General features: G+C 36.4%; 2 protein-coding genes and 1 pseudogene across 2 annotated transcripts; 1 reads left to right on the top strand and 2 right to left on the bottom strand.

The window, feature by feature from the left end:
• Positions 1-8,440: 8,440 nt before the first annotated feature.
• On the bottom strand, positions 8,441-8,716 carry LOC110580108 (annotated as a pseudogene).
• A 22,864-nt stretch (positions 8,717-31,580) lies between these two features.
• On the top strand, positions 31,581-188,296 carry AKAP9 (A-kinase anchoring protein 9). Its single transcript, XM_044920183.1, is given in 52 exon segments — positions 31,581-31,848; positions 55,722-55,952; positions 59,700-59,744; positions 71,114-71,167; positions 71,533-71,703; positions 72,432-72,587; positions 73,429-73,560; positions 73,562-73,627; positions 78,608-80,992; positions 86,425-86,638; positions 88,628-88,707; positions 90,815-90,953; positions 91,640-91,725; positions 96,280-96,388; positions 97,089-97,284; positions 101,547-101,643; positions 102,824-102,916; positions 111,291-111,629; positions 112,908-113,132; positions 114,192-114,332; positions 114,809-114,912; positions 117,474-117,679; positions 124,637-124,869; positions 140,085-140,247; positions 141,495-141,707; positions 144,065-144,297; positions 145,254-145,373; positions 148,251-148,427; positions 149,091-149,195; positions 154,187-154,339; positions 154,697-154,876; positions 156,059-157,132; positions 158,474-158,614; positions 159,094-159,582; positions 159,997-160,060; positions 160,153-160,274; positions 160,852-161,043; positions 161,308-161,496; positions 166,294-166,438; positions 169,100-169,319; positions 170,062-170,212; positions 171,386-172,054; positions 172,916-173,124; positions 173,430-173,535; positions 175,775-175,957; positions 176,912-177,112; positions 177,981-178,112; positions 178,114-178,214; positions 180,343-180,428; positions 181,624-181,753; positions 183,079-183,218; positions 187,753-188,296. Coding segments are annotated over 52 exon segments (11,673 nt in total). The 5' UTR covers positions 31,581-31,800; the 3' UTR covers positions 187,788-188,296.
• Positions 188,297-192,066: 3,770 nt separating this feature from the next.
• On the bottom strand, positions 192,067-212,447 carry LOC110579982 (lanosterol 14-alpha demethylase). The gene is made up of 10 exons (XM_021689625.1): positions 212,112-212,447; positions 210,664-210,762; positions 206,965-207,141; positions 205,216-205,342; positions 203,011-203,185; positions 200,968-201,087; positions 200,363-200,558; positions 199,036-199,131; positions 198,290-198,458; positions 192,067-192,329 (listed from the first exon to the last, which is right to left on the bottom strand). Exons 1-10 carry the CDS (start codon positions 212,283-212,285, stop codon positions 192,151-192,153), a joined length of 1,512 nt encoding a protein of 503 aa, XP_021545300.1. The 5' UTR covers positions 212,286-212,447; the 3' UTR covers positions 192,067-192,150.
• Positions 212,448-219,904: the final 7,457 nt, after the last annotated feature.

Here is a 219,904-nt window from a genome sequence, read left to right on the forward strand (position 1 = left end):
TTTATTTATTTATTTGAGACAGAGAGAATGAGAGAGAGAGAGCACATGAGAGGGGGGAGGGTCAGAGGCAGAAGCAGGCTCCCCGCCGAGCAGGGAGCCCGATGCGGGACTCGATCCAGGGACTCCAGGATCATGACCTGAGCCGAAGGCAGTCGCTTAACCAACTGAGCCACCCAGGCGCCCTCTACTACTATTTCTTATAACACTTCATTTTGTGGATTACAGTAGTCCCCCCTTATCCTCAGGGGACATGTTCCAACACCTCCAGTGGATGCCTGCAACCATGGATAGCCCTGAACCCTATATGTACTATTGTTTTTTCCTATACATACTTACCTATGATAAAGTTTAATTTATAAATTAGTCACAGTAAGAGAGTAACAACAATTGGGCGCCTGGGTGGCTCAGTCGTTAAGCGTCCGCCTTTGGCTCAGGTCATGATCCCAGGGTCCTGGGATCGAGGCCCACATTGGGCTCCTTGCTCAGTGGGGAGTCCAGTTCTCCCTCTCCATCTGTCCCTGCTTGTGTCCCCTCTCTCGCTGTGTCTCTCTCTGTCGAATAAATAAATACAATCTTTAAAAAAAAATAACTAATAATAAAAGCAGTTATGACATATACTATAACAAAAGTTATGTAAATGTGGTCTCTCTCTCAAAATATCTTACTGTACTGTACTCACCCTTCTTCTTCTTGTGATGATGTGAGATGATAAAATGTGTACATGATGAGAAGTGAGAGGAATGACGTGTAGGCATCGTGACATAATGTTTGGCTACTGTTGACTTCCTGCTGATTCGTCAGAAGGAGGATCATCTGCCTCCGGACTGTGGTTGACCGCAGGAAATTGAAACTACAGAAAGTGAAACCACAGGTAAGGGGGGCCTACTGTATTCTTAGAAGATTAGCACCACCTATAACGTTGTCTTAGTTGAAAATTCCACTTGAGTACCAAAGTTTTGGAACCCAACTCATCTGTAAATTGAGGACTGCATGAATATACCTAGGCACTCCCTTAACTAAGACGTCTGCTTTTCCAACGTCACGGAGGCTGTTCTTAAGATTTCCCAAAGGAGAGGAATGAATATGAAGGCAGATTTAATGACATCCGTTTCTTTTGATAACATTGATGACTTCCCAGCCATCAGTGAGACGGCAGGAGTTACTCTCTTCTTTGGCCCTGGAGAATCTGCTATACATATGATTTTCCCAATGTCGAGGACAGTATCATGACACAGTACCCCTTACCCACTTAATTACTCTGACAATCTGAAGAAGCAATTCTTTTTTTTTTTTTTTAAAGATTTTATTTATTTATTTGACAGAGAGAGAGTACAAGCAGGCAGAGAGGCAGGCAGAGGGAAAGGGAAAAGCAGGCTCTCCGCTGAGCGGGGAGCCCGATGCGGGGCTCGATCCCAGGACCCTGGGATCATGACCTGAGCCGAAGGCAGACGCTTAACGACTGAGCCACCCAGGCGCCCCTGAAGAAGCAATTCTTATCATAATGTCTACACCTATTCTCAGAAAAGTGCTTTTTCAAATCAAACATTTGTCTAATTAAACATATGTTCTAAAATATATTCATTTTTCTTGACATTAAATATAAATCTTAGTTTGATTGTTCTCTGTTTTGACCAGGAACTGTGATTCTCTGTGAACATTAGCAAAAGACAAAAAAGAAAAAAGAATTTTTAAATGTTTTAAAGCACATAAAACATTTTTTCTATTATATAATGAAGTATGTGTTCTATATTGCTCAAGAGTATCACAATCATGATTTATGATCTTGATGTATTTTTAATACATATTTAAATTAGTCATTATGAATCAGATATCCTAAGTTCATTTAATTAATTACCTGTATTATCTAACCCCTACTTAAATTTCTTTTCTAGACATATTACTCCTACAGACTAAATTATTCATCTCACCAAACTTTCTACGCTGACAAAGCTGGCTGAAGTGCTATTGTGAAAGCAAGTCTCAGCTCAACAAATACTTTTTCTTTTATTAAAAGATAAGGGTAAAGAACTATTATGTCTAAAAATAGATACTTGGAGCTTAAAATCTGTCAGACCATATGTTGTACAACTCCAAGATCCAGGAAACAAAGACATCTTTCTCCTGGGGGTATGTATTATTATTCATTCTAGGGGATCAAGTACCAGTCCATATGTATGACTATACAGTCATTTAAACATTGTTAGAAGAGAAACCGATTATGAATTCCTGGGGATAGTAAAGGGAAAATATGAGTCAGTTCGCACTGATCTGATCTGCATGTATTTGTCCTTGTGTTATGAGAATGCATGTGACAGTGTGATTTTTTCCCCCCAATGTCCTTGAGATTTCTTTTAAGGAAATTACTTTTCTTGTTTCTCTCTGGCAGTCGATGGAATGACCACAAAATATAAGATCTGAGACAATCTTTACCTATAAGCAAGATAGCATTTTATAAACTGTTAGACAATCTTTATAATTCTTTTTCTGTATTTAAATTTTAACCTTTTTTTCCTTGTGGATATGTTATTTTATTGTTTTAAGGTTTAAAAACTCCTTTTAAAATTGAAGTAAGTCTTCAAACCTACTGCCACTAATGCCTAAATATGTTCTACATATGTGGTACACATTCTGTAACATTGAATATATTTTATATGGTGCAAACTCAACCATCTTCAGAGATTCAGTTATAGTCTGATGCTAGAATATCATTCTGAGACTGTGTACATTAGTACACTGAAGCAATTTGGCAGTTACTAAGTTCGGACCACAAACAATTCCAACCTCCAGCAGGGATTCTTCTCTGCCTTTATAACTATCAGGTCTCCACTTCTCTTTAGATTGCAGAGACCCAGCTACATTGGCATATTTATAAAGCCATACACTTTTAAAATGTTAAGGGTAAGAGGTTCAACCGCTCTCTAATTACTTGGCATAGATTGCACAGGCTAGTTTTAAAGGTAGAAATGTCTGTTCTTTGTCAACTAACAAAAGACCTTCAGTCCTCTTCAAGTGATGGAAGGGGAAAGAGGAAATGAAAAGTAGTATCAGACAGTATTTCTTCTGGGACATGAGGCTATATTTCTTTTAGATTTTAGAAATATTTGTGTGTACATGTATGTATATGTAAAGAAAAGTGTACACACGTGATATAAAGATACAAAAGAATACCCAATATAAACCTAAATCTCTCCTTTTCCTTAGTTACCCAGTTCCCCTCTCTGGAAGCAAACATTGTACCCAATCTCTTGGAGATTCTTCCAACAATAATTCATGCATTTGCCAACATACATGTATAAGTTCCCTCTCTCTCTTTCTCTTCCTTCACTCTAAAGGTAGTATACCATATACTTTTCTCTGTTCCTTGAGTTTTCATTCTTAAAGATTGTTCCAGGGACACCTGGTTAGCTCAGTCAGTTAAGCATCCAAGTCTTGGTTTCGGCTCAGGTCATGATCTCGGGGTCGTGAGATCGTGCCCTGCCTCAGGCTCCATGCTCAGGGCAGAGTCTGCTTGAGATTCTCTCCCTTTTTCTTTCTCTCCCCCTCTGCCCCTCTCCCCACTCAGGTGCATTCTGTCTCTCTCTCTCAAATAAATAAAATCTTTAAAAAAATAGATTGTTCAAAATCAGTATATATAAAAGTCATTATTTTTATACTGTCTGTATAGTAATCCACTGTACAAACACACCATAATTCAACTAAACAGTCCTTAATAACATTTACTGTTTCCCATCATTTACTATTACAAATAGGCTGCAAAAAAAAATTTCATTTGCATATATTTTGTGTTGTACATATGCAAGATTATAGAATAAAAACCTAGGAGTTTAAATTATTGTATCAAAGAGTATGAGCGTTTTTAATTTTGACAAATAGAACCAAGTTGCCCTCCATGAACATTGTACCAATTTTCACTCCTAACAGCAATATATGAGAAGGAAGCAATGTTTTTGACTAGGACCCACTTCATATTTATCCTCCAAAAGAAATAAAAGGATCAATATATTTTTTCACATGTTATAAATGTCAGGAAACTCTAGCATTTGGGAAATAATAAAATACAAAGTAAGAGATAGCAAGCTGACAGAATATAGTAACCATTTCATACTTTGTTGATAAGCAGGAAGACTACCATCATGTTACAAGAGAGAATTTTGAATTATATTTTCCAAAACCATGAAAACTGTTAAATCTTCGTATTTCTAATGATAATGCTATTATTAAAAGTAATAGAGTTATTGCCCATAATAATGATAACAAAAGAGGAAATATTGTATGGAATATACAAAACTGTCATGATATATAACACAAATAGACAATTGGACTGTGACTTTTAAAAAATCTGTATTGTAATAATAGGTATCACAATGTTCTAAGACACAAATTAGCCCTCAAATTTACTAACAGTTATTCTGGAAGTACATCTTAAAATAATTTGGGGGGAAAAAAAAGCCCTTGTTAGATATATTTAGTTGTGCTATAAAACTTCTTGACCAAAAGACCAGATACTGTATTATTCATAAAGTGAAAAAAGTTTTATAAACTTATAAAAATAGTAGAAATGGTACAGAAAAATCTAAGTGCATAGTTTTGGAGGTAAGAGCCTTATGGAATATGAATATAAAAACTCTTCTCCCTTGGTAAGGTTCCTATGAGTACCAGGTAATTGTTCCATAAGAAAGAGACTAAGTATGCATTGGCACCAGCTCAGATTGTCACTTCTAAATTTTTGTGATGTAAATAGGTAAAAATGTATTTTTATGAAGAATTGATGAATTATGATTAGAGCAATCTGTCCTATAAAATTTCATAGCAATAATATGAATTATAATTTAAAAAATTAAAAAAAATTCAAGTCACCTTTATTAAGAAAAGAGTCTCAAGAATTCTCAACCATCTTTTTGTCATCCAAAGTTTATTTTGTCATTCAAAATTCATGCTTAACTGAAAGTTAATACCACTGCGTGTATTTTTCTGATAATATTACAGGGATTGGGCCAGATAGTTCAGTGGGCAACCTCATTGTTGAAAATACCACTGCATGTATTTTTCTGATAATATTACAGGGATTGGGCCAGATAGTTCAGTGGGCAACCTCATGTTGAAACCTCATTATAGAAGTAGCTGAACAAGCAGTTTTAAAGACAAAATTCGACACAGCTGGTTATCCCATTTAAATTGTGTCTAAAAAATACCAAAGAAAGCAATTTGGTCAAACAACTAGCCAAGTCAATGAAACATAAAATCAGTCAAACCTGTCTTTTGGCATCAAGTAAGGAACAAACTGTCACTTCACTGGATATTTCATATTTCACCCAAATGCTGTAATTGTAGCTCTATCCTCAGATGACAGTGAAAACAAGGTGGCAAAAACACTTCTTCACAAGAGTCCTTTAAAATTAACCTAATTATGTAACTCTGTCATGTATTTCAACACAACATATTAGTCACCACTTAGGACTACAACTAGGATGCACATCACATGACAATGAAGTAGCACTGCTCTTTAAGAAGAATGGGCAGAAATGTACTGGGGAGCCTGGGTGGCTCAGTCAGTTAAGAGTCTGCCTTCGGCTCAGGTCATGATCCCAGGGTCCTGGGATCGAGCCCCGCATCGGGCTCCCTGCTCGGTGTGGAGCCTGCTTCTCCCTCTCCCACTCCCCCTGCTTGTGTTCCCTCTCTCACAGTCTCCTCTGTCAAATAAATAAATAAATAAAAATCTTTTAAAAAGAAAGAATGGGCAAAAGTGTACTAAAATGATTGTATTTAACACTAATATTAAATCTTCTGTCCTGATTCTCTCACAATTGCCTTTTCATCATCAGCACTGTTACTGTCACCATTTCTAGCATCAGCATCATTGTGATACTAAAACATTAAGTAGTTTTAAGTATAAAGGGTCAATTCTTTATACTATTGTCTTTTTGGCACTGATTTCACTTCTGCAACTATTTGATGTTGGCCATCTTAGGCCTGGAATTTCACACACTAGTAGTATCTTCTCTTGAGAAGATACCATTTCATGCAATTCAGAAGTATAAAGAGAATGGATTTGTTATCTCTTCAGATAAACAAGTCTGCTCATGCAAATGTAGGAGTCAACCTCAGGATTTCTAGAATAATGTATTTTACATGTTCCCCAGATGCTGCTACCATGGTGACAGGCTAACTGGTAACATTCCGGACTGCTTTATTTTAACAGCTGGTTACATTATTTCTTAAAGCAGAAAAATGATTTTAAAAAATGAATGATGAAAATATAATGTTTCTCAAGTCATTGCCCCTTTTTCTGTGTATCTATGATGCTGTCCCAGCTAACCACAAGATCTAGACTTAATTAATATCCAATGAATTTCTCATGTGCACTTTCTGCTGTTTTCTTCATCTTTATGTTAGTCTTTTGAAAGTCATTGAATTCATTAAGAAACAGGACATTAGGCACCTTGACAACCAGTATCTGCAGAGCCAACCAAAAATCATCCATTGATTGGATTGGAATGGATTGGATTCAGTTATTAAAATATCCAGAAAAAAAAACAGGATGAATTATTTCTTTTTAAATTATGTTTGTTTTTGAAACAAAGATTACCAAATGAAGAAATTAGCCAGACATGTAATTACTTTTTTTCACACTTTGCAAAAAGATTCTAAGATAGGATCATAATGATTTATTTTCTATAAAATAGATATACGTAATGAATGCTTTACAAATGAGGAAATTGTGGCTCAGAAGAGTTAGATAACTTGTCTGCAGTTACACAGTTAGTAAGGTTATGTCAGAGCTGAACTTGAAACCAAATCTATCAGCTCTAAATCCCATGCTCACTTATTTTGTAAGTGAAAGCAAAGATGTTTCATAGATATTCATCTCCAGAGAACAGAGCCAGAGGAAATTAATTTAAATCATAACAGGAAGTATTGAAGTTAGTTATAGAGAAAGGTATTTTTTTTTTAAAGATTTTATTTATTTATTTGACAGAGAGACAGCGAGAGCAGGAACACAAGCAGGGGGAGTAGGAGAGGGAGAAGCAGGCTTCCCGCTGAGCAGGGAGCCCAATGCGGGGCTCGATCCCAGGACCCTGGGATCATGACCTGAGCCGAAGGCAGACGCTTAACGACTGAGCCACCCAGGCGCCCTAGAGAAAGGTATTTTAACAATGAGGATGGGATGGGGAAAGGAGCATCTAGGGGGTTACTACTATAGCATTGCTAGTGTTCCAGTTCTTATATTGAGTGGTGGGTTGACTGTTGCTCATTATATCACCACATTATATCTCTTATGCATGTGTTACTATTTCAGTATGTATTAAAATATGTAATAAAAACATTTTAAAAGAAAATTTTAAAACATATGAGTTATTGAGGGATGTTGTGAAATTTTTGTCTAAGTATCTTAAAAAATAAAAACAGTTTCCCCTGGGTAAACTCAATGTAATTAATGAGTGGGTTCCATGCAGCCCCCCATGGTGCACAAAGTTCTGATCGAATACTTATCATTACTGTTTCGTTGCTTTTTCTGTGTCAGAACTCAAATAACTCCACTTGGTATTAGAGAAAATCTGCTCCGAAAATAAGATTAGAACAAAATCCCAAGAGGATTAATTCTTCTAGGAAGGTCATTCTGATTCAAGTGGACAATTTTGAATTTGAAATTTAGTACTTGGGTAACTCCTATTAAAACCAACATGCACCTTTCCTTTATATTAAGATACTAGATTGGGTTTTTAAAATAACAAATCACTGTAACATCATCACATTAAAGAGGAAACATGTCCATTTTCTCAAAATAGCAGTAGTTTCTTTTTGTTTGCATAAGTGACCTTAATAAAAACAGGCTAATTCACAATTGCTATTGAGTATTACCCTGTTCTCACAGATACCTGATGGACCAACCCATACTGTGGTTTGGTTTTTGGTGGGTTTTTTTTTAATTTTCTTATGTTTTATGTTAGTCACCAGTCACCACATCAAAAACTAATGATGTATGGTTTTATTTATTTTTGTTGTAAAAGCAATCAAGCTTATGGTCATAACAAGTCAGCCCCCAATCCAACTTTTCAGTGGTAACCATTGTCTTTTACCATTTTTTTAAATCTCTGCACCCAACATGGGCCTTAAATTTACAACCCCAAGTTCGAGAGTCACGTGCTCTACTGACTGAGCCAGTCAGGTGCCCCTGTCTTTTACCTATTTGTAGTCAGTTCTTTTTATTACCTCCATAACTCTAAATGACATTTCTATAATACTATTTTTTCATTTTATTTGAACTTCTTAAATTTTAGTTCTTTTTTTTTTTTTTAATAAAAACAATCTCACAGCATTTATTGTCCTCTGGTAATAACGTAAAGGTAATCAAAACAATGTTTTAGAACTACACTCCCAACAAAGGACATCTAAAAAAACAAACTACCTTTTCAAGAATTTCTCACTTCATTGATCATTTCTAGTTGGAGATACTTTGGAGCAGGATAATATTACCTCCTTTTAGCATGATCTGACCCAGTTTTCTTGACTTTGTTTTAGAATGAATCTCTTTGGCATCATCTAATACGAGGTTCATGTACTCATCAAGACCATTGATAAAGCCCTCTATTCGCATGTTCACGTGCTCCTAAAGCCACACCTGAATTCAAGATCTATTTTGCAAGTATCTGAAGATGAGGTTGATGGGCTGAACCATCACCTTCTGCACTTTTTGGCCCTGGCCATGGTACACCATGGTGGAAGCCGACCTTAATTCTTTACTTGTATTGAAATTGCATTTATATAACCTAAAAAGTCAAATAATACTACAAGGCTTAAATGAAGACTAATAGACTTTGAGGGTCCTGTTTTGTTCTGTCTCTCTTAAGCCAGGCTCACAGGCAACTTCTTTCAACTCTTCTATCTCTTTCTTTAATTATTTCTATTCATAATTCTAAATAATATGCTTATACTGTTTTATTCCATTTTAGGTGTTTATATATAACCTTTTTATTATGAAAAATCTGGATTCAGTTCCTGTATGTTACTTACCCACATTCCTTTTTTAAAAAAGAACAAAAACAAGATTTTATTTTTAAGTAATTTTTCCACCCAGCATGGGGCTCGAACTCACAACCTTGAGATCAACTGATTGAGCCATTCCTTTTTACGCATCTTCAATTTTTGGTCAAATCATTTGACCATTATTTTACGTATTACTATACAAATATTGTTCATAACTAAGCCACATAGTGTTTAGTTTTATATTTCCTGTTATAATTGTTTCATGAACTCTTTAAAAGTGCAGAAGTCCTTTCCTTCTAAGCCAACATACCAGGTGAGCTTTATGAGCAACAAACCAGGTCCTGGTTTGATCTCCTTGAGTCAAGCTCATTCTGCCTCTGTCTGGTAGATCACTCTCCAGACATTCTGCATGGTGAGAGCCTAGAATTTTACTAAGTATTATCCTATTTTTTTCCTTTGTCTCTCCCCTTGTGTTGAATCTATTATTTCCTGTAGCCTATATCTTCTATTTCTTGGGGTTTTTTTTTCTCATTTTAGTGTAGTTATCATTGATAGCACCTTTTTAAACAATTTTTTTAATTTAAATTCAATTAACATACAATGTATTATTAGTTTGAGAGGTAGAGGTCAGTGATTCATCAGTCTTATATAATACCCAGTGCTCATTACATTACATGCCCTCCTTAATCACCCAGTTACCCCATCTCCCCCACTCCCCTCCCCTCCAGAAACCCTCAGTTTGTTTCCTATGAGTAAGAGTCTCTCTTTTTTTTTTTAAGATTTTATTTATTTATTTGTGAGAGAGAGAATGAGAGAGAGCACATGAGAGGGGGGAGGGTCAGAGGGTGAAGCAGACCCCCCACCGAGCAGGGAGCCCAATGCAGGACTCGATCCAGGGACTCCGGGATCATGACCTGAGCCGAAGGCAGTCGCTTAACCAACTGAGCCACCCAGGCGCCCTGAGTAAGAGTCTCTTATGATTTGTCTCCCTCTCTGATTTTGTCGTTTAATTTTTCCTCTCTTCCCTTTTAATCCTGTTTTGTTTCTTAAATTCCACATATGACTGAGATAATGTAATTGTCTTTCTCTGATTGACTTATTTCGCTTAGCATAATACCCTCTAGTTCTATCCACATCGATGCAAATGGCAAGATTTCATTTTTTGTTGGCTGAGTAGTATTACATTGTGTATATATATATATATATATATACTATGTCTTCTTTATCCATTTATCTGTCCATGGACATCTGGGCTCTTTCCATAGTTTGGGTATTGTGGACATTGCTGCTATAAACATTGGGGTGCAGGTGCCCCTTCGGATCACTACATTTGTATCTTTGGGATAGATAACTAGTAGTGCAATTACTGGGTCACTGGGGAGCTGTATTTTCAACTTTTCTGAGGAACCTCCATACTGTTTTCCAGAGTGGCTGCACCAGCTTGCATTCCCACCAGCAATGTAAGAAGGTTCCTCTTTCTTGGCATCCTCACCAACATTTGTTGTTTCCTGACTTGTTAATTTTAGCCATTCTGACCAATGTGAGGTGGTATCTCACTGTGGCTTTGATTTTTATTTCCCTGATGCCAAGTGATGTTGAACATTTTTTTCATGTGTCTGTTGGCCATTTATATGTCTTCTTTGGAGAAATGTCTGTTCATGTCTTCTGTTCATTTCTTGATTGGATTATTTGTTCTTTGGATGTTGAGTTTGGTAAGTTCTTTATAGATTTTGGATACTAGCCCTTTATCTGATAAGACATTTGCAATTATCTTCTCCCATTCTGTCGGTTGTCTTTTGGTTTTGTCGACTGTTTCCTAAGCTGTGCAAAAGCTTTTTATCTTGATGAAGTCCCAATAGTTCATTTTTGCCTTTGTTTCCCTGGCCTCCAGAGATGTGTCTAGTAAGATGTTGCTGTGGCCAAGGTCACAGAGGTTGCTGCCTGTGTTCTCCTCTAGGATTTTGATGGACTCCTATCTCACATTTAGGTCTTTCATCCATTTTGAATTTATTTTTGTGTATGGTCTAAGAAAGTGGTCCAATTTCTTTTTTTTTATGTTGTTGTCCCGTTATCTTAAAACCATTTGTTGAAGAGACATTCTCTTTCCCATTGGATATTCTTCCTGCTTTGTCAAAGATTAATTGACTATATAACTGTGGGTTCATTTCTGGGTTTTCTATTCTCTTCTATTGATCTATGTGTCTATTTTTGTGCCAGAACCATACTGTTTGATTACTACAGCTTTGTAATATAACTTGAAGTTGAAATTGTGATGCCTTCAGCTTTGTTTTTCTTTTTCAAGGTTGCTTTGGCTATTCAGGGTCTTTTGTGGTTCCATACAAATTTTAGGGTTGTTTGTTCTAGCTCTGTGAAAAATGTTGTTGGTATTTTAAAAGGAATTGCATTAAATGTGTAGATTGCTTAAGGTAGTATAGACATTTTAACAATATTTGTTTTTCCAATCCATGAGCACAGATTGTCTTTCCATTTCTTTGTGTCATCTTCAATTTCTTTCATCAGTATTTTATAGTTTTTAGAGTACAGGTCTTTGACCCATTTGGTTAGGTTTATTCCTAGGTATCTTATTGTTTTTGGTAGAATTGTGAATGGGATTGATTCCTTAATTTCTCTTTCTGCTGCTTCATTATTGGTATATAGAAATGCAACATATTTCTATATTTTTATTTTGTATCCTGTGACTTTACTGAATTTGTGTTTCAATTCTAGCATTTTTTCAGTGGAGTCTTTCAGGTTTTCTGTGTATAGTATCATGTCATCTGCAAATAGTGAAAGTTTTACTTCTTCCTTGCCAATTTGGATGCCTTTTATTTCTTTTGTTGTCTGATTGCTGTGGCTAGGACTTCCAGTACTATGTTGAATAAAAGTAGTGAGAGTGGACATCCTTGTCTTATTCCTAACCATAGAGAAAAAGTTCTCGGTTTTTTCCCCAGTGAGGATGATATTAGCTGTGGGTTTCATGTATGGCCTTTATTATGTTGAGGTATGTTCCCACTAAGTCTACTTTGTTGAGGGTTTTTATCATGAATGGATGTTGAACTTCATCATTTGCTTTTTCTCTGTCTGTTGAAATGATTATATGGTTCTTATCCTTTCTTTTATTAATGTGGTGTATCACATTGATTGATTTGTGAATATTAAACCACTTTCACAATCTAGGAATAAATCCCACTTGAACTTGAATAAATCCCACTTTTTTTTTAATGTATTGTTGGATTCAGTTTGCTAGTATTTTATTGAGAATTTTTGCATCTATGTTCCTCAGGGACATTGGCCTGTAGTTTTCTTTTTTATTGGTGTCTTTATGTGGTTTTGGTATCAGGGTAATGCTGGCCTCATAGAATGAATTTGGAAGTTTTCATTCCTTTTCTATTTTTTTGGAATAATTTGAAAAGAATAGGTATTAACTCAAGAACTTAGCTTTTTATTCCAAAAAAATTATATGCTGTTGGAGAGTTCTGAGCAGAAATGTGACTGCTCTGACTTTCCATAGCTGGGTAAATAATGGCCTAAGGGCAGAGTAGGACAAGCACTTAGAATGCTATTGCAGTAATTCAGATGAGAAGTAGTAGTGGCTTGGACTAGAATAGAGCAGTGGTAGTAGAGATATAAAAATGGTCAAATCCTGGGTATATTTTAAATGTAGAGCTAACAGTATTTGCTGACTTATGAGATGTGGAATGTGAAAGAGAGGAGTCAAGCATGACTCTAACGTTTTTAACTGCAAAACTAGAAAAAAGGAGTTGACCTTAAGTGAGGTAGGAAAGCCTGTGGGAGGAACAGATTGGAGGGTATATATCAATAGCTCAGTTTTGGTCATACTGAATTTGAGATACCAAGTGAAGATAGCAAATAGAGAGTCTGGGGAGAAGTCCAAGCTGAGATGTAAACATAAGAATCTTCAGTGTACTGATGGTATTTAAAGTCATGTGCCTGGATGAGATCACTTAGGGATCACTTTGCACTTAGTTGATACAAAAGTCAAGGACTGAGCTCTGAGGCACTCCAACAGGTGGGGGTTGAGGAGATGAAAAGGAATTGGTAGAAAAGACAGAGAAGGAGCAGTCAGAAAGTTAAGAGGAAAACTAGGTGAATGTCATACATCCCTGCAAGTCAAGTGAAGAAGTGTCCCAAGGAGGAGAGAGTGATCATGTGTGTGTCAAATCCTGTTGGTAGATCAAAGAAGATGAGGCCCAGGAGTTGATCTTAGACTTGTCATCATGGAGATCATCAGAAACTTCTGGAAGAGAGTTTCAATGGCATAATAGAAATGAAAAAGAGGTTAGAGTGGGCCCAAGAGAAGTAGGCAGAGAGAAACGGGAGATAGTGGGAGTGTTGAGAAGGAAATAATAGAGAATAGAGAAGGAAAAAAATAGAGCAATGGCTGGAGAAGTAAAGTTAAGAGAAGGTCGGTTTTGTGTATACACATAGAAAGAGACAGACTGTATTCTAATGAAAAATGATGCTGTAGAAGGAGAAAATTTGATGATTCAGGAGAGAAAGGGAAGAATGGCTAGAGCAATCTCCTTGAGTAGGTAAGGAAGGACAAAAATCTAATGCAAAGAGAAGTTTGCTTAGAGAGGTCATCAAAACTAATGAGAGTAAGTAGAACACTGATCTCATGATGCAGGTAGGAGGATGTTGTAGTGGTATGTGTATGTGGAAGACCTTTCTTTTAATTGTTTCCAAATTTTTCTCAGCAAAAGAAAGGGGAGGTTGTTAGCTGAAAGTGAGGATGCTGGAAGAGGGTTGGAGTTCAATAAGAGAGGAGATGGCATGAAGTTGTCAGTAAGAGAATGAATCATGGAAATATATCATGAGTAATGTAGCATTGAGAGCCCACTAGGGGTTAGTGTCATTAATTTAAAGCAAAACCATTCAGCACGGTTTTTCTGTAGTCTTATTTAGGAGGGTTGGGTACAAAGAGTGAGCTTAGAGTTGGATTTAACCAGAGTTGTGGCTTTCTCAAGCAAGGGCAAAGAAGGAAGAAGGGCAAGGGAGATGAGGATACAAGATCTCTTTATCCCCAGAGTTCTAGAATTTCTCAGTGACTGCCCTGGTCGAGTACTTGCATACATTATGCTAGGCAATCTGTGGGCTCTTTCAAAGTAGAATGTCATGCTCTTTCTTTCTGAGAATCAGTTCTCTTGTATCTTTTTTTTTCATATCTATCTCCTCCATTTTCTCTGTTATCACTTTCTAAAATTCCTACTAGTTGGATGTTAGACCTCTTATTTTCTTATTTTTTCTCATGTATCTCCTTCTCTGACTTGTTTTCTGAGAAATTTTCTAAAGATCAGTTTCCAACTCTTCTATTGAAAATTTCATTTTCACCATTCTTTTTATTTTCCAAGAGCTTATTCTTAGTCACTAAATATTACTTTTTTATAGCCTTCTATTTTTGCCTCATGTACACAAACAATACCGTCTCTTTATCTCTGGGGATATTCATTACATGTGCTTAAAAAATTTTTCCCCTCTGTATACTGTCTCTTAAAATTTTTTTTCACTCTCTATACTCTTGCTGTTTTCTCTAAGTTCCTTGTTTATTTTGGCTTCCATTCTAAATGTTAACAGTTTACTTCAAGTATCTGGTAATTCTTGATTGTTTGTATGTGTATATATATTGGCCAGGGCTTACTGATGAGTGGGCTCCTCTAAGGGAGATTTGACAGGGCTATTGACTTAGAGAGCCTCCAATTACTTTCCCTTGGATTTATCCATTTCCTCAGGATTTTTGCAATATCCCATATGGGAGTATATGTCTAGCCTCCAAAATTCTGGAAACCAAGAAGGGAAATGGGGGCAGAGAGCTTTGCTAAATCTTGTATCAATTGGGCTCTTCACTCCTAACCTCAGCTATTCCTGGTGTCTATAGGACCTCTCTAATTCAGAATTTCTAGATAGGACTTCTGGTATCCAGCTCTCCACATCATGGGAGCTTGGAAGTCTGTTCTAACAAGTGAAAAGCTGAACAGCCTGAAAAATCAACAATTCTTCTTTCATCCGTGAGAGGGGAGGACATAGGGCAGGTAACTTCTCCCAAGACTGGAGAGATGAGTAAATACAGGGAAGTCATGACTAGAGCAAATACTCAGGGATGGAACTGGCTGGAGAAACCAGTGCTGAGATCAGAAAAGCTGAACTGTAATTGACAAATTGCTGGAGGTTCAGTGTGGACAAGCATGAGAGTTAAAAAACTTGGATGTTTATATGAAGTAGATAATTGAGGCTTGACCACTAATTATGCACCTATATTTATGATATAAGAAATTAAAAATAATTTCACAGAACAGCAGTTCTTTATTTCATCTCTTCACATTCTCCAACCCTGCAGAAAAGCAGATTGTAAATGCTGTTTCTGTTTTCTGAGATTGAAGGAGCTTAGCATGATAGTAAATCTTCATGACTCGACCAAGAAGTATAATCAGTTAAACTATTTTTGTGAGGATTTTCCAGATGCTTTCAACAACTGTGTGGGTGAGGGGGAGATGCTAGTCCCTATTTATATGATTTTATTAAATGTTTTCTCAAAAGTCATTGATTTTTTTCCTTATTTGGAAGAAGGTTATTTAATATTTTGAAACCATTTTATCACTGACCAGTTTTAATGAATGGTTTTGCAATTATTGCCACTACTGCCTTTTAAAGGTTACAAAGATGAAATTGCAAAACTGAAAATATTCTAGTCACCTTTAGAAAGTTTCACTGTAGTCATTACATATCATTATCTTTTCAATTCTTTGAGACGTTGTAATTATTCTTCTTAACAGATTATAACTGATCATTATTTTAATATCTTATGCAAAGTTTTACCATCATATAAATGTTAAAATGAGGACAGATTATGGAATGTGTCAGAATTGCATGTGGTCTACAACAACCATGATTAATAGCCACAATATCTTTCTTTAGTTCAAAGTAAGATTGCCTTTTAATTTTTAGAAGGAAATCAGTTTTTGAATTTATAGTTATAAGAACACCCTAATGAGGATCAGAAATTGTCATGGTCCTTTTCATATATGAGTTAGACAAAAAAATAAAAATAAAAATATTCTGCTTGAAACCTAATAAAATTGTGATGCATTGTCCTTGGTGGCAGGAAGAAAGTAAACATAGTCATGGTTAAGGATACTAAATTTTACCATCTGAAAGACCCAAGATCAAGTCCCGAGTCTGCTTTTTATCAGCCCCACAACCTTGGGAAAATTGCTTAACCTCTCTGCAGCTCAATCTCCTCATACCAAAATAGAGATGATATGTTCCTCATAGAGTTGTTAGAATTATGTTGAGATGATGCGCATAAAGCATTTAGAACATGACTGATAGGTATTTGGGAGACAAACAACAATATTATCTGTCACAATTATTTTTATGGTGGGCAGTTTGAACCTTTTCAGCCTGCATAATATCTTCCTATTTTATCAACTGTAGTTTTGTTCCCTTTTAGAAACTGAAATTCTAAAACAGAAGAATGTTGTGTAACATCTTGTTCTTTATTCTTACTTGTTCTCTTATTTATTTTAAAAACCAGTGCTTAAGTTTTGTAAATGTACATTCTAGTTTATCATTACTAATATTTAATCAGTAATGAGGTAGACTTCCTTGAATGAGGCAAATTTCCTTGGTATGCCTATTTTCTCATGTCAATGCTTCTATGATGATAAACCATTTAGGGTCATTGTAGAACCTCATTGAGTGAGATGTGGAATGTAAACAAGTCACATAATATGAAATTATTACATCACTAGGTTCATTCAAAAGTCCAAGTAAAATGTATTTTTCATTTCATTGATTAACCCAACTATGGTAGGTAGAACAAATAGGACTTTATTTTTCTGACATCAGGAGTCTGGAGGTGAACAATTATTGTAGTGGTTCAGTGGCTTTGCAAAGTTAGGGCAAATATCTCCGCAATTCTCTCTCTTGAGCACAGGCAAGATGAAATGACTGTGGCAGCTCCAGGAATCATGTCCAGGAAGAAAGAGTGATGACCAAAGAACACATGAGCCACCTCTGGTGCTTTCTTTTTCCTTTTTTTTTTTTTTAATTGTACTATAATTTATGTGTAGGAAAATGAACTATCTTAAACATACCAATCAATGAGTGTTGACAAATGTATACCCAATACATAAATGTGATCATCACATAAATCAACACAGAGAATATTTCTGTCACCCTTGAAAGATCCCTCGTGCTTCTTTCCAGCCAGTTACCTCACCAACCCGGAGGCAACCATACTTCTATCAGTAAAGCTTAGTTTTGCCTTCTTGAATTTCATAAAAATGAAACTACACAATATATACACTTATCTGCATTTTTTCACTCAACATAATATTTTTGAGATTATCCTATGTTATATATATTAAGAGATTGGACCTTTTATTGCTGAGTGGTATTGCATTGCCTGTTCCTTTTTAGTCAGAATACCAAAAACTTTCTAAGATACTTTCCTAGTAAATGTCTACTTGCATCTCATGGGTCATATCTGGTCACATGGCCAGTCCTTGTTGCAAGGGGGGCTAGGAAAGTACTTGTCTTTCTAGCTTTTATCATGGGAGGCTACAAAGGAGGATCAGGTTGGGAATGGCTTTTGAGTAGCCAAACAACAACATCTGCTAAAATGAATTTCATAATTTTAAATTTTATGATGAAACTTAGGTTTCATTATTTTTATTAAAAAGTGCTGGTTATCATATTTATCTTATTTATGTTATTGTTTGAAATGCACAAAAAATTCCAGGGTAAATCTAAGTTTAAATTTTAAAGAAACCAGTGAAAAAAATTTTAATGAGAATTGTGAAGCAAACAAAAGTAATCTTGAATTAAAATAAGGAAATTGTTTTAAAAAGAAAAATGAAAACATAAAATTATGAAATGTGAATTGGAATACTAAAAAATGGTATTGTCCAAAACTGCACTACCCAATAAAATAGCCACTAGCTACACATGGCTATTTAAATTAAAATAAAAAAAATTCAGTCCATCAGTTGCACTAGCCACATTTGAAGTATGCAGTAACTACATGCAATAACTATATGGCTACCATATTAGTGCAGATATAGAATATTTTTTCAGTCACTGTGGTAAGTTCTGTAGGACAGCACTGCTTAAGGTAGAAATACCAAAAATGATTATTTACCATCATTAGAGTAGAATCTTAATTGAGTTGGAGAACTATCAAAGAGTGGTGAGTAGTTTTACTACAGAAAGATTTAGTTAATATTTAAGTGAATATTAAAGCAAAAGAGAGAAGTAAAATATTCATTTTTTTCAATAAATACTTATTGAGCACCCATCATGTGCCAGACTTTGGAAGTATAGCGATGAACAAAGTAAACAAAATCACTGTTTTGGGGACATTTCTGGCATAAGATGGGAGAGAGACATAAAGTAAATGATACCAGGTGATGGCAGTCCTATGAAAATAAATGAAGCCAGGCAAGGAATGGAGGAGGACATTCTTACAGGGGGTTCAGGAAAGGCCTTCTCTGGTAAGATGATAATTGTGCAGAGACCTGAAGGTTATTAGAAAGTGAGCTGTCTGGCTACCTGCAGAAAGAACATTTCAGGCATTGGCAATATCAAGTTTGAAGACCCTGAGTTAGATAATGCTTGATTTTTTTAAGAAAGACCAAGAAGACCAGTGACAGGATCAGATTAAGTAAGGCGGAGAGGGTAGATGAAATCAGAGACCATATCTGATAGGCTTTTTGAAGACTTGGGGTTTTACTCTGAATGATATGGAATGCAATTGAAGGGTTTTGAGCAGAGGAATGACATGATGTGACTTATATTTTATAAGGATCAGTCTGGCTACTGTGTAGAGAATATCCTGTGAGGAGGCAAGGGGAGAAACAGAGATGCTAGTTTTATGACCTGAGCAAAAGTCAAGGTGAGAGATCATGGTGGCTTGGACCAGGGTGATACTTGCGGAAGTGGGGGCAAGTGGCAGGATTATGGGTATATTTGAACACAGTTTACATTGGACTGAATAAGAGTCATAAGAGAAAAAGATGGGACAAGAGTGACTCCAACATTATTGGTCTGAGGAACTCCTAAAGTAGTGTGACCATTCACTGGGAGATGGAAAACTATTGGAACAGCAGGTTTTGGACATATCTAAATGTGTATTGCATATTCAAGTGGAATTATCAAATAAGTAATTAGATATTTGAAGTTGGAGTTCAAGAGACAGTCCAAGCTGGCACTATAAGTAGGCAGCGTATAGGTGGTATTTTAAGCAGCGGCACCAAGTGAGATCGCCAAAGTAGTGAGTGGAAATAGAGGAAAGATCTGAGGACTGACCTTGGGCACTGCAACATTTAGAGGTCAGAAAAATAAGAAGGAACCAGACCTGAACAGTGGATTTGCCAACATGTTGGCCATTGGTGACCTCAACAAGAGCAGTTTGGGTAGAGCTGTGGGGATGAAAGCCTGCTCCCCCCCTCTAGCCCCAGTAGTACAAAGGGTCTTAGGGAAGAACAGCTCCCACTTAAGAGGATTGCAGGGAAAGCAGTGCAGTAAGGGAGAGTGAGTTTCAGGAGATCAAGAAGTGAAAGGAAAAGATAAGAGGTTTCAGATATTTGGGATTTTGCTGACTATACTTGGTGAGTTCCAAAGGGCACATTAGAAAGGTTTGATTTGAGAGATGAAAGAGAAATAGGGAAAGGAAGCAAAAGATGGGGATTGTACTACAGAACATGTGAAAAGTTCTCTTGAAGCCATTAGCTGGATGATTCATTCATTTGCTCTGTTCAAGTCTTCTAGATTATTACATTAATTCTTCTTTAGGTTGTATTATGCAGATACAACTTTCATAAATTATCGAAGATGAAACATGATTAAGCAGGGGGAATCAAAACTATATATAGGCTCTATAGATTTGTTGTTTCCACTACTTTCTCTAGTTCCTAGGAGCTCCTATATGATTGCTATAATAATTTAGATTAAAATATATGGGACAGAAATTATCACAACAAATTTATTGAAAACCAATACATGTTTTTATTAACAGGTAATTGGAAGAAAAGCAATCGTGAAAAGTACAGCAATGCTGATAATAGAGTGTGTGATCCATTTCCAATTTTATGTCTTCACGCCTAAGTGGTTTTTTTATTATTATTATTGACTCCATTGGTCAATCTAGGCAGGTTTGAATTTCATTGATATGTGAATCAATATTCCGCATTGCAAAACTAATCAGACATGCATACGAGAAATGAGGACAAATTTTGGGAAATCATTACTTGTACCAATATATAGAGCATAACATGCTTAAAAATACATTTATACAAGTGAGTTGTATATCTTATATTATTAGGCTTCTTTAGAGCTATTCAGGTCACAAGTATCCTTATAAGTAAAATGAAAATCAGATATTGATTGGCAACATGCTTAATCAAAGACTTTATAACCAATGCTAAATCATCATGCTAAATATACTGTTTTTATATATAACGGTTGGGAACTGGAAATGTTTGCTGGTGATCTCCTCTAACAGCCAAAATAAATGCCTTTTGAATTATAAAATACATTCTTTGAACATCGCCTTTATTAGATTTTCACTGATGAGGATGTGCTTTACCCACTTGGTATGTTTGAAATGGTATCTGAGTACAGTTTTAATTTGCATGTGTCTGATTATGAGCTAGGTCCAGCATTTTTCCATACATTAAAGTACTGTTTACATTTCTTTTTCTGTGAATTGTTAATATATTTGTTTTTCAAACCTAGATTATTTAAAGATGATATTCCCATATTAAAATTATATCATATGCACATTTCCCCAAATTTAAATTCTATAGCAAAAGCTATAATTCAGATGGTAAAAAAAGAAATGGTAATTTCATATCTGTGTTGGTACATATTTGGCATTATTTATATAATAGAAGCTGTCTCTGTTTGGGTTGTACTAACAAAATACCATAAACTGGGTGGTTTATAAACAAGAGAAATTTATTTCTCACAGTTCTGAAGGCTTGAAGTCTGAGATCAGGGTGCCAGCGTGGCTGGGTTCTGGTGAGAACTTTCTTCTGGGTTGCAGACTGCCAACTTCTCATTGTATCCTCACATGGGAAGAAACAAGGAGGGAACTTTCCAGGGTGTCTTTTATAACGGCACTACTCCCATTCATGAGGGCTCCACTATTGAGATCTAATCACCTACAAAAGGCTCTACCTTCTAGTACCATAACAACAAGGGTAAAATTTCTACATACGGATTTGGGGTGGGGGGGTAAACATTCAGTATACAGCATTAGTCTTGTCCTCAGACTACCTGCGTCACTGTCACAGTGGGCTGCCTGTTAAATATGCAGATTACTGGGTCCCTTAGGTCTGGCTCAGATCTTCTGACCTAGAAATTTACATTTCTAATAAACATTCGATATAATTCATATGCACAGTAACAATATAATTCATATGCACATTAAAGTTTGAGAACCACTGTAGTAGAGGGTATAAAATCAAGAAATCAGCAAATGTGGACATCAAAAGAAAGCTGGAATAACAATACTTATATCAGACAATTTTAAACCAAAGACTGTGAGAAGAGATGACGAAAGGCACTATATCATAATAAAGGGGACTGTGCAACAAGAATATCTAACAGTGATAAATATTTATGCCCCAGCATGGGAGCACCCAAATATATAAAACAATAAGAAACATAAAGGAATTCACTGATAATAATACAATAATGGTAGTTTAACACCCCACTTACATCAATGGACAGATCATCTAAGCAGAAAATCAACAAGGAAACAATGGCTTTAAGTGACACACTGGGCAAAAAAATCAGCAAATGTAATCTGGACATTAACAAAATATTAAAAAAATTTGAAACTACTACAGAAATGTTTAAAGATAAAAGTTAAAATTACTCTTGGGGTGCCTGGGTGGCTCAGTCATTAAGCATCTGCCTTCGGCTCAGGTCATGATCCCAGGGTCCTGGGATCCAGCCCCACATCAGGCTCCCTGCTCTGCGAGAAGCCTGCTTCTCCCTCTCCCACTTCCCCAGCTTGTGTTCCTGCTCTCGCTACCTCTCTCTCTGTCAAATAAATAAATAAAATCTTTTTTAAAAAAAAGTTAAAATTACTCTTATAAAGGAAAATCAGCAAAGTTTATAACTCTAAGTCAATTTTATCTGTAGACTTTGAGGCTTTGTATTTTAAATTAGAAACAGGATATTTTCTTTCAAAAAGTGGTATTGTCATACCTCAGTTTATCAATATTGATGTCAGATTCAACTCTTTCTAATACATTAATTATTTTTAAACCTTTAGGTAGTTTTTAGTAAATCATTGCTAGAGAGTTCCAAGTGGTATTCTAGTCATTAGATTAGAAAAAGAAGTTTGTGAGGCACCCTGCTGGCTCAAGTTGGTGGAGCTTGTGACTCTTGATCTCGGGGTTCTGAGTTTGAGCCCATGTTGGGTATAGAGATTACTCAAAAATAAATTCTTTAAAAAAAAAAAGAAAAAGAAGTTTTTGATGATTGTTGGCTGGTAACTTATTCCAAGAGACTCTCTAGTAAAGTGTTATAGACTGCAACACACATATACAGAGACACACACACACAGACATATACACAGGGGTATATGAACACATCCAGAATTACCTTACATACCTTCACAATGGTAAGTTCTGTTCCTGGTTTCTTGGATGAATGATGAGGGGATAGAAATTAATGTGAAGGGGTGCCTGGGTGGCTCAGTCAGTTAGGGGTCTAACTCTTGATTTCGGCTCAGGTCATAATCTCAGGGTCATGAGATTGAGTCCTGCATCGGGCTCCATGCTGGACGTGGAGCATGCTTAAGATTCTCTCTCTTCCTCTCCCTCTGCCCCTCCCCCCCCCAAATAAATAAATCTTTTTTTAAAAAGAAAAAATTAATCTGAAAATATGTATTAATTCTGGAGATATAGAAAGAGTTCAAATATTTTAAATTATTTTGCCCATTTTTTAATGGCATATAGTTGAATAGGTTGATTAGGTTCTTTAAAATGAGAAGAGAAGTTATACTCAGATCATCTTTGGCAATGGGAGTTTTTGTACATGGATATCCTGGGATATAAGGTAGTCCAGGACATTATTTCTGAGTCATAGAGTTACTCCGGGAACTTCCAAGACTGGGAAGTATGACATGACAGGTCTCATGGAAAACTGGAATCATGCCTAAATTCTCTTAGTTCACAAGGCATTTTACTTTACAGAGGGAAAGAATGTGATTGGGTCCATATACCACCATTCAAAATGGAGTGCTAAAATTGGTTAGAATTTTATGCCACACTAACTCACAGGAGCTCAGCCTCCTTTGTGCCCAGTCTTCCCAGAAGTTCAAACATTAGTAACATAGGATAAACAGGCTGGTTTCACTCAAATCCAACACAAGCCATAGCAACTCAGAGCAGTTTGCCTAAAGAAGGACATCATAAGCATAGTGGGTATGCAGCATTTCACAGACTCTTGGCTGAAACAGAAGAGAAACTGAAAGATTAATTATTTAAAATTTTCTTTCATGTTTAAATGTATCCTGACTCTAAAAACCACATGGGCCCTTGATACAACTCTTTTGGAAACTCATATATAGTTTATATTCTTTGTCTGCTTGGCAATATGAAAATCCTTGAAGATCTGAAATTATGTATTCTATTCAGAGGTATGTATTCTATTCAGTAATCAATTATTCAGTAATCAGTAATCTGTTGCAATCTTTTGGATTACTGGCTTATAATTCCATCTTGATAATAGTTACACCTTGGATTTTTCTAACACATTATTAGTTCATTAGGCCGCTTTAAACAAGTACTAGTTTTGGGGCGTCTGGGTGGCTCAGTCATTAAGCGTCTGCCTTTGGCTCAGGTCATGATCCCAGGGTCCTGGGATCGAGCCCCGCATCGGGCTCCCTGTTCCGCGGGAAGCCTGCTTCTCCCTCCTCCACTCCCCCTGCTTGTGTTCCCTCTCTCGCTGTCTCTATATCAAATAAATAAAATCTTTAAAAAAATAAAAAAATAAAAAAAAATAAACAAGTACTAGTTTCATAAGCCATGAATAATCTTTTGAAACCTAAAATATTAACTAAAAATGTCCTAAGTTTTATTTAGTACATTCTGTAAGCAGGTACTGATTTTGTTTAGAGAAGCAGGTTAGCAAAATGGAGTAACACTTAGATCAGGGAACCGGGGCCAGGACATGGTAGGACTTTTCCTACCCAACCATGAAAAGTTGGGCAAATTATTTAGCCTCTCAGGCCTTTGTTTCTTATTTTATAAAATGTGGAAGATACATCACTATGCTTCCTCCTATTTTCTTTATTATGTACCCTTCATCTCTATTAATAAGTAAAAATAGCCATTTTTGGTTTTAGCATTTAATGTCTTTTTCTTCAATTTAATTTAATTACAAGGGCCTAGTCACCTTATTTGCAAAATAAGCAAAATTGTATTCCTATAAATATTTGTCTTATGAAGTCTGTAACATTGTGTATGGATTTCTGGCATTGCAGGAAATGTGATAAGGAGCCCCTTGAGCACCTTTCTGACTAGAATGGGGAGTTGGTGAGGGAGAGGAATTGGAGTTAGGATTCATAGTAGAACTGGGGCAAGTTATGGAAGGCTTTGAATAATGGATTTAGGCAGTAAGGAGTCATTTTATAATGAATGACTTTGTGAAAGTTGCATCTTAGAACGCTAATCTGACAGTTATGGGGAACAGTATGTAATAGGGAGAAATGAAGCCAAAGTACCAGCTTAGAGTCTTCTGAAGTTTTCAAAATATGGATAATGAGGGTCTAGTCTATCATGTTGACAGTGGAAAAGGAAAAGCTTAGAAGGAATTAAAAGACTGCACAATGGGACCTGTTCCTAATAGATATGATAGATGAGGTAGAGAAGAATACAAGATGTCTCCAAAATTTTAGGTTGAGGAGACTGGAAGAAGGTCAGTAACTGATATAGAGAAGTTTGGAAATGTTGCTATTGGAGGGAGGATTTTGAGCATTGTTTTAGGCAATTTGAATGGCAAGTGAGGGTGAGAAATGTTCAGTGGAAATGGTAGCTGGTAATGTCTTCTAATAAGGGAAGAAACAAAGACATGAAGATGGACAAAATGGTGAAACAATGAGGTAGATAATTACTATCTGGTTTAGCAAAAAAATTATAGATGAAAGTTTTGTCTGAATAATTTTGGTCCAGGTTAGAATAAGATAACAGTTTATTATCATATGATCTTGTATCTGCATTCTCAGTGTATTATTCTAGCCTTGGAAGAATTGAAAGAAGCAATCAGTAAAATCCTTGGTATTTAGTTTCACAATGAATAGTTTTGAAAAATGAGAAAGATAGATACCTGTTTGGAAAGAGTCATTGATGAGATATTTGAGGGAATCTGACTCATTTTAAATCTGACTCATTTTTAAATGGTTTCATAACAAAATACAGCAGTAGGTGAGGTGCCTTAAAGAATGGATTAAAATTCTAAAAGTCTATGTACATTTTAAAGATTTGTGGACAAGGACATAATTGAATTGCATATTGATACTTGACTCAGGCAAAAACTCCAGAAAGCCACATGTTAAAACAAAACCAGAATTATAAGGGAAAAATATGTCTGCGTTTAAATGAAAATGAGGTTAATAAATCAATCATGTAGTATTGTCATTAAAATATGTGTGACATAGAAATAGGAGTTAAGCACATAGGAAAACACAAGATAACCTGCTATGGTGAAACACATAGTTTAAATATTTAATGAAAATCACTTGATTAACTTAAGTGAGTTATTAGAATTTGGCAAAGATCCAGTGAATGGCAACTAAAGTGATCAAATATATTTTAAATAGACCGTATAAGAAAGAGCTAAAGAAAAATTATTTAATCCATAAGAGAAAAGGTTAAAGACAAACCGTAATGTCCCTCCTCCTGAATTTAGGAGTTATATTTACTCCCAAACAATTTCACAGAGAAGAACCATCTTTTTTTTTTTAACACATAATCTAAAGAATTGCTTCAGTTGTTGCTGCAGCTTTTGTGAGGTTGAGGTCTAGTGACATATATTGGCTACTAAAATGAAATGACTGCTAGGTCTTATCTGACCAATTTGTGAAGGATCAATTAACATGGAAATGGCAATCACAAAATACAACCTTGGAGATATTGCCAGTTCAGTTCCAGACCACCACAATAAAGCGAATATCAGAATAAAGTGAGTCAAATATATATTTTAGTTTCTCAGTGTATATAAAAGTTGTGTTTACACTGTACTGTATTCTGCTAAGTGTGCAGTAGAATTATGTCTAAAAATACCATAATTAGGAAATACTTTTTTGCTAAAAAATGCTACCCATCATCTGAGCTTTTGGCAAGTCGTAATCACTGATCATAGATCACCATAACAAATATAATATTAATGAAAAAGTTTGAAATATTGCAAGAATTACCAAAATGTGACACAAAGACACAAGCGAGCAAATGCTGTTGGGAAAATGGCGCTGACAGACTTCCTTAGCATAGGGCTACCACAAACCTTCAATTAATTTGCAAAACACGTAATATCTGTGAAAAGCAATAAAACAAGGCATGGCTGTACTGTGGGGAGGGATGGAGAAAGCCTCTCAAAATATGATTTAGCTGTAATTAGAGCAGTCTCTTGTTTGCTGATCCCAATAGGTACTCCTCATATACTAGTTTGCTATCTTGCCAATATGAACTAGCACTCCGGACAATCCCCAATTTAAGATGGTTCAACTTAAAATTTTTTGACTTTACAGTGACGTGGAAGTGATATGCATTCAGTAGAAACTGTACTTTGAATTTTGAATTTGGATCTTTTCCTGCATTAGTGATCTGCGGTGGACTTCCTCGCGATGCTAGGCCCCAGCAGCAAGCCCCCACTCCCAGTCAGCCACTCTGTTCTGAGGGTAAAAAACTGATACACTTAGAGCTATTTTGTACCCTTACAAGCATTCTTTCATTACAGTATTTCAATACATTATTCAATAAATTTTCACTTCAGTGTTGTATTCAATAAACTACATGAGATAGTCAACATTTTATTATAAAATGGGCTTTGAGTTAGATGATTTCACCCAGCTGTAGGCTAGTAGAAGTGTTCTAAGCAAGTTTAAGGTAGGCTAGGCTAAGCTATTATGTTTGGTAGGTTAGGTGTATCAAATGCATTTTCAATTTATGATGGGCTTATCAGAATGTAACCCATCATAGGTGGAGGAAGATATGTATTTAAATGGAAAGTAGAAAAAGTACCTTTAGAAATCTTTATCTTGGGATGTAGTGTCATACAGGTGTAGTGCAGTATTCTTAACATTAAGTCAACACTAAAAGAAGTGTGGCTTCATTATGAGTTGTACAGATGTTATACAAGAGAATCACTAGAATGTAACTCCAATCAGGAATGACAAGTAGATAAGATTTCCCTTTTCAATTCTGGTCCATTGGAAGTGACTTCCAGGGGCTCTTTGTTGAGAAGGATACTGAAGCGGAGTTTGCACTCAGTAGGAAAGAGTTAATGATTGATTTACAACTTCCATGGAAACTTCCAGTGACCTTCACCTTTCTAAATTCAGGGGCCATTTCTCAGGCCTTATTTTAATTAATCTATTAGCAGCAGTTACCACAGTTCATCACCGTGAAGGCAATCAAAACCCTGCTGGCTTAAGAGAGATTTTGCCCCTCCCTTAACTACCTGGAAAAGTCTAAATTGGGGGGTCTTTCCCAGAATTTGAGTTATTACGAGATATAAATTTCACCTGAATGACTTATCTCTATGGCAGGGCAAACATCTGATTACTTAACAACTTTTGTACTGCCTTGTAAATTGCCCTCCTCCCCTTTGATGCCCTAGACCCCATCCAATTCCTTAGCTCAGGATGGCATATGTACCTCATTTTACCTTTCTGTCTTTGAACCTCTCATGTATGTGGGGCTCCCATAGATGCAAAATTAAATGCAGTTCTCTCCTGTTAATCTGTTTATGTCAATTTAATTCTTAGGCCATCCAGAAGAACGTTTGAAGAGTAGGGGAAAATTTTCCTTCCTTGCACTAGCCTCTGTACTCTCATTTGCTGGTTCCTCTCCCCTTCGCTCCCTTTTAGAGTTGGAGTGCTCTGAGACGGAGTCATTGTATCACTTCTTTATCTAATCTTGCTCCCCAGAGCAGCAAGGTTCAATAGGAAAATAATGTGAGCCACAAATGCAAACCACATATGTAATTTGAAATTTTCTAGTAGGTACATTAACAAAAAAAGTAAAAAGAAACTGGTGAAATTCATATATATATTATTTAACCCAGTATACCTCGAATATTAGCATTTCAACATATAATCAATATAAAAATATATTAATATGAGGTATTAAATTATTATTTTATTTTTCTGTCAGGAAACATTGTTGCTCTGAGTTTAAGAATTTTCACTGACAGAAAATCAGCACTTTCAGAAAATCTCTCATATAGCCCTGCGTGGCTTCTGAATCTTAATTTTTGTAGAAATATCAACATATTTCTCTTCAGTACAGTCATTCCATCCATGATTGATGGATCAGTCTTAACCTCCTATTTCTGTATATGGCTTTGACTTATGAAGCTCTTCAGGACTGTTTTTAATTCAGAAAGAGTAACTTTGTCTAAAGGAGATGCAGTGGTAACTATGCAAGGTAGTTTTTTACAGTGGACACTCATCATTAATATTAATGAGATATTTTAAGTTCTTTTGTTTTAATTCTAAGTCTTTGAAATGCACTGTTACACTTATAGCATACCTCAACTCAGACCGGATGTATTTCACATGCTCAATAACCACATGTGGCTAAATGGCTGCTGTATTGGACAAACATGGCCCTAGATGATCTTATCCAAGCCCTTAACTTAAAATACCACCTATATGCTATTCTCAAATTTATATTTCTTGCTTGGACCTGTCTCCTGAACTCCAGACTCAGAGGGTTTATGTGACATCAATTCTTGGATACCTAATATGTGTCTCTAACTTATGTCCAAAATTGAACTCTTGGTCTCCTCCGAATTTGCTCTTCCCCATCTCAGTTACTGGCAACTCCACCAATTGCTCAGGCCAAAAACATTAGACTCAACCTTGACTCCTCTCTGTCTCAAACTTCACATATAACATACAACTACTGTGGCATTATTAGTTGCATGTGCAAGATATATACAGACTCTGATTCACTACCACTACCATGGTCCAAACTCCCATTATCTCTGTCTGGGTTATTGCAATAGCATCCAGAGTGATCCCCCACAGGCTGTCATCATAGCAGCAGATATACTTTCACAACATAAGCCAGATCATGTTACTTATCTGCTTAACATTCTCCAATGGCTCCCTGTCTCACTAAGAGTGAAAGCCAAAGTCCTTCTAATGACCTTCAAAACTCTATAGGATCTGGCCTCCTATTACTTCTCTGACTTCATCTCCTACTATTCTCCGTCCTCAGTGTACTGTAGCCACCTTTACGTCCTGCTTTTTCTTTAACATGACAGTCATATTCTAGCTTCAGGGCCCTTAGACTTGCTATACCCTCGCTTATCCCCATGGCTCATTCTCTCATATCTTTCAAGTCTTTGCTCAAGTATCTTGTCAGGGAATGAATGAATGACATGACATGAATTTGTGCCATAAGGAGGCATCAGAGCACAAGTGCCACATGCCCTTCTAACAGAAGTCAACACACAATTAACTTTCAACATTTATTGAGCATCTATTATATATAAAACAGGTGTCTATGATTGGTCTGTCTTAGTGAAGGGAAAGGTTGAAATAATCTTGTTGCTTTAGAAGGTTTTTGAACATTTTTAGTACAAAATGGAACAAACAGCTGACTTCCTTAGTCATTGAGAAAGCAGTATCTATTAACAAACAAATACCTTGTTAGATAACTTAGGGCTTCCTCCTTTTGGCAACCAGAATCTAGAAACACAATCCCTTAATCCATGCAGTATTTAAATCACTGCAATATTAGAACGCCTGGTTGTAGTCCTACTTTGACTCTTAGCTTAGTGGGTGACTAAATAAATCACTTCTCCTTTTACTGGCTCAATTCTTTTATTCCTATGATAAAATGTCTAATCTCATCTATTGCCGAATTCAGGTTAAGGTAACAGGTCAGTATATACTTGGGTATTACAACTGGCACAAATATGTATGCATTGTGGAATTTGAGAATAAAAAGTCTTTTTAAAATCTAAGAATTTATAAATCAGAGCTATTTAAACCTAGTCTTCAGGTAGTGGTAGACTTTAGATCTTTAGTCTTTTCATTTTTCAACCTTATTTTCACTAGCGTGACCACTTCTATGATTGAACTCATAGCTTATTTTAGTTCACATCTGCTAGAGTCCAACCTACCTCAAAACAGAGAAACATGATCGGCCTGAGTAATCAACCTGAGACATTAACATGTGTAGCTCACCTCAGAAATGGATTTGAGAGTAAGAGAGTGGGGAGAAAAAAGGAAGTATTGAAGGAAGAGACGAAAATTATTAAAATGGCTTAATTCAATCTAACACGTTTATTGGGTGCAAAGCACTATGGTAGTCATTTTAGTAATGCCAAAATAAGCAAGACAGTCACTGCCATCAAGGACTCTAGAGTATAAGGTGAACTAAGAAGTGGTGCATAAATTACTAAAATATACAGAGTACATAAAGGAAATACGAGAAGAGAAAAAAAACACCATTAATTAAGGACATTTTAGTACGTCAGAGGCAGTCACATATATTGACTCACATATATTAACAGCCCTTTCAAAACTTCCAGGTAAGCTGAGGGAGGACAGGTAACTTGTTCAAGGTCATTCAAGCTAGAAAGTGTATACTGGCTTTTGTCCCCAACCCAGGTTCCAAAGCCTACCCTCCTTTCAGGACATCATTGCTAAGAGGGAGATCCAAGGAGGAGTGGAAGGGGATTAAGTTATGACTGGATACTCCTAACCGGTGGAGGCAACAAAGAGATCAGAAAAGCTGTTTGGGGCGGCTTGTGAGGTGGGCCTTGAAGGATGAATCGGAGATTGGGCGGGCCGATGTGGGGAAAAGGGAGCGACTTTGAGCGAAAGAAGTACTGAGAGCTGCTGGCTGATCTCCCAGTTCTTCGACTGGAGGAGTCGATCTGGGTTGAAAAACTAACGTCCGGTGGGTCTTTTCCTTTGGGCTTTTCATCAGTCACCAACTTCGCCGTTAGGAATATATTATTTTTGTAACTTGAAAAATCTCAATGTTTTAAAAGCGACCACTGAGTCCCTTGCACGGTGGGCGGAATCTTGCCGGCACCCCTGGCACACCCCCTCTCTCCGAGCTCCTCAGCCACGCCACCACCACCTCGTCCCCGAGGAAAGGCGCTCAACCTCGTGGGTTTCTCGCCTGTGGGAGCCCGGGTCCGAGGCGGGGTCCAGGCCGGGGTAGCCCGGGCAAAGCCGCCCGGGCCCAGCGGGGGCGGGGCGGCGCGCGGGGCGGGGCCGCGAGCGCACCTGCCCGGGGCGGCGGGGCTCGCGGCGTCTGCGCGGACCGACGTGCCCCCCCCCCCCCCCCCGCTCCCGCCTTGCCGTGTGTTTACGTGGAGACGAAGATGGCGGCGGCGGTGACGGCGTTGCCCGTGCGGCTGAGGACGGTCAGCCAGTGAGCGCGGAGACTGGTTCCACGCCGGGCGGGGGGGAGCGCCAGGCCCGGCCCTGCTCCTTAGGCGGCGGATCTTGCGGTCCCACCTCTATCGGAATCGACCTTTCCTTTTTACCCCCGACCCTCTCCCTGTCTTCCCCCAGCTTTCCCTTCAGAGGCCATGGAGGACGAGGAGAGACAGAAGAAACTGGAGGCCGGCAAAGCGAAGGTAAGAGAGCCGGAGGCTGTTGGGCCCGCGGTGGGAGGTGGTGGCTGGAAAGGGGTGGGAGAGGGCCTGGCAAACGGAGATCGCAGCAGCCCGGTTCCCTGCCCGGGAGGGAGGGGCTGCAGGACCTGAATTTTCCCCTTGCCCTCTACTCCTTTTTCCAATTGAAAAAGCCTGGTGTTACTACCTAGCAGATTCACTTCTTTCTTGTGAATGCTCAAATAAAACCCTTCCTTTACCGTATAGCTATAAGCTGGTATTTATTGGTTCTAAATCTCCAGCCTTTCGCTGTTTTAGGGAGTTTCCTGGGTAGTGCAGGCATTGTGCTTTTCAGGGTGGGGATTTAGGGCTTTTCTTTATTTGGTGGGGGATTTGTACGCCGATCATCAGCTTAGCTTTCCTTGGTGGCACGCTGGCACTGTTGTGTATGTGATTGGCCTGTGACAGCTGCCTTAGCGGTGGCTTGAGTGTGCCACAAGTGCCAGCTGTGAAGTTCGCCTTAGGGGCGTTTTAGAAACATAGCTTTATATGTTTCTGTTTGGAGGTCTTTGTCATGGCATGCGCTTTTGTATTGTGTGGAATGTTAGTGCAGTCTGTGAATGGAACGGCGGGGGACGAAAGGTACCATATTCTAAGCCATCTATAGAATTCCTGCTTCAAATAATTGAATTGTTATATATGTCTCAGAGAGTCCCTATTTTATGCCTGCGTGAAAGAAAAACTATAAAGCAAACAGTACAAGACTATAAGCAGGTATTACTCACTGGGCTTCGTGAAAAATTTGATATAGACAAGGTATAAATTAAATAGCGTACTTCTTTTAAAAATTACATATTCGAGCATATCTTCTAGCTGGTCTCAAAGGCCCCCTTCCTCCGTTATGACGACGTTACCTTTTATAGATTATATCCTGCCTTATTAGAGATAATTGTTAGCAATCATACTTGGACCACGATTAAATTATAGTTAACTGTTTTTCTTTCTTCCTCTCCTTTGCTCCCTCCAAATAAAACAAAGGAGGCGGGCTCCATGATTTCAGTAATCATTGAAGGGCCATACTGCAGAGATGCCATAGTAGATGCTCAACACAAGTTTCTTAGATGAGTATGCATATAAACTAGCTTCATATTTCTGAAGTACAGTTGGCTTTCCCATAAGTCCCTTCTATCTAAGATCAAAGCTTGAGTGCTTTTATATTACCTGGTAGATTATTACTTTAAAATCTGTAAATGGTGGAAAAGGGGAATCAAGACATCTTCAGAAGCCCAAAGTTGATTATATTTCTGTAACCTGAGGGTCTGAGCAAGCTCTGAATCCAAGAAGGTGGAGGTAGTGTGTGCCTCCTTTGGAAACCATTGATGTTCTAGTTAGACATTTTGTTTCTTAATTCAGAGTTTGTATTGCCTGTCCCCAGAAGTATGTTTCCTAAAGATAATGCATGAAGCAGTCCTACAAAATATTCTTTACTTTGGGTGATACATATCATATCAGAGGATTTATTTAGATTGATTTGGCCAAAAAAAAATTCTATTTTCTTTGTGTGTATGTGTGTTTTTGTCTGTCCTTCAAAACTCTGCCTTTGGGGTGAAAATTTTTTTCTTTTGATATTCACTTTTATTGTAGAAGATTATCGTCTTCTAGAGTTGAGCCCAATTTTTCTAGTCAGAAATAAATCTGTCAGATTTATAAGGCAAGATATGTTTGCTGGAACATTAGCTGTACAATCTAAAAACACTGGAAACAACATTCAAAGAGAATATTAGAATAATTATTTTCTAAACCGTATCATGTAAGTGCAATGGAATATTATGCAGTCACTAACATTATGAAGACCAATACGAATATGAGAAATAGAATGAAAATTGCATCATTAAAATTAGTGTATACATTATTCCATTTGTTTAAACTTGTGTGCTTTTAGATTAAGACTTAAAAAATTTGTAAAGTCATTCAGCAAACCTTTGTTGAACTGTTTTATACCAAAAGTTGGAAATTCAGAGGTGGTGTCAGTCTCTTTTCTCAAGTTGCTCACAGTTTAGTGGGAGAGACTAGACACTGGGTAGTAAGTACAATGAGAGAGGAGGTACAGTGGGATTTGGGGTGAATTTTTTCCTTTGTAAAAGTGCATTAAATACTGCTACCTTGTTTTTGAGACTACAAAGAAGGCTCTTGATGTTAAGGCAGCCAATGATGGTGCCTACCATATAAAATACTTGCTTAATGAATGAATGAGCAGAATGACTATAGTTGTTTGTAGGTACTACTTTACTAGAATATTGTGATTTAATAGCAGTAATCCAGAATTCTCTTAATTGAAAGTCTGTTATTGCTGGCATCAGAAATCACTTAAACTGATCATTTCTTTTTTTTTTTTTTTAGATTTATTAATTTATTTCACAGAGAGAGAGACAGCAAGAGCAGGAATGCAAGCAGGGGGAGTGGGAGAGGGAGAAGCAGGCTTCCCGCAGAGCAGGGAGTCCGATGTGGGGCTCGATCCCAGGACCCTGGGATCATGACCTGAGCCAAAGGCAAATGCTTAACGACTGAGCCACCCAGGCGCCCCTAAACTGATAATTTCTAAAACTTACTTAGAAACTTGGCTTTCTGAATGTCTTATTTGTTCATTGAACTTAAATATTGCATTTGATAATCTGATTTTATGAACCATACTTTTTAATTTTTTTCGTGGTGTTTGGTAAGCTGATCATTGAAAAATTTCCTTTCTGTATCTAGATTTTATAAATGATTATTTTTTATGGCTTGTTTGCAGTACAGTATGCTTTATAAAATAGCAACCAAAATGTGCAATGATAGAATAAATTCTGGTATATGTAGCCATTAAGATAGTGCTATAAAGACTTTTTGAGTTGGGAAAATGTCCACAAATAATGTCAGGTTAATAAAAATGTTATCATATAAAGTATATGTACATACTTATATATGAAGACACCTGGAAAAAATGCACTAAGATGTAAATGATGGCTATCTCTGGGTGCTGGGTTATTGGCAATTTTAATTTTCTTTACACTTTAGTATTCTCCAAATTCTCTACAATATTTCTTTTAGGATCAGTAAAAAAATGCTTAAAAATCATTTTTAAATACAGTAAAAGCTTATCAAATACAGCAGGATGAAGAACTCATCCTACTGTATGGTTATTATAGAGAATAAAAAAATGCGGCACAGAAAAGGTAGGTTTCCTAAAGGCCCTCACTTTGGTGTAGTTCTGCAACTAATTCTTAATTCCAGTGTTGCTTATATTACATAGTTGGGGGAGCCTGTATTATTAGCCTTGCATAGACTTCTTTTCTGTTTTGTAATTCTTTTTTCCTTTTTGTCTGTTCTCATTGCCATGGTCATACTCGTCTTGCCTTGCTCCATCTCATCTGCCTCTTTCCCTAATTTGCTGTTTGAGATTTGCTGTGACTACAAAACTCAGTGAGTTTGATAGAATGGTTTATAAAAATCAGAGCCAGTGGAGGCCAGTGAGTGGGCTTTATGATAGTTCAGTTTTTCTACTTGTTGGTTTTTTGGTTGCTGTTGAGTCCTCAGCTACTTCCTCAGTGTTAATATAGCAAGAAGCCTGACCCATGGAGATGTGAGACATTACTGCATTATTAAGTAAATATTTTCAGAGCTGGGCTAATCCCATTTACAAGGTGCTGATGGAGATGGCACTACATAGGCTGTCTTTGTGTTAAACTACTTTTAAATGACTTCATTTTTCTCCAAGTGAAATTATTTACACTGTTATATAAAGGAAGTATTGTAATATTAGTGAACAAAATTAGAGGACAGTTGGGTATTTAGTATTAATTAATGTTACTACTATAAATTCACATTGGGTATACTTAACATTCTATTCATGTAGCAGAATTCAGTAAAACCAAAGTTTGTACCAGCTATTCAGCATTGTATATATTTGGCATTATTTGTTGAATAATCATTAAAAATTTTGCCTATTGCATTCAGTTAATTAGTAATTATATGATTTTTATTTGTTTAATGAGCATTTTCAGTTTGAAAAGTAGTGCCAGTTGTATGCAAAAAAGGACAGGACTCTATGCAAGCTGTGTATTAGGTTATTGATAGCTGGACTTTTCAATTACTGTTTACACTCTGATAGACAAAGTTACTTATGGTGCATGATTGTTCTTTGCGTATTTCAGATACACTACACCACCACTAAGAAAGTTGCTCTTCATTCTTGTTTCTTTAAAACTTTCTAGTTGTGTGTGTGTGTTTTTGTTTTGAGTAAGGTCTACGTGGGGCTTGAACTCACAACCTCAGGATCAGGAGTTGCATGCTCTGCCACTGAGCCAGCCCGGCACCCCAAAGACCTTGTAGTTTTTTATTCTTTATGTGTCATAGCTTACTTAGCTTCAGAGTGGATACAGCAGTTTGATACCTTTATTGTCATTTTTTTCCATCATCATTTATTCTAACCGTTGTGCATTGTGACTTAAAAATTAATTCATGACCTTCAGGCTTTGTTGAAAAACAAAACAAGACATGTTTTTTAGATTATGAGCCTTAAGAGGGATAATATGGAGGAAAGTATGGGCAGAATAGTCTTTTTAAAGTGAATAGTGAAGAAAGGTTTCTAAAGCAAATCCAAGAAGTGGCAAGAAGTGGGTGAAAGAGTGGTAAGATCTAATGAAGAGAGACTTACCAAAGAGGTCTGTGGTGTCCCGTCAGTGAAAGTGAAAGTTGAATGAGCACATGGAAGAGAGGAAGTGAAAAAGACAGGATATATCCAAGTGGCTAGAATATGACAAGATTGGACAGGAATTATTTTTAAACAAAAATACCTCTTACCTTTATATATAAGGTTTGTAGGAAGAGATAAACTATGACTGTAAAATACCTATTATAGGCTACTAATTATTGAAATATAAGTAAATTTCTAATATGGAACTAGAAAAATTTCTCATGGTAAATTGTTAAACATTAAATGATAAGGAACATTATTTAAATTTTTTTATGATTCCACTAAAGTTGAAATTAGTCATCGTATTTCATTGGTTAGCATCTCTTTAAAACTTTAATTTGGAAAAACTTCAAAAAAAATTTAAGATTTTATTTATTTATTTGACAGAGACACAGCGAGAGAGGGAACACAAGCAGGGGGAGTGGGAGAGGGAGAAGCAGGCTTCCCGCTGAGCAGGAACCCTGATGCGGGGCTCGATCCCAGGACCCTGGGACTATGACCTGAGCCGAAGGCAGACGCTTAACGACGGAGCCACCCAGGCGCCCCAAAACTTCAAAATTTTAAAAAGTTTATTTATAGAGGTTGTTTTGCATCTGGGGTATATATGTGTGAGAATTTGTAATACAGCTATTTGGCATACTAGAAAAGACACTAGGACTTTGGAAACATTTATTTGCTTATTCAGCTGACATTTTTGACCGCCTACAGCTGCAACTATGGACTTTTACTTAGCAAGCATTTATATAAATTATCACAAATTCTGTGCTTTATTGTCTATGGGCATAATCCTGTTGCAGGACATGAATCTCAAGAGGTGTTTTGGAGAACAAATGAGATAGTGATTGAGAACTTAAGTTCTGGTGCGAGATACAAAGAAGCTATGATTTTTAAAATTGAGATGAAATTCACCTAACAAAAATTAATCATCTAAAAATGAACAATTCAGGGGGCGCCTGGGTGGCTCAGTCGTTAAGCGTCTGCCTTCCGCTCAGGTCATGATCCCAGGGTCCTGGGATCGAGCCCCGCATCGCGCTCCCTGCTCGGCGGGAAGCCTGCTTCTCCCTCTGCCACTCCCCCTGCTTGTGTTCCCTCTCTTGCTGTGTCTCTCTCTGTCAAATAAATCAATAAAATCTTTAAAAAATATATATATAATAATAATAAAAATGAACAATTCAGTAACATTTAGTAAATACACATTTCGCAACCACTGATTCCATTTAGTTCCAAAACATTTTTATCATCCCAGTATAAAACCTATATATTAAGCAGATACTCTTCATTCCCTCCTTCCCCCAGTCCCCAGCTACCACCAGTCTGCTTTCTGTTTCTATGAGTGTACCTATTCCAGATATTTATTACAAATGGAATCCTATAATATTTGATCCTTACTGTCTGGCTCTTTTCATCCATGCATCCATACTTCATTCCCCTTTATGGCCGAATAATATTCCATCATATGTAACATTTACTACACTTGATGGGCATTTGAGTTGTTTCCTCTATTTGGCTATTATGAATAGCGCTGCTGTGAACGTTCACATGTAAGTATCTGAGTACCTGTTTTCATTTCTCTTGGAATTGCTGGATCATGTGTTTTTTGAGGAACTGCCAAACTGGATTTCCATAGCATCTGTAACATTTTACATGTCCACCAGCAGTGTATGAAGGTTTCAGTTCCAGTTTCTCCATATACTCACCAACACTTGTTGTTTTCTGTATTTTTATTATAGCTGTTCTAGTGGGTGGAAAGTGGTATCTCCTTGTGTTTTGATTTGTGGTTCCCTAAAGACTGAGGATGTTGAGCATCTTTTCATATACTTTCTGGCCATTTGTCTATTTTCAGAGAAATGTCTATTTAAGTCCTTTGCTCATTTTTTAATTGGGTTGTTGCCAATTGCTATATAATATTAGTTATTGTATGCATTTTTTCTATATGCAAGGAGAGAGTGAGAATACATATGCTCAGGCAGATAGGAGAGAGGGGTAGACAGAGAGAACCATACATCTCAGTAGGATTATCTTCCATCTTGCTTTTTTTTTAAAAGACTTCTAGGCTCTTCCAAAATTTAAACTCTTGCTTTGAATAAGAGGTTCTAGGTGAATTGATTAGAGCATGATACAGAAGTTTGAGTTCTCTGTGGGCCATTGAGTCATTTCATTCCATGACCAGCTGTTTTACAAGAGCATGCAGTTGGTCAAAGGGACACCTGTTGGGTTTTTGGCTTGGACATTACCAAACCATTTTCACTGTGGTAACAAAATAACCTAGTCTTGTTCAGTAACAAAAAGGCCTGTCATTTTCATATGTGAACACAGTATTTCACTAGTATAACATATTTTTGTTTTGGCTTTTAAGGGATCATTTCTTAAAGCCCCCAAAGATATTATTTTGACTTGTAAAAACTACACTAAACTTTACTATTCAAAATCCTAATCTATAAAGATTCGAATTTGTAAATTGTATTGATTGAATAGGTTCTCTGGTTTACAATTCTCTGAAAAACAGGGTGTAAAATCACTTTCTTGCTCTCCCCTTTTTTTTCTTCTCTTGATACTGAACACACTACAAAATTCCTTGTTCACTAAGAATCATTTATTGTGGTCTCTGTGATTAAGCTGTATTTATTCCTCAGGAGTTTCACTTTTACTCAAGTTGATGTTGTCTTATTGTTTCCCCAGGGAAGATAGATAGGGTTAGGGACCAATTATAACTAAAAATACTTGTTCTCTATCAAAAATCAAATTTAACGTATTAAAGTATATGAGGGTGATACAGGGAATTGCGATGTACTTAGGGCAATGATCCCAGTTAATTACCACACCATTTATGGTCTGTTGACTGTTATGTATATGTTGATTTCTTAAGTCAAATAGGTACATACTCTAAAGGGAAAGGTAATAGAAACTGTTTAAAAACTGCATTAGCAAGTATCTGCTGGAAGTTTATATATGAAATAATGGGTTTTGGCTAAAAGTTATAGAAACTATTTTCTATTCATAGACAACTTAAAAATATTGGAAATATTTTTATGTAAAATCTTTTACATTTATCAAGTTAGTATTTAAATTTTGGTTTGCATAAATTCCTTTTGTAATGAAAATACATGTCTGAGCATTTTTACTCAGTGACTTCCCTGTAATAAGGGAACTCTCACTTTTCCACTTCACCAATAGCAATTTTTATAATAGAGTTTGAGAAGAAAAGATAATTTGGGATGGAGATATATATATATTAGTTGAGAAGAGTATATATTTTAAAATTCAAAGGGTAAAATCCAATGTAGGTAATTTTAATAGGCCTCAGGTTTTTATTTATTTATTTATTTATTTGAGAGAAAGAGCAGAGCAAGCTGGAGAGAACATGAGTGGCAGGGGAGGGGCAGAGGGAGAGGGAGAAGCAGGCTCCCAGCTGAGCAGGGAGCCCCCTGTAGGGCTCCATCCAGTCGGAGGACTCTGGGATCATGATCTGGGCCAAAGGCAGACAGGCAGACACTTAACCAATTGAGCCACCCAGGTGCCCCAGTAGGCCTCAGGGTTTTAATCTTAAGACAGAAGAGTCTATATGTAGTCTTTTTTCCTTTAGGATTTGGATTTAAACTTTTTTAATGTTCTAGAGTTCTTTTCTATCTCATGTGCAATCATATTTCAGAGGCGTAGTAGTTTATACCTATTCAGAAGGCATCTCAGTTGAAAACTAAAATCCTTTGAAGTATTGTGCGACTATTTTCCTAGGTCCTGCAAGCTTGTAACCCAATCCCATTCGTTTGTTTGTTTGTTTTTTTAATTCAAAATCTGTCTCATATTTAGCCTTTTTCTTCTCATTCTAACACCATTCACTACCCAGTGAAACCAGGCCCACTTTACCTCACCTTCTATTTGGTTTCCCTGACACTCTCCTTAACCTTTCAGATCCAGCCAGTCACCACATTCTGCTAATTTTACCTTCTAAATATTTCTTGATTTATCCACACTTCTGTTCCTACCTTATTATCGCTCACTTGGGCAGTGGGAAGTTTGACGGTGGAAGAAAGAATATGAATTCGATAGTAATAGTAGCTACCAGTTCTGGAGCACTTTCTAATGCTAGGCATTATGCTAAGGGTTTTATTTATTACCTCATTTAATCCTTATAGCTGTTCTAAGAGCTGTGGATACTGTTGCTATCCCTGTTTTATAGGTGGGAAAACTGGAGAGGTTAAGTAATTTGCACGTCATAGTGGCAGAGCAATGATTTAAACCTAGTTGTCTGACCAAAGAGATTGTGTTCTTAACTTCAATCCTACATAGGCTCTTAGATCTTTGATCAGTGTTTAGGAGGTAGGATTGAGAGGCCTTGGTAATTGGTTGTAAAGGGTAAGGAAGATGCTATGGTCTGAATGTTTGTGTTTCCCCAAAATTCATATGTTGAGATCCTAACCTCCAACATGATAGTATTAGGAGGTGGGGCCTTTGGGAGGTAATTAGGTCGTGAGGGCGGAGCCCTCATGAATGTGATTAGTTCCCTTCCAAAAAAGATTTCTTGCCTCTTCCATCATGTGAGGTTATAGCAAAGAGATGACCACCTATGAACTAGAAAGTGGGCTCTCACCGGATCCTAAATCTTCTGGCCCCTAATCTTAGACTTTAGCTTCCAGAACTGTGAGAAATAAATTTCTTTATATACTACTAAGTCTATAATATTTTGTTATAGCAGCCCAAACAGGCTAAGGCAAGAGTTGACTCTAGTTTTCTGACTTGAGCAACTGTAAGGAGGTAGGTGCTAGTCTCTGAGATAAGGAAGATGAACGTATTTGGGGGAAGAGAAGAGTTTGAATGAAATGGGTATCTGAGATAGGAAATGTGGGCATATTTGGAGGGAAACAGATATTTGAGTAAGATGAAAATGAGTTTTGTTTTGGATATGTTGAGTTGGAGGTGCTTATAGGACATCCTAGAGGAATGGTCCAGTGTAAAATTGAATGTGTCTGGAGCTGAAGACAGAAGCCCATGCTAGAGATAAATATTTGGTTTAAAGATACTAGCAACACTCTGGAAGTGAGGAGTTTAGTCAGGAAGAAGACTAATGCAGACTGAGAGTTGAATCCTGTAGAAGCACCTGTGTTTGTTTGTTTGCTTTTGTAGAAGCACCCATGTTTAAAAGGCAGGTGAAGAGGGCGCCTGGGTGGCTCAGTTGGTTAAGCGACTGCCTTCGGCTCAGGTCATGATCCTGGAGTCCCAGGATCGAGTCCCACATCGGGATCCCTGCTGAGCAGGGAGTCTGCTTCTCCCTCTGACCCTCCCCCCTCTCATGCTATCTCTATGTCATTCTCTCTCTCAAATAAATAAATAAAATCTTTAAAAAAAAAAAAAAGGCAGGTGAAGAAGTATCTGCAAAGAACACTGATACATAAACTGTTCACAAAGCTAGAAGACAATGATGTCTGTGAAACTGAGGGAAGACAGAGTTTCAAGTAAGGAGGAGTACCACTAGTCAAAAATGAGAAATCAAGTATGATGGAGACTTGAAAAGTGACCATTAGCTTTAGCAGCCATTGGTCAGAAAGGGAAATGTAGATTCCAGATTAGGGAATGAATGGGAATCAGGAAAAGGTGGTGTATGCTACCTAATTTTTCAAAGTTGTTGTTGTGAAAAGCAGTATAATTGTAGTGGTAATGAGCTTAGACTAGACGAGACCATCTGGAATCAAATCATGGCTCTGCCATTTTTAGCTTTGTGACTTGAGGCAAGTTACTTAACCTCTCTGTGCCCCTACTCCCCATCTGGAAGATGAGAATAATAATAGTACCTGCCTTGGGGTTATTATGAGAATTCAGCTAATACTTATAAAGCACTTAGAATATTGTCAGACTATGAAAAGTGTTCAGAAGTATTAACCATCATCATTATCCTTTTCATGCTGGAGCATAGGGGATCAAGCTACATAGCAGAAAACTAGATTGGAGAAATAGTCTGGGATCAGATAATGAGAAGCCATATGTACTCTTTAAAATAGTATGGATTTTATCCTAAAAGTAGCAGAAAACTGTTAAAAGAATATATGTTTGATATGTTTAACCTTTGAAGAGGTTATTCCTTTCCAAAGAATATATCCCATGGTCAAGTAGGTATGCTGCCACCCGGTGGCAGTTCTGTTATTGCTATATAGATGAAGCAGTTAAACCATTTTTTAAAAGATTATAAAATATTGATTTGATTAATACAGCTAAATGTAAATCAAATAGCCTAATTCTAGTAAGGCTTTTTTCTTTTATTTTTTTAAGATTTATTTATTTGAGAGAGTGTGTGAGCAGGGGGAGAGGCAGAGGGAGACAGAAAGGGAGAGAGAATCTCTAGCAGACTCCCTCCTGAGTGTGTGTGTGGGGGGGGGGGATGGGCAACATGGGGCTTGATCCCACGACCCTGGGATGGTGACCTGAGCCCAGGCACCCTGGGCTTTTTTATTTTCAAAAACCTAGTATTATTTAAGTGAAGGAGAGAAGATAGAGGGTTATTATAAAGATAGATTTCAAAGGAAGGTAAATGAAATATAGTTGGGCCTCATGGGAAACTGAAAAAGCATTTGGAATCAGTGCTGTTCTCTACATCATCTGTTATCTTTCACAATATCTGATACTCCTCTTGTTGTAGATCAGCTTCCTTTGCCTGTACATCAGTTTACACATGACCAAAAATTATGAGTCCCCACATCTGTTCTATTTAATGAGGTTGTTTCTCACTATATACACTTTAAGAAAAGAAGGAGGAGAGAAAATTTATTTAAGTAGTGGAAGCCTGTCTATTCATAGAATAAGCATCTAGCCTAGCGGTTCCCAAACTGCAGCACAATAGAAGCACCTGGGAAGCTTCAATTTTGAATCCTAGGTCACACTTCATCCCGAAATCAGAATATCTGGGGTGGAGCCAGGACTTACTTTTTGTTTTGTTTTGTTTTGTTTTTTAGAGAGAGTGAGTGAGTGCAGGGGTGGGGGTGGGGGAGAGGGAGCCGACAACCCTGAAATCACGACCTGAGCTGAAATCAAGAGTCAGACGCCCAACCAACTGAGCCACCCAGGCGCCCCTGGACTCACTATTTTTTTTAAAGATTTATTCATTTGGGGGGGGGGTAGGGGCATAGGGAGAGAATCTTCAAGCAGACTGCATGCTGAGCACAGAGCCCAACGTGGGGCTCAGACTCACGAACCATGAGATCACAGCCTGAGTCAAAACCAAGAGTTGGACACTTAACCAACTGAGCTACCCAGGCACCCCAAGACTCATTATTTTTTGAAAGATCCTCAATATGTAGTAGAGTTACTGATCCAGTAACATCATCACTATGTGTGATTCTGCAACACTGAGTGATTGTATATCATGAACTGTCATATGCCAGCTACTTTCCTTGGTGTGCAGCTGAAGAAGTAGGGATGATATATGTCAGCAGGAAAACAGCAGAGAAAAGTATTTGAGTCTGCAACATGACTAGTAGGTTTATCATGTAAATTGTACTTTATGGTTGATTTTAGGGATATTTATAGATTTATATGATTATTGTATCATTCATATAAGATGCATCTCCCCTCTGTTATCTTTCTGGACATCTTTCTTGCCTCCTTGTTCCCTAATTCTAGAAGAATTGAATTGACTCACTTCTTTTCTCAAACTAGAGCAGCAGGAGAGACCCAGGTGTCATGGATGGTAGGAGCACTGGCTAATTTCCTCAGAAGAAAGTTCTGCATACTTTAGAAATACCTAAATTAATTATGTTTCACTTACAAGAGGATAAATATAAAATGTATAGGTAAGGGATGCCTGGGTGGCTCAGTTAAGTGTCCAATTCTTGGTCTCAGCTCAGGTCTTGATCTCAGGGTCATGAGTTCAAGCCCCACACCCAGTGTGGAACCTACTTAAAAAATGTATGGGTAAGGTAAAAAAAAAAAAAAAAAAACTACCTTTATACTTACTACCCAGCTTAAGAAATAAGCAATTCAAATACATTTGAAAATCTAATCCCAGCCACTTACCACCTCAGGTAGCTACAATTCTGAATTTTATCATTGCTTTGCTTTTCTGTATCACATATATATACATAAGCAGTTTGTTGGTTTTCCTGTTTTTGAACTTAATGGTATCATGTTGCAAGCGGTCTTTAGTGATTTGCTTTATGTTCAATGTTATGTAGAGAGTGTTCACTCCTGCATAGTATTCCATTATTGGAATTTGCCCCAGTACCAGTGAGCATTTGGGTTGTTTCCAGTTTTTTTGTTGTTACAAACATTGCTGCTGTGTTAGCTTTTGTCCATCTTCTGATGCACAGCACGTGCCAAGGGCTTAGATTTGTGCAGAGATTGTGATCCTAAGGTCTGTCAGTTCTTGGGGAATAGTGACTGTGTGAGGGAATGAGGTAGGAAGAGGAAATGAAGCGAAAAAACAAACTGGTATTTGTGTGTTTATTATATACCTCATTACATCACATAAATGATCTCTGACAGATGTCCTTTAGAGCTGTTGATGGACACTGGATACCTGACAGGATGGGCCTTTGAACTGACCAGATGTAGCAGTTCTTCCATTATTAACTTGAGAATTCCTGCAAAAGGAAGATACATATATCAGAAGGAATAATAGTTTATAACCTGTGGCTTGTGAATGAAACCTCAAGTGATAAACTGGCATATATTTATGTTGCTGAGAGAGATAGTATCTGTTACAGATATATCTTGGTTTAAGGATTCTTCTTTATAAGAGATGTACACTGCTTTTATTTATTTTTAAGGAGATTAAGCTTCATAATATGGAGAGACTAGATAAGATTGGGGCAGAGTGCCATTATTCTCACTGTTCATTGTTAATAACTGAGATGACAGTGAAATGAAACAGGTGGATGGCATGTGAACAGTGAAGATGTAATGACCTGTCAGCGTTGGCAGTTATGCTTATGAGGTTTGGTAACCGTGTCTGGAGAGGCTGATGAAAGCGGCAAGGTCCCAGGACAGCATATTCCTGGGGCTCTGCCTTCTCTCTGCTTTTTGGAATGAGATTTGTGGTAGATGTGTATTATGTCCTTTAAAAAAATGGTGATATTAACTTATAAGTCCATGATAATTTTTATTAGCGAATATTCTTTACAGAATATTCTTTACAGATCTGAGGGGAAAGAGGCAGTGAAGATTTTTCAGAGAAGAAAACAATCACTCATAGTCTCAACCCACAAATAATCACTATTAGTTTGTTGATTCTTTGTTTCTGTGTATATTTTTAAACTTAACTTGAATCATACTCTGTGCAATTTTGTCTTCTTTTCCCCAGACTTTATGTTGAAAGCATTTTCTCACATTAAATTTTGTTTGAAAACATTATTTTTGACAGTTACATTGTATGGTTATGCAATAATGTAACCATAGAACTGATATGTCATCTTTTAAGAAAAATTATTTATTTTAAATAATCTCTACACCCAGTGTGGGGCTCAAACTCACAACCCCATGATCAAGAGTCACATGCTCTTCTGACTGAGCCAGACAGGCACCCCATTTTTTTTAAAAGAAACTATGCAGATGTTCTGAAATTCTGAGGAGTAATACCTAGAATTATTGTTTAGTGGTGCCTCTTTTTATAAAAAATAAATTATCGGGGCGCCTGGGTGGCTCAGTTGGTTAAGCGGCTGCCTTCGGCTCAGGTCATGATCCTGGAGTCCCGGGATCTAGTCCCGCATCGGGCTCCCTGCTCGGCAGGGAGTCTGCTTCTCCCTCTGACCCTCCTCCCTGTCATGCTCTCTGTCTCTCATTCTCTCTCTCTCAGATAAATAAATAAAATCTTAAAAAAAAAAATTATCTTTTTTTATTCAACAAATACTCATTGAGAACCTATGTGCAGGCACTCTTCTAGACTTAGAGTATTATGTAGGCTTTGATTCTGATTAAAAACCCCTTTCCTCCTGAAGCTTGCTATCTAGTTATTTGTTCTGAAATAAGTTAACTTCATATAATCAGTAACATGAGCCTAAAACAGTATTTTAATTATTTTAAGTACTTAGAAGAGATTTGTTCTAAGCACTATAAAGTAATCATTCTAATTTTTATTGCGCATCTGTCTTTTTTCATTTGGGGTCATTTAGTAATAGATACTGTTTATTGATTTTCAAGTAATGGTTTTTGTTTGTGTGTTGTTGTTTTTTTTTAAGAGGGGGGGGGGAGGGGCAGAGGGCGAGGGAAAGAGGAAATCCCAGGCAGGTTGCACACCGTGTGCAGAGCCCAACACCGGGCTCAATCCCACAACCCTGAGATTGTGACCTGAGCTAAAACCAAGAGCCAGACGCTTAACCAACTGAGCCACCCAGCCACCCCTCAAGCAACAGTTAGAAAAAAAAAAAAACAAACTCTTGTAATGTAAAATTCTAACTTTTCCTCCTTTATAATGGAGAGTAGGAAGAGGAGAAAGGACAAAGAAAAATTGAAAACAGTTCTTCAAGAGAGCCCTTAAAACTGGAAGAAGTCTTTTATTTTTTAACGTTCATTTGTTTGAGAGAGAGAGAGAGTGTGTGTGTGCGTGCACCGTGCTAGCAGTGTCGATGCAGAGAGAGAATCTTGAGCGATTCCCCGTTGAGCATGGAGCCTAAGGCAGGGCTTGATCTCACGACCCTGAGATCATGACCTGAACTGAAATCAACAGTTGGACACTTAATTGACTGAGCCACCCAGGTGCCCCAAAACTGAAAGAAATCTTAAGAAGTCCTTCTAATCTATCTCTGCATTGTGCAGTTGAAGAAATTGGATTCTACTGAGGTCAAATGGCTTGTCCAGTATCACAAAGCTAGTTTATTAGACTCTCTTTAGACATAATGATTCAGTATTCTATTATATGTCATCCATATTCTTTTTGAAATACTGTTTTCATTCAACAAATATTTGCATCTACTATGTGCCATACGATGAAATGTGTTAAAATATGCAAAAGTAAGATGATTCCTTAGAGTGCAGAATCTCTTTTCTTCTTAAACATGAAGGTGTTCCAAAACCTAATAAAAAATATACATTGAATGAGATTATAGAATATAAGTAAGACTGATGGCTCAGTCATGTAAAGTTCTGAGGTCTTTTCCGTATCTGATATTTTGGGGGCTATTTGGCACTGTTATTTTCCAACAGTTCGTGATACTGTTGGAAAATACGCTTCAGAGCATCCTTAAAATGTTGCTTTTGTCTTCCTTGCTTTTCAGTTGCCCCACATACAAATTGTCTTTGGGTCAACTGTTTTAATCTTCTTTTGTTTTCATAGTTAGGCCCCTGGAGTTTTGTTGTAATAGTTTGTACAACATTCTTGTGTAGCATTCATTAAGGAATATTAAAAAGGTTTAAAGGCAGTACTGACAAGTACAAATAGTCACCATAATTAGAATTAATTAGGATTTCTTAAATTTTCTACAGCAAAAACATAGAAAATGGCTCAACTCACAGCTGTTTTTGGAAACTGGAGAGACTAGATAACATTTTTAAAATATTTTACAATGTTCTCTTTTGGGTGTGTGTGTGTGTGTATTGTTGTTGTTGTGGGTGTTTTTTCCCCAGTTTTGTCAAAAAAGTATTTGTTGGTTTGGTGATTTCATGTATTCATGACTTTGAACTTAGTGTTCTAGGATTTGAAGTATAATGACAAATGAAGGAGAAAAAGGAACTCAGTGCATGGAACATAAATTGGTATAATGGAAAAATACTGGATTTGGAGTCAGGTGTTCTTACTCTGTTTTGCCACTTAACTGATTATGATCTTAGACAAGTAACTCATATTTGTCTTCAAATCTCAGCTTCATATTCTTTTTTCCAGTAGGGTATTTCCTCACTTCTCCCGACATCCCCAACCAAATTAAATCTTTCCATTGTAGGCTTTCTTTACTACCTATACTTTATCTTCAAGGCATTTTTTTCTCTTTTGAAATGATGTATTTCTGTGTTTTTCTATATTTGTTTAATTTGTTCTTCCGACCTGGATTACAATTCATAGGAGTATGGTGTGTATCTGTTTGATTCATTACTAACTGTACTGCCTTTAGCACAGTGCTGCATACGTGATAGGCAGTCAATAAATATTTTTTAAATAAATAAACTACTTAATACCTGTCCTATGCCAAGTTATTATCCTCACAGATCTAAAACTTAACCACCACACCTCTTATAGAAAGCTGCCTTTGAAAGTCATCAGAGAGGGAGAAAAACCATGAGACTTTTAATTCTAGGAAACAAACTGAGGGTTGCTGGAGGGCAGATGGGTGGGGGATGGGGTAACTGGCTGATGGGCATTAAGGAGGGCATGAGATGTGATGAGCACTGGGTGTTATACACACTGATGAATTATTGAACTCTGCATCTGAAACTAAAGATGTACTATATGTTGGCTAATTGAATTTAAATTAAAAAAAAAGAAAATTATTTTTAAAAAAGCTGCCTTTGAGAAAATCAGGGTATGAGAAGCTCCCATACCACCTCCTTAAAGATATATAGGAGTACTTTTGATTATGAAATTGTACACTAACTTTTATCTTATTTGCTTCCCACAACTCAGTGATGTAATAGGCTGGCCTTGACTAAAAGATCCTACTTGTAGGACCATGTATTTTGGTTCATGTCTAGCACAGTGCCTGGCACATAGTTAACACTCAGTGAACATTTGATAAACGTTATAATTAGTAGTTTTTTTGAAGTGCCATTATAAAAACTTGGCTTGTTTTTATACAGGATTTTTTAAGTTCCTTGTTTTATTGAGAATGATTACTTATAAGGTTATAAATATTGAACTTAAGGAATAAATTATCAGTCATTTTTGTTTAGTCGTTTATTCATGTTCTGGTCAAAGTAAGATATTTGCTTGAGATTTGAATTAGTTCTGAAAGACAAGTGTATGTGGACATGATATCTTTTCAGTAAATCTTGCAACTATTTCTGTGCCTACATATGTTAACATTTTTATAATTGGCTTCCAAATGACAAACACAGATGGCTGTAGTCTGAATTTTCAGCATGTTTTAGAATAAATGTTTTCCCAGTAATTTAAAGTGTATCATTTCAATATCAGATGATTAGATAATTGAGTAGAGTTTCTGATTTTTGCTTATCTGCTAGCTTGCCACTTTTCAGATTTAAAATAAAAATAGCTTACATAGGTGTAAGAAATTAGACTTATGATCTTACTCCTCCCACATTTTTATGAAATGGAACTCTTGCTGAGAAGCTCTTCTGGGCATTATATATTTATTTATTTTTAAAATCAAAGTATAATTAACATAGTATTAGTTTCAGATGCGCACTTTAATGATTCAACAGTTCTATACCTATACAAGTGTATTCTCATTCACCTTTATCTGTTTCATTCATCTCCGTACCCACCTCCCCTCTATAGTTTCTTCTCTGTATTTGAGAGTCTGGGTTTTTTGTCTCTTTTTTCTGTTTGTTTTGTTTTTTAAATTCCACATATGAGTAAAATTATATAGTATTTGTCTTTCTTAGTCTGACTTATTTCACTCAGTATAATGCCCTCCAGTTCTGCCCACATTGTCTCAAATGGTATGCTCTCGCTCTTTCTCTCTCTCTCTTTTTTTTTTTTTTTTTTTTTGAGAGGGAGAGCGAAGGAGGGAGGGGCAGAAGGAGAGGGAGAGAGAGAATCCCAAGAAGGCTCCACTCTTAGCACGGAGCCTGACACGGGACTTGATCCCACAATCTGAGACCATAACCCAAGCAGAAATCAAGTCAGATGCCCACCTAACTAAGCCACTGGCGCCATCTCATTTTTTATGGCTGTGTAATATTGCATTGTATATTGTACCACATCTTACTTATCCATTTGTCTATCAGTGAACTGTTAGGTTGCTTCCATATCTTAGCTATAGTAAATAATGCTGCAGTAAACGTGGGGGTGTATATTTTTTTTAAATTAGTGTTTTCATTTTCTTTGGGTAAATACCAGGTAGTGGAACTACTGGATCAAATGGTAATTCTATTTTCAATTTTTTGAGGAATCTCCATACTGTTTCCCACAGTGGCTGCATCAGTATGCATTCCCAGCAGCCATGCATAGGGTTTCCATTTTCTCCACATCCTTAGCAACACTTGTTATTTCTTGTGATTTTGATTTTAGCCATTCTGAAGGAGTAAAGTGATATCTCACTGTGGTTTTGATTTGCATTTCCCTGATGATGAGTGATGTTGAGTAGCTTTTTATGCATCTGTTAGCCATCTATATGTCTTCTTTGAGAAACGTCTATTCAGAACCTCTGTTCATTTTTTAGTCAGATTGGTTTTTTTGGTGCTGAGTTGTATAGTTCTGTATACATTTTTATGAAACAGAACTCTTGCTAAAAAGCTATTGTGGGGCATTATTTTTGAGAATTAATTTTGTTCTGTTTTGCCTGATGGAGGAAGAGATGGTAAGAGGGATTATTTTGTGTTTTGATTCATTTAATTGCTGATTTTAATTCTAAGACCATGGAACTTTTCTAGATAATAGAATTAGATATGCCTGTTATATCATCTGAATTGTCTGGTTCTATGAAATAGTGCTTAAAATAATTTTTTTTAGTGGTAACTTTTCTGTAAAAAGATAAGTTATCTTTTTTTCACTTAACATGTATTTTTTTTTAAAAGATTTTATTTACTTATTTGAGAGAGAGAAAGCACGAGTGGGGGCAGAGGGAGAGGGAGAAGCAGGCTCCCTGCCGAGCTGGGAGCCTGACGCAGGGCTCGACCCCAGGACCCCGAGACCATGACCTCAGCTAAAGGCAGACGCCTAACCAACTGAGCCACGCAGGCGCCCCTCAACATGTATTTTTTTAGTACTGTTCCAGACTTTGAATATATAGCGGTGAACATAACAAAAGTCTTTACCCTCATGCTGTCTACCTTCTGGTTAATTGTTCTGAAAAAATAGTATGACTTCGTATAATCAGTAAAAAGCCTAAAACAATGTCTTGGTAATTTTATGTTCTTAGAAATGATTTGTTCTAAATACCATTCTACTTTTAATTCTACACCATTCTACCAGAAAACCATTCTACTTTTTAATTCTTATTTATTTATTTTAAGTAATCTCTATTCCCAAGTGGGGCTCAAACTCACCACCCCAAGATCAAGAGACACATGCCCCTCTGACTGAGCCAGTCAGGCACCCCGAAAACCATTCTACTTTTTATTCTATATCTATTAATAACTTTTTCATTTGGGTTCATTTAGTAATGGATACTACTGTCTGAGAGGTGTTTTTTAAAAAATCAGACTTTTTAGAATACAGTTTTAGTTTTCTCCTTTGTTATGTATTTGTACATAAAATAAATATTAAATATAAATTATATAACCCTACAAGTTGGAATTTTAAACAGAATATTCGTCTTTGTTTTTATATTCTCTGCTCTCTGGGTATATTTTCTAACACAGACAACATGGAATTTTAAGAAGTTTCTGAAGTTGAACTTAAATATCAAGAATGTCATTATTAATGTTTTTCTTGGTTTTGTGTTCTCTCTGTGGGATCTTTTTAAAATGATGTGCCTAGACTTTTGATTCTATTTTCAGATAACATGTAATAGTGTTTCAGTTGGTGTATTTTTAAGAATGAATTTAGTATCCTCCAAAGTAGTTTAAATGCATTCCAGCAGCTTAATAATGTACAAATAGAGGCAACTGGTCTTGCATCTGTTCCTTAAGCAGACATGAAGTAGGATAACAGGCTAGTTGCTAAATAACTGGGGAAAATTTTTAATGGGATATATTTTTACATTCTACAAGGTCAGTGATTGATTAGATATTTCTAACTTATGAGTTAGATGTCTTTATTAAGTAATCACTACTACATAGCTGTATCCTTTTTTTCATCTGCAACAGACAAAATAAGTATAAAATATGCTGTGTGTTATTCTATAAGTTCTGGTATTTGTCACATATTTTGATAGTTAATGATAGCAACATCATTAAGATTGTTTTAAGACTTCATATCATAAGAAATTTACTGGCCATCTTTGTGCTTGGTCTAATTAATAGTTATATAATTAATATGCTGGTAGTAGATTTCCTTTTTTTTATTTTTATTTTTTTTTTAATTTTTTATTTTTATGTTAATCACCATACATTACATCATTAGTTTTAGATGTAGTGTTCCATGATTCATTGTTTGTGCATAACACCCAGTGCTCCATGCAGAACGTGCCCTCTTTAATACCCATCACCAGGCTAACCCATCCTCCCACCCCCCTCCCCTCTAGAACCCTCAGTTTGTTTTTCAGAGTCCATCGTCTCTCATGGTTCGTCTCCCCTCCGATTTCCCCCCTTCATTCTTCCCCTCCTGCTATCTTCTTCTCCTTTTTTTTTTTTTCTTAACATATATTGCATTATTTGTTTCAGAGGTACAGATCTGTGATTCAACAGTCTTGCACAATTCACAGGGCTTACCAGAGCACATACCCTCCCCAGTGTCTATCACCCAGTCACCCCATCCCTCCCACCCCACCCCCCACTCCAGCACCCCTCAGTTTGTTTCCTGAGATTAAGAATTCCTCATATCAGTGAGGTCATATGATACATGTCTTTCTCTGTTTGACTTATTTCGCTCAGCATATTATGCTCCAGTTCCATCCACCTCGTTGCAAATGGCAAGATCTCATTCCTTTTGATGGCTGCATAATATTCCATTGTATATATATACCACCTCTTCTTTATCCATTCATCTGTCGATGGACATCTTGGCTCTTTCCACAGTTTGGCTATTGTGGACATTGCTGCTATAAACATCAGGGTGCACGTACCCCTTCAGATTCCTACATTTGTATTTTTGGGGTAAACACCCAGTAGTACAATTGCTGGATCGTATGGTAGCTCTATTTTCAACTTTTTGAGGAACCTCCGTACTGTTTTCCAGAGTGGCTGCACCAGCTTGCATTCCCACCAACAGTGTAGGAGGGTTCCCCTTTCTCCACATCCCCGCCAACATCTGTCGTTTCCTGACTTGTTAATTTTAGCCATTCTGACTGGTGTGAGGTGGTATCTCATTGAGGTTTTGATTTGGATTTCCCTGATGCCGAGCGATGTTGAGCACTTTTTCATGTGTCTGTTGGCCATTTGGATGTCTTCTTTGCAGAAATGTCTGTTCATGTCTTCTGCCCATTTCTTGACTGGATTCTTTGTTCTTTGGGTGTTGAGTTTGATAAGTTCTTTATAGATTTTGGATACTAGCCCTTTATCTGATATGTCATTTGCAAATATCTTCTCCCATTCAGTCAGTTGTCTTTTGGTTTTGTTGACTGTTTAGTAGATTTCCTATTTTTAAGGCCCAAAGGGGCTTACAGCTATTCTTATGCTTTTGTTCTTCTCTCAATGATCAAGTAGCTCAAAGTAAATTTAAGAATTGGTGGTTAGTAGTTGCTTCATATAAAATTTAGAAAATGTGTTGCATAAAAAAGGAAATTTCAGATGAGCATAAGGAAAAATACCTGAAATCTCCAGTCTAGAGAGATATCAAAGTTATGGTTATATTCTTCCAGAATTTATATATGCCTATGTGTATAATGTTACTAAAATCAAGCTAGTTAGAATTATTGAAGGCTGTGGGCCGGAGCCCTGCTTGTCTTTGTTGAAAGAGATGCACACCATTTTCCTTTTATTAAAAAAAAAAGATTTGGGGCGCCTGAGTGGCTCAGTTGTTAAGCGTCTGCCTTTGGCTCAGGTCATGATCCCAGGGTCCTGGGATCGAGCCCCGCATTGGGCTCCCTGCTCAGTGGGAAGCCTGCTTCTCCCTCTCACACCCTCCCTGCTTGTGTTCCCTCTCTCGCTGTGTCTTTCTGTCAAATAAATAAATAATCTTAAAAAAAAAAATTCTATTGCAGTATTATTTTATATATACCACTGTGTCATAAACCTCTTTATTATTTTTTCACATATACTTTTTATATAAACATCTTTAATATTATTGATTATTTGCATTAACATTTTAATTGAGTTAATCCAGTGTTACCCAAAGTATGTAATGCATACTTCTGATTTTAGGTGGTGACAGGATATTTTAGGTGATAGCCTGATCCAGTATTAATTAATAGTGAATAGGGGCACCTGGGTGGCTCAGATGGTTGATCGTCTGCCTTCAGCTCAGGTCATGCATGATCCTGGGGTCCTGGGATGGAGCCCCACATCAGGCTTCTGGCTCAGCGGGGAGCCTACTTCTCCCTCTCCTGCTGCCTCTCCCCCGCTCATGCGCTCTCTCTCTCTCTCTCTCTATCTCTGTGTCTCAAATGAATAAATAAAATCTTTTTAAAAATAAATAAATAATAGTGAATAGTATCATAAGAAAGTTAATACTTTTCCAGGTTTTTTTTTTTTTAGACCATCTGTTTACAGTAAGCCAAAAGTCTGTTTGATGCTCATATATCCTTAATACTCCTTTAACACTTGCCTGTTTCTCTTATAACCTTCAGCAGTAATACCTAGCTAAAATTTTGATAATGTAGTATTAGTTTTCATTACATTCATTTCTGTTTACTATTTTATTTAAGGAAATCACAAGTGATACTGGCTTTTAATTTATACCAGGATAGAAAGTCTCCTTTTAGAATAAATTTAGATAAGTACACTAGTGAAAACATGTTAAGTTAATGATAAGTATAGATGGCATTAGGACATGGCAAAAATCCTGATGATGATATGCAAGTGATTAGGGGATAGGAAGCACTATTGTTTGACATTTAAATTATTTCAAATTTTTTTCCCATTAGAAACAAGGCTGCAGTGATCGTTTGTGTAACTAAATCTTTTGCATGGACTAATTAAATTTAGTACAAATCAGTAGAAGTCCCAGAAATTTCACAAGGTAAACGCATTTAGACCTCTTATATTTTTATATAATCTAACATCCAGAGATTACACTCTTGCCAAGCTGTGAGTGAGAGCGCCTGTTTTCCCTATTCTACCTAACTCTGGGCTAATTTTTTTTCTTTAGACATGACATTTTCAGTTCTTTTTAATATTTGAATAGTATTTATTCGGAAGTACCTAATTTTTTTGCAATTCAGTAGTTATATTAAGGACTGTAACAACTGTCCTTTATTTAGTGATGGTTTGATTTTGTAAAGAAAATGATTCCAAAGATACTTGCTTTTTTCATAGTGGTGGTAAAGAAAAAGTATCTCTAATGATAAGGACAATGTCTTTTTTTCTGTAGCTTGCCCAATTTCGACAAAGGAAAGCTCAATCTGATGGGCAGAATCCTTCTAAGAAGCAGAAAAAAAAGAGGAAAACTTCAAGCAGTAAACATGATGTGTCAACATACCATGCTTTGAATATTGAGCACTCACAGAGTGATGAAATGTACATAAATAGTTCTCAGAGGGTAGGAACAGCCGTGACTCCTGAATCCACAATAATCAAACGTGATGAGGTCTTCTCTGTTGAAGTAAGTATTCATCTAGATTTTTGAAAATTAGAAGTCTAAGTGGAAAGTTGTTGTAATGACACTCATTATTACCCTGTGCAGTTTTTGTGAGCTTAATTCAATAAACATTTATAGTACAACTATAATATAATACATCAAGGATTCAGCACCAAGGATACAAGGGTGAATATGACATTCTCTGCCCTTTAGGAAAGTCAAGTGGGGAAGGCAGATGTAAGATAGTCTGTGTATTCTGATTACAGCTATGGTAACAAAAATGCATATGGTACCCTAGAGTACCATGATTTGGGGGAATGCTAAATCGGCATAAGCTATCAGCGAAGAAGTAGCAAGGCAACCTCTGTGATAAAAAAGCAACATCCACAAGAACATGAAGCTATGATATGACTTGGAAACTGTAGGAAGTTTAGTTTTAAAAGCATCACAGAATGTTGGGGATGGGAGGATGGTAAAGGTGAGAGGCAGGAGATTGCACCTGGCCCATAGAAGGCCCAAAATAAAGGCTGATTTTCTTCTTCTCTTTAATGGTGTGATTTTCCAGAATAAGGCGATGAGGGAGAATTTAAAAGTGGATTGGGATGGTGGATGGGTTGGAGCTACCAACTAAAACCACGAGTAGAGAAGGCTGGGATGCTTAGGAGAAAGAGTGGTGTGTGAGACAGGTAGTAATTATAATTTAGAGTGTACCCTGACATATTTATATGGAAACAGAAAGATTTAGATAATATATAGGATTTGAGCTTTATTCAAAAGGTTTGGGATGTTAAAGATTAGCTAAGAGTGGATCTTTTTGATATTCTCCTACTTAGAATTTGTTGAGCATCTTGGATATGTAGATTAGTGTTTTTCATCCAATTTGGGAAGTTTTCGGGCATTGTATCGTCAAATATTCTTTCTGCTCCTTTCTGTCCCCTCCTCTGGGTCTCCTATTATGCATGTTAGTATGTTTGATACTGTTGCACAGATCCCTCATGCTCGGTTCATTTTTCTTCATTTTTTTTTTTTAAAGATTTTATTTATTAAAAAAAATATTTATTTATTTGACAGAGAAAGAGAGAGAACACAAGTAGGCAGAGCGGCAGGCAGAGGGAGAAGGAGAAGCAGGCTCCCCGCTGAGCAGGGAGCCCAATGCGGGGCTCGATCCCAGTACCCTGGGATCATGACCTAAGCCAAAGGCAGATGCTTAACCGACTGAGCCACCCAGGCGCCCCTCTTCATTCTTTTTTAATCTTTTCCTCAGACTGCATAATTTCAATTGAACTATATATTAAAGTTTGCTGATTCTTCACAGATCTGTTAAGCCCCCTGAAATGAATTTTTCATTTCAGTTATTTTACTTTTTTAAAAAATTATTTTTAAAAATTTTATTTTATTTTTTTAAGTAATCTCTACACCCCACATGGGGCTTGAACTCACAACCTCGCGATCAAGAGTCGCATGCTCCACCAACTGAGCCTGCCAGATGCCCCTCTTTGGTTCTTTTATAGTGATGCTCTTTATTTTGTAAGGCAGTATCCTTATAGTTTTCTTCAGTATTTTAGATTTAATTTTATTCACTTATTTGACTCTATTTAAAATAGCTCATTTAAAGTCTTTGTATATGAAGTCCAATATTTGTGTTTCCTCAGGAACCATTTCTACTGACTGTTGTTTTTCTTCTATATGGGCCATACTTTTCCTTTTTCTTTGTGTATCTTGTAATTGTTTGTTGAAATCTGGATCTTTTAAATGATGTAAAATGGCAACTCTGGTGCTTGACGTGGTTTGAAGATGTATTTGTTATCTTTTTCTGCATAACAAATCAATGTTTGGGCTTCTCACTAGACTTTTAGCATTTCCAGTGCAAAGAGTGTCTTGTTCACCATTTCATCCTCAGTAACACAGTTTTTAGTACACAATATACATTTAATCTATAGTTGTTTAAAAGGCATAAGTGAATCAGCCATGAGGACTTATGTCATGAAAGTATTTTAGATTTAAAAGAGGGTCATATAGGGGCGCCTGGGTGGCTCAGTCATTGAGCGTCTGCCTTCGGCTCAGGTCATGATCTCAGGGTCTTGGGATCGAGCCCCGCATTGGGCTCCCTGCTTGGCAGGAGGCCTGCTTCTCCCTCTCCCACTCCCCCTGCTTGTGTTCCTTCTCTCGCTTTGTCTCTTTCTGTCAAATAAATAAAAAATCTTAAAAAAAAAAAAAAGAGGGTCATATAAGTTAGGAACCCCTATGACAGAATTTTAGGATAGGGGTAAGCTTATTTCTGTTCCTGGCATCAGTTACTACATCAGAGAGGAGGTAGACTTAGAACTTGGTATTGAGTGATGAATAAAATTTCCTTAAGTATAGGGGCGCCTGGGTGGCTCAGTTGGTTAAGCGACTGCCTTCGGCTCAGGTCATGATCCTGGAGTCCCTGGATCGAGTCCCGCATCGGACTTCCTGCTCGGCAGGGAGTCTGCTTCTCCCTCTGACCCTCCCCTCTCTCATGTGCTCTCTCTCATTCTCTCTCTCTCAAATAAATAAATAAAATTTTAAAGAAAAAAAAATAAAAATAAATAAAATTTCCTTAAGTATAGATGGGGAAGGAGACAGTGATGGTTCATATTTGTTGAATGAAAAGGTGAAATATCTAGGTCTCTTTTCTCACTTGTAAATTGAGATTCTTAGATGAGTGGGTGAACAGTGAAAGCAGTGAAAATTTCCTCCTTGAGGAAACTTCCTAGTGGTTCTGAACTGAGGGAACCTCTTTCTAGTGGTTCTCAACTAAGGGAAGCTCAGAAAAGCCACTCACTTCATACCCAAATCCCAGGGTTGTAAGAATGAAACAGGAATGTCTTAGTAAGTGTTTTATAAGCTGCAGAGGTGTTAGTAACAATGAAGATTGTTGGGTGCCTGGGTGGCTCAGTTCGTTAAGCGACTGCCTTCAGCTCAGGTCATGATCCTGGAGTCCCTGGATCGAGTCCTGCATCAGGCTCCCTGCTCGGCAGAGAGTCTGCTTCTCCCTCTGACCCTAACCCCTCTCATGTGCTCTCTCTCATTCTTTCTCTCTCTCAAATAAATAAATACAATCTTTAAAAAAAAAAAAAACAATGAACATTGTTATTTTTCTTCAAGTTCTTACTACTTTTCTAGCATCAAGATTTGGTGTTTTTTTTTACCCTTTTTTTTTTAAAGTAATCTCTAAGCTCATGTTCTACCAACTGAGCCAGGCACGCTGATGATTTTTCTTTTTGAAGAAATTGAACTCTTTTGAGTAACATTTTAAGACTTTCTTTTATTTAAAAGAGACATAAGAATTAGAGGGATGATATCTTATTTGGTGCTTGTCTTACAAATGATTTGTAATGTATATAAGACCCGGTGTGAAAGTACCTCTTGATACGTTTATATTTAGAAAAATGCTTTATGATAAATGTCAGGTGTGTTAGTTAGCTATTGTGATTCATAGAGTGAAAATTTTATAGGTTTAGGGGCATATGGCTGGCTCAGTTGGTAGAGCATGTGACTTTTGATCTCAGGGTTGTGAGTTCAAGCCCCATGTTGGGCACAGAGCTTACTTTTAAAAAAAATGAATAAAATAAAATCCACATACTTAAAGTTTTTTTTTTAAATGCTTGAATAATTTTGCTAGTTTTTTAGTGATATTTTTATATGAATTTTCTATCATATGTTACTAAGAGTAATGGGTTAATGAAGTACAATGTTTGGCGGGGGAGGGGAAGGCTTTAATGTAATTGGCTTTTATTTTTGTTTTAGCCAGAAAGTGAGATTTCAACTACGGCAGATGATTATAGTTCAGAGGTAAGAATAAGTAATATTATGTAGATTAACTTTTTATGTATTATTTTTGAAACATTAATCCTTTATTTCTCGCAACTCACCTGCTTATGTATTTTTATAAATATAATGAAGTATAGCATAACAAAATACAATGTAAATGACCTAGAAAACCTGAAGGTTATGTTTTTCTCTCTGTATTTTTTTCAGATTATTAACTAAGGTCTTAAATCTGTTTGAATAGCTTGGGCCTTAATTAGAGGCCTTTAAGTTTCTAGGAAAATGATATTGAGATTTAGGATTAATTATCATCATAAGGTATCCATTTTCAACACAGTAAATATTTCATTATACATATACTATTTCACATTGTGAGTGATGCTTTTTACAAATGCTTTAATTCTATATAATTACATAAATTCATTTGTTGAAATTAATGCTGCAATAGTGATTTTTAATTTAGGTGATAAAAGCTAATGTAGGCATTGGCCACATTAGGAAATACCTTCTTTATGTATTATTAATAAATATATGTCATATTGTTATCTTTTTCTTATTGTTTTAGATATCATTATCATTTCTTTGGTCCAGAATTTGAGGATATGGAAAATTATTCCTTGCTCTGAATGGTTCAGCAACTCAGTGTATTCCATAAGTTTTGATATATTGTAGGTTTCTAATACCAAAAAAAAAAAAACCATGTTCTAAGTGAACAGACTACTGTTTTGAATTGCAAATGGGAGTAAAAACTCTGATACTTCAAAAGTTTAATGTGCTTAAAAGCTGGGAATATACTTATTGGTAGTTTGGTTAAGAAGATAATTAACAAGGGTAGAATAAATAAATTGGTACCTGATTTACATTACATAAAGTTGCCTATAGGGAAAGTATCTCAATTTAAAATCACGACTTGCAGGGGTGCCTCAGTGGCTCAGTCGTTAAGCATCTGCCTTCAGCTCAGGTCATGATCTCAGGGTCCTGGGATCGAGCCCCACATCGAGCCCCGCATCGGGCTCCCTGCTCCACGGGGAACCTGCTTCTCCCTCTCCCACTCCCCCTGCTTGTGTTCCCTCTCTCATTGTGTCTCTCTCTGTCAAATAAATAAATAAAATCTTTAAAAAAATAAAAATAAAAAAATAAAATCACGACTTGCAATTCAGAGAATCTGGCCTTGTGACTTTAAATTTGGGGCTTCTTTATGAAAGCAACACTGCTTTTTTTCTTTCTATAATGGCTATAGTCTTTTTAAAAAAATTAAGGAGGGCACGTGTTGTGATGAGCTCTGGGTGTTATAACTAATGAATTGTTGAACACTACATCAAACACTAATGATGTACTGTATGTTGGCTAACTGAACATAATTAAATTATTTTTATTCATTATTTTTAAATTGAAGTATAGTTGATAGAGACTATTATATTAGTTTCAGGTGTACAACGTAGTAATTTGACATTAATATATGTTACAAAATGCTCCCACAGTAAGTGTAGTTACCGCCTGTTACCATGCAAAATTATTGTAATATTAACTATATTCCCTATGTTGTGGGATATTCCATATCCCTGTGGCTTATTTATTTTATAACTGGAAGTTTGTACCTCTTACTCCCCTATGCCTATTTCACCCATCACCCTACGTTCCCTCTCCACTGGCAACTACCAGTCTAGTCTGTGCTCTACATTTATGAGTCTGTTTCTGTTTTGTTCATTTGTTTTGTTTTTTAGATTCCACATGTAAGTGAAATCATACGGCATTTGTCTTTCTCTGACTTTTTAAAAAATATTTATTTATTTATTTATTTATTTATTTATTTATTTATTTATGTGATCTCCACAGCCAACGTGGGGCTCAAACTCATGACCCCAAGATCAAGTGTCAGATGCTCTACCTACTGAGCTAGCCAGGTGCCCCTTTCTCTGATTTATTTCACTTATCCATGTTGTCACAAATGGCAAGATTTCATTTGTTTTTATGGTTGAGTAATTTTCCATCATATATAGACAAATGCGCACACACACACACACATATATATATGTCACATCTTCTTTATCCATTCATCTACTGATTGATACTTAGGTTGCTTCCATGTCTTGGATATTGTAAATAAAGCTGCAATAAACACAGGGGTGCAATATATCTTTTCAGATTGGTGTTTTCATTTTTTTCAGATAAATACCCAGAAATAGAATTAATGGATCATATAGATCTATTTTTAATTTTTTGAGGGACTGCCATACTGTTTTTCATAGTGGCTGCACCAATATACATTCCCACTAATAGTATACAAGGGTTCCCTTTGTCCCACATTCTCACCAACACTTGTTATTTCATGTTTTTTTTTTAAATAGCCATTCTGACAAGCATGAGGTGATATATCATTGAGGTTTTAATTTGCATTTCCCTAATGATGAATGATAATGAGCATCTTTTCATGTGCCTGTTGGTCATGTTTGTATCTTCTCTGGAAAAATGTCTATTCAGACCCTCTGCTCATTTTTTAATTGGATTGTTTGGCTGTTTCCTTTTTTTGCTTTTCTTTCTTTCTTTCTTTCTTTTTTGGGGTTGAGTGCTATGAGTTCTTTTTATTAAATTTATTTTTTAATTTTTTAAAAATTTTATTAAGTTTTTTACTTTAACATAGTTAACATACAGTGTTAATATTTGGTTTCAGGTGTATAATATAGTGATTCATCAATTCTAAACATTACTCAGTGCTCATCATGATGAGTGTACTCTTTAATCCCTATCCCCTCTTTCACCCATCCCCCCCCACCCGTCTCCCCTGTGGTACCCATCAGTTTATTCTCTGTAGTTAAGAGTCTGTTTCTTCGTCTGTCTCTCTTTTTTTCCCCTTGGTCATTTGTTTTATTTCTTAAATTCCACATATGAGTGAAATCATATTCCATTTGTTTTTCTCTAACTGACTTCACTTGGCATTATACACTCTGCTGTGAGGTTTTTTTTTTAATATATATTTTGGATATTAACCTTTTTTTTTTTAAAGATTTATTTATTTATTTGAGAGAGAGAGAGCACAAGCAAGGGGGAGGAGCAGGGAGCCTGACCTGGGGCTCGATCCCAGGACCTGAGATCATGACCTGAGCCGAAGGCAGATGCCCAACCCACTGAGCCACCCAGGTGCCCCGAATATTAACCTTTTAATGGATATGTCATTTACAAATATCTTTTCTCGTTTAATAGGTTGACTTTTAGTTTTGTTGATGCGTTCCCTTAATTGTGCAAAAGTTTTTTAGTTTGATGTAGTTTCAGTTGTTTATTTTTGCTTTTGTTGCCCCTGCCTAACAAGACAGATCCAAAAATACATTCCTAAGACTGAGGTATAAGAGTTTACTCCCCATGTTTTCTTTTAGGAGTTTTATAGCTTCAAGTCTTTAAACCAATTTGAGCTTATTTTTGTATATGGTTTAAGAGTGGTTTCATTCTTTTGCATGTAGCTGTCCTGTGTTTTCAGCACCATTTATTGAAGAAACGGTCTTTTCCCCATTGTGTATTTTTGCTTCCTTTGTCATAGATTAGTTACCATATAAACATGGGTTTTTTCCTAGGCTCTCAGTTCTGTTCCATTGATTTATGTGTCCATTTGTGTGCCAGTACCATACTGTTTTGATTACAGTAGCTTTGTAGTATGGTTTGAAATGTGGGACTGTGTTCCCTCCAACTTTGTTCTTTCTCAAGATTACTTTGGGTATTTGGGGTCTTTTGTGGTTCCATACAAATTTTAAGATTATTTGTCCTAGTTCTGTGAAAAATGCTGTTGGTATTTTGATAGGGATTGCATTGTATTTGTAGATTGCTTTGAGTAGTATGGATATTCTAACAATATTAATTCTTTCAACCCATGAACATGGTATATCTTTCTCTTTATTTGTGTCATCTTTGGTTTCTTTCATCAGTGTCTTATAGTTTTCAGAGTACAGGTCTTTCACCTCCTGGGTTAACTTTATTCCTGGATACTTTATTCTTTTTTGATAAAATTGTAAATGGGATTTTTTAAATTTCTCTACTAGTTTATTATTAATGTATAGAAATGCAACAGATTTCTGTATATTAATTTTGTGTCCTGCAACTTTACTAAATTCATTTATTAATTCTAAAGTTTCTTAGTGGAGTCTTTAGAGTTTTTATATATAGTATCATGTCATCTGCACATAGTGACTGGGCTGCAACTGCTATGGGTACACTGGTGGGTAGGGCTGGCCCCAACATGGCTGGCTAAGAGGACTGGCTGCAGCTGCTTCAGGTATGCTGGTGGGTGGAGTTAGGATGCAGTGTGACTTGGCTGGGGGGCTCGGTGTCCACGGTCATGGGCATGCAGGTGGGTGGGACTCCCTAGAGCAGGAGTCACTTCGGAAGGGCCCTTGCCAGGGCAGTCGGGTTGGTTAGAATGATTGTGCAGGGGAACATCAGGGCAGGGTGAGTGGTGCTAGGAAGAGTGTCTGAATGGGGGCCCACCAGTGTCAAGCCAGCTGGGCTGAAGGAGGGCAAGAAAAATAGTGCCTGCCAGCACTTCCATTCCCAGAGAAAGTTTTGCAGATCCTTGCCCCTGTGGCACAAGCCCTAAAATTAATAAATCTCCATCACATAATATAGTCCAGGCGCTTTTCAAACTGCTACCTCTGGGCTGGGTCTCTGAGTAGGTGCTGGTGTACACTGATTGGTCTTTTTAAGAGTGGAGTATTGGTTTCTTATAGCCCTCCACTCTCCCAGAGTTAAGCTGATTTAAGTCCAGACACTTATGGAGGCTCATATTCCCAGTGCAGATCGACAGGAAGAGGGGTGCCCAATGTGGGGCTTAAGCCCCTTGCTCCTCAAGGAGGACCTTCACACCTGTGATATCTCTCTTGCTTGTGGGTTGCCGCATGGGAGGTTTAGTTTCTGATTGCATCTCTGCCCCTCCTACCCTTCTCGATGTGGCTTTTTCTTTCTATCTTTAGCTGTGGAAGAGCTGTTCTGCTAGTCTTCAGGTCGTTCTCAGTGAGTTGCAGTATATGTAGTTGCAGCCTTGGTGTGTTCGTGGGGAGAGGTGAGCTCAGGAGTCTCCTACTCGGAAGTCTTCTCTCTCTCTTTCTAACGCCATAATTCTTATAGTTTGTCTTTCTTGATTGAAAGTTTCAGGTGTTTTTATGCCTGAACTCCCTATGTCTTTGGGATACCCCAGGACTGCACAAAGTGCCTTTTTTTTCTTTACAGTAAGGTGAATTTTTTTATAAGCCAAGTGGCTATAGATCAGACCATCTCATATATGCCTTTGAAATTTGGTTAAAATTATATAGCCATTTTCTCACTTTGGGATAAGAGAGTAACTTTAATTTTTATTAATACAGATTTGAAAGGTAAGGACATCAAAAGATTGTGATTTCAAGTTCTCTTTTTGAAAACAGTAATATTGAAAAGTCTTATTACAATAAGTTATTTTTTGCCTAGATTTTTTTAAGCTATAAAACTGGTGGGAATTATGAGGTCCAGAAGAATGTATTGAAACTATCTATGATACCTAGTAAATCTGATGTGTTTTGAAATAAGGTACAAGTAATATTTAAATATAATTCCTACAGTTAAAAGTTAGAGTATGTTGACCATGGTTGAACAAGAAATCTATACTACATGTATATGTGTGTAATTTCTACATATTTGCATATGTAATCACATACATGTTTTATTGTTATATACATGAATGATTGTGTACATGAATAAATATATATCTATACATACATATGTATTTTTTTTTTCCAAACAAAAGTTTCAGGAAAGATACTTCTTTTTACTATGTGACCTATCCTTTGATACTTCTTCTTTTTACTGGAGATCACAAAAACTAAATTGATTAACTGATTTATAATTGGAAAAAACAGTTACTTAGAAGATTACACTGAAAAAAGATATTTATGAAATGACAGATAGACCAGATTTGATCATAACCTTTGTGATATTATATATTTTGGGCCTGGATTCATGATGAATTATACTGTGACGAAGTCATATATTCTCTGTGTCCGTAGGAAAACAGTAGAAAAATTGATTGTGAAATGTTTGAAAATATCTCATTAAGATCGCTAATATGGGGGCTGGTTGAATCCGTGATACTCTGGGCTAGTTTTGAAGCTTTTGCTATTCCTGTTAATGATGTTCAAACTGGTTTGACTTCGCCAAAGGCAAAGGAAGCAAGAGCAAAATGAACTATTGGGACTTCATCAAATAAAAACCTTTTGCACAGCAAAGGAAACAGTCAACAAAATCAAAAGACAACCGACAGAATGGGAGAAGATATTTGCAAATGACGTATCAGATAAAGGGCTAGTATCCAAAATCTATAAAGAACTTATCAAACTCAACACCCAAAGAACAAATAATCCAGTCAAGAAATGGGCAGAAGACATGAACAGACATTTTTCCAAAGAAGACATCCAAATGGCCAACAGACACATGAAAAAGTGCTCAACATCGCTCGGCATCAGGGAAATCCAAATCAAAACCTCAATGAGATACCACCTCACACCAGTCAGAATGGCTAAAATTAACAAGTCAGGAAACGACAGATGTTGGCGGGGATGCGGAGAAAGGGGAACCCTTCTACACTTGGTGGTAATGCAAGCTGGTGCAGCCACTCTGGAAAACAGTATGGAGGTTCCTCAAAAAGTTGAAAATAGAGCTACCATACAACCCAGCAATTGCACTGCTGGGTACTTACTCCAAAGATACAAATGTAGTGATCCGAAGGGGTACGTGCACCCTGATGTTTATAGCAGCAATGTCCACAATAGCCAAACTGTGGAAAGAGCCAAGATGTCCATCAACGAATGGATAAAGAAGATGTGGTGTGTACACACACACACGATGCAGCCATCAAAAAACCCGATATCTTGCCATTTGCAACGACGTGGCTGGAACTAGAGGGTATTATGCTGAGTGAAATAAGTCAATCAGAGAAAGACAGTTGTCATATGATCTCACTTGTATATGGAATTTGAGAAACAAGACGGGATCATAGGTGAAGGGAGGCAAAAATGAAACAAGATGAAACCAGAGAGGGAGACAAACCATAAGAGACACTTAATCTCAGGAAACAAACTGAGGGTTGCTGGAGGGGTGGGATGGGGAGGGATGGGGTGGCTGGGTGATGGACATTGGGGAGGTTATGTGCTATGGTGAGCGCTGTGAATTGTGTAAGACTGATGAATCACAGATCTGTACCCCTGAAACAAATAATACATTATGTTATTAAAAAAAACAAAACAAAAAAAAACTGGTTTGACTGAGCTAGAATGAAGGGGGACTTCTAAGCCACAGTTACCTTTTCAGGAGGCAGAAGAATCATTAGTAAGCTAAATTTGTAAATTGAGGAATAAATCTCACCCTGTTATGATTTTCATATTGGAAATTTTAAGGAATTATCTCTTAGTATCACACCCTCCCTGCCAAAGGAAATTCCTTTGTAGGAGATACATAGATTATAACTTCATTACAAATGCCAGATTTCCAAAGTTTAATAATGTTGGCTGCTCTTGTTTGCATTGGAGCATTTTTAAAATTTCAGAATTAGTTTTGAATTGTAGGCCACATAATTATCTTGTATGTTTTTAAAATATCGCTGTCATTTTTCTGGTATGTAGGGAAATAAGGTAATAAAAAAGAACAGGAGCTTTGGAGCTTTGTGCTCAAATTTCAGCCTCATCACCCCCAAGGTGTATCAACCTGTGCCCATCACTTCAACTCTGATATACAGTTTTTCACCTGTAAAACAGTGAGATCTTCACAGTGTAGTTGTGAGGGTTATATTTGATAATATTTAGTATGGTGTTTGGTATAAAAAAGATAATCAACAAAGTTTGGGGTTTTTTTTACTGCTCTTCAGTAGAAATATGCTTTATCTTTACACTAAGTAAATGAAGTATGGAGGTTCCTCCATACTTCATTTATCCTCCATAGAATTCTTTTAACAAATTATTCTCAAAAGGATTTCAGATCCTGATTAGTTACTTAGAACTTAGATTGGAAATTTTATGGTATGCACTTAATTTTCTTGACTTCTTTGGCTGGTATTCTCATTGGATTGAATAATGGATTCAGGCCTAGAAAGAATTAGATGATAATATCCTGTGATACCTATGATACCTAGTAAGATCTCTTCTTCTTCTTCTTTTTTTTTTTTTTAAGATTTTATTTATTTGACAGAGAGAGACACAGCGAGAGAGGGAACAAGCAGGGGAGTGGGAGAGGGAGAAGCAGGCTTCCCGCGGAGCAGGGAGCCCGATGCGGGGCTCGATCCCAGGACCCTGGGATCATGACCTGAACCGAAGGCAGCCACTTAACGACTGAGCCACCCAGGCGCCCCTAGTAAGATCTCTTCTGTATAAATATACCCAGTTACGTATACCAGAGGAATCAGACTGAGTAAAAAATGCCCTTCTTACAAATTAAATTATACCTAATCTGTTCAGTCTTCCATGAAGGGACATTTCATATCCAAAATGCTCTATGTACATGAAATATTTTTATTGATACCCTTTGAGCAGGGTTATTTGGAGAAAGTTGCAAATGCTGGAGGCAACCTAGATACATGACAGGTAAATAAATATGCTTTGTTAAGTATGGAAAGATGAAGTGACAGCAGGGCAGATACTCTCATTTTGGATTTTATGTGATTATTTAGTGATTCTTAACCAAGTTATTTGTATGATTCATGATATTTATGAAATGACTAGCTGGAGTGGGAGACATAGCCTTTAGCCATGAAGTTATATAAACTTAGTCTTTTAACTTTGATTTTTTTTTTTTTAACCTCACCTCATTTTTTTCTCACCTCTGTTGAGGTATAATTGACAATTAAAAATTGTATATATTTAAGGTGTACAGTGTGGTATTTGATAATCAGCTTTGACTTTAAATGGATGATCTTAACCTCATTAGTTACTTGGCTCCAATTCCATGAGTCACTGAAGCACATTGAACTATAATTTTCATGAACTGTTTTGAACCATCAGATTATTTTATTAAAATATCCATACAAATTTTAGGATTATTTGTTCCATTTCTTTGAAAAAAGTTGATGGTATTTTGATAGGGATATCCATTATTAATATTTTTAATGTAAATAGTACCACATTAAGTATAATAGGATAAGATATTAATAGTGAGTTAGTCTTCTATGCTTTTATTTTTTTTTTATTTTTTTATTTTTTGGCAGTCTTCTATGCTTTTAAACTAACATCCACTGAAAGGAAAAGGTTTTGGTGTAAAGGCCATTTTATGGTTATAAAAATTATCTTCCTCTGATTCTTTCTGAATAGCAGTATCTTTATGAGATGATACTTACCTCTACAGAACATTTTAAAATTGAAAATGTACCTTACTTATACTTTCCCAAGTCTTCATGTTCTCCATACAGATTGAATATATCTGTGAATTCAGAAAGAATATATTAGTACAGCCTAATGGTTAAATAACTTTGACAAATGCCACAGTAAAAAAAGGACATTAAGAGAAAGGCTTTTCTTCACCTGAGTTTATCAATCTAATCTTCCTGTTTCAGGTTATTAATTTACTTTCATATTAAGGTTTACCTGGTATAGTGTTAGGAGATTAATGTAAGAAGGGATGAATGCTGTACCCTTTAGCTATCAATAAAGTAATTATCTTCATTAAAAAAATAGAATAATGCTAACTATTAGTGATCCTAGTATTCTGCTGAGTATTTCTCTTCTAACTTCAGAATATAGTTTATATTAGTTTAGTCCTGGTGAATAATTTTTTATTATCTATTTACATAGTATTTAAAAATTTTTAATAATGATTTTTATGTTTGTTATAATAACATGTAATTAAGTCTTGAAAATGGTCATGTATTTTAAGAAGCCAATACATAAGAGTGTAATTTTGATTAAGTTAGAGAAAAATTAAGCTGAACTTTGGCTATATAATGTGTTAGATACAGTCATTATAAACTGATGACTTGTATCATCTCCACTTAAAGGTGTATCCTTGCTTAATATATTTGAAAATATTCATAAAATCCATTTCATTATACTGTAACTGTAAAAATTTTAATAGATGCTTATCAAACTGCTTCATTTCAGAATCAAGAAAAGCTAATTGAAATTTAGGAGGATTTAATTGGAAAGTTATTTCAAGTAACTTGATATTAATAATCTTAATAGAGTTAGTACTCCTGTCTTCTGTTAGTTTTAACAAATTGTAATATTGTGTTGCCATAAAGATGAATTTTTTTTTAACTTTATTTTTCAGAAATTATCCTTAGAAAAAAAACAAAGGAATCAAACTCTGTTACAAAACTCTTAATTAGTATCTTCACTTTTTTTTTTTTTTTTTTAATTTTAAGTAGGCTCCACGCCCAAAGTGGGATGGGCTTGAACTCATGACCCCGAGATCAAGTCGCATGCTTTACTGACTGAGCAAGCCAGGCGCCCCAGTATCTTCACTTTTAAAAAGATGTAGTCCATACATCTAAAACTAATGATGTAATGTATGGTGATTAACATAACAATAAAAAATAAACATTCAATTAATCAGAAAAAATAAAAATAAAAAAAAAATAAAAAGATGTAGTCCGTATCCTAACTCTGGGATATTCTAGTCTATGTATTCCAACAGTACAAACTTTATTATCTTGGATTCTGTTAACGTAGAATTATGAATAATTAAGATGTAAGCAGAAGTGAAGTTTTTTTTGTGCACAGTTGGGGGAAGGAAGGGTTTGTTAAATAGATTAATTGGTCTGAAATTAATCTCCCACCAGGTCAACCCAGGAGACATAGACTGTCATCCTTCTTCCTCCCATCGTCAAGTGTTTGTGATAGAGAGAGGCAAACATATGTTATGGAAAATTTCTACATCAGTCAGGGTTGGCATGGCTGTCATTTCCCCCAGGAAAAGGTGGGGGACTGTTCCTCACCTATTCAATATCTCATACTTCTTGACCTATTTACCAACCTTTAGTGAATTTGCACCAGTAAACAATTTTACTTTAAAATGAATAGAGCTTAATCAAAAAACAGTTATTTAAATGATTATAAGGCAGGATTTTGTAGAAGAGGATTTAGTAACTTGAGGTTTATAATTACCCCTCTGAAGTCAAAACAGAAACTGCACTTAGAACTTCAATTCACTTAAACAAAAATGTATAGTACCATGTCTTCTGCATTGTTAGCACTCAAATGTTTTGGGAATCTTTGGTATTTGAAATGATCATAATGTCTTTTATAGATTTAAATTTAATCATTTTGTCTATTTTTGCCAATGAGGCATTTTCCCTATGCATAAGAGATGCATGAATATAGTTAGCAGAAATATAATTGTTAGCTTTAAATAAAATTCTGTCTAAAATCATAATATATCAGGAAATTGTTTTTGTACAGGTAAATGGTTGCAGTTTTGTGGTGAGAACAGAAAAGCCTACAAATTTATTAAGGGTACAGTATTTAAAACTACTCACGATACTAATGTTTTATACTATTTAAAACCATCTGGCTTACTAACAGAGCTTTTTCCTGCATGTACTTCTTTCTGTGTGTGATTTCTAAATGCTTTTAATGTTTAACAAACCAAAATTAGCCACATTTTGTTATAAAAGTTCAATTGTGACAGATTTTGCGGTATCTTGTTTTTGCTTTTAAGGTGTATATCACAATAATAACAAAGTAGGTTGTCATTCCAGTAAACTCTCAGATGATAAGTGATATTTTAAAGTGGATTTTGCTATGGAATTCAGTGTTTAAGTCCCTCTTCCTGAGAAATGTTGTTAGTATGAATTATTAAAAATCTTGGATTGATTTAGGAAGAAGAATTTGGTGCTGATGATTCTTATTCTGAACATGGAGCACAGTACAATCAGACCCACCTAGAGATGATGGAAAATGAATTGGCTGGTAAACAGCATGAAATTGAAGAGCTGAACAGAGAACTAGAAGAAATGAGAGCCACCTACGGGACTGATGGACTGCAGCAGGTATGTTATGTGGCTTTTGTTTTGTTACTGAGACAAATATAGGAAATTTGAATGACAGTGTATGTACGGTCTTGAAAGATGAGGTTTTTAAATAGTAACTTAAGTCATCTCATCATATTTGTCCTTACACATATCGCAAACAACTTTGCTTAATCTTTTATGAGATAGCTAGGCAGAAATCACTTCTGGTGTTTTTGTAATCAGCCTGAGAGAAAATTATGGTGCAAACCACATCACAATATGATGACCTACACTCATTAAAAATGTCAGCGAGTCCTTGTAAAGTAAGCGCTTGTGGTTAGAATGACATCTGTTGTTTGTGGAAGTCAGTTATGAAAACAAGGTGAAAAAGGCCATTGATGAGGAGGACAGAATACATTTTAGTTTCGGCCTCTCCAGAAACAAGTGAGAATTGAATATGTCTATGATGATGTTGCCTACGAACAGATTGGGGCATCCCTAAATATAAAGGCACTTGTCCTTCTGGAAGCAGATAAATGGAGAAGTTAAGCCTAGTAATTTTTTTTAAGTTGATTTGGAAGTAAAGCCAATTTCTGCAAGCTAATCTTTCAGTTACAGACAAAAATGGTTAAGGTTACTTACAAATTATCATAATTCTGTCAGTGCATTTTGAATATTATATTTTTGAAGAATAGTTACCTATAGTAATAATCAGTTTTGTTTAAAAAATAAGTCTGGCACTTTTTATTTTCACTGATGTCTTTTAGTTACAAGAATTTGAAGCTGCCATTAAGCAAAGAGATGGCATCATAACCCAGCTCACTGCTAATTTACAACAAGCAAGGAGAGAAAAGGATGAGACAATGAGAGAATTCTTAGAGTTGACAGAACAAAGTCAAAAATTACAGATTCAGTTCCAACATGTAAGTATTACTAATAGAACAAAATTTATTAGATTTTTAGTAATGAATTTTTTTAAAGTGCTCTAATTTTCAGAACAAATTTAAGTTTGTTTAAAATCCATTTGCTTATTATGTATCATGTTGGAAATATGTGAATACCTGTTGTTATGATAACCAAGAGTTTAACTCTTAGTTCTTGTGTGGTTCCTTGATGTATTTTCTCTGTACTTCTTCCTTGTCTATATATTGAAAGCCTGCAAAATCTTTTAAGTCTGATTGGGTGGATTTTTGCGGAAATTAACATGTAGTCACATCCTACCTTTTGCCAACTCTGCTATGATTTTATTTTAGTTTCTAAAATAGTAGCTAGACAGAATGTGTTCCATTTATCTTTAATCAGAGCTATAAGAATCTAATGGTATTAAAGTTTCTGATGGCAAGTACAGAAAATAATTTAAAAGGGAGGAATTTAATATAAGAATACAGGCTTATCTTACAGAATTCAAGTGAAAACACAACCAGACTTCTGAAAGGGATAGAATCACAAACTGGAAAGTCATTTGGGAATCCAGGAAGTACTGTCTTTTAGGCCCCGTCTCTTTCTGTATGTCTGCCTTAGTCTTAGCTATGTCACTAGACTTTCTCTGCTTTATGATGGGAAAGATAATCTTATTGGTTCGGCTTGGATAATGTGCCCACGATCATCTGATAAGCCATGGCAGCATGTTTACTGGAGTTTCAAGCCTATGAATCTAGCAGATTTCCCAGAGAGCAACTGTGGGCCAAGCAATACCCCAAAAATATCTCTTCCTTAGTGCAATCTCTTCAGAATTTAACTTGGAGGTTTCTTTCTGTTTTCAAGTTACAGGCTAGTGAAACTCTAAGAAACAGCACTCACAGTAGCACAGCTGCAGATTTATTACAAGCAAAACAACAGATCCTCACTCATCAGCAACAGCTGGAAGAACAAGACCATTTATTAGAAGATTATCAAAAAAAAGAAAGAAGACTTCAAAATGCAAATTAGTTTCTTGCAAGAGAAAATTAGAGCATATGAAATGGTATGTTTATTTCAAGGAAGTCAGCCAGTGTATAACAGCTTTATAATTGAAGTGTTTTATACAACTGTTTATCCTTTTTGTTATGTATATGAATTACAAAATTTCATTTAAGAAAAGCTCTTTAAGTATGCAAAACAACTTCTTTCAAAAGCAATTGGGAGTCTCACAATAATAGTTTAAATGAATAAAAATTCATTACTGAGTTCCTTTGGTAGTGATCAGCCATGTTAAAGTGAGTTCTCAGGAGAATCTAAATTTGTAAACAGAATTTCCTTTTTTTTTTTTTTTCACCTAAAGGTATTTCTACTCATTTTAGCAGTGGTTATGAAATTCTGAAAATATTTCCATGACAAAATGAAATTTTATGGATTTTAATTAGAAAAAACTACAATAGAGTCTCTATTTATAGTAGTTATGTTTTATAAAGTTGCTTGGAACACTTACTTAACAATATATGCTCATGGGGAAAAAAAGGGAAATGTATATATTTCATATGTTTATATTTGTTTATATGTACATACATATATATGCATGTATGTGTTTATATACATGCACACATATATCCTAGGGACTATATTTACATATATACATACATACACACATAACATATGTCATAGATTATAATCTTAAATCCTAAAAACAGCTCATCCTGGTAGATTATATTTTGTTTATTTTTCAAAAGAGAAAATGAGGTTTACAAGTGTTAAGTGACTTGCCTGAGCCTGCCCTACTGACACTTGTCAGAGTTGTGATTCAAACCCATATAGCTGGCCCAGAACCATATTTCTTGTGCTATACTGCACTGCCCCCTATTGTCTCCATCCTCTTCTTCTCCATCCATGCTCTCCTAATGAGCGAAAACAAAGTCAAGTGTAGTTGCCTTGTTTGATGTCAGCTTTGGAAGCATGCATATCCAGTAGCTCAAATTTTTTGCTGCTCTGTGCATTTCTGCAAATGACTATGAGTATTGATTTTGGGGTTACAAATAAATTTTAGCAAGAAGATGGATTTGCAAGTAGGGAATCTGTGAATAATGAGAACAGACTGTACATAATATGGTACTTTTTACAACTTAGTAAGTTCTTCTGCAAGAAGTTGAAAAATAACCAAGACAAGAATATTGTTTGGATAATAATAAAATTATTAGCTAGCATTTATTTTTGTTTACTTGGTGCCAGGCAATATTCAAAGCATCTTACACATATTAACTCATTGAATCATTGTAATAACCTTATGAGATGGAGATTTCTGCCATCACCCCCATTTTACAGATGAAGAGATCAAGCCAAAGCAAGGTGAGGTAAATTGCCTAATCACACAGGTAATAGTTGGCAGAACCAGGTTTCAAACCTAGGTAGTCTGATTCCAGAGACCATACTCTTATGAAAATAGGAAACATACAAATTTAAGCTACTGAAATTATGAAACGGTATGCTTTACAACCAAGATAATTTAAAAATCATTAGATAGATGTTTACAGAACACCTATTTTGTACCAGGCCCTTGCAAAAGATAATGATGCCTAAAATGTGCCCTTTCTTCGCTGAACCTCATGGTTTAATAGGGCATGTACACAAGATAGCACAAAACAAGAGTAAGCGTAGGTAAAAAGTGTTTTGAGTAGTCTGGCTTCATAAGGGAAGTCACTCAGAGTAGGCTTTAGGGGGAGATGATATTTGAGGCCAGTCTGTAAGTTGGAATAATTTCTCTATAATTATATTTTGTTTTCTCAGCAGTAGGCATTATGTGTGGCACATTAGCAGCTAATCAATATTCATTTGGTAAATAAGCAAATATATTATGAATCTGAGCTGATAGATAGGAAAGGATATTTTCTTTTCTTGTTTTGTTTTGTTTGTCACCATACAGTACATCATTAGTTTTTGATGTAGTGATCCATGATTCATTGTTTTCATATAACACCCAGTGCTCCATGCAGTAGGTACCCTCCTTAATACCCATCACTGGGCTAACCCATCCCCCACCCCTCCCCTCTAACACCCTCAGTTTGTTTCTCCGAGTCCATAGTCTCTCATGGTTTGTCTCCCCCTCCGATTTCCCCCCTTCATTTTTCCCTTCCTTCTCCTAATGTCCTCCATGCTATTCCTTATGTTCCACAAATAAGTGAAACCATATGATAATTGACTTTCTCTGCTTGACTTAGGAAAGGACATTTTAGATAGAGGTTGTAGTATATATAAAGAGTCAGGCTGAAACATGTTAAAAAATGTCTAGGTAGCAAAAAATAGTTTAACCTAGAAATAGTTTTTGAAAGTGAGTCTTTACAGGAGGAAGTGTAAATAGTCTAGGCCTTAGTTAGAAGAGCCTTTAAGTTGGATTTTGTTGTATTTATTATATTCAGTAGGCAGTATTATTTGAAAGTATTTAAAATTTAAATAATTCATTTTCATAGGGGGAATTACCTTTGTTTATTTGAATGTTAGCAGAATACTTGTTATCATCAGTCTCTTCTTTGTTTTATATATATATATATATATATATATATACACTAACTTCTCCTTTTTTTTTTTTACTTTGCGTGAATCCCCCTGAGTAGTAGTTCCACAAGTGTCAGTAGGGCAGGCTCAGGCACAGCTGAGGGACTACAGCATTAGGGTCATAGTTGAAACTGTCGTGGTTCCCTAGACACCTACACTTGATTCCAGCCTCATTCTCGTTGCCCCTAATCCTCAGAACTTCCCATGGTAGAGTGGTCACAGGCAGGAAGTCTGTTACTTCCCACTCCCTCAGGTCTGTTTCCAAAAATAGAGGGATTTTATCTTCGATCGCAGAGCTGTCTTTTGCAACACAAAATAAATGGTTTAAAACCGTATATTTTGAAATAAACAGTACTAAGAAAAATGAGCCATGAAATTGTATTATTTAAGAGTTGAATGAAGAATTGTTGTTTGCAGTTATATCACATGTTGGACAGTTTTGAATTAAGTGTTTTATGAGGGTTCCTCCCCCCCAATTGAAAATCAGGAAATAGAAGTATTACAGATTTTATAACAGTGTTAACATTTCAAGACTACTTACTTACTTAATAATTCAACTGAAGTTGACCTCCTGAACTAATTTTACTTTTTTATAGGTTCCAAATTCCTTATAGATACTTTCTAGTATTTAAATGTATTACATTTGTACATAGCACAGTGAGCATAAAACACATTAATATATTTATTTTCTTTTAGCTTCAAACATATTCCATGACAGAGAGAAGAAATACTACATTTATTTTACAGATGAAAACACTGAGATTTAAGAGATTAAACTGATTTAAATGTCATATCGGTAGTACAGAAATTAAAGTCAGAAGGCTCAGCACTTGGTAATAACTTATGGTGACATTGGATGGAATATGTGATACCAAGAAAAATGCTGATAGGATTTTGCTCAAGAGGCTTCACAGAATGACATCCATTACCTTAGTTAATTTATATAGTGCAGAATCTGGCCTTTGACTTGTAGGCTGAGAAGTCTGGTTTTTATCTTCTAACAACTGAGACTTGATCTATCTCAGAGATAAGCTCAGATTTTTCAAGTTGAAGAGTCTAATGTTTAAACCTTGAATATAAGATTATTAATTTATAGTGAGAAATAATTATCACAGGGACCGGTATACTTCAAGTTCATTGGATTTTACTTTCTTTCCATGGGCAAATGAATTTGAAAAGCTAGATAATAATAATAGGAAGTTGTTTATTAGTGAGCGTGAGATCAAAGGATATTGGAGTCAAATGTTCTGTAGCATTAGGCTATGATAACTTGATGTATCATCTCACAGTAGGAAAGTCATGCTTGTGAATTAAAATTCTTAAATTCTGTTTGCTACAACGCCTTACATTGCTTTGTACATTAGATATGGTTTTCCCAGAGGATCAGAATTTCAGTCTTAAGGTCTCTTCCCCAGACTCTGCTGAAATGAGTACTGCCAACCCTCTGAGGCTTTCCTTTCTCTAGGCTTTGACATTTTTTCTTCAGATATATGAATACATTCATCCAAGGTGCCTTTAAGTCCTCTTAACCTGGAACTCCTATCTCAGTAAGGTGATTTTACTTACCTACTTATATTCTGTTCCACTCAGTGGATTGTACTTTCTTTGTACTTGGGACCTCAGCCCTGAACTATTTAGGCAACTAAATAACAGAGTCAAAACTTGGTTTCTAGGGCTTCTGCTTGACTCTGTTACGCTATAACACTCTTAAGAATGATTCTTGTTACAGATGTGCCTTGGCCTATGTCCTCGATTTAGGCTTACATACAGTTCCAAAATAGAGGCCCAAGTCAGAACTGGAAGAAAATATCTGTCCCGCTTTCAAATTTCTGTTCAAGCCCAAAGTCTAGGATCAAGTTGATGTGCCATAAATGGTATCGTTGTCTTGCATGTTGTTTGAGGTTTAGCCACTTATGCGTTGGATATCCCCAAATTTCTGATTTACTTAGCCACAGGAATGAAGTTAAGGCAGACCCATAGGAACCTGTTTTGTTGTTTTAGTCTTTTCATAGCACTTGCCCATCTAACACCTTCCAGTCACTAGAATACATGGAAAGAATCTTGAGATGTATTTAAGACTTCCTTCTGGAATTATAAAGAGTACACAGTACTATAGCTGCAGAAAATATTAAGTTCTTAGAATGTTCACCAGTTATTAAGAAAGATGAAAATGTAATGGTCTAGACATTTTAATCCTACTCATTTTGAAATTAATATTTTTAACCATAGCCGTGTTAGAATTTCTTTCTTCCAAGAAGACCAACACTGCTGTAGTGTTTGCTCACAAATAGTGTTGGGTACACAAGTCTTGTCTCATTGACTTGGGAAAAATTAAGGGGCAAGCCTTGCAGTTACTTTTTGTAGAATTATGAACAAAACAAAACCAGACTTCTCTCAGTCTTTTGGTATTGAGTTTAAGCAGTCTAAGTTGCCAGGAACTAAAAATGCCATTTTTATATATTTTCATTTTTTCTTTCTAAAGGAACAAGACAAAAAAGTAGAAAGCTCAAATAAAGAAATACGGGAAAAGGATACAATCATTGAAGAATTAAATACAAAAATAATAGAAGATGAAAGAAAAACTCTAGAGCTAATGGATAAAGTCACAGCTGCTGATAAATTACTAGAAGAATTACAAGAACAGGTTGTACAAAAGAACCAAGAGATTAAAAATATGAAATTAGAGCTGACTAATTCCAAGCAAAAAGAAAGACAGTGTTCTGAAGAAATAAAACAATTAATGGGGACAGTTGAGGAACTTCAGAAGAAAAATCATAAAGATAGCCAATTTGAAACTGATATTCTCCAAAGAATGGAACAAGAAACACAAAGAAAGTTAGAACAGCTCCGGGCAGAGCTGGATGAGATGTATGGGCAGCAGATAGTACAGATGAAACAGGAGTTAATAAAACAGCACATGTCACAGATAGATGAACTTAAAATACGACATAAGGGAGAAATGGAGAATGCTTTAAGATCATATCCAAGTATTACAGTTAATGATCAAATAACGTTAATGAATATGGCAATAAATGAACTGAATGTAAAATTGCAAGATACTAACTCTCAAAAAGAAAAACTCAAGGAAGAACTAGGAATAATTTCAGGAGAAAAGTCTGCTCTACAGAGACAGCTTGAAGACCTTTTTGAAGAATTGAGCTTTTCAAGGGAACAAATTCAGAGAGCTAGGCAGACAATAGCTGAACAAGAAAGTAAACTCAGTGAAGCACACAAATCCCTTAGTACAGTGGAAGATTTGAAAGCTGAGATTGTTTCTGCATCTGAATCCAGAAAAGAACTAGAATTAAAACATGAGGCAGAAGTTACAAATTACAAGATAAAACTTGAAATGTTAGAAAGGGAAAAGAATGCTGTATTAGACAGAATGGCTGAATCGCAAGAAGCTGAATTAGAGAGGCTGAGGACACAGCTTCTGTTTAGTCATGAAGAAGAACTTTCCAAACTGAAAGAAGATTTAGAAATCGAACATCGAGTAAATATTGAGAAACTAAAAGATAATTTAGGCATTCACTATAAACAGCAGATAGATGGCTTACAGAATGAAATGAGTCAAAAGATAGAAACCATGCAGTTTGAAAAAGACAGTTTGATAACTAAGCAGAATCAATTAATTTTGGAAATTTCAAAGCTAAAAGATTTACAGCAGTCCCTTGTGAATTCAAAATCAGAAGAAATGACTCTTCAAATCAATGAACTTCAAAAAGAAATTGAAATACTCAGGCAAGAAGAAAAGGAAAAGGGTACACTTGAACAAGAAGTTCAAGAATTACAACTTAAAACTGAATTATTGGAGAAACAAATGAAGGAAAAAGAGGATAACCTTCAAGAAAAATTTACACAACTTGAAGCAGAGAATAGCACTCTTAAAGATGAAAAGAAAGCCCTTGAAGACATGTTGAAAATGTATACTCCTGTTAACCAAGAAGAAAGATTAATTTTCATAGACTCCATTAAGTCCAAATCCCAAGACTGTAACTGGCAAAAAGAAATAGAAATACTTACAGAGGAAAACAAGGACCTCAAAAAACAATGTATTGAGCTAACTGAAGAGATTGAAAGGCAAAGGAACACTTTTTCATTTGCTGAAAAAAATTTTGAAGTTAACTATCAGGAGTTACAGGAGGACTATGCTTGTCTTCTCAAGGTAAAAACTGACTTAGAAGACAGCAAAAACAAACAAGAAGTAGAGTATAAAAGTAAGCTTAAAACACTTAGTGAAGAGCTTCATCATCTGCAAAGAATAAATCCAACTATGGTAAAAATGAAAAGTTCAGTCTTTGATGATGACAAAACTTTCATAGGGGAACCATTGGAAACCAGTGATGTTGTTGAGAAAGATACAACAGAACTTATGGAAAAACTTGAGGTAACCAAGCGAGAAAAGTTAGAACTGGCGGAGAGATTGTCTGATCTTTCTGAACAATTAAAACAGAAACATGGTGAGATTAGTTTTCTGAGTGAAGAAGTGAAGTCTTTAAAGCAAGAGAAAGAGCAAGTTTTATTGAGATGTAGAGAGCTAGAAATCATCATTAACCATAAACGGACAGAAAATGTAAATGTTTGTGATGCTCAGTTAGTCTCTTTAAAAGATGGTGGTGTGACTATGACAGGCAAGGATTCTGGAGAGTTAGTTTCTAAAATAAATAAAGATTTTGTTGAAGAATCAAAAATAATGGAGGAAGATAAAATTCCTTTTGAAAATAAGACTGTTGGAAAAGAAGGCAAGCAAGAACAGTTGTTTTTGGATCATTTGCCATTAGTGACAAATGGATCATCACTTGGGACAACTGAACCAAGTAGAAATGATAAACTTCAGTGGGAACTTAGTGTACTTAAATCAGAACAGGTATGTTTACTTACTTATATAGATGCTAAAGCATAGTGAAAATGTACAATTCATACAAAAAATGTTTTCATCTACCTAAAACACATAGAATGAAAATTGAACCCTATAATGTAATTCTCATTTGGGCCTATCAGCTGTCATTGCTTTTTTTTTTAATATGTTATTTATTTATTTGTCAGAGAGCACGAGTGAACACAAGCAGGGGGAGTGGCAGGCAGAGGGAGAAACAGGCTCCCTGCTGAGCAGGGAGCCCAATGCGAGACTCCATCCTAGGACCCTGGGATCATGACCTGAGCCAAAGGCAGACGCTTTCACAGAGCCACCCAGGCATCCCAGCTATCACTGCTTTTATCTATTTTTTCTTAAACACTGTTGCCTTTCTTTCAGTTAATTTATGTTATATATTCTGTTAAGGAAATAAAAACATAGGAATGGTTTCACTTTCTTTGGAAAGGCAAGAGTTTCAATAACTTTGTTGAGAATCTGAACTTTAAAAAAGTTACTTTGTAATATTTTGTTGTAATTTCAAAGCTTGGTTTTAGCATTTTGTTTTATATTGGCATTTTCCAAGTTCCACAACTAAAAATTAACACTTAAATTTTTCAGTACTTTACACTTACTTATTCAGTAGTTACAATGCTGTATTTCCTTGAAAAAAAAATCTCAACTTAAGTCCTAGAATTTTCTCAGAGTACTGTGTAAAGCTGAAGGGGTAAAAAGTATTAATTCTAACTATAACTAAAGAATGCATATAATGAGTTATAATAAATCATTCTTGACAATTTATATTTGTTGGAGAGTGATATTAGAAATAACTGGAAAATTCCACTAGGTATCTTGTATAATGCCGCTAGGTAAAACTTTGTTTCTTAATTTATGCAACAGGTATTTATTGAATCTCTAGCCAGGTATAGGATTATACTGGCAAGCAAGAGAGCAGGAATATATTCTAGTGAGGGAGGCAGAGAGTAGACAAGGGAACAAGTAGAGTAGTTAGAAGTAGTGATAAGTCCTATAAAGAAAATAAAACAGATAACATGATAGAGAATGATGGGTAGTGGTGGTGCCAGCATTCTATAGGATGATCAGGAAAGGTCTTTTGGAGGAATTGACATTTGAACTGAGATCTAAAAGACTAAGAGGGAGCCTACTACATGCAAATTAGAGCAATTGTGGAAACATAGGTGAGCTTGAGAAATTGAATGAAGGTGTGTTTAGTTGAGTTTGAAAGCAGGAGAGTGAAAGAAAAAGTTTGAAAAAGAAAGAAGAGACAAGATCTTAGAGAGCCTTACAGACTTTGTAAGAAGTTGAGATTTTATTCTGTATACAGTAGGAAGCCTTTGGAAAATGTTCTCTTTTTATTTCTAATAAATTCCGATCTTAGGATGAAGTTACATTACAATAAACCTATTGTAAAGTGAAATATCTTAAGTTGAAAATGAAGTTAATACACTTAACCTACTGAACATCGTAGCTTAACCTAGTAACATGCTCAGAACACTTACATTAGCCTATAGTTGGGCAAAATCATCTAACACAGAGCCTATTTTATAATAAAGTGTTAAGTATCTCGTGTAATTTATTGAATACTATACTGAAAGCAAAAAACAATGCTTGAATGGGAAGAATGGTTGTAAATTTATTGTTTGTCATCCCCGTGGTCATGTGGCTGACTGGGGGCTGTGGCTCCTGCTGCTGCCCAGCATCATGAGAGAGTATCATACCACATACGTAGCCCAGGAAAAGATGAAAATTAAAAATTTGAAGTATAATTTCTACTGAGTGTGTATCACCTTTACACTGTACACTGTAAAGTCAAAAAATCCTAAGTCACACCACCATATGTTGGGGACTGTCTGTATATTCACATTTATGATATTATATCAAATGTAAAGGTATTTTACATTTTAATAACCTACATAGAGTTTAAAAATTCAAATTGCATAACTATTAATGTTTTGTTAAATATCTGAAATTGTCTTCAAAACCATAATGTGGTTTTAATTTAATTACTCCTAAAAATGCCAGAGATCGTTTAGATTTTTTAAAAAGACATTATTGACAGAGGACCTGAATTTGAAGCTGTCAAAATGGTCAAATTTTCTCAGTAAGAATTTTATTTTCTCCGCTAAAGACATTTTCATTGACGTTCAAATGCCTTCTCCTTGACATTAATTTATATAAAGTAAAGGGAGGCAAACCTGTAAACAGTCCCTTCCCAGTTGTCACTACCAGGACAAACCAACCCCCTTATCGGTGGAGAGGGGAGTAAAGTGTGTGTGTGTGTGTGTGTGTGTGTGTGTAGAGGGAAGCTCACAGAAGAAATCGAGTGATAATTTATACAGTAATAACATCTCAGAGCAATCTAAATATGCTTAGAGATAATGCTGACTCCCTAAAAAATACTTTGCTCTTACGACCAACCTAATTGGCTAATGAACATGGAAGGATACTTTCACCCTTATAAATTGATATAACAATAAGGTAGTACTTTATACCCATCAGATTGGCAAAATGAGTCCCACAATAAAAAGTGGGGAGATGAGGGTGCCTGGGTGGCTCAGTTGGTTGAGCGACTGCCTTCAGCTCAGGTCATGATCCTGGAGTCCCTGGATCGAGTCCCGCATCGGGCTCCCTGCTCGGCAGGGGGTCTGCTTCTCCCTCTGACCCTCCCCCCTCTCATGTGCTCTCTCTCATTCTCTCTCTCTCAAATAAATAAAATCTTAAAAAAAATCTTAAAAAAAAAAAAAGTGGGGAGATGAATACTCACATATGCTATTAATATCAATGTTTAGCACAATTATATAAAACATAATTTGGTAAAATTTAATACATTTAATGTATATTACCTATGACCCAGCAGCTATATTTCTAGTTGGTTCTCAGTATGGTCCCTGACTAGCAGTATCAGCAGCACTTGAAACCAGGGTAAAATTCAAATTTGGGGACCCCACACCAGACTTCCTAAACCAGAAACTCTGGGGGAAGGGCCCAGCAGTCTGTTTTAATAAGCACTCCAGGTTATTCTGATGCCTGCTAAAGTTTGAGATCCACTGTACTAGGGAAACACTAGTGTATTTGAATAGGGACATATCTGTAAGAATTTAGCGCAGTATTTCTGAAATACCAAAAATTAGAAATAATCCAGTTGATCTCCAAGAAGGAAGTTGACAAATTTTCGTGTATTCATAGATACTATACCACAGTTAAAATAATCTATATCTATATGGATAGATCTCAGAAGTATTTTGAATGAGAACAATTTGCAAAATAAATACCATTTTACACTATTTATGTAAATTCTTAGAAACATAAAATATAATGTACTGTTTATAGGTACTGAAAAGTGATAGTGTAAGAAATGCAGTGGACTTGTTGCAAATTTGTGATAATGTTTGCCTCTGGGGAAGGAGGAATGGGAACATAGTGGATTAAATTTTATTTTCTTTCTAAACCAAACATGTATGTAGAGAGAAATGGAAAAAAAGAAGATAAAATAATTGTATTTGTTAAATTGGGGTATGAGTACATAAGTGTTTATTACATTATTCTTTGCATTTCTCTATTTAAAATATTTTTATTTTTTTAATGGTACAATTTTATTTTTTTAAATTTTATTATGTTATGTTAATCACCATATATTACATCATTAGTTTTTTTGTTTTTGTTTTTTTAAAGATTTTATTTATTTATTTGACAGAGAAGGACACAGCGAGAGAGGGAACACAAGCAGGGGGAGTGGGAGAGGGAGAAGCAGGCCTCCTGCTGAGCAGGGAGCCCAATGCGGGGCTCAATCCCAGGAACCTGGGATCATGACCTGAGCTGAAGGCAGACGCTTAATGACTGAGCCACCCAGGCGCCCCACATCATTAGTTTTTGATGTAGTGTTCCATGATTCATTGTTTGTGTATAACACCCAGTGCTCCATTCAATACGTGCCCTCTTTAATACCCATCACCAGGCTAACCCATCCCCCCACCTTCCCTCCCCTCTAGAACCCTTAGTTTGTTTCTCAGAGTCCATAGTCTCTCATGGTTCGTCTCCCCCTCCAATTTCCCCCCCTTCATTTTTCCCTTCCTACTATCTTTTTTTTTTTTTTTAACATATAATGTATTAGTTTCAGATGTACAGGTCTGTGATTCATCAGTCTTACACAATTCACAGCGCTCACCATAGCATATACCCTCCCCATTGTCTATCACCTAGCGACCCATCCATCCTACCCCCCACCACTCCAGCAACCCTCAGCTTGTTTCCTGAGATTAAGAATTCCTCGTATCAGTGAGATCATATGATACATGTCTTTCTCTGATTGACTTATTTCGCTCAGCATAATACCCTCCAGTTCCATCCACGTCGTTGCAAATGGCAAGATCTCATTCCTTTTGATGGCTGCATAATATTCCATTGTATATATATACCACATCTTTTTTATCCGTTCATCTGTCGATGGACATCTTGGTTCTTTCCATAGTTTGGCTATTGTGGACATTGCTGCTATAAACATTGGGGTGCACATACCCCTTCGGATCCCTACGTTTGTATCTTTGGGGTAAATACCCAGTAATGCAGTTGCTGGGCTGTATGGTAGCTCTATTTACAACTTTTTGAGGAACCTCCATACTGTTTTCCAGAGTGGCTCACCAGCTTGCATTACCACCAACAGTGTAGGAGGGTTCCCCTTTCTCTGCATCCCCGCCAACATCTGTCGTTTCCTGACTTGTTAATTTTAGCCATTCTGACTGGTGTGAGGTGGTATCTCATTGAGGTTTTGATTTGGATTTCCCTGATGCTGGGCGATGTTGAGCACTTTTTCCTGTGTCTGTTGGCCATTTGGATGTCTTCTTTGGAAAAATGTCTGTTCATGTCTTCTGCCCATTTCTTGATTGGATTCTTTGTTCTTTGGGTGTTGAATTTGATAAGTTCTTAATAGATTTTGGATACTAGCCCTTTATCTGATATGTCATTTGCAAATATCTTCTCCCATTCTGTCAGTTGTCTTTTGGTTTTGTTGACTGTTTCTTTTGCTGTGCAAAAGCTTTAAAAAAAAAAAAAAGACAAAATAATTGTATTTGTTAAATTGGGGTATGAGTACATAAGTGTTTATTACATTATTCTTTGCATTTCTCTATATTTAAAATATTTTTAAACGAAAATCACGGATGAGGCCACACTAAGCTGTACCATATATCAAAATTTATCATAACGTTGAGGTAATAACAATATTGTGCTACTTTCCTTGGAAAAGATAGGTAGATCAGTGCAGTAGAATGAAGTGAGAAAAAAATTGGACTTCTCTTACAAGAAGTTTTAAACTATAATTTCATGTATTTCCCCCTTGTAGTCAGTATATGTAAAAAATAGAAGTTAAATTATTTTAAAATTTTAAATCATTTAAAAATGTTCTAATGTGTACATACATTCACTTTAAGAATGATTTAAGGCTACAGATGGAAGCTCAGCGTATATGCCTCTCTCTGGTTTATTCAACACATGTGGATCAAGTTCGTGAATATATGGAAAATGAAAAAGATAAAGCTCTTTGTAGTCTTAAGGAGGAACTTATTTCTGCCCAAGAGGAAAAGATAAAGGAACTTCAGGAAATACACCAGCAAGAGCTACAGAATATAAAAACGCAAGAAACAGGTAAATGGTTTCTTTTTTTTTTAAAGATGTTATTTATTTATCTGAGAGAGAGCACAGAGGGAGAAGGAGGAGGAGAGAGCCTGATGCGGGGCTTGATCCCAGGACCCCAAGATTATGACCTGAGCCGAAGGTAGACGCTTAACTGACTGAGCCACCCAGGCACCCCTGGGTAAATGGTTTCTAAAAAAAATCGTAAGTACTATGAAACAAATAAGTATCACTTAGAGCCCACTCACCATTCCATAATTTGTCCTTGTCTTACAACCCATAGAGGAAGGGAACTGTATACCCCAGTCCTGGATTCATTTGTTCATATAATCATTGCACATTTTTTTAAGTGCTTGAGAAATCTAAAATCACTGAATCATTTTCCCCCAGAAGTTATAATCAAGTGGGAAACCAATAGGACAATTTCTGTAATAGAAGAATGACTAGAAAGAATGGAAGAAGAAAGGAGAAAAGTTTCATACTTTCTGGGAGGATGAGTGGGGTGAGGCCGCAGGCAGGGGGAGGGAGGTTGGGTAGGGAAGGCTCCTGAGTCTTGAACATAGAAGTTTGAAAGATTGTATCCATTTTGGGCAACTGAGAGTTCAAGTTATGTGAGAAAGTAGTGGGGGATAAAGCTGGAAAGATTGGCAGGAGTTTGATCAGAAAGGGCTTTATATACTCTGACTGAAGCCTGTATAGGCCTTATGCTATTGGTGATAAGACCTGTAGGATTTTAAGTAGTGGGAGTAACAGTAAAATTTTAAGGTAACACCATGGGGCAAAGTGGGGGAGGTGATTAATGATGGGAAGACCAGTTAAGCAACTTCGGCAATAATTCTGCTAATAATAATATTTGTAACAGTTAAGTTTAAGAGGTAAAAGAGGTAGGCTGTAGTCTGCAGTTAATATGAGGAGGAAAGGGGCAAAATTGAAGGTGATCCCTAAGTTTCTAGCTTGGGTAATTGGATTGAAAATGACTGTAGTCACAAAGAGGATGCAGAGCAGATCTGTGGGAAAAATAATAAATTCAGTTTGGTACATATTGAGTTAAAAGTACCTATTGACTTTATTAAAAGAGTTGTCTAGAAGGTAGTTAAAAATAGAAGTCCAAAACACAAGAGGGAAGTTTGGGCTCACGATAAAGATTTAGAAATCAAAAGGTCACTTGAGGCCAGAGAAAAGAATGAGATGTCCTGGGAGACTGCAGTGTGGGCCAAAAGACTAAGATGGCACTGTGGCAAGCAGGAACATATAAGGAACCTGAAATAGAAGACTAGTTGCAGTTAAATTTTATAATTATTTAATCACTCAATAAACTAGACTTCCTCTGTTCAAGGCATCTCTAGGCTTTTACCCGTGACAGATCTGCTTTTGAGACTGAGATTGTTATAAGTTTGTCCAATTGCTGTTAAACTGAGTAGAATTTAAAGAGTGACTTAAATCAGAATATCATACTTTTCACTAAAGGAGTTCTTTGGGTTTGAATGTAATAAGATGTTAAGTGTGTGTTGTTTTTATTGATATCCTCTTCAGATAGAATCTGTCCAGTGATTTTCAACTACAAGTTAATTGGTCTGCTAATGGTTGATGAAGTTAGTTAGTAATGACCAGCATTTTTTTAAATAAATAAAAGAGTATAGGAGAACAGAAAACAACAGAGTGTATAGCATGTAGAAAGGGCAGATAATGATTTGTGAAATTCTTGTTTCAGTTTTCCATGGATGTATAAATAGGTTATGATGTATGATGTATTTCTTGTGTTGGGTAGTAATAAAAAAAAAATTTGTAAGTCACTGCTTTATACCAGTTTGTAGGATATAAACAGAATTTTACAAATTATCTGAAACAGTTAACATTGAACAGTGGAAAATAACTTAGAAAGAAATAAAGAATTTAAAACTAATCTTATTGTAAAGGAAGCTTCCAGTTGATACAGGTTTAATATGATAATAGTACTTAAGTATACGAATTAAATGTTTAATGCGGTATCTGTTCTATTAGGTGGTGAAGCGAAGCCTTTACAAGTGCTCATTGGAAAACTACGCAAGGCAGTGTCTGAAGAATGTTCTTATTTTACACAGGTAAGATAGTGGTTAAAAAGTACTTTTAGACAAGAAATGCTATACTTCAGAACTGCACTTAGAAAATATTCCTGAGTTTTTAAGTTTAAAATGAACATTTAAATGTTTCCTGATAATCTTTTGAAACAAAAGAAATTGAAGTAAATTATCTTAGCAGTAGAACAGACAAAAGGTATACCTAATACAAAAAAAAAAAAAGTGGACCAATAGAACCCCAGACAGGTCTGTTTCCTGCCCTTGCCCACTTAGTGGTTGAGTGTATCTGATTACTAATTTGGGGAGGTTGCACAAGACCAGTAAGATACAATTTCACAGTTCAGATTGCCAAAATCTAAAAACCCTAATTATGCCAGGTATAATTATATTTGTGAAGATGGGGTGAAATAGAAGCTCTTATATACTGCTAGTGGGAAAGTACTACCTTGAGAAGCAGATTGGCAAGGTCTATTTTTGAAGTTATATACATCCCATAGCCCAAGCATTTGTGCACAACCAGATCTGTTCATTGCTGAAGTGTCTTTAAGTTAAAAATGGGAAACAACTCAGATTACTGTGAATAAAGGTAATAAATAAATTGTGTTACCTCCATGCAGTGGAACTCCATTTAGCAGTGTTTGATATCTGTATTAATATCAATAAATCTCAAAAGAAAAACATATATAGCATGAGTAATTACCTTTGGGTGAGGAGAAAGGTGAAGAAAATGGGTAGGCAGTACTTAAAACAGAGCTTCAAATCTCTATGTAATGTTCAATTTCTTTAAAAAACATGGAGATAATATGACAAAATATTACTATTTGTTTAAGGTAGGTAGTTATTTTTTCTGCATATTTGAAATAGTTCAAAATTTAAAATATATGCTTTGGCTTATCCCAGGCTTTTGTATTTATAAATTGAAGGGAGAAGAGGGTGGTATTAGTTGGGACAGGTAGAGCTACCTTACTGATTCTTTTTTTTTTTTCTTTTTAAGATTTTGTTTATTTATTTGAGAGTGAGAGAGAGAGACCAGGGGTGGGGGGGAGAGAGAGAATCTTGAGCAGACTGCACTGAGCAGGGCGCCCAACCCAGGGCCTGATCTCATGACCCTGAGGTCATGACCTGAGCTGAAACCAACAGTTGGACACTTAACCAACTCAGCCACCCAGGTGCCCCTGATTCTGATTTCCCATAATATTGTTCAAAAAATGTTTTGCAAAAAACCTCAGAAAGTGAGATATAACCACACTTAAGGCCTCTCTTCATTCAGCTACTCAGCATTCTACACCTCCACCTCTGCCAAAGGGTTCAGGCATTGTCCTTTCATATCTATTGTTGATAGTCAGTAAATAATGGAAAGAGGGCCCAAGTCACAGTAGTTCATTTATAGGGTGACATTATATGCTCTTTCCTTTTGTTACTGTCTTTACCTGATCATTAATCTCAAGTTGAAATACGAATCAGCTTGTTCTTATAGAGGGGTCCTCTGGGATTCTTCATGAAACCTGGTTTTGTCACTAATTTTTGATGTTGCCAGAATCAGATGTTTAACCGACTGAGCCACCCAGGCATCTCCATATATTTTAATTTCTGTAGAATTTATAGACTACTTTCTAGTCACTTTTTTTTTTTCCCCCAAAGTAAGCTCTATGCCCAACATGGGGCTTGACCTCATGACCCCAAGATCAAGAGTCACATGCTCTACCAGCTGAGCCAGCCAGGCGCCCTTATAGGGGTCATCATTTTTTAACTTCTGCCCTTGTTTTCTGGTGTTTTTTCAAGGGTAGTTAACATTACAGAGATAACGTCAATCTAGGATCCAAGCTAGAAAATGGTAGATTAAAGTACAAGCTATATTCATTATTAGAAGCAGAAAAAATAGTTTTGTGCAATTAAGATTGTCAGTATTTTCCTGCTGTAAGAAGAATTTCATGTCCTATATAAAGAGAGGAAGATTTAGACTTGACTGTTTCTTTTGCAGACTGATAGGGTGCATGGAAGAGTGTTTTCTTATTGATTTTTCTCTGCCATTTTGACTGTCTTTTGCATTTAGGAAAATAATGTTTAATGGTTTTCAAAGGCAGACATCAACATTTTAATTCTGTAAAATACCTGATTTTGTTGTTAATAGACTTTTTGCAATGTCCTTGGTGAACATTATACTCCTGCTTTAAAATGTGAAGTAAATGTAGAAGAGAGAGAGAGTTCTGGTGTTCACACTTCTGAAAATCAAGAACTAGAATTGCAAGATTATAGATATGAAGTTCAAGGTAATAAAATCTGACCACATTATCTTCTTAAGTCATTTAATGATAAACTTTTACTTTAAATCATGATTCAATCACTTAATATCTTTTTGGATTCATGCAATCTTATATTTAATACAGATTTTTATTTTTGTAATGCAGTAATTGTGATATAAAGAGAACCAAAGATGTCTGCAAGTTTCTTTGTCTCTTTATCCTTTATTCCTCTACTCCCATGTTTTTCGTTGTTCATAATTCTATCCTTAATTTTACACCATAGATCCAAAACTTTGAAAGTTATTGTATTTATTAAATACATTTATGTCAGTGATTTTTTTTTAAAGAATAAGAAGACCTACATTATCTTTCTTAGTAAGAATCCTGTATTAGTTTATTTTTACAGATTATGATCTCAATTAATTTTTTTAGAGGTAAAATGTCTTCTACCCCTGTCCATTTATATGAATAATGAACAAAATGTATACAAATTAATGAATACCAGAAGACATTAACATATTTTAATATGAAATCATCAAGTTATCTTTGTAGCAGGTCTTTTACATTAATGAGATTGAACTTTTTGGTAACTAAATATATGAAATTTACTTTTAGCAGGCAATTTTCTAAAGTTATGAATAGATAAATAATACTTATTGAAAGAAGCAGACTTTTACTATGAAATGAAATTATTATAATTGTTTATCATCTAGACTTGCAAGAAAATATGCAAACTCTTCTCAACAAAGTAACAGAAGAATACAACAAACTCTTGGTACTTCAAACACGATTAAGTAAGGTCTGTGAAATGGAAAATGTATTATGTTTTCATTTATTGTATTATGTGCTGTTTTGTAAGCTTCACCAGGAATTCTAAAATAAGTGAACATGATAAAGATGGGGGAAAAGTGACGTATTTATAGTATCAATGAGCTAAAGGAATTTCTGCAAGTTGAATATTTATTTACCCCTTTAGAGAGTTTTGGAAATCCTGATAAAATAAACATAAAATGTCAGATTGTAAACTTGGTGAAACAGTTGTATTTAATTTTACATTTAACAGTTTTTTTTTTTTTAAAGATTTTATTTATTTGACAGAGAGAGAAAGAGAGAGAGCACAAGCAGGGGGAGCAGTAGAGGGAGAGGGAGAAGCAGGCTCCCCGCTGAGCAGGGAGCCCGATGTGGGACTCGATCCCCGGACTCCAGGATCATGACCTGAGCCGAAGGCAGCTGCTTAACCAGCTGAGCCACCCAGGCGCCCCTACATTTAACAGTTTTAAAGTAGTGGGTCTGTTTTAGAGAAAAATGGAATTAGTGTAGTTGTTTAGAACATAGCTAACGTGTTATATATGTCAAATTTCTTTCAAGTAGTTGTTTTAGAAATGTGTGCATATAAAACTCAGAGAGTATAGATGGCATAGTATGATTTATTAACTATATCAGAAAGATAAACAGCATATATTGGCAAAGATAAATGTTGTAATCTTCATGTTGTAGAAAAAAATCCAGAAGGATCTCTATGTCTATTTATTTGCGATACTTTTGATGTCATTATATTAAATTGGGTGGATTTAAAAGTTTTAACTAATAGGGAGTGAAAGTTCTATCAGTGATGAGGGATGCTGTAGCTGAAATTCTTGTCTTTTTCTTTCTCTTCCCCTCCCTCTTTCTTACCTTCTGTCTTCCCCTATTTTTCCTTCCCCCTTTCCCTTGTTCCTTTTCTCTTTCTCTTCCTGTGCAAGTAAGCAAACTTCATCTTGCCTTTTCTAAAACTTATGAACCTACCCCAGTATCTTACAGATGACTTTGTAGGAGGGAGGGTTAAAGAATCCTTCTTTAACTCTACATTTCCCTACAATAATTACTTTTCTATTTCCCTTCATAGCCAAAGTGTTGAACCCTATTCAGAATCATCATACCATTTCCTTACCAGTAATCTTAGCAGTTTGGATTTTTTGTTTTTCTGCTGCCCTCATCCTGCTTCCAGGGAACCTTTTTCTCTACTCATACTTGGGTTACTGAGGGCTGCTAAGAAAATTAGATGTGGATGTGGTTTAGTGACACCACGTAATCATGGTCTGACATTAGCTGGACCCTGTGGATCACTTGACAATTCTGGTCATTTATCCTCTCATAGTCCCTTCAGTATTTCCCAACTTCACAACTTCTCCTCAAGTCATATATTCCACTTCTACTCCCCTTTTTGTCTTTGCAGTTGGCCTTATCTCTTATTTCTCTGCAAGTATCAGAGCTATCAGTTATAAATTATCTCAGCCTGCTGCCTCTAGACCTTATGTATTTCTTTAAATCTGTGAATACCCTAATTTATTTTCCTTCTGTCTGAGAAGATGTTACTCCTTTTCATAACCAAGGTTATTTTATTTCCTGTGCTTTTGTTAGTATCCCCTTCTACCTCCTCTAAGATTGATAACCTGTCCCTTCCCTCTCTCCTGTGATTTCAGCTCCTTTGTTTCTGTTTTTTCTCTGTTTCTGTCCTTTCCCCTAACACATTCCTCACATCTCTCCTATTTAGAACATAACCAGTCTTCAGTCCTGTATCTTCCTTTGTGGTCTCTTTCTCCTTCATTGTCATCTTCTTTCAAAGAAAGAATAAACTGAAGCCGGAACTTCCCATCTCTTCTCTCTCTTCTACCCATTGTAAGCAAGCTCTTGACTTACACTTCACTATGCTTTCTTTGGCAAAATTCAGTGGGGATTTCCTTTTTTTTTCTCCCCAAGTTTTTACTTAAATTCAAGTTCACTAACAGCAGTGAATTCTTGTCAGATTTCCTTTCTGTTTTCTTACTTCCTTGTTTTCTTTCTTTTAAAAATGTTGCTTTTCCTATGTCAGTACACAGTTGAAGCTATTAAATAGTGTAGGAGGGCTTATAGTAAGTAATCCACAGTGACGGATTTGTGAGTGAGTGAGTGATTTGTCATTTTGCCTCTTTCCTTTTAGGATGGTGAGTGGGGAACAATTTGCTTTGATGAGACACACACCTCCCTTCCCCAGTGCCAGAATGTGGGAAGCTTAATCTGGAACACAAACACCCGCACTAACTTCTTTAGCTCTCCCCAGAAAAAAAAAAGTGAAAAAGTGAATTTCACCTTTTAACCCAGTAAGGTAGCTACAACCACAGAGGTATCCCAGAGGTTGGTTGGGATCACACTTGGCACTACCACACATCACTGCCTAACCTGTTAGCCTCATCTTCCAAGCCTCCCCCTCATTTTAGCCCTACTGAAATACTTAGAGTGTCCCAAATGCACCCTGATCTTTCACACCCCTATTGCATGTTGTTTTTTCTGCTGAACAGTGTGCATCTACCTCCAGTCTGCTTGGTGTGTTCCTACTTGATCTAGTTGGTTCAAATGTTACTTCCTTTGTGTCCTCTTTACCTATCTTTCTAGACTTCGCCATTTCTTCCTCCATTTTCTTAGCATCTGTACAAGCCTTTGCTTATTACACTTATCTTTTTCTGTTATTTTAAATATTCCATGACCCCCGTCTTTTTTCCCTGTTCCCATAGCTCCTTATACAAATTTGCATTTATTACTTTTCTTGTTATTATAATTATTTATTTACTCTTTTCCTAGCTTTTAAGCCTTTCAGAATGAGAGTCTTTATTTTTATTTCCTCTTCTTAGCATGGTGCTTGGTTATGCACATGGTAAAGGCTTAATAAATGTTTGCTGAATGAATTAAGTGAAGGAATAGAAAGGTTAGGCTGGAAAGTGAAGAATTTACCTGATGGGCTTTATTTTCTTTGGGAAGTAAGAGGCAAGGTCCTCTGTTGAAATGTACTCAGGCAGTTAGGCATGGGGTAGAGGACTTGATAAAAGTAATAACCAACAGAAATAGCCTTCATCAGAAATAGCTTTTATCCTGTTGCTCACCTGCTTTTTGTGGTATCTTTTGTTCATCTAGTATAGCAAGTCCAGACTCTCCTCTTGCTTTTTAAAGTGCTTTGTAGTCTAGATCTTTCTTATTTCTAGTGATCTTCCCCCATCCTTATCCAAATTAAATCCCTCTCAACAAGATCATTGTTTTCAGTAGTTATAGGATGGCTGTTCTTTCACAAATGCTTACTCTTTCTTCCTTACAGCTTTTCCTAATCATTGCCCAAAACGATTGAGACCCAAGTCAAGTTTGACTTACTCTGTAATTACACACATCAGTCTTTCTGTTATTGCCCTTAAAGTAAATTATAGTTTAGTGCTTCTTGTTTTTTTTAAGAGACAGAGAGAGGGATGATGCAGGGGGTGAGGGGTGCAGAGGGGGAGAGAGAGTCCCAAACAGGCTCCACATCCAGTGCGTAGCCTGACGTGATGCTGGATCTCATGATCCTGAGATCATGACCTGAGCTGAAAGTAAGAGTCCGACACTTAACCGACTGAGCCACCCAGGTGCCCCTCTAATTGTTTAATTTTATTTCCCCCACTAGTTGATAAATTCTGTGAGGGCAGATAAACCGTATTTTTTTTTTAACTGATTTTTGTCTTCGTTTCCCTTGTCACAGTGCTAGTCGTGTAGTAGATGATTATTAAGTATCTGATGAATAACTAAATTAATACACATACGCATCTGGCAAATTGCTGCCTAATTTTAATAGTAAGGAAACAACTTGAGATTTATCTGTTTTCATTATTTTCCTTACTTTTGTGTAAAGAACAGCATACCAATTGTCAGTTTCCTGGAGGTACATAGGTTATAGCCAGAGATTCATAAAGTTATATTATCAATTTTTTGTTTTTTAAAGGAAGCTTGATTTTTTTTTTAATATTTTATTTATTATTTGACAGAGAGAGAGAAAGAGACAGCTAGAGAGGGAACATAAGCAGGGGGAGTGGGAGAGGGAGAAGCAGGCTCCCAGCCCAGCAGGGAGCCCGATGCGGGGGCTCAATCCCAGGACCCTGGGATCATGACCTGAGCCGAAGGCAGACGCTTAATGACTGAGCCACTCAGGCACCACTCAGGTGGAATACTTTATCAAGTATTGATAAACATAAAATTTACTGGGTATGAGTTGAAATTCCAAAGCCCAAGTCACATTATAAATATTATATGAGCTTTGTACCAAAATTCTGTGCAGTTTCTGTTTTTCTATTAAAATGAACTTTCTGGGTATGGCTGAACAATATACTTACTAATATAATTGCAGTGCTGTGAAGGGAATGTGAATCACTGTCAGAAGAAAGCAAAAAATAAGTTGGAAGGGAAAATATTTGTATCAGTGTGTTAGAATTCTGAGTGATTTTGAATGAAAACATTTACAGTGTAAAGCTGCTTTAATACAGTTTTCAAAATGCTGGATCATATATTTATGTCACTCCTTTTCTGTTACTTTCAATAGATTCAGGGACAGCAGACAGATAATGTGAAACTTGAGCTTGCAGAAGGAAACCTACCAAAAGAGGAAACAGAGTTATCAGCCTCTCAGATGACCAATTTGCAAGACATTGGTAAATTTTGATTATCTACCATGGTGTATTGTTTTTATATCAAATATTTGGTCATTTGATTTTTTACTTTAAAATTTGAAACAACCTAGTGGTCTTGGGCATTTCACTATAATTCCTCTCATCTCAGTTTGCTCGTTCTCATGTGGAAGGTTTGGACTGCTCCTCTCTCTGACTCCTTTTCACTTGTTCTGTGAGTCGCAATTGTTTTCCGTTTAAAGACATGCTATAGGTACATTTAGGGGCACTACAGACATGAAGATAGAAGAAATGATCTTGAATTGCACTGTTCATTTTTTTTGTTCTCATCAGTCAAAATGAGTCTCAATTGAAACTTATTACTACTAAAAAAGCATTATTTTTTCAAAGAAGAATGAATAATCTCTGCACACACAAAAAAAAGTGATTGTGCTATTTCAGTAAGAAATTTATGGGGTTTTATTTTGTTTGTTTTTTGGGGGTTTTTTTATTTTAGATTTTATTTATTTGACAGAGACAGTGTAAGAGGGAACACAAGCAGGGGGAGTGGGAGAGGGAGAAGCAGGCTCCCCGCTGAGCAGGGAGCCTGATGCAGGGCTCAGTCCCAGGACCCTGGGATCACGACCCGAGCTGAAGGCAGACACTTAACGACTGAGCCACCCAGGCGCCCCTCAGTAAGAAATTTGCCTTGAAATGTGTATTTTCTTCTCTTCCTATAACTTAGATGTCTGTCATGAAAGCAAGTTATCTCTGCAAGATTCTGAAAAAATTAAACAACTTGAAGGACAAGTTCAAGAATTAGAAAACCTCATATCCTCTTTGCAGCAACAATTGAAAGAAACTGAAGAAAACTATGGGGCAGAGATCCACTGTTTGCAGGAAAGGCTTCAAGCTGTCACTGTATCCACAGTTCAGCCAAGGTACCCATCCATTTACAGTTTCATTCAGCAGTATTTATAGCTTAGTAACAATCATAGCATGATTGTTTTTCAGTAGAAAATGTAACTTAAGCAAAGTTGCTTGAAAGAGACAGCATGCCGCATTATCAAGAAATAAGAACAGAAGATAATTCTTTGAAATGTCTGAAGTAAATGCTGTTATAAACCAAAGACATTCTATTATAGAGATTTTACTTACACCTTTATTTTATAAAGATTCTGGTTGTTGTTAATCTGTTGGATTAAATCAGAGAGTGTGCATGTATTTGTTACTTATCACATGCCTGGTCTTTACTACTTGATGTGGGGCATACCCAAGAAATGTAAGATATGATCATTTCAGTCATGGCTGGACTTTCTCCACCTAGTTGTCTAATACTCAGATTCACTGTGTCCAAAATAGAACTCCGGATCTTTCCCTGGAAATTTGCTCCTTCTGCAGCCATCTCCATCTGAGGTGACTCTTCTTTCTCTCCTACTTCACTTCCAGTCTATCAAGAAATCCTGTTATCTCTGCCTCCAGAATACATCTAAACTGGACCACTTCTCACTAGCCCCCTGCCCATCATCTCTCACCTGGGTTACTACAACACTGATCTCCCTGTTTCTACCCTAACTCTTTCCTAAAGTCTGTTCTCAACTCATTTCCACAACTTTGCTTTTAAAATTTTTAAATTTGCTTTTAAAATTTAAGACTGATCATGTTAGTCCAGTGCTCTTCTGTCCTAACAATGCCTTACTCAGTCCTTCATGATGGCTCCTTGTTATCACTTGGACTTTATCTCCTACTGACTTGCCTGTCACTGTTCTCACACCACACATTCTCCTTGAGATCTTCAGACCATCAGAATCCTCCTGCTTCAAAGACTTTTCATTATCGTTTCTTCTACCTAGAATGCTCTTTCTCCAGATATTTACATGCCCAGCATGCTTTGGGTCTTTATGCAGATATCATGTTCTCATGAGGCCTATACTGATCACCCAATTTAAATTAAAATTGTTCTTTAGAACTCTGTACACTAATTTCCTGCTTCATTTTTTTTCTGTATTACTTAATAGTGTCTGTTTTACATATGTAAAGCTGTATATGTATAAAATTAAAAAAAGTGTATATATATTTGTAGGGGACTTTGTTTTGTTTGCTTTATTGTCTGCCTTTTATGAAAGACTTAAAGCTTGGTAATGGTGGGGATTTTTGTTCATCTGAGTCATTGATGTATCCCACACCTTGTAATAATTCCTTCTGCATGGTAGGTGCTCAATAAATGTTTGTTAAATGAATGAGAGAACAGCTCATAACTTAGGAAGTATGCTTTAATATTTAAACTACCTCTATAAAATGTTCAGAGATTTAATCTAACTTTGGCTGGCTCTGCTGTTATAGGATTGATATCTTCATAGGCACTTATTAATGGAACCTCAAGCCAAAAAAAGATTTTTTTCCTTTGAGACAAAATACTAAATGTCCACACTTCTTTGGAATTAGTTTGTTTCTCCTTCTTTTATTCGGAGTCTGTATGTAGGCTTTGGAATTATTCACCCTGCCTTGGCACAAACTTAGAAAGCTTTCATCTTATTTGAGATTAGTGGCTCTTAAACTTGGCCATGCATCAGAAACACCAGAGGTTTCTGAATACTTAAAATTAGATTACTGGATTATACATTTGGAGAGTCAGACTCAGTAGCTTTGGGATGGACCCTGGACATTTGTATTTGTAACAGGATAATTCTGTTACAGATAGTTTATGGATTGACATTTAGAAACTACTACTTTGGGTTTTCTGATATGAAAGAAAATAAGTAGATAGCAGGAAGTCTCTAATAATCAGCTACAATGTTTCAAGTAGCCTTCCTTTAATTAGTGATGCTTTCTCTCTAAAGCATGAAGAAAAGGGAGTTTTCTGGAAATGGAGACTTATTTGGCAATTACTGCATTTGAGCTTTTGTCAGCTTACCACCCTCTCTCAGAGTTTCTGTAATGTCAGTGGAAGTGTGTTGACAGTACCTTTCCACTAAGACCATTAGTTTTCTACCCCCCCCCCCAAAAAAGAGGTTTACTGACCCATGTTCACTCCTACTAATAGTGATGAATCAAAGTTATTTCTTGTAAACGTCATCACATTTTTGGATACAATTATGATACTTTTTGAATAAAGAATGTGTGAATAAAGAGTTTTCTGTTCTTCTAAGATAGATTTGAGCTAGTTTAAAAAATAATTGAGTCATTCATTTAACATACATTTGGAGCTGGTATACTAAAAGCCTTTTAAAGGTCTCTTAGAGCCTCTTGGAATGACTATTGGCTTAAGAGTCAGATCTGCATTTGACACCTGATTTAACCTTTTACTGGCTATATGATCTTGGGCAGATTATTTTAACATATCTAAGTAATATTAGGAACAATAAAAGTACTATCAAGATTGTGAGGAATAAATGAAATAGTGACAGAAATAAGCCTTGGCTAGATGTCATGGAGGAAGCTTTAGATCTATATAAAGTGCCCTTTTCCCTCAAGGGACTTCTAATCATTGAAATAGTACTTATTACAAAATAATTTTTAAGAAGTGGTAGGTTAAGGAATATAACATAGTGATAGAACCGAAGTGCTGGAATTTAAACCCATGTCTGTGTGGCATCTTTAACTGCACATTTTTGTAGTAATTGCCTATTGGAGTGGTTCCAGGGGAAATGGAAATGAAGGGATGAATATCAGATATTGGGATAGAAGGAATGTTGAGAACAAAGTGAAGGGGAAAAACAAAGATGACCCTGTGTTGTTTGAGCTAGAGAATATGGAGAATAATGGTACGTTAATATAAATAGAGAAGTAAGGCCAGTGGGGAGTAGGACCTTAATTATAAGAGGAGAGCAGTGAGTTTGGTTTTAGCTAGATTATTTTTTGAATTTGGGATAAACAGTTCCAAATTCTGTAAAGCTATAGAATGGAGTCATTGTGGACTAAGTACCATTTTTTATTAGAGTTTGGGTCTTAACAGCTGGATAAATAATTAGGAAGGCTTTCTAAGCTATGAAAAAAAGAATCAAAACATGGAACCAAGGATCAGAAGAGTGTATGCAAGAAGCAGTGAGGAAACAGACAAAATTGTGAGACAGAAAAACCAGGAAAGGGCAGAGAAGAAACAAAAGGGAGATAAGTTTTTACAATCATTTTAACATGAACCTAGAGCACAAATAGGCAGTTCACAGGAGAAGAAACATACATGGGAGTAAAATTAATGTAACTTTTTGGAATATGGCATTATGTTAAAATTTTAAATATTAAGCTTAACAGTTATTTATAAGATTTATCATCATAGAGAAAATCCACAAATGTGTGCAAGATATATTTATGAGGATTTATATTGTAGCATTATTTGTAATAGTGAACATTTGGAAACAACCAAATGTCTGTCAGTAGGGGGTTAATTATGCCAGTTATTAAATGGGTTGATGATAACTTGTATCTGGCCAATTTGGGACAGAATGAAAGAAGAGGATAGAAGAGAGAAAGGAGGAGCTGGGCAAGAGGGGGTGGAATAAAGGCAGCATGGGTGGTGCACATGAAAGTAGAAGTGAGAAATTGTATTAGCCAGAAAAAATTATAATTTGCCCCTTTATTCTTTTTCCCATGGTTGCTAAATATTAATCTTACCATGTTTTTATGACCCAAGTTAAGCAAAGAAAACTTTTTTTCAAAAAATAATGCTTGTAAAACAATACAGAATAAAGACACGAATACCAAAAGACAAATGAATAGATTAAAAACAAAATCTGGAAGTGACTGTATAAATTAAGAATCTTCCTTTTCTTGCCTCTGCTCCCCAGTTCCGCTAGAGGTAATCATTGTTACTTTTGACATACATTCATCCAGAGTTTTTTCTGTGTCTGTGTATAAATAATTTTTTAATAAAAATGAGATTTTACAGACTCTTCTACTCAGTAATACCATAGATATTTTAAAAATGTACCTGTAAATAGCTCTACATCATATATTTGTAATACACTTTATAAAATGGCATAAAATTCAATGCTGATCTGCTGAAATATTCTCTCATTCAATTGTGTTAGTTTAGTTTTAAATGGAAAAATTAGTCAAAAATACGATTTAAGTCACAATACCTATAACTCTTGATCTGTCATCTTTGTTGCCCCTGCCCTAATACACATTTTATGCATGCTGTAAATTTGGACTAACAGTAAAACTCACAACTCTAATTCCTTCACTCTCTTTTATTTATGTTTAGTTTCTCCATTGATTCAGTGGTAATTACTGAATCTGATGTCCGGAAAACAATATATCCTGGAAGTTGTCTAAACCAGAACATTGATGGTACAATAGAGGTATTATATCTTTAAACTGTTGTGTGCACTGATTTTATTTTTCTTACTGTCATTTTTATGTCTATAGTATTCAATTAATAGCTGCTGAGAGGTAAGCATAATAAGAGGATAATACCTTATATAAAAGACCCAGAAGAATATATAAAGAAATTTAATGTATTTTCATAGCATAGGACTAACACAGTTAAAATTGAGAGGTTTTTTCCCCCCTACGTATGTTCTAATTTTAAAATCTGTCTTGTTTTGTATAACATTAGCTGTGTAACAAATTAGTTTCAGTGCCCTTGCCAACAACTTTTCTTGCCACCATAGGAAGTTGAGCCAGACCACCTCTAGAATAGTATTTAGGAATCCTCAAAATTCAAGATGCTATGGCTGGGACAATAGACAAGGCCTCCTTCAGCACAGGCCATCTGATATATAAAAGCCCCTCATCTTTTACAGTATGGGCCAGCTGGCTAAGCCACATTCTGCCTGTCTTCAACATTGTATATACTCCCAGTTCATGGGCACTTTTCTGAAACTTACAACTACAAAACCCTGATCTTAATTCAGTAGATTTTTAATTTCTTAACTCCTGTAGAAAACAAAGATCATTGCTTTCTCTTGTTTTGGATACAGAGGAGAGATGTTGGCTACGTATCTTGATTCTTCTACACTCATCCTATATGGAATATTCAGATAATTGGTAAACAATGAAATGCTTTGATGCTGAGAATATGTTTACATTTTTTAAAACTTTATGGTTTTTTCTAGTTATAAAGGTAATTTGTATTTGTAGAAAATTGGATAGTATTAAAAGATATTAAGAGGAAGATAAAATTTGCTTATAATTTCGTAAGCAAAGATAGCCACTGTTAACATTCTTAAAATTAGATAATTATATTTAAGAAGTGTCTTTATCACACCATAGAACTATATTAGTAATTAAAATATGTAAATATATTTCTCACTTAGCATCATTAAGTTCAGTGTAGTAAGTACATTATTTAGTAGAATTATACACTAGAATTATTCACCAGAATTATTGTTTTTAATAGCAGAAGCAAAACTTGTTAAAACTTCTCAGAAGTTTTCTAAGAAACATTGATCTTTTGAGGATATTTGAGGGTAGAAGTTTAAAAATAAGTGGTGTATAATTAGTATAAACAAGTATGTTATATTTTGCTTTTTAATTTAGTTTTCTGGTGACTTTGGAGTGAAACAGGAAACAAATATGGTTAAGTTGCTGGAAAAACAATACCAAGAACGATTAGAAGAAGAAGTAGCTAAGGTAAGTTTATAGTTTGTTAGGTTATTATGGTTTATATTCCCTTCAAGCCTTCAAAAAACATAGATTTTATTGATAGTGCACTTTTTTTTTTTTTTAACTGTTTTAGTAATTTCTGTATCCAACATGGGGCTTGAACTCCTGACCCCAAGATCAAGAGTCAAATGCTCCACTGACTGAGCCACCCCTGCACTTTCTTTTTTAAAAGTTTTATTACATAGCTTATCTTTAAATTGTCAGTTACTGGTATCAATCTCAGTTGCCTTTAAGTGGAATGTTCTGTGAACTTTTCTTTACGAAAAACATATTTTTCTTGATATGGAATAGTAATTGGAAACTTTTCAGGGGTGACTGGGTGGCTCAGTCGGTTAAGCATCTGCCTTCAGCTTAGGTCATGATCCCAGGGTCCTGGGGAGAAGTCCCACATTGGGTTCCCTGCTCAGTGGGGAGTCTGCTTCTCTCTCTCTCCCTCTGCCCCTCCCATGCTTGTGAGCACTTGTGCGCTCTCTCTTTCTCGCACCCTCTCAAACAAATAAAATCTTTAAAAAAAAAAAAAAACTTTTCAGAATGCCATAACAAGTCTTTATAAATTTGTTACCTTGTGAGTAGTACCTTGTAATGGAGTTTGGCCTCCCTTAAAGGTGGGGAATATGGTAGGAAATGAGATAGAAGGTGGTTAGTCTTTTATATATTCTCTTTGTCTATCTCTTCCCAGAGAAGTCACTGTGATGTTAACTATAGATACTCTTAGCTGCTATGCCTAGAGATATTTTTTTAAACACTCTCTTTCTCTCTCTCAAATAAATAAATAATCTTTAAAAAATGCATATACCTGGGGTGCCTGGGTGGCTCAGTCGGTTAAGCGACTGCCTTCGGCTCAGGTCATGATCCCGGAGTCCCGGGATCGAGTCCCGCATTGGGCTCCTGGCTCGGCGGGGAGCCTGCTTCTCCCTCTGACCCTATCCCCTCTCATGCTGTTTCTCGCTCTCTCTCTCAAATAAATAAATAAATAAAATCTTAAAAAAAAAAATGCATATACCTGATTGGGTTCTTATATTGGAACAGTTGAATTCTTTTTTTTTTTTTTTAAAGATTTTATTTATTTATTTGAGACAGAGAATGAGAGAGAGAGAGAGCAGGAGAGAGGGGAGGGTCAGAGGGAGAAGCAGACTCCCTGCCGAGCAGGGAGCCCGATGCGGGACTCGATCCCGGGACTCCAGGATCATGACCTGAGCCGAAGGCAGTCGCTTAACCAACTGAGCCACCCAGGCGCCCTGGAACAGTTGAATTCTGATTTTCTCTGCTTTTTTATAATATTTCAACTGTTCCAGTATAACAATCCCAGTGGATACGTGCACTTTAAAGGAGGAGAATTGATAAGGTATACAGGATATACATAAGGAATTAGGTTAAACATAAATTAGGAGAGGAAGTCAAGACCCAAGGAAATATACGAGCCGTAGAACTTAATCACTTCTGTATTTATATTGAATGTTTGGTTCCTAGAGAACAAAGTAAAAAGTGAGGCACCATTGCTTATATAGCTCTCATTATCTGGTTCTTTAGAGAAATGCAGATTTTCTCTTGCACTTAGCTCTTACAAAAATTTCTCAAGTGAAATGTGATAGCAGGGCATCATAGCAATTAAGAGCATGCGGTTTGGTATAGGATATACCATGCTTTAAATTTGTGTTCTTCTGGCTTACTAGATTTATGATCTTAGGAAAGTTACTTAACTTCTGAGTCAATTTTCTCTGTGTGAAAAGAGGGAAAAAATAGGAATAAGTGATTTTTATAAGGATTCAGTGAACTAATCTAACATAAACCACCTAGCAGATGATAAAGACTCATAAATGAAATTTTTAAAGTAGTCATTACTGTGATAATGGTGATGTTATAAATATGTTTTTTTTTTTTAAAGATTTTATTTATTCGAGACAGAGAGAGAGAGAGAAAGGATGAGCAGGAGGAAAGGGAGAGGGAGAAGCAGACTCCCCACTGAGCCAGGATCCCAATGGGAGGCTCAATCCCAGGACCCAGAGATCATGACCTGAGCTGAAGGCAGATGCTTAACCATCTGAGCCACCCAGGCGCCCCATAAATATGTTTTGTAAGGCATCAGTCATCTAAGCAGATAGCAGAGCACCAAAGTGTGTCGGTCATTGAAAACTGTTCCGAAGACATCCAAGGTACTGTGGTCCAAGAGACAACGTTTGGTGGCCCAGCTTGATCCTTAGAATAATGTAGATTGTTGACATTAACTACCAGTACTGATAGGATTAAGCTCTACCCTATACTCTCAGATAGGATGTTGGAAAAAGATTGAGAACCCTTGTTTCAAAAGCACAGGGTGTATAGAAGAAGCCCAGTTAGGAGTACTGATTCCCAATATAGATCATATTAGATTCAACCTGTGATTTGTGTGCTTACTACTGAAAATAGACATTTATTTACATTTCATTGCCAGACAGTATTCTAAGTATTAGGGTATAGCAGAGGTAAAAAGAGATGAAGTGTTTGCTCCCATACACTTTATATTCTAGGTTGTGCAGATAGACCCCGTATAGATGGTGTTAAGTACTGTAAAAAGAAAACAAACCTGGGTAATAGAACTGTTAGGAAATTCCATGCTGTTACTTGTATAAGGTTCTCACAGAAGACCTCTTAAAAGTGGTAAAAGAAGAACCCTGAAGGAAGTGAGAGAGTAAATCATGAAGGTACCTGGTTGAGTACCTTTTGAGAAAGTGGAATGCGAGAGAGAAAGTCAGTCTAATGAATGTTTCAAAGAGGTGGCCAGGAAGAATTGGTAGGAGTGTGAAGACTGCTTGCCCAGCTTCCAGCTCTGCTGAGTTAGAAGACGATTTGATTCAGTCCTGCCACCCCCACAGTCAGGGGACCCATTTGGTGAAATATTGTGAAATCCTGGCACAGATTTACCTTCTCAGCAGATGTAACTGGATACAGGAGGAAGAAATAAAAAGGAAAAAGGGCAAGGGCTTGCCCTTCAGGAGAAGATATTACTCTAGGTTATTTGACATAAGCAAATGGAAGAATGGGTTGCTATTAGTGTCAGAAAAGACTGCAAACGAGTAGTTTTTGGAGAGGAGAGGTAGACCTTCAACATAAGGATCCAGACCCATTAAATGCAAACACTTCATAAATGTTTAAAAATAAATATTGAGGAAGTGGTTAGATATATATAGAGTTCAGGAAATAGGATAAGACTAGACATGAAAATATGGTTGCCTGTAGGGCAGTGTTTTTCAAACTGAGTTGTAACTCATCTTTAAGTTGTAAAATCAATTTATTGGTTTAGGTCCAGGATTTTAACATAATAATGTAATGGGAAGTTCAGTTATATGAATATACACACATATAGGGGTGCCTGGCTGGCTCAGTTGGGAAAGCGGGTGACTCTTAATCTCTGGGTTGTGAGTTCAAGCCCCATGTTGGGTGTGGAGCTACTTAAAATTTAATAACAATAATAATAATAATAAACACACATGGATACCTATGCACACTTTGGGTCACAATATAAAATATTTTTTTATTGTTGTGTGTGTATGTGTTTGCCGTGGTTGCAGTGAAAAAATTTGTAAAACACTAATGTAGTGACTGTAGATAGAGCAGAGGTCTGGGGGCTGAGCCTGGATAATGCCAGTGTTTAGAGATCAGAGAAATGAGGAAGAACAAAGAAGATGGAGAAAAAGCAGTAAGTTAAATATGGGAAGAACAAAAGACTGCATCACAGTAGCCAAGTAATAAAAGTGTATCAAGAACACAATGTATTAAACTGTGTCAGAGGTTTCTGATCCATCAAGAATGATTAGAACTGCAAACTTATTATTGGATTTTACAATGTGAAATCATGGGTGACTTTCACAAGAACACATTTGATGAGGGTGATGCAGACAAACTGATTGGATTTGAGAGAGTGCAGGGGAAGAATGAAGAGATGAATTAGTTTTACTTGAAAGGGGAGCAGAGAAATAGAGTGGTAGCTCAGGAATAATGGAGTCAAGCAGTAGGTTTTTGTTGTTGCTGTTTTGTTTCTGTTTAAGAAGAAAAATATCATATTTCTTTGTTAATAGAGATGATTAAGGAGAGAAGGAAAAAAAAAATAGCTAATTCAGGAGAGAGAGAAACAGTTGTTGGAGCAGTGTCCTTGAGGAGCGGAGAGGAGATGCAACCAGGAGGGTTGCCATTAGATAGGAGCATGGCAGTTTAATCCATAGTAACAAGAAGGAAGGCAGAGAATATTTGGTTCATGATTCAGGATGTTTTCAGATGTGATATTTGGACCTTTGGAAGTTCTCTTTTGATTGCTTTGATTTTCTCACTAAACTAAGAAGAAAGGTCAGTACCTGAGAATGAGAAAAGAAGAGAAGACATTGAAGCTTTAAAGAGAAAGGGCTGTCTAGGAGAAGGAATAAAAAATGGAAAAGACCAGGTAAATTGAGATTTGCCCGGTATCCTGAAGGGCTCATGCAAGGGTAATAGTTACAAATTTAAAATAAGACCATTCAGCTTGGTTGGATTTTTTTTTTCTTTTCAGCTAAGCTCAGTTTACACAGGCAGAGTGTCCACAGAGTCACCTGTAATCACAGGTGGGATTTGTTAGATAGGATAGTGAAATGGGAAGGAGAGAATAACAAGGTAGTTGAGTCTTTAGCTGAGTTTTTTAGTTTCCAGACCTTTTAATTTAATTTTAATTATTTGTTTCTTTTAATTGTTACTCATTTCTGGTCTAAAGAAAGTGATCTTCATGATACAAATTTTTCAGAATTTCAAAAGCTTCCTTTATGACCTAACATATGGTCAGATTTTTATTGTTGTTTATTATCATCTTTACTGAGGTATAATTTACATATAATGAAATTCACCAGTTGTAAGTGCAAAATTTGGTGAGTTTTAACAGATTTTTAGTTATGAAACCAACGCACAATGGAGATATAAAACATTTCCATCACCCCCAAGTTTGTTCATGTTCATTAGGAGACAGTCTCCTTCTTTTTATATTGCTGGATTCTGTTTGCTAATATTTTGTCAAGGATATTTATGTCTGTTTTCATGAGGAACATCATCCATAGTTTTGTTTTCTTGTAATATGTTTGGTTATGATATCAGGATAATGCTGGCCTTGTACAGTGTTGAAATATATTCCCTCTTCTGTTTTCTGGAAGAATTTATGTAGAATTGGTTTTATTTTATTTTATTTTATTTTGGGGGAGAGGGGCAGAGGGAGAGGGACAAGCAGACTCTGCATTGAGCACAGAGCCCGATGCGGGGCTTAATCTCATGACCCTGAGATCATGACCTGAGCCAAAATCAAGAGTCAGACACTCAACCAACTGAGCCACCCAGGCACTGCGGTATTATTTTATTCTTAAATATTTTGTAGAATTTGCTAGTGAAACCAACAGGGCCTGGAGGTTTCCTTGACAGAAGGCTTTGTTAAACTATGAATCCAATTTCTTTAATAGATTTTGTTTTATTCATGGAATCTATTTCTTTTAGAGTGAGCTTTGTTAGTTTGTGTCACTCAAGGAATCAGTCCATTTCATATAAACTGTTGAATTTATGTTGGTGAAGTTGTTTATACTATTGCTTTATCACTTAATGTCTGTGGGATCTGTAAGTTATCTCTACTTTCTCACTTTTTTCTCTCTCATTCTGGCTAGAAGTTTATCACTTGTATTGATATTTTCAAGTGTCCAGCTTTTGGGTTTTTAAAAAATTCCTTTTGTTTTACTTTCATTGATTGCTTTATTTTTTTACTTGTTTCTGCTTGCTTTGGGTTTAATTTGTTTTCTTTTTCTGATTTCCTAAAAGACCTTTCCTCTTTCCTGATACATACATCTACTACTGTAAGTTTCCCTTTAAGCACACCTTTAAGCTGCATTCTAGGGAGCCTGGGTGGCTCAGTCAGCTAAGTGTCTGCCTTCAGCTCAGGTCATGATTCCAGGGTCCTGGGATCGAGGCCCACATCGGGCTCCTTGCTCTGCAGGGAGCCTGCTTCTCCCTCTGCCTGCCACTCCCCCCGTTTGAGCTCTCTCTCTCTTTCTGACAAGTAAATAAATAAAATCTTTAAAAAAAATTTTTAAACTGCATTCTACACATTTTCATTCAATCTGAATATTTGATTTCTTTTGTGACATCCTCTTTGATTCGTGAGTTACTTAGAAATGTGTTGTTAAATTTCCACATTTTAGGGGTTTTCAGATCTCTTCTGTTAATTAATGTATAATTTTTAATTTCTTTGTGGTCAGACATACTTTGTATGATTTCAGTTTATTTGAATTTATTGCCCTAAATATGTTCTGGTTGAATGCTCCATGCATACTTGAAAAGAATGAGTATTCTGCTGTTATTCAGACTTCAGGTTTTCCTCTGGTATTATTTCCCTTCAGCTTGAAAAACTCCCTTTAGCATTTCTTTTAAACTAAAATAGAAAAGCCAGTTAGGGACAGGCCATAAGTTCTGTTTTACCTTCTTCATACAAATTTTTTCAAGTTTTAACACCCTCTGCAGTTTGCTTGTTTTTGTTAACTTTTCAGAGTTCTCTGGTAGTTGCTTTTGTATTTTGTTCAGTTTTCAGTTGTGGGAAAGAGAGGCTGTAGTGGGTTTCACTTATGCTAACTAGAATTACAAGTCTCTGTCTTACATCTTTTTGTTCCACAATTTAGATAGAATTATTGCTTTATACCTGTCAGTGTTTAGATTTATCTTCATATTTACAAAAAGAAATTTTAATGCTCTAATCCTTTTTGCATCTAATGCCTTCCTTCTAGGATCATTCTCTGCCTTTTGAGGGACATCCTTTAGAAATTCTTTTACTTACAATCTACTAGGAGTAAACTCTGTTTTTATTTCATGTTTTTATTTTGCTTTTATTCCTGAAAGATGGTTTTATTGACCATTCAAATCTGGGTTGACGGTTATTTTTATGTCAGAACTTTAAAGATAACCTTTCATTGTTTTCTGACTTCCTCTTGTTTCTGCTAAGGAAGTCCTTGTCATTTTAATTATTGTTCCCTCATAGGTAATACACCTTTTTATTATGCAATAATAGAACTTTTAAGAACTTTTTGTTTTTGGTGTTCTCTATATTTGTCCTTCCAAGATTCATTGGTCTTCTTGACTCTTAGGAGTGCTACCTAATGTATTCTCACCTATTACCCATGAAATAGTTCCTTTCCGTTATTCTCTAATATATCCTCCTAGAACAATGATTAGATGTTGGTTGAACATTCTCACTCTATCCTTCATATCTCTTTGCTTCTCTTTCATATTTTTAATCTTTTTGTCTGTATTGCATTCTTAGTATTGAGAGACAAGCAGATCAGGTTCAAGACAGGAAATTAAAGTAAAAGCTAGTCATGAGATCTTGAGCACTAGTTAGAGAATATTAAAGGCATGTAAAATGGAGATTATCTCTGTCTGTCACTTTTTTTTTTTTTTTATTTATTTATTTGAGACAGAGAGAATGAGAGACAGACAGCATGAGAGGGAGGAGGGTCAGAGGGAGAAGCAGACTCCCTGCCAAGCAGGGAGCCCGATGCGGGACTCGATCCCGGGACTCCAGGATCATGACCTGAGCCGAAGGCAGTCGCTTAACCAACTGAGCCACCCAGGCGCCCTGTCTGTCACTTTTTGTAGGATTTCTTTTAGTTTAAAACCATTGTGAGGGGCGTCTGGGTGGCTCCGTTGGTTAAGAGTCTGCCTTCAGCTCAGGTCATGATCCCAGGGTTCTGGGATCAAGCTCCACGTCAGGTTCCCTGCTCAGCGGGGCGTCTGCTTCTCCCTCTCCCTCTACTCCTCCACCCCCCACCCCCTGCTCTCTCATGCTCTCTCTCTTTCTCAAATAAATAAAATCTTAAAAATAAATAAATAAATAAAACCATTTTGACTAGTAACTTGCTTTTTAAATTCCTGCTGGTATGATGTGGATGGAACTAGATGGTATTATGCTAAGCGAAATAAGTCAATCAGAGAAAGACAATTACATATGGTTTCACTCACATGTGGAGTTTAAGAAACAAAACAGAGGATCATAGGGGAAGAGAGGAAAAAATAAAACAAGACAAAACCAGAGAGGGAGACAAACCATAAGAGACTCTTAATCATAGGAAACAAACTGAGAGTTGCTGGAGAGTAAGGGGGTAAGGGGATGGGGTAACTGGGTGATGGACATTAAAGAGGGCATGTGATTTAATGAGCACTGGATATTATATAATACTGATGAATCACAGGCCTGTACCTCTGAAACCAGTAATACCTTATATGTTAATTAATTGAATTTAAATTAAAAATTTTTTTAAATAAATAAATTCCTGCCAGTATTTATAAATCTAATCCTTTTCGTTTATTTTTTTAGGTCATTGTATCAATGAGTATAGCATTTGCTCAACAAACTGAACTATCTAGAATATCTGGGGAAAAAGAGGATACTACATCGTCAAAACAAGCACATGCTTTCTGTCAGCAAGAACATTTAAATAAAATGAAATTATCACAGGGTCAAACTTTTGAAGCAATGGACATGAAATTTAAAGAAGAATTTAAACCACTCAGTAAAGAGTTAGGAGAAAATGGAAAGGAAGTTCTGTTATCAAACAATGATAATCTTGATGATAAACTAGAATCGAAGGACCATGAACTGACTATTTCAGAAGAAATGTTCTCCAAAGATAAAACATTTATAGTCAGAGACCCTGTAAGTGTGCTTTTTTGTATAAGAAATTGTGACTTCCTTCACTATAAAAATATTACCAGTAATTAATATTCCTTAATGGGGAAGGAAGGTATCTAGTCTTGACTTAGGGATTAGCATTATGATTGTGTTTTATTACTTATATATGAATAAATGATTTAATATTATTATTAAATAAAACAAGTCTGGTTCATAGTATTGTTAATCTTGTACATACTGTGCATGGTAAAATCTCATTGTAAGTTATACTTGCATTAATTTTGTTTCAGTCAATTTAAGATTAATTATCCTGTAGTTTAGTAGTATGTATGAATAAAATATTTGCTTCATTTAATGTGATAATAACATCACAAGGAAATAGCTACCTGTTTAAGAAGATAATTTGAAGTATTGTACTCTGTATATACTAATTCTTTTCTTCTTTACTTATCCATTAATGGAGGATCTGTTCTGTGTCTATAGCACAACTGTGTGTTTAACAGAAAGTAAAAATCCTACATTTAAAAATTATCTAAATTCAAATTTTTTATTAATGTTCAGGATGGGTTATGTCTTGTTTAGAGGCATATTCAAATAAAATTGTCAACTTCTTCATGAAGTGCAAAACTAAGGTATTTGTGAAAACCTCTTTAGTTTACCAGCAACTGTTCGTTTAAGTAGTAGCTCTTTGGGAATTGAAGTACTTCTGAACTTCATTAAGGAGTTGATTTCTTACGAATTTGAGAAAGTGGAATATAAAGCTTTTATTTCCAAATAAAAATTAGTGAAAATTGTTTCTTATCAAGCAGTTCTCTGTAGTACTGTGATGACCACTGCATAATATAAATTAAATAGGTAAAAATTTTCACGTTTTATAAATTTAATTTTAATTTTAAATTATAAATATTCCATTTATGTTATCTCCCCGTCATAAAATGTCAAGAGGGATAATGGAGTTATAGCTTCATTAAGAGCAGAAGGCATCCTGAGGATTTTTAGTCTTTCTTCTTCTTCTCTCTTAGAATCAGATTGCCTCTAAACTAACTGCTAAACAACTATTTTGCTTTTAGAAAATAACCTGTGTAATGATAATAAACTAACTTCCCGCCAGACTTGGAATTACAATTAAGACAAATTTCTTTTTTTTTTACTTTATTAGTTTAGTAATGGGGATAAAAAATCAGGTGCTTTGTGGGGTTAGAATTGCTTTCATATTAGTTCCTAATGATGTTGACACTGAAAATTTTCCACGAAATGTTTTATGATTGCTGTCTTTTTTTTTTTTTTTTTAAACTATTGTAGATCCATGATGAGATTTTGGTGTCAAGTATGGATGCTTCTAGACAACTAATGTTAAATGAAGAACAGTTGGAAGATATGAGGCAGGAACTTGTACGACAATACCAAGAACATCAGCAGGCAACAGAACTGTTACGGCAGGCACACATGCGCCAGATGGAGAGACAGCGAGAAGACCAGGAACAGCTACAAGAAGAGATTAAGAGACTGAATAGACAGTTAGCCCAGGTATGGGACTTAGAGTCCCTTTTCTCCCCATTTAAAATAACAGTATTCTTTATGTAGCCTTTTTTTAAAAGTCGGTATTATTGCCAACATCTGAATAAATACAAACCTTTAACATCAGGAACGGACTCCCATCAGCACAGCAGCCTTAGATCTTATTAGGAACACCTGACCCACCCTTGGAGTGCCTTGCCTCTGTGCCATTTTATTTATCTGCCCTTTCGCCATTGGAAAAGTGGCTACAAGGTTGTTTGTATGTTTTGAATCATTCCGTTGACCATACACAACAAAAGCACTTTGACAGTTTTGGAAATTCTTTGTGCTGAGATGCAGTTGACAGTCATTTTTCCCATATTCATTTCTAGTTTTGTGAGTCCACCAATTAGCATCTCCAAGGTTTACCTTTATCTATCTATAATCTATCTTTTTAATCATGAATGGGAATCTGAAGTAGTATGTTTCTGGAACTTTCTCCAGGGAAACATCTCTTCTTGATTTGAGAAATGCAGATTTACGTAACATTCTTATCCCTTTCCTTACTCCTTGGTATTTGGGAGCTGGATTCTTATCAATTGCTGTATATAGACTCACAAAATCATTACAGAAAAGCAAGAAAATTTATATAGACGTTCCTATAAAAACAAATTTATTCCATTTATTTTGAAAACTTAAACAGATTAAAAAAAGAAATCTTGAAATATGTTCTTTCAAATATAGAATAATAGGAAAATTGAGAGTTGAACATAAAACATATCATTTGGAAAAATTGATATTGCTTTTCTTCATTGCATTTTGTGAATTCAAACCTCCGAATTTTCAATGCAAAATTGGCGTATAAAAATAATATTAATTGAGCTTCACCAATTCCGGAATTAGCTTTTTTATGTTTCATATTTTGCATTGAACTTTGTATATGCTTTTAACCCCTAATCATGGGATGTAACTCATAGGTAGAAAGGGCCTCTTGGTTCCAGGGGGTTAAAAGAAATATGCTAATTATTTCTGCTTTTTTTTTCCTTCTGTCGCAAACAATATTCTCTCATGACCTTTTTTCTTATTTAGAGATCCTCAATAGATAATGAAAACCTGGTTTCAGAGAGAGAGAGGGTGCTTTTAGAGGAGCTGGAAGCACTAAAGCAGCTGTCTCTAGCTGGAAGAGAGAAGCTGTGTTGTGAGCTGCGCAACAGCAGTACGCAGACACAGGTAGTATGGACTTTGGCCCACCTAGGAGCAATGGATCAACAGTGCAGTAGGATCTGTTTGTCTTTGTTGTTGGTGTCCAATGTATTTTTTATAGGCGTTGAGCTTAATGTATTTGTGATTGTTTACATGTAAGGTAGGTGGAGTCCTTCTATGTAAGGTAATTTGCATAGGACATTGCTATAGCAGCACCAGCTGTTTCACCAGGGAGCAGCCCAGCTAACTTGATGTCATACTAGAGCCTGCATTAGCTAGAACCCATTAAAGTTCTTTTCATCTCTACGTTAGGTTGCCTTATCTTTTTTGATAATGCTAATCCCTTGATAAAATGTAGTTAAATATTATTTCAAAGATTATCTATTTTGCCTGCAGAGATTTCTATTTCACCTCATAACAGTATAGAAGAATGACATGCTATTTCCAAGATGACAGGTTTTCTTTCTGTTTTGTCCTCTCTGCCTTTATACAAACTTAAGCAGAACAGAGATGAAAACCAAGAGGAAATGGAAGAACAGACCTTTAAAGAAAAGGAGTCAGACAGAAAACCTGAAGATGTGCCTCCTGATATTCTGACCAATGAAAGGTACACAGAATGTGTTTGGTGGTTTTTGTTTTGTTTTTTTTTTTTGGTACAAAGGGAATTAAATAGTTGTTTCAATGTGGTAAACTTTATTTGTCCTTATTTTGATCTTGTACATTTATTTGTCCATTTTACTGTGTATGTAAGGAACTGTCAATTTTTGATAGACAAATTTATAAAAATCTTTTTTATGTAAGGTAATTTTTGTTTGGATATTGATCATGTACTTATCTCAGTAAATGATAAGGCATTGTTTGATTATTGAACCTTAATTTTATTCTGCTCATATGCCATTTTTTATCCTAAAAAACATAATTGCACTTGTGAGTGTATTTCTTCAGTATATGGACATGCATTCCCCTTGCTTGTGATGAGAAAAAAAATGAAGTGTGATAGTCTACAGTTAGCTTCTTTCATTCATTTACTGCATATAAGATGAGAACTTTTAATCCATATCCCACTTTTATAGAGGAATAAATTAATGATCCGATGTTAACAAAACTGCCCCTGACTTGACTTTGTAGATGTTAATATAAAAATGTAAAATATTAAATGAGAATTCACCCCCATATTAAGGACTGTAAGCAGAATATTTTAAAATTTGTTTTTTCAAATGAAAATAATTTCTTTAATTTTAAATTAAATTAATATCTACTAACTTAATTTCCTCCTTTTCCAATTTCTGTGACTGTCAACCCTCTGTGTCCTCCTAACCTCCTTCCTCAGCTTGCATGGAGGAATTTGGCCCCTAAGATTTTGGCTTCCCCATTGGATCATCAGTATGGAACACAGTCAGTATGGAACTCAAACAAGAAAGACAGTGTATGAAAATTAGAGTTACCATGGCAATATAAAATAAACATTTTGTTTATTTTATATTATTTATCTCTAATTGGTATATTTTTAAAACTATGTAGTGTTTAATTTTTAGGAATTTTTGCAGTGAGTGCTAATAAATGAGTATTCATATTTATTTCTCTTTACCATCATATTAATTTTAATCATTTCTCTTATTTATAAATATTTTTTAAAAGATTTTATTTTTTTTATTTGACAGAGAGACACAGTGAGAGAGGGAACACAAGCAGGGGGAGTGGGAGAGGGAGAAGTAGGCTTCTTGCGGAGCAGGGAGCCTGATGCAGGGCTCGATCCCAGGACACTGGGATGATGACCTGAGCCAAAGGCAGACGCTTAACGACTGAGCCACCCAGGTGCCCCTAGAAATATTTTCAAATTATCCTAATCCTGAGGTGTTTGGGGCTTGAACAAAACCTAAGAAAAAATTAAATAAAACCCTTAACTGACTTAATACTAACTAAATTACTTAGAGTTTTATTTTTAATGTCCTGGTCTCATGTAAGCAGAGAACTTGATCTAGGTACAAAAATAGAACTCTCTCTTTCACTGGACAAATACTGAAGGAAAACTTGTCCGTTTATTACCTTGTCTTAAAATAGTTATGTCATGTGCCTGTGAAAACAGATATCCTTTAACCTGATTGTTGGTGATCTCCCACAGTGTGAAGTTGAGAGAGCAAACTGTCTTAAGGCAGAGGACCTTTACCATAAAAGTCTCTTATTTTATATTAAATATAAAGTTTGCCACTATAGTACTCTTATTGAATTAAGCTATTAGGACAACAGAATTATAGTTATTCAGAAGATTAATCAGATAATCTTTTGAATCAGCATTTATGGGAGTATATTTCTTGACATGAAAAGATGTTTGTGTTAAGCAAAAAACAAAAAAAAACTTACAAAAACTCTTTGCCCTGGATAATTCCATTTTTGTTTTTTAAAATGTATATATTTATGAGGTGGAGGGGAAGCCTAGAAAAATAGATCTTAAAATGTTAACAGTGGTTATTTTTGCTGAGATATTTGGGTGGGTGGTTAGCACTGTTTTCTAATTTTTTTTTTTTTTTTTTTGCAAATGAAAATGACATCTTTTTAAAAAGACAGATGCACTATTAATTCCATTTGGTTGAAAATAAGTTCCTTCTGGCTGAAATGAATGTGGTTTATGTAACTTGAGAAATTTCTGTCTCTGGAGCAGATATAATAAAGAATGTCCTATGATATTCCCTCTGGTGTTGGCAGATAGTGATATTGTACAACAGACCTTTTTAAAAATAGGTCTCTGCCTGTTTTTGTAATTTAATTATCTAGATTATCACCAGGAAGTTGTAGAAATATGAATTTTTCTGGTGGAATTTTTAAATTATATTGTTTGACACATAAAAAGATTAAATGTGATTTTCTTCCAAGTTAGAAACTTTACTAACCTAAAACTTATATGATTTATTTAAGGTCAGTAAAGTATTGCACATTTGTGAAAAAATGTTATAGTTTACTGATGGACCAAAATCTTTTTAGAAGAAAACAAATTTTATAATGTAATTCTTAAATAAAAAACAAAAGCACTTCATTTTAAGTGCGATTGCATATTATTTCAGTAGAGAGGGTCGTATAATATTTTTCAAGTCAGATTTTTTGTGGGACATAAGCTAAGTGTTTGCTTCAAAAAGATTAAGCATTTTAATAAATGTTTCTTTATCTATACAGGTTTGCACTCCAGAAAGCTAATAACAGACTTCTGAAGATTCTCTTAGAAGTTGTGAAGACAACAGCAGCTGTTGAAGAAACAATTGGTCGCCATGTTCTTGGTATTCTAGACAGATCTAGTAAGGTCCAGTCATCTGCCAGCTTGATTTGGAGATCAGAAGCAGAGGCACCTATAAAGTCAAATATCCATGAGGAACACACAGGAGGTACTAGTTTGAGACTATCATCATTATCTTCAATAAATCTTTCTTAGTTCAAGGCAGTTTTGCTATGTGTTGAAAATACAGAAGAGACAATATTGAAGTTTTTTCCAACAAGAAAATCTTGAGACACAAATACTTTGGAGCCAGTATTCTCGAAACACCATTATTGTATAGCAGTTGCAAGTGGGTATCTTGGAGTTGTTGTTGTACATACTCAGGGTTTTAACTACTTTGCTATATAAACCAGAGACTGTTTAATTTCTCCACCATAAAAGAAAAATTCCACATCACTTCGCAGGACACTTACCAGTATCCATGAGGTATTGGCAACATCCTGAAATCACCCTAAAGATTAGAAATAAAGAGCTTTTAAGAATCAAGCATCAGTTTCACATATCTGTTGAGGTGGTTAGAAGAAAGTCTTGATAAGAAACCCAAGACTTGATCTTTAGACTATCCTCTGCTAGTTCCTTTCTTCCTTTCGGAAAAGTGGTTTGAAGTATGACAGAATATGTGTGGATCCAGGGGTTAGATCCTGACATGACGTAGCTCTCTTCCTAATTCTCTCTTCTATCAGCTGTGTGGGCTGGGCTCTTCTTTGAATTTCTTGCTTTCACGCTGCTGACGTCTACCCTCTTGTTTTTTAATTCCTTGTTGATGAGGAAATCAGGCAATCAAAAGGTGAGAAAGTTTGTCAGATGGAGAAAGATAGGGTCTGGACTCTTGGATCAACAGATCAAGTCCCTACTTTACTACCATTCCACACCCAAGCATTTCTCTCCAGTTAGAGGCCAACCTTCTAAAAATGCCAATATTTGCAGTGTTTGAGAGCATTCTGTTTAAGTTTCACGTGGAGAAATGAGAAGAAATTATCCCACTTACAGAAGGTTTACCTAATTGCAAGTTGGCCAGTAGTCTGTTTCCAAGTGCAGAGAAAAGCTTGATTTGGAATTATAAGTAAAACTCCCTCAGTTAAGTACAAAGATAATTTTAAAAACCTCTTGGGGTGCCTGGGTGGTGCAGTCGGTTGAGCATCCAACTCTTGGTTTTGGCTCAGGTTGTGATCTCAGGGTCATGAGATCAAGCCTTGCATTAAGCTCCACCCTTAGCATGGAGTCTGCTTTGAGTTTCTCTCTCCCTCTCCCTCTGCCCCTCCCACTCGTGCTCTTGCTCTCTCTCCCTCTAAAATGAGTAAATAAATCTTAAAAAGTTTTTGGGAAAAAAAAAAAAACCCTTTTAATAAAATAAGAGCTGAAATAATAACTGAATTTTTAAACTTTCAAATTCATCTTTTCAAACTTTATAGAAGTATTTTGTCAAATTAACTTCACTCTCTGTTAAGCTCTCAATCAAGGGCTATTTTATTTCTACATATAGATCTTGATGTATAGAAAAGAATTAAGTAATACTTTCTTGGTCTTATTGTAGAAGTGTTTATCAAACTAATTAGGATGACCACTAATACCATTTGGGGACACCTAGATACACATTTTGTATCTTGGAGGAAATACTGAATTAATAGAATTTATCATTTAAAACTGAATTTTCTGATAAACTTTGAAGAATATATTGGCTTAAAAAAAATTGACACTGTTCCATTTATAAGAATTTTTTCTGATGTTCCTTCATATTTTTTCATGGAGCCTTATTGTAAAAACTAAAGGAACTTTTGAAATATTTCTTTTATGTCTTATTTAATATGACAGAAAAAGTTCAGTCTTATTCTGATTATGAAACATTTGCTTTTCAGTTTTTATATATGACTTTTTATTGTCGGTAGTAGTACTTGTGATCTATTTTCAGCTTTCAAGTCCAAACTTGTTTAGATTTTATGCATGTGTGGACTTGTTAACTCTCTAAAGTAAATAATTGATTTGCTAATGTGTGCCTCCTCATAGGAATAACCTCGTTTATGAAACTAAAGGGAGATTTTGAGCCAATGTGAAATTATGTTGAACTTGAGTGAATATTAAAGTAGTTCATAACAATGAGTTCTCCTAGGATATGTTGAAAGAAAAGTTCTTTGAGGCCTGCACTGTGATGGCTCAGTGGTAGAATGCTTACCTCTGTTACTTTTGTAATAGGAAAATCAATAAAGTTAATACATTTTTTAAATCCTAAAGGAAGGTGACATCAGAACTTAACCATTGACAATAGTATGCTTCTTGCTAGACTGACCCCCTTGGGAAGCCTTCCACTTTCAGGGGAAACTAAAGTATGTGAATACCTCCTGGGAAACTGCCTTTAGGACCGTCAGCCCAACCTTCCAATCTCCTCAATGACTGCATATCTTAAATATTCCTATTGTTTCTAGGATAAAGGCCAAATGTCTATAGCCAACAGTAGTTATTTCCTAGAATACTCTTTAATGCTGCTTCTTCAGAGAGGTCCTCCTTGACCACTCTATCTCATTTAGTCCCTCCTCATTTTCCCCGATGACCAAGCACTGAATCTCATCTGCTGCAGTGTCCTTTTGGAGTAGTGTGATGTGATAGAAAGAATGCTGGGTTAGTAATCTAACCAGGCTCTTGATTCTTACTCTAGCTCTCTGCAACTCTGGGCAGATCAGTCTCCCAGGGCTTCAGTTCACTTTACTCATCTGTCAGGTGTAAGAGGCAAAGTAGAGTCAGTGGTTTCCATTTGGAGCTTAGAGATCTTCAGAAGGCCATTGGGCTAGGGGATGCTCTGTCGGATCACCTACCCTGCTTAATCTGGGAAGATAAGGAATGAACATGGTATAAATCCTTAAAGTAAATGACTAAAGGACTTTTGAATAACCATCATCTGCTGTGTTTAAGACACATATCTGAGTGCTTCACCAATGTGAAATCATGAGTCTCTTCACCAAACTGACAATTCTGAGATTTCTGTTGGCATTTTATGAAATTGCCCTGCCAATTTATGTTTTTGTCTGGTTTTTCTCCCAAAGACTAGTTATTATAAATACAATGTAACCTTGATGTCTTTCTCATTCTTTTATTTCATTGGAATAAGCAACAATAGAAGTTCTATTTCTTCATTGGAACGTATTCACATTATTTTTGTTTGTATCTTCAAAATGTTACCAATAAGATACATTAAGCTAGTTGACATCTTCACCTTTTCTAGATACTTTAATATATATTTTTTCATTAACATTTGAAAAAATTTCAGTGGCTTTTTATAAGCCATTTTGTTTTATGTATCTTTTGTAGTTTGTGCTTGAGATTTGTTCCCACGCAATATACAGTATCTTTAATTTTTTTCCCTCACCATTGATTTCTTTTTTCCCCAAAGCATGTTGATATCTTCATAATATGGGGGGGGGGGGGAAGTGCGTTCATTTTTCTTAACTTTGCTCCTCACTCAAGGTAAACCTTGACCAACTCAATGAGAGATTAAACCAACTCCTACTTTTACCAGCTTTGGTTTCTCTTCCTACAGTACCACAGCTGTTCTCTCTGGACAACAGTGACTTCCCAGTTGTCAAATCCAATAGCATCTTCTCAGTCCTTGTCCTGTTTGAGTGTCTAAACAAATAACATTACTGACATCTCTGCCTTTTATGAAATGTTCTCTTGTCTCCTGGAACATCTTCTGTCTTTCTGTGACTTTTTTTTCCACACAGGTTCTTTTGTTAGTTTATATTATGGAGGTGCCAACTATGTTTGTCCTCCTTCTCTCCTGAAACAGGAAAGCAATTGTTTACTGCTCATGAAATAAATGTATCCACTTTCAGGATTTCGACTCTCACCTTAATACAAATGACTTCTAAGGCTCTGCAGACCGAAATTTCTAAGAGTTGACTCATCTTCTCTACCTAGTCCATTAACACTTCCAACTTCATTTTTCATGCCTGCTCTATACACTTTCTCCTGATTTTTAAAGTATTTCTCTTAATCACTCTTCTGTCACCTAAGAATGATTTATGCTTAAATCTCAGAGTCATCTTTTACTACTTTCTTTCTCCCTTGTCTTATACATTTAGTCTTCTCCGACCTGTCCCCAACCCCCCACCTTTCAACACTTCTCACCTAGGCTATTGAAATACTCTTTTTTTTTTTTTTTAAGATTTATTTATTTATTTGAGAGAGAGCTCACAGATGGAGAGGGAGAAGCAGACTCCCTGCTGGGCAGGGAGCCTGACACGGGGCTCGATCCCAGGACCCTGGGATCATGACCTGAGCCGAAGGCAGACACTTAACCGATTGAGCCACCCAGGTGCCCTGATTGAAATAGTCTTCTAACCTGTCTCTTCTTCAGCCCTTTTTCTGCATTGCTGCAGTTTGTTTCCTGATTCCTAGATTTTACATCTTCCTGTTCAAAAAATCATTTACTACCCATTATTTATAGCAAAACCCCAAGGTTCCTATAAAAGTTAAAACCATTCACAGCCTCCTTTCCAGCTACTTTCTTTTAGCTCCAGCTACCTTCTTTTAGCTCTCCTCCCACCCCATCCTAACTTCTCCACATACTTTCACCCCCTAAAGCCTTGGCTCCGCATTGTATCAAACTATTCTCTTTCCTCAGGTTTGTCAAATTGTCTGTATTTATTAGAAAGAAAAGGTCACTAGAATGCATTTAATTTTAAAGATGCTATATAACATATATTTTTAGTTTTAAACACTAATTATAAAGTTAATATTTCTTGCTTCCATAGCTTCTTCAAAAATATTTATTTTCTAGACTACATTCATTTTGTTTAGTAACTTTGTAATATATACATTGTATTATACTTGATATGAATTCATTTTGAATTCCAAGATCCTTTTGAACTCATGAATACTTACGAAGTATTAATCCCTATTACCAAGACATTCAGTTTTGAATACATGGAATAATATAAGTAAATATTAGTCTGGTTGCTGTCTGTTTTTAAGTGTTGAGAATAAAAATACAAAGTGAAAATTGTATTAGCTGTTACACTAAGAACTTAGTGTAACTAACTGCAACTGGAATGCAGTTTTGGATTCTCTAGCCGTGACTTGTACAGAGGAGGTACTCAGTGAATATTGAATGTGCTGCATTCAGATCTTTACCTGATATTGTTAATACATGAGATTGAGAGAAATACATGGCACCAGCTACTTTAGCTTAGCTAGACATTTTAATAAATAGCTCCTCTTCTCCTGGATGACTAGATCAAAATGAATATCCTTTTTTTTTTTGTTTTAAAGATTTTATTTGACAGAGAGAGACAGCGAGAGAGGGAACACAAGCAGGAGGAGTGGGAGAGGGAGAAGCAGGCTTCCCGCTGAGCAGGGAGCCCGATGCGGAGCTCGATCCCAGGACCCTGGGATCATGACCTGAGCCGAAGACAGATGCTTAACGACTGAGCCACCCGAGCGCCCCTCAAAATGAATATTTAAGTTCTTTGGAAATTAAAGTTTGCTGTTAATTTGTTCACTTTCTGATAAGTTACTGATAAGAAATAAGCACTACATGTAATAAAAGCATAGGTCATTCCTCTTCAGGATATTTCATTGTTGGGTTGTAGTATGCTGCCACAGATGAATACCGTATTCCATGACAGCAATAAATAAGCTATGCTTTTATTTCAGTTTAGAGAAAACACTTCCAAAGCTTATTCTCTGCTCATGTAAACTCAGTTTTTTTTAAATAAAAAATAAGAATAGTGTGGATACATACATTCATAGTTAAATTAGTACTGCTCATCAGTCTATTAACCTCTTTGTAATATACCTCTTACAAAATTTCAGGCTGCAAAATGGTCTTAGTCCCTTTTACTGTCTGGCCTGAGCTTGTGATGCTACCCAGTATAGTGCTCAGAAATCAGAGGATCTGTGGGGCGCCTGGGGGGCTCAGTCAGTTAAGCATTCGACTCCCAACTCTTGGTTTCAGCTCAGGTCATAATCTTGAGGTCCTGGGATCAAGCCCCGCGTTGGGCTCCATGCTCAGCAGGGAGCCTGTCTAAGGATTCCCTCCCCCACCTGTCCTTCCCCCTGCTTGCTTGCTTGCTTGCCCTCTCTCTCTCTCCCAAATAAATAACTCTTTTAAAAAAAATCAGAGGATCTGTTCTAGACAAAATCTAGCACTTCTTCTATCCTTCCATATACCTGGAATATCCCATTGCACAGTGTTTTTCTTTTCATATCATTTATGTATTTATTTTCTCATTATACAGTCCTTGAGCATAGGAACCAGATCCCACCACTTATGTGTCTCTATTACTTAGTAAATCCTGCACGGTGGGCACTTAGTAAATATCTGTTGGAAGTTGTTTTAAAAGTTTTTATCAAAGAGGGGTGCCTGGGTTTCTCAGTTGGTTGGGCGTCCGACTCTTGATTTCGGCTCGGGTCATGAGATTGAGCCCTGCATAGGGCTCCGCACTCAGCAGGGAGTCTGCTTGAGATTTTCTCCCTCTCTCCCCTTGCCCCTTCCTCCTTTGTGTGCATGTGCGTGTGCTCTTGCTCTCTCTCTAAAATAAATAAGTAAATCTTAAAAAAAAAAAAAAGGTTTTTGTCAAAGAAAAATTACTGAATAACCCAAGTATTAATTTCTGCAAAGCCCTCTTAGCACAGCATTATCCTTCTCATTCTGCCTGCTTGGTTATCAAATAATATTACATTCTGTATTTCCCTATTTGTTATATTGCAGTGTTGTTATTAAAAGGCCTTAACAAAAGACCTGTAGTTCAATGATTTCAGCTTTTAACTGATTTTATTTTGTAACTTTTTTTACTGTAACTATTATTATAATAGATTTATGCCTTTAAAATACTGTTATTCCAGGGCGCCTGGGTGGCTCACTTGGTTGGGCGACTGCCTTCGGCTCAGGTCATGATCCTGGAGTCCCGGGATTGAGTCCCGCATCGGGCTCCCTGCTCGGCAGGGAGTCTGCTTCTCCCTCTGACCCTCACCCCTCTCATGCTCTCTCTCTATCTCATTCTCTCTCAAATGAATAAATAAAATCTTTAAAAAAAAATAAAAAAATAAAAAAAATAAAATACTGTTATTCCAGTTACAGATGAATCTATACCCTCTTATTCTGGAAGTGATATGCCAAGAAAAGACAGTAGTATGTGGTCAAAAGTAACTGAAGAAGGGACAGATCTCTCAGAACGGCTTGTGAGGAGTGGTTTTGCTGGAACTGAAATAGACCCTGAAAATGAAGAACTTATGCTGAGTATCAGCTCTCGACTACAAGCAGCAGTTGAGAAACTCTTAGAAGCTATAAGTGAAACCAGCAGTCAGGTAACCTCCTTATGTTGCTAATCTGTACTACATTTGTAGGTTTTCTTTTAAGCCAGTGAACAACTAAGTGTTTTCTCTCTATTGTCTCACAGAAATTTAGTCATGTTCCTCTTTATAAATGGTTGGATTTGTAACAACCAATATTGATATCAACAGGGTTCTTTTCAGGTGGTAAGTGTTAATGTCTTGACGGACTCTTCAGGTTCTAAAATTCAGTGTTTTAATTTTAAAATTTTCTAGACTGTTACACATTACTTTTTTTTATATCAAAAGAGATTTTAACTTTATCATTGACTGAAATATTCCATTATAATATATGTTATTTATTTGAAGGAATAATACAAGGAATATCTTAAACCATATGCTCTAGTATGTCCTAACACACTGCTATTGTAATATGATAACAAATCAAACCTACAGTCCTTCACAGAAAACATCCTTTTCATGAATGTTAATAGATTACCTCACTTTACTCTCTCTTGGTAGGGTTAGATGAGGGATACTTTCTACATCGAAGTACTGTTTTTATAGAAATTTTAAAGGGGTATAATCATTTATAACCTAAAATGCAATTTTCTCTGTCTCTAACATTTTTACGCTAGTATGGTAAATGTCTCTTAAGTTACTGTATGTAGAATTTAAATAATTGTTGCTTTAAAATGAAACAAATTCACTTATTTATTTTAAAAATGTTTAAAACAACTGTAGAATCATAGCTGTATGTTAATCAAGTGAGTACTCCATTGTCATCAGTTACAGGGCCAATATTATTAACATTTTCATTGATACCTTTATTCAGAGTATCCTAAATCCATCTGTATTTCAAACAGAAGTTGAGAAGTTGAAAGAGTGTCTTTGATGTCTTGTTATTTCTAATGTCTGGCTTTCATTGATGCTACTTTTTTTCCTCTAAGAAATTATTCTGTTATGGAATCTTTTTGCAATAGCAGTGACTATTGGATTTACCATATTTGACAAATACTGTTATATATTTTGTGTTTTAATGCCAAATTCAATTACTTTTAGGTTAAGTTAGTGATTGAGTCCTCTCTTGGTTAGTGACCCTTGAAATCACTTGTTAACCACCTCCTATTAAGTTAATTTTTCATTATCAATCCATTTTTTTTTCCTCTTGGCAACTTGCTATTGGCATTTAACATAGACGGCATTATCAAAACAGCATATATGTCCAGTGAAATATTTGTCTTCTGGATAGTCTTCAGACAACGAGTTTTCCCCAGGTTCATTCTTCCTTGTAGGGAGACAGTTTAAATTCTCTTCTGTGCTAGAGTGGGGACTGTATCTTTAAGAGCACATTACCACACATTGCAATAATTCACTATCTGGCCAGCAGAATATATCACAATATACCTACTCTTAATTTTCTGAATTGTACCTTGATTGACTAGCCAAACTAAGGTATTCATACTCAGTTAAATATGTTTCAGAAATGTTTTCATAGATAAAGTGCTGTCTTTGGGCAATTCTTATTTCTCTGAAGCTTTCTTTTACAGCAGGTGCAAAATGATTGAAAGGCTTTTGCTTCAGTTACTTAAAGATTTCCTTGAGCATTGTAAAGAACTAAAAGAAGTACAGTATTTTTGAAAACTCACATCTTTGTGTATTTACTAATACACAATAGAAAGGATAACTACACAAATAATAATAGTGGTCTCATCTTTTGCTAAAACCACAGTGAGTTATTTTTCATTGCCAAGATCCTAAGTGCTGGTAGGAAAGGCACCAATAAAAACCAGCTTCATGGGCGCCTGGGTGGCTCAGTCGGTTAAGCGACTGCCTTCGGCTCAGGTCATGATCCCAGGGTCCTGGGATCGAGTCCCACATCAGGCTCCCTGCTCTGCGGGAAGCCTGCTTCTCCCTCTCCCACTCCCCCTGCTTGTGTTCCCTCTCTCGCTGTGTCTCTCTCTGTCAAATAAATAAATAAAATCTTTAAAAAAAAAAAAAAACAAAAAAAACCCAGCTTCATTTGCGTTATTAATTTAAGACATTATACTCTTGGATCAAAGAACTTTAATGTTTACCATATTTTTCTTCAGCCTCAGGTAGACAGCTTAAGCTCAAACATTGCAACTATGAATGCTATGTCATAATATGAAATTCCATAGCTATTATAAGAAAACACATATTTTCTATAAGATTTGCTATTTTTTCAAGTTTTTACTTTTCTAATTAACATAAGCCCTGGATTGGCTTTCTTTTAGAATGCTACACATAAGCCACTTTAACAGTATGCTACTCTACTGAGTGAGCTGGGCCAATTCAGGCATTTTCAGCTGTTGCTTTTCAGCACTTTCAAAGTTTGAATGCATATGCATCCTAGTTATCCCTTTTATTCTATGAAAGTAGTGTAAATAATTCTGTATGGAGTCTCAACATAATCCTGCCTTTTTTTTTTTTTTTTTTTTGCTTATTTCAGCTACATTAGTATTTAATTTCTGTGATTTGTACTCTTTCCTACCATGAAAAAACTAGTAGTATTTTTCCTTTCTTAGCCACTATTAAATACTTTGATCTGGATCTTGAACGCTGTTAATACTGTTGGCTGCTACTTGATACCATCGTAAGTTACGGACAGTCTAGTTAATGCAGTGTAGTTGACCTTTGAACAATACAACTAAAGTGTGCCGCTCCATTTATATGCAGATGTTTTTCAGTATATACAGTACAGTACTGTAAATGCATTTTCTCTTTATGATTTTCTTAATGCCATTTTCTTGTTTTAGCTTACTTTATTGTAAGAATACAGTATATAATACGTAATACATATAACATATAAAATATGTGTTAATCGACTGTTACGCCATCAGGCTTCTGGTCAACAGTAGGCTATTAGTAGTTAAGTTTTGGGAGAGTCAAAAGTTCTGTGGATTTTTTTTTTTTAAAGATTTTATTTATTTATTTGACAGAGAGAGAGATAGCAAGAGCAGGAACACAAGTAGGGGGAGGGGGAGAGGGAGAAGCAGGCTTCCTGCTGAGCAGGGAGCCTGATGTGGGGCTCGATCCCAGGACCCTGGGATCATGACCTGAGCCGAAGGCAGACGCTTAATGACTGAGCCACCCAGGCGCCCAGTTCTGTGGATTTTTGACTGTGCATGGGGTCAGCACCCCAACCCCTGCATTGTTCAAGGGTCAACTGTATAATATTTGTCTTCTGACAAGCACCATGGAAAATGGTAAATAAATCAGAAGTGATCCATGGTTTGACTTATTCCTGTAGGCTACTATAGAGAAACTTCCCCCACAATCCATTAATACTGCCAACAGACAAGTGTGTGGAATCCACCTGAAACACTCATTTTCCCCAGGCCAAGATCACACCTCATCACATCTGCTTGTGTGACCAGGTTTTGAGGTACAACAGGAGCCTGACCATGGCATTTTCCAAATTATTCTCAATTTGTTAAATACTAATATAGCAATATGTTATTTAGCTTTTACTGTATTTTAAGTATCAAAGAACAGGTCACAAAAACTTTGCCTAGAGCACTAAACAGTTTTCATACTGCTTTGTTAAAGTTTTCTCTAAACCAGCATCATCAGCATCACTGAGGACTTGTAAATTTAAATTCTCACTCCCCACCCCAGACCTACTAAATGATGGAGCCCAGCAGCCTGGGTTTAAACGGGTTCTTTAGGTGATTCTGGTACACACTGAAGTTTGAGAACCACTCATCTAGAGATCATTAGTACATGTTCACATTATTCTAGCTGAATTTTGAAGTGTTCTACCAATATCTTAGATAAAAGGTTAAAGTGGTTGTTGCCTTTTGGTATAAAAATCAGGTATATCTTAGGTGAATTGTATTTTTAAAGTAACGAGAATAGGAGTCTGTAAAACTTTCTTTTAATCCAAATTTAGTTCACCTACTACTCTTCCATGGATAGATGTTTAAAGCCGTTGACTGCTTCAGAATATTCTCATTAATAACTAAAATTATCTTGAACATGATAAATATTTTTAACAGTTCATTAGATTGATACAAAACAATGTGTAATCACCTTTGTGAAATAACTTATATTCCATTTTTATTTTAATGTGTCATTATTTGGTTCTTCATAATGGTATAGTTCTCTTTTACCTTGATTTTTTTTTCACTTGTTATAAAAACTAGAACAGAACTGAGAGACACTGCTATAGTCTATTTGTGCTTACAGTGACAGAGAAGTTCAGCTAAGTAGCTCTGCACAGCATACCCTGAGACTAGGAAAGAGAGTAGCATCTCATACTTTGGAGTCAGGTGGGCCCAAGTAAAGCTTATTGGAAGACTTGATGCTTGAGATGAATCATTCATTCATCATATTTATTGAGCACCTACTATATAATAATTGCTATTTTACATACCAGAAGTACAGCATTGAACAAAATAGACAAAATCCTTGCTCTTGTAGAGACCAACAATATGTAAACATACAGTATGTCAGGTGGTGATTATCTGCTGGGAAGAAAAATAAAATGGAGATAGAGCATAATGGGGGAAGGGGACATGTTTATAGGAAAATCAAGGAAGACCCCTCTGATGAAGTAATATTCAAGCATATTTCTTGAGGAAGATTAGGAGAGACAGTCATATAAGTAAGTAGGGGAAGAATGTTTTAGACAAAGGACTAACAAGTGTGAAGGCCCTGAGGTGGTCGAGTGCTTGTTCTTTGTGTGGCTGAGAAAGAGGCCAGTGTGGCTGGAGCAAGGAGAGTGAGGAAAGTGGGAGATGAGGTCAAAATGCTACCTGGAAACCAGATCACATGGAACTTGGAATTTAATTCCTAATGAGAAATGGAGCCATTGTGTACAACTTTTTAACTTTTTATTTTGAAATAATTTTAGAGAAAAGTTGTAAAATAGTCCAGAGTTTCACTCAACTTCCCCTAATGTTAACAGCTTGCATAATCGTATTATAATTATCAAAACTTGGAAAGTAAAACTGATACAATACTATAAACTGAAGTACAGACCCTTTGGATTTCACCATTTTTTCCCACTAAGGTCCTTTTCCTGTTCTAGGGTCCCATGTTGCCTTTAGTTGTCATGTTTTTGTCAGCTCTCTTCTCCTCTTCATTTAGTACCTGAGTCTTTGTCTTTTATGACCTTGACACTTGAAAAGGAGTGGCTAGTTATTTTATAGAGTGCCCCACCATTTGGATTTGTCTGATATTTTTTCATGATTACAGGAAGCTTATGTGTTTTTGACAAGAATACCACAAAAGTGATGTGCCCTTCTCAGTGTATCATATCAGAGGGCACATGATGTCCATATGTCTTATTACTGGTAATGTTAATCTTGATTTCTTGTGGTATCTGCTGGATTTCTCCACTGTACTATTACTATTTTTCCCATTATAATTAATAAATTTCTTGAAGGAGGTACTTTGAGATTATGCAAATATCTTGTTTCTCCTTAAACTTTCACCCACTAGTTTTATCATTCATTGGTAGATCTTGCCTGTACAATTATTACCATGGTATTCTGATGGTGATTTTCTATTTTCCTCATTCCTTCATCTATTATAATTACTCTGAAAGAGCTATTTCTTCACTCTCATTTGTAATCAGGATCTATTCAGACTCATAGCTATTTATTTTTTTCAACGGATTATATTCCAATACTACAGTAATTGGTTTTGTTTCAGCTTTGGCATTGTGAACTCTTTCAGGTTGGCTCTCGTGCCTTTTTGAAGTGCTTGCTTTTTTGAGCATTTGCACTATCAGAGGCTCCAGACCCATCTTACGTTATTCCTGCCCCAGCTCTAAAATCTACCACTGCTCCAAGGAAATTAGGGTCCTCTTATTAGATAATGATATTTAGAAACCAAGATCTGGATGCTGTATGAGCTCTTTGTTACTGAAGTGTCATGACTTGTAGGTCCTCTTAGTAGACAGTTTAAAAATATACGGGGTATCTATAAATACATACATTTATTTGTGTATCTCTGTGTATATATAGTAAAAACATGAGTTCATACGTTACATCTAATTCTGATCCAGTACCACAACATTCATTCTACCCTTCCCCCCTTTCCTTTGTAACTTTGTTCTCCATCAGTGAGAAACCAGGCTCTCATTATCTGCATATTTTTACTTATTTGTTTAGCCCTAAAAACGCATAAAATAACTTCATAGTTGCTAGCCTATATCCCTGTGAAGAACAAATTTATTAGAGTACAGTATTTATGTACAGTACTTTCTGTCTTTAGCCTTATACAGTCAAAAATACTGTTTTTCAAAGTATGGTAGGTTAACTCTTCTCCCTCACCCTCTTTAATGTGGTTTTGTTATTCACTTTTAATATAGTTACAATCATTTGTTACAGTTTTTATTCCATCTTGAGTTTCCCCCTTTTCTAAAAACTCGCAGATGGTAAATTTCACTCTTTGTATGGGTAGTTCTTTTGGTTGTGACAGATGGGTGGTGTATATATACCACCACAAACATGACACAGGATTGTTCCATCCCCCAAGATACCCTGCTGCTGTCTTTTGTTGTCAGCCCTCCTGCCTTTGGCAACCACTGGTTGCTTTCCATCCCCCATCCTTATAATTCTGCCTTTACCAGACTGTTGTAAATGAAATGACACATTATGTATTCTTCGGGGTCTGGCTTCATTGTCCTAAAGTACATGTAAGATTTATCAGTTTTGTTGCATGTATTAAAAGTTTGTTCCTTTTTATAGCTGAGGAGTATTTTATCATATGGATGTAGCACAGTTTATTTAGAGGACACACAGATTGTTTCAAGCTTAGGATCATTAGAGATTTTTGAGTAACTGACCTAACTTATATTTTTCAAAAGATCGTTTTGACCACCTTGTCAAAATAAATGGGGGGAGGGGCAGCGGGGCGCCTGGGTGGCTCATTCGGTTAAGCGTCTGCCTTTGGCTCACGTCATGATCCCAGAGTCCCAGGATCAAGTCCCATGTAGGGCTCCCTGCTCAGCGGGGAGTCTGCTTCTCCCTCCCTCCGCCTCTTCCCCTGCTCGTGCTCGCTCTGTCTCTCTCTTTCTCACTCACTCTGTCAAATAAATAAATAAAATCTTTAAAAAATAAATAAAAAATAAACTGAGGGGGTGGAGGAGTCTAGGGCAGAAGCACAGAAACCAGTTAGAGAAGTTACTTGCCCAGATATACAAGTTAGGTGGTAGAATTAGAATTCAAACCCAGGTACTGTGTCTTCAAAGTCTGTGCTCTTAATTAAGCTACTTTTACTGTCCTTTGAAAATAAGTGAATCACTTTGTCAATTACTGCTGACTGCTCATGTTATCCACAGACTAAGGAATAGATTTTGAAATCTGGGGTGTCACTGGTAACCTTACAAGAGCAGTTTGATGGAGTAATGGAGATGAAATTGTAATTCAAGAGAAAATGAGAGGAAAGGAAGTAAAGACTTAAAAGGCGAGTAGAGACTAGGTAGGTAGGTCAAGAAGAAAATTCGTGGCAAAAGGCATAGCGTATTACTGTAAACCAGCATGGTGTGTATGAGGACAGTGGATAGTTTTGTGTTATAAACATATAGGATGGAAGGTGGGAAACTGATAGAAGGTGAGAGTACAGGAATAGCCAGTGGTCACATGTCAAAGTCCCATGTAGGCTAAGTTAAGGAGTTTTAACTGTATTATGCTATAAAGTTTGGAGAGTCTTTGCAATATTTTTGATGAGAAAATAATATCAAATTTGTGTTTTATGTTCCTCAGGCAGTAGTATGATAGATGGATGGGCAGGAAGATGGTGAGGAGAGATACTGAATGCAGGGAAACAAGAGACATTTAGAATATTCCTGGTAAAAAGTGATAGAGATCAAGTTAAGGCAGGGCGGAAGTGATTTTAAACCTTTTAGGAAGCTGAATTTGATAGAAATTGGTATGACTGATCAGATATAGGGGATGAGGAAGAGGGAAGGAAACCAAGCGTAAATCCTCAATTGACTGAGTTGCTGGTGTATTTCATTTACTGAGATACGGGATGCAAAAGAAGTGAGTGATGAGTTCAGTTTTATATAATCTGAATTCAGAATGCATAGAGGCAGTATCAAGTAAAGATATTCACTAGAGTCTAGAGTTTTGGTAGAACTAGATTGGAAATTGTTATCCCTTTAAGACATTTGAAACCATCGTCTTTACAGTGTGTACAGAGCTATTTTTTGTGCTGGTAGAATGCTGACATTTAAAAGAGAATAAAGGTAGGTATGTCTACAGAAGACGTGGAGAATGAGAAGAGGAAAATCAAGAGAATAGTGTCATAAAAGCCAGATAAGGAGTGATTTTTCCAAAAGTTGTCAGTTACTATGGAAAATCATAGCTGCTGAGGATTTAGTGTCCATTGACTATTTCAATGTGAGTGACCTTGATGAGAATAGTGTCATAAAATTGGAAAGGAAAATTCAAAATTCAGAGAGTTGGAGAAATAGAGACAGCAAATTTTATGCCTACTAGCCATGAAGAAAACAACGCTAGCTTGAGAAGGGGAGGGTGTTTTTTTAAAGGTTGGACTAGTGTACATTGAGTAGCAGTGGAGAAGTTGAATATTGTAGGTCAGAATGGATGAGCTTTCTGGAGGCCAGGTCCTTGGAGTAGGTTAAGATGGAATCCAGAACACCGTGGAAGGTGTGCCATTTGATCAGAAAGACCTTCCCTCGTTTAAGATTGGAGAAAGAGATTATTGCAGGTTATTGTGGGTTTATGTTTGAGATGGAGGAGGAGTTTCATTGAAGTCTCCATAGTCTAAGTAAATATTGTCAAATATTCAAGGTTCTTTCTTTAATGACGTCGATTTATACGTTGTGCGATTTTAGTAGAAGATGTATGATTAAGCCTTGTACTTAGTTTTAAGGTTTGGTTTGCTTTAGGTTCTATAGATACATCATGCTTCAATAAAAGAACTAGTGGGCATTTTCTTTACTAAGTATCAGGGTATCTATCTTATAGACTGATTTCATAATATCTATTAAAGAAGCATTTTACTTTATGTATTTGATTTGACAAGTGATTTGCCCTAGAGTATGTCCACATCCATGTAATGATACACTTATTATGATGAATTGTATTTATCAATTGCCCAGACAGGCTACCATAAAAATCAGGCTTATATTCAGCCTACTGCAGTTTCCTGTTGGTTGAGAGAGCTTTCATTATGATATGAGGAAAAGAGCTTAGAGACTACCTGCAAGCCCTTAGAAAGGTAATCTCTTTAACATAGTCTGTATTCAGTAGTCTCTTTGTGATTCTGCAGAAAAGCTATCTTTGAGAGTATGGTTTCAAATTCTTGATTCTTGAATCAGGTAGAAAAAGAATTCATTCTGTTCCGTGAGAGTAGTCTTTCAGCAACTAGTTTTCCAGAATTCACAGGTACTATCAAGAGATACCTTTAGGCCTTGGAAAAAATTAATGAGGAACTTACTCCCACAGAATGATGATTATTATAGACAACTCTTATGAGTTTATTATCATTTTTGAGAATAATGGAACCTAAGCTGCATGTTCTATATTTTCTCATAAAGGGAGACTTTTCCTTAGGATGAAACAGTAGTTTAAGATTTTGTCATTGTTAAGTTTTAAGCATAACTGTAATCCAAGTGTTGAAATGTATTTTGCCATTAGGTATTTCCTCCAGTGTGCTTATTATATATAATAAGCATTGGTCAGGACTTGTCAGTTTGAGAGAAATGTTTATGGGTGGAAAAGATTAAATATTTTGACATTGTATGATTAAAGTAAACCTATTTAGTTTGGGAAACATAGCTTTATACCCCAATTAATAGCCTTCAAATATGCACTAAAATCTTTATTATCTGGAACCTGGGAATAATGAGCTAGTCTGGATAATTAAAAGGGTATCCTCCTAAAAATTGAAGTCATTTTGCTTTAACTGCTTTTGATTGTAAAAAGTTTTATCTGCTTTCTAAAATTAAAAAAAAATAGAATGCAATTTGAATTATTCTAATGTAATCTGTCTGAACATCAATTAATATACCATCAGTTACTATACTCTTACAGGGGAGGTCTTTGCCCCTATCTTAAATCATCTTTATTGCTATTTTGAGTCCTTTTTACTCTCCCTAATTTTACTCTCTTTTCTTTGTGGTTAGTTTCTTAACCTTGACTTATGTTCCTAGTTGTAAGTGGATATACTCTACTCCTATAGATTTTGGTTTTACATGGATGGAAACAAGTTTTACATGCTTTCAAAAATGGGGGAAAATATAATTTGGATTATTTTAACTTAGGGTCACCTTTTTTTAACATGAATCAATATAATATGCCATCAGTTAATATACTGTTGTCCTTTATAAGGACTGTTTGCCTCATTCTAAATCATCTTAATCTACTACTTTTTTGAGTCTTTTTCTCCTCCCTAGGTTTTTCTTTTCTTTGTAGTTAATTCTTACCTTGACCTGAATGTTTCTCTTTATAAAGAGATACTTCTTACTCTCAGAATTTTGTTTTTGCTTCAAATAAGATACTAGATTATCAAAATAAACTGTAACTCCCACAGGGAGCCAGGAAAGAGTATTTTGAGAACTATATGATATGGTTAGCATGGATCCTGTCAGTTCATAAAGCTGAGCAGCTAGGATATGGATGATTTTGTATTTGCTGAAGATCCAGAAAAATCATATTTAGCTGAACCAGTGTAGGGTTAGGCCTCCATTTTGTACAGATATTCAGACTTATTAATAGACTAACTGGTGGGCTTACATAAAAAAACACAATAAACAGAAATTTGTCATTGCCTAATCCAGAATTATAATAGGCAGCTGTCCCCCCCACCCCCACCCCAAGCGTCTACCTGTAGATTCTGGGCTTTATGTAGAAAATCGCATTTTCTCTTCCCTAATTATTAGCCTATTATGAAGGCTTTGAGTGTTGACTCCTTTAAACAATTTTGTGTAGTGAAAGTGGCTATAAAACAGATTTTTGTTGATATCACCTGCTTGCCTTAGTATGGGTTTTTCCATAGTAGATAAAAGGTTTTAGTTTTATGGGTTTAGGATATTTAGTTACTGGACCAAAAAAAGGCACCACAATGAAAGCTCTTTCATTTATTTGAGGATCTTTTGCTGTTAAAAAGTAAGTTGTTCATCTTTTAAAATTCTGAGTGTCTAGTTTATTCACTGTTGCCAACATTTCTGGAGCTACCAGAAGATTATTATATGCAACTTGCGCTTTTTAGTTTTAGTCAGAGTTCCTAGGATACCTTAAGTAATGATATAGAATTACCAAACATATTATATATAATGCAGCTTTTTAAAGAGCGTTTTTTCCCCCCTTAACATTCACTCTGAAAACAGTTCATTGTGGGAAATAGGTTATAACTGAACTATCTGTATTTACTTCTAGTGACTGTTCAAAAGAATGAGTATTATTTAAGGAAATATCAAAAGGAAATACTAAGTCTTCCAGAAATAATTATGATTATTTGATACACTTTAAGAACTGTTTGGTAATGTGGACTCAAACCTACTTGATTTCACATTTTCAAATTAAAACAATTTTTTAGTAGGATGGAAAAATACTAGCTTATCTTAGAAACATTATAAACTTGTCTTAATACCCTTTTCAAAGCTCTGACGTGGAACTTGGATCCTGTTAGGCAGGCTTTTTTGTGGGCGTATTAATTCACATTCCACCTGTCAGTACCTATAGGTAAAGACATGAAACCACACCCTCTGTTCTGACCTTTTCCTCCAGGGACAGTGACTAGAATCCTTTGGCTCAGGGTGAGAGGCTATTTGAATAGCTCAGTTCAGAAGGGCTTTTACTTTTGAATTGAGTGAAGCAGCAAGAACAAGGGAAATAATGTTGCAACTACATTTCTCAAGACTGCTACTATGGAGATTTCAAACTTGACCTTCCCTGCCAGGTTCTGTTTGGAAGGCTTACTTATTTCCATAGATATATTTGAAACCGAAAGCAGTTTTATGGCTCGGCTACTTAGATATTTATATTTTCATTCTTCCATTCTTTAAAGAATTAATTATTCTAGTTAAAAAGGAGTTTTTCTGCTTTTATTTTTGTTGTCTTTGTTTTTTGTTTTGTTTCTGATGAAGACTGGTAGAAATGTAGTTTTTTATAGATCTGTGTGTTTTTTCTTTTGTTGTTCATTTGTATGAATTGATGCTTATTTGATAGTACTAAAAAGAAATTTGCATACTGCTGTGGTCTATCTTGATAAACTAAAAAGAACTTTTAATGTAGTGGAAAACTGTTAAAGCAAGTGAGGGAAGTTGGCAGTTGAATCTACTAGCATGGATTCTTACCGTACCTATTTGGCAACTGTCAAACTCAGCGGCTCATGGTTGGAAGAACAAGATGAAGACATTTATGAGGTTGAATCTCGTGTGCCTTTACCACATCCTTTTCCTCTATGTGAACATTTGGATGAAAATAACTCTGTTATTATTAATACTTCTATTTTTCATTTTATTCATAAAAGAAATGGGCACATATTAAAGCTTATTTCTAAAATTTCACTGCCTACCCCTCCTTATTCAGTAAGTATAAAAAATTTGGTTTCTTATACTTTTAGTTTATACTTTCACTTTTTTATACATTTAGTTAAAAAACCTGTATAAATGAGAAATGAACTTTAGATGTCCTTAGTAAGGGTAAATGGAATAGAATCTTGTTTTGTTATTGTTTCATGTGTTACTACTTATTTATCCTGATATATTGAAGAGCTAAATTTGGTCTAAGAGCCCCAACTTGGCTATGTTTTTGATTCCAGAAGGCAGAGTGAGATAGTATTACAGTTTTCCATGCCAGGCAAGCTGTTTAAAAAGATCCTGCTTGTCCTTAACAATCTTGCTTTTATATGTTTATGATGCCAATCCTGAGTAAAAATGGAATGATTATATTTGAGGGAATGAGCATTGTGGTACTTAAAACAGCTAAGTCCATTGAGCCAATTAGGAAATGTTTACAATCATATGATATATTGGCTGTAGTTCCAGACAGGGAAAAAGAAAATATGGATTCTAATTTTAATTTTCTTGTTAACTCATAAGGAACTTATTTTTAATATGCTTACTAATCCAGTGAGGAAATACTGTTTTCTACTTTTTATGTGAAATGTATTTTACAAAAATTAAGAGTATTTAGCATAGTTAGTATTTCAGGTTTATTTAACATGTAAGTATGTTTTGGATGATTCACTACAAGTTATTCAGTATAACTACAAGTTATTCAGCACTTTTTATGACTTTCATGGCTTTAATTGTAATACACTAGCTAATATTTAACAGGCCAGATGGTTTTCAGAATAGTTTTGTTACCTCCTCTGAAACTTTTATATTAAAGTGACAGTTTATTGATGTTTTATACTTACTTTTAATGTAATAATTTTCTTAACTTAGAAATACTGAATATGAAATTTCTATATATTTCATATTGTTAGGTATTAGGTATTATACGTATTAGGAATAAATCAAAGCAGGTTAGAAGAGGCTTTTTAAAGTATAGAGTATTTTTTTTTAAAAGATTTTATTTATTTATTTATTCATGAGAGACAGAGAGAGAGAGAGAGAGAGGCAGAGGGAGAAGCAGGCTTCCCGCGGAGCAGGGAGCCCGATGCGGGACTCGATCCAGGACCCTGGGATCATGACCTGAGCCGAAGGCAGACGCCCAACCATCTGAGCCACCCAGGCGCCCCAAGTATAGAGTATTTAGATGAACATTTGAAGGGAATCTCTTATTCCAGTAAAGTATGAGCGCCATTTGCTATAATAAATGAAATTTGTTTGCTAGCTTTACTAATTTGATTCTTCTAACTTTTTAGTTTTGTTTTGTAAAACTGAAGTTATTTCTTCTGGTTTTATGGTACATATTTAAATGCACTTTAAGGTTGCTTTAGATCTTGTCAAGAAGTAGTACATTAGAAGCAAAAACTTAATTTTCTTAACTAAATCAAGTATTTATTTTGTTGTAAATGCTAAATGCCTTGTTGTGCTTGTACAGTAAATTCGAAAAAGAATAAAAAAACAACTCCTGTTCTTTTTAGTGAGAGCTTTGAACTCTTAGAGATTTCATGTATTTACCAACCATTTTATAATATACAGAAAAAAGTGACATACCTACATATGTGGAAGCAGTTGATACGTTTTAAAAATATAGGCTGTGACTGTAAATTCAGAAGAGTAGCTATATATAAATTAGTTCTTTATGGTTATGTTTTTTTACTATAAAAAACAGGGGCGCCTGGGTGGCTCAGTTGGTTAAGCATTCGACTTGATTTCGGCTCAGGTCATGATCTCAGGGGCCCCACGTCAGGCTATGCGCTGGGTGTAGAGCCTGGTTAAGATTTTCTCTCCCTTTCCCTCTGCCTCCCCACACCCCCATGCTCGCTCACATGCTCTCTTTTAAAATAAAAATAAAAATGGATAAGGAGATGCTGGCCGTCAGAAGCTCAGAAAACTAAGGCAGAAACAGTGCTTTTCTGTAATTTCTTGGAGCTGGTAACAGTGATCACTGTTTTCTTAGAGCTTTGGCCTGAGTCTGTCCTTGACCATCATCTTTAAAAATTGTGTAAGAATATAGTCATGCCAATAACAGCATATTAAGGAGGCTGTATTTATGAGTAATTATGGGTAATGCCTCTGTATTCTAAGGTTTTGAAAATAAATTGAATATTCATAGAGAGCCCTGTAGATGTTTCATAGATGGACAGAAATATAAAGCTTTTAGTTAAAAATGGGTTATAATAATTTCATTTGGTTGTGCCACTATGATTTTGTTAATTGATGCCATTACATTTAGCATATATTAGTTCCCCATAGTGTATAGCAGGGGTCCACAATCAATAATAAATATTAAATATAAAAGATACTAAGTTTTTCATAGACTACAATTACAGAAAATTCTTCAGAATTTTCAGAGCCTCTGTGTCATTAACTTTATACCTCTCTTTATGTGACAGAATACAGAGCTACTGTTGGAAGTGGTTTATTTCCAAAAGAAGCATTTTTTTTTTGTTTAATAAAATTAGAATACATCTCTTATGTAAAGTTGTATGTAGCTAATCTACTTGTATAGTGACTTTTTCCACCTACTAATGTTAGCATGCACTAGAAATATTAACTGGCTACAGTTCAACAGTATGCCTTTATTTTTATTTAAAAATCTTTTTTTTTTTTTAAGCTTTATTGGGGAATGACATTGGCCTTCCCACACTTCAGTTGTCTTATTTCATGTATGCTTTCCCTCCTTGTTTAGCTTGAACATGCAAAAGTTACACAGACAGAGTTGATGCGGGAGTCATTTCGACAGAAACAAGAAGTAACCGAGTCCCTTAAGTGCCAAGAAGAGCTGCGAGAGCGCCTTCACGAGGAGTCCAGGGCCAGAGAACAGCTGGCTGTGGAGCTCAGTAAGGCTGAGGGTAAGCAACTTGCCATTGGCAGCTGAGGGTGGAAAAATTTCAAGTTTAAAAATAGAGATTTTTGATGCAAGCCAGATTTGGACATTACCAATCTACTCTAATTTAGAGTGACCACTGAAACGTAGTTGTAGTGGATCTTCAGAATTTCTTCAGGCAATTTTAAGAACTGTATATACTTTTTATTATTAGAAAGAATTTAATAGAGGAGCGCCTGGGTGGCTCAGTCGGTTAATTAAGCGTCTGCCTTCAGCTCAGGTCATGATCCCAGAGTTCTGGGATCCAGCCCCACATGGCCTCTCTGCTTAGCGGGGAGTCTGCTTCTCCCTCTCCCTCTGCCGCTGTACCTACTTGTTCTCTCTCTCTCTCTGTCAAGTAAGTAAAATCTGTAAAAAAAAAAAAAAAAAAAAAAAAAGAAAGAAAGAATTTAATAGAATTACAGAGCACATTGAAAGTTTTAGAAAATATAGAAATAAATGATAGTGGGCACCTGGGTGGCTCAGTCGTTAAGCGTCTGCCTTTGGCTCAGGTCATGATCCCAGGGTTCTGGGATCGAGCCCCGCATTGGGCTCCCTGCTCCGCGGGAAGCCTGCTTCTCCCTCTCCCACTCCCCCTGCTTGTGTTCCCTCTTTCACCGTGTCTCTCTGTCAAATAAATAAATGAAATCTTAAAAAAGAAAAAGAAATAAATGATAGTGATTTGTTACCATAATCCCACCTTCCTAAAGCAAGTCTTGTAATTTAGTGATGAAAAGACTGATGCTAAGAGATGTTAATAAATTGTTCGAGGCCACCATTAAATGGTGATGCCATGCTTTATGCCTCGAAAGCCTCATGCTGTTTATATTCTGCCATACTGTTGTGGGTGTTGGCCTTCTAGAATCACTTAAAATATCAGCTTTCTCTAGTATATTTAAAATGTGATTTGGTTCAGAAGCATCTGATTTATATTAAGCTTTCCAGAAACCTATTTATATCTGTGTAATAAAGTGAGTTACACCTACATGATGCAATACATTAGTATAGCAAAATAATGGAAAGTTCAAAGGAACTTCAGATTTAGGCACAAAGGTTAACAAGAAAAAGATTGCTTTGAACGTACCTACTATCAGCAGCAGCAGATTCATTCAAAACATTTAAAATGTTGGAATGAAGTTTTGCTAATAGTACACCTTTTATTATTTATATAACACCAAATGGTAAGATTTGAAATAAGTTATAATCCCATTCCCTGTTAATTTTATCTTACAGGTGTCATTGATGGCTATGCAGATGAAAAAACTCTTTTTGAAAGGCAAATTCAGGAAAAAACTGATATAATAGATCGTCTTGAGCAGGAATTGTTATGTGCAGGTAGTAGATTACAAGAGTTGGAAGCAGAGCAACAGCAGATCCAAGAAGAAAGAGAATTACTGTCCAGACAGAAAGAAGCTATGAAAGCAGAGGCAGGCCCAGTTGAACAGCGTATGTATTTTTGGACTTTGTATATGAAACATTCCTTAAAAGTTCAAGGTGGCTCTTTTCCTCTTTCATTGCCTTTGTTTGTGTATTTTATATGGGGATTGAAAAATTACAAGAAAATCTGCCTCTCTGGTAAATGTTCATTAGCCAACCATGTAGAGTCAGGGGTGTTTTGTTTTTTTCTTTTTTTACTTTGGCAGATTTTAACTGGAAAAGATAATCCTTTATTCTTGAACTTCTCCCTTAAAAGAAAGCTACATAAAATGAGGCAGGATGTTTTTTAAACCATGTAAGATTAAGTACTTTTAATAGCAGAAAGGCAGCAAAAATGTATACTTGCAATAAATAACTAAGAGCACTGATCCAGCACTCCCAGCAAGCAGGTAGCGGGTGGATTTCGGCCTGCAAGAGAATAGATTTGAAAAGGTCAGTGACTGTTAGAGGCAGGCTGACATCTGGTTTAATCTGTGTAGGAGTTCAAAGAATATACAATTTATAAATAACCTTTAATCTTTTCTTAAATGAGCAATGAGGTGTGATATCTTAGTTTTTTTGGCAGTAAAAAATGCCTGTCATTATAACAGTGGAACTCTAAATCCTTTTGATCATATCCTCTCACTTTTATAAATGTGTAGCTTCAGTGGTTGAATTTTACCAATTTAGAAATATAGCATACATTTTTGTAATATGGTACGGTTGTTTCTGATGCTCAAATTTGTTTAAAACGGGTTTAGAGTTGGACTTTTTAATGTGCAAAGCATATATATATCATACATGTAAAATATTCAAGAAATACTGGGACATCAAAATGTTATCAATAGTGTCAAGTTTTACTTCTAATTCTTTTGTGTACGTATTATCCTATTTTAGGAAATAGACATGTAAATTATATCTTTGTTCTGTATGTGTGTGTTTTCTTTCTATTCTTATAGGACTAGTAGATGCTGCAGTCGATGCAGCACCTGGAGCAGGTGTGTTTATACAGTTGCATGGCCAGTCTTTGGGTGGTAAACTTACAACTCCAAATATTGGGTGACCCTTGAATTTTCAATCACATACCTCTACTTTTCCAACTAACATACCTCTAATTTTGCTGTTGTGTTTCATACTTACGGTTTTTCTCTTTAACAAAAAACTTTACTTACAACAAAATACATATTTATATTTGAAATTAACAACTGAGATTCATAGTGATCATCATCTTATATCTGTTTTTCCACAGAGCTTAAGACCATTTCAATTTTTACAGAAACAAATACATTAAACTCCTGTGGCCTATAACTTTTCAAAATGCTCTTTCTAAACCAGGAAATATAAGATGATGGTAACAATAGGATCAATGAAATTTAGTAAGGAGACTCTGGTTCATTTACTTTTATATTAACGTCTAAATCAGTATTGTTTTAAAAGGAAAAGCTATTTTCTCTAGATTCCTAGTCCTGAGTACAGTGTTGGCAGACTGGTTAGTGTAAAGACTCTCAGGCTGTGTTCCTTTATTTTTTCATTAGAGGATTGTTTTACTTTGCTATTTATACTTAATAATTGTATTATTAATATTAATAATAGCTAACACTTACATAGTGCTTACCATACTCTAGGCACTATTCTTTATGTATATTAACTCATTTGATCCACAATAACTGTTAGAGCTCACTACTGTTACTATCCCCAGTTTACATATATGGAAATTGGAGGACATCGTATTAAGTTTCACATAGGAAATACACGGCAGAGCTAGGATTTGAATCCACAGTCTCTGCTCTTAAGCACTACACCATACTGCCTCTCATACTTGTCAGTTTTTTCTTGATACATATATGTATGAGCATGCAAGACTAACTCAGGAATATGGATCTAATAAGGAGAAAGACTAACAGGAAATTCTGATTGTAGTTATATTTTTTTTCTGTGACTCTTACTTGCCTTGGTTAAAAATTTACAGTATTTGATCTTCATGTGTATTGTGTATGCATATAAAAGTGATTTTATTGGTTTGATTTTTGCCTGAGGTGAGTTATCTCTGTGCTTAAATTTAATTAGACTTTGTTCTTTTCCTTATAATGAAAGTGGCTTTATTTTTTTTTTTTTGGTCATTTGCTATGGCATTTTCACAAAGTATTGTTTTTAGTGACAAGATGATTCTTTTTGTTAATACAGTGTAAGTTTTTGATACTAGCTTGCTTACTTATATAGGAATATGATATTTTGATATTTTCACAGGAACATTTTCCTTTTTTACATGAGTTTGAAATAAAACTCAGATCTCTTATTTCATGAAGGTAAAATTTGAGCATAGTTATAGGTGATTTCACTATTATTAATTATGATTTAACTTAGAATATTTTTATATTTGTAAACAGAATTACTACAGGAGACAGAAAAACTAATGAAGGAAAAACTAGAAGTACAGTGCCAAGCTGAAAAAGTGCGTGATGACCTTCAAAAACAAGTGAAAGCTCTAGAAATAGATGTTGAGGAACAAGTCAGTAGGTTTATAGAGCTGGAACAAGAAAAAAATGCTGAGCTTATGGATTTACGACAGCAAAACCAAGCACTGGAAAAGCAATTAGAAAAAATGAGAAAATTTTTAGATGTAAGTATTCTCAACTTGAATATTGATTTTCTCAGTGGAATGCTTACTTGCTGCTACTCTAGGTTGTGACTTTTAAATTATGAAGAGACTCTTGAATTCTAGCATTTTCATCTATATGTGTTTTCTACAATTAACTGAAAAGTACTATTCCAAATAAAAACTCTAATAATTTTTATTGTTCACCTATCACAGCTTTTTAAAGGCGTTATAAGCAGATTACAAATAAACCCTACCAGTTAGCCTTTCCAAATTCAGAGTTAAGAAGCTTGTCCAAGTCTTTTCTTTAACCAACTGCCAAAGCAGGGTGAGGATCCTAATAGCTAACTGGCCAACACTATTTCACCCACAAAAGATATACACAGTAACAGTGTGCTTTGGGAAACAGGGGACTGGGACAGTTGTTATGCTGTCCTTAACTCTCTTCCAAAATGATATTAAGTCTCTAATTTCACATGGATTTTTCTTCTTTGGGGTTTCATTTAAGGCCTGATATTCTGATATATTCATAGATCAGGGAATCAGATTCTGACACATTTTATAATTTTAGATATGAAACCTAGATTAGGATGAAAGAAATTGATTTACTAAATAATCTGTTTTGCTTATTTTTTTTTATTGACTAAATTAACAATGGAATTCCTCTTTTGTTCCAAAAAAGTAAACTCATTTTTGGGATAATATTTTTATTTCAGTCTATATTTAACATTACTTGAATTTTTTAAAATGTTGTGCTTCAAATAATATTTAAATGCGTAAATTTTAGTCAAAGAGCCCAAATAGGCTAGATACCATACAAAAGGTGTTATCTTTTTAAACCTTTTGGTTTGGGGTATTCTGTGGTCATCAGTTGTTTGTCTTCAAATAAAGCTATACGTATAACTAAAGGGAAGTAGCAGAAATAATAGCTTCAATATGTATTGTTTCATCTGTTACTATTACTGTTATTTATACTTCAGGAGCAAGCCATTGATAGAGAACATGAGAGAGATGTATTCCAACAGGAAATACAGAAACTAGAACAGCAACTTAAGGTTATACCTCGATTCCAGCCTATCAATGAACATCAAACTAGAGAGGTAAGAACTTTAGTGATGTTGTCTGCCTTACAATAATTTGTATATTATGTGTAAAATAAGATATGTATTGTGAAGAACTTAAAGGGAATTCTTTCTGTCATATATAAATCTTCAAAACCAGAAAATCAACTATTGCTTCAGTGTGAAAGGTTCTTGAAACTCTAAAAATTGTTTGCATTGAAATTTATCTTCTAGTATTACCCAATTAAATAAACTTCTCTGCTTATTTTTCTATGCCCATTCCCTAGATCAAAAGAATTGTCTGTATTCACTCTTTACTTCCGCATCTTGCATTCTTTTCTCAATCCCCTGCAATGAAGTTCCAACCCCTCTGTCTCAGTGGGATTTTATATCCTCTGTTTCATTGAAATGATTCTTGTGAAGGTTATCAGCCTCATGGCTATGTCCAATAATCATCTCTGTCTTCATCATACACAGCCATTCAGAGGCTTTCATTTTAGCCCTCTTCCTTAAACACTTTAGCTTCTGTGACATACCTACTTCATTGGTCTCTTTCTCTAATCTTTGTTTCTCAACCCAAATAAATGATGGAGTACCCTAAGACTTAGTCTTGGGCCCCCTTCTTCTTTCCTGTCCATATTCTCTTCCCAGGTAGTTACATGTAAAGGACTGTGCATTTATACCTCCAGCTCTGACATCTCTTTTGAACTCTGGATTTGAATATTCAGATGCTCACTATATCTCCATTTATGTGTCTCAAAATTAACATGTTCAAAAGAGAGCTCTTGATTCGTGACTAGCCCCCACCAGAGAAGGACAAGAATAAAACATGTTCCTTCTTCATTTCAGTAAATATTGTACCATCTTCACCTTCTTCATTGCGAGGACATAGCCTTCATCCTTGATTCCACTCTTTTTCCCAACCCCTACTTCCAGCCCATTGGTGAGTCAGGCTGCACTACATCTTCCATCTTACTGTTCTTTCCATTTTTATTCATCTCCTTAAATCCTAGCTGTCACTGTTTGGCTGGATAATTTTGGTAGCCTCATTACCGCTCTCCCTACTTCTACTTTTTCATCCCAATTGTCCATTTCCTCATCTAGAAACCTAGAACTCTAAAATGAATGCTACATGAATGAGGGAAGACTTACTATATAAATTGCTAATGATGGCTTGTATGGTTATAAAGAGATCGAGCTTGCCATTAGGCCATCCTAGTTTGAATCATGGCTGTATGATTTACCAGGTGTATGACAATGGCTAAGTCACTTTTTTAAAACTTCTAAAATTTGATTACTCCCTTCTAAAATAGAAATTGTAATAGAACCCACTTCATAGGAGTATTGGCCTACTACATAGTGAAGACATAAAATTGTTTTCAGAAATAATAGTAGTTAAATTTTTTTAAAAAACTTATTTTATTTCTATACAATTTACAAGATTTCATTTCTCTTCAAAGAATTCCAAAGAAGCATAAAATGTCTATAAACTCATAGTAAAATGTTATTTACATTCTCATTGAAGTAATGTGATACAGAATAGCCTTATCTACTAGAGCAGTAGAAAAGTTATCAATCCCCACAGAGTTTGTAGTTACTGGTCTTATTCCTAACATATTTTCAGCTTTTGAAAAATAGATGTGTTTGTTGAAACTCAAAAGAATATTTAAGCTTTAGAACTTCTTGTCATTTCCTATTATTTGGTTTCTTGTATTTGAAAACTGACCTGCCTCGTTCATGAAACTTTAAGAAACTAACAAGGATGATTTTCTCCTGGAACAATGTGATCTATTTGTTCTGTCCTTACCTTGCCAAATCTGATTCCCCAGATTCTGATTTTCTCAAGATCAAAACAGTCTAACTGTAACATTACTATTTTGCTGCTTTGTTGTCTTCCTTTTATTTATTTATTTATTTTTTGTTTAATTTTATTTTATTATGTTAGTCACCATACAATACATCATTAGTTTTTGATGTAGTGATCCACGATTTCTTCCTTGACTGTACTTCCAAATCTTAGTGCACCCATTACTATCAAAGTTTCTCCTCAATGGCTTTGTTACTGTCATCCTTGAACATGTAATTATAGGTAAGTTTGCATTTGTTTTAATGTTTTGCAGAATAAGTATCATTTTGGATCATTTCCTTAAAATATCTCATTGAAATAAGCTAGGATTCCTTTTTTTTCTTACCATCACACTTCCTTTTTCTCTCCTCACTTGATGAGAATGATTTTCATAAGCTATCTTATTAATGCTTCCTGAATTCTTCCATCACAGAGCCATTCTCTTGAATAGACCCCACATGTCAGAATTACTTAGGGAAACTTTCAGGGTGCACAGATCCCTCTTATCACTTCACATTCTCCTTTCTCTTCTGCGCTGCTGAAACGTATAGGCTGAAAAAGCTTTCTAAGTGACTGTATTAAAGCTCTCCCATCTCTGTGATGTTTAGAACCATTGCATTATTATATGTATCAATTCTAACCATTTTTGGTAAGAAAAATAGAATCCATGAAAGATTTTTTAAGGTTATCTTATCTCACATAAGAGTGTAAGTCAATATTCTGCAAACGTGTCATTTTTATTAGGTTTTAGTGTGGTTGTACCATTAGAGCTTATACTTCAACATGATTCAAAAATGTAATTTTTTTTCTCCTCCTAGCTGGGGAAAGTCTTCATTTTAAGAGAAATAACTTTTTGTAAAGGATTGATGAAAGCAGTATTATTTTCTGTTTTGTTGTACTGCTTTGTTTTGTGAACTCAGAAAATGTCACTATAGTTGGAGACGATCATTGCTATCCTTGTCAAAAATAAAATTAGCATCTGAAAATACTTTTTGAAATGAGGATAGCTAGGTTATTATTAGCTTGTTGAAATTTTTTTAAGTTACAGTTTTTGCTTATTATATTTCCAGGTTGAACAGTTAACAAATCATCTGAAAGAAAAAACAGACAAGTGCAGTGAGCTTTTGCTGTCTAAAGAGCAGCTTCAGAGGGATATCCAAGAACGGAACGAAGAAATTGAGAAATTGGAGTTCAGAGTAAGGGAACTGGAGCAAGCCTTACTCATTAGTGCAGACACTTTTCAAAAGGTGTGGCATTTTCTTTAGGTTAATTTTATCAAGTGTTTTATTGCAAATTACTCTTAGTTACATGAACATCTGTTCCTTTACATAAAAAATTGCTGTTGACTTTTTGTTGATATTACAAAATATAAATATACCTTTATGTCTTCAATGACATCATAACTGTATGTTTATTCTTATCTCCAGCTGTTACTTGCATACCTTAGTCTTGAGAAAGGAAGATTAGCTAAACCAGAAGAATTAATGATCCTTTTAACAGTCAGTAAGGTTGTGATTGTAAAATAATAGCCAAGTGTGAAAAAGCTGTGGATACCAGGTGAGGCTGATGCTTTATCCCAGACTAAGAAGAAATGAAGTCTATTCCCATTATAGTGCAGAAAGCAAGAATGAATCAAAGAAGAAGAGCAGGATAAAGAAGGTTAGGAAGGGAGCAGTTCAGGGGATAGCCTCCGTTTTATCTGAGGAATGAATTTTAAGAATGTCAAACATTCCTATTTGAATTTGTATAAAAATGCATTCAAAACTGAGTGTAACTTTGATTATTCACTCATGTAGATTATCAGCTGCTAACTGGAGAAATGAAAGAAATGAAAGTGCTACTTCTCTAATTAAAATGAATTATCAGGAATTAATGTCTGAATTTTTGAAAAAATTCTCATATATTTAAAGGTAGAGGACCAAAAACAGTGTGGAGCTATAGAAGCTAAAGCAGAATTGTCCCTAGAAGTACAGTTGCAGGCTGAGCGAGATGCCATAGACCGAAAGGAAAAAGAGGTAAGGGGTTTATTTCTAATGACAAAATGTGGTTTGAAATATTTTAAATAATTTTAAGTAAGTCACCTTGAGAATATCATTTGTATAGAATGGAGTTTATAGTCTAAACCAAAGTTTAGGTGATTTTCTTAGCTCATTGCTTAAGTTGACCTTGAAGACAATAAAGATTTGAACAATTACGCTGGTATGAGGAAGAGTGTTCCAGGTAGAGGAGACAAATGTAAAGGCCTTGACATAGGAAGAAGTTTTAAAGACAAAAAGAAGGTAAATATGAATTGAGTGAAGAGGAGAGTGGAGAGAGAGTATTGAAGTATTGCTTCAAGTATTGCTTTGAAGTATTGCTACTTTGCTGTAGGGTTTGTTTTTTTTTTTGTTTTTTGGGTTTTTTTTTTTTTTTTTAATTTTTTTTGCCCTGGGGGGTTTTTGTTTTTTTTTACAATATACTAAACATGTTCTTAAAACAAAAGATTAACAATGAGGTAATTATATAAAGTTTTCCTGTGTTTTTGTGTTCCCTCCTCAAAAAAAAGAAAATCCACTTTTAATACAGTAATAATTTCCAGTTTTAATTTAAATTAAACTTAATTTAAATCTTGGTCTACTATTTTTCTAAGACATACTGTACTCTGCATTATCTAGCTGTATCAAATCATTTAAAATACTTAAGGTTTTTTAAATTACATTTTTATTTCCATGTAATTTTCTCAGGATATTTAATATATTTTAACAAATATTTATTGAACTTAAAGAGTAAGTAAATGTTAATAAGTACTTTGGAAAATATAAGAATGATTTAGACATCAACTAAAATCCAGCTCAGAAAACTTGTGGCTCAGAAAAAAGCCATCTAGGGTGCCTGGGTGGCTCAGATGGTTAAGCGTCTGCCTTCGGCTCAGGTCATGATCTCAGGGTCCTGGGATCGAGTCCCGCATCGGGCTCCCTGCTCCTTGGGAGCCTGCTTCTCCCTCTGCCTCTCTTTCTCTCTGTCTCTAATGAATAAATAAATAAAATCTTTAAAAAAAAAAAGCCATCTATATAAATGACAAATAGAAATGATCATCTCCATGAGAAGGTTTATTTTCTCGCTATCATATTGTACTGACTAATGTTTATCTAAAAGGTTCTTGATTATTTTGCTTTTTTGGTTTTTCCGCAACAGGCAGGGAACACTTGTTTACTTGTAACCACTTTTATGTGTTTTGAAAAGAATTAACATTTAAAGTACCTTACACTAATAGAGAAATTGCTCTCTAAAAAGATAAACTTTCAAAACTGGACCCCAAAACAATGATAGTTGATTATGGATAGTTGATTAATTTTACTAACTTTATATTTTAATTATTTTCTGAATTTAATATAACATACTGACACCTTAATTTTTTAAAGTAAGTATCCAGTGGCTGTCTACCTTTAACTCAGAAGTTCAGAACTACAAAGAGACTGGTCAGCCAGCTTCTGTCAGCCAACTCCCAGTGTTTATAGATAAGATAGAGCCAGACATGTTGAGTGAGTAAAGGGTTAAAATGATAACTCATCCTAGTCTACCTAGTTTTTAATAACAGTGACAAGTACTCTGTCAGAACCCACTCATCTGTAACTGAAGACTGAAAAAGAGGAACATAGAATTAAAAGCTATCTTTTAATGAAAATAACTTCTTTTTTTTAATGAAAATAACTTCTTATGCATTCTCTCCTGCACTAGGCAAATGTTTTCAGATATCTGATGGAGTATAAACATAAGATGTCTATATGTGTCATTATATTTTGAGATACTTTCTAATACTCTGATAGCCTTAATCTGTGCAAAACTTTTTTTAAGTTTATTGTAGGCTGAGAAATGCAGAATGAATAGAAAGAGAAGAAACTTTAAAGATAGGAGTTTTAGGGTGATTAAGAGAAGGGGAATAATGTGGAGAGAAATAGAAGGAAGAATTTCTTTAAGAAAAAGATGCCTTGGGGCGCCTGGGTGGCTCAGTCGTTAAGCGCCTGCCTTCAGCTCAGGTCATGATCCCGGGGTCCTGGGATCGAGCCCCGCATCAGGCTCCCTGCTCAGCGGGAAGCCTGCTTCTCCCTCTTCCACTCCCCCTGCTTGTGTTCCTGCTATCGCTATCTCTGTCTCTGTCAAATAAATAAATAAAATCTTTAAAAAAAGAGAAAAAGATGCCTTCAATAGGTTTTAACTCTCTATAGAGCTAATGAAATCTAGCTTATAGATGGCAGTAATAAATGGTAGTAGTTACCTTTGTGGAGGTCTGTGCTAGAAAGTGGTATTTTAAAAACCTAATGTCATTAATCCTTAAAGTTTCCCTAAGGATAGGCTCTAGTGTTACCTCCATTTTACAGATGAGTAAACTGAGTCTTAAGAGAGGTTAAATAACTTGTTCATGGTCACACAGTAAGTGGTTGAGCAAGCATTCCTCCTAGATTTCTCTGATTCTGGAGTCCTGTAATGCTGTACTGCCAAAGAATTGGGGAATATTTTGCCTTGTTGGTGAGAAGTATTAAAGACTGTCACTCAACATTTATTGAGATCTTAACACATGTTGACTACCACTATCCAGTTGTAAAACCAGCAGCAGATTTCAAAGAATCTAATGTCTAACCAAGAAGACATATACACATTTGAAAGAGATAAAAAAGATAAAAGAAAACACAAATAGTTGCAAATTAATATAATCCAGTCTAGATAACATATGGTAGCTAAATTAAACAAGATTAAAACAAAGAGCCACTATTCTATTTTAAAACTTTAAGAATATTCTTGTGGTTTTGGTTGTTGTAGACTCAGTAATAGGACAGCCTGGGACTGAAATTGGAGTCTGGCTGAATAGGAGGAAAGAATCCTACAGTGTCATCTTTGGGAATTGAAGTCTCTGTTGTGAGGACTCAAATTCAGCTTCTTATAACAGAAATGTTAGTGCTTTGGGCCAGTGCTTCTCAGACTTTAACGTGCACATGAATCCCCTGGGGATCTTGTTAAAAAGAAGATTCACATTCAGTAGATCCGGCGTGGGGCTTCGGAGTCTGTGCATCTAACGTGTTCCCAGATGATGCCAGTTCTGCTGCTCTAGGGACAGCACTTTGAATAGCAAGGCTTTAGGTCACATTGAGAATTTGACCATTAAACTCCTGTATCAAGAAAGTAAAAACAAATAAACGAAAAAACAGAACAAACTGGTGGTTGCCAGAGAGGAGGTGGGTTGTGGGGGGAGGGTGAAGAGGATTAAGATGTACCCAAAAAAACAAATAGCATTTGAGGTAGAGCATCAATTTTGAACCTAAATGTCTACATATGTACTGAAGTAATACCTTTCATCAAAAGTAGCTGTGAAAGATAGGGATAGGTATAAATACTACTGTATTAGATAACTTTGAAGAAGATAAAATCACCGCAGTTTTCAGCAAACCAACCTGATAATTATATATGAACAACTACTATGTGTATTTAAGGTGTGTCTACTAAATTTAATACCAGTGTACAGAAAATAATTTAAGTGTAAGTTTTGGACATTACTTATTATAAGCAGGATAAATGATAGTTAAAAATGTGAGGCTCCAGGGGTGCTTGGGTGGCTCAGTCGGTTAAGCATCCGGCTCTTGATTTAGGCTCAGGTCATAATCTCAGGGTCATGGGATCGAGCCCCACGTTGTCGGTCTCCTCACTCAGCAGGGATACTGTTGGAGATTCTTTCTCTCCCGCTCCCTCTGCCCTTCCCCGTCACTTGCTTGCTCACTCTCTCTCAAATAAATAAAATCTTACCAAAAAAAATGTAAGGCTCCAAAGATAAACTCCTCACCACATACATACTAGCCTTGTGACCTCAGGACAAGGTACTTTGTTCTCAGTGACTCCCTCATCTCCAAAATGGGGATAATCCAAGTAAAGATCTCATAAGGTTGTTACATACAGAGTTTTAAAAAAATAATACATATAAAGCACCTTATGCAATACCTAGCAATAAATTGTCTATAAATGATGGCTACTATTACTAGTATCAGTACTATTTCTGTTAAGGGGCTTTGCCTTGCTAGTGCTAAGATACAATTCTGATTACATGTCTGGGTGTAAGCAGCATATGGTTCCTTTCAAGTTCTAAGGTAATAAATGATTTATAGGCTGCCCTCTGAGCCAGCTGCTACTGAATAATGTTGCTCCTGCATTTTAGGTTGCTTTTAATGCAGCAGTTTTGATCATCAGATAAGTACACATTTGGAAATCCATTCAGCATTGAGCTAAATGACTATTCCTTAATCAAGCCCAACTTTTAAAGTATAATGATAACTAGCTCTTGAAACTCGGCATTAATTTCAGTCTCTATATAACTATTACAGAGTAATTGCTTTATCATTAACAGCAATCTGTGCTCAGAAAAGAGCTAAATTTCTATTGTCCTACACATAGGTGGTCTCTAATTTTATCCTAAAATGGTATTAATAACTTGCTGTTTAAGTTTCTGTATTTCAGACCTAAGGATCTCACAGTCTTAGTGTCTATCTCTCCTTTCTTCTACTTAAACGAGGCACATACAGCCAAACCTTTCATTAGGTTAAGTATTAGTACGGACTAATTTGAGCTAGTCTCACTTGGTAGCCAAAACAACTGACTTAATTTTGCAGCTTTCTTGAACCTTTTGATAGCAACTAAATTTAACATGAAATAAGATTTAAAATGTGGACTCTTTCCCTTCCTCCCTTGACTTTTTTCTGCTTTGTCAGAGAATATTTTAGGTAAGAAATGGCCCCTTGAATCCCTTCTCTGAAGGTCTTCTCTTTGCTTTGAGTAGAATGATTTAAGGGTGATCAGTTTGAAAATACCTAGAAACCACACAGTTATACCTGGCTTAGAGAAACCCCTTTATTCTCATGGCTCATATGTCTTAAGTATATATGTTTTATACAGCTAATTTAGTACTTTGCATTCTCTCTTGACAAACATTTGTATAAACAGGTATTTTTTTTTCTCTTTCCTTTTGATAATTTTGGTATCAAAGATTACAAACTTAGAAGAACAGTTAGAGCAGTTTAGAGAGGAACTGGAAAATAAGAATGAAGAAGTTCAGCAACTACATATGCAATTAGAAATACAGAAAAAGGAATCTACTACCCGCCTCCAAGAACTTGAACAAGAAAACAAATTATTTAAGGTAATTAATTAAGAAAAACTTTGCCTATAAATAATTCATAATTTTTGTCTTAGTATCAAGCATTTGCTGAGTCTAGCTGCTGAATAATACTTAACAGAGGAACATTAGCTGCAAATGGGTTTGCAAGGAACTTATTTTTAACCCAACATAAACATTTGAATTCATCATGAATGAAAAATTTTTGAGAACTTTTATCAAAATATTTTAAGAATTATTGACTTATAATTACTGTATGATAGCTCATTTTGTTTATTTGTACATTTTGGGCACTTTATCTTTTATAACACTTAATTGAAAGAATATTCAGAAAATTACATGTAATGATCTATCCAACTGGATGGTTATTTTTGTCCCTAGGATGAAATGGAGAAACTGGGATTTGCCATAAAGGAATCTGATGCTATCTCTACTCAGGACCAACATGGGTTGTTTGGAAAATTTGCTCAAATAATGCAGGAAAAAGAAATAGAAATTGACCGATTAAATGAGCAAATTACAAAACTTCAGCATCAACTTGAAATTACAACAGATAATAAGGTACACCAGTTTAAAATTATTACATGAAATAAGCTAGAATTTTAAAGGGCAAATGGTTATTTTTCAGCTTCTCTTTGAGTATAAAAACTGAATAAACCTTAATTCTCTTTTACCCATTAATTTTAATTTATTAAGACACATTGGCTTGGGGCGCCTGGGTGGCTCAGTCATTGGGCGTCTGCCTTCAGCTCAGGTCACGGTCCCAGGGTCCTGGGATCGAGTCCCACATCGGGCTCCCTGCTCAGTGGGAAGCCTGCTTCTCCCTCTCCCGCTCCCCCTGCTTGTGTTCCTGCTCTCACTGTGTCTCTCTCTCTCTGTGAAATAAATAAAATCTTCGAAAAAAAAAAAAAGACACATTGGCTTGTGGCACCTGGGTGTCTCAGTCAGTTAAACATCTGCCTTCGGCTCAGGTCATGATCCCAGGGTCCTGGGATCGAGCCCTGCTGCTTCTCCCTCCCCCTGCTCTTGTGTGCTTGCGCACACTCTCTCTCTGTCTCTCCCTCTCAAATAAATTTTAAAAATCTTAAAAAAAAAAAGAAGAAGACACATAGGCTTACCAAGCTATGTATATTTTTTATTCCCTCCTAATATTGTCAAAGATTTTTGATGTTTTCCAGAGAATCTCTTGTGACTCAGATTTCACCATATCATTCTAACCAAATCTCTTAAAAATTCTTCTATTTGATATGAATTGAATAAGATAATAACACTGTTGTGGACCATTTTTATTTTAATACTTAATCCTTTTCAATTAGAATGTATTGATATTGACTATTTTACTTATGGGAAATCAGCTGCTAATGTGTACATCACTTTATATTTAACAGAACTTTCTTTTTTTAAATTTTATTATGTTATGTTAATCAACATACATTACCATCATTAGTTTCTGATGTAGTGTTCCATGATTCATTGTTTGTGTATAACACCCAGTGCTCCATTCAGTACATGCCCTCTTTAATACGCATCACCAGAACTTTCTGAACAAAGTTAGAAGTAAGGTCCTTATTTGATATGATGGGGACTATTGGTCTATATTAAAATTAATCTAACATGTCTGAGAAGTATATTATTTGTGTGTGTGAGATCAACCCTTTTGAGATCCTGCCCTTAAAATAAAAAATAAAATTCCCAAAATGTAAATACATATTTATTATGTCTGTTACTTGTTTTCATTAACAGGTTATTGAAGAAAAAAATGAACTGATAAGGGATCTTGAAACCCAAATAGAATGTTTGATGAGTGATCAAGAACGTGTGAAGAAAAATAGGGAAGAAGAAATTGAACAGCTCAATGAAGTGATTGAAAAACTTCAACAGGAATTGGCAAATATTGAACAGAAGACATCAGTGGATGCTGTCTCTTTCCCAGAAGAAGCAGATAGTTTAAAACATCAGTTGGATATGGTAATAGCTGAAAAACTGGCTTTGGAACAGCAAGTAGAAACCACTAACGAAGAAATGGCTTTTACGAAAAATGTCCTTGAAGAAACCAATTTAAAAATGAACCAGCTAACACAAGAATTACGCAGCTTAAAGAGAGAACGTGAAAATATGGAAAAAATCCAAAGTGCACCAGAGAAAAGCGTTAATACGGACAGAGATGACCTGAGCAAAACCAAACCTGAACTGAAAGTTCACCTTACTGAGAATGCCCTTAAACCCCTAGAAAATCAAACTTACCTCACATCTTTTGAAGAAAACAGCAGAAGTTCCATAAGCAGTTTGGAAACAAAGGTGCTACAACTTGAGGGCACTGTGAGTGCAAAGGACTTGGAACTCACCCAGTGTTACAAACAAATAAAGGACATGCAAGAGCAAGGCCAGTCTGAAACAGAAATGCTTAAACGGAAGATTGTAAACCTACAAAATATACTTGAAGAAAAAGTTGCTGCTGCTCTTGTGAGTCAAGTCCAACTTGAAGCAGTTAAGGAATATGCAAAATTCTGTCAAGATGAACAAGCAGTTTCATCAGAACTTGAAAGAACAAATGTACAGAACTTAAATCCAGTAACAGACAAGGAGATGGAACCAGATGTATTAGCATTAACCTTGAGAATATCAGAATTAGAGAGCCAGGTGGTTGAAATGCAGACTAGTTTGATTTTAGAAAAAGAGCAGGTAGAAATTGTGGAGAAAAATGCTTTGGAAAAAGAAAAGAAGCTACTAGAACTACAGAAGTTACTGGAGGAGGAGAAAAACCAGGGAGGTAAAGAAAGGAAAAGAAGCCCTGAAGGAGATTTTGAAGTTCTCAAGGTTAGGTTGTTTTTTTTGTTTTTTTTTTTTCCACTTAAATGCCGTAAGGAATTCTCTTTTTCTTTGTTCCTTAAGCTGATTACTAATTTACTAAATTAAACATGGTGTTCTTTATATCTAGCAATTCATATATAGAGGGTTTTTATAAAAATACTACTTTTCTGTAGTCATATTATTATCACTAAAATAATGTGGTCTTTGAATCGTGTTATTTATTTTTTAAGATTTTATTTATTTATTTATTTATTTGAGAGAGAGGGAGAGAAACAGCATGAGAGGGGAGAGGGTCAGAGGGAGAAGCAGGCTCCCCGCTGACCCGGGAGCCCGATGTGGGACTCAATCCCAGGACTCCGGGATCATGACCTGAGCCAAAAGCAGTAGCTTAACCAACAGAGCCACCGAGGCACCCTGAATTGTGTTATTTATTTCACTAGCATACTCATTAAGTAGAGCAATCAGAAGGAAGTTAGAGATGTTAAGTTTAGCAAATGTCCTTTGGAACTTGTATGGGTTTTTTTCCTGTTCTATCTAACATGCGTGTTATTTAAGCATTCCTTTTAAGTAATAGAAAATATCAAAATATATTAGTATTCTACCGAAGTAACATATCAGTGATAAGTCATTAGCTTTTGCAGATTTTATACCTGATAACGGATTCTTTCCTTTCTTAGAAATAATTTGTATTTTACCCTCATAAGTCTACTTATGTAAAGATCTGAAATGGCATTTATTTCTTAGCATAGGGCAGAGATAGAAGGACTTTAATTTTCAAATTCTCCCTTTATATATTTATAATTTTGAGTATTAATGTACAGTCTTACCTGAATACTAGGCAATTAACTAACATTATCAAGATTCTATAAATATGTAATTTGCTTTATAAAGTATGATTCTTTCCATTTAATAGGCTTTTTTCTCCTAGCTACCCAGAAGTATAAATTCCTGTAGTCATATTAAAATATTAACATGACTTTCTATGTATTTAAAACTTGTAAGAAATATCTTAGTAAGACTTGGCATTTTTTGAGGAAAGTGATATAAATAACAGTCTTTTCACTAATAATTTATAATATTTATAAATTTATAAATATTTAGGATATATACTAACATGATGTATCTTTCATTCCCAGAAAATCTTTTTTTTTACTGTCTCAAGAACATAAAATGATAGTTCCTAAAAAAGTTTTCCTATTTGTTGAAAGAACATGAATCATTTCTACACCCTTTTATCTGATAAGCAGTCATTCCAGAAAAAGCTTCATAAGAATGTATAAGTGCTTTGAACTTGGCTGTATTTTTTTGAAAATAATGTGTTTTTAAATGTTTTCCACTGCCGTTCAGACAAGTACTAAGCCTGTTCATACCAGTGAAGAAAGTGGATTTTTTTGTCAACTTGAGGCTCTTAGAGCTGAATCATCAGCTATCAAAGAAGAACTTGCCAGTTATAAAGAGAAAGCAGAAAAGCTTCAAGAAGAGCTTTTGGTAAAATAAGTAACATTCCTCCTATTTCACTTATTTATACATATCTTAATTTCATTTCAAAGTATATTCTCTTCTATAAAAACAAACCAAAAAGCTGGAAAAAAAAATTTGTGGCTTTGATGAAAAGTTAATATAAATTTCTTTACTAGCATGTTCTTGCTTAGTTTTCTTTGAATCTTTTATAGAAAGATGCTTTTAGTCTCTAGTCTGTTAATGAACAAGGAGAAAGACAGATGTTAAAGAGAACTCTATATCCCATGAATACCAAAAGAGGCTGATAAAATAATTTCACTTCTATGGTAATCTGTGACTATACATATATACAAATATATATGGAATCTATGAGTGTTTCTGAAATATATTTCCTATTATTCTGAGGAAAATGAACATATTAGCATGCATATTCTCTCCTCTCTACCCTAAATTCTATATTTAATATTTTAATTGAATGTTCTACTGTTCTCTTCATTATATTCTAGGTAAAAGAAACAAATATGGCATCTCTCCAGAAAGATTTAAGCCAAGTTAGGAATCAGCTCACGGAAGCAAAAGAGAAATTATCCTCCTTCTTAGAAAAAGAAGATAAGACTGAGGTACAGGAAAACAGAAAAGTGTGCATATTAGAGCCACTTCCCACTAAAGTGGGTAAAAGTCTGGCATCCCAGACAGAGGGGACTCTCAAGGTCAATAGCAGCAGTCAGACTCCACAAGTTTTTGTTAGAAATGCAGGAATCCAAATTGATTTACAGAGTGAGTGTTCCTCAGAAGAAGTCACTGAAATAATCAGTCAGTTTACTGAAAAAGTTGAGCAGATGCAAGAACTACATGCTGCTGAAATTTTGGATATGGAATCCAGACATATTTCAGAAACTGAAACTTTAAAGAGGGAGCATTATGTTGCTGTTCAGTTACTGACGGAGGAATGTGGTACCTTGAAGGCAGTGATACAGTGTCTGAGATCTAAAGAGGTACTTGGTTTTCATAATATGTGTTTTTTTGATGTTGTGTTTTTTCCCCCAAATTCTTTGTTTTTAACAGAAAAAGAAATTTGGGTAGTCTCTTCCTTATGATAAAATTGCAGTTTTAAATCTTTCCATTGTGTAGTCAGATAATGACTTTCCACAAAGTTCCTCTGCAGATTTGGAACACTATATTATTCCTTAACTCATGAATGTCTTTTTATGGTAATATCCATTAGGAAAAAAATTGAAGAGTTTTAAACCATGGATAGTTCCATTTATTGTAAAACGTGTGGCAGATTTAATTGAGTTTCTCATTTGTTTTTTGACAGCATTATAAAAGAACAAAACTATTCATTGGGCCCTATTTTTATTTTTATTAAGGCAAAAAATGTTATGTATTCTTTTGTTTTCTCTAATTAGGGATCCTCAGTTCCTGAATTAACGCATTCTGATGCTTACCAAACTAGAGAAATATGTTCCAGTGGTAAGTTATATAAATTTCTGACCTTTTTGTAGTACTTACTTAAAAAGTATTTGTTTCTTTTTAGTAGTCAGTGGTGATTTTCTTTATTTTAGATTCTGGATCAGACTGGGGTCAAGGAATTTATCTTACACAAAGTCAGGGGTTTGACACAGCATCAGAAGACCGAGGAGATGAAGGGGAAGGTTCAACAGATTCATTTCCAAAGAAAATAAAGGTACTGAAAGACAAAATATCTTTTAGTGAAACTTAGCCAGTGTGGTTTCTATATTGAACACAGCAGTTTATTAGAACTTACGTAGTAAGATTCTCTCTGAGGAGAATCTTACATAGCAAGAAGGAATCTTGGGGATCTGTTTAGTGTTATTCCTGTATTTTGCAGATAATAAAGTACAATATATTTAATAATTTTTTGTCTAAAGATTTTTAAAAATAGTTTTTATTCCTGGTATTTTTGAGTGCTAAAATTATTAAAGCAATCTCAAGAACTAGAATTTATCTCTTATTTTTTTGGCCAAATTTGTGGTTAATCATTAAATCCAAGAAGAGCCCATTAGATAAATAGAAGGAACTTATAGGTGAGAGCTACACAGAGTCATAGACTGTCTTCTGGATTGGCTTACCCCTCCGTAAGAAGGCAGCCAGTAATGGTAGCCTGGTGTTTTCTTCTTGCAGTGGCTCTTCTACGTCCATCTAGCTAGATATAGATAGCTACCTTACTTAAAATTTGTTTCTTTGTATGTCTGTCTTTGAAGAAGTTGTCAGAATTCTGGCCTTTGGGTTTTCATTTCTAGGGATTACTGAGAGCTGTCCATAATGAAGGCATGCAGGTGCTTTCCCTCACTGAGTCTCCCTATAGTGATGGAGAGGACCATTCTGTTCAGCAAGTGTCAGAATCTTGGCTAGAAGAAAGAAGAGCTTATCTCAGTACAATCTCATCTCTTAAGGATTTAATTACCAAAATGCAAGTGCAAAGAGATGCCGAGGTACTCAATATTGTGCATCTTAATAGTTTTATATAATTTTTATTAATAGTAAGGCACTTTACAGATTCAGTTGTCTTTTATGATGTAATTACACATGAATTACTATGTATCATTTAAATGCAACAAGCCACACACTTGAAAGCAAATCCATACTTTACTTTTGGGTTCTACTATTCATTTTGGTTGGTAGGTAAATACCATTTTTAGAATTTTTTAAAACATGCTTATTTGAAAACTAACTTTTGTTTTTTTATACTCTGCTAGGTTTATGATGGTTCCCAGTCTCGTGAGAGCCCCCCAGACTGGCGAGGTGAACTCCTGCTTGCTCTTCAGCAAGTTTTCTTAAAGGAGCGCAGTGTTTTACTAGCTGCATTTCAGACTGAGCTGACAGCTCTAGGTACTAGAGATGCAGTTGGATTATTAAACTGTTTGGAACAGAGAATACAAGAACAGGTATCAAAATAAAACTTTGAAACAAAGAATGCTTTTTAATAGTAATAAGCAAGTGAGTTATTGATTACTTTTGGAGAAGGTCTGAAAGTTAAAATTTTAACAGGAGCCACTAAGAATATTAGAAGAAAATTATTACCTTAAATGTTTTATCTTATGTTAGAAAATAAGCAGGACTGAAAATTAAGGAGCTATTCATCCAACTTAGGAAGTTAGAAAAGAGAAACAGAGTAAGCCCAAAGAAAGTAGAAGTAAGCTATGGTCAGTTTTTGTTGTCTGCCATAGTTAGATTCTGTGAAGTTGCTGTGGATGCTGAGCCACTGCTACTAGGGAAAATACACGGGTAGGTTCCTGTGAACCCCTGGTTATGACATTTGTCAACCAATCAATACATAATTCTGTTTTGTATGTGTTTGTTTAAAGATACCTTTTTTACTAGGTATTTCTGATTCATTAACGTTGAACTCATGGCCAAGAGTACTATGTAACTCACACCTAAATGAAATTTATCACATATGGTCTCTGCATAAAATACAGCCTTCTTGTGATGAGTAACACTAGGTAGTTCTTCATCTCTGTGCTTAGGGACCATTCTAAACAGCAAAGTCACCAATAAAGAGCATAAAAGTGCAAAAAAACACAGCACTGAATAGATGGCAAAAAGGAGACCGTTTGTAGTATAAGAGATGAAAGAAAACAGCAGAACGGCACCTAGTTCCACTTCAGCTGCTACACTCAGCTGGCAGCTTAAGTATTTTGCCCCTCTTGGCATGTTTACAAATGACTGTCAGAGCACCTCAAGTGTTGATTTGGGGTTACACATAAATTTTAGTGAATAGGCAGATTTGTAGGTACGCAATCCACAATTAATGAAGTTCAACTGTAATAAAGAAAAATGAAGTTAGTGAAATGTGGTGTGTTGGTACAACAGAGAAGATAAAAACATAACAGTTTCTTCTTTGAAAGGATAAACTTTTCTGGAGAATCGGTTAAGGAAAAAGGTAAAGCACATTTTTATAAAAGTTAGGAATGAAAATGGGATCATAACTGAAGATAACAGATATAAAATAATAGAATATTATGAATAATTTTATATAAATTCAAAAACTTGGGTGAAATGGACAGATTTCTAGAAAAATAATCACTTCTCCAAATTCATTCAGGAAGAAATAGAAAACCTGAAAAGTCCTATAACTAGTAAAAAAAAAAAGAAAAGAAAAGAAAAATCAAATTCATAGTTAAAAGACTACTAACAACACTTAGTGCCCAGATCTTCATTTTTAACTACATTCTCCATTAAAGGGAGCTAGGACTCCTTAGAGAAATGGTTGATTCCTGGGCTGGAGCAGAGGGACATACAAGATGAACCTGGAATATCTTGTTTTGCTGACAAAGACTTGCTCAGAGAATGAAAGGGAGATGTCAAAAGATCACAGAAGCCAACTTGAAGGAGTTCCCAGCATCCACATTTAGGACAATTGGAACATCATACTAAATAATGGTAGTGACAGATTATAAACCAAAGAGTAAAATAAGAACTCATGAATTCATACTAATATAAATAAATGCATAAAAATTCTTTCTTACAATAGAATGCCGGAGAGTAGATAGAAGAAATGATGAAGCTAGATCACCCTTTATTAAGCATTATAGTAATAACTCAAGCAATAACTATATAGTGGAAAACCTTACAGATACCACCTTAGTCAAGTGATCAGAATTAATATCACCAGTAATAGAACAAACTAGATATCATGTACTTCCTGATATGAAGTACACTACCTCACTTTTGTGCGTAACTAAAATCTACGCACAAGCATATATTAGACCAAAACAAATTGAGGCCACTATGTATCTATCAGAATGGCCAAAATAAAAATTAGGGAAATACCAAGTGCTGGTGAGGATGCAGAGAAATTGCATCTCATACATTGCTGATATGAATGTAAAATGGGAGAGTCACTCTGGAAAATGAACTGGCATTTTCTTATAAAGTTAAATATACACTTACCATATGACCTAGTAGTCACACTCTCATAGGTATTTATCAGAAATGAAAACTTAGGTCTCCGTAAAAATCTGTACAAGAATATACATAGCAGTTTTATTTGTAATACTCCAAAACTGGAAACAACCCAATGTCTTTTGACAAGTAAATGGATGAACAAATTAAAGTACATCCCTACAATGAAATACTACTTAGCAGTTAAAAAGGAACAGACTATTGATACCCTAAACTTCTTATATGTTATATAACATTTGAAATGACAAAATTATAGTGATAGTGAACAGATCAGTGGTTATCAGGGGTTATGGCTGGGGAGATGTGACTACAAAGGAGTTTCTTTCTTTTTTTTTTTTTTTAAAGATTTTATTTATTTATTTGAGACAGAATGAGAGAGAGAGCACATGAGAGGGGAGAGGGTCAGAGGCAGAAGCAGGCTCCCTGACGAGCAGGGAGCCCGATGCGGGACTCGATCCAGGGACTCCAGGATCATGACCTGAGCCAAAGGCAGTCGCTTAACCGAATGAGCCACCCAGGCTCCCACAAAGGAGTTTCTTTGTGTTGATGAAACAGTTCTGTATCCTGATTATGGTCATGGTGACTCAGACCTACACATGTGATAAAATTTCATAGTACTGTACACCAGGAAAATGAATGAATGTGTGTAAAAACTAATGAAATTTCAGTAAGCCTTGTGATTTAAATAGAATCGTACCAATGTCTAAACCTAGTTTTGATAATGTACTATAGTTTTGTAAGATGTGATCATCAGAGAATACTGGCTGAAGGGCAAATGGGAACTAATAAGTTTTGTACATAAAATAATAGTATCGTAGTAGATTAATTTCTACTTTTGATAATTGTACTGTGGTTTGTAAGGGAATGTTCTTGTTTTTAGGAAATATACACTACAGTTTTTAGGGGTAAAGGAGCATCTGTCTGTCACTTATCTTCACACATTTTGGAAAAGAAAAATAATGATGTATATGTGTGTAGATACATACACACCGAGATAGATAGAGAGTGGTAAAGCAAATGTGGTTAACATTTAGAGAATTTGGATGAATGAAATAATGGGGATTCCTTGCACAAATTTTGGAGCTTTTCTATAGGTGAAATTATGTCAAAATATGAAATAAAAAACAGTTAAAAAAAATTTACCCACAAGAATTACACTAAATGTAATTCAAATGGTTTTACAGGTGACGTCTAGCATACATTCAAGGAATCACTAATTCCAGTCTTAAACATATGCTTCCCATTGTTGGATGACTGGGGGAATGCCTTGTGGTTTTTTTTAAGAAGCTAATATAACCCTGTTATCAAAGTCAGACAAAGATAATGCAAGAAAGAAAACTTATGGGCCTGTTTTATTCATGAACAAAGATGCAGAATTCCTAAACAAAATATTAAACCAAATCCATGTATATTTTTTAGAGACACAGTCACCTTACACTTATCCAGGAATGCAAAGGTAGCATACCATTAAAAATAACTTGTGATTCATTATTTTAACGAAGGGAAAATAGAACAAAGAAAAGCCTATTATCAGATAACTTCACTGGTGAATTCTACCAGATGTTTAAAAAATTAATACCAGTCCTTCACAAACTCTTTTAAAATTAAGAGAAGGGAACACTTCCCAACCCATTCTATAAGGCCAATATTGCCCTGATTCTTTTTTTTTTAATATTTATTTATTTGAGAGAGAGAAAGCACGTGTGAGCAGAGGGAGAGGAAGGGAGAGAATCTCAAGTAGACGCCATGCTGAGCTCGGAGCCTGACAAGTGGCTCAATCTCACAACCCTGCGATCATTACCTGAACCGAAATCAAGAGTCAGACACTTAACCGACTGAGCCACCCAGGCCTCATTATTGCTGATTCTTAAACCACACAAAGACAGCATAAGGAAAGGAGCTACTGACCAAATACCCAATGAGAATAAAACAACCACTGGAAAAATGAACAAATGATAAAAATAGGTGCACAAAAAAAGTATCTGATAAATATATGAAAAGATAAATGTACTGTATACTTCATACTATGAAATACTATATAACATTGAAAATGATTGTGAAATAGAGCTGTATGTGTCAACCCAGATGGTTCACCAACATGAAATTCACTTAAATTCATTAAATGAGGGCAGCTGAGTAGCTCAGATGGTTGGGCGTCTGCCTTCGGCTCATGTCATGATCCCAGGGTCCTGGGATCAAGTCCCGCTTTGGGCTCCCTGCTTAGCAGGGAGCCTGCTTCTCCCTCTGCCTCTCTCTCTCTGTCTCTTATGAATAAATAAATAAAATCTTAAAAAAAAAATTAATTAAATGAAAAAGGCAAATTACACTAAGGTGAATACACCGTATGATGCCATTTATATAAAGTTTTAAAACATGCAAAACAGTACTGTATTTGCTTAGGATACATGTGTGTATATGACATAATATACAGAGCACATGAAAATAACACCAAACTTAGAAGTTGAGTGTTGAGTATTTCTCAAGCAGGTGGTACAGAGGAGGTGTTCAGGGAGTTGTATAGAGCTGATAGGTGCTATTTCTTAAGCTCTGTACATGAGTGTTTATTATAGTCTTATTTTGTTGTATGTGTGAAATTTTTCAAGGTAAATATGAAGATTAATAATTAAAAAGTAAATCCTAATGAACAGGAAGAGAAAATTAACATCTTTCCAAAATTTCAGCATGTATGTTCCATTTTTTTTTTCAGACTTCCTGATTGTTAATATTACTGTCTTTACAACTCTCTTCACTTGATTTTTTGCTTTGCATTATTACAGAGTATTGAATATCAAGCAGCTATGGAATGCCTCCAGAAAGCAGACAGAAGGAGTTTGTTATCTGAAATTCAAGCACTGCATGCTCAAATGAATGGTAGGAAAATGGCTCTGAAAAGAGAACAAGAAAATGATCAACCAGGCCAAGGTATGCTGTACGTCAGGCTCACATGGTGGCAGCAAATAGGTTGAAATATTTCACTCTGTTTCCCTTCTTTGTATTATTATTCATTTAAAACACATTTTCTTTTAGTCACGTTTTCTTCTCATTCTCCTATAATGGAAATAATCTACATTAATGACTCTGGGAATTAAAGGATTGTCCAGTTGATTTTTAAACAGATATATTTAATTTAAAATTAACAGTATTGCTTTGATCAGGCTGTTTAAAACAAGCCCATTAAGTTCATTATCTTTTTTTGTTTTGAAGTTCTTTGTGAGGATAACCACCTAAAAGAAAAAGAAATCTACAATGAAAGTAACTATTTCTTTTTTAATCCTTTTCTTATTGTAAACTATAATATACATAGAGAAAAGTGCAAAATGCAAAAATATACAGTATAACAAATCTTTAAGTGAATATTTATGGAAACTTTACACATGTCAAGTACCTCAGAAGCTCCTCCCAAACACACTACACTGTGGCGACCTAGAGGTAACCATTATCCTGATTATTCTTTAGTTTGACTACCTATTTGTGTATTCCTAAACCATGTAAGTTTGAAGTTTACCTGCTTTTGAACTTTGTTATTCTGTATATATTTGTATCTTGCTTCTTCTACCTCTCCATAATATTTTTTTAAGTTACTGCATTTATCTCCAGTTCATTTGCTTTTGTTACTGTATAGAATTCCCACAATTTATATACCATTCTGTGGTTGAATATTTTGGGTTATTTCTATTTTTTAGCTATTACAACCACTGCTGTTCTGCACATTGTTATACTATGTTATGTTGCTGCTGCACACATACATGAGTTTTCTGGGTATATATACCCCCAGGGGTGGAATTGCTGAGTCATAGAATACATCATTTCACATTTATTTTGTAATCCAGAGTGGTCCTATCAATTCGTATGCTTACTAGCAGAGTATGAGAGTCCTGTTGCTTCACTTACTTGTCGATAGTTGACATTGTCAGACCTTTGTTGCCAATCTGGTGGATACGCAGTAGATTGTTATTGTGGTTTTAATTGTGTAATTTTAATGTAATTTCTCTAATTACTGAAGTGGTTTCATTCTTTGTCATATGATTATTGGCTAGCTGGATTTTTGCCTTTGTGGTATGCTCATTCTTGTATTTTCCCCACTTTTTGGTAGGGATGTCTGTTAAAATAAATTGAGTTCTGGATGGAAATCAGTAGGGATTAAAGTACAATCTAATTTTCATCACATCTAGTGAAGAGACATTCTGGTCTTCAGTTTTGTTTGATATAATGGTAGAAACACCTATGCTTTTACAAATTTTGGGAAAGTTACACCATAGTCTCACATTTGTCATTCAACAACTAAAAAATTTAAATATTTTAAAATATCTCAGAGAAAAGAGGTGTAATTAGATCACAAGTATATCTTATATTTAGATGTAAGATTAATTGAAGATTATTTTTAGAGAATTGATTAGTATTATTTTACTTTGTTATTGTTAAATAGAACCCCATTGAAAATATATAGATACATATTTATATTTTTCGATCCTTAGCTTCTTCTAAGAAATAGTTTTAAAAGCTTAAACTAACTTGGGCGCCTCGGTGGCGCAGTGGGTTGTGCATCCAGCTCTTGGTTTCGTCTCAGGTCATGATCTCAGGGTCCTGAGATAGAGTCCACACTCAGCACAATCTGCTTGGGATTCTCCCTCCTTCTCGCTCTGCCCCTCATGCTTGTGCTCTCTCTAAAATAAATAAATCTTAAAAAAAAAAAAAAAAAAAAAAAGCTTAAACTGACATGATTATCTTCTAAAGCCAAAGTTATTCCTTTTTCTTAACATCAGTGAATTGTAATATAAAGTGATGAACTTTGATAAAATTTTTTAAGTTGAAAACACATTCAAGGTAGAATGGAGAAACAAAAGAATAGAGTAAAAATTACTCCCTTGGAATCTCCTGAATCCTAAAATAACAGCTGTTATTATCTGCAGACCTTTATTAATATGCCATATGTATACAAGTTTATATTTTTTGTAAAAGCAGGCTCCTGATGCATATTTCATAACATTTTTTTCATTTATTATACTTAGGGATTTAAATATTTTCATTTGTTTTCATTGTAACAGACCTATAGCAGGGGTTTGGTTTGTGTTTAAAGAACAAACCACGATCGAAGCTTCTAGGACAGTAAAGTTCCTAGGGACTGTCTGCAAAGGAATGCTAAACAAAACCAGCAAGCCGTGCTCAGCACTGTAGTCATGGTTACATGCCAGATTCCTGCAAGTGCTTTGTGTGGCTGTCAAAAACCTTTGGCATTTTTTAGCGGGAGCTCTTGAAATTCTGCTTGAGCAAATACACACTTCTATATATAGTATTTGTGAACACCTGAAGTTTCTTTTAGTTCATGTCTTGCATTGATTAAATATTCTGTTAAACTATTATCATCCTTATGTATTTATAGTTCTGAAATCTTGACCATTAGCACTATGAGGAAAGTATTCATGATACATATTTATATAAATTGCCAACTTTGGGACTGTGAGCTCTTCACATTTGCTTTGTAGTAATCTCCTAAATTAAAAATCAGTTCTCATCAGTAAAATATTTATAAACCAAATATGAGTTGCAAGATCATAATTTAAGTATTAATAATTTTCCATTTAGAACTCTTGGAGTATAATATGCATCAGAAGCAGTCTCAGATGCTGGAGATGCAAGTGGAGCTCAGCAGTGTGAAGGACAGAGCAGCAGAACTGCAGGAACAACTGAGTTCTGAGAAAATGGTGGTTGCTGAACTGAAGAGTGAACTTGCACAAACTAAATTGGAACTAGAAACAACACTCAAGGCACAACATAAGCACCTAAAGGAATTAGAGACCTTCAGGTATGTCGGGCTTCCTTATTATAAACCTATTTGGGTGAAGGAAGTGAAGGAATTTTGTCACAGACATTGTGCAGATCTTATAACAGCATGACATTATACATAATGTGTAAATAACTTGAAACTTTGTTATTTATAGGAAAAATTACAGTGGAAAGGAAAAACTCCAAATTTTTCCAAATGATAAATTCATGATTAGGTATTGGCATATTCTCTACTGTGGGTTCAGTTCTATTGGAGACTTATTGTTGTATAAGATATATAATTTTGACTTCTATTTTACCACCAAGTAATTTGAAGTGATATTTATGATCTCAATAGAATTTGTGGTTCATCTACCTAAAATATACAAAATGTTTTAAAATACAATGCTTGTGAAAAGGATAAATTGTTGGTATAAATAGTGAGATATTCTGCTTGCCAAGGACACATTACAAAGACAGTCATTCTTTATTTTGAACAGTGGTTATTCCCATGTTCAGTAAAAGACAAAGGAAAATTTTTATTAATGTTATTTTGTAAAAATAAATTGTTTACAGTGCTAAATAATAGTTAATAGTGGCATTGCTAGAAACGGTTAATTTGAAATAAACCACTGTTAATTCAGAAATAATCTTTACATGGCTTATATTTTCCTATTAACTAGTTTATAATATACCTCCACTTTTCAGTGGAAGCTCTCTCTTTCTCTCAGTATAAACTCGGTTAAAGTAATTTTATGAAAGTTCGATTGTCTCTGATTTAGGTTGGAAGTTAAAGATAAAACCGATGAAGTACATTTGCTTAATGACACATTAGCAAGTGAACAGAAAAAATCCAGAGAGCTCCAGTGGGCTTTGGAGAAGGAGAAAGCCAAACTAGGACGCAGTGAAGAGCGGGATAAAGAAGAACTTGAGGTATTGTTACCTTTGTCTCTACATGTCTGTGGAATATCCAGAACAACAGAAGAGGGAGAGTCTCAAGACTTTCCTCTTTCTAAAATGTCAGGCTTAGACTCTTTATGAGGTACAGTAAGTTGTTCACTGTATATGGAATACTATTATGTTATCTAAACATTATCTATCTAGGAAATGCTAATGGTGTGATGCAGTTTTGTTTGGCTACATCCAGGGGTGCATACAGACTGTTCTGCTACGGTGTGTGTTTGGGGAATTTGAGTTCGTGCATATACAATTTGATAAATAGGGCATCCATTTCAGTTAAACTCAAAGTAGTCTTGGTTCTTGTTTTCTCCTAGGGAAGGGGAACAGTAACACCTCTCTGGCAGCAGGAGCCCTCACTGTTACATTTTTTAAAAATTGAAAATGAGTCCCTTCATTCTGGGCTGTGTTCCAAAGAGGCACAGCCCAGCCTTGCACAGCTCACAGCTCAGGGCGGGTTGTACTGCACCCACAGTGCCCACATTAGTGGTAGCCCCACTGGCTCAGAGCTCTTGTTCCATCCACACATGGTGCTCCCTAGCTGTATGCTAAAAAACTAAGTAGCTGGCATTTCTGCCCTATTAAATTTTGTTTTGTTTTGTTGGGGTTTTTTTTTTTTTGAATGTCCATCTTGGTAGCCTCCAGGCATAGTGAGCTCTCTCCCTGGCAAGGACATGATATCCCCTCAGGTACTGATTACTGCTTTTTATCGTTACAAATTTGTATAAGTTTTGAGTAGTTTGTCCCTAACCCTGCTTTTCCCCATAAGCCCTATTATTTTCAGTATGTGACATTGAACAACATGAGGCTTTTCAGGAGCTCCTGTCACATTATATTGGAATATTTGTATTTTTAAAAGTCATTATTTCTAGAAGGAATACACCCTGCTTCATATTCCTTGAGTAGGTATGATTAATGTTTGGAGAGAAACTATCATTTAGCTTATCTATCTTTTGTTTATAGTCTTTGATGAAAATCATCTGGCTATCCAAATAATTATGCTTTAACCACTGAAAGTTTAAGTTAATAAACTGGATAATCAATTCTATTATCAAATACTACCAACTTAGTATTAATAAAGTAGAATTTATAGTATACTTACAAAGAATTCTTAATATTAAATTCTTAAATTCAACTTTCTTCTACAAGGATTTGAAATTTTCACTTGAGGGTCAGAAACAAAGGAATATCCAGCTAAATCTACTGTTGGAACAACAGAAACAACTACTAAATGAATCACAGGAGAAAATAGAATCTCAAAGAGTGCTACATGATGCCCAGTTATCAGAAGAACGAGGTCGAAACTTAGAGCTTCAGGTACTTCTTGAATCTGAGAAAGTTCGAATACGGGAAATGAGTAGTACCCTGGATAGGGAGCGGGAATTGCATGCTCACTTGCAGAGCAATGATGATAGTGGGCAGCCTCGGCCCTCCCTACCCTCTGAGGACCTCCTTAAAGAGCTACAGAAACAGCTAGAGGAGAAACACAGTCGCATAGTAGAATTGTTAAATGAGACCGAGAAATATAAACTGGATTCTTTGCAAACAAGACAGCAAATGGAAAAGGATAGGCAGGTTCACAGGAAGACGTTGCAGACAGAACAAGAGGCCAACACTGAGGGACAGAAAAAAATGCATGAGCTCCAGTCCAAAGTGGAAGATCTTCAACGCCAGCTGGAAGAGAAAAGGCAACAGGTTTATAAGTTAGACCTTGAAGGAAAGCGACTGCAGGGAATTATGCAGGAATTCCAGAAGCAAGAACTAGAACGAGAAGAAAAACGAGAAAGTAGAAGAATTCTCTATCAGAATCTTAATGAGGTAAATTAACACTGTTTTAAAATATTTTTTAAAAGAACACTACAGCCCTTTGAACATATAATTTTGATAGTGGACTAAATTATTTAAATAGGGGCGCCTGGGTGGCTCAGTCGTTAAGCGTCTGCCTTCGGCTCAGGTCATGATCCCAGGGTCCTGGGATCGAGCCCCGCATTGGGCTCCCTGCTCCACGGGAAGCCTGCTTCTCCCTCTCCCACTCCCCCTGCTTGTGCTCTCTCTCTCTCGCTGTGTCTCTGTCTGTCAAATAAATAAATAAAATATTAAAAATAAATAAATAAATAATTTAAATAGTTAAAAACAGGGTGCCTGGGTGGCTCAGTTGGTTAAGCGTCTGCCTTCAGCTCAGGTCGTGATCCCAGGGTCCTGGGATGGAGTCTCGTGTCAGGCTCCTTGCTCAGCGGGGAGCCTGCTTCTCCCTCTGCCCCTCCTCCCACTCATTCTCTCAGTCTCTCTCTCTCTCAAATAAAATCTTCTTTTTTTTTTTTTTTTAAAGATTTTATTTATTTATTTGAGAGAGAGAATGAGAGAGAGCACATGAGAGGGGGAAGGGTCAGAGGGAGAAGCAGACTCCCTGCTGAGCAGGGAGCCCGATGCAGGACTCGATCCAGGGACTCCAGGATCATGACCTGAGCCAAAGGCAGTCGCTTAACCAACTGAGCCACCCAGGCGCCCTCAAATAAAATCTTCTAAAAAAATAAAAATAGGTACGAACAAATGATTTAAAAAGGAAATTCATAGAAGTTTATTTGGAGTATAAACCATAATTGTGTTCCCTTGAGAAAAAATGTGATTTGCTGTTCATTTATAATTACTGCTTTTTCTTTTTCTGCCGAAAATTGCTAGCCATCCACATGGAGTTTAACCAGTGATCGAACTAGAAATTGGGTTCTTCAACAGAAACTAGAAGGAGAGACAAAGGAATCAAGCTATCTTAAACTGATTGAAATGAATGAAGGAGGAGCTGGCTGTAATCATGCATTAGAAATCATCAGACAAAAGCTTCAACATGTGGCTTCAAAACTACAGCATCTGGCCCAGAAAGCCTCCAATAGGTTAGATTTTTCCTCCTGACTTTGGAAATGGCATTCTTAGACAAGCTGGTTAGAACCGGCCCCTCACTAATAGTTAGCCAAGGGTGGGGAATTGAAATTTTAAAGTTAATGCATGTTCACATTAGGAGATGGTATTCTTTAACAAAACTCATATACCTGAAAACCTTCACCTTGAGCCCTGGAAAGAGAACACTTTAATGTAAGGGAGAAGATAGGTGAAGCAGAGTGTCAATCTGTAAAGTTTGTGCTAGTCAGTACCACTAATTGAGAAAGGTATGTTTTGACTTTTTGTCTTTTTCTTGAAGACTGCAGTTTGAAACAGCAGATGATGAAGATTTCATTTGGGTTCAGGAAAATATTGATGGAATTATTTTACAACTACAGAAATTAACTGGCCAGCCAGGGGAAGAGGTAAGACTTTAAAAACTTTAAAGATTTAATGGAGCTATATGAATCATTTGAAACTGGCACCATATTTTCTAAAGAATTTTAATTTTATCTTTTCATTTATTTTAAATAATAATATTTGTTTTTCCCTAATAGAAGATAGTAAAAATTTGAGGGGAAATTAACTTTCATTATCATTATTGAATAATTATAGTGACATTTTATTATATTGTGATAACCAAGTTTCTTGCAAGAATAGCCTGGCTTCTACCCTCACCACTCTCAAAACCACCCACAGAATGCCACCAGTGTCTTCACAGTTGACTAATCTGATGAATCTTTTCATTCCCTGTCTTCTTTGACTTCTTTATAGCATTTGATACTTTGGACCTCTCCCATCTTAAAAACCCTCTCTTTTTTAACCTTTTGTGACAATATTCTCTTATTTCTTCCATTTCTTTCATCAGTCACCTTCATGAATTCCTCTTCCTCCTGTCCTCGTCCATTTTTTTCTCTGTGAAAGCTCATTCATTCCCACAGCCTGAGTTCTCAGTAGACTTACCTATTGAACAAATACTTATAGCAGGCACTTGTTATGTGCCAGGTACTATCCTGGATTCTGAGCTGCAATGAACAAATCTGTTAAAAATCTCACCCTTGGGTGCCTGAGTGGCTCAGTTGGTTAAGCGACTGCCTTTGGCACAGGTCATGATCCTGGAGTCCCAGGATCGAGTCCCGCAACGGGCTCCCTGCTCAGCAGGGAGTCTGCTTCTCCCTCTGACCCTCCCCCCTCTCATGTGCTCTCTCTCTCATTCTCTCTCTCTCAAATAAATAAATAAAATCTTTAAAAAAAAAAAAAAATCTCACCCTTGTATTTACCCCAAAGATACAAATGTAGTGATCCAAAGGGGCACATGCACCCCAATGTTTATAGCAGCAGTGTCCACAATAGCCAAACAATGGAAGCTTAGATGTCCGTCAACAGATGAATGGATAAAGAACACACACAATGGAATATTATGCAGCCATCAAAAAAATGAAACCTTGCCATATGCAATGATGTGGATGGAACTAGAGGGTATTATGCTAAACAAAATAAGTCAATCAGAGAGAGACAATTATCATATAATCTTACTGATCTGAGGAATTTGAGAAATAAGACAGAGGATCATAGGGGAAGGAAGGGAAAAATGAAACAAGATGAAACCAGAGAGGGAGACAAACCATAAGAGAGACTTAATCTCAGGAAACAAACTGAGGGTTGCTGGAGTGGTGGGGGGGGGTGGGAGGAATGGGGTGGCTGGGTGATGGACATTGGGGAAGGTATGTGCTATGGTGAGCGCTGTGAATTGTGTAAGACTGATGAATCACAGACCTGTACCTCTGAAACAAATAATACATTATATGTTAATTTAAAATTTTTTTTTTAAATCTCACCCTTATGGACTTTACCTTCTTGTGGCCTGTGGTTCTAGTGTATACCTCTATCCTGTGGTCCAGGTTTGTATTTTCCATTAATTACAGGAACTCTTTCCTTGGGGAAGTGGACCCCATAGTGATCCCTTAGGAACCTCACAGGCACGTTCCAAACTGAGCATCATCGTTCTTTTCTTCTTCTGTCCCCAACCCACATTTCTAGTCCTGATACCGCCCAGTTTGGAAAGTTGAAAGTCACCATAGACCACTTCACTTCACTCGTGTATTGTAGCAGTGACTAAGTCCTGTGCTTTTACCTCCAAAATATCTATCCCATGTGCCCTTAGTCATTGCCTTTATTCAGGCTTCTATTATTTCTCACCTGAACTATTGTAATGACTTCCTGATGTGTCCACCTGACACCGGGATATATCTTCCCTAATTTACTATACTTTGCATGCTGCTACCTAGGAATTTTTCTAACACATAAATTTTATTTGTGGCACTCTTGCCTCAAGGCCATTTATGGTTCTCCACTGCCTACATTTAGGTCTATTATCTATAAAGGGAAGGCAGCCTTTACTCTAGCCTTACCAAGCCACTTGTAGCTCCCTAAAAGCAACATACTCTCAAAGAAAACCCTTGTGCCTTACACACGCTATTCCTTCTACTTAATATGCCCTTCCCTGTCTTCTTTCCTACCTGTGAAATTCTTCCTAGTTATTTAAGACTCAACTCAAGCACTACTTCATGAAATCTCTTGTTCTCCGTGCCCATTCACATGTTTATGTGCATTGTTCATAAACGTTTATGCTTCCATGACCTTAATTCCATTTTATCTTTCTAGCCTAGTTTAGTGTCCCTAGGTACTTCTAGTGGCTCATTGACTGAAAGACTGCTGAGACAAAATGCTGAGCTGACAGGACATATCACCCAACTGACAGAAGAAAAGAATGATCTGAGAAATACGGTTATGAAGCTGGAAGAACAGATCAGGTGGTACCGACAGACAGGAGCTGGCAGAGATTATGTACGTCTAATTTGAGCATGGCCACACTCGAAATACTGCAGAATTACAACTTCTGCTCTCTGGTTTCAATTCTTAACCCTAACGTAAAAATATTAAATATCTGGTTCTTAGTATGATCATTGGAAAATGTTAGCGAGATGACAGTGATAATTGGGAGCCTTCTCTGGGCCAGATCCTGGGTTCTATACTTTCAGAGTCTGTAATCCACATTCAGCCTTGCACATGAGAAAACTGAAGTCTATAGTCAAACCAAGAACTGCTTATCTTAACCAAAGCCAGATACTTTGCTACCTATGGACCATCAGTGGATCCATGTAAAGAAATGTTCAAATGTGAATTCTGACTGTTCTTATCAGTTACTGTGTTTGTGACTCAAGTGAAAGATGCCATTAAATTTTATATTTCAGTCTAATAAACCACTCTAGCAGTTATTTAATTTTTTCCAGTTAAAAACTACAAAATAAATTGCTAGCTTCTGTAATATAAAGATAGGAATATAATATAAAGATAGGAAAGACTCGTGAGACAACTGTGCAGTCAAATACATGATAACACATCCACAGAACTTCTGTAGCAATCCACTTCTCTGTGGACATGCCAGGTGGTTTTTCCCCCACTTCCCCAGTGTGCTGATTCAGGCATAGGCTCTACATTTGAACCCAGATGGTCCATTTATTAAGTCTCTAAACTTTTATTTCAAAGATTTGCAAAATCTAAACACTTTCCTTTGGGCTAGGCTCTCACAGGGATTTTTAGTTTTAAAATTAATCTACTAAGCAAAGGACCATATATTTAGTGTATATTCTTTACTGTCAGTTGAGATTGGCTTTGAACTCTCCCAGTCTGAGATTGGAAAGCTGAGGTTCCCATAGGGGATACCTTTAATGTGTTTAATTTTAGATTTTTCAGAGACTTATGCCTAAAAATCATGTAAGTAGTCTCTGGTCTCTGCAGTCTTCTAGGTTTTCATTCAGTGGTGGTACCAACATTGAAGCCATCATTGCTTCTGAAAAAGAAGTCTGGAACAGAGAAAAATTGACTCTCCAAAAATCCTTAAAAAGAGCAGAAGCTGAAGTGTACAAACTGAAAGCTGAACTAAGAAATGAAGCTTTACTTCAGAATCTGAGCCCTGATTCTGAGCATGCTGCTATAAAGGTAGGAGACGTCTTCCATCGAAACATGTACCAAAGCTGGTCCTCTGCTTTTGCCTTGTTTCATCTCTCACTAACCTTAACTGAACAGAGTAAAGAGTGTAGGTGGCACTTAGGCTGTCTCTGGTCGCACTGTTGAGCGTGTGTCGTGAATGCAGGTCTCTAGCTGGTCACAAAACCTTGGCAGCACCGTGAGCTCATGATCGCACTTCCCCCATCTCATCCCTAATAGATAACAGAAAGTTCTCTTTTCCACTGCCAACAAAAGCTCTACTACTTCCAATATCAGAGCATCACCACGCTCTGTAAGATGGCAAGCCCTCTGAACAGCCTCTCTACTGACTCTAATGAATATTGCAATAAAGCTTTTAATCCGTTAACATAAAATCCAAAACAAAAAGACAGAAAAATGTTTGGAATATTTTTTTAACTATGGAGTGAACATAAATTTATGACTCTTAAAGGGACAGAGAACATTAACATTAGAAACATTAAATAAAAAAAAGTTAAATGGATTAGTGACACTAATAATAAAAGTAGCTCTATGCAGTTAGAAGAAAAACCGAGATGATAATGGAATTACAAAAATATTTGCAGTAAATATGATGACTAGGGACTAAAATCCGAAATAAACCAAAAACCTAAGTATAAGGTTTGTATTCACATTGCACTGACTAAAATGAGGGAGAAGTGTAAAATTTAAGGTTATCTTTACCTTCAACTTTGCTGATCAAGTAGAAAACAGTAGTAGGATATCTGCCATTCTGCTACTACAACTTTTTTTAAAATAAAATCTAGGTTATCTTCCCCTAGAGAACAATTTGAATGGCTTCTTAATAATGTCTTTATGTTCTTCCCTTTTTTTAACATAGAGAATTTATGGTAAATACCTGAGGGCAGAAAGTTTTCGGAAAGCTCTCATTTATCAGAAGAAATACCTGCTGCTGTTACTGGGTGGGTTCCAGGAATGTGAAGATGCCACCCTGGCTCTGCTTGCCCGGATGGGGGGGGCAGCCAGCCTTCACTGACCTTGAGGTGATCACCAACCGTCCAAAGGGCTTCACCAGGTTTCGGTCAGCAGTCAGAGTGTCCATGGCAATTTCAAGGTAAAGTGTTGGAAAGAAAGTGCATTTTGATAGACTCTAAAAGGATTTAGATTTGTAATCTTCTCTTTTCTCTGCCTATTGTGCTCTGTATTCATACAGTATGAGACACTTGCCATCACTAAAACATTCGGGCTTCTTTCTTTCATCCTTTTAGCCAGGGATACTTTACATTGTACCATGGAGACCCTATGGAAATGGCTTCCCAGATGCAGGCAGCTGGTAACTCAGAGCTGGCACATCCAATCTGGATTGTTTTTTTTTTGTTTTATTTTATTTTTTAACTCTGAGTAAGCCCATGAACTACCTCAGATGTAGAAATAAAAGGGATCACAAAAGGGAAAAAAATGTTTTTGAAAATTTACTTATTAGGCTACACATTCATTTTCTTCATTGCTAAAATAACCCACTCTTGGGGTTCTGCTACACAAAGCTCTGGCCTAACTCTGCATCCGAACCCCAGATTAGCCTTTAGGGCACTGGACTGAGCTAGTGCTTTTGTCACTCTGCCTGTAGTAGTTTCCAAGCTAGGAACTCTGGTACTCATTCTGTTTGTGGCTGAAATGGAGCCCGGACTCAAACGCCCTTGAGGGCCTGGCCTCCTGCAGTCCTCTCATTTGAGTGATACATACCCAGACCCCTAGGCTTCTCCATGCTTCCCCTCCCTTTTATTCATGTAGGAACCAGACAGTCTCAAAAGAATTTTTAGTTTTTAAAGCTTCCTATCAGGTCACATCTCATACGGTCTTCAAAGGGTTTTGTCCTTTTTCTTTGACCTATCTTCCTTTGAAAATATTTGAAAAATACAACAGAAGTTTTTAACTAGAAGCTGCCTGAAATCACCTAGTTCAGAATACCATCTCACAGATGAGGAAACTGAGGCCCGGAAAGGTTGCAAAGCCAGTAGTGATAGAGGTAGGACAATCAGCCAGGCCTCCCACATCTCATCCATGTGGGCTCTGCAAAAGAAGCTCACATTTTCTCTTATTAATGGTCTGAGACCCTCCTTGCCTCTATCATTCCACATTGTTGGCAGGTTGTCCCAGTTTCTCCTTCCTCATCGTCCATTCCTTTTACCACCTTGTACACTCTGTACAGGGTTAAGTGCTGGGAGATGCACTGATGATGAAAAAAATATAAACCTTGCCTAAATCCCTAAAGGCAGCTCACTTCCTAGTGGGGAAGACCAGTATGCTCATAACTTAGAAAACACTAAATGACAGGTCACAGGAGGTAATTATTAATTTTATTGGAAGAATTTGGGAAGGCTCCTTGAAAGCTAGTCACCACTGAAAGACTTCATTCTAACTGCCTCTTTTTCTTGTCCTCTTACATGTTCGTTGTATTTTCACCATCCTAAAACTGAGCTTTGCAACTGATTGGAATTAAGAAATCAAAACTGGTGTTTAGAAAGTTCCTTGGGCCAGGGTAGGGCAGGCAGCACCTGGCTACAGCTGGTCTGCTGCACTGCCTCCCCCCTTCCTTTTAAAGCCTTATTGGTTTTCACCCCCGATCCCATGGCCTCACTCCTCTTCCAGCTTTCCCAGCTCGGTCTCACTGCCAGGGTAAGAGTCTTTTTATTCTCGTTCCATCTCATTTGCTTTGTAGTCTCCATTCTTTTCTCTCTCTCTCTTTTTATAAGATTTTATTTATTTATTTGAGAGAGAGAGCACGAGCAGGGGGCAGGGAGAGAGAGAAGCGATGCGGGACTCGATCCCAGGACCCTGGGATCACGACCTGAGCTGAAGGCAGACGCTCAACCCACTGAGCCACCCAGGCGCCCCATTCTTTTCTCCTTTCATTATTTTCTCGCCCTTTCTTTGCCCATCCACTTTTCTCTTTTTTGCTTTTGCTCTTCATCTCTTTGAGTCCTAAACCTCTAAAGTCAGAACCTGGTCCTGGCAACAGATAAGATTTCTGGGCCTCTTGGGAAGCCAGTTAGTTCTGTTCCAGTTTATTTTGCCACAAACCAGGGGACATTTGCATAATTTTAGATTAGGCAGTCATGTGACTGTGTTGAAATTTGTTCTGTGTTCATATTCAAATGTATGACTATTTTTGTGGGAAATGTATAGTTATACTCTTTCCATTATAGATGTGCTGTGAAACTTTTTCTTGGCATCTTTTTTAGAATGAAATTTTTGGTTCGACGGTGGCAACGAGTCACAAGTTCTGGTTCTATCAATATTAACAGGGATGGCTTTGGACTGAATCCAGGTGAAGTCAAAATAGGATTTCGTGTGTTTATGATTCTCTTAATATTACTGTATTTGTAATGCCTTCCAAATAGTGTTCTGGAAACTGTTGTCCAAAGACCAGAGAGCCCTATAACCAACAGAGCTGGGGACCTTGCTGTTTTAAAGAGTAATGAGAGCTAATTTTTATTATTCTCATGTATTCTCATGTATTCTCCCAATCCTATGATGTAAGTATGGCTACTGTTATTCTCACTTGATAGAACAAAAACTGAGGCATGGAAAGCATTTGTTGTTTGTCTCAGATTACCCAGTGGGAAGTGGCAGAGCCAGCATTGAACCCTGGCAGTCTAGCTCTAGACCCCACTCCCCATACAACTGCATTTAAGGCTCTGACTCCAGATAGGATTGCTATTAGTCATATGGAAGTTATGGTTTCAAGTTTTCACAGTTTAGCAGTATTCAGGTTTCTGAGCTTACAAATAGGTTGTATATAATGGTAACAGTTAAAATTCCTTCTCTCTACACCTAAAAGTGGAAACAAACTAGAACTTCAATATTTTAGGCATATGGATGAGCTCAGAAACTGGGGAGTATACAGAGTTTCAGGCACACAGCATAACTATATTAATGCAGCTATGTATTGGTATTAAACCACCTTTACGTATTCTACCAGTAACTAAGCAGAGGAGGAGGAAATATGTTTGGTACACTAAGCAAAGTGCCTTGAAATATGCATCCTTACACAGAAAGAGCTGAAATTTGCACCATAATGAGTTTTGTGTTGTAAGTTAGCAAATCTTGATTTCACGTTTTTTTCTAGTAAAAGTCGGTAGGATGGTGTGATGTAATATTTTTTATCCACATCATCTTTTTCCCCAAACCATACACACTCAGACACCCCTCACCTCACCTCTAATTATAACTAAGAAGAGGTCTTTTAAAAAGAAAATATTCCAAGTAAGTAGTTTATTTTCTTTGAGGTATAGTTCCAGATTATTAGAAATAATTACAATCAAAGGAAAAGAAAATAACAGTTCTACTGTTTTTTTCTCTTCTTTAGGAAGAATAATTGAAGATGACTATAAATAGGAGATAGTATTGTATAGTACAGTATTGTAGTCTTTTTAGCCCATCTCTGTTCTATAGAAATTTTTCAAGGGCTTGATTTTTTTTTTTTTTTTTTTAATGATGTGGTACATTTTGGATTACTTTAGGCACTGAAAAGACTGACCCATTTTATCATTCTTCTGGTGGGCTGGAGCTATATGGAGAACCGAGACACGCTACATATCGCTCAAGATCAGAGCTGGACTATCCTAGGTCTCCTGTACCTTTTCAGAATAGGTAAGGATTTGATAAACATGCCTAGAGTAGTTACATATACTAATACTTAACAGACAAAGGAGGACAGTGTTAGAGCTTTGACTCCTTTGCATCGAAATAACTAGGTGTGTGTTTAGTTGCATATGATATATATAATCTAAGGCTGAAAATCAAAAATAGTTTTTGGATATATACCTGGTTTCCAAGGGTATAGGAAACCGAGCACTGGGTGTTATATGCAACTAATGAATCAATGAACACTACATCAAAAACTAATGATGTACTATACAGTGGCTAACTGAACATAATTAAAAAATGATAATTTCTTTAAAAAAAAAAGAAAGGAAACCGAACTGACCATGTGTTATTTTAGTATATGCTGTGGTCAGACATTGGGAAAAGTATTAACTAAAATTGACAGTCTCTGGGGATTATGAAAGAATAAAGTCTACATGACAAGATGCATTTGTACATATACAGTGTTTATCGAGGACTTCTACAACAAGCACTGTACTAGACGCTTTTATGATGACTTAGTAGCTGCTTTGAGTTTATTAGAAGTTTTTTCCCATATACATCACAAACTCAGACATTTGGGGGATACAGAGGAAGCCTAGCTTAGCGTTCCTGAGTACTTACTGAGACTTAACTGACTGAAAGACTACTGAGGCAAAATGCTGACCTGACAGGACATATCAGCCACTGAGTGAAGAAAAGAATGATTTAAGAAACATGGTTATGAAGCTGGAAGAACACATCAGGTATTATCAATAGACAAGAGCTAACAGATTACGTACATCTATTTTTAGCATGGCCATATACCAGAAGTATTGCAAAGTTACAATTTCTACTCTCTAGTTTTAGTTTTTAACCCTAACAGTGTAAAAATATTATCTGATTCTTAGCAAGATCACTGGAAAATATTATAGGGATGGCATTGATAATATTTATATTAGATATATATTATATGTTACATAAGAATTAATAACTTACTATAATTATAATAATAAGTAATTATTATTTACTGGGAACCTCTTCTGATCCTGGGTTATATACATTCAGAATCTCTAATCCACATTCAGCCTTGCACATAAGAAAACTGAAGTTCATAGTCAAACCAAGAACTACTTGTCTGCAAAGCCTCATACTTTGCTACCTATGGACCAATAGCAGACACACGTAAAGAAATGTTCAAATGTGAATTCTGACTGTTCTTGCCAGTTATCAGTTACTATGTTCATGGCTCAAGTTAAAGATTGACCTTTTGAGGGCAGGGTGGAGGCAGGTTGTTACGTTACTTGCTTTGTGGATGACTTGGATTCATGTTCATATTTTTAATCTCATAGGTACCCAGGCCCTCCAGCTGATTTAAATCCTGGTTCCTTAGCATGTTCTCAGCTTCAGAATTATGACCCTGACAGAGCCCTGACAGATTATATCACTCGGCTAGAGGCACTGCAGAGACGGCTTGGAACCGTACAGTCAGGTACTCCCGGCTTCACCGTGCATTACTATGGGCAGCCCTTTAGTGCTGGATGGACCCAGAGCTCTCTGTTCTCTCTCTGAAATTCCCTGACCTTCCTCATTAGATAAAGCAAATCTCAGAATTTAGTTCCTGAGTTACCAGGTTAGACTTGGGAATTTAACTCAAGATACGACTTAGCACCCCAGATTTCACTCCCACAAAAAAAGATCCCCTCCTCAGATTGATTAGATGCAGTGCACAGCAGGCACCTGTGTACAGAGTCCCGTGCCGTGAGGCTTACGGAGTCTGCTGGCGAGCATGTTCCCCAGTATAGCTGCCTCCCGAATACAGGCTTCAGCTGCACCAGGGCCACTCCTCCCGAACAACACAGGCTTCAGCCGCACAGGGCCACTCTGTACGGGTAGTTTTCACTAAGTACAATGCAGTACTAGAAGTGTATTTCCTGTTAGGATTTTCTTTTCTCTAGCTTACTTTATTGTAAGAATATAACATTATAATGTAGAAATATGTGTTAATTGCTTGTATGTTACTTAGTCAGGAGTAGGCTATTAATAGTTAAGTTTTGGGAGAGTCCAACTTATACATGGATCTTTGACTGTGTAAGGGGTCAGTGTCCCTAACCTCCACACTGTCCAAGGGTCAACTATAATACGTGGTGAGGCATGCAAATTAGGGGTGGGGACATGAGAGAAGGAAGCAAGTATCTTAAGCATTTAATGCAGCCATTATCCCTACTAGGACCCAGGGCTTTTATGCATGATCCACGAAATCTGTTCCATTCAAAGACGACTTTATAAGAATGACCTTTTTTCCCTCTTTTCAGAAACACACAAAAATTCGTACTTAATAGATATATGGAGTCCCTCTTCATTGTGGGAAAATCTCTTTTCCCCGTCTCCCTTAAATTCACTCCTGATTCAGAGGTTTGAATCATTTTAATTTAATGTGCTTTAATTTTAAATCAATATTTTGTTTTTACTTTTGTGAAAGACCTTTTTTTTCCTGCCATCCCCACAAACTAGATAGGGCCAGTAGCAGGTTATTTTTAGTAGTTTGTTTCCTCATACAAGAAATCACCTAGCCCAAGGAACTTGTAGTCATAGGAAACTATTATTATCATAGCTGGACTTTGGTATGGCTTGGTTTGTATTTTGTTTTGAGCGTTTAGATTTCACAAGACTCAGATTTGATTTGATTTTTATTTACTTAATTTAAATTCAATTAACATATATAATGTATTATTTCAGAAGTAGAGTTCAGTGAAGACTCAGATTTTAAAGACCAAAAGATTTTTCAAGAGGCAGGAGGTACAGGGTATAGGACATTCAACCTGCTGGGCACTTTTAAGAGAACTTGACATTAGTCTGACCTTGCTACAGATCCAGCCACAGTGACTTTTAAATATATATTTAACGTCTCTTTTAAAAATCGTTCAGGGGCGCCTGGGTCACTCGGTCAGTTGGGCATCCAACTCTTGGTTTCAGCTCAGGTCATGATTTCATGGGTCATAAGATCAAGCCCCCCCACTGGGCTCTGCGCTCAGCAGGGCGTTTGCTTGAAGATTCACTCCCTCTGCCCCTCCCTCAACTCATGCACATGTGCGCACTCTCTTTCAGATAAATAAATCTAAGAAGTAAAAATCAGTTCAAGTATGAATAAGACTTTTTTTAGAAAAAAAAAAGGCTTTTTTTTTTTTTTTTTTTTTTTAAATAGGCTCTGTGGCCTAGCACAGAGCCCAACGCGGGGCTCGAACTCAAGACCCTGAGATTGAGACCTGAGCTGAGATCAAGAGTTGGATGCCTAACTGACTGAGCTACCCAGGCTCATTTAAAAAAAAAAAAAAAAAGGGCATTTTTTTAATGGAGGGTAATAGTAATCTTCTGCCCTTTGTGAACTAGTTAGTCTGGTGTAGGTAGCAATCTAATTTGAAATCACTTCAGGCATACCTCATTTTATTGTGCTTTGCTTTATTGCAGTTTGCAGATAAGCATTTTTTACAAATTGAAGGTTTGCAGCATCCCTGTGTTTGAGCAAGTCTCTTGGTTCCATTTATCCAGTATTTGCTCACTTTCATGTCTGTCACATTTGGTAGCTCTCATAGTGTTTCAGACTTTTTCATTAGACCTGTGATCAGTGATTTTTGATGTTACTGTTGTAATTGTTTTGGAGGTACCATGAACAGTGCCCATGTAAGACAGCAAACTTAACTGAATAATGTGTTCTGACTGCTCCACCAACCAGCCACTCCTATGTCTCCTTTCCTCTCCTAGAGTCTCCCTATTCCCTGAGACACAGCAACATTGAAATTAGGCCAGTCAGTAGCCCTACAATGCCCTCTAAGTATTCAACTGAAAGGAAAAGTCACACATCTCACTTAAAATCAAGAGCTAGAAATGATTAAGCTTAGTGAGGAAGGCACGTCAAAAGCCAAGATAGGCCAAAAGGTAGGCCTCTTGCACCAAAGAGCCAAGCTATAAATAAAAAAGATAAGTTCTTGAAGGAAATTAAAAGTGCTACACCAGGGCGGCTGGGTGGCTAAGTCGGTTAAGCATCTGCCTTTGGGTCAGGTCATGATCCCAGGGTCCTGGGATTGAGTCCCACATCGGGGCTCCCTGCTCCTCCCCCTCCCTTTGCTGCTCCCCCTGCTTGTGCTCTCTCTCTGTCAAATGAATAAGTAGATAAAACCTTTAAAAATAAATAAATAAATAATTTTAAAAATTGCTACACCAGTGAACACACAAGAAAGCAAAACACCCTTATTCTGTAAGGAGAAAGTTTTAGTGGTCTGGATAGATCAAACCAGCCACAACATTCCCTTTCGCCAAAGCCTAATCCAGAGCAAGGCCCTAACTCTCCTCGATTCTGTAAAGGCTGAAAGTGGTGAGGGAGCTGCAGAAGAAAGTTTGAAGCTAGCAGAGGTTGGTTGATGCGTTTTAAGGAAAGAAGTCTCCATAGCATAAAAGTGCAAGGTGAAGCAACAAGTGCTAATGTAGAAGTTCCAAGTTACCCAGATCATCTGGCTCAGGTCATTCCTGAAGGTGGCTACACTGAATAACAGATGTTTAATGTGGACAGAACAGCCTTCTTTTGGAAGAAGATGCCGTCTAGGGCTTTCATAGCTGGAGACGAAGAGTCAGTGTCTAGCTTCAAAGGACAGGCTGACTCTCCTGCTAGGGGCTGATGCAGTGGTTGACTAGGTTGAAGCCAGTGCTCATTTACCAGTTCAAAAATCCTGGGGCCTCTAGGAATTATGCTCAATCTGTTCTGCCTGTGTTCCATCAAGATAGAATACCGCATCTGTTTATAACATGGTGTACTAAATATTTTAAACCCGTTGTTGAGATCCACTGTTCAAGAAAAAAAGATTCCTTTCAAAATATTACTGCTCATTGACAATACACCTGCTTACCCAAGAGCTCTGATGTACAACGGGATTAATGTTTACATGCCTGCTAATACAACATCCATTCTGCAGCCCATGGATCAAGGAGTAATTTTGATTTTCAAGTCTTAGTACTTACGAAATATATTTTGTAAGGTTCTAGCTATCATAGATAGTGATTCCCCTGACAGATCTGGGCAGAGTAACCCAAAAACCTTCTGGAAAGGATTCACCGTTCTAGATGCCAGTAAGAACATTTACGATTCATGGGAAGGGATCAAAATATCAACATGAACAGGAGTTTGGAAGACATTGATCTCAACCCTCATGCATGACTTTGAGGTGTTGGAAGACTCAGTGGAGGAAGTAACTGCAGATACGGTGGAAGTAGCAGAACTAGAAGTGGAGCCTGAGGGTGTGACTGAATTGCTGCAGTCTTACGAGGAAACTTTTTAATGGTTGAGGGGTTCCTTATGGATGAGCAAAACAAGTGGTCTCTTGAGATGGAATCTGTTCCTAGTGAAGATACTGTGAAGATTGCTGATAACAAAGGATTTATAATACTCCATAAACTTAGTTGTAAAGCAGCAGAGTTTGAGAGGATTGATTCCAGTTTTGAAAGTTCTACACTAAAAAAAAAAGTTCTACACTGAGTAAAATGCTGTCAAACAGCATCACATGCTACAGAGAAATTGTTCATGAAAGGAAGAGCCAATCGATGCAGCAAATTTCATTTGTCAATGCAGCAGATTTCATTTTTGTTTTATTTGAAGTAATTGCCACAACCACCCCAACCTTCAGCAACCGCCACCACCATGATCAGTCAGCAGCCTTCAACATTGAGACCAGACCCTCCAGCAGCAAAAAGATAAGCTCAGATGATGATTAGCACTTTTTAATAATAAAGTTTAAGGTATGTACATTGTATTTTTAGACATAATGCTATATTGCACACTTAATAGACTATAGTGTAAACATTATTTTTATTTGCCTGGGAAAACAGAAAAATTTAACTCCGTATTGCAATACTCACTTGATTGCAGTGGTCTGGAACCCAAGCTGCAGTATCTTCAAGGTGCGCCTGTAGTAATTGGTCTGGCATAGGTAAGCAGTTTAATTTAAAATCATTCACATGTCTTCTTTCTCTCTTAGGTTCAACCCAGTTTCATGCTGGCATGAGAAGATAATCCTTTGGAACATTATGAATCAAAGTGATTTTAAACAGATTCCCTTTTGTAAATCAGTTCTTTTGTGCTTTTGTATTGTGGATATTCAGCGGGACCAATATGAACACAGCTTATGATTGTATACAAATCCCTTGCCAGCACATGAAAACAAACTGGAATTTGTACATAATAGCATTGTGTATGTATTCATGCACAATAATCATTTAATTACATGTATATTTGTGGAATGCTAATTTAAATGATTAAATTATAAACCTTGTGTATTTATCGGATGGGTGAAAAGATTAAACTTCTGCGCATTATGATACTGCTGAATGTGTAGCTTGAGGTGTCCTGCACTTTTCTTATAAGGCTACTGAATTACATGTTTCTGCTCTAATATATTTGCTACTGGTGATGAAGACAGATACTATCACTTGTAGAGACCTATTTTTGTATAATGGTAGAAGTTTTGAATTTTATGGGGTATTTTGTCAAGTACTGAAATAAAAATGACTTCACCATTTTAACCACACTGTATTTGAACCTTTTTTTTGGAACCTTCATTTTTTTTTTTTTTTAAGATTTTATTTATTTGCGAGAGAGAGAATGAGAGACAGAGAGCATGAGAGGGAGGAGGGTCAGAGGGAGAAGCAGACTCCCTGCCGAGCAGGGAGCCCAATGTGGGACTCGATCCCAGGACTCCAGGATCATGACCTGAGCCAAAGGCAGTCGCTTAACCGACTGAGCCACCCAGGCGCCCTTGGAACCTTCATTTTTAACTGAGACATAGTGCTTGGTGTATATCTTAGTCCATGCAGGCTGCTGTAAACCAAATACCATAGACTAGATCGCTTATAAACAGTAGAAATTTACTTCTCACAGTTCTGGAGGCTGGGAAGTCAAAAATAAAGGTGCCAACAGATTTGGTATCTGGGAAGGGCCTGCTTCCTGGTTCATGGACTACAATCTTCTTGCTCTGTCTTCGCATGGCAGAAGGGACAAGGGAGCTTTCTGAGGTCTCTTTTATAAGGACATTAATCCCGTTCATGAGACATCTGCCCCATGACCTTATCACCTCCCAAAGGCCCCACTTCCAGATACCAACAGACTGAGGATTGGATTTCAACATAAGAATTTGGTGGGGGGAGACGGACACGAACATTCAGCCAGTGGCAGTGCAGATTATCTCATTATCTCAAATATATATATTTTGAGATTTAGAAAGTTGTCCTAATCTTAGATACTATTGGGATTTTTCTCTCCCTCCCTTGAGGAAGTTTTCTATGTAACTTTCTATCAACTTTACATATAGTATTTTTTAAGAGCTATATTAATATTTTCATGATTAGTCTATAATTGCCCTATTATGTTTAGTGTTACTTGTGTCCAAATGTGTGTCTTCACAAAGCCATGCCTACTAGAATGATGCAGAAATCATTTAACTGAAAGAATCTTAAATTTTATTAACCAAAATACTAAATGCAGCAGAATTAAGAAGTATTCTTGCTGTCCAAGCCAAATTCCAGATTGGGAAGCTCTCATAGAGATAATGTAAATCTCAGCATTTCTGAACCAGAATCCTCCCTGAAATACGGCATCTCACTGAAACAGCAAGAGGAATAGTATTTAATGCTTACATCCTGAAGATTTTGTCTTACTCCTGGACATTCTATGATTTTATACCAACAAACAGGCTATGGTAACAAATTCTGCATTCTCGGAGATTTCAAATTACTTAATTTTTCCATATTAGCAGCTGGGTTCCAATTAAGGAGTTCCAGAAATAACGAATGTATCCCAAAGCATTTAATTGAGTAGAACCTTTTTTAGTTAGTATAGCTTGCCATTCAAGGCCCCTTCTGCTGTGAGAGAGAATGGAGAAGGTAGCAGATGGACAGGTGTCCCATCGTCTGACCATCAGCCCTCCTATGACATCAGGCCTCTCCAGTCCAACTTGTCGATGCTTCTCAGTCATGAGTCAGTGGTTAAAAATTAAGTCTATTCAAAGCCAAACTATGGAAAGAGCCCAGATGTCATCGACGGATGAATGGATAAAGAAGATGTGGTTGTGGAATATTATGCAGGCATCAAAAAAACGAAATCTTGCCATTTGCAACGATGTGGATGGAACTAGAGGGTATTAGGCTAAGCGAAGTAAGTAAATCAGAGAGACAATTATCATATCTCACTGATATGTGGAATTTGAGAAACAAGGCAGAGGATCACAGGGGAAGAGAGGAAAAAAGTGAAACAAGACGAAACCAGAGAGGGAGACAAAGCATAGGAGACTCTTAATCTCAGGAAACAAACTGAGGGTTGCTGGAGTGGAGGGGGGGTGGGAGGGATGGGGTGGCTGGGTGATGGACATTGGGGAGGGTATGTACTATGGTGAGCGCTGTGAATTGTGTAAGACTGATGAATCACAGACCTGTACCCCTGAAACAAATAATACATTATATGTTAATAATAAGAAAAAAATTAAGTCTATTCAAGTCTAAAACAAACTACTCACTAAACACAGACTAGCCTTACTCGGGGTTTGAGCTTTTTTTGTGCCATGAACCTCTCTAGAAGTCTTGGTGAAAACTATGGGATCCTTCTCAGAATAGTGCTTTTAAACACGTAATATGTATGGGGTTGCAAAAGAAACCAATTACATAGAAATAGTACATTTTTAGGGGTGCCTGGATGGCTTAGTCATTAAGCATCTGCCTTCAGCTCAGGTCATGATCCCAGGGTCCTGGGATCGAGCCCCACATCAGGCTCTCTGCTCAGCAGGAAGCCTGCTTCTCCCTCTCCCACTCCCCCTGCTTGTATTCCCTCTGTCTCTCTCTGTCAAAATAAATAAATAAAATCTTTAAAAAAAAAAATACATTTTTAGAAATAAGATCTAGCAGTTGATCTAATAACTCCCATAATTTTAAAGTAATGATGGAAGTAAAAGACATTTCAGGAGATCTGAAATATCTTAATGTGATACAGAAAATCTGTGATTTTTGTTCTCAAAATCATGGGTACTGCTAATACTAGTAGTTTGTTGCTTCATAAATAAAGGAAATACTAAATTACAGTTTGAAATTAGTACAAAGATGGAATTTTTTTTTCCCCATCCAAGTTGCTAGATTCCTGAATTCCACTCAGTGAAGCACACCACTTTACAATTAGTGAATTAGACTATTTTTTTCTCAGAGATAATGTGAAAAACTCAACAGCAGAGATTTCACCTTCACAAAGAGTTTAACATGAGTCCTCTAGCAGCTTTCCCGTATATATAAAGGAAAATATTTTGGCCTCATCCAGTAAAAACAGATTATGTGGTCAAATTACAACATGTATATATAGTCAGGTCCCCAGTTATACTTTGAATTGATTCTTGAACACAGGCTGCAACAATGCGACCAATCATACTATTCCCAAAGACCCTACACTTCACATTATCTTAAAGCCAGAGTTCCTGGTCTCTGATTTTGTATTTTTTTTTTTTTTTAAAAAAAGGTTGTTAACCTAAATTAAGTTTTAATAAACAGAACTAATAACAGAAACATCCCTAATTAGATTCCAGAGAGGAAGCAGGAAACCACCTAGAGCCAAAGAGAACAAAACTATTCCTTAAGAACTTTATTTTGGGCTTTCACATTATGTCACCACGTGGAACCAGATAGAAATTTATCAGGTAGATAAATATGTAATATTTAGTAATTAGATCAAGATACATGTGTAAAAAATACAGTAGTATTTTTTAGGAAATGTAATTAGTCATTGTCAGATCTGTTTCCTGGAGACAAAGCTTCTTCCAGATAAAATTTGAAAGAACATTTTTTTTTTCTACAGCATAGCTCCATCATTGCTAGGTATCATCATACCAAAACAATTGATGGGATTCTTTTTTATCCAAGGCTTTAAATTAGTTTATTCCCTACCCACCCATCCTCACTCACACACACAAACATTACCCAGTAAATAAATAATCTGAGCTTCCAAGTATCTCCCTGGGCCTCTAGGCCTTTTTATACTTGCAGCTCTAGTCCAAGATGTAAATACCCTGAACTTACTTTCCAAGAGCTACGTTTGTTAAGATTAATACCTGGAAACTGTTTAGAATCTGTCAATTACCAAGATCCCCCTAAATAATTTCATACTAATGAGTTTGGTTTCCTTAATAGCCACCATAAAACTATTAAGAAATATCTGAAATGCGATTAGATTTGATGGAACCATTCAGTTAAGAAAATAAAAAAACCGTAAGTTAAGCTAGCTGTCTTTTAAAATTATACTCAAAAAAAGAATACACCAGGAGTTGTTTCATAAACTTCATTCTCTTCAAATGCTTTTGCAGTTTACAGTGATGTTTTACATGTTTGTTAGTTCCCTGCAGCCCTTTTCATTTTGATCTTCGTTCGTATCGGATAACTGGATTTTCAGGGGTGTGAATCATGGTTGTATAATTCACAGTGGGAAAATATCCATCAATGAGATCAAATTCATATAAACGAAGCATAGTGGACCAAATTGTCTTGATTTGAACATAGGCAAAATTCTCCCCAATACAACGATGACGCCCTGTTAAAAAAAGAAAGTTTTCTAAGAATCAATTGAAATTCTTTTTCCCGTCTTTTCTCCTGGAATGATAAATTTGTTTACAGTTTGGAGGGACAGCAGATATAGAGATAATATAGGAAAAAGATGACATTCTTTTCACATAAAAGAAGAATGTAAAATAAAATAGTTAAAAATCTCAGGAAAAAAAAAAGAAAAGGGGCGCCTGGGTGGCTCAGTCATTAAGCGTCTGCCTTTGGGTGGGGTCATGATCCCAGGGTCCTGGGATCGAGCCCCACATCGGGCTCCCTGTTCAGTGGGAAGCCTGCTTCTCCCTCTCCCACTCCCCCCACTCTCTCTGCCAAATAAAAATCTTAAAAAAATAAAAATCTCAGGAGATTTTCAAGGTTTCTTTTTAAGGGAAATAGCACTTGGATAATTATATAATCACTTTTCTAATTACTTTTTTTGAAATGTCACATCTATCTAAGTTTAAATATATGTAAGATTTGAAATCTATGATGACAATCTACTTTGGGAATATACTAGAATATTCTTAGCTTCTGTCCCAAGAGAGCCCTAGTCAAAAGTCAATATGAACCCGCCAATCAAAACTTTAAATGCCAGGGGCACCTGCCTGGCTCAGTCAGTGGAGTGTGTGCAATTCTTGATCTCAGAGTTGTGAGTTCGAGCCCCATGCTGGGTGTAGAGATTACTTAAAAATACAATCTTTAAAAAAAAACTTTAAATGCCATTTCAAAATAATAATGGAAGAAAAAGGGATTTAATAAATCAAAATAGCAACACAAGATCAAAATTTAAAAGGTTATATACATGTAAAAACTGACAAGTTGATTCTAAAATACATATGGATAAAAAACACTAATTCAAAAGGATACATGCACCCCAATGTTTACAGCAGCATTATTTACAATAGCCAAATTATGGAAACAGCCCAAGTATCCATCAACTGATGAATGGATAAAAAAGATGTGGTATATATATACAATGGAATATTACTCAGCCATAAAAAAGAATGAAATCCTGCCATTTGCAACAATAAGGATGGAGCTAGAGACTATTATGCTAAGCAAAATAAGTCAGAGAACGACAAATGCCATCTGATTTCACTTGTGGAATTTAAGAAACAACAAACAAGCAAAGGGGAAAGAGAGGCAAACCAAGAAACAGACTCTTAACTATAGAGAACAAACTAATGGTTATCAGTATGGAGGTGGGTGGGGGAAAGGGAGAAATAGTTGATAGGGATCAAGGCATGTACTTGTAATGAGCACTGGGTGTTGAATGGAAGTGTTTAATCACTATACTGTATACCTAAAACTAATATTACACTGTATGTTAACTAACGAATTCAAATAAGAACTTTTTAAAAAATGCATATGGAAATGCAAAGGAGGACCTAGGATATACGGAGCAGTCTTGGGTGGGAAAAAAAAGTTGTAAGACTTAAACTGACTTCAAATTTGACTTCAATACTAAAGGTATAGCAACTGTGATACTGTGGTTTGTAATAAATATATATTTGCTTTCTCCCATCCCTGGCACAGAGCTCCTCAAACACCTTGGAATTTAAGAGCAAAGAGCAATAAAAGAAGTCAGAAGACTTTTGTTATTCATAACAAGCCCCTTTCAACCACACTTGAGTTTGTTAATGAGGGGACTTTTGGAAATCCCCTCAGAGTAGGGCCTGGCTGCCAAGGGAACCAACCATGTGCTTAAAGGGTTAGAACTTATAGCCCTAACCCCTGACCTCCAGATGGGAGAAGGGGCTGGAGGTTGAATTATTCACCAGTGATTTAATCAATCATGCCTACATAATGAAGTCTTCACAAAAGTCCCTATAGTATGGAAGATTGAGAAGTCGTATTCAGAGAGCTTTCCAGGTTGGTGAACATATGGAGATGGTGGCATACCCAGAAGGCATGGAAGCTCTGTGCCCTTTCCCCCATACCTTGCCCTATGCATCTCTTCAATCAGCTGTTCCTGAGTTGTATCCCCCACCTTTGTAATAAACTGTTAATCCAGTAAATAAACTGCTTTCTGAGTTCTGTGAGCCATTTTAAGAAACTGTGGAACCTCAAGGAGGGGATCAAGAAAACCTCTGATTTACAGCCCACTGGTCAGAAGAACAGGAGACAACCTGGACTTGCAATTGGTATCTGAAGTGATGGGGGGCAAGAGGGAATCTTGTGAGACTAAGCCCTTAACCTATGGGGTCTGTGGCTAACCCCAGGTGGATAGTGTCTGAACTGAGTTGAACTGTAGGAAACCCAGTGGGTGTCCAGAGAGAATTAGTGTGAGAAAAACAACATTTGGTGACCAGAACTGTTGTCAGAAGTGTTCTAAGTGAGTGTAGGGTAGAAAGTGGGGTGGTTTTTCTTTCACAGCAACCAAGACAATGTGGTTCTCGATAGGGCTCAACAAACAGAACAATGGAACACAGCAAAGAGCCAAGACATACTTTTATAGTTATTTGATTATCAAGAAAGGCAGTAAATAAAGCAAGCCAATGGAGAAAAAGTCTTTTCAACACATGGTATGGGAATAACTATGTATCTAATATTAAAAGAAAGCAGAGGTGGTGCCTGGGTGGCTTAGTCAGTTAAGCGTCCGCCTTTGGCTCAGGTCATGATCCCAGGGTCCTGGGATTGAGCCCCGCATCAGGCTCCCAGCTCAGCCCTCCCTGCCTTGTACATGCTCTTGCTCGCTCTCTCAAATAAAATCTTTTTTTTTTTTTTTTTTTAAGATTTTTATCCATTTACTTGACAGAGAGCACACATGAACAGGGGAGGGACAGAGGGAGGAGAAGCAGGCTCCCCGCTGAGCAAGGAGCCCGATGCGGGACTCGATCCCAGGACCCTGGGATCATGACCTGAGCCGACGGCAGACACCCAACCGACTGAGCCACCCAGGCATCCCAGTAAATAAAATCTTTAAAAAAAAATAAACCAAAAACCCTCAATTCCTGTCTCACACCAAACTCAAAAACTAATTCCAGATGATCATAGGCCTAAACATAAATGCTAAAACCATCAAATTTTTTTTAAAGATTTTATTAGAGAACAAGAGAGGGCAGAGAGCACAAGCGGAAGGGGTGGCGGAGTGGGGGACCACAGTGAGAAGGAGAAGCAGATGCCCTGCTGAGCAGGGAGCCCAATTCAGGGCTTGATCCTAGGACCCTGAGATCATGACCTGAGCCAAAGGCAGACGCTTAACCAACAGAGCCACCAAGGTGTCCCAAACCATCAAATTTTAATAGGGAATAAGAGATGAGAATGTCTTCATGACTTGGGGCCAGACAAAGGTTTTTAGACAGGACCAGGAAGCTAACAATTTTAAAAGTCAATAAATTAGGTTTGACTGAGGTTATTCATTTGTCAAAACAATACTGACGAGTATTTCATTGTAAAATTTTACATCAAAACTAGAATACTGAACTTTATTATATACTTGCTGAAAAATTCAGGAAGACATATACTGATGTATGCAGTTTACTTTGAAATGCACCTGAAAAATAAATGGATTGATGGACGGATATGTGATAAAACAAGTGCAAGTAAAATGTCAATGGCAGAATCTAGATAATGGGTATATGAATGTTCAGTATAAAATTCTTTTGACTTTGCTTTGAAATTTTTATTAAAATGCCAGAGAAATTTTAATAACAAAAAATACAATTCGTGTATTTTTAAAAAGTTATATATAAAAGCCAGAAAGACAAACTTAATAAAAGATGGTATCAGAAATATTTAAGCCAGAAAGAACTAATGCCTTCCAATCTCTCCAGCCTACCAAAACCTCATAAAGTAGTAAGCTCAATAACAAAAGATGGCTTTTCAGGGAATACAAAAAGATCAAGTCAAATTATTAGAACTGAAAAAAGCCTTACTAAGCCTTGGTTTCCATTTCTGAAAAATGAATAAGACAGTCCCCCTTCTTCATAGTGTGGTTGTGAAGATTAAATAGAAAAAAAAATTAACAAAAAAATGCGTATTATTAAGCACAGTGCTGTGTGGCCCATAAATGCATTTACTTCTAAGAGCCCTATTTAAGAAGGGTGTTTACAAACCATTCCATATTCAAATATAACAACTAAGGAGAGGGTTGGCTTACTCACAGGGAGATTAAAGGATTATTTTTAATAGCAGGAAACTAGAACTATCCTAACTATGAATTAATAGAAAAATGGATATATTCTGATGATTCACAAAAGGTAAATTATGAAAATGAATAAGCTACATGCTACATGCACCAACACAGAAAAAATTACACAAAGTCATGATTGAAGAAACTGGACATACTTAACATGATGATCAAATGGGGTAGAACAGTGTCCCCCCAAAATTCATGTCTACTCAGGAATCAGACTTTGCAGATATAATTAGTTACGATGAAGTCATACCGGGTTAGGGTGAGCCCTAAATCCAGTGCTGGTGTCCCTCAAAGAAAGCCATGCACAGACTCAAAGAGACATGCACAGGGCAGATGGCCAAGTGAAGATAGGCAAGTGATCAGAGTGATGTAGCTACAAGCCAAGGAATGCCAAAGATTGCCAAGAGCCACGGGAAGTTTGGAACAAAGCAAGGAAAGACTCTCCCCTAGAGCCATCAGGGAGAGCAAGACCCTGCCAACACCTTGATTTCAGACTTCCGGCCTCCAAAAATGTGGGAGAATAAATGTCTATTGTTTTAAGTCACCCAGTTTGTGGGAGTTAAAGTAGCCCTAGGAAACTGGCACAATGATGAAAAATTTGAGGGAACATTATATCTTATATTCAGATAGCTCAAAGATATACAATATAACTTCAGAGAACACAATTAGGGGATGTTTAAAACACAATGGGATGTTAAAAGGAAACAGATTACAGCTTTTTTTTTTTTTTAAGTAGGCTCCACACCCAACTTGGGGCTTGAACTCATGACCCTGAGACCAAGAGTCACATGCTCTACCAACTGAGCCAGCCAGGCGCCCCCAGATTACAGCTTTAATGTAAGTTTTTAAAAATGGGAGCTGTTCAAAAAACAAAAGGAGCTGCCATAGAAGGTGACTGAGAATCTATTACCTAAAAAAGTTCCAGTGCAGTCCAGGCAATTACCAGTTTAGAAATGATTCCTCTTTGGGGCAGATTTTGGGCCACAGAACTAATGCCCCTTCCAACTGTTTGAACAATCTATGACTCTTTTATATGTGATGTTATATACCATATTATTAAATTTATTTATTAGAGTTACTAAGATCTGAAGTTCCTAAAGGACTTTATACTTTCCTTTACGTGTGGAAACAGTGTGACCAGTGACAAAAAAGTTGTGCCACTTCAAATCTCTTTGGAAAGACTAAACAAGAAGTCATAAAATGTAGTTTAATCTGTAGAGTACCAATGAACAGAGAAATTACTGCAGGAACAAGGGTCTGCCTGCATAATTTAAGAGTGGTAATTGAAATGCAGAAGTTTGCAAACCTATGTAAGACCTGCCCAAATTTAAAGGCCATTTTATCCTAAGGATACAGACAGAGGACCAAAAAGTTGACTAACAATCCAGAAAAGCTTCAATTTTAACAAGACTGCTTTTGCTCTTTTCTGAAACACTGATAATCTGTTATCATATTTAGCCTGAAATAATTGCCTAAATGGTGTGCTAATTCCAGTGGTTCTTTAAAACAATTCACAAAGAGCTTAAAATACTATTGTAAGGGAAAACAGGGTGGACTATTAAAATTAACCCTCAAAAAACTAAATTGGTTAGAAGGTAATAGAGCTTTACATAAGGATTCACAAAACTATTTCCTTTAGTACAAACAAAATACTTTTCCAACTTGGCAAAGATTATACTCCTACAAATGTTTACAGGAATGTCCCTATGAGGAAAGGAAAAGATATTTATAAATAAAATTCATATGGATTATTTTGACAGACATAAATATATTATCAGAACAAACATTTCAAATGTAAAATGGTATCTTACCAGCTCCAAATGGCACGTAAGCAAACTTCTCTCCTGATGCTGGATTGTCCTGTAAGTAGCGATCAGGATTAAAGTCCAGACGTTCTATCCATGAGTCTTTAAGTCTTTGATTGACAGTGGGAGAGACACACACCTGATGTCCTGGAGGAATGGTATATCCTGCCACGGTCTACAAATGAAAGCAACATATTTCATTAGATAATATAAAACTATTCTACCAAATAACCAGACTGTTGTATAATAAAGCATTAACACACATGTGATATACATATATTTAAAAACTAGCTAGATGATAGGCCAGCTAAAAATTATTTTAACTCAAGATGATTTCCAAGTGACCCAACATTGGGCTGGAAACTTAAAAAAGCCATAATGCCTCAGAGGTAGCAGAGGGATATCAAGGAGCCTTTCACAATCTGATTTGTATATTTCCATACTATCAGAATTTTTAATAAAACATGCTTTTTTTTAAACCAGGAAAAAAATACACTACCATTTTTAAAACCCTAACTGTTAAATAAAAATGCAGGGAACAGATTAGCATGTATACTCTCTAATTATATAAAAATATCTATATAAATAGAATATATAATTACATATCAGAGTTCGAATATAAAAAATTGAAATTATGTGGAAACGATTATTCTACTTTTTTAATTTAAAAAATTCTCTTTGCTGTTATATTTCTTCTTTCTGATAAATAAAAACTGGGGGAATGGAAGGGGAGATCTAACCAAGAGACTCACCTGAGGAGTTTTGGCCATTCTCATCATGGTCATTATAGGAGGTCGAAGTCTTAATGTTTCTTTTATACAGCGATCAAGTAAATTTAGATCCTTCAGCTAAAAAGGGAAAGCATTTCCGGAGTTTTAGAAATATTTAACTTACTTCAGCAGTATGTGTTTAAACTTATGGGTTATAATAAAATAGTTTCTATTGTGGTAGAAGGGCAAAGAGGTAACTGGTTCAGTATCTGAGATTATCTTGTTCTGTCACTTTCCATGGTCAACAAGGGAAAGAGGGCAAGATACCATCAGTACAAGAGGTAATCACTCTGAAGAGTGGCATAGTAAGGGCCTGCAAAAATCCACTTGTCTAAAAAGTGAAAACACTAGCAAAAATCATGCTACCACACAGATGAAACTTGAAAACATGCTAAGCAAAAGAAGCCAGTCACAAAAGACCACATACTGTATGATCCCGTTTATACGAAATGTCCAGGATACAGCAAATCCATACAGACAAAACGTAGATCAGTGGTTGCCAGGGGCAGGGGAAATGGAGCGTGACTGCTAACAGGTACCGGCTTTCTTTTGGAAGTGATTTAAATGTTCTAAAATTGTGATAGTTTCCACAATTCTGAATATATCAAAAAACAGTAAGTTAGATACTCTAAATGGACTGACTCTATGGTATGTCAATTATATATCAATTAAGCTATTACTTTAAAAGTTACAAAATCAGGAATGAAAGAGACATCACTGCTGGCCTTACAGAAATAGAAAGGATTGTAAGAGAACACTGTAACAATTGTAAGCCAACGAATTAGGTAACCTAGATGAAAATGGACAAATTCCTAGAAGGACACAAACCAAAGACTCAAGAAGAACCAGAACGTAGGAATAGATGTATAACAAGTAATCAAACAACTTCCCACAAAGAAAAGCACAGACTCCAATGGCTTCACTGGTGAATTCTAACCAGACATGTAAGAAAGAATTAGTATCAATCCTTCACAGACTCTTCCAAAAAAATAAAAGAGGAGGGAACACTTATAGACTCTTTCTTTGAGACCAGCATTACTCTGTATACCAAAACCTGTCAAAGACCTCATGACAAAACTACACATCAGTATCCCTCATGAACACAGATGCAAAAATCCTCAACAAAATACTAGCACACTGAATCCAATATGAAGACATTTCAAGGAGGGCCATGGGGACTTTTCTAAAAAAAGCTAAGCAATTTAATCTATAGTAAATAGAATATATCAAATTGTCCCCTTTAAAAACTAGCCACTCATTAGATACTCGAAGTCATAAAGCCAGCAGTGAAACTAAAAATCCAACAAACCTGGTCATAAGTTAAAGGAGGCAGATCTTCTCCACAGACTGTTTTCTGTTCTAAATAACATTTTTCTTGAAGTGTTTTGTCTCTGGCCAAGAAGAAGCCCATCCAGGCACTAGTAGTTGAGGACGTGTGCTGGCCTGCCAACAGCAGTCCAATAAGCATGCCTGCTACTTCGTCGTCTGTCAGAGGGCGCCCATCCCTAAGGAAGGAGTCACACACAAATTTAACAGTTTGGCAGACCATTTCATGCCTTCACATTTAAATAAAGGGTCGTAGTGAATAAACTTTTCAGGTGTAATAGTCTCTTGCATTTGCCCATCACAAGTGAGAATTTTTTCCCCTGCGGAGAAAGAGACAGACCAAAGAAATGTATGATTTTCATTACAAAAGATGTTGCTGCAGTTTGTCAGCAGGCGTTGCCCCATGCCTGGTCCTTGGGCTCCAGGAAGGCAATGGGATCCCATTAATTCGTGTCTCATCCATTTAACAAGCCCAAGGCTCATAGCTACTAATTTTGTCAACATCACTACTTTTTAACTGGACATATTTTTTAACTTTGTATTGAAATTGCCTGCTTCAGCTTAACATGTGATTCGAACAGCTCTTACTTGTAAGTAGAATCTAGTAAAGTTTGGAGAATGTCATCAATTTTTTCTTCTGACTGTCTGCGCTTCTGGATTGCTTTATAGAAAATATTCTTGATCTCTCGATGAGCTCTGTCCCTGCGTCTGCAATTCAAAGACAAAAATGACTAAAAAATAATGTCATACTTTCTGGCATCAGATTCATTTTGAAAATAACCAGGACCTAGCTTAAGAATGACTCAAATAATTGACAAAAAACTCAGAACCAAAAGAAAAAAAGAAGTTAGATGAACCATGAGAGACTATGGACTCTGAGAAACAAACTGAGGGTTCTAGAGGGGAGGGGGGTGAGGGGATGGGTTAGCCTGGTGATGGGTATTAAGGAGGGCACGTATTGCATGGAGCACTGGGTGTTATATGCAAACAAGGAATCATGGAACACTACATCAAAAACTAATGATGTAATAATGTATGGTGATTAACATAAAAAAAAAAATAAATAAAATCTTATACTGTTAGAAATTTCTAGCATCCGAACATACATATCCCTGATTCTTAACATACTTCCTGTGTTCTAACAAAAGGTCTAAAGCAAGACTGTGATTATTCCTTTAGAATCATTTTCCAGTTTAACAGAAAGCAGAATACTTTAACGAAATTCCAATTTTAACCAAATTAATTCTTGAAGCAGATGAAGAGTGATTCTGGTTTTTCTATAGGATTCAGAACTTGAATAAACCTAAGATTTATTTAGGATGACCTAAATCTAGGATGTAGAACATGATGACAGTATACAGGATTTGATTCTACTTTTCATCTTCTGAGACAACATGGTTTTGTAGGGGGGCAAAAAATACTAGGAGGCAGAAAACAAACTTCAGTTCCCCAAACCTTCCCTTTAAAGGAGGGTGCTCACTAGGTAACAGGTACTCTAAGTGTTTCGGAAAGTGAACTGGCCACTTTGACCTCCCGTGAGGTAGATGCTCTTAGCCTCACTTCACAGGTAGCTGCACAGTTCCACACAGCCAGAAAGCAGCGGAGCTGCGACTTCACACCAGGCGATCTGACTGCCTAGCCCCTTCACAACTGGGCTTCCAATAAAACTGCTGCTCTGCTGAGACCATGTGGGCAGAAGACAGTTTACTGACAGGAACACAGCAGTGCCAGGAAAACGTAAGGCCTGTTTTAAGAAAGGGCACGGAATAATTCGGTTCAATCATTTGGTCTGGGTAAGGCAGAGAAAGACTGGGCTGAAAGGAAGTCAGGAATTTCTGATTTCATCCAGGAGATAGAAAAGGTAAAAACGGGCTTGTTGCACACTTCTGGAGAACCCTCTACAGGCTACGGATGAAAGCATTTTGAAAAATGCAAAGCTCCTGACAAATATAAAGTATTACGAGTTCCAGAGAATTCCAGAGAATCTCTCCTGGCTTTCCCTTTTTCTCCCCCTCTTTATCCTGTAACTATATAGAAGTAGCAGAACTAGAAGGAAAAGGGAGTACCAATTTAACTCCTCCCCATCTGTCACCTGAACGGAAATGAATCAACAGGTAACAGAAAGCCCACTAATAAGCAAGACACTAAACTATATGTCGAGTCCTATAAGCAATATTTCTTTGTATCAGATGGTCCCTGACGTTAAGGAAATCACAGTATAGTTGTAAGAAAACAAAGAGAAAAGTAAAGAAAGGTACTTACTACTTCAAAACAAAGAAATTTCACAATAGACTATAAAACAGTCAAATATTTTCAAATAAGTACCTAGAGGGGTGCATCACTTTTAGGTAGAGTCCAGAGACTTTCCTGAGTAGAAGGAATATGTGAGATAAGTAGGTTTTAAATTAGAATAGCTAGATAACAAATGACCTCTTTTATAAACTGAAACTGAGCTTAAATGAGCTCACTATATAAAGAAAACCTGTCTTGAATTCTTATAGAAGAATTGGGGCTCATAATCTCCCTAATTTGTCTGTTTTATGTTTATTTTTTATCTTGGTTAAAGCAAAGCATGCCAACACTACAGCAATTCTACAGTTAAATAAGCAAGTATAGGGTCTTTAGCCATACCTGAAACTAGGCAAAGGGAGCCAGCCTGGCAGTAGCCAGGCTGCGTGGCTAAAACCTCCATCCAGATCTGCATACAGTTGTGCCACTTTCTCATTGAGTTGACTTCTGATTTCCTTTCCATGTAAACAATGGCTAGCTGTTAAAATTATGAGCTCCGAAAGAGCTTCAAACAAATCTAGAAGAAAAAAGATCATTCCCATTACTATTGCCAAATATTCTTTTGAAATTTTCTGCTTAGAGATATAAAAGTATTACAAAGGAAAAGTGAGAATAAAAACTCAAGAACCAACAAGATCCTGTTCATATCATCAAAAAAAGCCTACAGACATATGGATACAACAAAGAGAGACAAGAAACTCATGATGGGAAGCACCTCTGGACAGCCAAAAGAGAGGCCACAAAGGCATCTCTAAACCTCACTCATGACTCTTCAACTTGAAAAGATAAACTGAAGATAGGGCGCCTGGGTGGCTCAGTTGGTTAAGCGACTGCCTTCGGCTCAGGTCATGATCCTGGAGTCCCGGGATTGAGTCCCGCATCGGGCTCCCTGCTCAGCAGGGAGTCTGCTTCTCCCTCTCCCGCTCCCCCCTCTTGTGCTCTTTCTCTCTCTCACTCTCTCTCTCTCAAATAAATAAATAAAATCTTAAAAAAAAAAAAAACCCTAAAAAAAAAAAAAAGATAAACTGAAGATAAAAATGAATATAGTGAGGGGCGCCTGGCTGGCTCAGTTGGTAGAGCACGTGATTCTTGATCTCAGGTCGTGAGTTCGAGCCCCGCATTGGGTATAGAGATTACTTAAAAATAAAACTTTTTAAAAAAATGAATAGAGGGGTGCCTGGGTGGCTCAGTCATTAAGCATCTGCCTTTGCTCAGGTCATGATCCCAGGGTCCTGGGATCGAGCCCCACATCCGGCTCCCTGCTCAGCAGGAAGTCTGCTTCTCCCTCTCCCACTCCCCCTGCTTGTGTTCCCGCTCTTGCTGTCTCTTTCTCTGTCAAACAAATAAATAAAATTTCTAAAAAAAAAAAAATGAATAGAGTTACAGGAGTTCCAAGTCGCAGTGTAACAAAAGCAGCAAAAAGGTGATTTAGTGCATATGAGGTGCTTCCCAAAGAACAGCAGTCCAAAAACTGAAGAATGGATTATTTCACAGGTCAAAAGCAGGAAGACCAGGACTAAAATTTGAGGTCTTGACTATATATAAAAGAAAACTGTAGCTAATCATCAACTGGTAATATCCCAAACTAGAGACAGATACATCAGGGAAGCACATTTCGATGACATTTAAAAGTCATAAAAATTACCCAATTAATGCCTTGTTCTTTAATTCCGTGTTTACCAAATGAACTTCCAATTGTCCCTTGGCTTTCCAGTTAGATTTGCCAATGAAGTTTATCAAATTCTGGTGTTCTCAATGCTGTAACTTTGTCTCACTTGTATTTATTAAGTTGGCATTTTAGTTTGTTTATACATCAGCTTCTTGTATGGTTAGAAATACATCACATCAGCTTTCGGTGGATTACAGAAACTGAAGACCACACCCAGAACATGGGGACCCACACAGAGGTCTTAATGCCCTATGAGACAGATGTTGCGTCCTGCTTTGGGGGGGGCAGTTTTCTCTGAAAGGAACACTTAATTGTCCAATATAAAGAATGGATTCACATAAATATCCAAAGAAGATCAAGTTATACTCATTATACTCTGTACATAATGCAAGAAAGCATATAGTTGGTGGTAGACTAAGCCTATGTATTTAAATTTACTTTTTTCATGAACTAAATCATTCCCATACAATATCAGATAGATAGGGTATTACATACAAAATTAAATCATTTAGACTTTTACTTGCTCATGGGAGTTAAAAAAAGTTATTTTATTTATTGTCTTAAAATGACCTTGCAAAAAGCCTTATTAATTCAGTTTATTTCAAAATTTAATGAGTTATTTTTATATTATTTGTACAAATGAGCTGAATAACATGCACATTAACTAACCCATTTTAAGGTGTTGCTAAGTGAACAGCAATAATCACTTCCTCTCAGGTTATCAAAACATATTCTTTCCATTAAATCTAAGGTGGTTTTTACATATGTTGCAGTTGGTTTTTCATTACACACACAAACACTCACGTATTCTTATATTTCTAGTCATAAAAAAAAGTAGAAATACTAGGACAAATGCAAAACCAAAACAGTTTGCTTACTTTTTTCTCCACTTTCTCCCCAACTCTGAAAGTACTCCTTTGTTTCTTTCTCAATTATAGAAACGTGCTGTCTAAAGTGGGCTATGTTAAGTCCACTTTTTAACATTTTCTTCTGCTCCAAAAAAACCTTCAAAATATTAACAGTATAATACCAAGCATTAAAACACAATTTTGTTTTATCAGAAGATTCATCTGGGTTATTATATGTAACACTCAAAGAAAAGAATATTTTAAAAAAAGATATTGAAAATAAAAACAGTAAAAGGATTTTTTAAAACTATACCAAACATGGGAAACTTAGAGCATTTATATGGATCTGAAGTAACATGTAGAGGTAACCTGGTATGCGGGCGCTCAACTAATGATAAATTAGGAATCCCACTGCCTTTCCTTCCTACATATGCATTTTCCCACTCCAGACCGCAGGGCTTCCCTTTCCTGTTATCTTCTAGCATCCCAACCCAACCCAGATACCAACACAAGCCCCCAAAGGTTCATTATGCTTCCATATCATTTTTATCCCACTTCACATACTCTCCCATTCCATTCCCAAACAAGTATCATTCCTCTCACTATCTTCCAGAAGTTTAATGAGAATTCAATATAGTCTGATTGAAATAGATTCACACTAAGACAACTAATGGTTTTAACCCATTGGGACATTTCTATTTTAAGAATCTGATTAGCGGGCGCCTGGGTGGCTCAGTCGGTTAAGCAACTGCCTTCGGCTCAGGTCATGATCCTGGAGTCCCAGGATCGAGTCCCGCATCAGGCTCCCTGCTCGGCAGGGAGTCTGCTTCTCCCTCTGACCCTCCCCCCTCTCATGTACTCGCTCTCTCTCATTCTCTGTCAAATAATAAATAAAATCTTTATTAAAAAAATAAATAAATAAAGTTTCATTGGGCGCCTGGGTGGCTCAGTTGGTTGAGCGACTGCCTTCGGCTCAGGTCATGATCCTGGAGTCCCGGGATCGAGTCCCACGTCAGGCTCCCTGCTCAGCAGGGAGTCTGCTTCTCCCTCTGACCCTCCCCCTTCTCATGCTCTCTCTCTCTCAAATAAATAAATAAAATCTTTAAAAAAAAAAAAAAGAATCTGATTAGCAGTGTGAAAAAATGAATAGATATATCTGACCAGAGGGATTTTCTAGGGTTCTTGCTTTTGGCCTTGAGGAGCCCCTCATTCCCCACACCTCGCTCATCCCCAGAAATAACACTTGATGTCAACTCTTAACTGCTACGCTAGGATACTAGGGCATGTGTGGTACGATCTCAGCCAGAGCCCACACCAAGCTACTGAGCCAATGATCTCATTTGTGTTTTGCATCAATTTGCAGCACTCTAATATTTGACTTCAGGAGGGGAAAAGAAATCACACAAACTTCCAAAGCCAACAATCTTTAGCTCAAAAGAGCTCTTATGCTAGAATTTCAGGCAGGAGTAGAGGCATAGGAGGCCCTTTTGAGGAAATGATGGGATTTTCTTGTTACCCACTCGAATCAATGCCCTAAGTTCATCATTGATTCTCTTTCTTTGTACAGGCAACCTTTAAAATTGCTTAGCCCATGCCTGCAGCTATAAAACAGAATACCCATTCTTTGTCAGTTACCAGGCCTTTTCTTTTTAATGTCTCATTCTTCAGATTTCTGAACCAAAGAATAAATTGTTTCTACATTCTAAATGTACAGTATTACACTACTAGCTGTTAACTATTATATCATAGATTTTGCTGGAAGGTAACAGGGTCACCTACTGGATTTGGCACATCATATGCAACTCCCTTCCCAAACACAGGTGTTGTCAGACGACTGTAGACATCTTCCGCATTCAGGTCCTCATTTTTACTATTAAAAAGCAGTGCAGCAGCATCACTCCCCAGAAGGTAAGTAAATGTCTTGCCCACCATGGTAAAACTAAATACAGGTCCATACTAAAGAAAGAAAAGTAGCCACAGTGATGGTACTGAAAAATATGTATCACTAAAAGAAACACTAATTTATTAATTCACAAAACATTTTTGAAAATTAAAACATGCATAAACCTTAATGCAATTATTCACCCAGTCTTTGTCCAAATTTATAATTATTTTCATCCAGTTGCAAGTGAAATATAAACTTTTTATTCTGTTTTCAATTTATACTGAAAATATTTTCTATCCTTTACCCAGACATTATAATTTTAATAATTATTCTTTCATTATTGGACATATGGGTGATATGTCAGTTCTTTACTTATTATGGATAATTCTGCAATGAGTTTCTCTGAGAATACAGATTTTTTACCCCCTTGGTTAAGGATAAACTTATAGGGGTCACCTAAAGGTTATGACCTGTCCTATTGTATTTGCTATGTGAAGACATCAGAAGTTTATTTAGTTATCCAGTTTACTACTATCTCACCAACACCAAATGATTTCATTTTTAATTTTCCGTTAATCTGGCTGGGTGTTAAATGCTTTACCTTGCAGTTATCTGATTATTATTCAAGACCAGGCTCTGGGGATACAATTGTGAACAAAAATACTGTCTCTGACTCATGTAGCTTAGTCTATTGAAAAAGATACAACTTAATCAAATAATCACATTAACAAATGTAAAATTGCAAATGTGACAAGTACTACAGGAAGGAAAGCAATTCTGGGAGAAGAGAACTGATAAAAGAGAGACCAAAGAGAGGCAAGGCCACCTGAGCTGAGGCTTGAAGGATGAGGAGGAGTCAGCATGGCAGCCAGGCATGCACAAAGATCCTAATGGGGGGGAGGACAAGATGAGAGCTGAGTCTGCAGGGCCTAGACCATACATAGTCTCATAAGCCATATTCAGGAAGTTTTTTCCTTACAAGCAATAGAAAGCCATAGAAGATTTTAAACTGCATGGGAGGGACCCACTGATATATGCATATTTTAAAAGAAAGATCCCTCTGGCTGCTATATGGAGGGGGGAGGAACAAGAGCAGAAGGAATGTCAGAGGACCAGTTAGAGCCTATGCAGGAACCTGATGATGAAAACTTGCTACATGGTAATGATGGGGCAGTGCACAGAGAAGCAGATGGATACTGAATTATTTTGGAGAGAGAATTTGCAGACGGCAATGGATTGAGGGAGGGAAGTATCAAGAAGGAATCCTAGGCTTCTGGAAAACAGAAAAATGGTGAGAAGAGAAAACAGGACAACCAGGATTGAAGAGAGAAAAACCAAGGGTTAGCCTTCAGAAATGTTGGATTTCAGGTGCCTTTGAGACAACGCAGGAAAAATCACGTGGGAGTTGGGACATCCAGGTCAGGAGCTGGAGAAGAGACCTGAGCAGAGACATTAATTTGGGTGTCATCTACCTACGGCTGATAACTGAAGCTGCAGGTTAGAGATGAGATCACCTAAGAAAGACTAAAGGCCAAGGACCAAACCTCCATGAACCCCAACGGTAAATGCCCAGGCATAAGCCCACTACTGAGTTAGAGAAAAAGCAGTCAGAGAAATAGGGGGCAGGGGGGGATGAAAGAAGCCACATTTAAGGAGGGAGGAGTTACCAGTGACAAATACAGCTGAGGGATCAAGTTCATTGAACTAGGACACGGAGCTCATTAGTGAAGGGGCTGACAGGCAGACTAGGGTGGACTGAAGAATAAGGAAACAGGACATGTGGAAAGAGAGAGAGTACATACAGAAAACTTGCTAATGGGGGAGGAAAGTGAGAGGAGACTGAGTAAGTCAAGAGAAGCTCTGGTCTTTTTAAATGAGTGACTTTTGAAAAATTTTCAGAGAAAATGGAAAAGATCCAGTTGAAGGAAGTCACTACAGAAAGAAGAAATAATAGCATAAGGTTCCTGACCAAAGATGGATTGAGACTTTAACCTCCAATAGGAAGCAAAATAGTATAAAATGAACATGATAGCACCTAGTGGGCTCAGAGCACAAGATTCTGGAGCCAGACTGCCAAGGTTCACATCCCAGGTCCTCCACCTGTTAGCTGTTGTGACCTTGATTGTATAGTCAGAAAACTTAACCTCTCTGTACTTCAGTTTCCCTCATCCATAAAATGGAAATAATAGTACCTACTATTACCAAGATTAAATATATATCATTTTATCCAGGATATGTGTGTGTATATATAGATATTATAGATATATTAGAAAAGAGTGTATTGGCCATAGTAAATATTACGTGTGTTTATTACTACTACTACTACTACTATTATTATTATTATTATTAAAAGCACAGACTTGGAAATTAGACCATGTATAAATCCTGGTTTGGCCACTAGCCAATGGTGAGCCCAAGAACAAATTATATAACCTGTTTCTCAGTTTTATCATCTATATAATGGATATACCTGAAAGGATTTTTGTGGAGCTTCAGTAAGATAATCTATGTAAAGCACTAAGTTAGTGGCACAAAGTAAATGTTTTATAATTAGTGTAACAGGAAGAAAAGAGAATGCATGTTTGAAAGTGGGAGCATGAGAAAGTTCTCTTTGGATGGTTTTATATCTCTAAAGAGGAGACAAAGTCATCTGCTTTGATAGACAGGAAGACTCAGAAGTTTAGAAAAGTGAAGGTTTGAATCATCATTGTGGGAAATGGAAAGTAGGCCAACCATACTTTGGCATAACACAATTGTTTAGCAGTGTTCAAAGTTCATTCAGGGTAGGGGATCATGAAATTAGGAAGGAACTAATCTGGTGCAAGGAAGAAAAGAAGAAGAAAAAAAATCCCTCCAAGTCTGGGGTTTTACCAGGTAAGCAAAATGAAAAGATCCAGGGCAAGGAAATGTAGGGTATTGGCCACAGTGGAACTGAAATGATGGACCACTGTCCCAAACTGGAAAACGAAGCAAAGAAAGGAGGCTAATAGATCAGGAGAAAGTAAATGGGACAATGGACTGGAAGATCTAATGAGGTCAAAGAATGGTTCTAATGGAAGTTGCTGTGGAGGCAAGAGGCAAGCCAAGAAAAGAAGGGGTCTAAGACTAAAGTGTCTAAATTTATATTGTGGAGCTGAAAGAGTTAAGAGTGACAACAATTCATAGTGGGACTGTGGAATAAATGGCTGAATTGGTATGAGAAAGCTCATGAGAGAGAAGAGGGGCAAAGATCTGACTTGGCCATGGTATCTTGTGGGTCATCCAAGTGAAACTGAAGTCACAGATGTGTAGAGCAGGTTAGAAAATTCCACAGGTGACTGGTTAAGAAAAAGAAGGGTCAATCAGTATCAATCTTAACTATGATCAGTAAGTACAAAATTTAGGCTAGTGATGTCTCAGAGATCACCCAGGACACAGGAGAAGTTACAAGAGTCTCCAAGACCCCTCCAGCTCTTAAACAGGAGTAGCTCCAATTTAATTGGTTTCCTATACTCGGGATAAGCCTAAGATTACACTATTTTTAATGTTCTGCCATTTAAAGAAAAGTTTGAAAAGCACTAATTTCTTTTCCTATAATTATTTGGAACACTTACCTTCTCATATGCATTTTCTAGGAATTCAATTGGACTTTTCCCAAATGCTATGGCATGTCCAAGGAATGGAACTGGAGAGAAAATGTATGGTGGACTTTTCTGCAAGAGAAAACAAAAAATTGGGGGTTCACATTTCATTTTGAGATATCCAGTTTAGTTTCCTGACCAAACAAATGAAATTTACCACTAATACTAAAAAGTTACCAAAAAATAAAGCATCAACAGTAACTTAAAAACAGCCAAACTGCAAGTATCTTAGGAGAGTGGCCATAGTCAAAAGAACAGAAACTCAAAACATGGTATAAGTGACTAGACAAACACAAAGGTGTTGTAATTACACATGCTGAATACTGTCCAGAATATGTCCAATATTATTTATTGGTGGGCTCTAGGCAACTTACTTAAACATTAGCAAAAAAAAAAAAAAAAAAAACCACACAGGAAAATCAAACTATATTGTCTTTACCACTACCACTCACAATTTTAGTTCCGGAATCTTGCCTAAAGAAGGTATAGAAAAAGACAAACAGTAACTTGAGGTATAGAAAGATGTGAAATGTTTAAGAAGCTACATTTATCAGGAAAGAGAACACATCTCATCCACTGATTTTATTTTTTATTTTTTAAGTAGGCTCCACACCCAGCGTGAGGCTTAAATTCACCACCCTGAGATCAAGACCTGAGCTGAGATCAAGGATCAGATGCTTAATCAACTGAACCACCCAGCGCTCCTCATCCACTGATTTTAGAGAGAGTAGATCAGCACTAGCAGGAACTCCTTCACACTCCTTGTAAAAGGTACTTTAGATGCCCCAGGTTTTAAAAACGACTTGGTCAATAGTTCATACACTCCATTGTCAGTAAAAGAGCAGTTTTAAACGCTACTTGGTGTATGAAGCTAGTGGTCAATAAAGACACTAAATTAAAGAAACTGATACTTCTTAGCATCATAAGAAGGGACAATCCAGTTACTCCCACCCTACCAAACACTCCCCGCTTCATACAGATATAAATCGCCATTAGGGGCGATACTACAGCCCACAGGATGCCCCACCAGGGCAGTCCCCAAGATGACGGCCACCAGGGCGCTCAATGCCACATCCATCAGTCTGGCCACGGCCATTAGGAGCACCAGCACTTCGGCCAGCACAGCCGTGACCGCTACAAGCACGACCCCCACCAAGACCAGACATGCGGCCACCGCCAGAATCGCTACAGACTTGAGAGCCCCCAACACCAAGGCCAGAAAGGCCAAGGAAGTCGCGACCACAAGCAGCAGAGCTGCGGCCACCTCCCCGTCCCCAGTGCGCCCGTCGCCGCCGCTCAGCTGACCACGGCTTCGGCAGCCACTCCCGCTAGCCCTTTGGCCGCCTTTGTCGTCGCCCCGCTAGCCGTTAGACCACAGTAGTCGCTGCGTCCCCCGCCCGGATCCCCCAGGGTGCACGTACCGCCTCGGCGGGCAGGGGGGCCAGGTGGCCGACTGCGAGGCGGAACAGGTAGACTAGCCCAAGCGTGAAGGCGCAGGCGATTAGCAGCATGGACAGGAGGTTGCCGCCGGTCACCCGCTCCATCGCCTGCCCCAGCACCGACCCGCCCGCCTGCAGTAAACCCAGCAACATCATCCTGACCGCCGCAGCAGCCACTACAGTTCGCCGGAGACGCTGGAGGCCAAGGTCGCCGCCGCTCCTCCTAATCGATGGAGCGAGTAAGGCCGGCAGATGGACGTCCGGAGGCGGCCCCGGCCTCCAGGTCTCCTACTAAGCCCAGTCCCACCCCCTACTCTCGGCTCCCACGCGCGCCACCCTGTGCGTCACAGAACGGGGCGGGGCCAGATGCTGGTCACGCCCTACGTAGGACTACCTACGGCCGAGGTCTCCTTACGCCAGGAGAGAGGCCCTGAAAAAGCAGGTTGCATCTATGGTACCAGTGGTACAGAGACAGAGGAGAACGAGAACTTAAGAGGGGATCATCCCCCTGAGAATCGCGGGCACCTGAGCCTGCGTGCCCGGGTGCGGAGCACCACGACACAGCGCCGGGAAAGGGCGGGCGGAGGGATCTCAGAGCAAGGTTTGCGACGGGACGGCAGCGGCAGCCGCGCGCTCTGTGATTGCACCGCTCGCGCGTGAGGTGATCTCAGCTTATGTGGCGTCAGTCGGGCGGGTGGCTTGAGTACCGCCCCGGTGGTGCGAGCACCGCCCCGTCGCCGGGGCAGGCAGGCCGGCTGCAGCTGAGCCTCTCAGGGCCCGCGTCCTGAAGCGGTGGAGAGACAGCAACATGGTTGGGGAAAGGGAGATTGTGAAAGACGCCGTCTGCCCACGGAAGGGTGGGACGATGAGGTCAGTCTCATGCCACCCCAATTAAAAGCAGTCTGACAGGTATTAATATACGGCATAACGATAACAAAACTTGGTTGCTGTCTGGATTATACGGAAACAGGTTTTCCGAAATAAATTTGAATATTATAGGCCGTCGCGACCTATTTGAGACAACATTCCCCAAGAACGGCACTTACTCTGTCCAGAAAGATTTTAAAGCGGAAGTACAGTCCTAAAGCCACAGTCCCTTGGCCGCCCGCTCCTGCGGTCTCAAACAAGCATGTATATATAATGACCACCAAAGTAAATTCCCCTTTTATATTACTCTCACGAGCCCCCGACCATATTCATGTATTTATTCAGTCACTGTGAAGAGCTAGGTATTGTGCTCGGTAGGCACTGGGAATACAGCAGTGGGTGACAAAACTGCAGGGCCCTCAGGGAAGGAGCAGGAGTATCTAACTGCCTGCTCAACACCTCTACCTAGATGCTTAACATTTATCTCATTGTCAGTAAATCCCGAACTGAATTTACCTCCTCCCACCCCGCTGCCATCCTGCCCCTCCTGTAATGCCCATGTAGGAAGGGCACCACTATCCACCCCATTGCCCTCCTTCTTCATTCCTCATGTTTAATCAGTCACCACATCTTATAATTCCACCACCTTGAACGTTTCTCCATTCACCACTACCTTAGGTCAGATCTCATCGTTGCTTGTCTGCCTTTCCAACTATACATCTGGTACTTGTCCATTCTTGTCCTTAATCTGGCCTCCCCACTGTTGCCATTTCTTGTATCTCTAAAGCATGTTGTAATCATCTCTGTAGGTTTCCTCTATTAGAACATGAGCTTGAGAAAAGGGATCATGTCTTAATTGTTTTTATATTCTGCCTTTATTCTAATACCTACCATAGCAGTTCTCAAATTGTGGTCCATAGCCTTCTGGGTATCCCCAAGAGCCTTTCAGAGTATCTGCAAGGTCAAAGCTCTTTATAATAATACTGCTATTTGCTTTTTCACTGCTGGAATTTGCCCTGATAGTGTAAAATCAGTAGTAAATAAAAACTTCTTGGGCCTTAGCACAAATCAAAGGCAATGACACCAAACTCCAGCAGTCATTATTCTTCACTGTCATGCACTTGCAATAGAAAAATAAAATTATCTATTTCAGTTAAGAATGTCCTTGATGAAATTGTGAATGTTAGATTTATTAAAGTTCAACCATTGAATACATGTATTTTTTAACTAGCAGATTTTTTCATGGAATAACATTTTGCTTGAAAGAATGACTGCCAAACTCTAGTCTTTCACATTTGGGTATTTGACATTTTCTTGAAAATGAAATCAGCCTGTCCTTTTAAAGAAAACCATTGACAATATTTGTTGTCAGTGATAAAATTAAAGCTTTCCAGGGCGCCTGAGTGGCTCAGTTGGTGGATTTCGGCTCAGGTCATGATCTCAGGGACATAAGATTGAGCCCCATGTCAGGCTCCATGCCTGCTTAAGATTCTCCCTCTCCTTCTGACCCCTTCCCTCCCCACCCCTGACACTCTCTCCCTCTCTCTCTCCAAAAAAAAAAAAAAATCAAAGCTCTCAAATAAAAATTAAGAATTTTAGAAAACATATCTACCACCGTAAACTTGACAACATACTAATTCTTGAGACTTTTCTGCAGAGGAAAATTTAGTAACAAAAGGATTTTATATAATAAAATGTGTCAACGTTAGAATATTTGCATAATTCATTGAACAAGTATTTTCAAATGACCAATGCATGATGTTACAAAATCATGTGTGGGTAAAACATTCATTCAAAGTACAAGTTAGACCAAAAGATTTCATAGAATGTAAAAAGTTAATTGATATACCTCCAGATTCTACATTGCCACTAACTTTTAAGATACACCACTTATAAAAAAAAATACCTATAATTATCTGGAAAAGTTATTAAAATATTCCTGCCTTTTCCAACTATACATCTGGGTGAAGTTTATATACTTCAACCCAAACAATGCACATGATTGAATACAGAAACACATATGAGAATTCAACTATCTTCCATCAAGCCAGGCATTAAAGGGATTTGCAAAAATCTAAAATAGTACCATGTATCTCACTTTTTTTTTTTTTTTGAGAGAGAACGAGCACAAGCAGGAGGGGGGAGGGGCAGAAGGAGAGGGAGAGAGAATCCTAAGCAGGCTCCATACCCAGTGTAGAACCCCATGGGGGGGCTCGATCTTACCACCCTGAGATCATGACCTGAGCCAAAATGACGAGTCAGAGGCTTAACCAACTGAGCCACCCAGTTGCCCCACTCACTAATTTCTTTTATTTGAAAACATAACTATGTTCATTAAAATGCATTTTTTCTGTTAACATGGGCTTGTTATTTTTAATAAACTAATATTTTTATTTCTCTACCTTAATTTGTATTACTGTAAATACATATAGATATACACATTTTTTTAAAGTTCTGTAGGACTCTTAATAATTTATGAGATTGTGAAAGAGTCCTGAGGCCAAAAAGTTTGAAAACTGCTGACCTAGAATATGAGTTGTGGGGCTTTCAATTTTTGTTCTGTGTGGAATCACATCGCATACCATCAGTATGACCTTCGTATGAAATAGTTTTAAAACAAGACGTTTGATTCATTAAAACTCCAAGGTAGTCCTCATTATTATATAGCCATAGCTTTTGTTATTTTAATATGAGTTTTCCAAAGTGATGTTTCAGAAGCACATCATAAAATGAAAAGGGAGATTCACCATGGATTCAACCCTACTATTATCTTATTAGTTGAGTGTGGTAATTCATCTTTTTCCTATGCTGCCCATACTTTTCATCAGACCACTCTTAACGTTATTGAAATTAAATTTAATTCCTTACTGTGAAGTGAAATGCTGGGTGATAATCAAGCATTTGTGAACAAAACCAAAGTTTTTTTGTTTAAATATCAGGTTTAAATAATAAGATGCTTGACTGAAAATTAGCTAGGATAATTTTGTTGGAAAATGTTTTTCTTTTTTTTTTTTTTAAGATTTTATTTATTTATTTGACAAAGAGAGGAGGGGCGAGAGAGCAAGCACAAGCAGGGGGAGCAGCAGGCAGAGGGAGAAGTAGGCTCCCCTCTGAACAGGGAGCCCGATGGGGGGCTCAATCCCAGGACCCTGGGATCAGGACTGGAACCAAAGGCAGCCGCTTAACCGGCAGAGCCATCCAGGCACCCCAGAAAATGTTTTTCTTAAAAAAAAAAAGAATGTTTTTCTTTCTGTAATCTTCCTCAGATATATCTGGGAGGGGGAGGAGGATTATATTAAGTGCAGTACAAATTGCAGGATTATATTAAGTACAGTACAAATTGCAGCCATTTCTCGAGAGAGCTCTTCTCCCTCTCAGCTTGGCCTTGAGCCTCTGCTCACTTTCCCGTAATTCCTCAATAAAATGCTGCTCTCTGACAGGAAGGGTGATTCCCTTAAAATCCCCAGAACCACACTTTGGACATACGACCTTACCTTTACAACTTTCCTGAAGGATTGTAGATAACAAAGTAAAATTTTAAAACCCAAGAGAACTAAAACCATATGCTAAACATGACTGTTTCTAAAGTAAAAGGAAAAGAACAAAACTTTAAACATGTCATGGGGACTGGGAGTTAGTTCCCTTCATAGACACCGAACATTATCTGGTTTTCCTATAAAAAATTTACTTCTATGCTGCTCCTCACTGAAGGGGGTTTCTTTATTCTTTTTAAAGATTTATTTATGTATTTTAGAGCGAGAAAGAGAGCGAGAGCAGAGGGAGAAAGAATCTCAAGCAGGCTCCACACCCAGCGCAGAGCCTGAGACAGGGCTTGAGCTCAGGACCCTGAGATCATGACCTGAGCCAAAATCAAGAGTTGGTCCCTTAACTGACTGGGCCACCCAGGCACCCCTGACGGGGTTTTCTTTAATCCCTAATGTAAAAAAATCTCCATTTCAGAGAATTCTACTCCCTACCCACAGAAACTTATTTCACCCTAGGATCCACAGCCCACCCACACCCAAACCCCAATCTGCCCCTCCCCAAAAGGGCAGTTCACAGGACACAATTACACAAAACATTTCCCTAGGTCTGAGTTTTTCAGTAAGAGGCAGTTAAGCAAAACTGTCTCATTTGACACATCAAATTAAGATCCCTCAAGTTTCTACACCAGTGTGAAATGAAATGTACATCTTCATTTCTCCTGTAGTTTTGTGGTAACTTATTGGACCAAACACACACACCAAGGACAAATATTTTTCAGCTCTGGGACAATGCAAGGACAAATAAAGGAAGAGAAACATTTTCCTAAATGCAGCTAAATTCACACAGATTCCGTTGCTCTTAACAGAGATGGTACTATATGTGATTATGCAGAGAGAAGTGGTTTTCCCATTGTGCATCCTCAGAATTTCAGACCTTGCTAATTAGCGCATTTGAAATAATCGGATTACCTATTGCTGATGGATACTTTTCAGTGACACCAAAGATCTGGCAGTAGCTTTGAGATTATATCTTTACAATAATAAGTCAGAGAAAATTATCACTATTTCCTCTTTGTTGTTTACACTTGGGTGTCATATGTAGAAACTGTTGCCTAACCCAAGGTCATGGAGATTTATGCCTATGTTCTCTTCTGTGATTTTTATAGTTTTACTTCATATGTAGGAGTTCAGTAGATTTTTAGTTAATTTTTGTATATGGTATGAAATAGGGCTTTAAACTCATTCTTTTGCATGTGGATATTTAGTTGCCCCAGCACCATTTATTGAAAAGACTGTCCTTTCCCCATTGATTTATCCAAACACCCTTGTCAAAAATCAATTGACTGTATATGTTAGGGTTTAATTCTGGACTCTCAGTTCCATTCCATTCATCTATATGTTTATCCTTAGCTTTTGCTTCTCAGTAATATGCACACACATTCATAAATAAATGTATATTTATATAAACTTACAGCAATTTCTTTTAATGAGTGACTTCTAATTAACATGTCATAATTTCATATATGTGTGTGTGTGTATTTGTGTACTTATTTATACAAAGCTTGGGGACTTGATAAAATAACTTTTAATGCTCTTTCAGCTCTGTTAGATAAAATATGACTCTTAACAATTAATTTTATGTATGTTTTTAGGTTAAAAGGATTCCATCTGCTGCCATCAGAAACAAGTACCAAATCTGTGTTCTGACTACATTTGACCACTGATTTTGCAGTTAGTGTTCATGGGTTTAAAGTTTATTGTGAAGGTAAGTGATGATAATGTAAAAGGACCATTGCCCAGTTTAATGTGGTCAAACCAAAATTCTCCAGGGTGGAAATGGAAGAAGAACCACAAGGAAGGAAGATACAGTTCATCTTCTTATCTCAAATCTTGTTCTAAGATTCACCTTCTTATTAATTATTAATATATAATAAAATGTTAGAATTAGTGGGCTTTAATGTTTTGTCATAGTGTGCCTAGACAGAGGAAAATCTTTCTTAGGAGAAGAGACTATGAAATCACTATAGACCTAGAGATTAACAAAAGGAAATGAAATGTGAGACTAACAGAAAACTAGGCCTGATTTGAGATTCGGGCCTCACAGACTCCACCCTATTCTTCTCTGTGCTCTACCTCTCAGCCAGGAAATAAACTAGTAAGCTGTCTTCTTTGAAAGTTAGAACCAAGAGAAAAAAGTCCAGTAAGAGATGAGAGTTGACATCTTCCATTCCAAATCAGCCTTTTCAGTCCTGCAGATCCATAATCCTTTAACCACGGAGAGGAAAACTAAAAAGCTCTTGAGACAGTTTTTATTTGGAAGTTTGGTACAAAGTCATTTGGCATCAAAACATGACCTAAATTGATTAGAGGTCATTTATAATCTTTCTTTATCCCATGTAGTGTGAGAGTAGTCATATGTTTCACCATGGAAATACTGTTTGATAATGGGGTCGTACTCTGGGTTCTGCTGAGAGTGTTAAAAACATACAGAATCTGAATGTCTTTCATTTTTAAAATGTGAAAAAATTCTGATGGCAAAAATATTCTGAGGATTTCAGATACAGATCATGTACTTGTAATTTCTTCTCTATGTGATTTGACAATAAATCTTTCAGTTTATTCCCTAGTTTCAAAAAGAGCCCCTTCCTTACCCATAGGAATATCATACCAGATTTCAACTCATCTCCCCAGGACTATATTACCAGAATGCATCACATCAGGTCTGATAGCATCTTAAGAAACACACAACTATTACAGAAGGGGTGGTTATTTTCTAAAGCACATAATTCAAAATATGAGGGGTTTTTTTGGCTGAAACAACAGAATTTAATATTCTCACAGTTCTGGCTAGAATTCCCAGATCAAGGTGTTAGCTGATTGAGTTCCTGGCAAGAGCTCTCTTTCTGGCTTATAGATTGCCTTCTCACTGTGTCCTCACATGGTTGAGAGAACTCATGTGTCTCTTCCTTTTCTTATAAGGGCACCAGCCCTGTTGGATTAGGACCCCTCCCTTATGACCTCAGTTTACCTTTATCAGCTTCTTACTGGCCCTCTTTCCAAATATAATCACATTGAGGTTAAAGGCTTCAACATATTAATTTTTTCTTGAATCCTGTACCTTTGTAGTAAGTTTGAAGTTGGGAAATATGAGTTTTCCAACTTGGTTATTAATTTTAGGCTTGTTTTGACTTTTCTGGGTCCCTCATTTTTATATGAATTTAGGATCAGCTTATCAATTTCTACAAAAAGCCAGCTGTCTTTTTGATAGAGATTACACTGAATCTATGAATCAGTTTGGGGAGTATTGCCATCTTAACATTAAGTCTTAGAATCCATGAACATAGATGCCTTTCCATCTATTTAGGTCTTCTTTAATTTCTTTGAGTGATGTAAAGTGCTCTGTTTTCAAGCCTTCCACTTCTT

This window comes from Neomonachus schauinslandi, chromosome 12 (genome assembly GCF_002201575.2).
Source record: "Neomonachus schauinslandi chromosome 12, ASM220157v2, whole genome shotgun sequence".
In the NCBI taxonomy this organism is placed as follows: Eukaryota; Metazoa; Chordata; class Mammalia; order Carnivora; family Phocidae; genus Neomonachus; species Neomonachus schauinslandi.

Coding starts and splice junctions, on each gene's coding strand:
- LOC110579982 (XM_021689625.1), bottom strand. CDS start 212,285: ATGATGTTGCTGGGTTTACTGCAGGCGGGCGGGTCGGTGCTGGGGCAG. Junction 205,343..206,964: donor CATATGATGTGCCAAATCCA/GTAGGTGACCCT, acceptor AATATTTTGAAG/GTTTTTTTGGAGCAGAAGAA. Junction 199,132..200,362: donor CTCCTTTAACTTATGACCAG/GTTTGTTGGATT, acceptor TTCCCTTTTTAG/CTGAAGGATCTAAATTTACT.